Raw genomic sequence first — 288358 nt, 5'->3', positions numbered from 1 at the left:
TGTGAGTAAGCCTTGCAAACTATTTTTGCTTTTAAGGATGATTTGCTGCAATAGTTTTGGAATTATTTTATCCACTTTAATATATACACATTTAAATACTTGAGGAAAACTTTTTAATTCATGTAGAAATGAAAAAAAAATCTAAATGGCTTTTTTTCCATTTTCCTTTTCCTTGAACTGTGGTACCCCTTGGTTGAACATGTTTGGTGAGGCAGTCCATAGACTGCCACCCTCGTGTAAAGGTGACTCAGTTGAACGCTGGTTTTCTTCCAAACGTTGTTATCGCTGGGATGTTGAAGAGCCCGTGATCTGTTTCTCTTGTTTTTTTCCGCCTGTCTTCCAAGGAGTCTGGTGCTTTTTGAGTTTGATACCAGGTTATGAGCTGTCATCAGGTTTTCAACGACATAGGCTGTGTCTGCCAAGATGTAGGTTATTCGGTTTTGAGTGTATTTTGAGACACATAGCATTCTTTTCATTTACGCTGACTTGTCTCCTTATGGGTCGCTTGAGATTTGAATATGTCAGGTACCTCCATATAAGTTGTAGGCAGTATGATGCAATCGGCGCAACCTTTATGTTGAATAGTCTCAGGGCTACAATCAGTTTTTTGCTCAATACTAGCCTTCGTCATTCTTACTGCTCTAGTGTTCAATATGCTTGGAAAAGGTATTGCCTGTCCTGCTGCAGTGTGGTTTCAAAGTACTTGTAGCTTTTGACGATTTCCCGTTCTTGTTCCATGTAGGTGAATTTGTTGTTGTCGCTATTCCTCCTCTCTTGAATTACATTGCCATTCTCTTACCCTTATTTTTTACCAGGTCGTTCTCCTGGAACTATTCTTTCAAATTGTTAACGGCTTCTTGCAGCTACTCTCTTCTTTTTGACAGTGGAATCATATCATTGGTATACAGCCACATTCTCACTTCATCTGATTGTGTCCTTTGGATTTCCGCTAGATTACATCTTTCGAAATAAGCTATACTCAGTCTTTTCGATGCTGTAGATAAGACAATTGATAATATGAATGACTGACAAGCGAGTCTACATCTGTGTCTTGAACCACAAGATGCTCAAATGGCTCTAAGCACTATGGGACTTAACATCTGAGGTCATCAGTCCCATAGACTAAATAACCTAGGGACATCACACACATCCATGCCCGAGGCAGGATTCGAACCTGCGACCGTAGCTGCAGCGCGGTCCCGGACTGAAGCGCCTGGAACCGCTCCGTCACAGCGGCCAGCAGCACGCGGTGCACTCACATTAATGTGTCCATTAGCTATGTTAGACGTCAACATGCAACAACCACTTACAGACGAGAGGTGGCAGCACTAGCAGTGGAGGGCACATGAAGCGTGTCAGGGGGAGGGGAGGGGAGGGGGAGGCAGACGCGCAACACAGTGCAGCCGTTGTCATAATGCGGAAATGGTGCGATTAATTTTGTGTTCAAAAGGTCGATTAGTGGCTTTCAGGCCAAGAGAGAGAGCATTTCCGAAACGGCTAAGTTTGTAAACTGTTTCCCTGCTGGTGTGGATGAAGTATACCGTGCACGGCAAAATGGAACTATTCGAAACCGGCGCTGAGACAATTGTGGTGCACCAAGGACCTTAGAGGACGATGGTGAACGACGGCTGTGCATAAGTGTTAAATCAGAATAGCTAGTAGTAACTCAACCAGTAAAATGACTTACAGAAACGCTAATATTAACAAAGTGGTCTCACTTAACTAACCGACATAATGAGTCAGAATGATTCCCAAATTGCACTTAACTTTAGAGAACGGCGTTAAGGCCCATAGCAGTGTTTGGAAGCAATAACACTACGGCCGGCAGGCAATACGAGCGTTCACTCCCCACGGCTTGTGCACAGGGTCATATAGCAGGCGGTATATATTTATATATAATCCGACCGGCCCCACAATAAGCGGTCCTGACAAGAATCTATAACCGCACCGACGTCAGGAAACGAGCAGTCTAAACAAATGGCCTACAGCAATGAAGACAAGGTCAAAACATAGCCACACTGGAATATATAATAAGCACGCCCCCAAATTATTATGGAGCAATACTCTAACGTTACCCGTCTCCCAGTAAATTAGCAGTTGCCTTAAGGCACTTTCAACATTAAATAAAGATACTAAATGCGGCCGTGACAAATGATTAAACCATTAAAGTTGCCAGGCACGTGCACAACCGCAGCTAGTCCCAAAGCGGACAATATGTCCTAAAAAAGTTAAAATTTGCATGAAAACCACTTAAAACACACACTCCACAGATGATGAGAAACGAAATGAGGAACATCAGCCTCCTTAAAATAGGCACTGTGGAACCAAATTCAGAACCATCTCCTGCAGCTACCCATGCACAATAAGTTTCAACAATCTTCTTAGTTAAGCACAGAATAAAAGTCATACGTAACTTGGAGCTTGCAAATTACGAGCTGGGAAGCTGTTCAGCGTGAGACGACGAACCCACCGCAATTCAACACTAGTTGGCTCGTTGTTTTCAACACTAGTTGGCTCGTTGAACGCCGACCGGAGACTCACTCGTCACACGTTCAGCCGGAAAAACCGCCGGGGGAGCAGTGAAAGATAGCAGGACAGTCAAATATCGATATCAGCGATGCAAGTGGAACACCTTAGCGCCAGCCGCCACGGCTCAGGAGTGTTATTGTTGGGAATTCAGGAGGACGGCTTAGGCTATCTGCAATCGGCAAGATCCCCGATTACTAGTAATAAAATGATATTTATTAAATATGAAGACATACTCAACTTGAATGAAGCTTCTTCAGCCGGCCGAAGTGGCCGTGCGGTTAAAGGCGCTGCAGTCTGGAACCGCAAGACCGCTACGGTCGCAGGTTCGAATCCTGCCTCGGGCATGGATGTTTGTGTTGTCCTTAGGTTAGTTAGGTTTAACTAGTTCTAAGTTCTAGGGGACTAATGACCTCAGCAGTTGAGTCCCATAGTGCTCAGAGCCATTTTTTTGAAGCTTCTTCTTGTGAAATCTCCAGCACAATTAGACGCTTGAAATTATTACAAGTCATCTAAAATATTAATGTCTCGTCAGTGTGCCTCTGACACTGAGTGAGGCATACGTAGAATCCAGTGCTGGTCTAAGATACCTACAGAGTCTAAGTCTCGGAGACGAGGGACAAACACTGCAGCTTGTTGACTCAGCGGTAACTAGAGACTGTACACGTCTTGGGTCACTGAAGAGAACTAGCCACCATAGCTCAGTGCTCCGGTATTTAACGAGGCGTCGACTAATCGCTGTCCACACACGTGATGCCCATGGGTTGGCAGCTGCGGCCCCTGGCATGCCTCTGTATAGTTCGTACGGCCAGCTCATGCAGCTGCTGCTCTACGAGTGTTTCGAGAGCAGCTTATCGATTGTGGTGCAGTACTCTCTGGAGTCGTGAGTACCGTCACCACAGTTATGGTCTTGGGAACATTTTCGTGACATTCTCTAGGTTATCTATTCATACTGTACGGCACAATAGACCATCACAAATATGCATCCATCTTCATCGACCATGTCCCCCCCTATGTGCAATTCGTTTTTCCTCAACACGATGGCATCTACCAGCAGAACAATGCAATGTGTCACACAACTCGCAGTGTACGTACGTGGTTCGAAGAGCACCAGGATGCCGTGCAGTTAAAGGCGCTGCAGTCTGGAATCGCAAGACCGCTACGGTCGCAGGTTCGAATCCTGCCTCGGGCATGGATGTTTGTGATGTCCTTAGGTTAGTTAGGTTTAACTAGTTCTAAGTTCTAGGGGACTAATGACCTCAGCAGTTGAGTCCCATAGTGCTCAGAGCCATTTGAACCAGCACCAGGATGAGTTTCCTGTACTCTCCTGGCCACCAACCTCCCCACATTTAAACTCAATCCAAAAATCTGCGGGATCACCTCGACTGGGCTGTTCATGCCATGGATCCTCACCCTAGAAACATAACGAAGCTGGCCGCAGCACTGGAGTCAGTACCTTCCAAAACTTCATCTACTCTCTGCTGCACATATTGCAGCAGTCCGCACTGCAGAAGGCGGCTATTCAGTCTTGTGACAGGTGCTCTCATTAATGTGACTGGAAAGTGTACATCCCAAGTACCAAGTACAGAGTGGCGTACGTAAAACCAGCCCCTGCGCTGAAAGGAATATGAATGAAGAAAATCAACGTACATCATCGCTTCCATATATTTTTATTGTTCAGTTTCATTATTAACTATGCAATTAACAGTTTAAGTAACAGATTTACTTTTATTTGTTTAATAAGCATATTTTAGAAAGGAATTTAAAGTCTGTGTTCAAAATGTTCTCCGCCAACACCCAAGCAAAGTTGTGCAGGTCGAAGCATGTTAAGGAAAACACTTTTCAGTACTCTTCGAAGGATGTTCGAGATTTCTTCACATATGTTGTTTTTTAATGTGTCACGTGTTATGAGATTGTTGCAGTAGACTCTAGCCTTTAGAAATCCCCAGAGGTAAAAGTCATATGGTGACAAGTCGGGAGAGTGGGGTAGCCACAAGTCCTTACTAATGGTCCTCTCTTCTCTAAAATCAGTATGTGTACGAGCTAAGGACAAATCCGATGTTTGAGAAGTTGCCCCATCTTGCTGGAAATATGCACAACATTTATCCTTCGGAGTTAACATAGCCGAAAATTAATTGTAGAGTTGCAAGTAAACTTGTGTGTTGATATTTTCGTTGAAGAACATGGCCCGATAATTCTGTTACCGGATACAGCACACCGAACATCAATTTTTAAATCGTGTAACAGCTTTTGCAGTATGCCATGGGGATTCTCTGTAGCCCAGTGTCTTGTGTTTTGTGAATTAACGTAACCTGACAGATGAAACCAAGCTTCATTTGTCGAAAAAAGGAGGAACGGATTAAGATGTCCCCCAGCGACATTTTCCAGCAACCAATTACAGTAATGTGTACGCTTACCCTTGTCCGCTTCTTTTATTTGCTGAACAACACTCACACGGTAAGGTTTCATTTTTAAGCCATGAAGGATGCGTTGACATGACCTGCGAGATATTCTACATTGCTATGATAATCGTCGTGTTGACTTGTAGGGACTTGTTTCAACGTGTGCCGTCACGTTTGCCATAACTTCAGGTGTACGTACAGTCTGTACCTTATTTCTCTTTGAATTAACAACACTGCCTGTCGAACGCCACTTTCTCACTAGATCCTGAATCGTTGATTTTGCAGGAATATTACTTTCATGAAAGTTTTCATGAAAAGTGTCATGAACAACTTTAATGGATTCAGGCCGCACATATTCTTCAACAATGAACACACGTTCTTCAATGGAGTAAGACATGACAATAACGACTACTTTCTGTATGAAGTACTCGCACTCTACTGCTATTGGAAGGTGGCAAAGAAACTGACAAGCTAGTAATGCTACTCACGCGCGCTCACATTCCGGTTCGGGCCGGTTTTATGTGCGCCACTCTGTATAAAACAATGGAAAATCCAGGATGGAATAATGACAATATTATGAACATAGATTGCTATTCACAATATAGTGGAGATGTTGACCCACAGTCAGGCACAACAAAAACACTGCTGGACGAATAAGCTTTCGGCTCAAAGCCTTTCTTCTGAATTAGACAATGTACACACATACGTTCAAGCAAACACAGCTCGCACACACATGACCACTGTCTCTAGCTGCCTAGACCAGGCTGCAGTCTGTATACATGTGTGTATGTTTTCTGATTCAGAAGAAGGCCTTATGGCCGAAAACTTCCTTGTTCAGCTATCTTTTGTTGTGCCTATCCGCAGCTCAACATCTCCATTATACAGTGAGTAGCAATTTATCATTTTGAATAATACTGTCAATACGCAGTATTAACATTGATACACGCTTTTGATTACTGGTCTTTCGAAATTTTATGCCACTACTTCGTAACACCCCCTCCCCCCCCCCCCCCCCCCCCCCCCCCATGAACCATGGACCTTGCCGTTGGTGGGGAGGCTTGCGTGCCTCAGCGATACAGATAGCCGTACCGTAGGTGCAACCACAACGGAGGGGTATCTGTTGAGAGGCCAGACAAACGTGTGGTTCCTGAAGAGGGGCAGCAGCCTTTTCAGTAGTTGCAAGGGCAACAGTCTGGATGATTGACTGATCTGGCCTTGTAACAATAACCAAAACGGCCTTGCTGTGCTGGTACTACGAACGGCTGAAAGCAAGGGGAAACTACAGCCGTAATTTCCCGAGGGCATGCAGCTTTACTGTATGATTACATGATGATGGCGTCCTCTTGGGTAAAATATTCCGGAGGTAAAATAGTCCCCCATTCGGATCTCCGGGCGGGGACTACTCAAGAGGATGTCGTTATCAGGAGAAAGAAAACTGGCGTTCTACGGATCGGAGCGTGGAATGTCAGATCCCTTAATCGGGCAGGTAGGTTAGAAAATTTAAAAAGGGAAATGGATAGGTTGAAGTTAGATTTAGTGGGAATTAGTGAAGTTCGGTGGCAGGAGGAACAAGACTTCTGGTCAGGTGACTACAGGGTTATAAACACAAAATCAAATAGGGGTAATGCAGGAGTAGGTTTAATAATGAATAGGAAAATAGGAATGCGGGTAAGCTACTACAAACAGCATAGTGAACGCATTATTGTGGCCAAGATAGATACGAAGCCCACGCCTACTACAGTAGTACAAGTTTATATGCCAACTAGCTCTGCAGATGACGAAGAAATTGAAGAAATGTATGATGAAATAAAAGAAATTATTCAGATTGTGAAGGGAGACGAAAATTTAATAGTCATGGGTGACTGGAATTCGAGTGTAGGAAAAGGGAGAGAAGGAAACATAGTAGGTGAATATGGATTGGGGGACAGAAATGAAAGAGGAAGCCGCCTGGTAGAATTTTGCACAGAGCACAACATAATCATAACTAACACTTGGTTTAAGAATCATGATAGAAGGTTGTATACATGGAAGAACCCTGGAGATACTAAAAGGTATCAGATAGATTATATAATGGTAAGACAGAGATTTAGGAACCAGGTTTTAAATTGTAAGACATTTCCAGGGGCAGATGTGGACTCTGACCACAATCTATTGGTTATGACCTGTAGATTAAAACTGAAGAAACTGCAAAAAGGCGGGAATTTAAGGAGATGGGACCTGGATAAACTAAAAGAACCACAGGTTGTACAGAGATTCAGGGAGAGCATAAGGGAGCAATTGACAGGAATGGGGGAAATAAATACAGTAGAAGAAGAATGGGTAGCTTTGAGGGATGAAGTAGTGAAGGCAGCAGAGGATCAAGTAGGTAAAAAGACGAGGGCTAGTAGAAATCCTTGGGTAACAGAATAAATATTGAATTTAATTGATGAAAGGAGAAAATATAAAAATGCAGTAAGTGAAACAGGCAAAAAGGAATACAAACGTCTCAAAAATGAGATCGACAGGAAGTGCAAAATGGCTAAGCAGGGATGGCTAGAGGACAAATGTAAGGATGTAGAGGCTTGTCTCACTAGGGGTAAGATAGATACTGCCTACAGGAAAATTAAAGAGACCTTTGGAGAGAAGAGAACCACTTGTATGAATATCAAGAGCTCAGATGGCAACACAGTTCTAAGCAAAGAAGGGAAGGCAGAAAGGTGGAAGGAGTATATAGAGGGTTTATACAAGGGCGATGTACTTGAGGACAATATTATGGAAATGGAACAGGATGTAGATGAAGATGAAATGGGAGATACGATACTGCGTGAAGAGTTTGACAGAGCACTGAAAGACCTGAGTCGAAACAAGGCCCCCGGAGTAGACAATATTCCATTGGAACTACTGACGGCCGTGGGAGAGCCAGTCCTGACGAAACTCTACCATCTGGTGAGCAAGATGTATGAAACAGGCGAAATACCCTCAGACTTCAAGAAGAATATAATAATTCCAATCCCAAAGAAAGCAGGTGTTGACAGATGTGAAAATTACCGAACTATCAGCTTAATAAGTCACAGCTGCAAAATACTAACGCGAATTCTTTACAGACGAATGGAAAAACTAGTAGAAGCCAACCTTGGGGAAGATCAGTTTGGATTCCGTAGAAACACTGGAACACGTGAGGCAATACTGACCTTACGACTTATCTTAGAAGAAAGATTAAGGAAAGGCAAACCTACGTTTCTAGCATTTGTAGACTTAGAGAAAGCTTTTGACAATGTTGACTGGAATACTCTCTTTCAAATTCTGAAGGTGGCAGGGGTAAAATACAGGGAGCGAAAGGCTATTTACAATTTGTACAGAAACCAGATGGCAGTTATAAGAGTCGAGGGGTATGAAAGGGAAGCAGTGGTTGAGAAGGGAGTAAGACAGGGTTGTAGCCTCTCCCCGATGTTGTTCAATCTGTATATTGAGCAAGCAGTAAAGGAAACAAAAGAAAAATACGGGGTAGGTATTAAAATTCATGGAGAAGAAATAAAAACTTTGAGGTTCGCCGATGACATTGTAATTCTGTCAGAGACAGCAAAGGACTTGGAAGAGCAGTTGAATGGAATGGACAGTGTCTTGAAAGGAGGATATAAGATGAACATCAACAAAAGCAAAACAAGGATAATGGAATGTAGTCTAATTAAGTCGGGTGATGCTGAGGGAATTAGATTAGGAAATGAGGCACTTAAAGTAGTAAAGGAGTTTTGCTATTTGGGGAGCAAAATAACTGATGATGGTCGAAGTAGAGAGGATATAAAATGTAGGCTGGCAATGGCAAGGAAAGCGTTTCTGAAGCAGAGAAATTTGTTAACATCCAGTATTGATTTAAGTGTCAGGAAGTCATTTCTGAAAGTATTCGTATGGAGTGTAGCCATGTATGGAAGTGAAACATGGACGATAAATAGTTTGGACAAGAAGAGAATAGAAGCTTTTGAAATGTGGTGCTACAGAAGAATGCTGAAGATTAGATGGGTACATCACATAACTAATGAGGAAGTATTGAATAGGATTGGGGAGAAGAGAAGTTTGTGGCACAACTTGACCAGAAGAAGGGATCGGTTGGTAGGACATGTTCTGAGGCATCAAGGGATCACCAATTTAGTATTGAAGGGCAGCGTGGAGGGTAAAAATCGTAGAGGGAGACCAAGAGATGAATACACTAAGCAGATTCAGAAGGATGTAGGTTGCAGTAGGTACTGGGAGATGAAAAAGCTTGCACAGGATAGAGTGGCATGGAGAGCTGCATCAAACCAGTCTCAGGACTGAAGACCACAACAACAACAACAACTTCGTAACAGAATGAAAAGAACAATATTTTGTACTTTTATTTAGTATATAAACTGAGGGCATACCCAACTGCGCTGAAAGAGCCTCAGATTTATCTCCTGCTCAACATTTTCGTGTCCCTGCGTTATCACTGCTGCAGTATTTTTGCAGCTCGCCTTTTTCTTTAGTAGACACATCGCAAAAAAGATGTATTCAAAAAAGGCTGCTCATTCGAGACTTTTAATTGGATACAATAAGACAACCTCTTTTTGTTCCCCCTCTGCTGTTATGAGTAGTTTCAAACGTTCACAGTAACAGTACCTTTATGGCAGAAAATATAATCCCACCCTCTCAGGTAGTGTTTTCCGGAAACAGCCAAACGGTGTTATAACGGCTTTGGATTGTTTACTGGAAGTATTAAAACTGCAGGGTCGTTAACGCTGTAAAAAACCAAGTCAACTTTCAACAGCCATCATTTCCATCGCTTTAACTGTTGGACGAATTTTTTTGTGAATCATACAGAGAGCAATATGCAATTTGTCGTCCAGCTTTGGTCAAAAACTGTGTGAAGGTATGGAATTAGCTATTAGTTCTGTAATTGATACTGAGATATTCTCTAAGAAACAGACTTCAGTTGACACACAAACTTCCTGCCTTGTAGACAGCAGTCAGTCAATCAGAATTGGTCTATGGCCTTGCCTGTGAGAGGTGTTTATGTATACGCCCGTGAATTATGTGGCAACAATTAATGGCACTCAGATGAAAGTCTTATGCCAGGAGATAGATAAATAGGTGGGCCAACATACCTTCCCCCCCAACCCCGCCCCTTGCCCCCCCCCCCCGCCCCTTGCCCCCCCCCCCCCCCCCGGCAAACAACGGTTAGATATGATTGTACCAGCTAAAGTTATGCATACCACGGTTACAGTTCCTTCAACACTTACATCAGACAAAACGATAACAGACAGTAATATGGATGCAGTATAAGTCACAGGTGTACACATCACACGAGAATGCAAAAAGAACCATTGTTGTTCAATGATAGTAAAGACAACTGTTATTTTTCCCCATATATTTCGCAATATAATTATTAATGACCACCAAATCATTAAAAATTTGGTCCGTACGTATACAGGGTGATCAGAAACAGCCTGCCGGAGTGGCCATGCGGTTCTAGGCGCTACAGTCTGGAACAGTGAGACTGCTACGGTCGCAGGTTCGAATCCTGCCTCGGGCATGGATGTGTGTGATGTCCTTAGGTTAGTTAGGTTGAAGTAGTTCTACGTTATAGGGGGCTGGTGACCTCAGAAGTTGAGTCCCATAGTGCTCAGAGCCATTTGAACCAGTTTTTGATCAGAAACAGGCTGAAAAGCTTGTAAGGTTGTTACAGGGTAGATTGTGCTGAGAAATAATTATCAGGAAAAAATATTCTATATATTGCGCCGTTTCCAAATTAATTAGCATTGAAGGCCGTTGCGTGCACATATACAAGCGGCTCGCCAGAGAAGGTGATGACGAATGTGTTAATCGTTTGGTTTCCTAAATCACAACAAGAGAGCGATGGAAAAACTGGACATGGGACGGTAGTAAGAATCGAACCCGAACCAGAGGCTGAGCAGTCTCGAGCGCTGTCATTCACGGCCTGAGAACAACAGATAGTACTTAACGGTGTATGGCTCGCCGATTTCATTTACACGCGCAACGCCCTGGTCGGCTGACTTCAAAGCTAGTTAACTTTGAAACGGCGCTTCGAATAGATTTTTTTTTTCTTGGAGGTTATTCGTCTGCACAACCTACCCTGCAACATCCTTACAAGTTTTTCACACTTTCTGACCACCTTGTATACAAGAAGTGTAAAACAGATACAGCGTGGACCAGAATCGGAATCTTTATTTGTGATTGACCATATATACAATGGAAAAGGTTTCCTTTCTTACATTTAATTACAGACATACATCATTAATGATATATTTAATTGCAGACATGCATTTTCAATTTTAACATAATTTCACATCGAAACCAGTATCAAGTCCAAACCCGAAGGCAGAGTCGTCAGTGAAGAACAACACTTAGCACTGACAGCACGTTTATTACTGATACCACCAACGTACAACCAGAGCAGATCTGAACACCTGGATGGAGAGTGCAGATATTTACACAAACATTGAATATTCCAGTATGGTGGTATCTTTACAAATATCGAATATTCCAGAATATACAACAATTACAAATACAAAATACTTCAAGAATCTTCCAGAAATGATAAATACTAAATAACAAATAATCGCTGGTGGTCAAGTTTGAACTGGCAACTAAGAACACTCCAGGAAGCTACGCTAAGCTCTACTCGTACACCATACGGCATGCACCGTAGCTCGCAGCAATATCATTTTAACACTATGTAGTAGTAGTAGTAGTAGTAGTAGCTTTATTCATCCATAGATGATATAGTCCGCCCCTGGTAGCTGAGTGGTCAGCGCGACAGACTGTCAATCCAAAGGGCCCGGGTTCGATTGCCGGCTGGGTCGAAGAGTTTCTCCGCTCAGGGACTCGGTGTTGTGTTGTCCTAATCCTCATCATTTCATCCCCATCGACGCGCAAGTCGCCGAAGTGGCGTCAAATCGAAAGACTTGCACCAGGCGAGCGGTCTACCCGACGGGAGGCCCTCGTCACACGACCTTCTTCACAAGGATATAGGACATGTCAAAGTATTTACAAGTTTAGATCAATTTAAAATAAGCTAATTCGTATACACATGCATTTACAGACTTCTAGTTAGGCATAACCATTAGATTTATTCCTCGTATACAATACTTTTTTTTACAAATAACTTATTAAAATAATGTAACGCCACACCGTTCACTCATATCTCACTATCAGTCACTGCACACACTACACACACATTGTTTCGTAACACTTCACTCTCTCTCACACACACACACACACACACACACACACACACACACACACACACACTGGTGATGTCTGGGCCATTTTCTGTACCCAACTTCCCATTTGCGATCCTGAAAAACTGAGTCAGCATCCCTCCATAATGAGTGAGATGTTGAGCTCAGAAAGAGGAAGAGGTGTTAGTATTGCGCTATGCATAGCTTGGGGGTAAGTATTTATAGAAAGGAAAAAAGAAGGAAAAAAACATAAAGTGAAGGTGGTACGTGGAATGTTGGATGTTTTATAATAATAATAATAATAATAATAATAATAATAATAATTATTATTATTATTATTTATTTATTTGTACTACATTTTTTATCAAGCCCCTACTCTGTTTTATGTAAGTAATCCTTCAATGTACAAAATATTTTGCATAACAGGTACTTTTTAGCTGCCTTTTTAAATAAGTGTATTTTTGCAATTTCTTTAATCTCTTTTGGTTATTTTTTTGTACAGTTTTATTCCTTAGTAGAAAATGCTGTTCTGAGTTTCATTTTTATTTTTTCTTGGTAAATGTAAGTTGAGTCTATATCTTTTGTTGCATGCTCACGGACAAAGCTGTTTATGAAGTAATTACCAATGTTATTTTTGATGTGTATAACTGACTGGTAAATGTATTCACATGGAGCAGTTAAAATCCCCAGTGTTTTGAACAGATCTTTACAATGAGCTCGACTAGTATTTTTGGTTATTATACTTATGGCTCTTTTCTGGAGTTTGAAAATCGTGTTCATGTTTTATGCCTTTGTTCCCCAAAAAAGAATGCCATAGAGAAGAATTGAGTGTACATATGAATAATATGTAACTAAAAGACACTGAATGTTACACACTGATGATAGGATTCTGAGGGCATAACATCCAAAAGTCCTGTTACATTGTAAAATGGATTCTCAGCTATCCAACTAAACAATTTATTTTGAAACAATTAATAGTGGACCAAGCTGAGTTCTTGTAATGATTTTTTGAGATATGACACTAGGTGAATGCACTGCTTTCACTTGTCTGTAGTTTGGAGAATCAATTGCCATTTTCTCATTAGTGTTGTACCATGATATGTCTCCTCTCACATGTTACTCTTTTTTATATTCAGTTTAAAGTATAGCAGTGACACATATGTGTACAGGCTGACAAATGTATCTTACATCTACTTACAAAGAGGAAAAGTATTTACTAATTGGTCACTTTTAGTTAGTTCCATTAATTAATCATTTAAAGATGTAAATACAACAAGCTAGCCAGTGAGGAATTCCACAGAAACGGGAATCAATTCGTTTTGCTCGATGATGTCTCTGTTGTCAGAAATTGCAGGGCTTTCTGTAAGCATTGCATAATATTTGCCATGAACGATATAAAATACGCTTTTCACAGAGAAACTACCATTTCAAAATACAGGGCGTTTCAAAATGAATGTACGGCTTCTAAGGCTCTGTAGCATTTATTACATTCAACTTACAGTTATAAATAATACATTAAATGAAAGAAGAGCTGAAACAGTTATTCTTACAAATTTTCACTTAGGTGAAATGTCAAGTCATCTCTGAAGACGACACGATCCAGAATATCTTCATCGTCATGGAGCAACGTTTCGTTTGCAAAATTGACACATAAACCGTACGCTGTAGGCTTTTTACGACTTGCAACAACTGCAGACGATACGGACGTAGTTTTAAGTGTCTCTTTAAAAGTCTCCACAGACATAACTGGAAATGCTAAATCACGACTAGCCATCCGAACTGATTTCTTGGCGCTACGCGTGAAAGACTCTCACTCGTTCAGCACGTTCTTCAGTCACTCTTGGTCGTTCCAGTCTCGTCCCTTTGCGAACAGGTACAGAAACAAAACTGTTTGAGTTGCTCTTTCATTTGATGTATTATTTATATTTGTAAGGTGAACGTAATAAAAGCTACAAAGCCTTAAAACCTGTACATTCATTTTGAAACACTCTGTAGTTTATGCATTACATAGAACTATAATAATTACGAGAAGTATAACGTCACACAGATTCTTTCACCAGTATATTAACTAACACTGACGAGTATTTTTTTTAGTCCTCAGTCTTCTGACTGATTTGATGAGACTTGCCACGAATCCTTATCCTGTGCAAAACCACTTCGTCTCTTCTCTGGCTCTCTTCTTCTCTAGTACTTGGAACCAGCGTCCAAAAATTATTTGCTGGATAAAACTCAATTTCTGTTTCCCGCTACAGCTTTTACCCTCTACAGCACACTCTCCCTTTACTACCATGGTAATTATTCCGTGATACCTTAACAGATGTTCTTCTTCTTGTAAGTATTTGCCCTGTATTCCTTTCCTGGACGATTTTGTGGAGGATCTCCTCGTCCCTTACTTCATCAGCCCACCTAATTTTCAACATTCTTCTGTAGCAACACATCTCAGATGCTTCTGTTCTCTTCTGTTCCGGTTTCCCCACAGTACATGTCCTACTGCCACACAACGCTGTGCTCCGGACGAACATTCTCAGAAATTTCATCCTCAAATTAAGACATGTTTGATACTAGTAGACTTTTCTTGGCAGGGATGTCCCTTTTGCAGTGGTAGTCTACTTTTTATGTCCTTTGCGTCCGTCATGGATTCTTTTGCTGCCTAGGGAACAGAATTCCTTAACTACATCTACTTCGTGATCACCAATTATGATGTTAAGTTTCTCGCTGTTCTCATTTCTGCTACTTCTCATTACTTTCATCTTTCTTCGATGTACCCTACTGGCCATTAAAATTGCTACACCATGAAGATGACGTGCTACAGACGTGAAATTTAAGCGACAGGAAGAAGATGCTGTGATACGCAAAAGATTAGCTTTTCAGAGCATTCACACTAGGTTGGCGCTGGTGACGACACCTACAACGTGCTGACATGAGGAAAGTTTCCAACCGATTTCTCATACACAAACAGCAGTTGACCTGCGTTGCCTGGTGAAACGTTGTTGTGATGTCTCGTGTAAGGAGAAGAAATGCAGACCATCACGTTTCCGACTTTGATAAAGGTCGGATTGTAGCCTATCGAAATTGCAGTTTATCATATCGCGACATTGCTGCTCGCGTTGGTCGAGATCCAATGACTGTTAGCAGAATATGGAATCGGTGGGTTCAGGAGGGTACTATGGAACGCCGTGCTGGATCCCAACGGCCTCGTATCACTAGCAGTCGAGATGACAGGCATCTTATCCGCATGGCTGTAACGGATCGTGCAGCCACGTCTCGATCCCTGAGTCAACCGATGGGGACGTTTGCAAGACAACAACCATCTGCACGAACAGTTCGACGACATTTGCAGCAGCATGGACATTCAGCTCGGAGACCATGGCTGCGGTTACCCTTGACGCTGCATCAGAGACAGGAGCGTCTGCAATGGTGTAGTCAACGACGAACTTGGGTGCACGAATAGCAAAACGTCATTTTTTCGGATGAATCCAGGTTCTGTTTACAGCATCATGATGATCGCATCCGTGTTTGGCGACATAGCGGTGAACGCACATTGGAAGCGTGTATTAGTTATCGCCATACTGGCGTATCATCCTGCGTGATGGTCTGGGGTGCCATTGGTTATACGTCTCGGTCACCTGTTGTTCGCACTGACGACACTTTGAACAGTGGACGCTACATTTCAGATGTGTTACGACCCGTGGCTCTACCCTACATTCGATCCCTGCGTACCCTACATTTCAGCAGGATAATGCACAACCACATGTAGGTCCTGTACGGGCCTATCTGGATACAGAAAATGTTCGACTGCTGCCCTGGCCAGCACATTCTCCAGATCTCTCACCTACTGAAAACGTTGGGTCAATGGTCGCCGAGCAACTGGCTCGTCACAATACGCCAGTCACTATTCTTGATGAACTGTAGTATCGTATTGAAGCAGCATGGGCAGCTGTACCTGTACACGCCATCCAAGCTCTGTTTGACTCAATGCCCAGGCGTATCAAGGCCGTTATTACGGCCAGAGGTGGTTGTTCTGGGTACTGATTTCTCAGGATCTATGCACCCAAATTGCGTGAAAATGTAATCACATGTCTGTTCTAGTATAATATATTTGTCCAATGAAGACCCGTTTCTCATCTGCATTTCTTCTTGGTGTAGCAATTTTAATGGCCAGTAGTGTACTTTCAATTCCTATTCTGTACTCATTAGACTGTTCATTCCATTCAACAGGTCCTGTAATCTTCTTCGCTTTCACTGAGGGTAACAACATCATCAGCTAATCTTATTTTTACTTGGGAGCTCCAATGTTAGGCGCGTTGTGGGGCCCCTTGGGGGCATGTCTGCCAAGGACGTGAAGAAAGCCAATGTGCACTCTGTGTGCATAGCAAATGGAGTCATTCCAAACCTGGAACGGGTCCTTCCGGATGCCGTGAAGAGCAAAGTCTGCAACCAACTGCAAGTGGCGGCTCACGACAGTACCAGTTATCTGTGTCACTTTGGATCGGAAGAGATTCTATCTGGTTTCGAGCGGCTAACAGAAGTGGTAAAGGCTTGCTCGCGAGATGACAGCAGCGCCTCACCATTTTCAGCTTAGTCGACAGGACCGATTGCGGACCTCTGGTACAGAGCCGAGTCGAAGGTCTGAATCAGAGACTCAGATGGGTCTGCGACCGTGTAGGCAGCAGATTCCTCGACATGCGCCATAGGGTGGCTGGGCTTAGAGCTCAGCCGAATAGGTCAGGAGTCCACTACACGCGGGAGGCGGCTACATGGGTTGTGTGGCGTGGACTGGGCGGTTTTTTAAGTTAGTTGGTCTCAGGGAAACACAAAAAGGGCTTCAGTCTCAAAGGGTGCAGGTCGAACACAGGAAGAACTTAGATACAGGAAACATCCGTATAACAGTTATAAATTGTCGTAGCTGTGTTGGGAAAGTCCCAGAGCTCCAAGCGCTAATAGAAAGCACTGATGCTCAATTCGTTACAGCCACTGAAAGCTGGCTAAAGCTGGAGATAAGTTCAGCCGAAATTTTTGCGAAAAATCTGAAGGTGTTCCAAAAGGACATTTGGCTGTTAGAAGTAGTTCATCTTGTAGTGAAATTGAAGTAGATAGTTCCTGCTCGTATGGGTCGATATCGTTCTTGGCAACCGGAATAAAATAGTATTTTGATCCTTTTACCGACCTCCCAATTCACATGATATAATTGCCGAAAGGCTCAAAGAAAATTTGAGTTTAATTTCAAACACGTACCGACTCATACAATTGTAATTGGTAGCGACTTCAACTTATCCTCGATATGTTGGCAAAAACACTTGTTTAAATCCGGAGGTACGTATAAAACATCATCCGAAATTATGCTGAACGCATTCTCTGAAAATTATTTCGAGCAGTTAGTTCATGAGCCAACGCGAATCGTAAACAGTTGTGAAAACACACTTGACCTCTTAGCAACAAATAATCCTGAGCTAGCAACGAGCTTCTAAGCAGATGCAGGGATTAGTGAACACAGGGGTGTCGTAGAGAGATTGAATGTTGTAACCCTCAATTCCTCCAAAAATAAACGAAAATTATACCTACTCAAAAAAGCAGATAAAAATTCTCTTGACGCCTTCCTGAGACATCTTCCAAATTAATAATATGAGAGTAGACCAGATGTGGCTTGTATTCAAAGAAATAGTATCGACAGCAATTCAGAGATTTATTTATTTATATATTTTTGAGTCATCAGTCTCCTGACTGGTTTGATGCTGCCCGCCTCGAATTTCTCTCCTGTGCAAACATCTCCATCACAGTGTAAACTTGAAACCTAAGTCGTTAATTATTTGCTGGATGCATTTAAATCTCTGTCTTTCTCTGTAGTTTTTGTCCTCTACAGCTCCCTTTAGTACCACGGAAGTCAATCCATGATGTCTTGACAGATGTCTTATCATCCTGCCCCTCCTCCTTGCCAGTGTTTTAGACATATTACTTTCCTCTCCGATTCTGCACAGAACCTCCTCAATCCTTACCGTGTCAGTCCACCTAATGTTCGACATTCGCCTGTAGCACCACATCTCAAATATTTCGATTCTCTTCTGTTCCGATTTTCCCATAGTTCATGTTTCACTGCCATACAATGTTGTGCTCCAAACGTACATTCTTAGGAATTTCTTCCTCAAATTAAGGACTATGTTTGATACCAGTAGACTTCTCTTGACCAGGAACTCCATTTTTGCCATTACTAGTCCGCTTTTGATGTCCTTCATGCTCCGTCCGTCACTGGTTATTTTGCTGCCTAGGTAGCAGAATTCCTTAACTTCATCTACTTCGTGACTGTCAATTCTGATGTTACGTTTCTCGCTGTGCTCATTTCTGTTACTGATCATTACTTTCGTCTTTCTGCGATTTACTCTTAATCCATATTCTGCGCCCAGTAGGCTGTTCATTCCATTCAGGAGATCATGTAATTCTACTTCACTTTCACTCGGGAGAGCAATGTCATCAGCGAATCGTATCATTCATATCCTTTAACTTTGAATTTTCATTCCATTCCAGAACCTTTATTTTATTTCCATCATTGCTTCTTCGATGTAAAGATTGAATAGTGAGGGGGAGAGATTACATCCCTGTCTTACACCATTTTTAATCCGAGCAATTCGTTCTTGGTCGTCCACTCTTGTTATTCACTCTTGGCTATTGTAAATATTGTATATTACCCATCTCTCCCTACAGCTTAATCTTTTTTTCTCAGAATTTTGAACAGCTTGCACCATTTTTCATTGTCGATCACGTTTTCCAGGTCAACGAATCCTAAGAACGTGTCTCGATTTTTCTTTAGCCTTGCTTCCATTATTAACCGCATCGTCAGAATTGCCTCTCTGGTGCCTTCGCCTTTCCTAAATCCAAACTGATCACCATCTAACACACCCTCGATTTTCTTTTCCATTCTTCTATATATTATTCTTGTAAGTAACTTTGATGCATGAGCCGTTAAACTGATTGTGCGATAATTCTCGCACTTGTCATCTCTTGCAGTCTCCGGAATTGTGTGGATGATATTTTTCCGGAAGTCGGATGGTATGTCGCCAAACTCATACATTCTACACACCAACGTGAACAGTCGTTTTGTTGCCACTTTCCCCAACGATTTTATAAATTCTGATGGAATGTTACCTATCCCTTCTACCTTATTTGATCTTCAGTCCTCTAAAGGTTTCTTGAATTCTGATTCTAATACCGGATCCCCTATCTCTTCTAAATCGACACCTGTTTCGTCTTCTATCACATCAGACAAATATTCCCCGTCACAGAGGCCTTCAGTGTATTCTTTCCACCTATCCGTTTCTCCTCTGCATTTAAGAGTGGAATTACTGTTGCACTCTTAATGTTACCACCATTGCTTTTACTTTCGCCGAAGGTTATTTTGACTTTCCTATTTACTGAGTCAGTCGTCCGACAATCATTTGCTTTTCGATTTCTTCACATTTTTCATGCAGCTTACCTCAGCTTACCTACACTTGCTATTTACTTCATTTCTCAGCGACTTGTATTTCTGTATTCCTGAATTTCCTTGAACATATCTCCACTTTCTTCTTTTATCGATCAGCTGAAGTATTTCTTCTGTTACCCATGGTTTCTTCGTAGTTACCTTGTTTGTACCTACGTTTACCTCCCTAACTTCTGTAATGGTCCTCTTTAGAGATGTCCACTCCTCTTTAACTGTACTGCCTACTGAGCTATTCCTTATTACTGCCGACCGCAGTGGCCGAGCGGTTCTAGGCGCTTAAGTCTGGAACCGCGCGACCGCTACGGTCGCAGGTTCGAATCCTGCCTCGGGCATGGATGTGTGTGATGTCCTTAGGTTAGTTAGGTTTAAGTAGTTCTAAGTTCTAGGGGACTGATGACCTCAGATGTTGAGTCCCATAGTGCTCAGAGCCGTTTGAACCATATTACTATATCTATAGCCTTTGAGAGGTTCAAACGTACCTCGTCATTCCATAGTACTTCCGTATCCCACTTCTTTGCATATTGACTCCTCCTGACTAATCTCCTAAACTTCAGACTACTCTTCATCACTACTAGGTTGATCTGAGTCTGTATCTGCTCCTGGACACGCCTTACAATCCAGTATCTGATTTAGAAATCTCTGTCTGACCATTATGTAATCTAACTGAAATCCTATCGTATCACCCCCTTTTCCAAGCAGACCTCCTCCTTCTGTGATTCTTGAACAGAGTATTCGGTATTACTAACTGAAACTTATTACAGAAATCAATTACTCTTTCTCCTCTCTCATTTCTCGTACGAATCCCATATTCTCCCGTAACCTTTTCTTCTGCACCTTCACCTACAACCTCATTCCAGTGCCCCATAGCTTTTAGATTTTCATCTTCCTTTACGTACTGAATTATCCTTTCAATGTACTCATATACTTACTCTATCTGTTCATCTTCAGCTTGCGAAGTCGGCAAGTACCTGAACTATCGTTGTAGGCGTAGGTTTGCTGTCGATTCTGATAAGAACAGCCATATCACTGAACTGTTCACAGTAACACACGCTCTGCCCTACCTTCCTATTCATAACGAATGCCCCTCCCGTTATACCATTTTCTGCTGATGTTGGTATTGCCCTATACTCTTCTGACCAGAAATCCTTGTCTTCTTTCTATTTCACTTCATGGACCGCTACTATATCTATATGAGCCTTTGCATTTCCCTTTTTAACATTTTCTAGCTTCTCTTCCACGTTAAGGCTTCTGACATTCCACGCCATGCTCGTAGAACGTTATATTTTCGTTGATTATTCAATCTTTTTCTCGCGGTCATCTCCTTGGCATTCCCCTCCCGGAGATCCGAATGGGGGGCTATTCCGGAATCTTTTGCCAATGGATAGATCATCATAACTTTTTTTTCAATTACAGGCCACATGTCCTGTGGATACACGTTATGTGTCTTTAATGCAGTCGTTTCCATTGCCTTCAGCATCTTCATACCGTTGATCATTGTTGATTCTTCCGCGTTTAGGGTGTAAGTAGGCTGTTTAGGTTTTCTTATTGGTAACGCCACGTAGCGCTCTGTATAAAAATCACTGGCTGTGCTGTGTGCAGTCTGTGGCTAGTTTGCATTGTTGTCTGCCATTGTAGTGTTGGGCAGCTGGATGTTAACAGCGCATAGCGTTGCGCAGTAGGAGGTGAGCTGCCAGCAGTGGTGGATGTGGTGAGTGAGATGGCGGAGTTTTGAGAGCGGATGATCTGGACAGAGACAGTAAATTTGTAAGACTGGATATCACGAACTGATATATATATATATTATGACTTTTGAACACTATTAAGGTAAATACATTGTTTGTTCTCTATCAAAATCTTTCATTTGCTAACTATGCCTATCAGTAGTTAGTGCCTTCAGTAGTTTGAGTCTTTTATTTAGCTGGCAGTAGTGGCGCTCGCTGTTTTGCAGTAGCTTGAGTAACGAAGATTTTTGTGAGGTAAGTGATTTGTGAAAAGTGTAGGTTAATGTTAGTCAGGACCATTCTTTTGTAGGGATAATTGAAAGTCAGGTTGCATTGCGCTAAAAAATATTGTGTGTCAGTTTAAGCACAGTCATTTATAATTTTTCTAAGGGAACGTTTCATATGGCGACCCTGCCAGGATTCGAACCTGGAATCTTCTGATTTTTTCTTGTAGTTTGTGTAATTAGTGTAGCTTTGGTTTATTGCTAGTATGTAATTGTAGAGAGAATCTCCTTTGTAGTTGCAGTCTTTCATTGTTGTACAGTAAAACAGTTGTGGTATGCATGTAGATTTGCACCCAGTATTTTGCAGCTGCACTTGCAATTAACTAGATATTATTTTCAGTGCTATGTTAATGTGTTCTCTTATTTTTGCTCTTCAAATTGTGCTTTTCTGTGTTGTCGTGTGAAATATTGTGACAATAATGGCGTGTGAAAAACGTAATACTAGGCTTCAAAGTAAACTGAGACATGACAGTGAAGACGAAAGCAGTGTGTTAGCGCCGCCGAGTAATGAATTAACTAATGTTCAAAGTAGTAATTTGGTAATTGTGCATAGGGAAATGGAGCGGTCTGCAAATAATGGTGCAGGCAGTGAAACAATTAGTGAACAGGGAAGCATTATCGATCGATCGGTCGGCAACAGCTCGCCTCAGGAATCCGAAATGACAGAACACAATATTGCAAATACTGTAGACTCAGGTTTTGGGTCCTCACCGTTTTCTCAAATGAGTCAAGACGCATATTCTGCTTGTCAAAATGTGAATGTTGCCGGTGAAAATGCACTGCCAAAAAGCATGGAGAAACAGATTCCAGACACTAATACATTATTATTGCAATTAATGCAACAAATGGAACAAAATCAGAGACAAACACAGCAAAAGCTTTAAAAGTTAGACACAATGGAACAAAATGAGAGAAAAACACAGCAACAGTTAGACACAATGGAACAAAATCAGAGACAAACACAGCAAAAGCTTCAAAAGTTAGACATAATGGAACAAAATCTTCAAAAGTTAGACACCACACTTGAACAAACACGTGAAGATTTAACTACTGAGTTACATAACATTGAATTGAAATGTCAAAAAGTCTGTAATGACGTAAAAACACAAATTTGTGAGCATTTTCAACCTATTTTTTCGTGGCATGAAAATGCATTACAGAATCACGAAGCAGCCATAAAAGAACTGCAAACTATTGTTCATGATAATCATGAGACCTTGCAAGCTAAAATTGACTCAGTTGCATCTACCGATTCGGTTACGCAACTTGCAAAACCTCAGGAAAACTTAAAGGACACAGTAGATACTCTGAAAATTGGTTCAGAAAGACACATGGAGGAAATTAGTTCATTATCAGAGAAAGTAGTTGAACTTTCGGATGAGCTAAATAATTTATCTATGAAGGTAGATGATAATCTGAATGACACAAAACCGGTAGTCTTTATGACACAGAAGACTGCGAACAAATTAGGAAATTCAAACAAAATCAGAGTCAAATTAATACACAACACCAAAGAGAAATCTGGGAAGTACAAGATCAGCTGACACAGGTAAGGTAGGATTTTCTTGGAAATAAATTATGAGGTAAGATAATGGAAAATAAATAATGAGGTAAGAAACATGTGAACATATAAATACAGAAAGCATGCTTGGATAGGATTTTTTTGGTGGAAACAAATGTTGAAATAAGAGGAAAGATCTATGGAATGAAGTTTTGGGGTGGACTGCAGTACCAAATGTTACACTGAAAACAAACCCTGTCCTTTCCTCCTGTGTTATTCTGCTATGTGTTTGTGTTCTCTTGTGTATTTGGGTTTTTCCTGTCTTTATGTGTTTAGCTGATGAGAGTTATGTTGTAGAATTTTTCTAAGGACAATTCCAAAAACTTTGTGAGTGGTTTGTGAGTGGTTTATGGACTTGCTGTATCCTCCACAAGACTCTTTGATGGTGATCGTGCACCTGCACAGTCGCAACAGATGGCTGCTGGCCGTCTCTACAAGGACTACAGTGGGTCTGCATCTTTGATGGCCCACCAATACCATTATTTCTACAAGGACTGCAGTGGGTCTGCACCTATGGTGGCCCACCAATACCATAATCTCTACCAGGACTACAGTGGGTCTACTCTGTGATGACCTACCTACCAATATTCTTCAAAACTTCGACTGACTCTTTTGTGGGTTTGCTCTGTTGTGGACCATTACCTGTCTGCATGTCAAGAGTCAGCACTGTCTTTCCATTGGAAGGACAACACTACTTCTTCAAGACTGCATGGAAATCCACTACTTCCGTGTGCATTTTCTTTTACTGCTCAGACTTTGAGAAAAAAAAATCTGCGGTTTTACTGTGATGAATGATCAGGACTGTCTTTATGGGCTGTGAGAAAATTTTAGCTTTTGACTAACATTGCATCAATAAGTGTGTTCATTTGATTTCTTTGTTATTGTAATTATGAAATTTTTTTTCTAATCTGCATTGGCCACTACCCAAAACAATTTGTAAAATTTTTTTGTGGTGAACATGGGGGCAATGTAAGTAGGCTGTTTAGGTTTTCTTATTGGTAACGCCACGTAGCGCTCTGTATGAAAATCACTGGCTGTGCAGTCTGTGGCTAGTTTACATTGTTGTCTGCCATTGTAGTGTTGGGCAGCGTTGCGCAGTTGGAGGTGAGCTGCCAGCAGTGGTGGATGTGGTGAGTGAGATGGCGGAGTTTTGAGAGCGGATGATCAGGACAGAGACAATAAATTTGTAAGACTGGATATCATGAACTGATATATATATATATATATATATATATATATATATATATATATATATATATATATATAATGACTTTTGAACACTATTAAGGTAAATACATTGTTTGTTCTCTATCAAAATCTTTCATTTGCTAACTATGCCCATCAGTAGTTAGTGCCTTCAGTAGTTTGAGTCTTTTATTTAGCTGGCAGTGGTAGCGCTCGCTGTATTGCAGTAGCTTGAGTAACGAAGATTTTTGTGAGGTAAGTGATTTGTGAAAGGTATAGGTTAATGTTAGTCAGGGCCATTCTTTTGTAGGGATAATTGAAAGTGAGATTGCGTTGCGCTAAAAAATATTGTGTGCCAGTTTAAGCACAGTCATTTATAATTTTTCTAAGAGGACGTTACAAGGGGCGGTTTCTCACCCCATCGACAAGACAGTGCCCTGAACCTCTGTTAGCTCCTCCGCCTTCTCTGACAAGGCCGTTGGCAAAATATTGGTGACTTCTTATGCCGGAAGTCTTCGGTCGCCAACGCTGATTATTAATGAAATTTTAAGCGATGGCGGGTTTCGAATCCGGGACGGGAGCACGTTTTGATTACTAATCGAAGACGCTACCCCCCTTTTTTTAAAAAAAAAATCTCATTTTTGTTCGCTGCATTTGTTGGGGGCGGACGTCCCATGACTCCCGTTCAAGTTCATAATTGATCCATTCACTCAGGTTTTTTTTTTCTTTTTTTCAGAGGGCAGCTGACACACTGACCGAACACGCTGAGCTACCGTGCCCAGCAACCTCCTAGATCACAAGTGCTTTTGTCAGAGTTCCGTAGCAAATAAATTAACAAACGACGGAGCTGATCCGCTATGGTACACAAAACGGGTCAGAATACTCTTGCAGAAACAACGAAAAAAGCATGCCAGATTTAAACAAAACGCAAAATCTCCAAGGTTGACGATATTTTATAGAAGCTCAAAATTTAGAGCGGACTTCAACGCGAGATGCTTATAATAGTTTCCCCAACGAAACTCTGTCTCGAAACCTAGCAGAAAATCCAAAGAAATTTTGGTCGTATTTAAAGTATGCTACCGGCAAGACATAATCAATGCCTTCTCTGCGCGACAGCAGTATACTATCGACGCAATGCTGCCATAGCAGAACTATTAAACACACCTTCAGAAATTTGTTCACCTACGAAGACGAAGTAAACATTCCAGAATTCGAGAAAAGAACAGCTGCCAGTATGAGTCACTAAGAAGTAAACATTCTCGGAGTAGTGAAGCAACTTAAATCACTTAATAAAAGCAAGTCTTCCGGTCCAGACTGTATACCAATTAGGTTCCATTTCAGAGTAAGCTGATGCAATAGCTCCATATTTAACAAGCATATGCAACCGACCGCTCGACGAAAGATCCGCACCCAAAGGCTGGAAAGTTGTACAGGTCACACCAATATCCAAGAAAGGTAGTAGGAGTAATCCATTAAATTACAGGCCCATATCATTAACGTCGACATGCAACAGGCTTTTGGAGCATATATTGTGTTCGAAAGTCATGAATTACATCGAAGAGAACGGTCTATTGACACACAATCAACACGGATTTCGAAAACATCGTTCTTGTGAAATTCAACTAGCTCTTTACACACGTGAAGCGTTGAGTGCTATTGACAAGGGATTTCAAATTGATTCCACATTTCTAGATTTCCAGAAGGCTTTCGACACTGTACCACACGAGCGGCTTGTAGTGAAATTGCATGCTTATGGAATATCGTCTCAGTTATGCGACTGTACTCGTGATTTCCTGACAGAGAGGTCTCAGTTCGCAGTAACTGACGGAAAATAATTGAGTAAAACAGAAGTGATTTCTGGCGTTCCCCAAGGTAGTGTTATAGGCCCTCTGCTGTTCCTTATCTTTATAAATGATTTAGAAGACAATCTGAACAGCTATCTTAGGTTATTCGCAGATGATGCTGTCGTTTATCGTCTGGTAAAGTCATCAGAAGATCGAAACAAATTGCAAAACGATTTAGAAAAGATATCTGTATGGTGTGATAATTGGCAATTGACCCTAAATAATGAAAAGCGTGAGGTCATCCACATCGGTTACACGAGAGATCAGGCAAATCCAAACACAATAAATTCAACTAAATGCCTGGGAATTACAATTACGAACAGCTTAAATTGGAAAGGACACATAGAAAACGTTGTGGGAAGCCAAACCAAAGACTGCGTTTTATTGGCATAAAACTTAGAAAATGTAACACATCTAAAGAAACTGCTTTCACTGCTCTTGTCCGTCCTCGTATGGTGTACTGCTGCGCGGTCTGGGATCCTTAACAGATAGGATTAACGGAGTAAAAAATGGTTCAAATGGCTCTGAGCACTATGTGACTTAACATCTGAGGTCATCAGTCCCCTAGAACTTAGAACTACTTAAACCTAACTAACCTAAGGACATCACACACATCCATGCCCGAGGCAGGATTCGAACCTGCGACCGTAGCGGTCGCGCGGTTCCAGATTGAAGCGCCTAGAACCGCTCTGCCACACCGGCCGGCGATTAACGGGGTACATCGAAAAAGTCCAAAGAAGAGCAGTACGTTTTGTATTATCGTGAAATAGGGGAGGGAGTGTCACTGACATGATACGGGATTTGGAATGGAGATCAGTAAAATAAAGGCGTTTTTCGTTGTGGTGGAATCTTGTCACCAAATTTCAATCACCAGCTTTCTCCTCCGACTGCCAAAATATTTTGTTGACGCCATCATAATAAAATAAGGGAAATCAGAGCTCGCACGGAAAGATGTAGGTATTCCTTTTTATCGAGATTGGAATAATGGAGTATTATAGTGAAGGTGATATGATGAACCCTCTGCTAGGCACTTAAGTGTGATTTGGGGAGTATCCATGTAGATGTAGAGGAACGATATCTTATCCTGTATTTTAATCTCACTCTTGAGCCTTTCTTTCATTTCCGTCATTGCTTTTTCGACGTGTAGACTGAACAGCAGGGCGAAAGAATACATTCCTGTCCTACGCCCTTTTTAATCCGTACACTTCTGTCATGGTCTTCCACTCTTATTGTTCCCTCTTTGTTCTTGTACATGCTGTATATTACCCAATTTTTCCTATAGCTCACCCATATTTTTCTCAGGATTTCGAACACCTTGCACCATTTTACATCGGCGGACGCTTCTTTTAGGTCGACAAATCCTAAGAACATAAGTTTTCTTCAGTCTTGCTTCATTATCAACCACGACGTCAGAAGTGCCACTCTGGCGCCTATACCTTTCCTAAAGCCAAGTTTAGTGTTTAGCTGGTCATATTTCTGCTTCAGCTATTCTCAGGGTCTGCATGACTTTTCCCCATGTTTTGTTCTGAACGTAAGAAATATACGAAATATCTCTTACATGCCAATCAGCATGTATCTGATTCTTAATTTATCTATGGTAACTTCAATACAGTCAGTGCAAGAAAATTTACAATACGAGAAAGCAGATCAAGCAAACATATTGTAATTTCAAGTTACTCGATGAAACTCTACCAGTATTGGGGGTACTGAAGTACCTAGGGACAACTGCAGATGCAAAACTATCAAGAACTCCTTATACAGGGTGTTACAAAAAGGTACGGCCAAACTTTCAGGAAACATTCCTCACACACAAATAAAGAAAGGATGTTATGTGGATATGTGTCCGGAAACGCTTAATTTCCATGTTAGAGCTCATTTTAGTTTCGTCAATATGTACTGTACTTCCTCGATTCACCGCCAGTTGGCCCAATTGAAGGAAGGTAATGTTGACTTCGGTGCTTGTGTTGACATGCGACTCATTGCTCTACAGTACTAGCATCAAGCACATCAGTACGTAGCATCAACAGGTTAGTGTTCATCACGAATGTGGTTTTGCAGTCAGTGCAATGTTTACAAATGCGAAGTTGGCAGATGCCCATTTGATGTATGCTAGAACATGTGCCTTTACAAGTACGACACAACATGTGGTTCATGCACGATGGAGCTCCTGCACATTTCAGTCGAAGTGTTCGTACGCTTCTCAACAACAGATTCGGTGACCGATGGATTGGTAGAGGTGGACCAATTCCGTGGCCTCCACGCTCTCCTGACCTCAACCCTATTTACTTTCATTTATGGGGGCATTTGAAAGCTCTTGTCTATGCAACCCCGGTACCAAATGTAGAGACTCTTCGTGCTCGTATTGTGGACGGCTGTGATACAATACGCCATTCTCTATGGCTGCATCAGCGCATCAGGGATTCCATGCGACGGTGGGTGGATACATGTACCCACGCTAACAGAGGATATTTTGAACATTTCCTGTAACAAAGTGTTTGAAGTCACGCTGGTACGTTCTGTTGATGTGTGTTTCCATTCCATGATTAATGTGATTTGAAGTAATAAAATGAGCTCTAACATGGAAAGTAAGCGTTTCCGGACACATGTCCACATAACGTATTTTCTTTCTTTGTGTGTGAGGAATGTTTCCTGAAAGTTTGGCCGTACCTTTTTGTAACACCCTGTATAATGAATATATTTTTCAATGTAAAAAGTACTCTTATGAATGCTAGAAGGGCATGTGTTAAAGGATGGGATCTATACCTCAGAAGAATGTAGTGAATATACACCATTGTAATAAGACCTATAATAATTTATGGGGTGGAATAAAATAGAACTAAAATTTGTCGCTAAGGAGCACTGTCAGGGTGCAGAGATTGGCCTGCTTAGCCATAACAGGCGGAATTAGTAGCACACACACTTCTAGGATGGACACCATGTTGGACATGCCCCCAATTACACCTTTTGTTTACAATGGACGCAGCTGTAGGGGCATACCGCTTAACAACTAGAAATAACCGGATTGCTTTGTGATACCCAGAATCTCACACCTATATGGGGAGTGTGGTAAATGTGGGAATAGCCGAGGAAAAGCCAGTTTACCGTAGAATAACTTCCAGCTGCTTTAATAAACCTTTCAGTGTAATAATTGGAAGAAGAAGCAGTAGAAGAATGACCCACGATACCGTTAAGGAGACATAGTCTGGTTTACTGACGGGTCGAAAACAAATGAAGGCTCTGGGACCGGATTAGAATGGGTACGGCCTAGACTAGAGAGGGCAGTCTCTCTAGGGAAGCCTGGCCACAGTATTCCAGGTGGAAATATCCATTATCAGAGTGAGCGAGGAGGAGAATTTGTGTAAGTGCTACAAGGATCGTAGCACCTACATTTATTCAGACAGCTAGGCAGCTCTGAAATCTCTATCAGCCGTTGAAATGAGATCAAGATCGTTGCAGAATTCAATGAAGCCCAGCGACGGGATAAATCTGCTGTGGATCACTGGTCACTCCGGAATTATTGGCAATGAAGGTAGTAGATTGGCCAGCACAGGCGCGAAGACTCTATTTACTGGACCGAAACCTGTCCTAACCGTCAGTAAGGCGATGGTAAAATCAAAACTACGTAGCCGGATCTGGAGGCAGCACATAGACTATTGGACTATGGTCCAAAAGACGATTGCTGCGCAAGCAAGATCTCCACATACGCGTACACCACCATTACTCTACCACGCAAACATAGGGGTTACACTCGTCTGGTGTGAGACGTTCGCTGAGGGGGGAGGTCCATCGGGTGCCGAACCGCACAATAACCCTGAAAGAGCACTTCAGTGTGGGGCGGCGGAGGGGTGAAGTGGACTGCGGTAGCCGTCGTGGGGTTGTGGACCACTGCGGCTGCGGCGGGGACGGAGCCTCTCCATCGTTTCTAGGTCCCTGGTTAACATACAATACAATACAATACAATACAATACGATGGTCCAAAAACGGAAACATGGCAAGCTAATGATGCCGAAGCCATATTTCAAGAGAAGTTCTTGTAATCCTGAACTTGAATGGGAAACAGATTAAACTCATGATAGGACTCATGACTGGCCACGGGAACTTTAAGAAATATCTACACATGTTGAGTATAGAGGAAGAAGCCCCTAGATGTAGACCACGCGAAGTTCTGGGGAGCCATAGACACAGAATATTCCGGTCGATATAATGTGAAGAAATCGAGTCTATTAAGCAACTAGTAAAAGATCTCCTAGTACTTCTTAAGGGTTTATTAGAATCACAGATAGCAAGACCGCACAATAAACTCAGTTTCGTTGAGGGCAACATAGGCCTAAGATCACTGTTGCTTCTGTCCCACTGCATTAATCAAATCAAATCAAAGCAACTTCAATATAGAGTCTTGTGTTACTTGACTACATTGCTCTCACGCTTTCTAATTAATCTTTTCGACTGATGTAACGATAGCATCTCTTATTTTTCTAGAATCTCTTGAAGGCCGCCACAGCATTCACCAGTGTCAGTCTGCAACATTTAGAGACCATTTCTCACTCAGGTTTACATTTGAGGTTTCCTCACACAATGGTGAAACTAGTTGAATATCGTAGCTTTTGAGTGCAAAAATATTCCACGAGCTCGATTTGCACCGTCAGTCTAACTGAATGGAGACTCACCGATGGGGACGCTATTCCAGGAATAACTAACTGGAGAATAAAATGGCGCTATAGTGTGTAGCCAATTCCAGAAATAACTGTTCCTTGATTCTATCCTGCAATCGTACAACTGAACCTAAATCATTGTTTCAAGACTGGACGAGAAGTGTAAGCTTTCTCCACCAATCATGATTACTGTTGCAAAATTGTCTTCTCCATCTTTCTTGGCGATCCTTTTCATTTCTCCCTGCTGCAACCCATCTGCAGGAAACTTTCCATGGTTCCTAGGTGCACTTATTTTCATAAAGTCGTTGTTGGCATCCCCTCCATGGCCTACTGACTATCCACATAAGTAATGTCTACGTAAGTAATATCCACATAAGTAGTGTCATCGAGTCACAAAGACCTTCAGGCTCGCTCCCGCAAGTAACACCCAGAGGCCCAGTTACAATTATTTGAAGTAAGGCTCCTTCTATTCTCTTCCCCTTCCCTCCCTCATCTCCAACTCATCAAAATATCTCCACAACATGTCCTTCTAATGCACTGTTAATAATTCAACAAACTGAAATAAAATCTAAAGAATTTTTTGCGGTCTCATTAGAACAAATATAACAGTGAAATACACATTCCTTTTTAGGTGCTGGAAAATAAAGAAACTAACTCTACCACGGAATTTCAAATGGGTACATAAGGAAAAAATTCTGCCTTTGAAAACAGCTCCTGCTGAACATTTTGTCTTAAAGTTTTCTTTTGCAGTGATCCTTATTGCTTTCTTCTGCAATAAAAGCACATTCCTGCAACCTCCAAAGTGGTCCCACAGTAACAGCCCAAAGCTGTATGGCTGTAGAACATTGCATAGTATACTGTTACCAGATACTATTGTGATAGAACACTTTTTTAGTGTCCTCAAGAGGTACAGAACCCGTCAGAGATTTGAATGTACACGTAAAAGTTAATGTGGAATCAATAAAAAGCCCAGAAACATAGCAGCTGCTGTGTCATCCAGTGCTCCAGTATCATTTGGGCTGCATATCATCCTCTATGTTTGGTCTTTATTAGTTTTCATATTGTTCATGATGAAACAGGCCTTGGCCTCGCTGAATAGGACTTCTGCTCGTTGAACAGCATGAAATACATTCTCCACTGTTAAGAACAAAGTTGCATCATCTGCAAACTGCAAGGTGTACCCGTTGCAGCCTATGTAATTAACGAAAATTAGAAATGGCAGGGGCCCCATTACAGATCTCTGTGGCACAGCACATTTAACTTCATTTGACCTGAGTCTGCTCCTTACACTGATACAATCTGTCGTCTGTTATTTTGGTAGGATTCGACAGTATGTAGAATAGGTCCCTCTGTACCACATGATTTTAGCTTGCTGAGTAGGGCCTTACGTGGGATACAATCAAATGTCTTACTAAGGTCACAGAGTGCTGTAGATAGCTTTGTTTTCAAAACCCTGACTTATATTTGTAACTAAGTCAAGTACTGCTGTTTTAGCTCTTCCAAATGTTGTGCTGTCTATCGTAAAAGAGGTTATTTCTTTCAAAATAACATAATAGATGATCTTGCATTATGGACTCCATCAAGTTAACTAGCCCTGATATTATAGATACAGGCCTGTAGCTTGACACTTCATGTGGTTTACCTTTTTTGTAAAATGGTCAGATATGTGCTATTAGCTAGCACTGGTATTATAGGTATAGACCAGAAGCTTCACACTTTGTGTACACTACCTTTTTTTGCAAACTGGTGCTGTACATACTACTTTCAGGAAGTTGGAAATTCCATGGCATGGAAGGAAATCCTGATGTGATGGTGATAAGGAAGCATTTATTTTTTACTACTAACAGTGGTTGAGCAATTTCACAGATTATAGTTTTTAATATAGTACAGGGCATGCTGTAAATATCAGGGCACCATGGGTGTTTGTGGTCTTTTACTATTTTTATTATGCCTTTTTGATACACTCCCTTCCACATTACCATGCTACATTTATTTCCAAATTTCACAGCATCTGCGGGATCTGTTCCAAAGTCAGGAATTTCAGCTATTTGGACTATGTTTGTAAAATATTCATTAAATTCATCTGGACTGCAAAATTCAGAGCAAGAGGTGGGCGTTTGCCTATGTACGAGTACATTAACCAAATTTCATGCTGTGGGCATCTTCAATAAATCTGGATCCGCTTTCCTTCTTTGCTTTCTCTGCTTTTTTCTAAACGTCCTTTTGGCCTGTAAATAATTGCAGTGTAGTCTGTCCTTGATGCCACATCATCAGTGGCTTTGGCTGTGTCATTTAAAGTAGTTGTACAATGCATTTCATTTTAGCTAATCTAGAGGTATACCTGATATTTATTTTGGCAGTTTTCTGAGTGTATTTTGATTTGATATCTGGATGTCTTTTGGTTTTCAGCGGAAAATTTCCATCAAATTTGACTTTAAGAGTTTGGAACATGGAACTGAATGTGTCATTTGGTGCCTCTTCTTCATACATTTGATGCCATTATGTAGAAGACACTGTAGCTTCGAAATCATCTAAATTTTTCTTTGTAATAACCCTCCTTCTAACTACATAATTTGAAGGCCGTTTGGGTATTCGTTACGTACTTACTGAGTTTGTCCATAGCTTCATGATTATTGCACTTTGATCTGCAAGCATGGGTCAACCACACTTACTTTGTAGTCCCAGCTATATGAGTTGGTGACAACTGTAGCAAGATAGACATCTCCTCTTGTTGATAGATAACTTGTCACAAATACACTCCTGGAAATTGAAATAAGAACACCATGAATTCATTGTCCCAGGAAGGGGAAACTTTATTGACACATTCCTGGGGTCAGATACATCACATGATCACACTGACAGAACCACAGGCACATAGACACAGGCAACAGAGCATGCACAATGTCGGCACTAGTACAGTGTATATCCACCTTTCGCAGCAATGCAGGCTGCTATTCTCCCATGGAGACGATCGTAGAGATGCTGGATGTGGTCCTGTGGAACGGCTTGCCATGCCATTTCCACCTGGCGCCTCAGTTGGACCAGCGTTCGTGCTGGACGTGCAGACCGCGTGAGACGACGCTTCATCCAATCCCAAACATGCTCAATGGGGGACAGATCCGGAGATCTTGCTGGCCAGGGTAGTTGTCTTACACCTTCTAGAGCACGTTGGGTGGCACGGGATACATGCGGACGTGCATTGTCCTGTTGGAACAGCAAGTTCCCTTGCCGGTCTAGGAATGGTAGAACGATGGGTTCGATGACGGTTTGGATGTACCGTGCACTATTCAGTGTCCTCTCGACGATCACCAGTGGTGTACGGCCAGTGTAGGAGATCGCTCCCCACACCATGATGCCGGGTGTTGGCCCTGTGTGCCTCGGTCGTATGCAGTCCTGATTGTGGCGCTCACCTGCACGGCGCCAAACACGCATACGACCATCATTGGCACCAAGGCAGAAGCGACTCTCATCGCTGAAGACGACACGTCTCCATTCGTCCCTCCATTCACGCCTGTCGCGACACCACTGGAGGCGGGCTGCACGATGTTGGGGCGTGAGCGGAAGACGGCCTAACGGTGTGCGGGACCGTAGCCCAGCTTCATGGAGACGGTTGCGAATGGTCCTCGCCGATACCCCAGGAGCAACAGTGTCCCTAATTTGCTGGGAAGTGGCGGTGCGGTCCCCTACGGCACTGCGTAGGATCCTACGGTCTTGGCGTGCATCCGTGCGTCGCTGCGGTCCGGTCCCAGGTCGACGGCACGTGCACCTTCCGCCGACCACTGGCGACAACATCGATGTACTGCGGAGACCTCACGCCCCACGTGTTGAGCAATTCGGCGGTACGTCCACCCGGCCCCCCGCATGCCCACTATACGCCCTCGCTCAAAGTCCGTCAACTGCACATACGGTTCACGTCCACGCTGTCGCGGCATGCTACCAGTGTTAAAGACTGCGATGGAGCTCCGTATGCCACGGCAAACTGGCTGACACTGACGGCGGCGGTGCACAAATGCTGCGCAGCTAGCGCCATTCGACGGCCAACACCGCGGTTCCTGGTGTGTCCGCTGTGCCGTGCGTGTGATCATTGCTTGTACAGCCCTCTCGCAGTGTCCGGAGCAAGTATGGTGGGTCTGACACACCGGTGTCAATGTGTTCTTTTTTCCATTTCCAGGAGTGTATTTCATATCTGCTTACTAAAAAGTCTCTCTCTGTTACTATCTTACCCAATAAGGATGCTGGAGTCTCCACTGAAGACAATTTTTTCTTCTAGGCGCACTAGATGACACAGACAGCTTTTCAATTTGGTGATAAAGTTTTCAGAACTGCCGTTGAGGAACAGTACACAGAAACAACAATTAAGTTAGCATCTGACAGCCCCAAAGTGGCAAGTTCTAGATCCAAGTCCACACAGAAGTTATTTGCATCAGTTTTCTTGGCACTGAGGCATTAAAAGCTTCAATACAGTTGAGGAACACACACATAAACGGGTACATGTACAGCCAGATTTTAAAAATGGTTCAAATGGCTCTGAGCACTATGGGACTTAACTTCTGAGGTCATCAGTCCCCTATAACTTAAAACTACTTAAACCTAACTAACCTAAGGACATCGCACACATCCATGCCCGAGGCAGGATTCGAACCCGCGACCGTAGCCGTCGCGTGGTTCCAGACTGTAGCGCCTAGAACCGCTCGGCCACCCCGGCCGGCCCTGATTTTAACTGTTGGCTATTAAATATCATAGTACATTACTGACACAGATATTTACGGCAAATTTATAACATTAAAAAAAAAAAACATTATACAGGGTGACACACGGGAGACGGACGGTTATGAACTGCGTAGTACTGAGGGCGCGGTGGTGGGAGGTGGTCGTAGTGGGGATAGTTCTGATCCACACAAGACGCCATTTTATTTATTCAGTCACTATGGAGCAGTGGGACTTGCAACGTTGAGTGTCTGTCTATGACAGTTCCGTGAAAAGTGGTGAGTCTGTTATTGCTACGCAGCGATTGTTTCATGCGCTGTTTAATGTCGGTCGACATGGAGCTGTTCCGAGCCGTAACACAATCCTCAGATGGTTGGAAAACTTCAGAGCAACTGGAAACATACTGGATAAGAAGCATCCTGGCCCGAGACGCAGAGTAACGACACCAGAAGATGTTGAAAGGGTGAGGCAAGCGGCAGTCAGGAGCCCAGGACGGCCAGCTAGACGTCATGCTAGTGAGTTACGAATCAATCGTGAATCGGTTAGACGAATTTTGCATAAAGAATTAAAATTCCATCCCTACAAAATGCTCACTGTCCAACAACTTAAGGAAACTGATTTTTCTTTACGAGAAGACTTCTTTTGCAGAATGCAAATGATTTTGGGAGCGAATGAAAATGAAATTTTTTTGATGAGCGATGAAGCTCATTTTCATGTAAACGGGTCCGTGAGTAAGCAAAACCTACGTTACTAGGCTCCAGAGCATCCACACCTTATCCACCAGCGTCCTCTACACTCAGAAAAAGTAACAGTCTGGTGTGCTCTTGGCTCTGTTGGCACTATTGGACCTTTTTTTTTTTTTTTTTTTTTTTTAAGAGAACGGGCCACAGTTACTGTTAATTCGGTTCGTTACATTTGTATGCTTGAAACATTCTTGAAACCAGAACTAAGAAGACGATGCATCCCTTTAAAACGCGTTTGGTTCCAGCAGGATGGGGCAACATCGCACGCTGCAAACACTTCAATTACAGTTCTTAGACGCATGTTTCCCGGCCGGATCATCTCACGTTATGGCAATGTTCCTTGGCCTCCCAGGTCTCCGGACTTGTCAAATGGTTCAAACGGCTCTGAGTACTATGAGACTTAACTTCTGAGGTCATCAGTCCCCTAGAACTTAGAACTACTTAAAACTAACTAACCTAAGGACATTACACACATCCATGCTCACGGCAGGATTCGAGCCTGCGACCGTAGCGGTCACACGGTTCCAGACTGTAGCGCCTAGAACCGCTCGGCCACTCCAGCGGGCCGGACTTGTCAGTATGTGACTTTTTTCTGTGGGGGTACCTTAAGAACTGTGTCTATAACCACAAACCACTAAATTTGGACGAGTTGAAGAATGCAATCATTTAAGAAATTGCTGCCATCCCTGCAGAGATTTTAGTCGGTGAGATGGAGAATTTTGAGAAGAGATTTGAGTCCTGCATTCGAAATGATGGACATCACCTTGACGACATTATTTTTCACAAATAACTTTGTTAACTAAAATGGCAAATAATGAGCTCTGATTTTGTGTAAATAAACATGCATTAATTTTAAAGTTGGCTCAGTATTATTTCATTAAAAACCGTCTGTCTTCTGTGCGTCACCCTGTATAACTGTTCACTGATGTATGACATCCTAATTCCACAAGTGCAGTAATTATACATTACAATCACATCATTTTCCCCCAATTAAGAATTCATCAGTTTCATTAGCACTTTGTCCTTTTTTCCACTTCTAATCACCCATCTTTGGGGTACGTCAGATTAATCTCTTCTTAGATTCTTATGCCCTCTTTTTCTCCCAATAGTTCTTCATTCTATCTGATCTCTTCTTTCTTTCCTCTTCTGATATCTGAATCGGTTTGCTGGAGTTGATGTTAACTTGGAACCTCTTAATTTTGTCTTTGGTCACGGTCTTGGCTGTACCATTCTTTAACATGATTTCGGTAATCTGGAGTTCTCTCAAATCCTTTTCCACTTCCTTAAACCAATTGGGTTTAGTCTTTTCTTTGTAAAAGAAGTCAAAGAATTGTTCAGTTAATCTGTCGGGATTCATTCGGAGTATTTGTCCATAGAAATCAATCCTCCTTTTCCTCATGGTTTCCGAGAGTCTCTTCGACTTTGCATAAAGGGCTTCGTTTCTATAGAAAACTTGTTTGTTATTTTGGGATTTGGGACCCATGATCTTCTTGTCTGATAGAAATTCTTCTACTTTTCTTTTGATCTGTTGATCTGATTGCACCTTGATAAACGAACAGTTTAAGTGATTTGTTTACAAAACATTTCGTTGCTAATTTGGTGCTTTAGGACTAATTCACACTGGCCATCACGGCACCTACAAGTTATGCCACCGTCACGTCAAGGTGTAGTTTTTTTTTGCTTTAAAAGGGTCTCCAGAGATTGTTCTCTATTTAGCCACCGAGAACACATGTTTACATAGAATACATAATTGTACAAATACAAAAATGCATATTTACAGAATTGAAAGCTCAAGCTGTCAAATGCTTAATAAATAGAATAATAAGTAAACCAAACATATTTATGTAATCAATTCAGACTACTTCTTAAATTTAATAGTAACTGATAAAGATAAATGAAAATATGAGTCCTAGTGATTCTTCCCTATACTCTTAAGAAAAATGACAATCACTTTACACAGCGAATGTCTTTAGAAACCAAAAGAGAAGCCGCTAATGGAGGGAAAGGTTAACCCATACTCATCTAAGTCCTCAGAAATTTCAATTGTTCATTGTTAAATGTGGAATATGAAAACAATATACGGTTTACATCAGCTTCTGACTGGGAATCACACTCACATGCAGGGGAATCATAAATGTTGATTCTATGCATAGGAAAATAGACATGGTTAAAGAGGCGTGAATGACGATGGAAATCGTAGATCGGTCCAAATGCGTTCTCGTAAACCACTGCCTTGCAGTACTTTTGAAGTTGTAATGCTGTATAATATCCATCTATTACCACTGCTGTTTTCTGTGACTCTTGGCTTCACATAAATTGTCTATGTACGGTAATGTCACATCGAGAACAGTTCCTGTAGATGCATCTTGCTTTGCTAAAAGTCTACTTCCTCGTTATAGCGGATGCCAGCGTGAAACTGCACCCAGAGCTGAATGATTGTCTGCCCTCTCTGTTTACAGCGAATATATTCCAGTAACACATCTAACATATAACAGTTGGTAGTTTTATTCCATCATCGGAGTCGAAACTTTCAAAAACATTCTAGGAGTAGGACATTATTGATGTCTTGTGAAGTTGAAGATACATACTTAATTGCTTCCAAACTAGTAAGCCTTCACCGTAAAAACTGAAGCAATTTTAGGCAGCCGGCCGTAGTGGCCGAGCGGTTCTAGGCCCTACAGTTTGGAACCGCGCGACCGCTACGGTCGCAGGTTCGAATCCTGCCTCGGGCATGGATGTGTGTGATGTCCTTAGGTTAGTTAGGTTTAAGTAGTTCTAAGTTCTAGGGGACTGCTGACCTCGGAAGTTAAGTCCCATAGTGCTCAGAGCCACTTTTAGGCAGTTTGTAGGCATTGTTGTTTTGAATCTGAGGGCATAGAAAAGCACATCCAGTGTACTCCTCTTGGATCCATCAGTATATATACAGATATAACGAGGCCCCTGAGATTCAGTGAGACAATAAATCTGCATTTAACGTTCACACTTAGCGAGCTTGTCATATTTTAATAAAAGACTGGAATATGACAGTTGAGTGTATCATGATCATATTAAAATAAAGGCAAATGTGAAGAACATCACATAGAGTATATGACAGGATACCAAGAGTCGAAGCTTGTGCAGATGCCCGAAATTTTAGTTCTTCTGTTGGAGGTATTTTGTAATTGGTAAATGCAGTCTTTACTCTTATAGACATGACTTTCCATAAAGGCCTTTCGTTGAACGAAAAATTTATCTAATAGCATTTGATGTCTAATGGTTAAGGGCATCTCTCCTGCCTCCACCAAAAGAGCATCTGTAGGCGTCGAACGCATGGTACCAAGGCAAGTAAGAATGGCTCTCAACTGAAGACTGTCTAACCTGGAGAGGTAAATCTTAGGCGCAGTGATACAGCATACAACCATAGTCCAGACTAGATTGAAAAATCGCTCGGTATATCATGAGTGAGTACTTTGTTGCACCTCTCTCCATGTACGAGTGAGAGTGCGAATTATATTTGATCCTTTCTCGCATTTATCAACAACAGGTTTTATGTGAGGCGCCCAGCTGAGTCGAGAGTCAAATACCATACCAAGAAATCGAGCATGAGATGTTATCTGGAACGTATACTTTCCGCATGTGGCGTGATCAACAATGAGTGCAGCGCCCGATTTATAAAAAGGTATGATCACCGATTTCTCAGCCGAGACCGCCAACCCATTGTTAGACAGCCGTTCACCGATGTATTCTATAGCGACGAGTAATTCCGTTTTATTAGTCTGAATATATGAGTCTGTAATTGAATAAACACAAACATCGTCTGAATATTGTATAATTTTTGTCGGAAGATTGATTACACGCTCAACATCATTAGTATAAGAGTGTACAGGGGCTTAAAATTACAACCTGGGGCAGGTCTTGAGAGACAAGAGACGGACCGAGCATGTTTCCTTTAAATCTGATATAGATCGTTCTTTGAGCTACCAGATAGCTGATGCCATACATGATCCTAGATTTTTTTCTATATGAAAGGCTGAGATTTTGTCCATAGCAAGCGAATACTGGTTGTCAACAGTCCCTTTGCCTTTTCTAAATCCGTATTGACTACGCGGAATTACATTTCACTTTTCAAGCCACCATTCCAGTCTAATTTTGACCATTCGTTCCAGCGATTTTGCTGCACAAGAGGACAACGTGATCGGTCGATAGTTAGAGGAGATATTGGGCTCTTTCCCATTTTTCAGAACTAGAATCATATCCCGCATCTTCTAAGTTACCAAAGGTCCTGTTGCATCGAATACTGATTAGAAATGAACAACAGCAAATCTTTTGCTTCCATGGGCAGATTCTCAAGCACAGAATAATGTATGGAATCAATACCAGGACGATTGTCACAGAATGTTTTAATAGCATCGTTTAGCTCTTATTTTGAGAATCGACGACCTAAGATATGGTTCAAATGGTTCAAATGGCTCTGAGCACTATGGGACTTAACATCTGAGGTCATCAGTCCCCTAGAACTTAGGACTACTTAAACCTAACTAACCTAAGGACATCACACACATCCATGCCCTAGGCAGGATTCGAACATGCGACCGTAGCGGTCGCACGGTTCCAGACTGAAGTGCCTAGAACCGCTCGGCCACACCGGCTGGCTAAGATATGGTGAAGTCAGCCTTTGTCTTATACCAAATGTTCAACTTTACTGATGCTTTATTGAGTGAAGAACAAAATTTAATTCAGTTATCCAAGTTAGGATTCTGGCGATAGGTTTTCATAATATGACGGCGTTTTGCAACTTCTGTAGAGCATTCGGGATTACGTCAAGGAGGGGAACTGTATTATTACTTTTTCTTTCATCCTATTTTGTATGTCCCGCCCATGAACCATGGACCTTGCCGTTGGTGGGGAGGCTTGCGTGCCTCAGCGATACAGATAGCCGTACCGTAGGTACAACCACAACGGAGGGGTATCTGTCGAGAGGTCAGACAAACGTGTGGTTCCTGAAGAGGAGCAGCAGCCTTTTCAATAGTTACAAGGGCAACAGTCTGGATGATTGACTGATCTGGCCTTGTAACAATAACCAAAACGGCCTTGCTGTGCTGGTACTGCGAACGGCTGAAAGCAAGGGGAAACTACGGCCGTAATTTTTCCCGAGGGCATGCAGCTTTACTGTATGATTAAACGATGATGGCGTCCTCATGGGTAAAATATTCCGGAGGTAAAATAGTCCCCCATTCGGATCTCCGAGCTGGGACTACACAAGAGGATGTCGTTATCAGGAGAAAGAAAACTGGCGTTCTACGGATCGGAGTGTGGAATGTCAGATCCCTTAATCGGGCAGGTAGGTTAGAAAATTTAAAAAGGGAAATGGATAGGTTAAAGTTAGATATAGTGGGAATTAGTGAAGTTCGGTGGCAGGAGGAACAAGACTTCTGGTCAGGTGACTACAGGGTTATAAACACAAAGTCAAATAGGGGTATGCAGGAGTAGGTTTAATAATGAATAGGAAAACAGGAATGCGGGTAAGCTGCTACAAACAGCATAGTGAACGCATTATTGTGGCCAAGATAGATACGAAGCCCACACCTACTACAGTATTACAAGTTTATATGCCAAATAGCTCTGCAGATGACGAAGAAATTGAAGAAATGTATGATGAAATAAAAGAAATTATTCAGATAGTGAAGGGAGACGAAAATTTAATAGTCATGGATGACTGGAATTCGAGTGTAGGAAAAGGGAGAGAAGGAAACGTAGTAGGTGAATATGGATTGGGGCTAAGAAATGAAAGAGGAAGCCGCCTGGTAGAATTTTGCACAGAGCACAACTTAATCATAGCTAACACTTGGTTTAAGAACCATGATAGAAGGTTGTATACATAGAAGAACCCTGGAGATACTAAAAGGTATCAGATAGATTATATAATGGTAAGACAGAGATTTAGGAACCAGGTTTTAAATTGTAAGACATTTCCAGGGGCAGATGTGGACTCTGACCACAATCTATTGGTTATGACCTGTAGATTAAAACTGAAGAAACTGCAAAAAGGTGGGAATTTAAGGAGATGGGACCTGGATAAACTGAAAGAACCAGAGTTTCAGGGAGAGCATAAAGGAACAATTGACAGGAATGGGGGAAAGGAATACAGTAGAAGAAGAATGGATAGCTTTGAGGGATGAAGTAGCGAAGGCATCAGAGGATCAAATAGGTAAAAAGACGAGGGCTAGTAGAAATCCTTGGGTAACAGAAGAAATACTGAATTTAATTGATGAAAGGAGAAAATATAAAAATGCAGTAAATGAAGCAGGCAAAAAGGAATACAATCGTCTCAAAAATGAGATCGACAGGAAGTGCAAAATGGCTAAGCAGGGATGGCTAGAGGACAAATGTAAGGATGTAGAGGCTTATCTCAGTAGGGGTAAGATAGATACTGCCTACAGGAAAATTAAAGAGACCTTTGGAGATAAGAGAACCACATGTATGAACATCAAGAGCTCAGATGGCAACCCAGTTCTAAGCAAAGAAGGGAAAGCAGAAAGGTGGAGGGAGTATATAGAGGGTCTATACAAGAGTGATGTACTTGAGGATAATATTATGGAAATGGAACAGGATGTAGATGAAGATGAAATGGGAGATACGATACTGCGTGAAGAGTTTGACAGAGCACTGAAAGACCTGAATCGAAACAAGGCCCCGGGAGTAGACAACATTCCATTGGAACTACTGACGGCCTTGGGAGAGCCAGTCCTGACAAAACTCTACCATCTGGTGATCAAGATGTATGAAACAGGCGAAATACCCTCAGACTTCAAGAAGAATATAATAATTCCAATCCCAAAGAAAGCAGGTGTTGACAGATGTGAAAATTACCGAAGAATCAGTTTAATAAGCCACAGCTGCAAAATACTAACACGAATTCTTTACAGACGAATGGAAAAACTAGTAGAAGCCGACCTCGGGAAAGATCAGTTTGGATTCCGTAGAAATACTGGAACACGTGAGGCAATACTGACCTTACGACTTATCTTAGAAGAAAGATTAAGGAAAGGCAAACCTACGTTTCTAGCATTTCTACACTTAGAGAAAGCTTTTGACAATGTTGACTGGAATACTCTCTTTCAAATTCTAAAGGTGGCAGGGGTAAAATACAGGGAGCGAAAGGCTATTTACAATTTGTACAGAAACCAGATGGCAGTTATAAGAGTCGAGGGACACGAAAGGGAAGCAGTGGTTGGGAAGGGAGTAAGACAGGGTTGTAGCCTCTCCCCGATGTTATTCAATCTGTATATTGAGCAAGCAGTAAAGGAAACAAAATAAAAGTTCGGAGTAGGTATTAAAATCCATGGAGAAGAAATAAAAACTTTGAGGTTTGCCGATGACATTGTAATTCTGTCAGAGACAGAAAGGACTTGCAAGAGCAGTTGAACGGAATGGATGATGTCTTGAAGAGAGGATATAAGATGAACATCAACAAAAGCAAAGCGAGGATAATGGAATGTAGTAGAATTAAGTCGGGTGATGTTGAGTGTATTAGATTAGGAAATGAGACACTTAAAGTAGTAAAGGAGTTTTGCTATTTGGGGAGCAAAATAACTGATGATGGTCGAAGTAGAGAGGATATAAAATGTAGACTGGCAATGGCAAGGAAAGCGTTTCTGAAGAAGAGAAATTTGTTAACATCGAGTATAGATTTAAGTGTCAGGAAGTCATTTCTGAAAGTATTTGTATGGAGTGTAGCCATGTATGGATGTGAAACATGGACGGTAAATAGTTTGGACAAGAAGAGAATAGAAGCTTTCGAAATGTGGTGCTACAGAAGAATGCTGAAGATTAGATGGGTAGATCACATAACTAATGAGGAAGTATTGAATAGGATTGGGGAGAAGAGAAGTTTGTGGCATAACTTGACCAAAAGAAAGGATCGGTTGGTAGGACATGTTCTGAGGCATCAAGGGATCACCAATTTAGTATTGGAGGGCAGTGTGGAGGGTAAAAATCGTAGGGGGAGACCAAGAGATGAATACACTAAGCAGATTCAGAAGGATGTAGGTTGCTGTAGGTACTGGGAGATGAAGAAGCTTGCACAGGATAGAGTAGCATGGAGAGCTGCATCAAACCAGTCTCAGGACTGAAGACCACAACAACAACAACATTTTGTATGTGTGAACTGTTTGCGAAATAACTATGTAAACTGTGCACCTGTGCTCTTACTTTAAATTTACCCATCTACGTGAGTGTATGGACTCCTAAAATCTCGTATCTAATCGCTGGAGTAATTTCTTCCGTCTGATATATTTGTAACCCGGAAGTTTTGATACCTCTTGTGAGTTCTGTCTGTGCTCATTGGAAAGGTTATTATGTAAATGACAATTGAATTTTCTTAATACAATATGAAGTTAAAGTTATTCTGGCTTTTATTTCTAACAAAAACCATGTCATTTTTATATGATTTTTTAATTTTTAAGGTGCGTTTTCAGAGGATCGCGGCTAGAACAGAGGCGTCGACGGCGCATTGTTAGAGGACGTTAGTGACCGAACACTTTTCGTGTTCAGTCATTATGTTTCACTTCCCCTTACGCTCTGCGTCCCTGAGATACTTGGACAGATACTTGGACCGGTCATTTTATTTGTATCTTGCAGATTTTGAAACAAGCTGTGCAAAGAATGATTCGGTCATTAGTTTACTAACAGCTGTGGGGCCTGTCGGACACAGGCCCCACGAACATTTAAAAGTTTTTGATGGTGGTTAATTTCCCAGACATGTTGGATACGAAGTATTGGCGTATCACCGTACTGAGTCGTACATATTGCGGATGACAATACGTGCAACCGCCCTCTGGTGACACCTAACTTTTTTAAAATTATCATTGAAATTACTGTTTTTGAATCTATTTAATAGTAGTAACGTGTCATTCTAGCACCCAACGTGGAACTCGACAAAATTCCCATTGTACTAATCTGTACTGTGTTCTACGTTTCAAATACCATATTTCGAGAGACGAAATGGTGAGCAGTTGCTGTAACTGGAAAAAACCGAACTACTGAATGAAAGCTGCTTGGCCAGCAAGGAAGGAAGAACAAGTATTGTAAAATTCTGGGCTCTCACAATTACGAAGCTGTACAACACATCTGTGAAAAAGGTAAGAGACATCAACGCACGTATCTTGTTCTACACGTTTGATAGCTTTACGCAGTTTCTCAGTAGCTCAAGTTTTGACTTTTTTTTCAAGCAATTGTGTAGTAAGTGCTAATTTTCCTTATTAATTCAATTTTCATTGTTGCCAAAAGTTGTCATACTTGTCTATCTTTGCGCTGCGCCACGACAGGGTGGCATACTTCTTTTGTAATGTTTTGCTCTGCATTTCAGGCATCGTTCTTCTTGTCTTTGCAGTTTAATATTATTGCAGCTGCGCGTAATATTAAGAATGAGCTTTTTCATTACGCAGTTCAATTTCATTATCATTTTTAACATCAGCTTTAAAGTCATTTCTGTTGTACATGCCGAAATACAGAAAATTTGCGAACATGAATACCGGTGATGAAATAGAAAGACAAACGCGTGTCGATGGCGGCAATGCTGCCGATTCAGTAATGGCGCGCATGGATTTCGAAACAGACGTTTCGGAAACCGGAGTCGCAAATGTTTTCAACCTACGAGTATTTGAATCAGAGAAAATGCACTCGGGAACGAGTGAAGCAACTGCTCAAATTAAGCAGCCGATTGCATCACTCAACGACTTATACCAAAAGCTATCAAATATGTTGACTAATGTTACTACAAAACAATGCACCGACTTGGCAACAAAGATGTTAAAGGAACGGAAGCAATGAATTAAATTCAAAATTTGAACACTTAACCAGAAACGTTAAAGAAAAATTTAATGTACCAAAGGACTGAGTCAAATTCAAAATTGGAACACTTAATGAAAAATATTCAAGAGAAATTTGATAACGAGTCAAAAGACTTAAGAAAAGAATTAAATTTAAAATTTAGTGAGCAAAGCACTAGATTAAACACGATATTTGAAGACTTGTCCAAAAATACGTACGAGAAATTTGGTAGTGTGGTGACAGACGTGGCGGTCAATTAAATGCGAATCTCACGCAGATCAGAACCAAGATTACGAGTCTCACGGAGGAATACCACGAGATTTTTGATCAAGTTAAAAGGTTGTCTGATGATTTAAAAGAGTTGGAAGATACTCAGACGTCTCAGCAAACAAAAATGCCAAATTGACAAAGCATTTTAACGATATTTCCCTTGAACAAGAACGCAAGATGCAGCAAAATCTCTCTGCTCAAGCTGAAAAAATTAAGTAAAGTTTTCTATGAGTTGATTTCTGAACGCAATACGGACATACTTCAAAAAGCATTACAGGCTGTCGGTGCGGAAGTATTGTCCAAACCAGGAACATCAGGTGAATCTCTTCGCAATGAACTCGGTCAGACACAAAATATTTTAACAAATGAGTTGCCTGGCTGGCGCCAAAAAGTAGACGATTTTAAGGGGGGAATCCAACAGATACAAGAGTTGCTGGACGTGATAATATCTCCATCGCCGTTTTTCGCAGGATAATTCGGGGAGGGCGAGAGAAAATAACGTAACACTGCCGCAAGATACTGGACCTTACAGTCTACATGGAAATTCCCCACTAGAACCCTTGGGATCGGCAACAACTTTAACCGCGGTGTTGTTGGAAGAAGGGTTACTGAAACACCACCAATTTCAGGTTTTTATTCCTGAAATGAAATTCCCACAATCTCTTGTGTTTATAAGTAGTTTTAGAGGAGTGTTGCCTACATATTGGACGGGTCACCAGAAAATCCAATTCGCGGCAGCTCATATGCAAGACGATTTTGCGCTTTCGGCCACAGCAACCGACGAACAATGTTCTACATACGATCAGTTCGAGCTAGCGTTCTTGGCCAAGTATTGATCACTGTACATACAAGAAGGCCTACAACGGGAAGTTTTCAGTCCTGAAATGTGCCACCTAAGCAAGGTAGCCTTCGAAAATATTTCGACCGGTACATTAATAAGACGCGATATTGGGATAATCCCATCGCACCCAATGATGTGATCGGGATATTAGAAGACAAGTTGAAAGGGTACAGTACCGCCCGACATTGAAAATAGGTACAACATTCTTCGTTATTCTTGTCAGAACAACATATTTTTTCCAATAATAACTCAATTTCAATTAATACAGCGAAGCCAGATACCAGTGTGGGAAAGAATGACAATTTATTTATTTAATTGATCACATGTGCACTCCCACAAGATAAATCCCTACATCCAGTTTGGTGAGATCTGTGAAACGAATGAATGTATGGTCGTCTGCTCACCGCAGATAGTGAATGTGAATAGATGATCATCTTTGAGACGGTACTTGGGTCACCTTTGGTGGGACCAACGAGATGAAATTTACCTGAGCTTTGAGCACCTGAAATGTGGCTGACCAATACGGTAGCAAGGTGCTCCCCCACTTCAGCAGAGGTGCGAGAGGACTTGAAGAACGGCCATGTTTCAGCACTCTGCCGCTGGATCTAGTGTTGGTAAGACCTGTCTTAGGCATGCTCCGTAAGGACAAAAGAGTGGAGACATGGTATGCAAGTGAAATACATAAGAGTAGTTTTGAATAATAATATCTCTATTTCAATAACTTTTGTGGGGAGAATTAAATGTCAGGCAGGTAATATTAAGGGGATCGTAGTAATCTTCGGAAGTGACCAACGGTCACAATGAAACCACATGTAGCAATAAGTTGAAATACTTCTGAGTGCTTAAGTTAAGCTGAATTACTAGCGTGTGTACTATAAGTTGGAAATATTTCAGAAATGGCGTGTGCAGGACTTGAAATTAGAGACGAGTACTTCCACGTGGTGAGTACTGTGTGAGTCTCAATCTGTGTATGAGACAAAGGATAAAGAGAAGTACTCGTCCATGGTATCAGTTGAGGACTCGCGTGTGTGATGAATATGTTCTTAATATTACTTTGTGTGTTATGTTTCCGTGTGACGCTTGATTCAAACTATAATACTCTGAGAGAGAAGCAAGGTGAGTCAGCCGTCTATCCAGCAACGCCACTTGGCTTGCATTGTACAGGAAGACGTGCATATATCGTCCAGAGTTCGTGGTAGGAAAGAAAAGTTACGAAGTGGGGCAGTGTCGTGTGAAACTGGGATGAATACTAATTGCAGTGGGAAAGCTGAAAGTGATGTGATTATAATGTTGTGACTATTCCTTACGTTGTATTCCATGTTGCAGTGTGGTGTATGTCATGTAATTTAAGTATGTGTGGTTTGCATGGGAGAGTAGCAAGGTAGTTTCAGAGGTAGTGGGTTATGCATGTTCCTTTTGTACCGCTCGGTCTGGAGGAAAGTTTCGTGATGATGGTTGTGAGAGTCGAAGTGTGAGATATAGCAAAAGATCCACCATCCTATCCAGAAAGTGCACTGTAGCATTAAATAATTACGAGACCATAAGATAGAGAATCACCAATGTAAAGCCATGCCCACTGGGCGGAATTTCTCATGTGTTATTGTTGTAGGCTACAGAATTTGTGTGTTTAGGTTATAGAATTTATCGGAATAAATAAGATAGTGAAAAGAAAAAGAGTGGTGGCCTTTTCCTTCGAATTGTATGTTGTCATGATATCCAGAATTTATAATGTGTGCGCCATTCATATTCAGTGCGATGGCCACGTGTTGATCAAAGCCGGTAAATAAGAAAGAAAATGTGGTATTGCCAGTGCGTAGTGAACAGTCAGAGTTCTGGAAATTACTGATAGTCAGATGTGCTTTTCCGTTGCGTAATATTCATACAGGAGGATAATTTGTAACTTAATTGTGAGTACGAGAGTTCATGTTACTCGATAAATAAGAATGAATCCACTCGCTTGGCAGACCACTCATCTTGCAGGCCTGACTGCTTGATGCCACAGTATGAGCAGGGCATGCGGGTGCCTCTCAAAGTTACCGGTGGACATAACTGACAAGTTAACTCACGCGCTGGAAAATAACACTGAGAGTTTTCTGTCCGTCGTCGAGGCGTCAGATTTAATCCATGCCGCCTACAAGCGACGCACGGACGGAAATTGTGGCGTGCGAACAGTTCATTCCTGCAGCCGCAACAACAATAATCATCTTGTAGTGTTGCCATTCTTATGTCCGTGCTTGCTATGAAAGTAGGACGAGGAATTCCACCTTATGCAAGACACCTTTTCAGTTTCGTCTTACCCAGACATGTTTCAGCACTTTTTTTGCTATCTTCAGTGAGTTATTTTATTTTCTTACTGTAAAATTGTTGTTACATATTAACATTTACAGAAACTTTTGGTACAAAATATTTACAATTGTGAATGAATAATTGTTGTAAAATATTATACATCATTTGTTTACAGTTCACAGTTGAGATATGTATTAACGATCTGATGCCCTGTATGTTGTCTGTTACATTAGGGGCCTATGTCTAAAGTTCTAGTTATAGCTTAAATGGCAAAAGAGTGTATGCGTACATTAGTGTACATACCTTACATGAAGCTATTGGGTATTTATGTTGGTGGCTAGTCTGCTACACAATCTGCAACATATAATCTGCATTTACTAACGGAAATGAGTATATATCACGTTTTCTGTGTGTAACTTACGGCTTTGATGTTGTAGTGTTTTCTCGTATGTTTTGGCGACTTGAATACGCTGATTTCTGTGTCTTATGGCCGTTTGACAATGCACTTTCTACGAATTTTCAAACGAGGACAGAGTTTTCACCACCATTACGTGTTGTAGCTGTACTATTCATTTGTTTCGTGGCGTGTTTGCATGGGTGAGGCGCGCAAGTTTGAAGTGTATTTGGCCTTTGTGGTGTTTGGTTTTTGTGTTTGTGTGTGTGTTTTCAGGAATGGGGCAGAGAGAGAGAATGGACGGTTTTTTTTCCTGAGTAGTTTTTGGTGTGGGTGTTATTTGTATAGGTTTTCAATTGTGACAAAGTGGGTTTTATTGCACAGTGATGTATATTCATTTCATACTTTCTTTCAATGGGCTGTCGATTTTTGGATGTGATAGTTTTCTTCTATAGTTAATTTTTGGTATAAGCTGCTAGTAATTTTAGTTAGTTTCAATGTTTGTTGGGTGGTAACTATATGCTATCAGGTGATCTGCCAATGCTGAGTGTGTGCATAGGGTCGTTAATACATATCTCAACTATGAACCATAAACAAATGATGTGCAATATATTTTACAACAATTATTCATTCACAATTTTAAATATTTTGTACCAAAAGTTTCTCTAAATGTTAATATGTAACAACGATTTTACAATAAGAAAATAAAACAATTCACTGAAGATAGAACAAAAAGTGCTGAAACAAGGGTAAAACGAAACTGAAAAGGTGTCTTGCATAAGGCAGAATTCCTCGTCCACAACAACAATGACCGGAACGGCGCTACTCTCAAGGGTGCGACCCCTCCTACGCAAGACATGCAAAAAAACGTAAAAGGAAATCAGCAGGCGCATTAACAGCTCCGGATTTCAGCGTAGAAACCGGAATAATAGGTTCCACTCTGGTTACCAGAAAGGTAGGAGTGGTTCACATGTAGGGCTGTGGTTATCGGGGCAGAACCATGGTAACCAATGGAGACAAAACTGTCCACAAAATAATTGTCCGCTGAACGGCTGTAATCAACTTGTTTCCGAGCTGTGACCACCAACAGGATGGTCACAAACCTCGCGAAATGAGACGGTACACATTGTATAGTGCGTGGATGAGCGGCCTCCACAAACGAACAATCCGTCAAACTAAATGCGGTCTCATCGCGCTGCCTGACAGCGGCCGCGGGAATGAATGGGGGCAGCAGTTCTTGTAATCCGACCAAAATGCTTCGTTATAATAATAATGCGTCATGCACTAAGTAGTGATCCGATATTATGTACGGAAGCTTGGGCAGAGCAGTTACAAGTGGCGTGAATAGCGTAGTCGGAGGTATTCCGGTCACCCTAGTGTTTCACACCGGAGCTAGTATGAGTGTGATGGCCATTTATTCCTCAAAAAGAATTTTGGAAAGAACTAAGGTTCCGACGACGCCGGTACTGAATTGTGTCGGGAGCTACCGGCGCCCGCACACCAACTTTAACTGCAGCCAAAGCCGGACAACTCAGAAATGTATTATTATTATTACTGTTTTTATTATTATTATTATTCACAACACATTACACAGTACATACAGTATAGCTGCTACAAAAGGAAGCATGCAGTTATTTAACACGATACTCGCTGTTAATACTGCGAATCCAGCCATTTCTGTGAGCCTCTAGGTTCTCTGCTAGTTGTATTTTGATGTTATACTTCTTCAGCATTAACAAGTTCTTTTGCGTTGTCGAATTTGACAAATTTAGCAAATTCATCACATTTCATATGGTGGCTAAAATTCACAAACAGTTCAGCCTTCGGTATTTCCACTTTCAGTCGGTTTCTTTCATTGCTCCAGACATTTCGCATCACACTGTAAATCCGCTCTACGAACGCATTAGACGATGGCACTGCTAGGGTATGTTCATCAACTTTCAGCAAATTATGTGCTTTGCATCTCTTAAAAAATTTCACCCATTTATTAGAAACATTTGAGTCTGGTAAGTCTTTAATGAATGGTAAGACGTCGTTCAGTACACATATTTCGGAAAATAATTCGTCACCATCTATATTTATATTGAAATAATCTGTAAGTTTCATTATGTTCTCTATTTTAAGGGGCTTTTCAAGATTTAACTGAGAATTTAGCTTGAAAACTGAATCTTAACTGAAGTAGTAGCAGTAGTAGTAGTAATAGTAGTAGCTTCATTCATTCATAGATCTCTTTTTACAAGGATATAGGACTTGTCAAAGTATTTACAAGTTTAGATCAATTTAAAATAAGCTAACTCCTATACACATTCATTTACAGACTTTAGTTACAGACAACCATTAGATTTACACCTGGTATACAATACTTTCTTTTACAAATAACATATTCAATAATGTAATGCCACAATGTTCACTCACATCTCACTATCAGTTACTGCACACACTACACACATTTTGTTTCATAACACTTCACTAACTACACAGAAACACACATACACTGGTGATCTCAGTGCCATTTTCTGTACCACAACTTCCCATTTGCTATCCTGAGAAACTGAATCAGCATCCTTCTATAATGAGTGAGATATTGAGCTCAGAAAGAGAAAAAGGTGTTAATATTGTGCAATGCCTAGATTGGGGGTAAGTTTTCTAGAAAAGGAAAAAAGAAGCAAAAAACATAATGTAAAGGTGTTATGTAAAATGTTGGATGTTTTATAATAATTATTATTATTTATTTGTATAATTTTTTTACCAAACCCCTACTCTGTTTTATCTAAGTAATCCTTCAATGTATAAAATGTATTGCATAACAGATACTTTTAGCTGCCTTTTTAAATAAGTAAATTTTTGCAATTTCTTTTATCTCTTTTGGTAATTTATTGTACAGCGTTTTCCTTTGTAGAAAATAATGTTTTGAGTTATATGTTTGTTTTTTCTTGGCAAATGTAAGTTGACTCTGGCTTTTGTTCCAAGGTCATAGACAGAACTATTTGCACAGTAATTACCAATATAATTTTTGAAGTGTATAACTGACTGGTAAATTCATATGAAGCAGTTAAAATACCCAGTTTTTTGAACAGATCTTGACAATGAGCTCGACTGCCATTTTTGGTTATGATTTTTATGGCTGTTTTCTGGAGTTTTAAGATTGTGTTCATATTTTGTGCATTTTTGCCCCCCAAAAATGGCATAGCTAAGAAATGAGTGTACATACAAATAGTATGTAGCTAAAAGACACTGCATGTTACACACTGATGATAGGATGGTGATGACATTCTGTTTGCAAGTACCTTTGTGTGTTCACACTATTGCAACTGAGAATCAATATTCATTCCTAGAAATTTTACATTTGTTACACAGTCTATAGAGGTCCCATCTACATTTAGTTTAACATTATAATTTTCCCTCTTCAAACTGAAATTCATGGCATTACTTTTCTTTATGTTCAATGTCATTTTTTGCTTATTGACCAATCATAAATTTTCTTGAGAGGTTAATTTGCTTTCTCGGCAAGGAGTTCTCTTGTTTTCTCAGTGACTATGATATTGCTGTCATCAGCAAAGAGAATTCTTTCACCCTGAGTAACTGGACTGGGAAAGTTATTGATGTATATTAGGAATAGTATTGGTCCTAATATGCTACTTTGTGGAACCCCTATATTTATGTATTTTGGTTCTGATAAGCATTTTGCTAAATGTTTCGAGCTATTTGAAGTATGTGTTATCCCTACTCTTTGCACCCTACCTGCTAGGTATGATTCTAATTTATTTAATAGAATCTTGTGGTCATCTGTATCAATGGCCTCAGAAAGACCCAAAAATATGCCTGTAACACACTCATCTTCATCAAGAGCATCGAGTACAACCTTTGAGAATTCTACTATGGCTGACTGTATTTTTGCCACTTCAGAAACCAAACTGTGATTGCATTTATTCAGGTAATTCATTAATCTGTCTTTCATAATTGCTTCTATTATTTTTGAGAATGGTGACAGCAGAGAAATGGGCAGGTAATTTTCTATGTCTTCTGCATTACCTTTCTTAAGCAAAGGTACAACTCTTGCCTGTTTTAACTGCTCTGGAAATGTCCATGATGTGAAGGATTCATTTATTATATTTGTTAAGGGGCCTCGTATAATCTCTATTCATTGTTTCAGTACACACATTGGATCTTCATCTAAACCTACTGATTTTTTATTTTTTAGTTTTGGAAGAATTTTATTGACTTCATTCTCTGTGATTGGAAGTAACATCATTGTATTTAGTGTAACATTATTTACAGGTGTTATATTTATTTTGGGAAATTTTTGCTGTAACTTCTCTGCAATACTCGAAAAATGCTCATTTACATAGTTTGCTAAGTGTCGTGGATCATTTATTACCTTATCCCTCGCCCTTACCAGTATGTTATTCTGCGTTTCTTTGCCTCTTCCCATTTCCTTTTTTATAACATCCCAGACTGCTTTGCTTTTATTTTCTGCATTATATAATATTTTGTCATTAAATGACGTTTTGGCAGCAATCAGCGCCTTCCTATAGATCTTTTTGTATCTATGATAGAAATTTAAGAATTCTGGATCATTTTGACTCTTTTTTATGGAACTGAGATATTTAAGTGTTTGGGAGGACTTCTTAATACCTGCTGTTATGCATCTGTTTTTGTGAGATGTTGCTACAGACATGCATAGTTTTGGAAATGCCTTTTCAAAGTTCAGTTTTTAATAATGTGGAGAATTTAAAGAATTTCATATTCACATTGGTTTCCTTATACACTTCATCCCAGCTTTGTTTCACTAGTTCTGTTGAAAAATCTTTTATTTTGATTTCTGATAGATATCGTTTATAGGCATGTAGTTTATGGAATGATTCGATGCCTGGTTTTACTGTTGTTATTTGACAGAGATGGTCTGATAATCCAAGATCCTTTACAGCAACATCACATTTTCCCTGTTCATATTCGTGGCTACATGGTCAATTAATGATTCAATCATTGTATTAACCGTTGCTGCACTATTGACCAATAGGGACATGCCACAACTTTGAAGGATATTTATGAGGGTTCTGCTGGATTCATTTATTATATTAGTGTTGATGTTAATGTCCCCACACAGAATTATGTTGACCCTTGTACTCGAGACTTTATCCAGAACTTCTGTTAATTTACCAAAAAAAGTGTCCACACTACCACTGGGGCCGGTCAATGTGGCCGAGCGGTTCTAGGTGCATCAGTCTGGAAACGCGCGACCGCTACGGTCGCAGGTTCGAATGCTGCCTCGGGCATGAATGTGAGTGATGTCCTTAGGTTAGTTAGGTTTAAGTAGTTCTAAGTTCTAGGGGACTGATGACTTCAGTAGTTGAGTCCCATAGTGCTCAGAGCCATTTGAACCATTTGAACTACCACTGGGAGATCTATACACACATAAAATGATTAATTTCTTGGTGATATCAAGCTCTGTTAAATCAATAAATGATATTTGAAAGTGTTTGTCTTCGCTTGCTCTACTGAGGTCATGTCTTGATTTGAACCTTGTTTCTTTCCTGATATAAATGCATGATCCTCCACCCCTTGGAACAGTTCTGCAGTAAGAGTTTGCCCATTCATACGATGATAACACTTCATGTTGGATTTCTGTCTCTCTACACCAGTGCTCAGTAACACAAACTACTTCTAATAGTTGTATATTTTTTTATTGATTGCATGTTTTAATGGAGAATTGTTAAGTCTTTGAAATGCCCATGTTACTCTTTCCAATTGTTTGTTTTTCTTTGTGACATCTGGTATGTGTGATGTTTGGAGTGTTAAAATGTCTTGTGAGTGATTCTTTCCATATTTTTTAAAGTGCTGGAGATATTCTTTAGGCAGGGGAACCTGTTGTCTGGATTAATCCGAACAGATATTTGACCATGTGTGGCCCCTATACATTCATGAATCAGCTGTACCAAGCTTCCCTTCCCTTCCCAGCGTTGTTTAGGTGTAGGCCGTGCCTAGTGGAACCCCATCTGTTGATAGTCCCGACAGGCACCAGAGAAACATGAACAAAGTGGGCTGCTCTGAGAGCCATTCCTAACCCCACATTGACTTCCCTCACAGCTTCATCAAAGTGTGGCCGATAATAACGTCGGAACAGCTAACAAAGTGTATGTTGGTGCCATGAGTCAGGGAAGCTATTTTGTCCAGGGCTCCACCTATGTCATATGCCCCATCCCTGTCCAAACTGTTTCCCACCTCACCCACCATCGCTACATTGTCCCCTTTTGTAAGGTCCTTACATAAAGACCCTAAGACCCCTTAGCCCTGCATTTGGCTTGAAGATCCTGGTGGCCTGGTAGACTGCCCCTACACTTTCCTGTAACTGAGGGCCTACACTTCACCCGTGGCTACTACCTAGCAGCAGCACTTTCTTCTTCCTAACACTATGTACACTCTTAGTCTTCATGGCCTTAGTTGACATGTGCTGAACATTTTCTGCTCCTCGTTCCACCTGAGGCTCTTCTCCACTTAACTCTGGCAGTGGTACACACATGTTTTTGGCATTGATGATAAAACTGTCATATCACATTCACTTTCTACCTATCCTCCTACCAGCTGCCAGTTCCCAACCATCCTCCTCCCCCCTATCTCCCTTGATCCTTATTAGTTGCTTTCTTGCTTCCTCCAACTGTGTTTGAAGGGCATAGATTTTCCTTTCCTGTACTCCAATCAAAATATTCCTACTGCATACTCTGCAGTTCCAGGAAATAGCTCCCAGATTTCTCAGTCATGGTCAGTTTCGAAAGAATAATTAAGTTAAAAGAACGTTTTAAATTTATCAAGGACGTGAGTTTGGCTGTATGTAAACAAAAAACGACACAAAGGTCTAATGTGCGGTTGTTGTTGTTTTTGTGCTGATTTAGAGATACAAAGAGAGAAGAATGAATTAGTAATTACTTTACTTTTAGAGAATTTACGTTTCAAGCGTGTTTGGTCAGGTTTTTAAACGTTTATAACTTGTAAAATTTAGGCCTAGATCGCGTCTATGCAACTAGTAAACAATACGAAATAATATGGTTTCGAAACGTTTAATTACACTTTTTTTGCGACAATAGACACTGATGAAACTAGTAGCTATCTTTTTTTAAAGAATTTTGCACTATCGAGAAAACTTGAATAGATTTTTTTTGTTCATGTCACGCAAAAATTCTGGTTGTGTTGCGATTATCGGGACTTAAGATAACACGAAGTTTTTTCAAGATCAAACTCTGCTGGGACGCTAATATTCAGTTGTGCGACAAGAACAGACACTACAGTAGGTATACAAAACAAAGAAAATTTAAATTTGACACTATTTCCTCTTAAATAAGTTCTTTTATTGGATGAAGAAAATACCTGTGATCTCACTCGGCGGCCATCTTGATGTGAAGTCAAACCAGTTTTCTAGGAATTCCAGAATCCTAGTACATACATACATACATACAGATTTGATGAGTTTCTCTGACAAATTTTGATGTTCGTATTGTGGACATTTTGCCAGCTCCTGTAATACCTTGAATCCGAAGAAATTATTTCTTTGTCTACTAATAATTTCTGTACACAACATCAGGAATACAGAATATATCTCAGTTATCCATATATAATCATTTCCCATGTGTTTTATGATTGTATTAAATAAACATTCTGGACAAAATAAATGTAAATCTCTGAGAGTCTTATTTCATCATCCACTTCACTGTCATTTTCATGGGCTAAAACATCCAAATAAGTTTGACCATATTGTCTTCACCCTGGCTTAGAACACAGGATTTCAACAATGGCCATTTGTGGGGCAATCTATCTACAGCAGAAAAATAAGAGCCCAAAAGCATGTAGGAACATTCCAGAGTAGTGTGGAGTAATCTGACTGCAGGAACTCGGAAAAGTTCTACAGCTCACTCACCTCCTCCGTGCTTTAAGAAAACTCATTAAATACCTTAACGACTAACGATTCAGCATCGTATGACCGTAGCTGTAATTCATATTTCGCAGTATTGTGCAGTATATGCATGTGACAATGTCCTGCAATAAGATGTGGTGCTTCAAACATTTTTTTTAACTCCACGAAAACAGATTGAGTTTTCCCGTAATTGACGGAACATTTGTCTGTACCATAAGCAAGCAGATGCGATCCTGGAAGGCCAGTCTTAATGATGCTCTCTTTAAGCTCCTTGGCTGTAGAAGTTGATGTTTCGTCAGTGTCTTCGTAAAAATCAGTAACAGCTGAAGTCGTTCCCATTTCCTGGTCGTGGTAGCGAATAGCAACTGGATATATTTTCATATTTATTTTATTTGAAGCATAACATGCAATAGAGAATGGAGTTGTACAAACTTTTTTCAGAATTTGTTGCAAAGAATATGGAGCCAATACAGTCTCTAGTACAGCTTCAGCTTTAGTCTGGCCATGGTGAATTTTGGATGATAATTTTGAATCTTGAAACAAGTGAGATAGGAGAGCATTTTCACAGCCTTGTGAAAGGTAACTGTGACGTTGTTTCACTCCATGACATGTAATATTAGTTCTGTAGCTGACACTTCCTATTGCTGACTAGTTCCCACTGGCATGAAGTACCTTTGAACAGTGGAGTTTCTTAATACATACTGTATCTTATCAATCATCATGCTTTACCACTTTCATTGCTGTTTTTTAGACTAGTGCATTTGAGAAACTCACTATAATACAATGTTACATATGTACACGTATGGGTATCCTTGGTGTGTTCATTTGTTCGACAGCAGTATTCCTTTTAAAATTGGTAGGTCTTTATTGCAATCACTGACAATAAAACGAAAATGCGACATTGTCAGGGCTTGCTTTTTTTGTTGTTTTTTTTGCCCCCATGTAATATAATTGTGCAGAAGAACAAGTAGACATAAACTGATATTGTAACTCTGCTTTATTGTCCACATGGAAGTGACACGCAGCTGTCACAAGAAAGTACAAGCTATTATTGACCTGTCTTTTCTAGTTCGTTCATATTGGAGCAGTCTTCAAATGACATGACGGCAATGGACACCACAATGTAATAAAACTACAAAGCTTCTTTGAACACTTTGACACGGCTTGTCAAACAAATGAATGCGCTGACTTATATTAAAATGCACTGGAATTCGTTGCGACAGATCCACAATGCTCCCAACTTGTGATACAATCAGATACAACATACTGAAACTAAAGAATAATCAAACTGAAAAATTTAACTGACTCCATTTTCATTATGCTACTTCTGTAAAAAAAAATTTAAAAGTGAAATTAGTAAATACGAGTTTAGCCTAATTTAAGGGTTCCCAAAAACCGAACTTTTGACGTCCGTCTGGATGTTCGATCTCACACTGCAGTTTTTATTCAAAAACCGCCCTGTCCGGTCTAAAACCGGACGTTGGCAACCCTGGTAGAGATGCAGGTGTTGGTTTTAGTAGACTTTGAGAGTGGAGCCATTGAGTGCACATTCTTAGTGGTTAAGGGTCTAACCATACCTTGCTTGGTGGGGATGGAGTTCCTAAGACGGAGGAATGTGTGTGTCAATCTCCAAAACGGAACATGCACCCTACTTGTTAATGAGAAATGGTGAAATTTAAATTAATCCGTACCAAGGAAGGTCAGGGCAGATTATGCTAGGTCCTGTCAATCACATTTGTAGGTGTAAATGTACTAGCGGCAGACAGTCATTTTACCAATACTGAAGCAGAACCACCCTGGTATTGTGAAGGAATACGTCTATCACGTGAATATTGCTCCCCATGACACTGTAATCAAACCTACGCCACCCTGTGGGTCAAGATGGAGGTGGTGAAACAAGAATTACGCAAAATTCTTGCATGGGACATTATTAAGACCTCCTTCTCTCCCTACTGCAGTCCGTTGTTAGCCATAGCGAAGCCAGGGGTTTGCATGCACTTAGTTTTCGACGCACGTAACTGAACAATATCATTGTGCCATACGAACCCGACCCGAAACTCTCGAAGAATTACTGCAAAAGTTTTCGGGAATGAGCTTCCTAACGACACTCGATCGCCGATCGTTGTACTGGCAGATCCCATTGTCAGAGGATTCTAAGAAATGTATTGCTTTTGTCTTTGCTGGACGCTCGCCCAGTTTAAGGCGCTACCGTTTGGTTTGAATGTCAGCTCTGGCATATTTATTACGTTTTGTTAGACAGTTACCGCCTATGTAGATGATTTGTTAATAGACACAGCTTCCTGGGAGAATACATAAAGTTGTTAGGGAAAGTTTTTCAACGGTTTTCAGGGATTGTAATGACTGCAAACTTGGAGAAATCGTAATTCAGTAATCAATAGATCAAGTTTTTAGGACATATCATATCTCCAGAATGTGCAGAACCTGATCTGGACAAGATACAGGCTATAACCAAATCCAAACTACCAACGTCACGAAAACAGTTGAAAGCGTTTCTCAATATGACATCATTCTTTAGACAGTTTATTTCAAATCAGCTCTTAAACAACCAAGAACTACTGGCTTTTTTAAAGAAAAATGCTCTCTGGTCCTGGCCTCCCCAGCGCCAGGAAGCTTCTGACAACATTAAAGACATGGTAGTCCACAGTGAGATCTTGCACCATCTCAATATGGAAAAGGATTTTGGTATCACCTCAGATGTGTCGTACTCAGGGCTTGGATCTTGTTTATTTCAGACTGCCAAGGTTGATTGCCAAATGGAAATTCGTTTCATCAACTTCACTGACAGAGTGTCGGCATTGTGTGAAAAGTAATAGTCGGCCACAGAAGTAGAGGCCCTCTCCTTGTCCTGGTCTTTTAAGAAGCTTAATTACTTTATCTGCAGTCAGCATGCTTAAGGATTCTGTGATCACAAAGCTTTCAGTTTTCTTTTAACTGTAGGCTACTCCACCAGTGGTTAATGTGGTGGGTGTTGTTCTTGCAAGAATATGATTCTGAAATTCTTTGTATCAATGGCGGTGAAAATATTATTGCTGATGCCTTAACCAGATTACCGCATGACTTGCCCACGTTTAATGAACTTGTGGAACAGGTGACGGATTACAAAGTGTCGCTTGTGAAGGACCCTGTTCGCCGACAATATTATTTAGAGATGTGGAAAAACATGAAAGCACTGCAGGATGCAGATCCTAAGTGGGCAAAAGTTAAACATGTTTTGATACTTCAGCCAAATTACAGACTGTGTCAGTAATATGCCTTGGCTAATGATGTGTTTTTCCATAGGAGCAATACGGACAATGATTTGTGTGTGTGTGTGTATGTTTGTATACTCCATGCATATCAGAATCACCTGATCTGGTATAACTACATGCCTTGAGGACATGGTTGGGTTGAGAAGTGTAAACCGAAAATTGCCACATACTGTTACTTGGTGAATCTGCACAGTTGCATGCATCGTTTGTTGCGAGCATGTGTTGTCTGTCAGAAGACTGAACCCATGAACCTGCCAAGCGAAATTCCCTTGTATCCGATTCTGAAAACTAAACTAGGAGAAATCGCCTCCATTGATATTGGTGTACCATACCCTCAAGGAAGGGGCGGTGTAAAATATCTGGTCATAATACATGATTTTTTTCCAAAACGTATCTGTCTATATATCACAAAGTCTACTCATGACACACCAGTTGTCAGGAGGTTGAGAAATAACTACTTCCCTGACTTCGGAAAACCGGCAATGCATATTATCCGGCAATGCATCATGTTTTACTGGACGAGTTTCGCGCTTATTTCTGCGTTAGCATAACATCAAACGAATTCTGATTTCACGTTTCCATCCTGAACGTAACTGTACAGAACGAATTTTCAAAGAATTCAGCTGTTTTATTCAGAACCTATACACCATATAAACAGACCAAGTGGGTTCATTTTGTCACTCTCTTTGAGAAGATAATGAAAGATCTTCCACATATTTGCACAGGGCACACACAAAATGAAGTTATGCTAAATGCAGTCGGGGAAAATAAGTGGGTGGCTCCTCTTCCCATCGCCCCAAGATGTGACATCTCACTGGAAGAGAAAACACGCCAAGCACTTGTGTACTTGAATGCCAATACTGTGACAAGCAAGAGAGCGTATGATAAAAAGCTAGGTCTAAATCAGTCGTTTGACCAATATGAGATGGTGCTGCTTATGTTTCCTCCTAAGCCAACCCTTCTAAAGAAAAGAAGCAAGATGTGGCAGTTATCATATACTAGCCTGTACTGAATACTGAAAATTCCACATGATGGATGCTGGGTCTTAGCGTATCCAAACTCATGTAAAGCCAAAGATATTTATCACTATCGGGACTTTAAAAAATTTATAAAATAGAATTTTGTTTTTACTTTTGTATACAGCTGTATCTGCATCTGTTTTATTTGTGATGTATTTTATTTGTACTTTATATAAATGAGTATGTCAAACTAAAATATGTAAAAATACTTTACATTTTGTCAAATAATACATGAATGTTAGAGGTTGTTGCCCAAAATACTCAATGCAAATGAGACATATGCAAACAGCAAAATATTCACTTCAGATTTTGTGATAACCTATGTTGTATTGTAATGTTGATTCATGTTTTGAGGGTTGTGTCCTATAAAAACCAGTTAGTGCCTTCTTCACTACAAATTTTAGTAAAGTAAGTGAACTCACACTAATAGTTTTTGTCTTGTCATTTGTCCAATGTGTTTCTTTCTGTATTGTAAATAAAAATATAAAATTTAATCATTGAGGATGTGGATCTTCTCATTAAATGTGTCACTAGCGAAACGCCACTGTAATTATCGTTATGCAGATGGCTATTGTGCCTAGAGCACTCTAGTAAGAACATTTATAACCAATCATTACATAGACTACTAATCATAGCAAACATGGACTTTCTATGAGACACAGTTCTCTAGAATCAAACTGTATATAGTAGTTTTCTGAAGTATAGTAGTTCACTAAAAGTAATTCATAAGTGTATAATTAGTAAAACAATTTTAAATTCTATGATTTCTGCGTTTACTATAATGCATTACATGATATGTTTTTCTCAAGTTACGAGGGTCATTCAATAATTAGAGAGACAAACTGATCTGGAGTAAGAAGCATTTATTTTTATAAAACAATACTTTTTCTACTTTTCAACATAATCTCCTTGAACATTTATGCATTTGTTGCAAAAGGCTAAAAGCTTTTTTATTCCAGCTGCAAAGAACTCTTTACCTTAATGTTCGAACCAATTCCCACTAACCGTTTCACATTCTCATTGTCCTGGAACCTCTTCCCATGTAATGCCTCCTTCAGTGCACCAAACAAATGGAAATCACTAGCTTCTAAATCAGGACTTCAATGGGTATGAGGCAGTACTTCCCAGCCCATTTTGTCGATGTTTCATGGCTTAGTTGAGCAATATGAGGACATGCATTGTCTTGCTGGAAAAACACACATCTCTCTGAGATCCACGACGTCTCTCTCTCATCGCTGGCTTCACCTTGTTTAAAAGAAAGTCCGAGTAGTACTCACTGTTCATTGTACACTGCTCTTCGAGATACTCAAATGGACCTTCAACATCCCAAAACACCATCAACATGACTTTTCCTGCTGACGATTGGATTTTGAATTTTTTCTTGATAGGTGAGTTGTGTGCTATGTAATGGGACACCCTTTTCTAACATAACCTTTTTTTATAGAAATAACAGATCCATTTATACTATCGATTCTTGTATAGGTGAACGTTCTTGGCAATTTAACTGAATGAATTTCATTTGATTTTGTATACGATGTATTAAGTTTCAGGCAGAAATGAACAAAAAGAAATGAATTTGTTACAATTTGTATGTATGGTTAAAATTACTCTTCTTTTAAAAATATTTGAAATTACGAAATATCTGGCATATTTGAAATTCATATTATTAATCGCACAATATAGCACTAATTATTAAATTTATTTCTGGATTCATTTATAAAATAATGATGTGGTTTAGTAAAGATTCTTCTTTTGTCAAGAAATTATGTAAATTCTTTTGCTTTGTAAACTCTTTGGAATATTATGAGTACTGCAGAATGTAAGTAGTATTGGGCATGCTTCTGATGGAACCAGACATATTTTTAATTGTGATAGAAATGAAAATTGTAAAGACAATGTGGTATTGCAAAATGCCCAAAGAATAAAATTCAAGAAATATACAGGATATCTTCATTAGTTATTCAGCCATCAGGAACCCACAACGTTAAATCAAGATTTCAGCTGCAAGAATGTACCCCTAGACACAATATACTGCAGCCAACAACAAAGAGAGAAAATGAAGACAAATGCAAAGTTTTTCTTTTGTATATTTTACGCCTCTCGAAGCTTTCAAAACTTGTGCAGAGACAGAGAATTTTATTAGTAATGTGTGGGAGGCTAAGATCACAGCTTTCACTCCATGCTGTGTCTTTTTCATTCTGGCTCATAACACTGAACCCAAGTTTCATCACAAGTTAAAATTTAGTCGAGGAAGTGCTCACCTTCTCTTTCATAATGTTCCTTTAGCTCTGTGCACACTCTTAACCTTCTTTTCTTGTGTAGCCATGTCAACTCCTCTGGGACCCATTTTCCACATGTTTTGCAGTACTTCAGCATGTTAAAGATAATGTTATAAACTATACCAGTACTAACTTGAACCTTATCAACTATCAGTTCCACAGTCACATGGTACTTGGCACGAATAATGTCATCAATTCGACTTTCAAGTGAAGAAGTTCAAACTGCAATTAGTCGGCCAGAATGGTGTACGTCAGTCACTGAGTCACGACCATTTTTGAACTGCTCTACTCACTTGTAAAAATTTGCACAATTCATACAACCATCGCCATAAACTTTAGACATTCTACAGTATATATTCACTGGTTTACAAAGTATAAAGCCAATAACAGATTGTTGTTCAACTAATCTCGACATTTCAAGCACACCCGCCATCTTGAAACGTATTTTTGAGGTTATAAACAAAACAATGTTGATAAATCATCTGATCAGGGCTCATCCCAGTGATGCCAACTTAAAGCTATAAAAGTACCAAAGTTGCACTACTAACAGTTTTTTCCCCAGATCAATTTGTCTCGTTAATTATTGAATGACCCTCATATTTGTATTGATGCTTTGACTGTATGATGTATGTATATTTTGTCTATGTCCTGAACATGATGTAGAACATGAGTTGTTGGGTAGATGTTTAAAGTGCATCATGTGAGATTAGTTTCTGTTGTCCTGCCATTCATGAACCTTGTTCTTTTTCCAGCTTTGGTTGTTTTGCTTTGTGTTCTGTCATGTTTGGTCGTAGGAGGCTTGATATCCCAAACTTTTATCACTATTCTCTTATTTTTTAGACCTCAAGACGAATAAATTCCAAACTTCGAAAATACAGCCGACTTTTACATACACTTTATGTTTGAAAATCACTAATTACTTGTTAATTGATCATTTGTAATTAATTAGAAAGTACACTTATTTAAAAGAACGTTAAAAGGAGTGTTGTCACGATCCTGGGACAGTAGTGGAATTATTATGCACAGTTCTCCTGCACAAGTTATTCATGGACAATCATGTGATGAATAAGGAGTTGTGGACACTCTGTGAAGTGAAGAAACTCGCAAACGCTTTGGCGATGCAAAACTTTCTCACCTCTGTGTGAGGTCAATAAACATGAAACAGAAGAATGTGTATAGTCGTGATGTTTACTCATCCCTGCCAGGCCTCGACTGGGTATTGAACTGATGTATTGTGAATCTCTTGGACGCTGTAATACTGTGATCCTACAGGTAGTGCACTCTTCACAAACACTTATCATGGAATAAGCACGCTTGTGACGAATTGAATAGTGTGAGAACTGAAGAGTCATCTGGCTGTGTGTGGTAGCCGACACAAAAAGGCTCAGTTGTAAATCTGACTATTGTCATGGCATGTGTATTATTAAACTTTAAAACTTTCTGCTATGCAGCAACAGTTTAAGGGCATGCCACATATGGACTCTCCAGCAGTGCATGTGCCATCATTTTAATATAAATGTGAATTTGAGAGACATTTCTGTTTTCTTGGGCAGTGTTGTTTGATCAATAGTAAATTTTGAGCCAGCAGATAGGGTGTATTGTACCAACTTACAGACACTGTATATGGCAAGCCCCGGTGAAGTGCATCATAACCAAAGTTTTGCATGAAACAGAAAAGTGCATTAGTGCATCACTTCATACTGTAGTGTTGGCAGCAATGTGTGAATGAGTCTTTATTCAGCACTGGTGCTGTCAGCCGAGGTGGCCGAGCAGTTCTAGGCGCTACAGTCTAGAACCACGCGACCACTACGGTCGCAGGTTCGAATCCTGCCTCGGGCATGGATGTGTGTGATGTCCTTAGGTTAGTTAGGTTCAATTAGTTCTAAGTCCTACGGGACTGATGACCTCAGAAGTTAAGTCCCATGGTGCTCAGAGCCATTTGAACCATTCTGAAGCACTGGTGGTGGTATCTGACTTTGTTTCATGACCCCTAGGGAGTATTGGGCAAACAGTTGGCTACACTCCGGAGCCTACCAATACCCACTATACACTCTCAAGGCACATGGTTCCTGCTCATCATCATCACGCTGACAGTGTTGGTGGAGGAGGCTACCTACTGTTATCGACCCAAGGAGGCAGCCTGCTCTCGCCCCCTCTTCCACCAAGCGCTCTTCTGCTGATGCATGGAGTGAAAATATCAATAACGACTCTGAGCTGAGTTTATATAATTTAAACATTTCTATAAACCACTTCACCAGATAACCACAAGTCTACATTGTTTACTTTGTTATTGTGTACATCCATTTCCCAGAAACTTCTGACATTACTCAACGTAAGATGATGTCGAATCTACTTTCCTTTGTGTAAATTCGTTACTATTTCTACATGTTCTTCGACAAACATCTCCAGAAGACCTCAAGTCTACTTTGCCATGCACAAATTCATTACCTTCCAACTTTTCTGCATCAACCATCGTCAGAAGACTTCAAGTCTACTTTGTGTTTATATGCATTCATTTTTCGTAAAACGAAATTTCTGGCCCATGTACAAAGGATATCGAGTCTACACTGTGTTTGTGTAACTTCAACCATTCTTTGGACGATGTGTTACCATTGATCTATGAAGACGTCAAATCTACTTAGCACCGTATCAGCCAAATTCCTAGAAAATAGTAATGATCTGAAGTACAATCATTCCAAAATTCATCCGTTGCAAAATTATGATATGAAATCATTTGAATCTGCTATACTATGTGAAACCTTTAACTAACCTAGTTCATGTGAAATACCTGATTTGTAAAACATAGTACTTCTATGAAAAATATTAATCTTTTAAAGTTAACACCAATCTGAGGATCCATGTGACCCTTGTCAAGATACAAATACTTTAAGATTTAATTTGAATTATAATTTACTTAAATAACTGTAACATTTGCAAATAACTAAATCAAAATCACTATCTGATTCCACTGTATGCAATATGCTCTGAATTTCTTGTGGTATATGCACACTTAACTTGTGTACCAAGTTATCCAATGTATTGTAATACTTTTTGGAATGAAAATATAGCAACCCATTGTACTATTGCTTTTCCCTAACACTGATCGAACACTTGAAGGTATTTGGTGTTTCATATATCTTTAAGCGTTCGAGGGTGCCTGTGTTATTGCCCTATTTTTTATGTATGAAGTGTTTGTGAAACAACGATGCGCCTGTGCTCTTACTTGAAACTTACTCATTTACATAAGTGTATCGTCTCCTAAATCCTCATATCGAGTTGCTAGGCTAATTTCGTTTGTCAGATATTTTTCTACTTTGGATGTTTTGTTATCTCTTGTGGGTTTTATCTTTTGTTGTCTTGCTCTCATAAGGTATGGACGCCATTCTGCTCTGCTCATTGTAAAGATTATTATGTAAATGATAGTTAGGTTTTCTTCATGTAGTATGAAGTTAAACTTATTCTGCCTTTATTTCCAACAAAGGTCATGTCATTTTTATGTGATTTTTTATTTGTATGATGTGTTTCCAGAGGTCTGTGGCAGGAACAGAGGTGTCGATGGCACATGGTTAGTGGATGTTAATGACCATATTCTTTTCATGTTTAATCATTACTTTTCATTGTGTCTTATGCTCTACATCCCTCAGATACTTGGACTGGTCATTTTATTTCTGTCTTGCAGGATTTTCACGCAAGCTATGCAAAGAATGAGTCGATCATTCATCTACTAACAATGAAGTCACTTTGCGGCCTCCACCTGTTGGACACAGGGCCCATGAACATTTTAAAAGTTTTTGATGTTGGTTAATTTCCCTTATGTGTTGTATTCTCAGCTGCACACTGAACTCAGTGCCAAACATTGGCTGTATTACCACATTGAGCTGCATGTATTGCGGATGACAAACATGCAACCACCATCTGGCGACATCTACTCATTTTTTAAATTTATATTCAATCATTGAAATTTCTGGTTTTGAATCTATTTAAGTGTTGCAGTTTGTCAGAATGTTGCTTCATAATAGTAAACGCTTTTTTCTTAGGAATGCTGATATCTGCTATGGCTTCTATAGCATTTATTAAAATTTGGTATGCTTCTTTTTCCTGTAAGTTATTCTCTGTAGTTCCGAGATTTCTCCAAATTGTGCCCTATATTTGTCCTAGTTGGCTTCTGAAATTTTCCACTTGCCATTAGCATTAAATATTTGTTCAGTATCAAGTTTATGTTAATGAATAATTCTACTGCGAGACTCTGGTCCCGTTGAGTTAGTTTTAACATGCCAGTTAGAAAGTTCAATAAAATAGAGGATGCAAAGCGTCATTTCTATTGCACAACTTCTATGGAAGGGAGTAGACTCCATAAAGGGAGCTCCATCATTGACTAACACTAGCTATTGTCTTAGATATCATCCATCAAAACTCTGCTGTTCCTGTCACTCATGCTTCCTCTCCATGGAACATGATGGGAATTCAGATCAGCATCTGTTATAAATGGAGGCTGAAGCAGGCTTATTAGGAGTTTTGAGTCATCTACCAGGCTGACTGATGAATAGTTCTCTTTGTAAGCATTCTCTATTGGAATTAATTGATCTTGTAACATTTTAATAGGCTTCATAATTTGTTGAGAGAGAATCAAAGATATCTGTTATGAGAAGCATGATATCATTATCGTTCATAGCACTTTTTCGTCGCTTATTTTGAATGATAACGTCTGTAACATTTATTATCTTATCGATTTGTTAATTGTGAACTAGAAGCTGTCATTGATTTGCTACTTGCAAAGTTGTTACCCCATGAGCACCAGGCACATAGGGATTCTGACATCTTGTTGCGAGGGGTACAGCAAGTTTCGGTACTGCGACTATTCATGTACATTAGGGTGTTCGCTTACTTTCGCTTGTCGCCAATAAGTTCAGTGAGCAATTTTTGTCTGAAGAGCCTAACCCACACATTTAGCACCAACCCCATTCACACACTGATAACCATGTAAGCTTGTCGTGGGTGCGCTGTTGCTTGTTTGAACAGAAACTATCAGCCCAGGATAGTGAAGTTGTTGTCCCCTATGATGGAAGCGAAGGTTGGCATATGGATAATGTTGAGCACATCCCTGAAATCGATGCTATTAAACGTAGCTAGTTCCTGAGCTCTTCCCCATCTATGATATTCAGGACAGTATCGATATGTGGATTGGAGTTGACCACCACAGTGAGCACAAATAGCAACAGGTATGTTAAGAATTCCATAGGATGAGGCCCACTACATTTGTTGCAGCTCATCTGAGATCGATATTGTTTGCTGATATGCCCATATCGGAGGCAGTTAAAGCTCTCCCTGACAGCTGGCAAACAAGGGTCTACAGGACATCTAGTTCCATAAATAGACAGAGCACCTGGTAAAATCTGAGAATCGAATATCAACAAACAGCTCTGCAGTTTCACAGTTTGTTACCTAACATCCATTACAAATTTCTTAGTAAACCTACTAACGCATAGAATAGGTAATATAGATTATATGACTTCCAAAATATCTACTTCTTCAAGATTTGTATCAACCTTTCTTATTACTCCATGTTTGTGAGCAATGAAAGGAGTGTAAGCTTCAATATTTTTAGATTTTAGTACTAAACTGTTTACTAATAAACTGGCCTTTTCTGGAAATTTTAATTCAACCTACCATCTGGTTTTCTCGATAGAATGTATATTAATTATAGCATTCTTCAGTACAGATAACGAAAGGTGCAGAATTTTCCTTAGAGCCATAGGATGCAGGCAGCCTATGTTTCTATCCAAACTTTCCATATAAACTACATATGAACCATTATCTGTTCACATGTAGAAGTTCTAAGACCTCTGAGTCACTACAGACTCTACAGAAAAATGTATCTAATATTTTGTTGATGAGGATCAGAAGCAGAAACTGCTTTTACACTGTTACTGCAATGAAGATGTTTGGATTTCTTAATTCCAGATTAACCTCACTTTGCTACTTATTTCTCATGCTGGGAAAGCTAGAGGGCTCTTATTCTAATGTCTCCATCTTCTCCTCTTCGTGGCCATTAACGAGTGGCTGATACCATCCATCAGGGAGTCTGATGTATTCCTGGAGATACTTGAAAGGGAACAGAATCTTCATGTAACTGCTAGGCAACCGCTTGTTGTCGATGTTGACCAGTAGGGACGTCGAAATCGCCTCCTTCTTTGCCATATGCTGGGACGTGATGGATAGTGTGAATACACATCAATGTATATTCACACAGTCTGTCAGGTCACGGCATCTCAAGTCACATAATTTCAGCTTCTATGGCTGTCCTCAATTGTTATTTCGCGACAATTTCAATTGTTGCAAGATGATTCTCAATTGTTTTTACGCCTGAAATACATATCACAACGCAGTAGGTTATACATAAGTGGATGCTAGAGTCCAAATTTGTACAAAAATCCCGTTCATTGGTCTCAGTTGGTTTATGGCTTGTAGGGACAGCTTGTATATTAGAGAAGGAAGACAATACAGAAGAGGAATTTCACACACTATACAAAGAGCCTGAGTAAGAGGAATCTGTGGGTGCAATTTATTTTTATGTTGTTAGACATTTGTAGTGTTTCATAAAGAAATGGATTGAAACCTTCAGACACCACAACTTGTTTATTTAAATATTACGAGTTTGTGTCCGGCTTATTTATCGTGAAGTAGCTCTTTGGATTGCATGTGAAACAGTTCTGCAAGCACCAGTGACCAGTATTTGTGTGGTTTCACTAGCTAAGCCCAGTGCAAATAAGGCATTTGGGCTAATAAAAACCAGATAAAAGTTGTAAAGAAAACTAATAAATCTTGAGGAGAAAGCTATTGAGGGAACAATGACTACTGCACAAAAAATTGCACTGGGCTAGCAACTAAACTTAACCGCATATCAGTTTTTCAAGGGACATTTTATGTTTTAGAAAGTCGAACATCAGTTTTTTTTCATCTGTAATGTCAAATTGCACCCAGAAAGACTAACAGGTATGCAGTGCTACGAGCTGCCATCACATCCCTTGAAAAACTGATTTGCTTAAGTTTAAGTTTAGTTGCTAGCCCAGTGCAAATTTTTGTGCAGTAGTCATTACTCCCTCAATAGCTTTCTCTTCAAGATTGATAAGTTTTCTTTACATCTTTTATCACGGCTCCTTGTACTGGGCTTAGCTAGTGAAACCACACAAATACTGGTGACTGAAGCTTGCAGAACTGTTTCACATGCAATCCAAAGAGCTACTTCATGATAAATAAGCCGAGCACAAACTCACGATATTTAAATAAACAAGTTGTAGCGTCTGAAGGTTTCAATCCATTTCTTTATGAAACACTACAAATGTCTGATAACATACAACTAAATTGCACCTACTAATCGATCTGATTCTAACCACAGGACTTTTCCACTTCAAGTTCCAGTCACATTGCAATACACTTCATTGTAAAATATTAGATACCATACTAGCATGTATAAAAATTATAAACATAGTAGAGGACAAGTAATTTAGTGTGCTTGTGTTGTACAATTCAGAATGCTGGCTCACTGCTTCAATTAATCTTTTGTCATTTATTGTAAATTTTAACGAAAGAGGTAACTGAACCAAACAATTTATAGCAATTAACAAACAAAAAAACTGATATCAACGATGAAAACCACAGCAAAACGAAATATGGAGACCTGTGCATGACTGTGTATGGGGAGGAAATGAGCTTGGGAGTTACATGATCAGCAATGGATGGATGACATCAGCTGTCAAAACTTTTTTCCCAAGAAACCTTAGTAGTGGTGTGATTCAACGTTTTAGTTAGTTAGTTAGTTACATGGTCCTTGGAGCATTTTGCATGATAGGCTGTAATGATGTGGAATTAATCATTTTACATTCAGATCTAAGTGTTTTTATTTTTATTTATTTATTATTTTTCAAAAAGGAAAGAAAAGATATGCCAATGTGAGCTAATAATTCCTACACATCAACTTTTACACATTACAGTAACAGAAATTCTTCTAAAGAACTGAAGGAGTTGTAAAGGAGAAACTTCCTCAGTTTGTTATCAAATTTTACTTTGCTGTCTGTCAGGCATGTTATATCACTAGGTGACTAGCTGAACCTTGGGAACCCCATAATTATATCCCTGGAGGATATTGCTTGAATTACTAAGTACAACTTTTTGCATTCCTTTGGTTAGATGTGACATTCTCCATTGGTTGGCTATACTACCAGTCACATAAAACGTCAATTTATCTAGTAGAATACTGTGATTCACGCAGACAAATGGCCCAGACAGGTCGCAAAAAATTACAACCAGTGCTATTTTATTATTTAATGCTCATAAATCTAGTGAGTGAAAGTGTAAATGGCATTCTCAGTTAAGCAACCTTTCTGAAACCCAAGCTATAATTTGCTAGGGATACTATTGTTTCTAATGTGAGATATTACTCTAGAATACATCATCATCTAAAAAATGTTGATGAATGATATCAACAGTGAAACAGGTCGGTAGATATTGCAATCTCTTTTATCACCTTTCTTAGAGAGGGGTTTAACAAAGGCATATTTCAGTATCTCTGGAAAAATACCAAGAGTTAGTGATGCATTATATATTTCAGATAAGACTGGTTTTATTACATGCAAACAAAATATTAGTATGCTATGGGAAACATCAACCCCAATGAGCTTTTATTTTTGAGATAATGTATAATTTTCTTCATTTCAGATGGAGAAGTTGGTGATTGTTAGTAGGATTGAATTTTATGGAAGCCATATTTTCAACATACTGTTGTGATTTTGAACTGTTTCTCCATATGCATTCTACTATATCTAAGAAATGGTTATTAAACGCATTTGCTATTTGTGGCTAATCATTTACAGTACTTCCATTCATTCAATATCTGCCTCAACATCTACATCTATACTCTAACCACTGTGAGGTGCATGTCAGAGCATATGTCCCATTGTACCAATTATTAGGGTTTCTTCTTGCTCCATTCACATGTGGAGCACAGGAAGAATGATTGTTTCAATGCCTCTGTGTGTGCACCAACTATTCTAACCTTTCCAGAATGAGATTTTCACTCTGCAGCGGAGTGTGCGCTGATATGAAACTTCCTGGCAGATTAAAACTGTGTGCCCGACCGAGACTCGAACTCGGGACCTGTCTCGGTCGGGCACACAGTTTTAATCTGCCAGGAAGTATTCTAACCTTAACTTCACAACCCCTATGTGAGTTATATATAGGGAGTTGTGGTATATTCCTAGAACAATCGCTTAAAGCGAGTTCTTGAAACTTTGTTATTAGACTTCTTCAGGACAGTTTATGTCTATCTTCAAGTGTCTTCCAGTTCAGTCCCTTCAGTATCTCTGTAACACTCTCCCTCAGATTAAACAAACCATTGAGTATTCATGCTGCCCTTCTCTGTATACATTCAATATCCCCTGTTAATCCTATCTGGTATGGGACCTACACACTTCAGCAGTATTCTAGAACCGGGTGCATGAGTGATTTGTAAGATATCTCCTTTGTAGATTGACTGCATGTACCCAGTATTCTACCAATAAACTGAAGTTTACTACCTGCTTTACTCATGACTGGGCCTATGTGATCATTCCATTTCATATCCCTACAAAGTGTTATACCCAGGTATTTGTATAAGTTGACCAGTTCCAATAGTGACTCATTGATATTATAGTCATCAGATAGTACGCTTTTTTGTTTTGTGAAGTGCAAAATTTTACATTTCTGAACATTTATAGCAAGTTGCCCATTTGAAATCTTATCAAAATCTGACTGAATATTTATGCAGTTTCTTTCAGATAGTACTTCAATATAGGTAACTTCATCAACTGCAAGAAGCCTGATTTTATTTCATTTTCATTTCATTTATTATAATCCTTTACATCATTTACATGGTATAAGAATTGTCATAATACTGTCCTGAACAAGCACAGCAGAATATTGCAAGTTTCTATCAAACACATAAAATTAACATTATGTTGAAAACTAAAACATTGAATTAAAATACATAAAATAAATGTTATATAATATGTTGAAAATTAAAACATTTAATTAATGGGTTTTTCTTTTACATATCTCTTTTTACATGTAATGTACATAATGGATTTATATATATTTAGTACATTTTGGAAAACACTTATTACACATAATTTAGAGTTAAAAGAGTATAAACGAAATATAGAACTGACAATGAAAACAACACGATATTGACAATACAACTGTCAGTTAGTGAGTTAAGGATTCAAAATATACCTCTATGATACAAAAGCGTTTATCAGAAACTTTCTTAATTCTGACTTAAATTTTCCTTTATCTTCTGTTCCCCTGCTGCAGAGTGGCATAGCATTATAAAGCTTTATTCCATAGTGGCTCACATTTTCTGAATTTTTGTTTTTCTTGTTCTTTCTAAATGCAGGTTCTTACAGATACATGTATTATAGTCATGAAGATCGGAATTTACACGTAAACTACTCAAGTGTGTACTTGTATGCAGTATGCTTTTTAATATGTACAGAGATGGTACTGTAAGTATGGTTAGCTGCATGAACAAGGGCTTGCAGTGTGTTTGTGGAGAGCAGTGTGTAATAATACTAATGGCCCTTTTCTGTAATTTAAAAACTTCTCTCAAGAGACATTTAGTTGCACCCCAGAATGTTATTTCATAGGATATAATAGAATCGAAATAAACTACACTCCTGGAAATTGAAATAAGAACACCGTGAATTCATTGTCCCAGGAAGGGGAAATTTTATTGACACATTCCTGGGGTCAGATACATCACATGATCACACTGACAGAACCACAGGCACATAGACACAGGCAACAGAGCATGCACAATGTCGGCACTAGTACAGTGTATATCCACCTTTCGCAGCAATGCAGGCTGCTATTCTCCCATGGAGACGATCGTAGAGATGCTGGATGTAGTCCTGTGGAACGGCTTGCCATGCCATTTCCACCTGGCGCCTCAGTTGGACCAGTGTTCGTGCTGGACGTGCAGACCGCGTGAGACGACGCTTCATCCAGTCCCAAACATGCTCAATGGGGGACAGATCCGGAGATCTTGCTGGCCAGGGTAGTTGACTTACACCTTCTAGAGCACGTTGGGTGGCACGGGATACATGCGGACGTGCATTGTCCTGTTGGAACAGCAAGTTCCCTTGCCGGTCTAGGAATGGTAGAACGATGGGTTCGATGACGGTTTGGATGTACCGTGCACTATTCAGTGTCCCCTCGACGATCACCAGTGGTGTACGGCCAGTGTAGGAGATCGCTCCCCACACCATGATGCTGGGTGTTGGCCCTGTGTGCCTCGGTCGTATGCAGTCCTGATTGTGGCGCTCACCTGCACGGCGCCAAACACGCATACGACCATCATTGGCACCAAGGCAGAAGCGACTCTCATCGCTGAAGACGACACGTCTCCATTCGTCCCTCCATTCACGCCTGTCGCGACACCACTGGAGGCGGGCTGCACGATGTTGGGGCGTGAGCGGAAGACGGCCTAACGGTGTGCGGGACCGTAGCCCAGCTTCATGGAGACGGTTGCGAATGGTCCTCGCCGATACCCCAGGAGTAACAGTGTCCCTAATTTGCTGGGAAGTGGCGGTGCGGTCCCCTACGGCACTGCGTAGGATCCTACGGTCTTGGCGTGCATCCGTGCGTCGCTGCGGTCCGGTCCCTGGTCGACGGGCACGTGCACCTTCCGCCGACCACTGGCGACAACATCGATGTACTGTGGAGACCTCACGCCCCACGTGTTGAGCAATTCGGCAATATGTCCACCCGGCCTCCCGCATGCCCACTATACGCCCTCGCTCAAAGTCCGTCAACTGCACATACGGTTCACGTCCACGCTGTCGCGGCATGCTACCAGTGTTAAAGACTGCGATGGAGCTCCGTATGCCACGGCAAACTGGCTGACACTGACGGCGGCTGTGCACAAATGCTGCGCAGCTAGCGCCATTCGACGGCCAACACCGCGGTTCCTGGTGTGTCCGCTGTGCCGTGCGTGTGATCATTGCTTGTACAGCCCTCTCGCAGTGTCCGGAGCAAGTATGGTGGGTCTGACACACCGGTGTCAATGTGTTCTTTTTTCCATTTCCAGGAGTGTATATACACTAGTCTTGTACACTCAGCACACAAACTCTAGAAAGTATTCTCAGTGCAAAACATGCACTGAGTTGAGTTTTTTGGATATGTATGTGACATGGTCTTTCCAGCTCCAATGCTGATCAATGTACATGTCCAAAAATTTTATAGACCAGACATTTCTATTTCAGGGTCACTCAATGATAAATGTTGATCATCCTTCTCATTTACTTTACTGTATTGTATGTAATTTGTTTTATTTAAATTGAGTGTTAACTTATTAGTGTAAAACCACTGTTACACACTCTTCAGAACCTTTTCAGCTGTAGTGAATAACGATTTGCTACCATCACTTAGAACTATGCTTGTATCATCTGCAAATATAATTTTTGATTAACTGTTGGTCCTTTCAATGTCATTTATATAGATTAGGAATAATAGGGGGCCAAGAACACTGCCATGAGGGACACATATTGCCAGTTTCTTAGTATCGGATACCCACTTTATTTTTTGCTTATTCTGAGATGAGGTGAGTTCCACAACCTGTGTTCCATCTTGGTGATAGGATTCAAACCATTTCCTCCCAATTCCTCTGATGCCTGTTGCCTCCAGTTTGTCATGGAGAATTTGATGATCTACTGTATCGAAGGCCTTGTAAAGACCTAGGTTGATTCCTACCACACGTTTATTATTGTCTAAATTACTAATAATTTTTTCTGTATAGCCCTGTATAGCTGTTTCTGTGCTGTGACCTGTACGTAAACCATGTTGATTACAATTTAGAAGATTGAAGGTGTCAAAGTAGGTAATTTTCATCAATTTTTCTAAAAGTTTAGATAAAGATGGAAGGAAGGATATAGGTCTATAGTTTTCTACCTTATGTATATCCCCATTTTTGAATAATGGTTTAACCTTAGAAATTTGCAGCCTTTGGGGGAATAAACATTCATTTGAATGATAAACTGGCAATATGTACCAGTGGTGCCAAGATTTGTGAGGTGACTTTTTTTTATTATTGTCACTGGCACTTCGTCCAGTCCTGCACACATTTTGGGTTTCATAGTCTTATTTACTTTCAGTATTTCGTATTTATTAGTGGCACTTATTTTCATTCTACTGACTACTTTTGCTGCTGTTGTTCTCTCTTCATTGGCAAAGCTCTTGATTAATTTATCAGGTACACTTAGATAGTAGTGTAGCCATGTATGGAAGTGAAACATGGACGATAAACAGTTTGGACAAGAAGAGAATAGAAGCTTTCGAAATGTGGTGCTACAGAAGAATGCTGAAGATTAGATGGGTAGATCACATAACTAATGAAGAAGTATTGAATAGGATTGGGGAGAAGAGAAGTTTGTGGCACAACTTGACCAGAAGAAGGGATCGGTTGGTAGGACATGTTCTGAGGCATCAAGGGATCACCAATTTAGTATTGGAGGGCAGCGTGGAGGGTAAAAATCGTAGAGGGAGACCAAGAGATGAATACACTAAGCAGATTCAGAAGGATGTAGGTTGCAGTAGGTACTGGGAGATGAAAAAGCTTGCACAGGATAGAGTAGCATGGAGAGCTGCATCAAACCAGTCTCAGGACTGAAGACCACAACAACAACAACAACTTAGATAGTAGTTGTTAATGTAATTGGGCAAGACTTCCTTCTTTATTTCAGTCTTATCACTAAATTTGAGTACAATATCCTGGTCTTTAGAACTGTTTCCTATTTCTCTTTTAACGATTTCCCATGTGATCCTCGATTTATTGTCTGACTTCCTTATTAGTTTATCATTACTTAATACTTTTGCTAGACTAATTACCATTCTATATACCTTTTTGTAGCTACTAGCATGTTTTTGAAATTAGGGTCAGTATTAGTTTTAATTTCAGAGTTTAGTCTTTTCATAGTCTTGGAAGAGTTTTTAATGCCAGATGTGATCCAAGAATTTGTGTGTCTATGACTAGATGAGTTAATTTTAACTAATCTCTTTGGAAAGCACATTTCAAAATTTGTCATGAACAGGGAGGAGAAAACACTGTAAGCAGCATCTGAATCAGTTTGTGACAATACTTCTGCCTAAGGTTGGTTAATCAGTGTGATACCAAACTGGTTGCAGTTTTCAGAAGAGAAAGTTCTTTTATACATGTGATGTACTGTTTTTGTATGTATTGGAACTGTGAGCACTTCAGTAATAAATGCGTTATGATCAGATATTCCTAGGTCAATATTCAAACCTCCTGTATCTGGGCTCTCTATATTTCAAAATATATTATCTATAAGACTTTTTGAAGTGTTTCATACTCTTGTAGGACTTTCTATATTAGAATATAAGTTATCTATAAGACTTTTTGAAGTGTTTCATACTCTTGTAGGACTTTCTATATTAGAATATAGGTTGAAACTGTGTAGAATATTGAGGAATTTAATTTTAAATGAACTATCTACCAACATATTGACATTAAAGTCCCCACGTACAATTATTGGTGATCTCTCTTCATGGAAGATGCTCATCAGCTCTTCAATCTTATTTTTAAAAAATTCTGGGTCACCACATAGTGATCTATACACTGACGTAACTGTTGTTTTCCTATTTCCTATTAATATTGTCTGCAAGATCGTTAATATACAACATAAACATCAAAGGTCCCAACACAGTTCCCTGGAGTGCACTCAAAAATAGTTCTTCATATGACGATGGGTCTCCATCCAAGATAACATGTTGCGTCCTCACTACCAAAAAGTCCTCAAGCCAGTCACAAATTTCACATGATACCCCATATGATCGTACATTTGACAGTAAGGGTAGGTGTGCTACTGAGTCAAATGCTTTTTGGAAACCAAGAAATGCAGCATCTAGCTGATTGCCTTGATCCAAAGTGTTCAGTATGCCATGTGAGAAAAGTGCGAGCTGGCCTTCACATGATTGATGTTGGCATTGGGGGTAGGGGGGGTCTTCTGTTCAATATACCTCATTATGTTTGAGCTCAGAATATGATTTTGTCATGTTCTGTGGCTGGTATTGCTGTCTCTCATTTCACTACATTCTTAATAATTTTGAGTAGTTTTTGTAGTGTGTAACTACTGCAGCATCCCTACTTGTTCTTGCCAAAAGATAAATTTCCATTTTACTTTCACAAGATACTGTAATCTGTCTAGTGATCTGTATTTCTTTAAGTTGCCGTTTAGTGTTCTTTCTGATAAGCTGATGTGGAAAGCTATTGTTAAATAATGATATGAATTTATTGTGGAATAGATTAATCTGTATGTTAGCATTTGGTTCATTATAAATTACATCCATGTCATGTACTGTATACTATTCTTAAAAATATTTGTCCCGGAGTCATTAATTATTCTAACTGATTTCTGCTGAGGAGTATCCATACAGTAAGGTGCTTTGTTATTTATCCTAACTAACTAACTATGCATCATGATCAGAGAGAGCATTTGTTACTGGGTAAACAGTTATTTTCTTACTTTGACATTCACCAAAGAAAACATTATCAGTTAAGATTCTACTATCTTTATCCACCCATGTTGGAAAAATCTACATTGAAGTCACCACAGACAATTAACTGCTTGCTGCTATCTGATAGCACAGCAGGGAGACCAGATATCTCATAATTAATTCAAAATTTTCCAGTAGGATCTATATACAGTTACAATTAAAAGTGAACTATTTTTCAGCATTAATTCACAAGTACACACTTTTGTGTGCTGATCATACAAAACCTACTTGTCTCAGTGTTTTTGAACTTGTATTCTGTCTTAATGTATGTAACAACTCCTTTCCTGTGTCATTTCTGCACGAGTAAACTGCATAAGTGTAATCTAATCCTGCTGTTAAGTGGTGCTCAGACAGGCACAGAATGTCTGTGTTTTCAGACCTCTCTAAGTTTTCCAATAAGAGAAGAAGTCTTCTGCTTTATTAATCAGTCCTCTAATATTTTAATGAAATAAGCTGACTTTACCTTTCTGTGCAGTATTAAACATTTTGTGTTGCTCTTCTGTTATTTTCAATTCTTTCAAAACAGAATGCCTGATTCCAGATTCTAACCTAAAAAAGGTGCCACTTTGACACCATTAACAACAGGAATCTTGCTATGTGTGATAGTGGCCCCTTATATATTACATGAAAGAAGCTTAGCCAATCTATCATTCCCTCTCCCATTCAGGTGTAGGCCATGTCTAGTATATTCCAGTCGCCTAATTGTAGCAATTGACACTGCACTCACACGAGATTTCATTTCAACCAGCAGTAGCCTGCTTAAGACTGTCCACACGGCTCACAGCATTGTTTACCTGGAGCTGGTCATGGCACTGCGAGACTTCCACAAAACTCACATTTGTGTGTGTAGTTGCTACTGCACTTTCATCCAAGTCACCCCTCATGCTGTAATTACGGTTCTTAGCCAGGCTATTCAGTGCTACACCAACTGTAATAACCTGATCTTTCGCAAAATTTTTACTACTCTTACGTACATGGCACCTTCGCCTTAGTAGGCACATCAGCCAAAAATAGCAACCGAAGATCAATTGTCATTTTCGAAGTAGATCTTTTTCTACACATTTGTTAATTAATTTATTTGTTGTCATTCTGCAAACACAAAAAAGCAGTTGTTCCCGTACGACATCATATGGTATTAAAAAGACGGCTCTTATGCACTGCAGTAATACGAATCTGTAAGTCAGTGAACCCTGTAAAAGTAATTTGTTATAGTGCATTTTTACGATAGTTTATACTACCGTTTAAAACCAGATGAAACGTATCTAGCACTCACAACCTGCCGTTGCTTGACGATCTCATAGAAGCATAGATAACGTTATTTTGACCATAAAAGCATTGTCTCTGATGTCTACGATGATATTGATGTTTTCTCAATCTTACCTTGGTACAATCTTTGTTTCTGTCGTAGGTGTAAGTAGTAATTTTATATACAAAGTGTGCGGGTTAAAGTATTTCCGAAGGAAGAGGTATTTTTACGGCGTCAAAATTTGTCGAAAAAAAGGAGAGAAGGCAATGCCTGTGGTAAGTTCCCAACAAGCAGTAAACACGACATCGTGGTGGTACATTGTTTATGTTTTAGTGAGGGCTGCTCTTGACAGATATACGTTGCGTCCGTATAAACTCTTCTTACGCGCTGCTGTTAAATGTTTCCTCTTTCAGTCTTGTTGACTACTAACTGTGAAGAAAATAGTAGAACGTGATCTGAAAATTCCTGTAGTTTTTTTATATAAATAGGCCAGTTGTTTACAATATTATGCGGTTGACAGTCAGATGCTGAATGTGATTTAAGTCACGCATTCGCTTCGCATGAGTGTGTCTTCCATAGAGTGAACATCAGATCCACGCTTCAGAAAATCCAACAACTTATAGCATCGCCATGAATTACTTTGGTATAAACGTTCACACACAATGGATTGCCTATTCACACGGAGAACTTGGATACTATATCATAAACTGCCTGCCAACAGATAGTGTCATATTTACTTTACCTCATGCAAGCTATCGCAAACCCATATTATAATTATGCAGTACCTCCACATTTTTTCTCTATGATTTAATGTATTTTGTGTCTGTTATCATTACGTCTTGTTGTTGTCATTTATAAACTACCATATGCTGTTTATTTTTAAATAACTCAGTTTTATTGTCAGATGTACTCCCGACCATATATAATATTTTCTGTATGGTATTTATGTCAGTTACTTATTGGAACATTCCATGGTTCATAATTGCAGTTTCTTGTTATGATGTGGAATTCTCAACAAAAAATATGGCAACATGCTGACTATGTACAGGATTGTTTTAAACAGTTTTATTTTTATCTGTGTAGTGGAAGGTATTATCTCGAAGTTTTTTTTTTCAATCTCACCTCAAAAACAGCAGGAAAACTCACAAATAGTACAATTTCTTTCACTTGGCCTCAGTGTGCACAGAAAGGAGCGAGATATATAGCCATAAAAACTTAGAACTAAATATGAAGTGAAGTAGAAAATAAGATCAAATCAACTGCCATACCATTCACAGTGATTTGCAGAGTAAGTTGTAGATGCAGCATAACAAAAAAATTCTCTGTAGTGGGAGGAGCTGTTTTAAAGTTCTGCACACAAATGCAGCAAATAACTGTGAGGATCATTGTATTCCTTAAACCACTGAGTAGGTGGTCGAAAGTTATGTGCCATACTCATTATGCCACACTGAGGCCACGTGAGCGAAATTGTTATTTTTGAATGTTATTGTTTTTGAGGTGAGAGTAGTTGACAACGGAGTTAATGAGGGAGTAAGTAGTCTGAGGCTGTTGTAATTATCCAAAGTGTTAAAAAGGTGTCTGCATGAGATTCTATCATAGTACCACGCATTATCCTTATTAGCCCTGGACACTCCTGCACACCGGCCAGGGCGGCTGAGCGGTTCTAGGTGCTACAGTCTGGAACTGCGCGACCTCTGCGGTCGCAGGTTCGAGTCCTGCCTCGGGCATGGATGTGTGTGATGTCCTTAGGTTAGTTAGGTTTAAGTAGTTCTAAGTTCTAGGGGACTGATGACCTTAGCAGTTAAGTCCCATAGTGCTCAGAGCCACTCCTGCACAACAACCACTTTTTTCCTCAGTTAAGAATTAGACCAGAATATGATGCCATAAGACATTAGTGAGTGAAGATAGGACAAGTTTGTCAATTTTTTACATTTGCATCTCCAAAATCTACTGTTTTCCATAAGCCAAAGTTACAGAACTGAGGTGGTTAAGGTGGTCTGTAACATGTGACTTATATTTCAGATGCTTATCGATATCAGCACCTAAGCATTTAGAATATTCTGTTTCATTTATTGATTTACACCCCCCCCCCCCCCAACACACACACACACACACACACACACACACACACACACACACACACACACACACCACACACAGAGATATTTTTTTAATGGTGTAATCAGCTGTTCTGCAGTATACATAGAGCCCCAGGAGGAATGCTCAACTTTCAGGGATATGACAGGAATGATCATTCAAAGCATGAAAGTGAAGTAAAGATAGGCTCGAAAATGTGTATCTTAAGAGCTGTCGACACTTTTTCATCGTTATGAGTCTGCTCATGGGTCTGAAAGTATGCATTTGAGAGCCTATGTTCACTACACTTTTTTGCTTTGAATTATTGTTCCCCTGTCATATCTCTGAATATTGACAATTCCTGCTGGGACACTCTGTAGAATTACATTTATTTTTTTATGCAAGTTCAGTGAGGCCATTTCTAGAGAACTAGTTGTTAATTTCCTAGAAAATATATTTAGCTTTTCAAGCAACAAAGTTTCTCCATTAAGTGTGATTATAATGCTTGCATTGATGTAAAGGACAACTAGATCTGTTTGTTTTCTGGTAGGTGATGGACCCAGTTTTGATCCCTGTTGATTACCTGTAGTGTGATTAGCCACTATTCTAAAGATGGTGCTTTGTTGTGTATAACCCCTGTTTCTACATACAACACATTGTATCCTTTTAGTTTGGCAGTATGCACTCCAGTTACCAGTAAAATCTCTGATACCACAATATTTAAACTTCTGTGAGAGAACATTGTGAACTGCACAGTCAAATGCATTTTGGCAAGTTACAAGAAATACCATTTGACAATATTTTGCCATTTGGATTTCATATAATGCAATCCATGAAATGAAAAATTGCATGTTCTATGGCAAGAGCCTGTTGAAATCCAAACTTAGACTTATCTTACTTTGAGAGTGGTGTGTTATGGTTCCTGCAGACATAATCTTTTCCAATATCTTCAAGGAAGTGGGCAGTAATAAGTCTAGTTGTTAATTTCCATATTAGAGCTCATTTTAGTTCCGTCAGTATGTACTGTACTTACTTGATTCACCGCCAGTTGGCCCAATTGAAGGAAGGTGACGTTGACTTCGGTGTTTGTGTTGACATGCGACTCATTGCTCTACAGTACTAGCATCAAGCACATCAGTACGTAGCATCAACAGGTTAGTGTTCATCACGAACGTGGTTTTGCAGTCAGTGCAATGTTTACAAATGCGGAGGTGGCAGATGCCGATTTGATGTATGGATTAGCACAGGGCAATAGCCGTGGCGCGGTACGTTTGTATCGAGACAGATTTCCAGAACCAAGGTGTCCCTACAGGAAGACGTTCGAAGCAATTGATCGGTGTCTTAGGGAGCACGGAACATTTCAGCCTATGACTCGTGACTGGGGAAGACCTAGAACGAGGACACCGGCAATGGACGAGGCAATTCTTCGTGCAGCTGACGATAACCCTAATGTCAGCGTCAGAGAAGTTGCTTCTGTACAAGGTAACGTTGACCACGACACTGTATGGAGAGTGCTACGGGAGAACCAGTTGTTTCCGTACCATGTACAGTGTGTGCAGGCACTATCGGCAGCTGATTGGCCTCCACGGGTACGCTTCTGCGAATGGTTCATTCAACAATGTGTCAATCCTCATTTCAGTGTAAATGTTCTCTTTACAGATGAGGCTTCATTCCAACGTGATCAAATTGTAAATTTTCACAATCAACATGTGTGGGCTGACGAGAATCTGCACGCAATTGTGCAATCATGTCATCAACACAGATTTTCTGTGAACATTTGGGCAGGCATTGTTGGTGATGTCTTGATTGGGCCCCATGTTCTTCCACCTAAGCTCAATGGAGCACGTTATCATGATTTCATACGGGATACTCTTCCTGTGCTGCTAGAACATATGCCTTTACAAGTACGACACACCATGTGGTTCATGCACGATGGAGCTCCTGCACATTTCAGTCGAAGTGTTCGTACGCTTCTCAACAACAGATTCGGTGACCGATGGATTGTTAGAGGTGGACCAATTCCATGGCCTCCACGCTCTCCTGACCTCAACCCTCTTGACTTTCATTTATGGGGGCATTTGAAATCTCTTGTCTACGCAACCCCGGTACCAAATGTAGAGACTCTTTGTGCTTGTATTGTGGACAGCTGTGATACAATACACCATTCTACAGGGCTGCATCAGCGCATCAGGGATTCCATGCGACAGAGGGTGGATGCATGTATCCTCGCTAACGGAGGACATTTTGAACATTCCCTGTAACAAAGTGTTTGAAGTCACGCTGGTACATTCTGTTGCTGTGTGTTTCCATTCCATAATTAATGTGATTTGAAGAGAAGTAATAAAATGAGCTCTAACATGGCAAGTAAGCGTTTCCGGACACATGTCCACATAACATATTTTCTTTCTTTGTGTGTGAGGAATGTTTCCTGAAAGTTTGGCCGTACCTTTTTGTAACACCCTGTATATTTAGTGTCAGGTTCTCATAGCATAGGTGGTAGTGGTCAAGGCTGCTCAGCCTTTGGCTCGATTTCAATCCTTACTACTGGCCCATGTCCAGTTTTTCTATAGCTCTCTTGTTCAGTTTTAGGAAACCAAACAAAGGACATGTCTGGTGACTCTGTCTCTGGCAGGCTGCTTGAATTTGCATGCGCAATGGCCCGATTGGCTAACTTCAATGCTAATGAACTTAGAAACAGTGCAATGTATCAAACTTTTTTTCTTACAGCTTGTTTCTCAGTGCAAACTACACTCCAACAGCATTATAAGCTTTTCAGACTGTTTCTGATTGCTCTCTAAATTTAATTTTACTACCTGAATTATTATGTTCAGACATCAGGCTTTCCTAGCTGTTGAAGACCTGTAGAAATCCATCTATAAATGCATTAAATTGTGTGATGGAAAGTCCTGGTAGAATGTGAAAAAATGTGGAGCAAGGGTAACAACTCAGGGAACAGTAGAAATGTTATCAATTACAGGCACTAAAACGAGACTTGGAACTTTACTAGCTTTTGAATTTGGACTTCACGTACAGTCAGCTTCATGTAAGAGTTTTGTGGTACACTGTTTTCCATGACACCAAGTCATTGCTATCAGGCAGGTTATTAAGTGTGACTAGTTATTCTTTGTGGTCAGATAGATCATTCGCAACTGAATAAATACTTTTTTTATTTTTTTAAATTGGTTGTGTGTTGTTGTAGAGAGAGACCAAGAGAAAATGCACTAAGCAGATTCAGAAGGATGTAGGTTGCAGTAGATACTCGAAGATGAAGAAGTTTGCCAGGATAGAGTAGTACGGAGAACTGCACCAAACCAGTCTCTGTACTGAAGACCACAACAAAAACCTGTTCACGTAAAACAAAACAAAACAAAAAAGTGTCTGTCAGTATACTGACTTCCTGTGTAATTCTGGTGGGAAAATTAACGTAACTCAGATTATAAGTGTTAAGTGACATTTCCAAATTCTTTATCTGAGTATTTCCAAAAATTAATATTAAGAACTCCACAGACTACTACATGCTTTTACCTGCTAGTTGGTATAGTAATGATTCAACTTTTTGCAACAGGGAGAGGTCCCCAGCAGTGGGACAGACTTCCTGAAACAATCTTTATGGTGATGTATTTTAAGATCACAGGTATCACACACTGCAGCCATTCACCCTTGTGGGCCCTCATTTGTGAGTAATCAATGAAAAGAAATTTCAGAATTTTGCGTGACACTCAGTAGTGTTAAAGAAGCAATATCACATAAATGGAACGTGTGATGTAATGGATGGGTAAGGCCTTCACTTACAGGAGGTTGTGGATTTGAATCTCATTAGCTGCTTTACATTTTTTAAATCTTTAAAAAATTAATTTGATTGTTATGTTTTTTAACGTAATTGGTTTAAATTGTTGTTGTTGTGGTCTTCAGTCCTGAGACTGGTTTGATGCAGCTCTCCATGCTACTCTATCCTGTGCAAGCTTCTTCATCTCCCAGTACCTACTGCAACCTACATCCTTCTGAATCTGCTTAGTGTATTCATCTCTTGGTCTCCCTCTACGATTTTTACCCTCCACGCTGCCCTCCAATGCTAAATTTGTGATCCCTTATGCCTCAAAACGTGTCCTACCAACCGATCCCTTCTTCTAGTCATGTTGTGCCACAAACTTCTCTTCTCGCCAATCCTGTTCAATACCTCCTCGTTAGTTACGTGATCTACCCACCTTATCTTCAGCATTCTTCTGTAGCACCACATTTCGAAAGCTTCTATTCTCTTCTTGTCCATACTAGTTATCGTCCATGTTTCTCTTCCATACATGGCTACACTCCATACAAATACTTTCAGAAAAAACTTCCTGACATTTAAATCAATACTCGATGTTAACAAATTTCTCTTCTTCAGAAACGATTTCCTTGCCATTGTCAGTCTACATTTTATATCCTCTCTACTTCGACCATCATCAGTTATTTTACTCCCTAAATAGCAAAACTCCTTTACTACTTTAAGTATCTCATTTCCTAATTTAATTCCCTCAGCATCGCCCGATTTAATTTGACTACATTCCATTATCCTCGTTTTGCTTTTGTTGATGTTCATCTTATATCCTCCTTTCAGTACACTGTCCATTCCGTTCAACTGCTCTTCCAAGTCCTTTGCTGTCTCTGACAGAATTACAATGTCATCGGCGAACCTCAAAGTTTTTACTTCTTCTCCATGAATTTTAATACCTACTCCGAATTTTTCTTTTGTTTCCTTTACTGCTTGCTCAATATACAGATTGAATAACATTGGGGAGAGGCTACAACCCTGTCTCACTCCTTTCCCAACACTGCTTCCCTTTCATGCCCCTCGACTCTTATAATTGCCATCTGGTTTCTGTACAAATTGTAAATAGCCTTTCGCTCCCTGTATTTTACCCCTGCCACCTTTAGAATGTGAAAGAGAGTATTCCAGTCAACATTGTCAAAAGCTTTCTCTAAGTCTACAAATGCTAGAAACGTAGGTTTGCCTTTTCTTAATCTTTCTTCTAAGATAAGTCGTAAGGTTAGTATTGCCTCACGTGTTCCAACATTTCTACGGAATCCAAACTGATCTTCCCCGAGGTCCGCTTCTACCAGTTTTTCCATTCGTCTGTAAAGAATTCGCGTTAGTATTTTGCAGCTGTGACTTATTAAACTGATAGTTCGGTAATTTTCACATCTGTCAACACCTGCTTTCTTTGGGATTGGAATTATTATATTCTTCTTGAAATCTGAGGGAATTTCACCTGTCTCATACATCTTGCTCATCAGATGGTAGAGTTTCGTCAGGACTGGCTCTCCCAAGGCCGTCAGTAGTTCTAATGGAATGTTGTCTACTCCTGGGGCCTTGTTTCGACTCAGGTCTTTCAGTGCTCTGTCAAACTCTTCACGCAGTATCGTATCTCCCATTTCATCTTCATCTACATCCTCTTCCATTTCCATAATATTGTCCTCAAGTACATCGCCCTTGTATAAACCCTCTATATACTCCTTCCACCTTTCTGCCTTCCCTTCTTTGCTTAGAACTGGGTTGCCATCTGAGCTCTTGATATTCATACAAGTGGTTCTCTTCTCTCCAAAGGTCTCTTTAATTTTCCTGTAGGCAGTATCTATCTTACCCCTAGTGAGACAAGCCTCTACATCCTTACATTTGTCCTCTAGCCATCCCTGCTTAGCCATTTTGCACTTCCTGTCGATCTCATTTTTGAGACGTTTGTATTACTTTTTGCCTGCTTCATTTACTGCATTTTTATATTTTCTCCTTTCATCAATTAAATTCAATATTTCTTCTGTTACCCAAGGGTTTCTATTAGCCCTCGTCTTTTTACCTACTTGATCGTCTGCTGCTTTCACTACTTCATCCCTCAGAGCTACCCATTCTTCTTCTACTGCATTTCTTTCCCCCATTCCTGTTAATTGTTCCCTTATGCTCTCCCTGAAACTCTGTACAACCTCTGGTTCTTTCAGTTTATCCAGGTCCCATCTCCTTAAATTCCCACCTTTTTGCAGTTTCTTTAGTTTCAATCTGCAGCTCATAACCAAGATATTGTGGTCAGAATCCATATCTGCCTCTGGAAATGTCTTACAATTTAAAACCTGGTTCCTAAATCTCTGTCTTACCATTATATAATCTATCTGATACCTTTTAGTATGTCCAGGATTCTTCCAGGTATACAACCTTCTTTTATGATTCTTGAACCAAGTGTTAGCCATGATTAAGTTATGCTCTGTGCAAAATTCTACAAGGCGGCTTCCTCTTTCATTTCTTCCCCCCAATCCATATTCACCTACTATGTTTCCTTCTCTCCCTTTTCCTACACTCGAATTCCACTCACCCATGACTATTAAATTTTTGTCTCCCTTCACTACCTGAATAATATCTTTTATCTCGTCATACATTTCATCAATTTCTTCATCATCTGCAGAGCTAGTTGGCATATAAACTTGTACTACTGTAGTAGGCATGGGTTTTGTGTCTATCTTGGCCACAATAATGCGTTCACTATGCTGTTTGTAGTAGCTAACCTGCACTCCTATTTTTTATTCATTATTAAACCTACTCCTGCATTACCTCTATTTGATTTTGTATTTATAACCCTGTAATCACCTGACCAAAAGTCTTGTTCCTCCTGCCACCGAACTTCACTAATTCCCACTATATCTAACTTTAACCTATCCATTTCCATTTTTAAATTTTCTAACCTACCTGCCCGATTAAGGGATCTGACATTCCACGCTCCGATCCGTAGAACGCCAGTTTTCTTTCTCCTGATAAGGACGTCCTCTTGAGTAGTCCCCTCCCGGAGATCCGAATGGGGGGCTATTTTACCTCCGGAATATTTTACCCAAGAGGACACCATCATCATTTAATCGTACAGTAAAGCTGCATGTCCTCGGGAAAAATTAGGGCTGTAGTTTCCCCTTGCTTTCAGCCGTTCGCAGTACCAGCACAGCAAGGCCGTTTTGTTTAATGTTACAAGGCCAGATCAGTCAATCAACCAGACTGTTGCCCCTGCAACTACTGAAAAGGCTGCTGCCCCTCTTCAGGAACCACGCATTTGTGTGGCCTCTCAACAGATACCCCTCCGTTGTGGTTGCACCTACGGTACGGCCATCTGTATCGCTGAGGCACGCAAGCCTCCCCACCAACGGCAAGGTCCATGGTTCATGGGGGGGTTGGTTTAAATATAAAATTTTTATTCTATTCCTTTTTCAGATCATTTTAGTCACCATATGAACTTTCTCATTTTTTTTTTCATCTTTTGTCTAAATCAATCTTTTTCCACTTGGAATTTTTGTGAATGTGAGTTTAATTATATTTATCTATTGTAATATTGAAGTATTTGAAAATAGAGCCATTTGTTAAAAAACAAAAGACAAAATAATCTATTAATATTGACTGTAAAATTGTATCAAAAATTATTTTCATTACAGGATGTGCATAATTTTCTTGCGGTAATCATCATACAAACATTCACAACATAGCCTAAATTGCTATTTCACTATAGACAAAATAACGCCTCTGAAGATTTAAACAAAAGAGGTATTGCCAGTAAAACAACATTCAAGCAAAATGAAGAATAGGAATAACAAATGCAATAACAAGTACAACTAAAATAGGGTGATAAAATGAAAAAAAAAATCAAATTTAACAGATAACATTAATTAAAATCTCACAAACAAAAATCTCAAGTAGAAAAAGAATGATAGGAAGGAAAATGAGAGCAATTGAGGAAGTTGATGTGATGATTAAAATGATGTGATGAAGGAACAGAAATAAATAAGGCATTTAAACCAATTAATTGAATAAAAGTGATAGTGATAGTCATTTCCATAGATATTAAAAATATGAAGTTGCGAGATTCAAACCTACAATCTCCTGCATGTGAAGGCCTTACCCTATGCATTACACTACACAGCCAGTCCATACAACACCACTGTTTGAACGCTGTTGAGCATCACGCAAAATTTAAAAAAAAAAAAATTCTGGCTATCGCTCGCAAATGGGAGCCCACCGGGGTGAATGGCTGCAAGGTGTGTCACTTGGTATCTTAATCTAAATTACTGTATTCAGAAAAGTCGATCGCACTGCTGAGGAATTCTCCTTGTGCGAATATTTCAAAATTTTCCAGGGCTGATCTGTATACCGTAATAATTAAAGTGTCTCTTTTAATTTATACCAGCAGTTTAAAAGCCCAGGCTCCTTATTGTTGAACTAAGCAGAAACTTTATCAGTTAAATTTAACTTGGTGTTATTTTTAACATGCATGATAAATCTTCCCTTCACCATATTTTTTCAGTAGAAATAGGCTGCTAATTTATAGTGCACTATGTTTATCATGTGTGTTCCTGTATTTACATGGTACTCAGACAGAAATAACACACAAACTTCCTTTAGACATTTTAGAACATGTAACCAAACAAAAAGTTCATTAACTTAATATTTTAGTCCTTGTACATTCTGATGCGTTACAGTAAGCTTATTTAAACAGAGTTTCTTTAGTGAAAATAAATATAACAATTGGATAGAGAAAAAAATCTACTCACCAAGCAGCAGCAGAGCAACACACATATAAAGGTATTAAAATTTGCAAGATTTCAAATCAAGTGGCTCCACCTTCTGGTAGAAGAATTGGAGAGGAAGGAAAAGGTGTGAAAGAAAAGGACTGGTGTGGTTTAGGAAATGGAGAGAGCTTGTTGCCAAGAATCTTGGGTCAGGGGAGACTTCCCAGACAGGATGAGAAGGAAATACTGGTTGTTGGTGACTGCACTCGACGAGATTTGAAATCCTGAGAGCTTATCGGTGGAAAGATGCTGTAATACATAAGACAGAGTTACTGACAAAACATTGTGCATGAGTGAGTAATAGCGGAAAGCTAAGTGCATTGACTGTGATAGATGTGGGGGCGGGGAAGGATAGACACATCAGAAAACAAATGATATAGTAAACTAAAATGGAGTGAAGAAAGAGTAGTTAATGAGATATAGTGCTGAGACAGAAGAAATTAATGTAAATTAAGGCCAGGTGGGTGGCGAGAAGCGAGGACATAGTGTAACACCATTTCCCTCTTGTGGAATTCTGAAAAACTGCTGTCTGGGGGCAAGAATCCAGGTGGCACGTGTGGTGAAACAGACGCAAAGCTCATGACTGCCATGTTGTAGAGCATGCTCTGCAACAATATATTGTGTCTTGCCAGTATACAGCCAAGACTAGGGCCATTCATCCTAACTGATAGCTTGGTGGTGGTCATGCCAATGTAAAAGGCCAAACAGTTTTTACATAACAACTGGTACACCTGTGTCTCATTCCATGGTGGCTTTTCCTTTGATAGTATATGCTTTGCCAGTTACAGAACTGGTATAGGTGGTGATAGGAGGGTGCATGCATATCTTACAGCTGGTCTGTCACAGGAGTAGGAGCAGTGAGGTAGGGAAATGAGTGAAGAAGGAACATAGAGTCTAACAAGGATATTGTGGAGATTGGGAGAGCAATGAAAAGGTATTCAAGCTGTGGTGAACAAAATGTTGGTCAGAATGGAACTTATTTGAGGGCATGATTTTAGGAACAAGGCTTTGACTTCCTAAAACCATGCCCTGAAATTATGAGGTCGTTTATGTCTGATCTTTTGCCCGCCACACCTAGAATAGCTTTTCGTCGCCCTCACAATCTCGTCCCCCTCCCCAGGGGCTTATGGTTCTTTTGTGAGTTAATGCATGGCGCACACAGTGTCCCAAGCTATTACGGCCCATTCTTCCTTCCTGGGCTGCATTTCCTTCCTCGCTGTCTCCTCCTCCTCCTCCTCCTCCTCCTCCTCCTCCTCTCTTGGTGTTCTTACTTATGCTGACTCATGAGACAGGCTAGTCCTCCTGATAGTAAGAATACTTTGGACTGCAGTAGCAGGTCTCTTGGAATCATGAATAACAGTGTTTTTCTGGTGATAAAGAGGAAGGAGGGGACATTTGATAAAGTGCCATCCATTTATATCCATAAGGGTTTGGAAGGCCTTGCTGCAACATCAAAATCTTTAAAACGATTGCGTAATGGATCATTGTTGGTCGAAACTATTAGGTCAAACCAGGTAGACCTTCTTAAGAGATCGCAGAAACTGGATGACTATGATATCATTATTGAGATACCCACCTCTCTCAGCTCCAGTAAGGGCGTTGTCACATGCTGCTGAGATATCATGGACATGGACATAGCAGAACTGAAGCAAGATTGGGCATCCCAGGGAATAGTCAATGTGGAGCAGCGAATATGCAGGAATAATGGAGCAACTGAAAAGACTGCCACATTCATTGTCACATTCAATTCTCCAATACTGCCAAACATGTTGGAGGGGGGGTGGGGGTGTCTTTCAACTTAAATGTCCGGCCTCACATTCCAAATCCTATGCGGTGCTATAAATGCCAGCATTTTGCCCATACAACCATGAGTTGTGGTGGTGAAGCGTTCTGCAGAAACTGTGGAAAGCCGCTTATGGTGCTGGGACCGACTGCCCGTCTCCAGCGATCTGCATCAACTGCTCTGGGAACCATCCAGTCTGGAGCTGAGACTGCCCTGTTTTTGCTGAAGAACACAAAATATGGGAGATAAAAGTGACCAAGCGGATCCCCTATGCCGAAGCCAAAAAAGAATATAAGGCGATGAAACCCCCTGTCTTTGCCACCTCATACTCTTCCATGGTTCCCCTTCAGATCTGGGGGCTAGAATAGGCCCGAGGTATTCCTGCATGTTGTAAGAGGTCTCACACATTTCGGCCTTTATGTGATGTGGTCCCCTGTAGGGTTTGACCTACATTTTTCAAAATTTTCCTGAAGAGCAAGCCAATTGGGGAAGGACGCCTTACGTGGTGCATAGTGTCCATCATGCACTGAGACCTCTCACATCCTTCATCAACGTGGATGTGCACTTCCACTCATTCTGCAGCTGTTGGGCGCAGTCACCCTCCTGGCTGCATTTTCCTCCATCCTCTGTGCAGTATCGCTTTCTGCGCATTTGACGATAATTGACTTCTTAGCTCATTGCGCCTGATATCCAACATGATCTCCAGTCTGTTGTGGTGGGGCCGCCATGTACCCTGTTGGTTGTAGCCCCCTGACCACACTGGGATCACTCTGCTGATGCCTGCGCTGTTAACTCCCCTTGTATACCAAGTAGTAGTTACCCGTCACCCTTGGGCACCGGGACTCCCGGCAATGGCCATCCTGCCAGGTGGTCTGGGATCACTCTGCTGATGCCTGCGCCATTAACTCCCCTCGTATGCCAAGGAGTAGTTACCTGTCACCCTTGGGCACCGGGACTCCCGGCAGTGGCCATCTTGCCAGGTGGCCTTTGCTGCCACTGGGTTGTGCCCGTGGGGAGGGCCCCTGGTTGGAGTGGGTGGCATCTGGGTGGATGACACGCCATAAAGCGAAGTACGTCATCTCTTGCTGGTGGTCAAACACCAGCAGTCTCTAAGCGATCAAGGTCCAACTTCAATGTTAAGAAATATGACACCAAATATTTCCCCTCCCCCCCCCCCCCCTCCCCCCCTCCCCCCCACCGACCCCCCCACCCCCCGGCCACACCATGGGAGCAACACCAGGCTAAGGATGGCAGCGAACCTTATTCACCCTGGTACCTCATATGTACGAGAGTTGATGGGGAATCTTTCTTGTCAATGAAACCTCAGTTTTTTGCGGAGCATTTAGAGGTCAAGTTTGGTGAGGTGGAGGGCTTGTCTAAAATGCGGCCGGGGTCAGTCTTGATCAAAACAGCATCTTCTGCCCAGTTATGGGCACTACTTGCCTGTGACAAGTTGGGGGATGTTTCTGTTTCCATATGAACTTAAATATGGTCCAGGGTATCATATTTCACAGGGACCTTCTTTTGCAGTCTGATGAGAAGTTGCGTGCCAATATAGAGCGGCAAGGTATCCGTTTCATCCGGCGTGCCCATTGGGGTCCGAAGGATAATCAGGTTGTCACCGGTGCCTTCATCTTGGCCTTTGAGGGTGACAGATTACCAGAGAAAGTCAAGGTGAAGGTCTACCACTGTGACATAAAGCCATATATCCCTCCCCCTGATGCTGTGCTGGAAGTTCAGCCATATGTCTTCCCACTGTACGTCCAACTCACCTGTTGGGATTGTGGATGTCCTTCACATCCCAAACCTCCCTGTGCCCCGCCTCCCATCTTTGTCAACTGTGGGGAGCACCATTCGCCTTGCTCACCAGACTTGTAGGATTCTCCAGAAAGAAAGAAAAACAACGGAATACAGGACCCTGGACCGACTGACCTACACTTGGGCTAAGAGAAAACACGAGAGGCTACGTCCTTGGGGGGGGGGGGGGGGGGGGGAGGGGACACACTTCCCTCCCTGTTCTGTTGCTCCTGCACAACCTACTTCAGGAGCATCACCCCCCAACCATCAGGGACATCAGTCCACACTTCTCAGCTGGAGAAGCGTAAGTCTTCTTTGGCACCCCTCACCAGGAAGGGATCCCTTGGGTCACTCCCTTCCCATGTTCCTACCCGTGGCAAAGCTGATACCCGCCAGTAGCTGAAGCAACCACAGGTAGCTGGTCATAGGGCTTCACAGACCTCCTCAGTCCCTGAGACAAGCCTGAGGAGCAGCAAGAGAAACCTAAAAAGAAAAAGAACCCCAAGAACCAAGGCACTGCAGTGGCACCCACACAGCCACTACCTACAAGCTCTGTGTCTGAGGGTAAGGTGGAGATTCTGGTGTCTGTTGAGGACCTAGAGCTCGCTGGGCACTTAGACACAATGGATGCCGATCGCACAGGTACTCACCTGGTTGCAGCAGGTAACCCTGAGGCGTAGACTGGCTCATTTAGTGTTTCATGCCTTCCCAGTCTCACGATCACGTAATCCTCTAGTGGAATTGCGGTGGTTTTTTCCAGCACCTGACTGAGCTACAGCAACTGTTTCACTTTACACCTGCTTTCTGCATTGCCCTCCAGGAAACCTGGTTCCCAGCAATGCGGACCCCTGTCTTCCGTGGCTATAAGGGATATTACAGGAACCATAGTGACTATATTCGAGTGTCAGGTGGAGTTTGCGCCTATGTCCTCAACTCAGTACGTAGTGAACCTGTGCCGCTTCAAACCCCACTTGAAGCTGTGGCTGTCAGGATATGGATGATGCAGGAAATAACTGTCTGCAGTGTATATCTTTCTCCAGATGGTGCAGTACCCCTGAACGTATAGGCTGCACTGATTGATCAGCTCCCTAAACCTTTACTACTTTTGGGAGATTTTAACGTGCATAACCCCTTGTGGGGTGGCGCCATGCTTACCAGCTGAGGTATGGAGGTAGAAAATTTATTGTCACAACTCGACCTCTGTCTCTTGAATACAGGTGCCCCTCACACATTTCAATGTGGCACATGGCACGTATTTGGCCATTGATCTCTCAGTTTCCAGCCCTTGCCTTCTCCCATCTATCCACTGGAGGGCACATGATGACTTGTCTGGTAGTGACCACTTCCCCATCTTCCTGTCACTCCTCTGGCGTCAAGCCCATAGACGCCTACCCAGATGGGCTTTAAACAAGGCATACTGGGAAACCTTTCACCTCTGCTGTCACCTCTGGATCTACCCCACATGGTGCCATCAATGTTGTGAGTGAGCAGGTCAGTACAACGATAATTCCTGTGGTGGGAAATGCGATCCTTCATTCTATAGGGTGCCCTCCGGCGAAAGACAGTCCTTTGATAGTCGCCGGAAGTCGCTGAGGCAATTAGAGCATCAGCAAGCTCAACAGCGACATAAGTGGCATCCTTCTCTAGAGCACCTAATAGCCTTTAAGCGGACGGAATCTGCATTCACCTGCTTATAAAACGATGGAAACGGGAGTGTTGCGAGAGGTACGTCTCAACCATTGGGTGCCATACATCACCTTTCCAAGTCTGGATGGAGATCAGACATCTTTTTGGTTACCAGACCCCAACAAGTGTCTCTGGCATTAACATCAATGGCATTTTATTTACCGATGCAAACGCGATTGTCGAGCACTTTGCTGAGCACTATGCTGGAGCCTCTGCATCGGAAAACTACCCCCCAGCCTCTCGCACCCTCAAACGGTGGATGGAATGGAAAATCCTCTCGTTCACTACATGCCTCAGTGAACCCTATAACGCCCCATTTACAGAGTGAGAGCTCTTCAGCGCCCTTGCACATTGCTCCGACACAGCTCCTGGGGCCAGATCGGATCACAGTCAAATGATTAAACATCTCTCTCCTGACTACAAGCCCCATCTCCTCGTCATCTTCAACCGGATCTGGTGTGATTGTGTCATTCCATTGCAGTGGTGGGTTAGCACCATCATTCCGGAGCTCAGACCCGGTCAAAACACGTGTAATGTGGATAGCTACTGGCTCATCAGCCTCAGCAACTGTCTTTGTAAGCTACTGGAATGTATGGTGTTTCGGCGGTTGGATTGGGTCGGGTCCCAGAGTCATATGGCCTACTGGCTCCATGTCAGGGCAGCTTCTGCCTGGGTCACTCTGCCACTGATAATCTTGTGTCCCTCAAGTCTGCCATCGGAACAGCCTTTTCCAGATACTAACATGTGGTTGCCGTCTTTTGACTTACGTAAAGCATACGACACGACCTGGCGACATTATATCCTTGCCACATTGTATGAGTGGGGTCTCCGGGATCTGCTCTCGATTTTTATCCAAAACTTCCTGTTGCTCCGTACTTTCAGTGTCCAAGTCGGTGCCTCCCATAGTTCCCCCCACATTCAGGAGAATGGTGTGCCACAGGCTCCGTATTGAGTGTCTCTCTATTTCTAGTGGCTATTAACTGTCTAGCAGCAGCTGTAGGGCCGTCGGACTCACTTTCTCTGTATGCGGATGACTTCTGCATTTCGTATTGCTCCTCCAGTACTGGTGTTGCTGAGTGGCACCTACTGGGAGCCATTCACGAGGTGCAGTCATGGGCTGCAGCCTACGGCTTCCAGCTTTCAGCCACAAAGTCGTGTGTCATGCATTTCTGTCGGCATTTCACCATTCATCCAGAACCAGAACTTAACCTTAATGACGAACCACTCACTGTAGTGTAGACAAGTCGATTCTGAGGACTGGTTTTCGACACCTAGTTGACTTAGCTACCTCACCTTTGTCATCTTAAGTGGAATTGCTGGCGGCACCTCACCAACTGTGGTGCAGACCCCTCGACTCTGCTGCAACTCTACAAAGCCCTTGTTCAATCCTGCCTTGACTATGGGAGTTAGGTTTATGGCTCGGTGGTGCCTTCAGCATTGTGTGTACTTGACCCAGTGCACCACTGTGGCTTTCGTCTAGCAACGGGAGCTTTTAGAAACAGTCCGGTGACCAGTGTGCTGGTGGAGGCCGGTGTCCGTCCATTGTGGATCCGACGTGTGCAACTGCTCGCCAGTTACGTTGCACACATTCGTAGTACTCCTGCGCATAAAAATTACCATCTCCTTTCCCAACCATGGTGGTCATCTCCCTCATTGGCGGCCCAGGTCAGGGCTTAAATTTCCATTTCATGTCTGGTGCCTTCTGTCTGAACTGGAGTCCTTCCCGCTACCACCTCTCCTCAAGGTCCATTCACGTACACCTCCATGGTATACACCTAGGCTTTTAGGGTGGAGGTTTAATGAGTTGCAGAGTGGCTGGCTTCTTTTTATTCCCATGGTCAGCCAGCCATGGTAATCTGCTTTCTTATTTTAATGTTCTCTTTTGTTCTTTGTAGTGTCTGATGCCTTTCTGTCATTTTTGTCGTATTTCCTCTTATTGTGCTCTACGTCTCGTTTGTTTTCTTCTTTCCCCTATTTAATTGTTTTAACAGGAACAAGGGACCGATGACCAAGCAGTTTAGTCCCTTTCCCCTTCTTTTAAACCAACAAACCAATTTTCCATGGTCCAGAAATCTATTCCCAAGGCAGACGCTTCAACACAGGTGATGCCTAGTGTGCCTGTATCCACCACAAGCACCTGTACTTGCATGTGTAAATGTCAACGGAAAAGAGTGTGGATAAAGCAATCCAGGCAGCTGTACCAGAAAAGACCAACAACAGTTCTGCAGCAAGCATCCAGAAGGTACAAGAAAAGAAGTGCCTCTCAATGCCCCCTTTCCCCTTCGTCCACGAAGGGTCAGGGTGCAGGGAAAGGCTCGTGACGTTTGGGTCAAAAGCTGTCCTGAGTGCCGTCAGATATCATTCTTTCCCATCTGACTGATGAGGAGGATATCATAGAGTTAGATGCCTTGGATCCAGGCATCCCCTCCACACCCCCATGCTCTTAAAGTGATTCACCTCCCCGGGCAAAGATAGGGATAAATGAAAACTGCACCAATGACATGGCTTCCATACTACGGTGGAACATGAATGGGTTCAGGACTCCTGTGGAGGAACTGAAACTCCTAGTGCAGGCACATCCCTTGTGCTTTTGTTTACAAGAAATGCATTTTAAAGACACAGGTGTCCCTGTGCTACAGGGATATATGCTATACTGCAAGGATGACCTATTGGGGGAAAGTGCCAATGGAGGTGTTGCAGTGTTTGTCACTAATATGCACCACTCCTCTGTTCTCCCCTTGGCTACTGATCTGCAAGCAGTTGCAGTTCAAATTCGTGTGTGTTGAAGGATCACTGTTTGCTCACTATTTACCTTCGCAACACGGACTAGACCCTGAGGTTCTCACAGATTTTATCGCACAACTTCCATGACCATTCCTCCTCCGGGGAGACATCAGTGCCCCTCATGTTCTGTGTGGCTCCAACTACTTGCCCTCGGGGTTGGGTTTTGGAGGGCCTCATGCCATCTCACGAGCTGTGCATCCTCAACATGAGTACTCACACACATTTCTCTACTGCTTCTGGGCCATTCTCAGTCATCGACCACTCTTTCTGTTCTCAAACCCTCGCTGACTGTTCAGTGGGAGGTCATAGATGACCTTCATTCCAGTGACCAGTTCCCAATCCTCCTTCACCTACTAAATAGCTCACCACTTAAAGTTAAGCCCCCAAAATGGATGGTGAGCAGGGCTAACTGGACACGGTTCAGCCAGCTGGCTGTGTTTGAACATTGTGACAGTGTCCAAGGATGGGTGGACCACACCATATGAGTGATCCATAGTGCCGCTGACTTCTCTATCCCACAGATCTCAGGTCGTCTCAGGAGGTGACCAGTACCTTGGCGGGCACGATTGCCATTCCGCGATCTGGGAAAGGCATGTGGCTCTTAGACATTTTGAATGCCGACCGACAGCAGACAACCTTAGGGCCTTTCAAGTCTCGTGGGCCAAGGCTCAATGTGTCATTAGGGAGGGTAAGAAAAGGTCATGGCAAGCGTACCTGGACTGCATCAATCGTTCCACTTCTTCTATAAAAGTATGCAAAGCCATTCTGAGCATTTCCAGTAAATGCAGCCGTTTACCGATAGCTGCAGTGCTGAAGCAGGGGTGCCTTCAAAAAACACCCAGAGACATCGTTCAGACACTGGCCGAACATTTTGCACAACCTACTGCCAATGCAAGCCAGGATCCGGTGTTTTGTTGCTATCATGTAACTGCAGAGAGGGAAAAGTTGGACTTCAAGTCCAACAGTTCTGAGGTCTACAACTCCCCTTTCTCCATGTGGGAGCTCAAATCGGCACTGACTGAGGTTCGTAACACTGCACCCGGTCATGACCGAATCCAGTACTGCATGCTTTGACATTTATCAGTGGTATCAAAGGAAATCATCCTCGAATGTTTTAATCTAATATGACAGACAGGCAGCTTCCCCAACTCGTTGAGGGAGGAAATTCTGAGCCCTATCCCAGTAGTTATTGGAGTATCGCCTTAACAGGCTGTGTAGGAAAGACCCTGGAGCGAATGGAAAACCATCATCTGGTCTGTTTGTTAGAGACCAGGCAACTCCTTAGCCGCTCTCAGCGCACGACCATATAGCTGTTTCTACAGATCGATCTTAAGCGGGGGGATGCTGTTGGTTGCTCTATTGTTTTCTCGGATCATGCCCTCAAGGTCAGACTGCCTCCAGAATTTACCGTCTTCAACACAGAATTATATGCGATCTTGTGAGCAGTAGAGCAGATGAGACACTCTCCTGGTTTTAGATTTCTCATCTGCTCAGATTCTCTGAGTGCACTTTACTCTCTCCAACGTTTGTATCCAGCAGATACAGTAGCCCAGAATATCTAGCATGCCCTCCTACAACTGCAATGACTGGGGAAGGTGGTGTCTTTCTGCTGGGTACCTGGGCACATTGGAATTGCGGGGAATGGCAGGGCGGATCAAGCAGCCAAGGAGATGTGTCGTGATCCTATGTATTTCGGTGCGTTATCCCCCTGCATGCTATCACCTCGCTGAGGTACAAAGTCATGTGTTGATGGGAAGATGAGTGGCTGTCAGTGAGCGATAACAAGCTCTGTGTCATCAAGCCCACAACTCAGCTGTGGATTACTTCCTTCCAGCCACGTCGGCGGGACAAGGTCCATCTTACTCGTCTTCGCAAAGGTCACAGCCCTATGACACATGGATTCTTATTTCAGCAGGAGAACCCTCCAATGTGTGGTGCATGTGGCATTCAGATGGCGGCATCTACATTCAGTTGGACTGCATTTTATTTGCCAACCAGCGGATTGTGACAGATCTTCTGTATATTTTATGTAATGATCAAACTAACGTGAGTAGATTTTTAAAGTTTTGTGAATTGTCCAATGTTTCTAACAAGATTTTAGGGAGATGTTCTTAATGTGTCAAAGGGTGGATGGCTCACCTTATATTTTTGTAAGTGGTCAGCCAATCACATTTCCCTGTGCTTTTCTTTTTGTTCTTGTGTGTTTTGTTTTCTGTGTGTTTTAATTTCTTGATTAGCTCTTTTCCCTCCTAATTGGTTTTCGCGCATGTGAGAGTGCATGTGATACATGGTGACTGTGTGGTCATTTCGAGTGCATGCGTGTAAAACACTTTTATTTCATCTCCACATTCATTTGTTTTTACAAGTGTAAGGGTGCTGATGACCTCGCTGTTGGGCACCCATCAGATCCAAACACTTCACTTCTTACTTCGGGCTTGGAGTGAAACATTTTTTACACTACCTTGTATGCACTAGGATGGACAGACACACTCACCACCACTAAGGTGGTATTTTCTGTGGAAAATATCAAAGACAAGTTTGGCGAAGTGGAGTCTGTCAGTAAGACACGGTTGGGTTCCCTGTTGATCCAATCTGCTTCTGCCGCCCAATCTGCAACTCTTTGTGCTTATAATCGTCTTGATGAAATCCTGTTGTATATTACACCTCACCAGTCACTGAATATGGTCCACGGAGTCATTTTTCATTGGGATCTCATCCTTTGAACTGATGAGGAACTCCAGGCTAATCTGGAAGGAGAGGGGAGGAAGGTCATCAGGCCTACCGCACTTGTATACTGGCACCTTTATTCTGGCTTTTAAGGGAGTTACCTTCCCAGAGGAGGTCAAGATAATGTGTTATCAGTGCGACGTGAAGCCATACTTCCCACCACCCATGAGGTGCTTTTGGTGCTTGAGTTTTGAGCACATGTACGGTGGACCCTCTGTGTGGTGATTGTGGACACCCACTCCATGAGGGCAGCCCCTGTGTGCCACCACCCATTTGGGTAAATTGTCACAACTGTCACTCTTCCTGCCCACCAGATTGCCTGGCTTGCAAGAAAGAAAAGAAGATACAAGTATGAGTCCATGGATTGTCTACCTTGCACTGAGGCCCATCTAAATATAACCAACTCCACCCTTTGTCAACAACTTCTGTTTTAACCTCTGTTATGTCCTTTTCTCCTCCTCCCTCTTTCATACCCCAGTCCCATCCCCCTCTCCTTCCCCTTCCCCTGCAGTCCCCTCGCCCTCCCCTCTTGGTGCTGCTCTACCTCACCGGCTGAAGAAATGCCCCCCCCCCCCCCTTGGTGTCCGCCAGTGATAGAGCTCCCTCCCAGGCCCCTTCCCACTCTGTCTCGCAGGCCGGAGGCCTAGTACCACAACTCAGTCCCAGAACACCCGTGTGTGCTCCCCACGGGCATCTGTTCTCTTTTGGTTCTGGATCTTGCGGAAGCCTGCTCCCCCTCTGTGCCCTGCCCTCCTCAACCTAAGAAAGAGGCAGAGGTGGAGAAGAAGGAAAAAAGCAAGTCTCAGGACAAGCGGTGTACCCCCCCCCCCCCCCCCCCCCCCCCCCTCTCTCAGGGTTTTCAGTTCTCTTCCATTAATTTGAGGGTGGTGCTTCTCTGTCACTGTACTATGGTCCATCCAGAGCTGTACGTTGATGCCTAACACCTAACTGTGGTCCCACAGTTCTGTTTCTTGGGTCTTCTTTTTGTCAACAAGCTTACTTGGTTGCCCCATATTTGTCATCTGAAGGTTAGCTGTTTTCGTAAACTCAGTGTTCTTCATTTCCTTGCCAACACCTCTTGCGGCATGGATTGTTTGACCTTTCTCCACCTTTACTGGTCATTAGTCTTGTCTCATCTGGACTATGGTTATCAAGTTTACAGATTAGCTGCTCTTCCATGCTGTTCCTCTTGGGCTTGGTTCACCATCATGGTGTGCATTTAGCCACTGGTGCCTGTCGAACTAGCCCTGTCAGTAGCCTTCTGGTTGATACTGAGATCTCTCCCCTTCTGATTTGGCAGTCCCTGCTCCTGGTTTCCTATGCCATCACTATCCGCTCTTCCTCTGCTCACACTTGCTGATTTATTCTTTCCATTACATTAGGCAGTCACCCATCAGCTGCGTGTCCTCAAGTGGTTTAACCAATTGGGCTCTGCCTTGCTTCTTTCAACTGTGACTTCCCTCTCCCGTCCTTGTCCTCTTCCCCAAGTCCTCTCCTGACCACCCTGCCCCACTCCCCTTCCCCCCTTGATTTGGGTGAAAGTCATGGTTAAAGCAGGCTCAGACATGGTAATTGGATGTCTCTATAGGCCCCCTGGCTCATCAGCTGTTGTGGCTGAGCACCTGAAGGATAATTTGGAAAATATTTTGAGTAGATTTCCCCACCATTTTATAGTTCTGGGTGGAGATTTTAATTTGCCAGAATAGACTGGGAGACTCAAACGTTCATAACGGGTGGCAGGGACAAAGAATCCAGTGAAATTTTTTTAAGTGCTTTATCTGAAAACTACCTTGAGCAGTTAAACAGAGAACCGACTCGTGGCGATAACATATTAAACCTTCTGGTGACAAACAGACCCGAACTATTTGAAACAGTTAACGCAGAACAGGGAATCGGTGATCATAAAGCGGTTACTGCATCGATGATTTCAGCCGTAAATAGAAATATTAAAAAAGGTAGGAAGATTTTTCTGTTTAGCAAAAGTGACAAAAAGCATATTTCAGAGTACCTGATGGCTCAACACAAAAGTTTTGTCTCGAGTACAGATAGTGTTGAGGATCAGTGGACAAAGTTCAAAACCATCGTACAATATGCATTAGATGAGCATGTGCCAAGCAAGATCGTAAGAGATAGAAAAGAGCCACCGTGGTACAACAACCGAGCTAGGAAACTGCTGCGGAAGCAAAGGGAACTTCACAGCAAACATAAACATAGCCAAAGCCTTGCAGACAAACAAAAATTATGCGAAGCGAAATGTAGTATGAGGAGGACTATGCGAGAGGCATTCAATGAATTCGAAAGTAAAGTTCTATGTACTGACTTGGCAGAAAATCCTAAGAAATTTTGGTCTTATGTCAAAGCAGTAGGTGGATCAAAACAAAATGTCCAGACACTCTGTGACCAAAATGGTACTGAAGCAGAGGATGACAGACTAAAGGCCGAAATACTAAATGTCTTTTTCCAAAGCTGTTTCACAGAGGAAGACTGCACTGTAGTTCCTTCTCTAGATTGTCGCACTGATGACAAAATGGTAGATATCGAAAAAGACGACAGAGGTATAGAGAAACAATTAAAATCCCTCAAAAGAGGAAAGACTGCTGGACTTGAGGGGATACCAGTTCGATTTTACACATAGTACGTGAAGGAACTTGCCCCCCTTCTTGCAGCGGTGTACCGCAGGTCTCTAGAAGAGCGGAGCGTTCCAAAGGATTGGAAAAGGGCACAGGTCATCCCCGTTTTCAAGAAGGGACGTCGAACAGGTGTGCAGAACTATAGACCTATATCTCTAACGTCGATCAGTTGTAGAAGTTTGGAACACGTATTATGTTCGAGTATAATGACTTTTCTGGAGACTACAAATCTACTCTGTAGGAATCAGCATGGGTTTCGAAAAAGACGGTCATGTGAAACCCAGCTCGCACTATTCATCCACGAGACTCAGAGGGCCATAGACACGGGTTCACAGGTAGATGCCGTATTTCTTGACTTCAAGGTGTTCGATACAGTTCCCCACCGTCGTTTAATGAACAAAGTAAGAGCATATGGACTATCAGACCAATTGTGTGATTGGATTGAAGAGTTCCTAGATAACAGAATGCAGCATGTCATTCTCAATGGAGAGAAGTCTTCCGAAGTAAGAGTGATTTCAGGTGTGCCACAGGGGAGTGTCATAGGACCGTTGCTATTCACAATATACATAAATGACCTTGTGGATGACATCAGAAGTTCACTGAGACTTTTTGCGGATGATGCTGTGGTGTATCGAGAGGTTGTAACAATGGAAAATTGTACTGAAATGCAGGAGGATCTGCAGTGAATTGACGTGTGGTGCAGGGAATGACAATTGAATCTCAATGTAGACAAGCGTAATGTGTTGCGAATACATAGAAAGAAAGATCCCTTATCATTTAGCTGCAATATAGCAGGTCAGCAACTGGAAGCAGTTAATGCCATAAATTATCTGGGAGTACGCATTAGGAGTGATTTAAAATGGAATGATCGTATAAAGTTGATCGTCGGTAAAGCAGATGCCAGACTGAGATTCATTGGAAGAATCCTAAGGAAATGCAATCCGAAAACAAAGGAAGTAGGTTACAGTACGCTTGTTCACCCACTACTTGAATACTGCTCAGCAGTGTGGGGTCCATACCAGATAGGGTTGATAGAAGAGAGAGAGAAGATCCAACGGAGAGCAGCGCCCTTCGTTACAGGATCATTTAGTTATCGTGAAAGTGTTACGGAGATGATGGATAAACTCCAGTGGAAAACTCTGCAAGAGAGATGCTCAGTAGCTCGGTACGGGCTTTTGTTAAAGTTTCGAGAACATACCTTCACCGAACAGTCAGGCAGTATATTGCTCCCTCCTACATCTATCTCGCGAAGAGACCATGAGGATAAAATCAGAGAGATTAGAGCCCACACAGAAGCGTACTGACAATCCTTCTTTCCACAAACAATACGAGACTGGAATAGAAGGGAGAACCGATAGAGGTACTCAAGGTACCCTCCGCCACACACCGTCAGGTGGCTTGCGGAGTATGGATGTAGATGTAGATGATTAGTTCCTTAGCCACAGATTCAGATGGATCTCTTCCAAAGAACAAAAGCTTCAATCACTTCAATGGTGTTTGTTCTGAACATTCTCGTGGGAGTTTCAGGATGCCATTTTTTATTTATTTACTTTTTTTTACACTGACAGCTCTAAATCTGCTGATCGTGTGGGATATGCCTTCTTGTCTTCTGCTGGCATGGAACACCATCTCTTGTCTGCCAGATGTGAGGTGTTCACTGCGGAATTGATGGCCATGTATTGGGCCCTCTGTTTTATTAAATGGTCCTCCTCCTCCTCCGGAATTTTCTTGTGTACAGACTCTACGAATGGTCGTCAGGCTACCGCTCAGTGTTTTTTCCGCCACCTCTTGGTCTCTGGCACCCACAGTCTTCTTGCTGATCTTAGTGATACTGCTGGTTTGGTTGATTTGCTTTGGGTTCCTGGCCACGTAGGTATCCTGGGTAATGAATTTGCTGATCATCTGGCGGGAGTAGGGGCTGATCAACCCCCCCCCCCCCCCCTCCCCCCACCGTTACCCATCCTCCGGTGGCAGATTTGTAACGTTGCATCAAATCCCTTTTTGCTCAATTGTGGGCTGACTCTTGGGAAGCTAACCACCATTAATAAACTTCCTGCCAACAATGTGGCTTTCTTCCCCCTGCCTCTCCCACTAGGAATCCACCATTCTCCACCATCTTCGTATTGTCCATACTAGGCTGACCTATGGTTGTTTACTCTGCAGTGAGCCACCTCCCATCCCCCCTCCCCTTCCTTTGTAGTTGCAGGGCTCTGCTGATGATGATAGATATTTTGCTGGAATTCCTCCACCTTTTGGCCCTTCACATTAAATATGCACTCCTACCTTTCTTGTCTCGGGTGGTAGCAGGCGACCCTTGCATGGTTATGTCTGTCCTAAATTTTCATCATAAAAGTGGTTTGTACTCTTAGGTATAAATCCTTAAATTTTCCTCTGGCATGAGAGTCCCTCAGATAGCGTAGGCATTGATTATGAAGGCCTTGACCTTGCCTCCACACCTGCCAGGTTCTCCCCTTCTCACTGCGTTTTCCCTTCATTTTGTCTGATCTGTTGTGCTGTTTTATTCCCCCTTTTCTTGTGTCTTCTTCCCTGGTGTTATCCCCGTTGTATCATGATAATGGTATGGTGTGGATGTCTGGTCAGGTTGTTCATGGTGCTGGTGCCCCACCGCGCTGGTGTTTCTGTGGCACCTCTGCTCTCAAGGCACCCTCTTCTCCCCACTTTTTCTTTCCTCTTCCTGCTGCCCTGATCCCTTTCTCCTCTTTGTTTGCTCATTATCCCTTCCCCTCAACTGAAGTGTGCTGTTGTGTTGCACGTTAATTTATTTCTGCCGTCCTAGATCTTGGGACCAATGACCCCACTGTTTGGTCCTCCCCCCCCCCCCCTCTCCAAATCAACCAACCAATCCAGTCTCTGCATCTCTGCAATATCCTTGTCAGACTATCCAGCACCTATTTCCCACCCTGTTGCTCCAATCCCTGCCCGTCGCACCCTCCTCCGATCATCTGCATCACCCCTGTAACTTGAAAAACATATGCTATCAAATGGAGAGCCACCTGTGACACATGCCATGTACCAGCTGCTATGTAAAAGCTGTTTGGCCTTTTACATTGGCATGACTACTACCAAGTTGTCAGTTAGGATGAATGGGCACAGGCATAGGGTGTGGACTGGCAACAAACAATATCCTGTTGCAGAGCATGCTCTACAACATGACAGTCATGAACTTGATGCCTGTTTCACCACACATGCCATCTATGTTCTTTCCCCAGACACCAGTTTCTCAGAATTTGCAGGCGGGAAATGGTGTTGCAACATGTCCTTGGTTCTTGCCATCTACCTGGCCTTACTTTCCATTAATTTCTTTGTTCCTTTCTTGATTCACATTTAGTTTTCTATATTGTTTATTTTCTGACCTTTCAATTTTTCTCTGGCCTTCCATCTCTACCAGATTATGTGCATTTAGCTTCCTGCTGTTAGAAATTTGTGCATAATGTTTTATCACAACCTCTGTCTTGTGTATTACTCTGTCTCTCACTTTTAAGCTCTCAGGTTTTCAAATCTGGACTTATCCTGGTCAGTTGTTACAGTATATTCTGTATTCTTGCCCTGCTCTCCCAAGTATCAATGCCTTCTCCTCTTTACTGAGATCACTAGACAATGCCTGAAAATCATTTGTTACCTGGTTAAGGCTAGCAATAGCTTTTAGAGTACATGTCACTGGGTACCTTTATCGTAGTTTTTACCACCAGTCGTTGCCCTATACCCCTCCCAGGACTTCTGCCCAGTAGCAAGATTTTTTCTTTTTTACCCAGTTCGTTTTCTGACCTCTCACCTGAACTTTTGTTAAGTCTGTTGTGCCCTATTTTCCTCTACAGCTGAGTGAGGCTACGCCCTTCAAAAAGTAACGGGCTATACCTGTTCATGACCTCAACTGTAACAGAACTATTCTTTTAAAACAAAAATTATCCGTTTCTCATATTTGTCACTACGGGAATTTACCCATACGTACCATGTATATGGCATTCTTTCTTTTACTTAGAACCACACCAGTACCACTCCGTTGGAGGATATGTCCACGACGAGAGCTGTTAATGCAAATAATCAGTGTTTGAAGGTGTTTATACAGCGGGATTATAACGAAGGAACACTTGTAAAGTTCCAGACACGCTTTCCACAAGAACTTGAAGATCGGGTAAGTAGAAAGTTGTAAGTCTGGTTTTCTACTAACTTTAGTGTGGTTGCACCTTGCAAAGTAGATCTTTGTTTATCCTCGTGCTCACTTTGTGCATGTCCCTCATACCTTGGAGTCTGAGTGGCTGCCTTCCGTTTTTAACCTTCCCCAAACTGTCCCTGTCCCTTTCTTGAGGAAAGAACTGTTAGTCCTGAAAGCTTGGTAGGTATCACTTTTACTTCTATGTCTCTCTTGGCAGTGCTACTCATTTTGCAGCAGCGGAGTTGTGCAGTGATTAGCTCATTGGAGTCCCATTTGGGAGCTCTGTGGTTCAGATCCCTGTCTGCCATCGTGATTAAGGTTTTCTGTGGTTTCCCTAAATAGACTTCTTTCCCCCTTCCCCTCCCTGTCCGAGCTTGTGCTCATCATCATTGATGGGATTCTACCCCCTAATGTTCTTTCCATTTTCACATTTCACCTCCTGAAGATAAGAAGAATGCACACAAAATAAGTTGGTCTGTACCTGTGGAGATGATATGGCACAGTTGGGGAGGGGACACTGGTAGTGGGGGGTTTTGGCATGAACGACCACTGCACGATAGGGCAGGTGAAGTTGCACAGTTTAAGCCTGTGCATGGACCCGTATCTCCCATAATGTATAAGCTACAGCTAGCGAGTGTACAAGCAATCATATTATTGTGTTGGTGCATAAATTGATAGCGTTTTCCCACAAGTTTAATAAACACAACAGACACACATAGTAGAGACTTCAGTCATCAATAATATGTTCTCCTGCACTATTTACAACAGACAGCCAATGATGGAGTAACTTCTCAATTTGCCAACTGTACAAATCGCGTGGTTTTGGAGCAAAGAACTCATAGAGCCATGTTCAGAGCACATTTTCATCCGGAAAAGAACTTCCATGAAGGTTGTTGAATAGAGAACAGAAAAGGTGAAAATCTGAGGGCACAAGAGCAGGTGAAAGACGTGGGTGCCAAATAACTTCTAACCCGACTCCTGCATAGTGCCCTTTGTCACTCTAGGAGAATGTGGGTGCCATTATCATGTAGTAGCATCAGTTCATGCGGTCTTGCTCGTTGTTGTTCTTGGATTGCATCTGAAAAACTTCTCAGTTGTTGAGAATAAATGTCAGCAGTGATGCTTACACCTCGGGAAAGCAATTCTTGGTACGCCGTACCATCACTGTTCCACCAGATGCATAATGTTATCTTTCGTGGATGTGTGCAAGTCTTTGTATGATGAGATGCTGCTTTTTTTCATGCCTCATCACCAGCAATGATGTAGGATAGGAATGGTGATGTTCATGAGCCAGTTGATTACGAGCAACCAGAGGTGCACATATGGCCAAACGTTGATTTCTGTGATTTTTGCTTAGAGCTTGCAGTATCCCCCCCTCCATGCACAAGTGTCACGTGATGGTGGAATGATCACAGTTCATCATGTTTGCCAGTTGTCAAGTATATTGATGTGGATCATTGTGCATTAATGTGTTTAAAAAATCTTCATCAAACCCCGAAGGTCTTCCTGAAAGTGAAGAGTTGCTAACGTCAAAACCACCCTCCTTAAAGTGAAAAAGAACTTTTTTGCTGTGCTCAGTCCAGTGACAGTATCCCCAATCGTGGTGCAGTTGTTTCTGGCCTCCCCTGCAGCTGTCACACTTCTATTGAAGTCAAACAGAAGAATATGTCATAAATGTTCTGATTTCTCCACTTGGCACTCCATTTTTTAGTGTCCACAGCTCCACTCACTATCTCCATATGACAAAATAGCAATAAGTAAACTCAAATAGCAACAGCGAACTACAAATAACACATAACAATTGATAAATAAACCCATAGCAACCGGAATGCCAACATGCAAAACAAAAGCACTTTGAACATATGCCCCAGTCTAATAATATGTTAAGTTAGTGTGACCAGTTTCTTGCTTGAGTACCAAAAAAAGAAAGTCTCGTGGACAAAGAATCACCCAAAGCAAAACAAATCGGACCATGAGCTACTAGGTAATCTCATAAAACAAATAAATGGTTAAATATATAGTATAGGAGACAACGTTGATTACTGCGATACTGCCAGTGTAAAATGAAGATAAAGTATCATCTGAAGTTGTCATGCCCCTATGACCTATTCTGCAATATTACCAAAAAATAATTTTTTTTTTTTTTCTGTCAGTCTTCCATGGCCTTCACAAGTGGTGAAACCTTCAAAAGTATAAAATGTCTTTTGGTTTGTATAAACTAGAATTTTTAATTAGGCTTTTTGCTTCCTCGTTTGCCTCTCCCGATATAAATGTAATGGTGTTGCACATAATCTAAAGTGTGTGATTATGATGAACTCTGTAGTGTGTGAAGACTGTGGTGCCATGCTATGTAGTAAAATAACAGTGAAAATACTCAAAGTGCACAGGTGAGTAGGCGACAGGCAACTGAGATGGTTGCCCCTTCAGAACAATGGGTGGGCTTTCCCAGTGTTCAGGACAAAAATACCTCTCTGTGCAAAAGCCACCTTATTTTGAATGAGCTCTACTGGTGAGCAATTCCGTTTCATAACTTTAATCTTATAGGTTTATCATTCGCAATTTGAAACCGATTTAGGATCACCAGTACCTGTAACATTACTTGAGTACGAGGGCTGCCCAGAAAGCAATGCACCATTTTTTTTTCTTCAACAGTTCTTTATTGAACATAATGAGAATTACACATGCGAAAGAATGAGGTTTTATCTACATACCCTGTTTTCCCACATAATCTCCATCCTGTTCTACGGTCTTCCTCCAGTGCGAAACAAGAGCGTGTATACCCTGTTGATACCAATCCTTGTCCAGGTGGCAGAGCCATTGCTTTACTGTGTGAATCACCTCCAGATGCAGCACCAACTGCCAACTCGTAATGTGTCTGTCTTTGCGAATGACATCAGCTTGCTGCAAGATGTCAGGCGTGACAGACATGGACGGTCTTCCTGACCACTGCAAATCGTGGAGCTCTGCCGAACCGCCTTCTGAGACCTCATACTCTGTGCCCAGTGACTAACTGTACTTCCAATGGCAGCTGATGCTCCATAGATTTTGCACAAGCGTTTGTGAATATTCCCCACTGTTTCTTTCTCTGCAATGAGAAATTCAATGATGGCATGTTGTTTGTAATGTACATCACCTACAGATGCCATTTTGAAACTGTCCTGCAGCTAGGCTACCTGTCGAAAGTGATGGAAACCTGGCGCACTCACTCGGGAGACTTCAAATAATACATACGTAATGTTTTGCATTTATAGCGTTGTTTTTGGCTGAGAAAAAAATGTGGTACTTTACTTTCTGGGCAACCCTCTTATTTTATTAAGAATAGCATATTTTACTTATAATTCCTTTTCGTCCTTGTGAAGTATGTTTCATGTACTTTTCCTTCTGGAATACAGTCTTCAACAGATTGTACTAACTCGTATTCAACAAGTTATACTAACATGTGGCTTGTGTTACTTCTGGGATCATATCTGGTTTTCCACTGAAGAAACTTTGTTTAGTTTTTGTCTTATTTTCATATTAAAACTGCCTGTTATATTGTAGTGCAGTTTACTGTCATTTGTGCTCTGTTACTCTCTAGGCGTTTCACCTCCTGGTTGGAATGTGATTATGTTGGCGAAGAAACTTAACATTTTTCAAAGAACACCTTTTCTGAGTTTTGGATCAAGTCTAAATATCATCAGATTGCCACGATAATATTGTTTTTAACTTCCTTGTATGCAATAAAGTCTCCATCTGAATTTCCTACCTGCTCTTTTCTTCATAAGTAAAGCACTGATTTTAATTAGATTTGCTCCCTCCCTTCCTCCTTCCTTCCCCCCTCCCCCTCCCTGTTACACTTCTGAGAACCCTGCAGCTCAGGACTTGATGCTGTTTAACTGCTCCATGTCAGCTAACTCATCTCCAGAGATAGTCCCCAAGTTCAGAAAGTTCTATCCCTGTATATGTGTAGTGTTTAAACATTTGGCTACAAAAGTTTGGAGCATGTTAACATATTATCCTTACTGTACGTTTTTTTTCTAGTTATTACTTGTACCTAAGTGTAGAATTACACAAAATGTTTCTAAAATTGAAATCAGTGAATCTAAACATGCAAATCACATGGCATAATTGAGAGTTACATACATCAGCTGTGTGAATACCAATGAAACTGAGTAAGGAAATCAGTTTTTATTACATAAGGTGGACAACTACACAACTATGTAATACTCTGTAAAAATCAAACAATGGTAACACCAGGTAGGAACATCAACGATGTAGGAAAAGACGGATTGCCACTTATCACAAAGAAGACACATCAGGTTGCACACAGGCACAATTGAAAGACACTTACATAAAGCTTTCGGCCAAAGCCTTCATGAGTGTACACACACACACACACACACACACACACACACACACCATTCACCCACACATGCAAGCACACATCATGTGCACACAACCACCAACTCCAGCATCTCAGGCTGGAATGCAACATCACTTGGGATGCAAGCAGCAATCTGAAGGGAGTAAGGAAGGGGAAGGGATGGTAGTGTACGTGTGGGGAGAGAGGTGAGCCTCTGTCTGGTGGAATGTGCAGGGTCTAGACTGCCAACAGGTGCAGCATGAGGAGATTGTGGTGCAGGGAGGTGGGGAAAAAAGGAGCAAAAAGGAGAAGAGTGGGGAAAGACGGATGGATGTGTTGGCAGAGGGCTGCAAATAAACAGAGTGAGAGGCAAGAATGGGGAGAAGGTGATAGGGTAGAGGGCGTGAAAACTGTTGGGCTGAGGGTATGGGGACAGTATGTTATCTTCGGTTGAGGCCAAGATAATTACGGGAGCAGAGGATATGTTGTAAGGATAACTCCTATGTGCGCAGTTCAGAAAATAAGGAGGTGAAGGGATGGATCCAGATGGCTTGGGTAGTGAAGCAGCCATAATCAAGCTTGTTATGTTTAGCTGCATGTTGTGCCTCAGGGTGGTCCACTTTGCTCTTGGCCACAGTTTGGTGGTGACCGTTCCTTATGGTAGACAGCTGATTGGTAATCATACCAATATAAAAAGCTGTGCAGTGATTTCAGCAGAGCTGGTAAATGACATGCCTGCTTTCACAGGTGGCCCAGCCCCTGATGGAGTAGGATAAACCTGTGACAGAACTGGAATAGGAAGTGCTGGGTGGGTGGATTGGGCAGGTTTTGCACTTGAGTCTTCCACAGATATATGATCCTTGTAGCAAGTGGTTGGGAATGGGAGTGGCATTGGAATGGACTAGGATGTTGTGGAGGTTGGGTGGGTTACAAAACACCACTTTAGGATGGATGGGAAGTATCTCTGGTAGGATGTTCCTCATTTCAGAGCATGATGATAAGTAATCAAAGCCCTGGCAAAGGTTGTGGTTCAGTTGTTCCAGTCTGGGGTGGTACTGGATGATGAAGGGGACACTTCTTTGTGGCTGGTTCTTGAGGGTGGTGGGAGGATTGGGGGTGTGAGGGGAAAATGGCACGGGAGATCTGTTTGCATACTAGACCTGGGGATAGTGCTAGTCTATGAAGCATTCTGAGCAAGAGAATTTTTGTCTCTGCAGATAAGCTGTCCCCAGGTGGCCAGGCTATATGGGAGGAATTTTTTTGATGTGAAAGGGATGACAACTGTCAAAATGCATATACTGTTGGTGGTTGGTGGGTTTAGTGTGGACAGAGGTGCAGATGGGGCCATCAGAGAGGAGGAGGTCAACATCTAGGAAGGTGGCACACTGGGTTGAGGAGGACCACGTGAAGAATATGGGAGAGAGGGTGTTGAGGTTGTGAAGGAATGAAGATACCATCAATGAACTTGAACCAGACTAGGGATTTGGTGTTTTGGGAGGCTAGGAAGGTCTCCTCTTGATGGCCAGTGAAAAGGTTGGCATAGGAGGGTTCCATGCAGGTGCCCATGACTGTGCTGCATTTGTTTATATACCTTCCCTTCAAATGAGTGGTAGTAATGGATTAGGATAAAGTTAGTAAGGTGTATGAGAAACAAGGTAGTGGGTCTGGAGTCAGAAGGACATTGGGAAAGGTAGTGTTCAGTAGCAGTAAGATCACATGGGCATAAGGATTGTTGGTGTATATGGAGGAGGCATCAACAGTGGTGAGTAGGGATCCAGGAGGTAAAGGAGTGGGAATAGTGGACAGTCGGTGAAGGAAATGGTTGGTGTCTTTGATGTGGGAGGCTAGATGCTAGGCAATTGGTTGGAGGTGCTGGTCAGTGAGAGCTGAAATTCTTTCAGTGGGGCACAATAACTAGCTACAATAAGGTGTCCAGAATTGTTGGGTTTGTGTATTTTGGAGCATTTAGAAGATGAGAGATTTCCTGCACACTCCACCAGACAGTGTATGTCTCTCTCCCCACCCATACATTGCCATCCCTTCTCTTCCCTGTCCCCTTCACATTGCTACTTGCATCCCACATGATTTTGCATGCCAGCCCAAGATGCTGGAGTTGGCGGTAATGTGGGCGTATGATGTGCTTGCTTGTGTGGGTGATTGGTGTGTGTTTCACTGATGAAGGCTGTGGCCAAAAGCTTTATGTGTCTTTTAATTGTGGTTGTCTGCAACTGGATGTGCCTTCTTTATGGTAAGTACCAATATGTCTTTTCCCACATTGTTAATACTCTGCAAACCATTATAAAATGCTTGGTGAGAAGTGCTTCATACCAAATTAATAATTTTTTAAGCTCATTCTGTTGACAGGGTGAGGGAAAAAAAGTGTGATCTAACACTCCTGCTCTCAATATGTACACAAAATTTTGGCTAAAATTGCAGTTTTCTCAAGAAATCCAATTTCTGTCTCTTAAAACTTTAAGAACAGGAAAGCAATATTTTTATGTATTTAGCTTTGAATAATCAATGCTGATGGTAATCATTGTTCATAATTAATCATCATTTTTTTCACTGGAAGTCCTGATTTTTGTCAATTTTATATAAATCATGTGGGAAAGGTTTTAATATTTCTTAAAATAAATTTCAGCATCCAAACTTCATAATTTCTTCATTTATTATCAATCCTTACCTCCAAGATGATACATGACATGCAACTGTCTGATGATCATTTAACAGCTGCCTGTAACAACTCATTGTCCCAAAACTGGTCTTTATGTAGAAAAATGACAGTTGACACTTTGTCCAATATTGTTGTAACCTTAATTCATCATAATTTACAGTGAGGATGAGTTTAAGAGATTTTAAATGTGAGAACATATTTTGAGGAAATGAATAACATTTTCTTTTGTGCAAATTTTTATTTTAAGTTTCGTAATGTATTTAATTTTAACAAAAAGCTTTTTTAAAAAAATGGAAATTTTGATTGTATAAATTCAGTATTTTAGTTGCCTGTAATTTCAGTGTTATTTTGAGCAAAGAACAGTTATACAGAGGGCAGCAATGCGCTAAGTCTTTACATTGTAAACACTTGATTGTGTCATTTTATAGGACATGATCATAAATTAAATTAAAATATTTTACATAATGTATAAAGAATCTGGATTACGGGAATGGTTCTTTGTACTTACAGGCGTGAACTTCCTCATATGACTGAATGAGAACATACAGTGTCCAGTCACATTTCTGTCAAAAGCCTGAATAACTACCTTTTGCAGAGTGGGCTGCTGTGAGATATGCAGGAAGTGTATCAGTGAGGGTCTGGGAAGTACTGACAGGCATGTGGAACAATGCCAACTCTAGTACCTTGACCAACTGTGCTACGTTTCTCAGTTAACGATCCAGGGCATAAACAGCCCGATTGAGACGGTCCCACAGATTCTCACTTGGGTTTAAATCCGGAGAGTTTGATGGTCTGTAAAGTACAGTAAACTAATCCTGGTGCTCTGTGAACCACACACACAAACTGAAAGCTGTGCAGTGCATTGCATTGCTTGCTGGTACATGCCATTGTTTTGAGGAAAAGCAGATTGCTTGTAGGACTAGACATGGTCCTCAAGGATAGATGCATACTTATGTTGATCCGTTGACTTCCAGAATGACAAGAACACACAGATCACCTGGACACATCTCCATAGCAGTTGTTCATCCCTGTCATCTGTGGCCCATGTGCACCACAGCTGCACGTGAACAGTGTACAAACTTGGCAATTTCTGCATAATGATGATGACTTCACTGTTTTCCATGTCCCTTTGAAATGTGTTATATATCCGTCACTGCTAGTAATGCCACCTCTCATCTGTGAGTGGTTACTGCATCTAGACATTGAACATAGGTGGTGCTCACCTTAATGTGACTAGACATTGTGTATGTAGCTCTCCAACCAGGCATTGCTGACTTACTCCGCTTCCCGTACCCCCAAAAACTACTACTACACCCCCCCCCCCTCCTCCACAATGCAACACACCACTCCTGTACACTCATCCTGTAACATTTTTGTCAATCTTTCTGCCAAAACTCTGATCCCTGCAGAAGTCTCAGTACTTTCTAAATACCTCACCTTTAAGCCCAACCTAATTTCAAGCATGTAAAGGACCCTTGAGTGGAAACATTCCTTTGCCAAATAGCCTACTGACAACAGCCAACTAAAACCCCATATAGAACCTTGTTTAAAACAGTTCTGACCTCCCTCCAACTGTGACCCTCCTCTCCTTCCACTCAGTCATCCCCTGGTAATCTTTCAGAGATTCCTCTTAAGGATACAGGGTACTTTTCCGGCTCAATATTATGTAAAAATCAACACCTATTTCTTTCAGGCACTGTTTATAATGTATATGTTTTACAGATTTTTTGTTGATATCAGGTAATGCAGCACACTTTCTAAACAAATTGGAAGTATTTTGGATATTTTTGAACCTGCTTAGGGTTATTAAAAATTACAAAGAAATTGATGCAGTTTTTTCCCAAAATGCTTCCTCAAATTGAGGTACCATTTAATCCAATGTTATAAATTTGAAGGAGACCAAATTTTTATCAGATGTGCATGACATGATGGCTGAGGTACTAGACCTATTTAATTCCACCTATTATGTATATTACAAGGATAAAAAATATCACATCTTATATTTTAAATTTTATAATTTTTCCTAGTAAAAATGTTATTTTTTTCTATAATTTAGTTGATTCTGCAATAAAGCTTAGGTCTACTACATAAGTATGGACTATTGCAAGTTACAGAAAAAAAATTAGAGCAGTGCTTGATAAACAACTTTAGGAAATATTTATACCTGAATTCTGAAAAATATAACTTGCAGGAAATTGTGAATGAAGATGTGAGTCCAATGAAACTGTGCCTCAGAACATTGCTGAAGCATAGTCTTCATCCTGCAGCATTTCTTCAAATCTTAAAGTTTCCTCTTGGCATTCCTTTTAGCACTTCTTGCTTCTTTGGTAACTTGGAGAGTGAATCTTTCAGCTTCATGCACCCGTTGTCTGTCACATGCAAGCAGTTGACCTTCCATATTAGAGACACATTTTGTGCTTAAATTTCTGAGGATTTCCAAAGTTCCTATCACTCCATCATTGAAACATATCACTGCATCTAGTACACAAACTTTTAATGTATTTAGTCCTACAAAACATTCTTGGGTAATCTTTCCCATATACAATGGTTGAAACTTTCATTTGTATTCTGAGTGCCCCCATGAAGACATTTACTAAGCAAAACAGGGTCACAGATGCTCACATCAACAACAAATCCACTACAAACAGCATAATTGTTAACACAAAAAATTGAATCACCAGGAGGCATGCCATGTGGGAGTTTCTTCCCTGAAGAACTGATACGTAGGTTACTTTCAACAGTGAGTCTTGCTTTGTTTGTGAACTGGTTACCACGGAATTTCCTTTTATTGAATTTCTTGATGTGTGGCATAGTTCATATTTGTTGCACACTAAAGGATATATACTTCCACAAATATATGTAGCACTTGGGTAACAAACATTCAGTAACACGTGAACAAACTGCTTCAGCAAAACAAAAGTAAATACTAGCAAAGATAATCATTTACAGACACTAGAAACCTGCACTGTTACCAACATATACAATGTATCATGCATATAATCGCTGAAAAAAGAAAGTTCACAGTTCTTTTCGAAATAATACTGGTTTCTGTAACAGAAATAAAGGGGGCGTGGCAGCATACATGACTGTAAATTTAAAATTTCGTATATATAGGTCATTTTACATGTGAAACCCTATAATGTATATATCAATGTAATCATGAAAGACTATAGAATTTAATAAAGCCATAAAAAATCGATTTTTCCACCATTTATAAGTACCTTTTATCCTTAACCTGGCATCACCTTCCTTTCCTGAATCTGTCTCTGGTGAGTCCACCATCACTCCTATGGAACACACTGCTCTTCTTAATCTAATAAACAATCCAAACATTATCATCCTTCCTGCAGACAAAAAATTCCACCGCAGTCATATCACATTGTCTACGTGGCTAATGGTCTCCGCTAACTTTCTGACATCTCTGAATATAAACCTTATAACCATGATCCCATCCCAGAAGTTGAACATGACCTCAAGGAGCTTCTCAATGCTTGAAGTCCATTCCAAAACCTAACACCTGGCTCCATGGCGTGTTCAAAAAGGCCATAAGGACAATCAACATTGATACCGGCATGTTTATTCTGGTGGTTGAGGGTGTACCTTCCTACAGAAGGTGAAACTATGTGTTATCGGTGTGACCTGAAGCCATACATCCCGCCACCCATGATGTGTTTTTGGTGTTGTGTTTTGGACACGTTTTCCTGCTGTACATTAGACCCTCTAGGTGATGAATGTAGACACCCACTCCCTTCATGGAGCCCCTGTGTACTACCACCCATATATGTTATTGTCATGACCATCACTCACCACTTTCACTGGGTTGCCCTGTTTATAAGAAGGAAAGGAAGATACAGGAGTATAAGACCCTTGATTGTTTAGCCTACACTGAGGCTGGTCAGAAATGACTCTTCATCCTGTGTGTAGGATATCTAACTTTGCCTCTTTTACATCCTTTCTCCCTCCTCCCTTCTCCTTATCCCAGTCCTGCCCTCTCATTCCTTTCTCTCACCCCTGCAGCTCCAACACCCTCCCCACCCCGTTCAGGCTGCCCCCCCTCCCCCCCCCCCCCAACCCACACAGAGAAATATCCCTCTTTATCGACACCTGCCAGTGATGGGGGCCACCTCCTGGGACCACTCTCCCCAGTGTCCCCTAGACCGGAGGCCTGCTGCCATAAGTTGCCTGCACCACTGGGTGTCCCCCCCCCCTCCCCCCCCCCCCCCCCCCCCCGTTTGACAGACCACGTATGCTTGCTGCCCTAACTTCCCTCCTTCAGCAAATACCTCCTCCTTGAGAATTTTAATGCCCATCACCCCTTGGGAAGAGGAGGGGCTGTGCTTTTTCATGTAGTCAAGGTCTCATAGACCACCTTTTGCGGACCACGTCCAGTGTGTTCTTAATGATGTCCATTTCAGTGCCACTTATGGCTCCGCTGCTCTAGATCTTCTGTTCACTTTCCATCCCCAATCCCTACATTACACTGGTTGCTGCAAGATGACCTCTGCGATAGTGATCACTTGTGACCACTTGCCATTGAGTCTCTCATTCCCTTCTCTCCTTCCGATGGCTGGATTACCGTGCTGGACTTTCCTTCACACTGATTGGTCTGTATACCACAAAGATGGTGTTTACCCCTCTTTGTGAGACTATATTGACGAAGTCGTCTGTGACATGTCCTATACAGTTACTCTTGCTACTGCCCCCAGGGGGGGGGGGGGGCATAGCTCTTTTGTGGGTACGTGTATGGTGCGCACGGGTCCCTGAGCTATTGCAGCCTTTCTTTTTTTCTGGGCTGCCTTACCTTCCCCTTCTTTCTTCCTTTCCCTTTGCCCTCCCTTTCCCCCATGTTTACGTTGGACTGGCTATCCTCCTGACTTTGTTTCTTATTGTGGTATTGGTGTGTTTCCTTTGCCTCCTCCCTTTCGCTTTTCTTTTTGGTCTCCCTTAGAGGTTTGACCTCCACCTTTAAATTTGAAATCCGTAGTGTGCAGCAGATGGGGTAGAACTGCCTCCCTAGTGTCCTTGGCTTGGGTATCTCTCCTCTCATCTCCCCTCATCTCCCTCCTTTCCCCCACCATAGTAGGGTACAACTTGCAACTGTTGCCTTCCGGACTAGCCCTCATAGAGGTGGGGATTCCACCGCTGCAAGTTTTGCGCCAACAGCAGCTGAGATCTTACGCACTCCACATTCGCTGCACCCCAAAGCACCCTAATTATGGTCTCCTTTATCCAGACACGGATATCAACCTCCTGTGGCGGCGGGCACGATGTGGGTTTACCATGGCTGCCCACATTCAATCACTCTTTTCTGAGCTCCAGCACATCCTGTACCGCCACTCATGCACATACCCCTCTGTGGTGCGTCTCTCGGCCACAGCTCTGTCTCTCTATCAATTCAAAGGATTCTGTTCCTCCAGAGGCCCTTCACTAGCAATTCTACTGTCTCCTCAGTTCATTCCAGGGTTCAGAAGTAATTTATACTGATGGCTCCATGGTTGCTGGTCACACTGGTTGTGCTTACACCCCTGTGAGACCACACGGAACTTTGTTCCTTGCCAATTGACTGTAGTGTTTTTACTCCAGAATTGGTAGCCATCTTGCGCGAATTAGATTGTGTCCGCTTCTGCTCAGGACTGTTCTTCACTATCTGTAGTGACTCCTTGAGCAGTTTGCAGGCTATCGGCCAGTGCTTCCCTCGCCACCTGTTGGTCGTACCTATCCAGGACTCCCTTTCTCTCCTTGATCGACGTGGATGCTCTTTCATTTGGACCACAGGCTATGTTGGGATCCCTGGCAATGAACTTGTTGATCGACTGGCTAAATTGGCTGCTTACAGGTCATCTCTTGCTATTGGCTTTCCGGAAATAGAACTTCAATCAGCGTTACGTCGTCAGGTTGTGGCACTTTGGAATGCAGAATGGCACACACTTTCTTCGCCGAACAAGCTCAGGCCGATAAAGGATTCTACAACTGTGTGGCGGTCCTCCTTACAGGCCTCTCGTAAAGCCTCTGTCGTCCTTTGCTGGCTCCCCATCGGCCATACTTGGCTGACTCACGGTTATCTCCGCCATCGTAAGGACCCCCCTCTCTGTTGTTGTGGATCAATGTTGACTGTGGTTCACATCATACTGGACTGTCCGAACTTAGCCGCCCTGTGACGGACTTTTAGCTATCCTGACTCGCTACCCCTGGCGTTAGCTGACAGTGCCCCAGCAGCTGATCTATTTTTACGATTTCTTTGTGATGGGGTTTTTATCGCTTTATTTAAGTGTGGGGCTTTCAACCTTATCGGTGGGTGGAGCGGGTGGCAGGCCGTCTTGCTCACACCTTCGCCCCGATTGGACTGGCTTTGACTGAGCTTGGTGGTTCATCCCCATCCTCTGCCTTCCCACTCCTTTCTTTATGGGGTCTGTTTTATCTTGAGTGTCTATCTTGTTTACCTGTGCTGATTCCTTCATGCTCCTGTCATTAGTCACTTTCTTTCCCTCCTCTATTCTTCCAACTTCTTCCTTCCTTCTCTGTCAATAATTTGTAATTTTATGGTAATTGTAGTTCCCTCACATAGTGTGAGGTTTTATTGGTTTTAGTTATTCCAAGGTCGGAGGGACTGATGATGGCGTAGTTTGGTCCCTTCCCCCTCCCCCTTTCCTTCCCTCTCCCCCACTCCCCGTCCACTTTCCACTCTCCCACGTCACACACCCCTCTCCACTCTCCACACTCTCCCATCACACATCCCTCTCCACTCTCCACACTCTCCCATCACAGACCCCTCTCCACTCTCCACTATCTCTCGTCACACACCCCTCACCTACCATCTCCCATCCCTCTTGCGGGTCCAGGGGTTAGAACAGGCCTGAGGTATTCCTGCCTGTTGTAAAAGTAACCTAAAAGGAGTGTCACGCGTTTTGTGTAGTGTTGGCAGAAGAGCCAACACTGTGTTTCTAGAGGAGGCCGAAATGCACGCGTTTAATTACACGCTGACTGGCGTGAGGTCTGGAACAGGACAATATCTTGAGAATTGCAAATAAAGTAAGTAGTTGATATAATACTTAACTTTAATCCACAATTGTAGAACATCGCTCTTGATGATACATGCTTCACATAATAAATATCAATTGAATACGGCGCCTTGCTAGGTCGTAGCAAATGTAGTTGAAGGCTATGCTAACTATCGTCTCGGCAAATGAGAGCGTATTTGTCAGTGAACCATTGCTATGAACATCAGCTGTACAACTGGGGCGAGTGCAAGTACGTCTCTCTAGACCTGCCGTGTGGTGGCGCTCGGTCTGCTATCACTGACAGTGGCGACACGCGGGTCCTACGTATACTAATGGACCGCGGCCGATTTAAAGGCTACCACCTAGCAAGTGTGGTGTCTGGCGGTGACACCACATTTTGGCCTTCATGTGATGGTCGCCTGTAGAGTTTGACCTCCATTTTTCAAAATTTTCCTGAAGAGGGAGCCGATTGGGAAAGGGCGCCTTACATGATGCATTGTGTCCATCGTGCATTGAGCTCTTTAGCACACTTTCTTGTCGTCGCATTGCAGTCCCACCCATTCTCCATCTCTTGGGTGAGGGCACCTTCCTGGTTGCATTTTCCATCATTCGCTATGCAGTGTCACTTTCTGTGCCGACAATGACCACAGACTTCTTTGCACCTCATATCCAGCATGGTAGCTAGTCCATTGTGGTGGGGCTGCTGTGAACCCTGTTGGTTGTAGCCCCCTGACACCCAGCAGAGCAGGGATCGCTCTGCTGATGCCTGCGCCATTAAACTCCCCACGTATTCCAAGCAGTAGATGCCCGTCACCCTGGGGCATTGGGATTACCGGCAATGGCCATCCTGCCAGGTGTCCTTTGCTGCAGCTGTGTGGCACCCGTGAGGAGGCCCCCTAGTTGAAGCGGGTGGCATCAGGACAGAAGCCATGAAGCGTATTATGTCATCTCTTGCTGGTGGTCCGCCGCCAGCAGTCTCTAAGTGGGCAAAGTCTAACTACGATGCTAAGAAATATGATGCCAAGTCATACCCCTCCCTGGCCATACCATGGGAGGAACGCCAGGCTAAGGATGGCAGTGAAGCTTATTTGCCCGGGTACCTCATGTGTACGAGAGTTGATGAGGAATCTCTCATGTCCGTGAAGCCTCAGTTTTATGTGGAGCATTTGGAGGACAAGTTTGGGGAAGTGGAGGGCTTGTTCAAAGTGCACTCTGGGGTCTGTTTTGATAAAAAAAAAACTGCATCCTCTGCCTAGTCACGGGCATTACTCACTTGTGGCAAGTTGAAGGGGATGTTTCTGTTACCATCACGCCTCATAAGAGCTTAAATATGGTCCAGGGTATTATATTTCACAGGGACCTTCTTTTGCAGTCTTACGACGAGCTGTGCAACGTGTTCATTTTGTCATGCACATCCATCGGGGTACCAGGGATAACCAGGTTACTACCGGTGCCTTCATCTTGGACTTCGAGGGTGACACATTGCCTGTGAAGGTTAAGGTGATTGTCTACCGTTCTGACGTCAAGCCATGTATCCCTCCCCCGATTCGGTGTTGGAAGTTTAGCCATATGTTATCCCGCTGTACTTCCAGCCCCACCTGTCGATATTGTGGATGTCCATTGCATCCCAATACTCCATGTGCCCCGCTTCCCACCTGTGTCAGCTGTGGAAAGCGTCATTCATCTTGCTTGGCAGACTGCAGGATTTTACAGAAAGAGAGGAAAATCATAGAATATAAGACCCTGGACCAACTGACCTACACTGAGGCTAAGAGGAAATTCGAGCATCTACGTCCTGTGGCTATGACCTCCTCATATGTCGCCGCTACAAGAACAGTTATAGCCCCATCAGTTCCTCAAATTCCTGTCGCCTCTCAGAACTGGGAGATTGCACCTGCCCCCTTGATGGTTGGGGGCCACTTTCCTCCCCGTTGCTCCCGCACCACCTACTTCAGCCCTCCCTGTTGCTCCCTTACCACCTACTTCAGGAGCAACAGCCCCCCAACCATTGGGGATTTCAGTCCCCAGTTCTGAGCCAGAGAAGCATAAGGCTTCTTCGGCTCCTCTCGCTATGAAGGGTTTCCTTGGGTCACTCCCTTCCCAGGTTACTGCTAGTGGGAAACATGACACTCGTCAATGGCTGAAGAGCCCAAAAGCAGCTGGTCATATTGCTTCACACTCATCCTCAGTCCTGGAGACTGATTCAGTGAAGTCCTCCCAGCCAGGGAGACCCAAGAAACAACAACAGAAATCAAAAAAGAAGACCCCCAAGAACAAGGTACTTTCAGTGGCGCACACACACACACACACACACACACACACACACACCACCACCACCACCACCACCACCACCACCACTACCTAAAAGCTCTGGATCTGAGGAGGGGGATATAGACTACTCAGGCAAAAAGTCGGTGGCAGCTGGTGACCCTGAGGTGTGAACTGCCTCATTGAATGTTCCATGCCTTCCCAGTCTCATGATGATGTCATCCTACAGTGACATTGCTGTGGTTTTTTTCCACCGCCTGACTGAGCTATAGGAGTTGTTAAGCTTTACTCCTTTTTTCTGCATTGCCCTCCAGGAAAGCTGGTTCCCAGCAGTGCAGACTCCTGCCCTCCACAGCTATAAGGGATATTACAGGAACCGTAGCGACCATAATCGAGTGTCAGGTGGAGTTTGCATTTATGTCCTAAACTCGGTCTGTAGTGAAACTGTGCCACTTCAAACCCCTCTTGAAGCTGTGGCTGTCAGAATACAGATGACACAGGAAATAACTGTCTGCAATGTATATCTTCCTCCAGATCCAGGTGGTGCAGTAACCCTGATTGTATTAGCTGCACTGATTGATCAATTCTCTAAACATCCATAACCCTTTGTGGGGTGACACAATGCTTACTGGCTGGGGCAGGGATGTCGAAACTTTACTGTCTCAGTTCGACCTCTGACTCCTAAATACTGGGGCTGCTGCACATTTCAGTATGTCTCGAGGTAGTTACTCAGCCATTGATTTATCAGTTTGCAGCCCAGGGCTTCTCCCATCTATCCAGTGGAGATCACATGACGACCTTTGTGTTAGTGACCACTTCCCCATCTTTCTGTCATTGCCCTAGCATCATGCCCACAGACGCCTACCCAGATGGGCTTTAAACAAGGTGGACTGGGAAACTTTCACCTATAATGTCACTGTTGAATATCCCCCACATGGTAACACCGATGTGATGGTTGAGCATGTGACTACCACAATCGTTTCTGTTGCAGATGATGTGATCCCTTGCTCTTTTAGGGTGCCTCCAGCGAAAGACAGTCCCTTCGTGGTCGCCTGGAAGGTGCTGAGGCAGTTACAGAGCATCAGCGAGCTCTGCAGCGACATAAGTGGCACCCTTCCCTAGAGCGTCTGATAGCATTTAAGCTGCTCTGTGCCCGTGTGTGCCAACATATAAAATGACGGAAACAGGAGTGTTGGTAGAGGTATGTGTCAACCATTAGGTGCCATACATGACCTTCTCAAGTCTGGACGAAGATCAGATGTCTTTTTGGCTACCAGACCCCAGAAGGTGTCCCTTGCGTTGCCATCAATGGTGTGCTATGTATGGACACAGACGCAATTGCCGAGCACATTGCTGATCACTATGCTCGAGCCTCTGAGTCAGAGAACTACCCCTCAGCCTATCACACCCTCAAACTGCGGATGGAAAGGAAAGTCCTCACGTTCACTACGTGCCACATTGAACCCTATAACACCCCGTTTACTGAGTGGGAGCTCCTCAGCGCACTTGCACATTGCCCCGACATAGCTCCTGGGCTGGATCAGATCCACTGTCAGATGATTAAACATCTCTCGTCTGACTACAAGTAGCATCTTCTCATTATCTTCAACCAGATCTGGTGTGATGGCATCTTTCCATCGCAATGGCGGGAGAGCACCATTGTTCCGGTGCTCAAACCCGGTAAAAACCTGCTTGATGTGGATAGCTATCGGCCCATCAGCCTCACCAATGTTCTTTGTAAGCTGCTGGAATCTATGGTGTGTTGGCAGTTAGGTTGGGTCCTGGAGTCACGTGGCCTACTGGCTCCATGTCAGGGCAGCTTCCGCCAGGGTCACTCTACCACTGGTAATCTTGTGTCCCTCAGGTCTGCCTCCGAACAGCCTTCCCCAGGCACCAACACCTTGTTACCATCTTTTTTAACATATGTAAAGCATACGACACAACCTGGCAGCATCATATCCTTGCACATTTTATGAGTGTGGTCTCCGGGGCACGCTCCCGATTTTTATCTAGAATTTCCTGTTGCTCCATACTTTCCCTGTGCAAATTGGTGACTCCCGTAGTTCCCCCCTGTATTCAGGAGAATGGGGGCCCCCAGGGCTCTGTATTGAGTGTATCACTATTTTTAGTGGCCATTAATAGTCTAGCAGCAGCTATAGGGCCATCTGTTGCACCCTCTCTGTATGCAGACGACTTTTCATTTCATGCTGCTCCACCAGTACTGGTGTTGCAGATCAGTGCCTACAGGGAGCCATCCGCAAGGTGCAGTCATGGGCTCTCACCCACGGCATGGTACCATTCATCCAGAACCAGAACTTTACCTTCATGTCGGTCCACTAACTGTAGGGGAGACATATCGATTCTTAGGACTGGTTTTTGAAGCCCGATTATCTTGGCTTCCTCACCTTCATCAGCTTAAGCGGAAGTGCTGGCAGCACCTCATTGCCCTCAGCAACACCAACTGGGGTGCAGATCGCCCTACTCTGCTGCAGCTTTGCAAAGCCCTTATTTAATTCCACCTTGACTATAGGAGTCAGGTTTATGGTTCGGCGGTGCCCTCAGCATTGCTTGTACTCGATCCAGTGCACCACTGTTGCATTCGCCTAGCGACAGGAGCTTTTAGAATGAGTCCGGTGACCAGTGTGCTGGTGGAGGCCTGAGTCCCTCCATTGCAGATCCAAAGTGCACAACTGCTCGCCAGTTATGTTGCACACGTTCATAGTTCTCCTGAGCAGCCAAATTACCATGTCCTTTTACCACCCGCGGCAGTTCATTTCCCGCGTCGGCGGCCCAGGTCAGGACTAACGATTGCGGTTCGTGTGCGATCCCTTTTGTCATAACCGGAGTCTTCCCTTTACCACTTCTCATCCAGGTCTGTCTGCATACACCTCCATGCTGTACACCTAGGCCGCAAATTCGTCTGGACCTTTTGCATGACCCTAAGGACTCAGTTACTCCTGCCGCTCTCTGCTGTCACTTCCTCTTGATTCTTGACGTGTTCCGGGGCTCTTAAGTGAAGTGGTTTACATCGACGGCTCGATGGCTGACAATCATGTTGGCTTCGCCTACATCCACAGAGGCCATTTTGAACAGCATTCCTTGCCTGATGGCAGCAGCGTATTCACTGCAGAGCTGGTGGCCATCTATCGTGCACTTAAGTATATCTGTCCATGCTCCGGGGAATCGTTTCTTCTGTGTACTGACTCCTTGAGCAGCCCACAAGCTATCAACCAGTGCTACCCTCGCCATCCTTTGGTAGTGTCAATCCAGGAGTCCATCTATGCCGTGGACCACTCCGGTCGTTCAGTGGTGTTTGTGTGGACCCCAGGACAAGTTGGAATCCCAGGCAACGATCTTGCTGACAGGCTGGCCAAACAGGCTACGCGGAAGCTGCTTCTGGAGATAGGCATTTCTGAACCTGACATGCATTCTGACTTACACTGTAGGGTTTTTCAGCTTTTGGAGACGGAGTGGCATAATAGTACACACAGCAAACTGCATGTCATTAAGGAGACTATGAATGTGTGAAAGACTTCCATGTGGGCCTCTCGTAGGGAATCAGTTGTCCTCTGCTGGCTCCACATTGGCCATGCTTGGGCAACCCACGGTAACCTCCTGCTCCGTAAAGACCCGCCTGAGTGTCAACACAGTGCCCGGTTGACAGTGGCCCATATTCTGGTGCACTGTCCCACTTTGACTGCCCAGCGATGAAATCTTGAGTTACCAGACTCGTTGCCGCTAATTTTATCTGACAACGCCTCATCGGCTGATTTAGTTTTATGTTTTATTTTGATCTAAGTTTTAGTGCATGTCCTTTGCGTGTCTGTGTCCTCCACCCTAGTGCATCTAGGGTGGAGGTTATAATGTGGTGCAAAGTGGCTGGTTTCTCCTTTTTTATTCTCATGGTCAGCCAGCCATGGTAATCTGCTTTGTTGTTTTATTCTTTTCATCCCGTTTCTTGCAATTCTGTGGTTTTCTTGGCCCCTTCTTGTCCATTTACATGTTCGTTGCCCTTCATTGTTGATGTGATTTTTTCCTTTCATTCCTTTGTGAGTTGTCAGTCTTGTTCATTTTATTGTCACACTTGTGTGGTTTTATTCGGAACAAGGGGCTGATGACCTCTTAGTTTGGTCCATTACCCCCTCTTTTAATCCAACCAACCTCTCCCTTCTGCCCTCTCCCTTTGTGGAACACAGTGAGGACAGGTTTGATGAAGATGAGATCTGGCTCCCTCCTTATAAAGACAACTTCTGCCAGCCAGTCGACTTAGGAGACATCCCAGTGAATATCACTCCTCACAAGTCTTTCAGTGTCACCCAGGGTGTAATTTTCTGCACGGACCTTCTTCTCCAGTACGAAGATGAACTTGGGTATAATCTGGAATGATGTGGCATTCATTTTGTCCAGCATGTCTAAAGGGGCCCTAAGGATGGTCTTGTAGACACTGTCACTTTCATTCTGGCCTTTGAGAGATACCTTCTCCAAGGAGGCCAAGGTGATGGTATACAGATGCAGTGTCAACCATTCATCCCACATCACATGTTGCTTCTGTTGCCCCAAGTTCAGCCAAATGTTGTCACAAAGCAATGCCACTCCCTTCTGTGTTGACTGGACCATCTTCTTCATTTGCGGAACCCTTGCACCCCACTGCCTAACTGTGTAAACTGCTCTGGTCTACCTTCTCCCCACTCACCAGTGTGTCCAGTGGATACAAAGGAAAAATGAATCCAGGAAGTAAAGATCCTTCAGTCTCAGCTACTTTGAGGCCCAGAAGCCATATGAACCTCTTGTCTACCTTTGCCTCTTTTAAGCCTTGCCCTCCTCTCCAGTCCTCCTTACCCCCATCCTGCCCCTTTCCTTTCGTCCTCCCCATTCCCCGGTGGCTCCCATACCTTCCCCTCAAGGAACCACTCCTCCTCCTCCTCCTCCTCCTCCTCCTCCTCCTCCTCCTCCTCCTCCACGGCCAGAGAAGTAATTCTCTTCTCTGGCTCCTGCTGTGCGTGGGACTCGCTCTCAAAACACCTCTCCCTGGCATTCTCAAGATAGGAAGCCTGCAACCTCAGATCAGATGATGGACCCACACTCTCTGTTTGATCCAGACATCACTGGCACCTGTTCCCTTACTGATATTGCCTCCTCCCTACCTCTGAGGGAGGAGAAGCACCACAAGTCCAAGGATGAGGCTTTCCAGGCATCTCGGGGGGGCTTCGCCCCCTCTTTTTCACTTTGAATCAGTCCCAATTTTTATGGATATCATCCCAGCCTCTTTGGTGATGACCATTGGCCCAGTGACATGACCTCCCCTCGGCTTTTTTACATCTAACCTGGACTCTTGCCACATGATAATAGCGTGTAATTGCAATAGGTATAACCATCTCCTGTCAGAAATACAACGGTTTGTTTCCTCTTAATTTGCGTTCTGTCTTGCTCTTCAAGAAGCACACTTTTGCGATGACCACTCTCCAATGTTTCGTGGTTATTGGGTGTTCTGTCAGAACTGTGCTGGCCCTGAGATAACATTTGAAGGGGTCTGCATTTTGCTTCACACCGATCTCATTAGTGACTGGATCTGCCTTCCACCTGGAAGCAATAGCAGTATGAGTGTGAATGACCCCAGCAAGCACCATTTGCAGTGTCTGCCTACCTTAATACAGCAACTTCCAACTCCATATCTCCTCCTTGGGCGCTTTGATGCACACCACTGCCTGTGGGGGAGCACCACTTCAGTGAGTAGGGGTCTTCTAATTGACCAATTTTTTACAGGCTTTGATTTGTGTCTCTTCAACAACGATTCTCCTACCCATTTCAGTGCTGCTCATAGAACCTTTTCTGCTATCGATCTCACGATCTCCTCCCCTGCTCTCATGGCTTCACTACACCCCTTGATGATTATTGTGACAATGGCCACGTTCTGGTGATTGTATCGTTCCCCTGCTGCTGCTGCTGCTGCTAGGCAGACAGCTCCCCCTCCCTGTTGCGCAGTCTGCGGAGCTAGTTGGCCTTTATATACATCCTCTATGCCCTTAGACACCTCTCTCTTGGATTGCATTGATGCAAGACATCTCTACCACTTGTCTCCATGCCGCTGGCACTGCTATCCCTCTATCCACAGGTCCCCCTTGCTGTTGACCAGTACCATGGTGCCCCAAGGATGAAACAGTTGCTATCCAGGACTGGCGATGGGCACTGCAGGGATTTAAATGACATCTTTCACAGACCAACCTTATTGCTTTTGAGCGTCTCCATGTTATGGTTCACTATCTTATTAAGCAGAGCAAAAGGGAGTGCTGGGAGTGCTATGTTTCCTCCCTGAAGATGCATGCCTGTTCGTCTCAGGTTTGGTCCAAGCTTTGTAGCCTTCCAGGCTGCCATCAACAATGAACTATCCAGGGTCTTATCCTATAGGGTGCTCTGTGTACTGATCCATCGGTCCATGCAGAACACCTCGCGACACACTTTGCGACGACAGAAATGACGATTTGAGGAACCCCCCTCTGTTTCAATCCCCAGCTCACTGAAGCCTATAATGAACCCTTCACTGAATGGGAATTCTTGCGGGTTCTTAACTCTTCACATGACATGGCCCCAGGCCCAGGTTCCATCCATAATCAGGTGGTCCAACAGAAGGAGATTACGCAGAGGAAACATCTATTCAGGGTCTTCAACCACATTTGGCTCATGGGTGCCTTCCTTCACAGATAAGACAGCATAATTGTCTCCTTACTTAATCCCAGGAAGAACCCGACATCTCTCGACACCTACTGACTGATTAGCGTGACCAACATACTTTGTAAACCACTCGATAGGATGAGTAGCTTCAGATTATATTGGGCACTCAAATACCAGAGCCTTTTGTTCCCATGTCAGTGTGGCTTCTGGTAAGGACGATCTACAGCTGACCATTTACTCGAATTGGAAACAGCAATCCAACAGTCTTTTTCTTAATGCCGATACCGTGTTGTGGTCTTTTTTGACCTACATAAGGCATACAACACGGCTTGGTGCTGTCACATTTTAGTTACCCTCCATGACTGGAGCTTTTGCGACCCCCTTCCAAATTTTATCCATGAGTTTTCATCCCATGGACTCTTCCGGGTTAGAGTTGGCACTTCACTCAGGTCCCTTGGATCCAGGAGAATGGTATCCCACAGGGTCTGTGTTTTTTAAGTGTCACACTCTTCTTCATTGCTATCAATGAGTTTGTATCCTCTGCTGGGCCTCTGGTTACCCCAGTGTTGTATCAATGATGTTTGCATCACAACTCCCAGTCGGTAGCATCTGGTAAATACCAACTCCAAGGCATCATCCAACAGGCCTCTGCAGGAGCCCTTTCCAATGGCTTCCAGTCTTCTCTCTCAGAAATGCAAGTTATGCATTTTTGCCACCAACCCACAGTACAAACCTATTCAGAACTTTATTTAGGCAACCAGGACCTAGATATTGCAGCACAATCCAATTTCTTGGGCCTTCTTTTTGATGAAAAGCTGACATGGCTGCCCCATATTTGTCACCTGAAGAGTACCTGCATGTGAAAGCTTAATGCGCTCCTACTACTGGCCCACACATATTGGGGTGCAGACAGTGTTATTCTTCTCCATATTTACCATGCTGTGGTTTTGTCCACACTAGATTAAGATCATCAGTTTATGGCCCAGCGGCTCCTTCCACCCTCTGGAATGTACCCCATGTATTTCCTCCTGCACCCCCCCTTGGATGGTGCCTCAACTATGGATTAGGACTGACCTATTCCAGGGTCCTGAGGCCTCTGTTGCCCCTATGATATACCGGCATGTTGTACATTCCATCCTTGAACAGTTGCTGGGTGCTATCATCTTCTACACTAATGGTGGTAAAATGGTAGATAAGGCGGGACATGCTTTCACATCTCCTACTGGGCATGGAAAACCATTTACTGCTGGGATCATGAAGTGTGTTCACAGCAGAGCTGCCAGCCATTAACAGGACCCTTCAGTTTGGTACTCAAGCCTCTGTTCACAGTGTTTTAATATGTATTGGCTCAGTGAGCAGCCTGCAGGCTATAGACCAATGCTATGCTCGTCACCCTTTGGTCTCTGCTATCCATAGCCTTCTGTCTGTCCTTGGCCCTGCCACCTGCTCAGTTGTCTTTCTCTGGGTGCAAAGTAATGTGGGCATTCTAGGGAATGAATGAGCTGTCTGTTTGGCTAGAGAGGCAGACACTTGGTCCCCATTCCCTTTCATGACTCCAGGTGCAGATATGCGGATACACATCAAATCTCCCTCGCCCCCTCCTGCGGGTCTGAGGATTAGAATAGACCTGAAGTATTCCTGCCTGTCATAAGAGGCAACTAAAAGGAGTCTCTCACATTTCGTCCTTTATGTGATGGTCCCCTGTAGGGTTTGACCTCCATTTTTCAAAATTTTCCTGAAGAGCGAGCCAATTGGGGAAGTGCGCCTTACATGGTGCATTGTGTCCATCATGCATTCAGATCTTTACCTCACTTTTTCGTCGTCGCATTGCAGTCCCGCCCATTCTCCATCTCTTTGACGAGGACTCCTTCCTGGGTGCATTTTCCGCCATGCACTATGTCACTTTCTGTGCCGACAATGACCATGGACTTCTTTGCATCTCATATCCACTTTGGTAGCTAGTCCGTTGTGGTGGGGCCGCCATGTACCCTGTTGGTTGGAGCCCCCTGACAAACACAGGGATTGCTCCGCTGATGCGTGCACCATTAACTCCCCACGTATGCCAAGTAGTAGATGCCAGTCACCCTGGGGCATTGGGACTGCCGGCAATGGCCATCCTGCCAGGTGGCCTTTGGGTGCAGCTGGGTGGTGCCTGTGGGGAGGGACCCTGGTCGGAGTAGGTTACATCATGGCGGATGACACGCCATGAAGCGTAGTACGTCAAACACTTGTCGGTGTCGTACCATTCATCTGGACCCTGAACTTTATCTTAATGACGATCCACTCACTGTAGTTGAGACGTATCACTTCTTAGGACTGGTTTTCGACACCCGATTGACTTGGCTACCCCACCTTCGGCACAGGTCAGGGCTCACTATTGCGGTTCGCGTGCGATCCCTTCTCTCTGAACTGGAGTCCTGCCCTTTACACCTCCATGGTGTACACCTCGTCTGAAGGTTGGTCTGGACCTTTTGCATGGTTTATGTTAACCCCACCACTCTCTGCTGTCGCTTCCTCTTGATTCTTGATATGTTCTGGAGCTCTGAAGTTGTTTACATGAACGTCTCGATCGCTGATGGTAATGTTGCCTTCGCCTATGTCCACAGAGGCCATATTGAACAGCATTCCTTGCCTGCTAGCTGCAGTGTACTCACTGCAGAGCTTGTGGCCATGTCTCATACACTTCAGTACGTCCATTTTTGTTCTGGTGAGTCGTTTCTTCTCTGTTCTGACTCCCTGAGCAGCTTACAAGCTATCGACCAGTGCTACCCTCGCCATCCTCTGGTAGTGAACATCCAGGAGTCCATCTCTGCCCTGGAACAGTCCAGTCATTCGGTGGTGTTTGTGTGGAACACATGACACATTGGAATTCCAGGCAATGAACTTGCTGACAGGCTATGCGGAAACCGCTCCTTGAGATAGGCATCTCCGAAACTGACCTGCGTTCTGTCTTACGCTGCGAGGTTTTTCAGCTTTGGGAGACAGTGGGATAACAGTATGCACAACAAACTTGGTGTTATTGGCCATACGCGGCTCACACACAGTTACCTCCTCTGTCGCGAGGACTCAACTCAGTCTCACTGTGGCTCCAAAGTGACAGTCGTCCACCTACTGCTGGACTGCCCACTTTTAGCTGCTCTGCGGTGGACTTAACTTTCCGAGCACCCTACCTTCAGTGTTGGGAGACAATGCCTCAACAGCAGCTTTAGTTTTATGTTTTATTTGTGAGGGTTTAATCATTTGATCTGTGTTTTAGTGCATGTTCTGTGTCCCTTTGTGTCCTCCACCCTATGGCTTTTAGGGTGGAGGTTTTAATGTGTTGCAGAGTGACTGGCTTCATCTTTTTTTATTCTTATTGTTGGCCAGCCATGGTAATCTGCTTTCTTGTTTTTAATCTCTTCTCCCTGTTTCTTGCATCTCTCTGTTGTGGTTTTCTTGTCCTGTTTTGTCTATTATAGTGTTTGTTGTCCTGCTGCCATTATTCTGGTTCTTCCTTTCTCCTGTTATTGTGCCGTACATCTTCTTTGTTTTCTTCTTTGCCTTGGGTAGTTATTCTACTGGGAACAAGGGATGGATGACCTCGCAGTTTGTCTCCCCCCCCCCCCCCCCCCCCCCACACACACACACACACACACACACACACACACACACACACACACACACACACACACACACTTTTAAACCAACTGACTAACTGTACAGGTTCAGTGTGGGCATGGCAAGTAATGAGCTGTGAATTTTAAAATGTTCCCGGCGAATTGACTGTTCAAACAAATTTCGGGCTTGCAGCCGGTCATCGTTCAATACTTCGCACGATATTTCAACTGGGCACATGCCAGTCATCTTCAGGTGAGCCCTCGCAGACTGGCGAAAACGTCCTCCGTTCCGCAATATATAGCGTACTGTAAGTATTCTGAGCATGCGTCGAAAGCTTGATAGTTGAACCACACTGCCTGCCGGCAGTGCCCTCGCTGGTGGAATAGCGGAACTCAGTTGCCCTCTGCGTTGCTGTTTGCCACGGCCGTCTACGCACTCTGTCGTGAAAAGAGCCACAGCCGTCTACGCACTCTGTCGTGGCAAACAGCAACGCATAGGGCGACTGAGTTCCGCTATTCCACCAGCGAGGGCGCTGCCGGCGGGCAGTGTGGTTCAACTATCAAGTTTTCAACGCATGCTCAGAATACTTACAGTACGCTATATATTGCGGAACGGAGGACGTTTTCGCCAGTCTGCGACGGCTCACCTGAAGATGACTGGCAGGTGCCCAGTTGAAATATCATGTGAAGTATTGAACGACGACCGGCTGCAAGCCCGAAATTTGTTTGAAAAGTAATCAGCTGTCTACTCACATGAATGACCAATGCAAAACTGTGGCAAACTTGACCATCCATTTGCCGAACAAGCTGCACACAACAACAGAAATTACTTGAACAACTGCTTCATTATAGGAGCCATTTGACATCTCTCATCCATCCCAGGTTTCTCTAAACTATGCAAAAGGGAATTGTCTGTCCAACATACCCTAGACTCTTGTCCCCCTGGCCTAAACCTTCACTAACCTGTTACTGCTGCCTCACATTGCTTTTCTGCTACTCTCTTCGGTCCACACCACTCCTACTCTATACAGATCATGCACTGCCTTCTCCCACCCTTCCCTTTTTCCCCCGCAGTTTCCCCCGTCTCACTCTTGCTATGTATCTTTTTGCTGTACCTTCTATACTCTTTTCCTGGTGTTGTGCCACCTCTTTCCTGCTACCCTCTCCTTGCATCCTTACCTATCCCCTCCCCACCTACATCAGGTCAGGCAACTGCTTTTAGTAATAGCGTCTCAGTAGGCAGTCTTGCCATTGCTATGGGAGTGCTTATCCATATTCCAGTAGGAGCTGCTTTATAAATAAAACAAATGCTTCTCATGATGTGATAAATACTTTTTAACTGCAAGGAACTAAAGAAGGCGAGAAACCATTAAATGATTGTATCAGCTGCTGTGGAAGATGGCTATGCAAACACGCACATTAATCCATGAATGTTTTCTCTAAATTTTTTTCTTCAGGTCACCAGCAGGGCTGTCGATAAAAATCGATGTTTTCCAAAATATATGTAGACACACACATACATGATACTTTTTTCCGCGATATATCGATGTTGAAATCGCAATATCAAATGCTGATATTTTTTTCATACTTTTCAGTAAATATTTCAAATTGTTCTTTGAAATTGTAGTAGAGCATAATTCTACTTTCACTGTGTGAAGGAATCTTACAACTTTGAGTTTCTTCATGTCCAGTCTTTCTCTTTGACTGTGTGAAGCAAGTATAGGTGGTGCAGAGTAGTAGCCCAATTGAACTGGGGTGGGGGGGTGGGGAGAGAATAGAATAACAACAATTCCAGTCTGAAGAATTAGCACACCAGTTGCGTTAAAAAATGTCTTTTAATGTAACTAGTGTGCTATGACTTGAGTTACTTGACTTCTTTCCTGTTGGATCATAGGGCAGCAGTAAAGATCTTCTATCTGGTTCTGTTGGCAGCCAAACATTTTACTTCATTCCATGTTTTACCAGCTTTCAGAGCTTCTTCTTCCACCATTCTTTTCCTCTTTTCCATGTCTTTTTCGGGTGGTCACGTCTGTGTATTCCTTGTGGGTTCCAATCCAGTACCGCCTTATCAACAGCTCCTTGTTGTTTGGGTATTGTGTGACCAGTCCACCTCTATTTTATTTCCTTTATTTGTTCACGGATTGGTCGCTGGTTGGTCATCTCCCACAATTCGTCATTTGGTATAACATCTGGCCACCTCACATTTATAATTTGCCAAAGACACCGGTTTATGAATACTTGCAGCTGGTTTACAATCATGTTTGTTACCTTCCATGTTTCGCAACTGTACAGGATCACTGACTTTACGTTGCTATTGAACAAGTGCAACTTGGTTCATCTCGAGATGTTCTTATTACGCCAGACAGGGTACAGTTGTACAAAGGCTCCATTTGCCTTCCGTATCTGACTGTTTACACCCTCCTCGGCCCCTCCAGCTTTACAGATGGTACTTCCTAGATATACAAAGGAGTCTACTTGTTCCAATTCCTTTCCATACACTGTGAGCTTCACTTGTTTTTCAGATCGCCTTCTCATTTCCTTAGTTTTCTGAACATTTATTTGAAGTCCTGCAATTTCTGCTTCCACTTTCAGTTTTTCCAACTTTTCTTCCATGTCGTGCAATCTTTGCGAGAGCAGACAGATATCGTCAGCAAAGTCAAGGTCTGTCTTCAAACCTGTCGTGCATTCCCCACTGAATACCTCTTCTCCTACCATCAACAGCTCTTTTCATTATGCTGTCCAGTACCAACAAGAACAAGGTAGGTGACAGAATACATCCCTGCCTCACCCCAACATTTGTTTGGATAGATTCAGTAAGTTTCCCATTGTGTAGCACCCTACATTCATATCCATCATACATGGCTTTAATAATATTTATTATCTTTGATGTTATTCCACATTCTTCCAGGGTATGCCACATAACTCTCCTATTAAGAGTGTCAAATGCCTTTTCAAAATCAATACATGTAATGTAGTGTGTGTCCTGCCATTCTGCACTCTGCTCAAGTATTATACACAGTGTGTTGATGAGATCGACACAACTTTTGTGCTCTCTAAACTCAGCTTGCTCTTTTCTCAGTCATGCCTCGACTGGGTCCTTGATACAATTTAGCATCAATCTACAGAGTACTTTACTTGGTACAGATAAGAGGGTGATGCCTCACCAGTTATTACAATTGGTAGTATCCCCTTTCTTTGGCAACTTAATAATCAGCCATTCTTTCCAATCCTTTGGTGTTTTCTGTTCTGACCATATCTTCTCAAACAATGGATGCAGTAGATTTACGGTGGTGTCAATGTCTGCTTTTAGCACCTCAGGTGCAATATTATCCATTCCTGGAGCCACCCCATTCTTTATCTGTTTGAGAGCTATTTTAATTTCAGTCTTATTCGGTGTGTTTACATTGATTCTGTCACTGGCATCTGGAAAATTCCATTGCCTCTCCCTCTCTTCAGGTTGCTCTTTGTTTAAGACTTTAGAAAAATGTTCTTTCCAGCTTCTAAGTTGGTCTTCTTCTGTCGTCAACAGTCGACCCTCCTTGCTTTTACAGGTCTGTTCTTGTTGAAACCTGTTGTGGACAACATTCTAGTGATGCGGTACAGTTCACCCCTTGCTGCAGCTCTCTCTGCTCTCAGGGTTTGCTCATCCACCCACTTTCTCTTATCATTCCTCACACTGCTCTTTATTTGCACCTATAGTAGGAAGGCTACAGCACAAGATGATAATGGTGGAACACAGGACAACGCGAAGAGGATCCATAATTGGTGCAGGGACTGGCTGTTGACTGAATAGAAACAAATTTAATCAAAGATCACTGAAAAGTTGTCATAAGATTCCATGGCTTAACTTAAAGGAACAAATGGAAGTGCTGTATAATGACCACATAAAACTAAAAGTAGGAAAAGCAGATGCCAAACTGAGATTTGTTGGAAGAATCACAAGGAATTCATCCACAAAGGAAGCAGCATACAAGCAACTTGAAAAACAATTGTTGAATGTTGCTGACTAGCAGGGGAACCATACCAGATTGGATTAAAAGAAGAGAGATAGGAGATCCAATAAAAGGCAGCATGTTTTCTTATTGAGCCATTAAGTAAGCACGAGAGCATTACAGAGATGATCAGCAAACTCCAATGGCAGACACAAGAAGAGAAATTGACTGTTGCAATTCCGAGTGTGTCTGGTGCAAGAACAATTAGGTACGTCACATTATACCACATATCTCTCATGAAATGACCGCAGTGAGAAAATAGGATAAATGACTGCTCATATGGAGGTTTATCAACAGCCGTAATTTTCATGCACTGTTTGTGACTGACATGTGGAAGGTGGGCTAAATGATAGTTGTTCCTGAAGTACCCAGCTGCACACGCCATAAGTTAGTTTTGTGGTATAGATGTAGATACAAATGTTTAATCCATAACTGCATGCCTGTTTTTTTTTTTTTTTTTTTTTTTTTTTTTTTTTTTTTTTTTTTGTGTGTGTGAATGTCACAAGTTGTTTTTATTGAAAATGTCCTTCAGGCACCATTTGGATGGAAAAATGGGAATATTTTCCACAACATATATCATAAAACCAATTTTGTGTTGAATATTACCAAATTTAAGGATGTGAGGTAACACTTGTCATGTTTTAACAGTAATAATTGGTAGCATTTAACTGCTTTTTTGTCCTACATACCGCTCAACAACGCGTTTCCTCATCAGGTTGTGAAATTTAGATCATGAGGTTACGTATATCAGCACATTTGTGATGTTCATAAAATGAAATAGAAAAAATGCATTAGACTGTGGTTATTCGTCTTACATTAAAATCATTGACTCCTGTCGGTAGTTGTCCCATCTCTCACAGCACGAGGCCGCGTCCTGCTAATCTGCTGTGGGCTCAAAGTGTGTTGAGTTGATGTTTCTCCAGAGGTCTGTAAGTTGCTGTGAACTGACACATCCGTGGTATTACTGCGTAAATACAGCTATTAGATCAACCTTAATGATATTCCACTGGTCACCTAGTTTTCCTTGGCTACTTGGATGTTTATGATCCTCAGCCTCTATCTGCTACTTTGAAGAAGTATGGCAAATTTATAATTATGCATCTGCTTTAAGATAATAATAAAAAAGCCATTAAGATTCTGTTGTTGTTCACAGCACATTAAGAATATTAATGTGCTCCTTTTCATGAATGGTTATCTCCAATTCTTCCAGGAAGTCTAGTTTACATCCTTTCTTTTCTATGTGCAGGATTTCTAAGTCACTTTCCATCCCATTAAGGGGATGATTTGTAACAATTGATTTGTCATAGTTAGTCTGAATGTGTCTTTCTTCTCCCACTGTGGGTCTGGGGGTTGGAATAGGCATGAGGTATCCCTGCCTGTCGTAAGAGGTGACTAAAAGGACTCTCACACTTTTCAGCTCTATGAAAGTGGCAGGTCAAACCATAGAATAGGACCTGAACTCAAACTTCTACAGAAGTGCGGGCCGTATGGGGAAGGACACCTTACGTGGTGCACGAGTTATTCATAGTGCCCTTAGATTCGATCACCTGAATCTCGTCATGGCTTTGCATCTCCACCTGCAATTAAACTATTGGGCGAGGACACTTTCCGGGGTATGTCATCTTCTTCCATTGTCTCCTGTCCTCTTTCGCCCCCATGACAATATTGGACTTCTCTGCGCCCAGTATCCAGCATGGTAGCCAGTCCATTGTGGTGGGGCCATCATGTACCCATTTGGTGGTAGCCCCCTGACAACACAGATCACACTGCTGATGCCTGAGATGTAAACTCCCCACTTATGCCAAGGAGTAGATGCCTGTCTTCCTGGGGCATCATGACTCCCAGCAACAGCCATCATGCCAGTTGGCCTTTGCTGTGGCTGGGTGGCGCCCAAGGGGAGAGCCCCTGATCAGAGTGGGTGGCATCAGGGCGGATGACCCGCAATGAAGCAGACTAAGTTATCTCTTGCTGGTGACTGTACAGCACCAGCAGTCTCTAAGAAATGACAGATCGAATATAGTGCTGACAGGTATGACCCTAAATCGTTTCCCTGTCACGCTACACCATGGGAGGAACATAGGGCTACAGAACAGAGAGAGCCATATTCGTCTGCGTTTTCTGTTTGTAGCAGAATTGATGGGGACTCCTTTCTACCTACGAAGTCTCAGTTTTTTGTTGAACACCTTGAGGATAAGTCTGGAGAAGTGACAGCGCTGTCCAAGATGTGAAACAGTGTGGTCTTGATTCAGACAGCATCCCCAGCCCAATCCCGAGTGTTAGTCATCTGTGATATTCCTGTTTCTGTCACTCCCCATAAAAGCCTCAACATGGTCCAGGGGATCATTTTCCATCACGATCTCCTCTTGCAGTCTGTCGATAAGCTCCAGGCCAATTTAGAATGGTGGGGTGTTCATTTCATCCGGTGCATTTACAGGGGACCCAAAGACAACAGGCTTGCTACCGGTGCCTTCATCTTGGCCTTCAAGGGTGATTCATTGCCTGAAAAGGTTAAGATGATGGTTTACCGCTGTGATGTTTAACCATACGTCCCTCCCCCATGCAGTGCTTTAAGTACTGCAAGTTTAGCCTTGTCTTCCCGCTGTACTCCCAGTGTCACATGTCGAGATTGTGGACACCCATCACATCCCTATACTCCATGTGCTCTGCCTCCCATCTGTGTCAACTGCGGAGAACACCATTTTCCTTGCTCATCTGACTGCAGGATTCCACAGAAAGAAAGGAAAATCATGAAGTACAATACCCTGGACTGACTGACGTACACCGAGGGTAAGAGGGAATTTGAATGCCTACATCCTGTATGTATGACGTCAACTTACAACAGTTCTAGCCCCATCAGCTCTGCCAATCCCAGTCACCTCTCAGAGCTGGATGACTACACCTCCCACCTTGATGGTGAGCGGCAATTCCCTCCCTGTTGCTCCAGCACTACCTACTTCAGGAACAGCACGCCCCCAACCATCGGGGATATCAGTCCCCTGTGCCGGATAAGCATAAGTCTTGTTCGGCTCCTCTCGCTCGGAAGGGGTCCTTTGGGTCACTCCCTTCCCAGGTTTCTACTAGTGGGAAACATGACACCCGCCAATGGCTGAACAGCCCAAAAGAAGCTGGTCATAGGGCTTCACGCTTAGTCTCAGTCCTGGAGACTGAATCAGTGAAGCCCTCCCAGCCAGAGAAATCCAAGGATTAGCGAGAGAAATCCAGAAAGAAGACCCCCCAAGACCAAGGGAATTACAGTGGCACCCACACCACTGCTGCCTACAAGCTGTGCATCTGAGGCTGAGATGAAGATTCTGGCATCCGCTGAGGACCTAGGTCTCGTCAGACACTCAGACACAATGGATATAGCCTATTCGGGAAATAAGTCTGTGGCAGCAGATGACCCTGAGGTGTAGACTGCCTCATTGAGTGTTTCATGCCTTCCCAGTCTCAAGATCACGTCATCCTCCAGTGGAATTGTGGTGGTTTTTCCCATCACCTGGCTGAGCTACGGCAACTGTTAAGCTTTACACCTGCTTTCTGCATTGCCCTCCAGGTAACCTGGTTCCCGGCAACGTGAACCGCTACTTTTGTGGCTACAGGGGATATTACAAGAACTGTTGCGAATATAATAGTGTGTCAGGTGGAGGTGGCATTTATATCCTGAACTCGGTATGTAGTGAACCTGTGCCTGTCAGAATGCGGACTACACAGGAAATAACTGTTTGCAATGTATATCTTCCTCCAGATGGTGCAGTACCCTGAGTGCACTGATTGATAAACTCTCTAAATCTTTCCTACTTCTGGGGGATTTTAATGCCCATAACCCCTTGTGAGGTGGCACCATGCTCACTGGCCGAGGCAGATATGTCGAAACTTTACTGTCTCAGTTGGACCTCCACCTCTTAAATACTGTGGCCGCCACACATTTCAGTGTGGCTCATGATAGTTACTCAGCCATTGATTTATCAATTTCCAGCCCAGGACTTTTCCCACCTCTCCACTGGAGTGCACATGACGACCTATGTGGTAGTGACCATTTCCCCATCTTCCTGTCACTGCCTCGGCATCAGGCCCATGTATGCCTGCCCAGATGGACTGTAAACAAGGCGAACTGGGAAACTTTCACCTCCGTTGTCATGTTGTACATGTTCATAGTTCTCCTGCGCATCCAAATTACCGTCTCCCTTTCCCACCCATGGCGGTTCATCTCCCACTTCGGCGGCCCAGGTCAGGGCTTCCAATTGGATTTCGTGTCCGATCCCTTCTTTCTGCAGTCCTTGCCTTTACCACCTATACTTGACGTTCATTCACATACACCTCCATGGTGTACACCTAGGCCGCGGCTTCGCCTGGACCTTTCACATGGCCGTAAGGACTCAGTTAAACCCACAGCCCTCCGCTGCCACTTCCTCTCAGTGCTTGGCATGTACTGAGGCCATGAATTGGTTTACACCCGGAAGTGGTTTACACCTGAGGTTCAATGGCTGATGATCACGTCAGCTTTGCGTATGTCCATGGAGGACATATTGAACAGCATTCCTTGCCTGTTGGCTGCAGTGTTTTCACTGCTGAGCTGGTGGCTGTATCTCATGCTCTTGAGCACATCTGTTAATGCCCTGGGGAGTTGTTTCTTCTGTGTACTGACTCCTTGAGCAACCTAAAAGCTATCGACCAGTGCTACCCTCATCATCCTTTGGTAGCGACCATCCAGGAGTCCATCTGTGCCCTGGAATGGTCCAGTCGTTCAGTGGTGTATGTCAGGACCCCAGGTCACGTTGGAACCCCAGGCAATGAACTTGCTGACAGGGTGGCCAAACAGGCTATGCGGAAACCGCTTATGGAGATAAGCTTCTCTGCAACCAACCTACATTCAGTACTACAGCACATTGTTTTGCGGCTTTGGGAGACAGAATGGCGTAAACTCAGAACACACAACAAGCTTCGTGCTATGAAGGAGACTACGAATGTGTGGAAGACCTCCATGCGGGCCTCTCGCAGAGACAGTTTGGTTCATTGTCTGCTCTGCATTGGCCACGCTTGGGTGACACACGGCTACCTCCATTGCCATGATGACCCACCTCAGTGTCGGTGTGGCGCCCGGCTGACAGTGGCCCATATCTTGTTGAGCTGTCCCTCTTTGTCTGCCCTGCGACGGACTCATCAGTTACCGGACTCGTTGCCATTATTTTTAGCTGACAACACCTCATCAACTAATTTAGTCCCTTTGTGTTCTCCATTTTAATGCTTTTAGGCTGGATGTTTTAATGTGTCGCAGAGTGGCTGGCTTTTCCTTTTTATTCTTGTGGTTGGCCAGCCACGGTCATCTGCTTTCTTGTTTTTATCCCTTCTACCTGTTTCTTGCTCCTCTGGTGTTTTCTTTTCCTGTTTTACCCATAGTAGTGTTGGTTGTCCTGTCGCTCTTCTGGTTCTTCCATTCTCCTGTTACTGTGCTGTACGTCTCTTTCTTTTCTTCTTCCCCTACGGGTAATTATTTTACCGTGAACAAGGGACCGATGACCTCACAGTTTGGTCCTTTTCCCCCCCTCCTTTAAAACAACCAACCAACCAACCATCATTCTTTGTGTTCCTTTTGTTCCTGTCTTTCCAGCATACTTTTTGTTGCTAGATGTGCGTTTTATTTATAAATTCCCAATGTTTACTACTTATGTATCTTTTCACAAAATCATACTTCAGGTTATACCTCGCTAGATCATTCTTCTGGAATGCTGTTTGGACATTGTTAGGTTTAGAAATGTTCTCAATCTTTTGCAAGACTGTGTCGTAGTATGGCATAGGGACGATTGTCATTTTTTATTTTGTTTATTCTTCCTGTTCTTATTACTCTTGCACGGTTATTTATTAACAGTATATACTTTGGAACCATTGTTGACTGCTATCTTCTTAATGATTAGTTCTGTCTCTCTATCATTTCTTTTCATTGGCACAATGACTGTCCTGTCCACTAAACTACAAAAAGCAGCCTCTTCATAAGACTGGATGGCATGAATCATTGAGAATAACGGTGTCAGCTGTTGTCAGTTTTCTGTAAACATTAAATTTGTGATTATTGCCCTACCTTTTAATTTACAAATCGAGGCAGTGTAAATTGCTGTTGATTTCCTGCTGAGCTAATGAACTCAATTTTTCGGTGGGCATCATTAAACTTTCCATTATTTCTTCTGTATTGTCATCAGTATCATCAACAAACAATATTGTATTGTCTGCATAATGTTTATAATAAACACTTTACCCAAAATGGTTTTGTCAGACTTTAAAATTTTATCTTTTGGGTCACTGATAAAAATGTTTCCCTGAAATGCTAGACACTATTACCTAAATATAAAACATGATTGAAAGTGAAATATTTAAAATTCTTAACCAGCTGTAAAAGTACATGAATTCAGTGGTCTCTTGTCGTTGAAACCTTACTATATTTAAGGAAGTTCCTCTGATTATCTCAATTGTTTCTTTATCTAGGACATTGATACATGAATTCTTAATGTCTAGTGAAACCAAATAGGAAGAGAGAAAGATGGTTTTTCTGTAATTTCATTTATCGGAGTCATACTATTATGCACCGAATATTTGGTCTCATAGATGCAGATTTTTAAGAATTTGCTCTAGCAGTCTAGGTGTCTTATAGGCTGGGCTATTTCTATAGTTTGCTATTGGTCAAATTGGGTAGTTAGCCTTAAGTATTTTCAGCTATGACATTATCTCTGTGCATGACAGAAAACGATTGAATGCTACCAATTATTGTTGTTAAAATTCGTGTTTTTGCCTCTTCAGCAGTACAGACAAGTAATGTATTAATTTGTATGACTGTTTACTGTTGCAGATTGATCGGCAGGCATTTGAATACACAGTTAATCAGTTGAATGCCATATATGCTGAAGCTGAGAAAGCTGGATGCAGTACATATTGTAAAGGGTGCATGGCTTGTCTTACAGCGTACCTTATTTACATTTGCACAGAAACACATTATGAAAAGGTAAAAGAAAAATCTGCTTCTTTAGAATGTATTTACTGTCAGCTTCTTTGTTATGAGTACAATATAAAAGTGACCGACATGACATTTATTGTACATTGTAACTACATGCTTTTGGACTTTGTGACAGCTCCGTGAAATTAATATCTGATTCCTCATGTTAGATAAATTCTTTTCTGCAAATAAATACATACTCTGGAAACTACTGTGAGGTGTGTGATAGAGGGTACTTAACACAGTATCACGTTAGGCTATTTTCCCATTCCAATCGCATTCTGGAAGAATGACTGCATAAATGTGGCTGTTTGTGCTGTAATTAGTCTAACTTTGTCTCCCTGATCCTTACAGAAATGATATGTAGGAGGTTGAATAATATAGTTAGATTTTTCATTTGATACTGGTTCTTGAAATTTTGTAAGCAAGCTTTTACAGGATAATTTGTATTTCTTCAGCAGTCTGCAGTTTAGATTCTTCAACATTTTCATTATGCTGTCCTGTCACTCAAACCCATAACCATTCATGATGCCTTCTTTGTATACATTCAACATCCCCTGTTAATCCTATTAGTATGAGTTCCACACACTTGAGTAATATTCTAAGATGGAACACAGTTAATGGTCTTCTTTATAGATTGAGCATGTTTTTTCAGTATTCTGCCAATGAATCAAAGTCTGCACTCTGTCTTACCTATGTCTTATCTAATGTGATCATTCAATTTCGTATCTCTACATATTGTTACACACATGTATTTGTATGAGTTGACTGATTCTTTTTTTGAATCATTGATATTGCAGTCATAGGATACTACTATTGTTCATCTTGTGAGGTGCATAATTTCAAATTTCTGTACATTCAAAGAAAATAGCTGATCTTTACACCATTTTGGAATGTCATCAAGGTCTGACTTAATATTTAAGCACTTTTTTTGTGACAGTACTTCATTATAAATGACTGCATCATCAGCAAAAGTTCTGAAGTTACTGTTAGTATTGTCTGCAAGATGGTTAATATACAAAATGGAAATCAAGGATCCTAACACACTACCGTGGTGCATGCCTGATGTTATTTCTATACCTGTTGTGACTCTCCACCTGAGATAATTTGTTGCATCCTCATTACCAAGAAATCCTGAGTTCATTCATAAATTTACTTTATTGAATTTTTATAGTAAATGTAGTTTCGGTTCTGAATAAGATGCTCTTTTTGAAGTTGACAAATGCTATGTTAACCTACCTGCTATGATCTATGGCTTTTGGGGTGTCGATAGAAAAGTCTAAGTTTGGAATCCATGGTAGTTGGCTTGGAAGAAATCATTCTGTTTGATATATGCTTTAAGATTCTACAACAAATAGCTGTCCTGGATGTTGCTCAGTGTCGATGTATTGCATTGCGATATTTGCTGAAAAAATAAGGGGTGAAAATGCAATACTGACAACTGTAAATGATTTAGCCAACAAGTGCACAGTTGTGTTTCACAGTTCTGTACTTTCATTGTTCACAACACCCCTCCCCCCAATATTATACAGTTATATGGCCAGTAGGCTATTGTTTAACTTTCGATAAGCCTTATTAATAGGTTGCAGGCAAACATCCACATACAGCTACAATAGTTCACTGTTGAACATCTATGAGCAGTAAAAACCTAACCACACATTTCACACTCTTTCAGATAGATTGAACAGACACTGTTATTGCTTTAACACACAGCCTATTTGTGTAACGCTTATTCCACAGTTAAGTGGATGCATTGTTCTTGATCTAACCAATACAGGTTCCATGTCTGAAACTCGGCTGTCGATTGCCTGTCTCGTGACCAAAAACCGGGCCTTTATATATCAGCTCAATAAAGGAACTGAAACTAAACATTATTCGATGTTTAATTTACAGAAATTGCAGTTAAAACTTAACTCATTAAATTAACTGCATACATAAAAAAAATTGCGTCTTTTGAACAGTTTCTTGTACTACAAGAATTAGGCCGAATTATTTGTTTAAATTATGAAATTAACAGACATCATTATGCAAACATTACTTTTGACAAAACTGTTAATTACTTTGGAATTAATTAAGGGCTGGCTTTGCTAACATGTTTTCGAATAGTGCCAAATAGATCCTTTAAGAATACTATCAGTTGTTCCTCCAAATGTTCATAATTAGTACGTAATTTATATTTGTTTATACATCAACAATAGAATTGAAGTTACAGAACAATTACTGATTGTACCTTATAACAAAAGATACTAACTAGGAATAGTCGAAATAAATTAGAAAATCAATTGCATACCTAAAACTAAGCACAAAATTAGATCTTGTGTTATATCCTTTGAAACTGAGGGCTAACCTTTCTCTTTTATGAAAATGCAGGTTGTACTCACGTATGTCAATGGTAATTAGTTAAAAGTGAAAAAATTAATTTTAAGGAGGCAGATGGAAAAACAAGAGGGGAAAGTAAAGAATATCCCATCTTGCTTCGTAACATCACCCCCTCATTGGATTGAACAGACAGATATTGCACATAGCTTACTGGGCAATTCAATGACCACAAATGACCCCAGGTAGTGGGTTTGACAATCTACACACACAAAAATTATGTAAGAATTCTTACCCAAACTACTGTACGTATGTTTTTTCAATTTATACTTACATGTACTGGCCATATGAAAATCGCCATACAAAATATTTACATACAATATATTTACATACAATGTATTGTACACTGTCACAAAATATCCACAAGTTATACTTTTAACAAAAATAATTATTTATCTTCATCATAAGTGATGTCCTTTTTGGGTAAACAAGGATTACATTCAAAGATACATCTCATTTTATACAAATCCTATCTTGCTTAAAAAAAATTAATCCTCACGGGTAGCAAAAAGTTAAATTACACTGTGCGTTGCAGTTCATTTTTAGACAGAAAATTTCACTTGTTCAATGTTTAGTATTTTTCACACCTTTAATGAGCTTTAACACACTTTCTCACCAAGCTGTTCATGCCTTCAACAGGTCCAAGTGGCAGTTAGTAAGGAAATGCACTGCTATCAGTTCCCTAGGAGGTGGTTCTCCACTGCCACAGTACATGAAAAATTCAGACAAAATACCTACTTTAGTACATTTACTTTTAATTCTAACTAAGTTGAAGAAAAACTGTTTCATACTAAAAATGATAGTCATTACTTCATAAATAGATACCTTACATGGTTCTCATAACATTGCAATAATTAGCACTAAAATTGACCATAGTAAAAAAGGTAGGGACTAGTAAAAGTTGGAAAATCAAGTGCACATTACACTACAAAGCATTACTCTAAGTCATAACTGTCTGAAACTGGTTAAACTTGAAAGACTTTTGTTTCTTTCCCATTTGCAAAATACCACCTTATTGTTTAAAATATGTACATTACCTCTAGTAAAAACTTAAGATGTGCAGTAGCATAGATTTACTAATCATTATGTTATGAAAAAAGAATAGATGCCATCACGTAACTTAATTGCTATTCAACTCAAAATTAAGGGGATGGAAGTTGTACCAAATCATTGCCCTACTTCCCTACTCAGCTCTGAACACTACTCTCATTCAACAAGGAAATTAAATCCTCACTAAATCACAAAATGTTACCAAATACTTGACCTGTCAGAATATTCACATCAGTTTAGCACCACATTTATCAGTTAATCAGCAAAATTACATTCCTTTCTTCCATTATTACCACTCAGAATACATATAGAAGTTTCCAGATATCCTATGGATTCTATGATGCAACATTATATGACTTGTACCTTACCAAAATATTGCTCTTTCTGTTAAGCTCTCATTCCAAGCTGCTGTTTCATGAATTGCACAACATACACAGTACTCAATGTTACCTAGTTCAGAATTTAGGTCCTCAATATAGTTACACTACATTTATTTGTATACAGTCATCCTTTCATTAATCAATCATGTCTGTCATCTCCATTATTTTACTTACCTTTCCTACCTCGTTAGCTAGTGGAGTGCATTCTCAAAAAATATCCCTACTCCATAGACAGGCTCCCTAACCATTAAGACCCTAACATTATTCATTATTTTATTATTTCATTATTGTTTGTTATCTAATAAATAAATACCTGCTCTGCTTATTTAATGCAAAATTGATTCTACTGAAAAACACTCAACAGTAACAGATCCTTAGGCTAAGGCAAACTTAACTCTCACCACTGATCAGACAAAATTATCACTCGGAAAAACTGTTATTCCACTGTATTCCATCAAATTGCTTGATATCCTAGCCTGAAAGTGATGTGTGTACGAATCTTGCTTGCTCTTTCCACACACATTAATCCAGGCAACTATGTCTAAAGTTGTAATTTCTCAATGTTAGAAAAGGCGGTACCATGACACACTTCTATGGGTAGATAGTTATCTCCACATACTGACTGCACTGAACACAAACACTTCTATTATATCACAATTAATATTCAGATATCATATTTAAGATGGTTTTTTACTGCATATTGCCTCTGCTGCTACACCAAAGAGCTGATAACTTCAGATGTTAATTATCCTCCACATATGCTGACACCTTTCATTGTCTGTTTACCTTGCCTCTTTGTTTGACAGAAATCCTTTAACCATGGTACCAATTTATTTTCTTCCATCCTCTTATGATTCAGTTACTTATAACTAACACAACATCACACACACACACACACACACACACACACACACACACACACACACACACACACACGAGAAACGTTTTCTAAAATGTTCCTATACTAAAATATCCTGCTGTACAAAATCGCATGAAAGTCGAAGATAGAATAATTCTGATTCACTTATTAACTACAGATAGGATAGGAGAAGAGTTTGACTGCCTCATGAAACATGAAAAATGAGACAGACAGCTGGGGTAAGTGTTGTTGCCACATAATGAATCCAACACAGAATGTTGAACCCCCTACTTGTTATTTGCACAAGAAATGAGTTCCAAATATTATATCAATGCTGGAAGTTTGAATCGCCGAGAAATTGCACTCCAACAACTGTCCTGCCAATTCCACAGTTAGTAACACACACATGGATCACCACTGTATCCTCTGTGTTCTTAACAGATTCAAAAAATGCCTGTGAAATGCCACTCAAATCACTACCATTGTCCAGTAAACACTTAACATGTGTAGCTTGTAAACTTGTTGTTATTACAGGGTGCCACACGTCCTTTTTACCTACCACATTGCCGCCATTATCAATAATAAATTCAAATACCTCGTCCTCATCACTACTGGATTTGTCACTGCTATCATCATTACTGCTACTGTCAGAATGAGACCCACTGTCACTTTTATTGTCCTCAAATACTTGGCTAATTAGTTGATTCTTGTTTCCAGTATTAGACCACAAAGCAAAACACCTGAATTCCTTATGTTCTCTAAAAAATTTAACATCTGTTTTGAAACTTTGTACATCCTGAACAACAGCAACACACACTGTTTCATCACTTGATTTTATTATAGTAAGTTCCTCCTCACCTTTTATGGGATAAGCATTGCTACCAACACCATCATTCAGCATCTCACTAGAATGAGAAATTACACTCATTTTACTATTTTCATTTACATTACCCTTATCTGTGATTACTGCACATTATATACAATTGGCATCAATACCTGCTCGAGTGCAAGCCAAAACTGGAGCATTATCCAGTTTAAATGGTTTGATCCAGAATTAAAGTCATCTCCTCCATTTCTGTTACTTGAATTTCTCCTACCATTTCCATGCGCATTCTGGCTATCCTCCACCCAACATGCATTGAATTCCTACTGTAATTAATCCTGTTCATCCTATTTACTTGAAATTCTCTCCCTGATTTTGATTATTGTCATCAAAATTCCTCCTACAATCTTCCATTAAGGGCTTCCCCATCTTCACTTTATCAACATAATTCCCCTAGGGGCAGGTACAAGCAATTCTCTAACTTTCTGAGGCAATTTAGTTTCTAAACCCATAATTATTGATTCACCACGTAGCTATTTGTCCAAATATTTCAGCTTGTTTATCCAAAGCTGACAGAAACCTTCCACATTCTCCTCCCCAAAATTCACTCAAAATTGTCTGCTGCTTCTCTTTAAACCAATATTCATCTAAAAATGCTCTTTCAAAGCTTTGCCACGAAGTACAACTATCAGCTACCTGAGCTGCCCATGTATAAGTAGCCCCTTTCAAAAAACCTCTCACAAATGAATTTTTCTCTTTGTCATTTCATGTTTTAGGCAAATCATCAAATTCCATAATGAAATCCAGTGGATGCACTTCCCCATATGGTTGAAAATTATTCAGTTTCTTCCAACTAACAAATGAAGGACTGTTTGGGACACTACATACTCAATGCTTTTGATTTTGTACCTCTTCCATCTTACTTTTACCAGTTTTTCTTCTACCACTACTGCACACTTGGTTTCTACCTCCATTTCTAAATCATTTTTAATCTGATTGATTTTGGTTCTCAAGTTAAACCCTGTTTACAGCACAGAATTTCCTGGCAGCTTTGACTTCATCTTTACACTGTTTTTCAGAAATCTCCACCCTCCTACTATAGTCATTATAGTATAGTAGATTAGAGCTGACTACCTTAATATCCTCCTTAATTTCTTTCTTCAGTTCAACCTTAATGCTAACCATGTCAGTTCTAATGCTATCAGTTTTCTTTTCCACTCTACTAATGTTTTCTTTCATGCACATACTACTCAAACTTCTCATAATTTGTGTTAACATCGCTTCCACTTTTCCATTTGCCATAAACTTTTGCCCTTGCTGATTTTCGCTACTAAATTCTTCCTCCTTAACCTTAACAATCTCATCCACTTCAGTACTGTTTTCGTCCATTTCGCTCATATCACCGTACAATGTATATGATGCTCTTATCATTCCATCTACAATAGGACTTTTGTCTCTATCATTCAAAGTTACACCCCTACCTGCCCACTACATGCCCACTATCATCTACAGAACCAGTCCCCATTAAGTCTTTCTCTTCATTTAAAAACTTAACCTCTACAGCTTTGTTTTCAAGCACATCACTGCCCTGTTGTCCATTGTCCTCCATTGCTCTGTCTTGTTCTTTAAAGCCACTCATTATGTATCACTTAATACAAAACAGCTTTTGATATGAAATAACCTTATTTTTAATCACTCGTCTCCTGCTGCTGCTGTGTTTGTCATCTCAATTCATCATCTGCACGGCTGCTGCAAGTTTTAATTCTCTCTGCAAGGCATCTTGTTTATCCCAGTCAACTGTGCTGGTTGGCTGCTCCTGTACTCAATGGCTGCTTCCATAGAACCCGCTCACTGATTGGCTGCTGTCCTACTGTGGCCATGAAACCCCAGCACTGATTGGCTGTTGCATCTTCTCCATTTAAATCGCTGTGAACCGCTTGAGTTAACTGTCAAAGTTCATGAGTCCTAGTTGCCCACATAAAATAGTCTTCACCCGGGGCACCATATGTGACGTTCGCCTGCTTTATTTATTCGTTGATGGTCCTTGATGTTGACAAACTGCATTGTGATACTGGCTGAAAAAAAAAAATTGAGGGTGGAAGTGCAGTACTGACTACTGTAAATGATGTAGCTGACAGGTGCACAGTTGCATTTCACAGTTCTGTACTTTCACTGTTCACCCCCCCCCCCCCCCCCCCCACCAATATTACACAGTTATATGGCCAGTGCACTATTGTGATAAGCCTCATTAGTAGATTGCAGGCAAACATCCACATAATGCTACAATAGTTTACTGTTGAACATCTACGAACAGTAAGAACCTAACCACAAATTTCACTGTCTTTCAAATAGATTGAACAGACACTGTCATTGCTTTAACACATGACCTATTGATGTAACACTTACATCTTGTATTATGTTCTTTAAAACTGAGGGCTAACCTTTCTCTTTCATGAAAATGCAGATTATACTCATGTATGTTAATGGTAATTAGTTAAAAGTGAATTTTAAGGAGGCAGATTGTAAAACAAGAGGGGAAGTAAAGAATATCCCAGCTTGCTTAATCACAGTTGGGCACAGGTTTTTGTTCAAGTGATCTGTGTTTTGTTGAGGTTAAAGTGGGAGCAAACTCAACTGCAAATTTTATAAAAAATCTTGAGAGGGATCTCATCTGGCCCTATAGTCTTGTTTGGTTTCAGTGATCTTAGTTGCGTGTCAATACCACCCACACTAATATCTATATATCTTGTCTTCACATTGTGCAAGAAGTAAGCTGGGGCAGTACATAGGTTATCTTCTTCAGTGAAAGATGATTTGAAAACTGATTCCTTATTTCTGTGTGTGTTTTGCTACACCCAGTTTAAGTTAATGTGTCATCTGTGAATTTGTGGACACTTACTTCAAAGCCTATCGCACCCATTACATATCATTAGAATTAATTTCGTTTTTGTGAGAGAGCTTTCAATAAAACTCTCCTGCAGTAGTTACTGAAGGCTTCACACATTGCCCTTTTGATGGCAAAATGTGTTTGTTTCATCAACTCTCTATGGTTCTACACTTTGTTTTAAACTTATTATGCAGAAGTCGCTGTTTCATTATAAGTTTCTTAACAGTGCCTGTATACCAGAGAGTGTCCCTCCTGTCTTGAACTGTAGTATTAGCTAGTGTACACATCTGTCCAGTTCTGTGAACTATTCTTTTAAACTTGAGCCACAGTTCTTCTACATGCACCTGCCAAAAGGTAAAAGTTTTGGGTGTTCCTCATTGAGATGTAACATGATTGCCTCTGTAGCTAACTTACTAAATATGTAAATCTTCCTACTGCAAATTTTAGCTACCCTTTGTGCTTTAGTAATAATTGTTGATGCAGCTGCCACATGGTCACTGACATGAGTTTCAGTACACACATCATCAAAGGAGATTCCTTTGGGAATAAGATCTCCATTGGAAGTAAGAATAATAATAATAAGACAAAAATCATTCATGTTTCTATGGTTGATGGAGTAATTTGTATCTACTGAAAGGCAAGTAAACATATTATTTTTAGTCACTAATTTTCAAAGTTAGTTTAATCAGTGCTATAGATTATCAATGGAACAAAATGGTTTACCTACTTCATTTTGATGTGTTTTGGTCTTGATAGTACAGACAACCTTATTTTTAAGCAAAAAAATAAAGAGAGAGGCCAATTAGTCATGTTTAAATTGAAGTCAGTATAAGATTATTTGAGATAAGGGCCAAGTGCGATATGAATAGTTGATGAGGGACCAAAGGGTGACTGGAAAGGGGTAGGCAAAAGTAAACTAATCAACAACCCAAAGGGTTGTTTGAATGTAATTCTTCACTGACTGTTAACCTGTTGCAGTGGTGTGCCCTGCATATAGTCTGACTTGAGAATTGACCAGCGTCGTCAGTTATATGGGGAAACCTATATTTTAACATGCATTCAGATCCATACTGCAGTCCAGCACTTTATCATCTGTGAAGTACAGTGCTAGATATGAAAGTCACATTTACACAAAGTACTAAAAAAAGTTGTGAGACTAATTAAAATGATTTCAGTTAGTAATTTGAAAATAAGTGGCTTAACTACCAAGCCTCACAATAGGGGACTCTTTTGTGAACATTACTCGGCACAAAAAAGAATTCACCAAGGCCAGTTGATGGGCTGAAATAAGTTGGGGAGAAAGAAATTTGATTGGAGTAAGAGTATGACATCCATGTGGCAAAACACACACATCAGTGCTGAAATGTGAAAACAATTCACTGTGTAGATCCAAATAAAACTGCAGGCCTGCTCCTAATTTTGAGTTTTTCAGGGATGCCTGGGGGGGGGGGGGGGGGGAGGAAGAGAGAAGCTTGCTAGAAAAAAATTATCACATTACATAATTACAGAAACTGTTTACAATACGACAGTATGGTCACCGCCATTGCCAGTCCCAAGCCCGGGCCCCATCTCACAAGTCATGGGGAAGGAGGAGGGGGAGGAGTAACAACCTCATAAAAAAGCCTGGGTCCATCTGGCTCCGGATGGTAGCTTCCAGTTAGGGCCCCTACCTAGGCTTACAGGCGAAACCCGGCAAACGGTCTCGAAGGCGGAAGAGGAAAGTCACTTTCCAATGGCAGAGAGAGCGGAAGAGCTGCTGAAACATATCAGGTAGTGGCTGTACTCCATGTTAGGGGTGGCTATCAAAGGCACATCTTCTGGGGCTAACAACTTCAGTCATATAACTGGATGGACATGAGCCGTCCCATCACAAAAAAAAATTTTAGCTCATGGAATGGAGCGCACTATGGAATCGAGATTACCCCAGGGGGAAAATCCCCCATTGATGAAGGTCGATGCAACCAGGCATTCGGATTATAGGGGACCTGCCAAAAAGTGAATAAGGGAAGAGTCGGAGCTCCCAAGAACCTCAAAGAAGATTAAAACTAAAAAGACTTTCAGAATTGGAACCATAAATGTACAGACAATGATTAAGACTGGTAAACTTTTAAACAGGTAATAGATGAGATGAAAGAGAGAAGCATTGGAATATTAGCAATGCAAGAAACAAGATACACTGACGTAGATACAGTGGAGTCAGAAGGCTTCATAATACTGAAAGGGAAACTAGGAGTGGGAAAGGAAAGACATGCACCTAGATGCTTTGGTACGGGGTTCATAGTAGACAAACGATACAAGGATGGTATAACTGAAATGAAGAGCAGGTCAGAAAGGATACCAGCACTGACATTTCAACCAGGGAACAAAAAGTATACAATAATAAATGGACATGCACCTACAAATGACAAGAACAGGAAAGACAAGAAAGTTGCAGACAGTGGCTGGGAGGAGTTAGATGATAAACTGAAAAACATACCATATGGACATGTAAAGATACTCGTAGGAGATTATAATGCACAGATTGGAAGAGAGAAGCAACATAAAGGAGTAGTGGGCGAGTACCCCGCACACCAGCGGACAAACAAAAATGGAGAAAGACTAATTGAACTGTGTTGAGAACACAAAATGAGATTGATGATAACACACTACAGGGCCAAACTGTGTAAGAAAAAGACATGGGCAAACCCATGCACCTGCCTTGCGGAATTACAAATTGACCACGTAGCAATCAGCTGGACAAACGCTAAAGAGATCATGAACACAAAGGTCAGGAAGAACACAAAAATAGAATCGGATCACTATCTTACAGAAGTTAAGTGCCTTTGGATTCCAAACAAACGAATAGAAGATCAGGTCTTCAACCGGTGTTTTTTGTATTTTCTGTGAAATAATTTCAGAAGAACCTTTTGGGAACTGTTTTCAGCTTCCTTACTGTGTAATTAGACGTTTGATTCTCTTTCTGTATTAGTCTTTTGTTAGATTCACATTTGTTGTTTATTAATACTGTTAATAATAGTAAAAATTTTACCATGAGTGAGAAGTGTGGGCTTTGCCGTAGGTTCGTGAGTAGTGGATTGCGGTGTGAGACTTGTTCGAAGTAATTTCACTGGGGGGAATGCAGTGGGGAAGCCAGTGGGCATTCTGGTGAGATCCTCTCCTGGAACTGCAGGTTATATAGCAAGAGTAAGTTAATGGAGGAGCAGGAGCGTAAGATCTGTGCCCTTCAGGTGCAGATGAAAAACGCACAGGAAGAACTAGATAGGATGAGGAGGGAGAAGGGAGTTGGGGAATGGGAGCTGGCTGTTGGCAAGAGATCTGCTAGGAGAAGATGATTTTCAGATAGTTTTACTATTGGTGTTTACAATAGATATCACGAACTGTCAGAGTCTAGTGGAGAGGAATCTCTAGTAGCTGTAGATGTAGGAAGTATGCAGCAGACCTCAGTAGTTACGGTGGCTAGAACAGTTGCAAAGTCAAAGAGGAAGAAGAAGGTTCTGCTGTTAGGTAGTTCTCATGGCAGAGGTGTAGGCCAGCAGTTGCAGGAAGTGCTGGGGAGTGAGTACCAGGTCACCAGCATTGTGAAGCCTAATGCAGGATTGGCTCAGGTGACTGTTAACATAGGGGGGTTACGTAGGGATTTTACTAAAGAGGATCAGGTAGTGATAGTGGGTGGGGCTGGTAATAGTATTGATAGGGATGGGGAGTATGACATAGATGGTGACCTGGAAAAGATAGCCACTCAGACTGGCAACACGATTGTGCATTTCGTGGAACTGTTTCAGCGTCACGATCGGCCTCGTCTTAATACAGCCGTCAGGCGTAATAACTTGAGACTTGGGGGTGCGCTGATGACAGAAAGCATGGGTCACATTTCAGTGGTGTCGGTGGAGTCTATCAGCAGGGCGGGTTTCACTAGACATGGCCTGCACCTCAACAGGTATGGGAAGGGGAGGTTAGCAAAGCTTATAGGTGACAGCATAGGTGGGGTTGGTGGGATCACTCATGGGAAAATTTCTGCAGTAGTGGGTGTTAGAGCTGCACCTTTTTTAGATTGAAGTCAGCTGATAGGTATTCCTGCTTAAGGGGAGTCTCTCTAACAAAGGAACCACTTTTGACAAAGCTTAGGTATCCGAGTAATGAGGGAATTAGTATATTTCATCAAAATATACAGGGTATTAGAGATAAAGTTAGTGAATTGCTTATAGATGTTGACTCTGAAATTATTGGTATATCTGAACACTTCTTAAATAAGGAGATAATTCAGAGGCTTCCTTTACCAGGATACAGGTTGGCTGGCAGCTTTTCGAGGAGCTCTTTGCGGTGTAGGGGAGTAGCCATGTATGTGAAAAACGGCATCCCATTTGAGTCAATTGATGTTTCAAAGTACTGCACTGAAAAGGTGTTTGAATGTTGTGCAGGTTTGGTTGAATTTAATGGAGCTAAACTTCTAACTGTTGTTATTTATAGATTCCCAACTCCAATTTCACAACATTTTTGCTAAAGCTAGAGGAGGTTCTTGGTTCACTTTATAGGAAATACAAAAAGTTAGTTATATGTGGTGACTTCAGTATTAATTGTATAAGTGATTGTGCAAGGAAGAGGATGCTGGTAGACCTCCTTAATTCATATAATCTTATGCAAACCGTATTCTTTCCAACGAGAGTGCAAGGGAACAGTAGAACAACCATAGACAACATTTTTGTTCATTCCTCATTACTAGAAGGGCATTCTGTTAGCAAAAAGGTGAATGGCTTTTCAGATCATGATGCACAAATTTTAACTCTAAAAGAGTTTTGTGCTGCAACACGTGTTAAATATAGTCATCAGCTGTTTAAGAAAGCTGATCCAGTTGCTGTAGAGACCTTATCAAGGAACAAGAGTGGCAAGATGTTTATAGCGCTGATACAGTAGACGATAAATATAATGCTTTTCTCAAGACTTTTCTCGTGCTCTTTGAAAGTTGCTTTCCGTTAGAACGTTCAAAACAGGGTACTAGCACAAACAGGCAGCCTGGGTGGCTGACTAGAGGGATAAGAATATCTTGTAGAACAAAGTGGCAATTATATCAAAACGTTAGAAACAGTCAGAATCTAAATGCAGCAGCCCATTACAAACAGTATTGTAAGGTGCTTAAAAAAGTTATTAGGAAGGCAAAAAGTGTGTGGTGTGCAGATAGAATAGCTAAGTCTCAGGATAAAATTAAAACCATATGGTCAGTCGTAAAGGAAGTGGCTGGTCTGCAGAGACAGGTCGAGGATATAGAATCAGTGCGTAGTGGGAATGTCCATGTTACTGATAAGTCACATATATGTACAGTATTTAATAATCACTTTCTGAATATAGCAGGTGAACTAAATAGAAACCTAGTCCCAACAGGTAATCATAAAGCACTCTTAGAAAAAAGTGTTCCGAGACTGTTACCTGAAATGCTCCTCCATGATACTGATAAGAGGGAGATTGAGTTAATGATTAAATCACTAAAGACCAAGACTCTCATGGATATGACGGGGTATCTAGCAGAATACTGAAGTATTGTTCTGTGTATGTTAGCCCAGTACTTAGCCATATCTGTAACTTTTTCTTTAGGACTGGTCGGTTTCCTGACCGATTAAAGTACTCGGTAGTGAAGCCACTTTATAAAAAGGGAGACAGGGATAATATTGACAATTATAGACCTATTTCTAAGCCATCGGTGTTTGCTAAAGTTATCGAGAAGGTTGTACCTACAAGGTTACTGGAGCACTTAAATTCACATAATTTGCTGTCAAATGTTCAGTTTGGTTTTAGAAATGGTTTAACAACTGAAAATGCTATATTCTCTTTTCTCTGTGAGGTTTTGGACGGATTAAATAAAAGGTTGCGAACGCTAGGGGTTTTCTTTGATTTAACGAGGGCTTTTGACTGTGTTGACCACAAAATATTACTGCAGAAGTTGGACCATTATGGAGTAAGGGGAGTAGCTTACAATTGGTTCGCCTCTTACTTTAAGAACAGAAAGCAGAAGGTAATTCTCCACAATATTGAGAGTGGTAGTGATATTCAGTCCCAATGGGGCACTGTTAAGTGGGGCGTTCCCCAAGGGTTGGTGCTGGGGCCGCTGCTGTTTCTTATTTATATATAAATGATATGACTTCTAGTATTACAGTTGTTGTTGTGGTCTTCAGTCCTGAGACTGGTTTGATGCAGCTCTCCATGCTACTCTATCCTGTGCAAGCTTCTTCATCTCCCAGTACCTACTGCAACCTACATCCGTCTGAATCTGCTTAGTGTATTCATCTCTTGGTCTCCCTCTACGATTTTTACCCTCCACGCTGCCCTCCAGTGCTAAATTTGTGATCCCTTGATGCCTCAAAACATGTCCTACCAACCGATCCCTTCTTCTAGTCAAGTTGTGCCACAAACTTCTCTTCTCCCCAATCCTATTCAATACCTCCTCATTAGTTATGTGATCTACCCACCTTATCTTCAGCATTCTTCTGTAGCACCACATTTCGAAAGCTTCTATTCTCTTCTTGTCCAAACTGATTATCGTTCACGTTTCACTTCCATACATGGCTACACTCCATACAAATACTTTCAGAAACGACTTCCTGACACTTAAATCTAAACTCGATGTTAACAAATTTTTCTTCTTCAGAAACGATTTCCTTGCCATTGCCAGTCTGCATTTTATATCCTCTCTACTTCGACCATCATCAGTTATTTTACTCCCTAAATAGCAAAACTCCTTTACTATTTATGTGTCTCATTTCCTAATCTGATCCCCTCAGCATCACCCGATTTAATTTGACTACATTCCATTATCCTCGTTTTGCTTTTGTTGATGTTCATCTTATATCCTCCTTTCAAGACACTGTCCATTCCGTTCAACTGCTCTTCCAAGTCCTTTGCTGTCTCTGACAGAATTACAATGTCATCGGTGAACCTCAAAGTTTTTATTTCTTCTCCATGGATTTTAATACCTACTCCGAATTTTTCTTTTGTTTCCTTTACTGCTTGCTCAATATACAGATTGAATAACAACAGGGAGAGGCTGCAACCCTGTCTCACTCCTTTCCCAACCACTGCTTCCCTTTCATGCCCCTTGACTCTTATAACTGCCATCTGGTTTCTGTACAAATTGTAAATAGCCTTTCGCTCCCTGTATTTTACCCCTGCCACCTTCAGAATTTGAAAGAGAGTATTCCAGTTAACGTTGTCAAAAGCTTTCTCTAAGTCTACAAATGCTAGAAACGTAGGTTTGCCTTTTCTTAATCTTTCTTCTAAGATAAGTCGTAAGGTTAGTATTGCCTGACGTGTTCCAACATTTCTACGGAATCCAAACTGATCTTCCCCGAGGTCCGCTTCTACCAGTTTCTCCATTCGTCTGTAAAGAATTTGCGTTAGTATTTTGCAGCTGTGACTTATTAAACTGACAGTTCGGTAATTTTCACATCTGTCAACACCTGCTTTCTTTGGGATTGGAATTATTATATTCTTCTTGAAGTCTGTGGGTATTTCGCCTGTCTCATACATCTTGCTCACCAGATGGTAGACTTTTGTCAGGACTGGCTCTCCCAAGGCCATCAGTAGTTCTAATGGAATGTTGTCTACTCCCGGGGCCTTGTTTCGACTCAGGTCTTTCAGTGCTCTGTCAAAATCTTCACGCAGTATCTTATCTCCCATTTCATCTTCATCTACATCCTCTTCCATTTGCATAATATTGTCCTCAAGTACATCGCCCTTGTATAAACCCTCTATATACTCCTGCCACCTTTCTGCCTTCCCTTCTTTGCTTAGAACTGTGTTGCCATCTGAACTCTTGATATTCATACAAGTGGTTCTCTTCTCTCCAAAGGTCTCTTTAATTTTCCTGTAGGCAGTATCTATCTTACCCCTAGTGAGACAAGCCTCTACATCCTTACATTTGTCGTCTAGCCATCCCTGCTTAGCCATTTTGCACTTCCTGTCGATCTCATTTTTGAGACGTTTGTATTCCTTTTTGCCTGCTTCATTTACTGCATTCTTATATTTTCTCCTTTCATCAATTAAATTCAATATTTCTTCTGTTACCCAAGGATTTCTATTAGCCCTCGTCTTTTTACCTACTTGATCGTCTGCTGCCTTCACTACTTCATCCCTCAGAGCTACCCATTCTTCTTCTACTGTATTTCTTTCCCCCATTCCTGTCAATTGTTCCCTTATGGTCTCCCTGAAACTCTGTACAACCTCTCGTTCTTTCAGTTTATCCAGGTCCCATCTCCTTAAATTCCCGCCTTTTTGCAGTTTCTTCAGTTTCAATCTGCAGTTCATAACCAATAGATTGTGGTCAGAATCCACATCTGCCCCTGGAAATGTCTTACATTTTAAAACCTGGTTCCTAAATCTCTGTCTTACCATTATGTAATCTATCTGATACCTTTTAGTATCTCCAGGATTCTTCCAGGTATACAACCTTCTTTTATGATTCTTGAACCAAGTGTTAGCTATGATTAAGTTATGCTCTGTGCAAAATTCTACAAGGCGGCTTCCTCTTTCATTTCTTCCCCCCAATCCATATTCACCTACTATGTTTCCTTCTCTCCCTTTTCCTAGTGACGAATTCCAGTCACCCATGACTATTAAATTTTCGTCTCCCTTCACTACCTGAATAATTTCTTTTATCTTGTCATACATTTCATCAGTTTCTTCATCATCTGCAGAGCTAGTTGGCATATAAACTTGTACTACTGTAGTAGGCATGGGCTTTGTGTCTATCTTGGCCACAATAATGCGTTCACTATGCTGTTTGTAGTAGCTAACCTGCACTCCTATTTTTTTATTCATTATTAAACCTACTCCAGCATTACCTCTATTTGATTTTGTATTTTTAACCCTGTAATCACCTGACCAAAAGTCTTGTTCCTCCTGCCACCGAACTTCACTAATTCCCACTATATCTAACTTTAACCTATCCATTTCCCTTTTTAAATTTTCTAACCTACCTGCCCGATTAAGGGATCTGACATTCCACGCTCCGATCCGTAGAATGCCAGTTTTCTTTCTCCTGATAACGATGTCCTCTTGAGTAGTCCCCGCCCGGAGATCCGAATGGGGGACTATTTTACCTCCGGAATATTTTACCCAAGAGGACACCATCATCATTTAATCATACAGCAAAGCTGCGTGTCCTCGGGAAATTACAGGTGATTCAAAAATATTTCTGTTTGCTGATGACACCAGCTTGGTAGTGAAGGATCTTGTGTGTAATATTGAAATGGTATCAAATAATGTAGTTCGTGAAATAAGTTCGTGGCTTGTAGAAAATAATTTGATGCTAAATCACAGTAAGACTCAGTTTTTACAGTTTCTAACTCACAATTCAACAAGAACCGATATTTTGATCAGACAGAATGGGCATATTATAAGTGAGACGGAACAGTTCAAGTTCCTAGGCGTTCGGGTAGATAGTAAGCTGTTGTGGAAAGCCCATGTCCAGGATCTTGTTCAGAAACTAAATGCTGCTTTATTTACCATTAGAACAGTATCTGAAATAAGTGACACTTCAACACGAAAAGTAGTGTACTTCGCATATTTTCATACGCTTATGTCGTATGGTATTATTTTTTGGGGTAATTCTTCTGATTCAAAAAGGGTATTTTTGGCTCAAAAACGGGCTGTTCGAGCTATATGTGGTGTAAGTTCAAGAACCTCTTGTCGACGCCTATTCAATAGTCTGGTAATTCTGACATTGCCCTCACAGTATATATTTTCTTTAATGTCGTTTGTTGTTAGCAATATTAGCATATTCCCAAGAGTTAGCAGCTTTCACTCAGTTAATACTAGGCAGAAATCCAATCTGCATGTGGAATGCACTTCCTTGACTCTTGTACAGAATGGAGTGCAGTATTCTGCTGCATCCATTTTCAATAAGCTACCACAAGAACTCAAAAATCTTAGCAGTAGCCCAAACTCTTTTAAGTCTAAACTGAAGAGTTTCCTCATGGCTCACTCCTTCTATTCTGTCGAGGAGCTCCTGGAAGAGCTAAAAAATTAAGCAAATTCCAGTGTTACATTGTTGATTTTCTTTATTTAAACTTACGACTTGTCACCTGAATATGTTTTTTTATATTTCATTTTATCTGTTTCTAATATTGTGTTATAATTTCATGTATTGACTCGTTCCATGACCATGGAGACTTCTCCTTAATTTGGTTCCACGGAACAATAAATAAAAATAAATAAATAAAGGTAGACAGAGACAAATTAAGTCACAATCGATCCAGATATGAGGAAGGAATTGAATCATTCAATGAATGGGACAACATGAACCGAAATATGGCGAAACAGGCTGAACTATAGGGAAAGGAAGAAAAGAAACAGAAGCACTGGTGGTGGAACAAGGATTGTGAGGAAGCGGTAGAAACTCGCAGGATAGCCTGCAGAGACTGGAGCAGCAGGAGGACCTGGAAAAATGGGAAGCTTTCTTAGAAGCAAGAAAGGAAGCGGCCCGAACAATAAAATGGACCAGGAACTGGACGAGATTGAGACCAACTTCAGGAAAAACAACAGCAGACACTTTTATTGGAAATTCAAAAAGAGTCTGATTGGATATAAGGGTAGAGAACTATTTATAAGAGATAAGAAAGGGGAGATGGCTGTTAGTGCGAAGGAGAACTGTCGGATTTTTGCAGAGTACTTTCACGACCTGCTGAACTGTGAACCACCTGAAGATGAGCTGGAACTTGGGACTGACACAGAAGAGAGAGAGCCATGCCCTCCAACCAGGGATGAAGTCGCACATGCCATAAGCAATCTAAAGGATAATAAGGCAACTGGAGAAGATGATATAGCTGCCGAGATGATAAAGTGGGGAGGCAGCAAAGCAATAGACAACATGACCAACATAATCCACCAGATCTGGAGAACAAAGAAGTTGCCAGAAGGATGGAAGAATGCAATTGTAGTACCAATACATAAGAAGGGGGACAAGAGAGATGCAAACAATTACAGAGGAATATCGCTACTAGATGTTCGGACACAAGATGCTGTTAGAACTATTGCTCAAGAGAGTAAAACAACAAGTAGAAAGTACAGTTGGCGACTACCAAACGGGATTCAGGAAGGGAAGAGGTTGTATAGAACAGGAATTTATCCTGAAGCAACTGATAAAATATAGGGCCTTAAAAAACAAAAAGACACTAATAACTTTCGTGGACTTCACAAAGGCATATGACTCCATTGACAGACAGACTCTTGTTAGGATCCTGAAGAACAGAGGACTGGATGGAACTGCACAAGAACTCAAAAAAAAAAAAAAAAAAAATCTGACAGACACAAAAGCAAGTGTGAGATTCAGAGGAGCACTGTCAGAAGAATTTGAGATCAAGACTGGTGTTAAACCGGGAGATGGATTGTCACCATTGTTGTTCAATATAGCACTGGACGAAGTGATCAGGCAGTAGAGAGCAATAAACGAGGAAATGGGAATACCAAAGACCCATTTGGGGGACAAAAAGGACAACAGGGCTCAAGTGGACTGCCTAGCCTTTGCAGAGGACATAGCAATAGTAAGTGAGATGGAAGAAGACGCAAAAACACAACTCGACAACTTAAGTAAGGTAGTCAGAAAGGTGGGACTGAGGATCGCCTATAACAAGACAAAGACATTAAATACCACTGCAGACTGGGAAACACTGGAAGGCACTGTGCAAATTGTGGGCACATTTAAATACCTGGGAGAATTTATAACAGGAAGGAACAGGAGCAAGGAGGGAATAACAGAGAGGATAAAGATGATGAGGTCAGCCTTCTGCATGATGAGAGAGATATACAATAAAAAGAATATATCCACAGAGGCAGAGATAAGCCACTACAAGGCAACAGTGAGGAATGCAGTATTATATGCTACTGAGACAATGCCACTAAGAAGAAATGGGGCAAAACAACTAGAGAAAGAAGAGAGAAAAATACTAGGTCCCAAAAGAGGTGGAGAGAGGTGAATGCGAAGACCTAGGGAAGAGTTGTACTGGAACATGAGAACAATATCTGGGGAAATCAGACTCAAAAGGGTAAGGTTTGCTGGACATGTAGTTAGGATGAGTATGGACAGAATGCCGAAGAGAGTGTGGGAAACAACAGGGAGGACAAGGGGAAAGATAGGAACCAAGTGGGTTGTTGAACTTCGGAAGGACTGGTTGGAATTGGGGATCAAGGTCGAAGGAAAGGAAAATTGGAGGAACGAATATACACCGACCAATATGCCGGAGATCAATGACAGAGAAGAATACAGGAAAAGATTAGAGTGTCACCAGTGGAGCCGGCAGGAGAAAAGGACAGTGAAGGTCTCGGAAGAAGAGCGGTAGAGAAGAAGAGCAAGAATGAAGAGGTTCTGGGAGAAGAGGAGGAAAATGCGATCCACAAAGGGGCTACCTGTGGTCCTACAGAGCCCATAATGCAACAAGTAGTAGTATGGTCACTCTTAATCACATATTTTATATTGTACTGTATGTAAATTAACAAAAGTAAGGGTCTTCTAAAAAGAATCTTCACTGGTGTCATTATTAACTTCATAACTGGTGTTGTTTCCTCATTGCCATTGTTTCATATTCTCAGATTACATTATATGTACTACCATCCAGGGCATTCAATATGCAGCACTTCTTGTACCCCTTTGCCAATAGAATCTGGTGATATTGTGTGCCATGAAGAGAGAATCCACTCCTACATAATTCTAACCTTGCCAGATCCAATGAATGCATGATATTCTCATAGAGCCAGTTAGAATAGTGTTTTAGAAGATGGTTTTTAAATTACTTATGACCTGCAGTATTGAAGTCATAGCTCTAGGTATAAAAATTAGGTCTTTCTTCAGTGCAACAACTTTATTCTTTAGCCAGATGTGAGGTGACTTAGAAAGGCATAGCTCTCTTACTGAACAGCACACCAGGTCTGTGATTATAGACAATAGCTAGTCAGTCCAGTATTAATTCTGCTGCCATCCAACCAGTTTCTTGGCAACAAATTTTCCTTGTACAGAATTATACATTTCAGAATAACATAAATTTGACTGGCGGGGGGGGGTGTAACTTCTAACATCACAATAAGCCTTTGTTTTTCATTTCCTAAAAGTGCTGCTGGCACATTTGGGTTGTGTGCCTCTTCCAGCAATTACTCTGCCAGAGAAGACATCCATTGTATAGAGACCCCACTTCTTTGCATAAACCTCCCAGAGAACTCACCTGTCTGTGGTGTATGTTTAAGGTCTTCACAAATTCTGAGGCCTTTAACTGTATTATTTGTTGAGAGTGGCAATCTTGTCCTTAATTTTAGTTTGCACAGAGGAAAGAATACTAGCTAGCATCAGGTTCGGGATTTTCCCCAGCTTTTGCCCCTCTGTGGGACTTGGTTGATGAACGGAAATCTGAAGATCATTCTCAACTTCGATACAACACTGCACATTATGTTAAAACCATACTCATTGCCAGCTTGTCAGTTGGCTGTACTCTTTACATAAAAATAACTGAGAGTTTAGAGTTTGCATTGTAGCTGCGCCAAATTCTGAAGCTTATCGATGATTTCCTTTTGACATTGCCACTCTTTTGTGGAGATTAAATATAATTTGTTACTTTTGATATTGCCACTCTTTTGTGGAGATTAAATATAATTTGTTAGTTAAAGAAAAATTGTGCCCATCCTGCCATGTAAAGTAATGGAACTGTGAGCACAAAAATAGTCACCACATAAATGAAATATCAACAATCAATAACACATTGTTCCTCTTAAACTGCAGTTAGTTTCCAAATACTAGGATACTGTTGCTTCATCTCAAAGTAAGGAAGGAGCACTACAATTGAAGTGTCTATAATGTGAAAATATACCTGTATTTGTTGGGTTGCATGGTTAAGCTGTGCCCTAATCATTCTCGGTGTTCCTGTAAAGCATCTGTGTATGTTAGCTTATTTATTTGTGCTTTCAGTCATCCCCAGGCTGATTCCTAAATGAATCTTCTGAAACTCATAATTTTAAGACATTCAGTATTGCAGGTGGTGTCCAGTATCTGGGTAATACATTTCGTAAACTATGGCTGGCTGCTGTATCTGAAAATGGTACATTAATAATATCCAACATCCAGTTCCCCCCCTCCCCCCCCCCCCCCCCCCCCCCCACTCCCCCAACCTCCGATAGGCTATAAATAAAAGACAAGTTCATAGAAAACAAATATTTTATTACCAAAAGTTTTGTACACTGTAGTTACTTTTCAACATAATCACCGAAAAGATTGAGACAGTTATTGTACCTGTGGACAAGCTCTGCAGTACACTCTTCGAAAAATATTGCCACCAATGGTTGCAAATGAGCACTGATGGTCTGCAGCTCGTGGTCGTGCGGAAGCGTTCTAGCTTCCCACGCCCGGATTCCCGGGTTCGATTCCTGGCGGGGTCAGGAATTTTCTCTGCCTCATGATGACTGGGTGTTGTATGATGTCCTTAGGTTAGTTAGGTTTAAGTAGTTCTAAGTTCTAGGGGACTGATGACCATAGCTGTTAAGTCCCATAGTGCTCAGAGCCATTTGAACCATTTTTGAGCACTGATGTTGTTTTGAAGATCTTCATTGGTTTGAAAGTGCTGCCCTTGTAGCCACATCTTCAGTTCAGGGAAAAGGTGAAAGTCGCTGGGTGCCAGGTCAGGACTGTACAGCGGATGATGGAAAATGTCCCATTGAAATTGTTCAAGGAGCTGTTGGGTTGTGCCAGCAGTGTGTGGATGAGCGTTGTCAAGGATCAACACAATGCCTGAAGTCAATTGCAAATTTGGACATTCAAAACAAATAAAGAGGAATGCTGGTGAGTGAAGACGTTGGTAAGAGGGCAGCACTTTCAAACCAATAAAGATCTTCAAAACAATGTCAATGCTCATTTGCAATCATTGGTGGCAACATTTTTTTGAAGAGGGTATTGCAAAGCTTGTCTACAGGTACCATAAAAGTGTCAATCTTTTTGGTGATTATGTTGAAAAGTAACCATAAGTGTACAAAACTATTGGTATTAAAGTATCTGTTTTCTATGAATTTGTCTTTCATTTGTAGCCTGTCGTGTATATATATATATATATATATATATAATAGAAGGAAACATTCCACGTGGGAAAAATTATATATAAAAACAAAGATGAGGTGACTTACCGAACAAAAGCGCTGGCAGGTCGATAGACACACAAACAAACAAACAAACACAAACATACACACAAAATTCAAGCTTTCGCAACAAACTGTTGCCTCATCAGGAAAGAGGGAAGGAGAGGGGAAGACGAAAGGAAGTGGGTTTTAAGGGAGAGGGTAAGGAGTCATTCCAATCCCGGGAGCGGAAAGACTTACCTTAGGGGGGGAAAAAGGACAGGTATACACTCGCACACACGCACATATCCATCCACACATACAGACAGTATGTGTGACAGACTGTATGTGTGGATGGATATGTGCGTGTGTGCGAGTGTATACCTGTCCTTTTTTCCCCCCTAAGGTATGTGTGACAGACTGTATGTGTGGATGGATATGTGCGTGTGTGCGAGTGTATACCTGTCCTTTTTTCCCCCCTAAGGTAAGTCTTTCCGCTCCCGGGATTGGAATGACTCCTTACCCTCTCCCTTAAAACCCACTTCCTTTCGTCTTCCCCTCTCCTTCCCTCTTTCCTGATGAGGCAACAGTTTGTTGCGAAAGCTTGAATTTTGTGTGTATGTTTGTGTTTGTTTGTTTGTTTGTTTGTGTGTCTATCGACCTGCCAGCGCTTTTGTTCGGTAAGTCACCTCATCTTTGTTTTTATATATATATATATATATATATATATATATATATATATATATATTTTCCAATCCCGGGAGCAGAAAGACTTACCTTAGGGGGGGAAAAAGGAAAAAAAGACGGGTATACACTCGCGCACGCGCGCACACACACACATATCCATCCACACATATACAGACACAAGCAGACGTATTTAAAGACAAAGAGTTTGGGCAGAGATGTCAGTCGAGGCAGAAGTGCAGAGGCAAAGATGTTGTTGAATGACAGGTGAGGTACGAGTGGCGGCAACTTGAAATTAGCGGAGATTGAGGCCTGGTGGATAACGGGAAGAGAGGATATATTGAAGAGCAAGTTCCCATCTCCGGAGTTCGGATAGGTTGGTGTTAGTGGGAAGTATCCAGATAACCCGGACGGTGTAACACTGTGCCAAGATGTGCTGGCCGTGCACCAAGGCATGTTTAGCCACAGGGTGATCCTCATTACCAACAAACACTGTCTGCCTGTGTCCATTCATGCGAATGGACAGTTTGTTGCTGGTCATTCCCACATAGAATGCATCACAGTGTAGGCAGGTCAGTTGGTAGATCACGTGGGTGCTTTCACACAAACACTGCACAGCCTTTTATATAGGAATAAGATGGAGTTTGGGGGGGGGGGGGGGGGGGTTATAAAATTTAAAGTTCTTATTTGAATGGCATTTAGTTTATTTCGGAGTCAGAATGGCATCTAATATCTCTGTACAGATAGAGTTTAACTCTGATAATGCTTTTATTGGCTTACTGGTTCATTAGGAAGCTTTATTTCTACCTTGCATTACAGAATAAGTAGATAATATCGTTGAGAATTTTATGGTACTAATTCAGTTATCTGTACTAGAAACAGGTCTTTATTTCTACCTTGCATTACAGAATAAGTAGATAATATCGTTGAGAATTTTATGGTACTAATTCAGTTATCTGTACTAGAAACAGGTCTTTGTTGCAGTAAAGAAAAGTATTAGAGAAATGTAGATATCAGAGTTGAGTAGTTTCTTCACCTTCCTCAGTGCGAGTAAATTGACATTATATATCAGTGACAATAGTCCCGTGGACAAAACAATGCAGGGGTATGAATGGGCTTGAAATTACTGCACATTTCACATGCTGTGTGTTTTCATTTCTGTTACTCCATTTTTTTATCATTTCAGTGTCTCCGGAAAGTAGCAAAGTTTATTGCAGAACAAAATGAACGTGTTTATGCTCCACGTGGGCTTCTTATAACTGATCCTTCTGAAAGAGGATTGCGAGTTGTATCCTTTCAAAACAACAATTAAAAAGTTATTTAACTGTGTGATAAACTTGTCTTCTTGAAGTAAGTGCATTCCTTAAAACACCTCTGCTTGGTTAATTATAAAGTTACAGTGATTGCATTGGTTTGCAGGATTTTTATGAGTGAAGGACAGAAATTGCTGCCTCCTTTCTTTTGTGCTTACTAGGGGTTGCTGAACCAGTCAGCTTGTTGTTTGTGGTGTCTTGAAGCAAGAGAAGAGAGTATTTGGTGGTGGTGGTGGTGGCAGATGTCCAAAAACAACAGTAAGGGTTCTTGGGTGTGTGGCATTTCCAATTTCTAGTTGCTGAAGTTAATAGAGAGAGTTGCCTGGATCTTACACAATGCACATAAAGTAAAGAGATAATACTTTCCAACTGTTTAACGGAGTGTTTGCAGCAATGAACATTTGTGACAAGTTCCAACTGTGGAGTTCAGTTGACAAGCTAAACTTTGAATTGGCCCGTGCAGTATGCACAGCTGGTAACAGTAGGTAGCACGCTGTCTGTGAAATGCAGGATCAGTGTTAGAATCCTGCTTCAGCACACAGTTTGAGAGTGTAACAACTGTTCATTCAATAGCTTGTCGTATCTACTGTCTAATGTTACTTGTGAAAGGAAGAGGCAAGGTAACCACTACCTGTAAGCCTTCACTTAACTAAAATTTTCATTCCAGTGGTATATGTATCTACTTAGCATGGGAATATCAGAAACACATTGTATGTAAATATTTCCTTCTTACATGTGTAATACTGGGCACATTTAAGTTCCCCACAGTATTGTAAATATGTTGAGAAATTTTTTTCCTTCCTTTATGCACCACAAAGCCATTACAGACTGATGATACCTTGCTCATCCAGACCATACAAGGCATGCTCAGAAAATTCTGAAACTTTGTCCACAAAATTTTCGTACATTTACATTTTACTTATTGTGCATGGTCTCCTTTGAAATTCTCTCCTTCATATTGATACACCACTCCCAATGCCACTTCCACTTCTGAAAGCAGTTTTGGTACGCCTTGTGCCAGATCGCACAAAGCGCTTTCGGCAAATTTTCTTCTCTATCATCTACCATAGCAAATCTTTGTCTTTTCAACACTGTTTTCAACTGTGGAAATAAAGAAAATGGCCACAAGAGCCAGGTCTGGAGAGCACAGAGGATGAGGCAGCACAGTGATTTCATTTTTTGTGCAATAGACATGCATCAATAGGTATGACTGCGTGAGTCTGCTATCATGATGAAGGAGCCATGAATTGAATTGTCTCACCACATTTCAGGTCATTTCCATCTCACATTTTCTCGCAGGTGTCACACAACACATTCCAATAGTATCATCGATTAACAGTTGGTCCCTGTGGCATGAATTCATGAAGAAGTAATCCCTTCAGAGCCGAAGAAAATTATCAGCATGGCTTTCACATTTGACGTGACCTGACGAGCTTTGTTTGGTCTTGGAGAGCTTTTCCTGGCCCATTGTGAAGGTTGAGCCTTGGTATCTACAACGTAACTGTAGACCCATGTCTCATCACCAGTTATGATTCTCTTAAGGAACATCTTGTTCTCATTTGTGTGATCCAAAAGCTCTTCACAGATTGCAAGGCAAAGGTCTTTCTGGCCCTGACTCATGAGCCATGGAACAAACTTGGCGGCAACACGATGCATTCCAAGATGATGTCAGGATTTCATGACACAATCCAACTGAAATATTACATTGTTCTGCAATTTCTCAGAGAGTCGGTCTTAGATTGGCATGCACAATTTTGTTGGCGTTCCAGGCGTGAGCATCATCGGTAGACGTCAGAGGTCATCTTGGTTGAGGATCATCTTTAACTTCCATCTGGCCATTTTTGAACTGTATGAACTCTTTGTGATACTGAGTATGGCTTAACCACTCATCACCATAGGCTTCATGCATCATTTGGTGTGCCCCTGTAAAGGTTTTCTTGAGTTTCAAACTAAATTTAATGCAGACGTGTTGCTCCTCTAACATCTCGAAATTCACAAACTGTGTGACAAATGTTCTACTCAATGCAGTACTGAACAATAACTAACAGATATAAAACAAAAAAAATTATGAATGTTCTGAAATTTTTTGAACTGACCTTATAAATGAATATCCTACAACATTTCTTCCCAAATACCCAAGAAACCTATGACTACTCCCTACTAGCCTCCTGATGGTTCTCATCTTATCATATTATAATGTACAGGCTTTGAGACATTCAACACATTCCTTTGTCAAGATACTGACTCTCTCTCACCATGACCTGAGATGGAGGAAATCCAACCCAGGATTTTGAATACACCACTTTAAAGCACTATGCCATTGCCCACCAAATATAAACAGCATCACAGCTCATCCTTCCACTGCTCTTACTCTGGCTTATGTTTCCCTGAGTATATTCCCCTGTGGATGGCCTATATAAAAGACCTTCCCATACAATCACCCACAGCTTATTCATGGACTCCAACCAGAATAATTTTATTTTTGATCAGAGATGATGGGGTCACATATGAAAGCAGCCTTGTTACATACCATATTTACTCCAATTGTAGTAGTTGTTGTTGTTGTTCTATGTACAATGTATGAGAGTTGACCAGCTGTCTATCCACATGAATGCCCATGTCCCAGCTGTAGCTAACTGTTAACTTGTTGCAGAACTACTCTCTCAGTGTAATACTGTTTCTTTGGCTACTGTTAGCTATATATTCACAAATATTCCACCAAGTGCAACTTTGTTGTCTAATTTTGTATGTTCTTGACATGAAGCCACATCTGTATGTAAATATGGGAAAAAACTTCACTTCATGTAAAATTGAATTGTATTGCATTACCATCTCATCTTTGTATGTAAATAAGAGTGAGACTCCTTAACTAATAATCAGATAGAGATTTCCATACTGAATGAGCCAGCAGCGACCAGAACGTGACTTTCCCTTTCGGAGTCAACAGAAGAATTTTTTATGTGACTGTTCATTCTCTTTAATTGGTGAGCGCATTGGAAGCTAGTGCAGTGTTTGACTCCGAGGTGTGATATTCTGGCACTGGATAGCATGCCACAACATTGTTCCGTTGTGGGTGGTGGTTTTGTTCCTTGAAAGCTTGCTTTAGCTTGGTGCAGAAAGTGAAGCTCAGATGTGCATACTTTGCTAAGAAGCTGGTTATGAGATTTAAATTTGCATCACTGGCAATTACTCCTAAGTATATGCAAAACATTATTCTTATTTGTTAAACTATGTAAGCATACAGTTATCATTATTATTCCATTCATTTTATATTATTTGTTTATGTAAAGATATTTGTGCAATATCTCTGTAGATAAAAAATAATTTTTTTGTTCTTTTTAATATTTCCAGGTGCGACAATTTTCCTGTTAAATCATATGACCACAGTTTATGTGCTGCAAAATATTATATTATTATGACTGATCATGACAAGAATGTTGCTTATTTATATATAATAATTATTTGAAGACAGCCGTATGTTACACAGTGAAAATAGAATTTTATGCTGTCATTTTTTTTTCTATACTTAAAAAAAACTATAAAGGATTTAATGTTTCTTTATTCACAGTTAGTATGTCCTCATATTAAATAGCCAGTTACTCATATAAGTTAATGATAGGAGAGAAAAGCCATGAAGAATAAAATGTGAGTAAATGACAGACAACTCGGTTAGTTTTTAAGGTTGATAATAGGAATCAACAGGCCAGGCCATAAACACTCTTGGTGTCACAAACTGTATGTTCAGGGAAAACACAAAAAAAGTAGAGTGAGATTTGTGTTGTTGAGTTAATGAGATGGCAATATTTTGCTGCTTTATATAGTTTGGACCTTTCTATAGCCTTATTCTTAATGTAGAAGAGCTAGTTACAGATTATTTTAAGTCATGAAGTTCATCTAATAATTCACAATTGGACTGGCGCCTGGGAATAAAGTTAATATTTGCTTCAAAGGATAATTATATGTCTTCCTGTTTAGAAGCCATTGTATGTTCAGTTTATTTGTGGGAATGAGAACATAATTTATTCATATATTGAGTGAGTGGGTGACCATGTCTGAGGCAGAGAATTATGTGAAACGATATTTGGGAGGTACTGAGGGAGGCAAACAGATAAACCTTGGAGATTTACTTGTTAGTGGTTGGTGTCAGATGAAATAATAGTTTGTTTCATCATTTTTTTTTATGTGGCTGCCAGACAAGTTGCCACATTACGAGAAGGTTTACATGATGTTGTATAACATTTTGAATGTTTGAGGCTGTCGTTTTTATGTTTGGGTACTAGTGGTCAGTCAAGCTCCATTCTTTATGTGTGCGACTAAGCAAGGTGGTGTATTAGTTGGTGCAATTAGGAGTAGTGTGGTTCAAACTCCTATCCTGCCATCCTGATTTAGGTTTTCCGTGGTTTTATCAAAGCATTTAAGGTGGATGCTGACAGGAGCCTTTGAAATAGGCCATTTACTTTCCACATCCTAGCCCTACTCTATCATGAGCCATTTATCTAATGACTTTGTTGTTGATTGGGGTGAGCCCTAATTTTATTTCCTTTTTATTTCTGTGTATTTAATTAAAATAGTTTTTATAAAAAGCATTTCTTGTATGTCATGGGAACTGTACTATGACACTTTATTCAAGAATGAAAATGTAGAAACTCTCAAATTGTAATATTGAGCAAAATGAATATGTTCTGAAAAGAAGTAGCAGTTGGTTTGTATTTGTGAAAAGCCAAGCATTTATATTTCAGGTGACAACGTTCCCATGTGTATTTGTGTAGATAGTGGATTTAGTCAATTTCCGTGTGTACTTAAATTTTCACATTTTGGTTGCATCCTTTCACGTTCTTGTGTATTTCATTAGTTGTGCTAATGTGCAGAAAGATGAGTAAAAAGTTAAAATTATTATACTGCATTTAATGTTAAGTGTTTGAGGTACTTCAGATGACTAAACGAGGAAAGGTGTGTGTTCATTGATGTCCTGCTTTGTGTCACTTGTAAGCAGATCATCTACTTTTCTAACTTGTCTTTGTTTAAATATATGTAAAACTACTAAAAAAATAAAGTGAAAACTACTGCTTATAAATTTACTTCTTAAACATTTGCGATTTTTTAGTGTATGTCAGCATACCCCAGTTTCAGTACTAAACAGTTAGCACATTGGGCTTGTATTTGGGTAGACAGTGGTTCAAATCACCAACCAGTTTCAGATTTAGCACGATTTCCCTAAATTGCTTAAGATAATGATTTCTTTGAAAGGAGTATTACTGATTTCCATTTCCATCCTACCCTATTTCAGCTTGTGCTTCATCTCTAATCACGTCGTCAATGATGAGACATTAAACCATAATTATCCTTTCTTCCTACAATTTTCAGTAAGCAGAAATGATCAGATAAGTTTATCTACAAGAACTTCCTTTTTTATATTTGGGGGTGGGGAGGGAAACTAGTAACTGAGTTTGATTTTATGAGAGAGAAGCAACTGTGCATTATAGCAGTGAAATGCAGATTTTGTGTTCCTCAGCAAAGTTAGAGCATTGTTCTTAACTCACAAATTAACTGCATTATATGTTGTCTGAGGCTTACAACACTTTGCGTGGAGACATCCTATACAATTTGTAACAGCATCTACAAAATGAGATGAAAGAAACCATTGTGGAAGCGCTTAACGTAATCTTACTGACTGGAAATTTTCTTAACTTATGGAGGGATGTAATCTCGATCCATCTCCTCAAAACTGGAGAGCAATATACACTCTACAGTACATTTATGGATGCATGGTCTCTGAGTCAACAAGACTATTATGACAGATCATCATTAATGATGCACATCACCACCATATTAGATTGGCCACAGAGACCTTTGAAACCAGTCTTGTCACACAGCCACTCATGTGAAATGGCTCATGCCACGTGACAGCAAACTAGACATTGTGCATCAAGTATACAGTATTTCATTTTTCTTTTACACAGGGGTAGTTAATGCCATTGTTAACCATCAATGGAGTAAATTCTCATAAATCTTCTGCCAGTAATGGGGCTGTTTAGGAGTCATCTAAAGCAAGGTAAGGCTGGCTGTGCAGATAAGATTAGGAATTGAAGTTGGAACCCAGTTTCACATTAGGTGCTAAGTTACATCATTGTTGTGTGTTTATTGGGATAAAAATAAAGCAGTACACCACTCTGTGGTGTGATGGATGTAAGTAGAGGAATTCTTTGACTGTATATGGTATGTATAATGCAACATGCTTATCAAACAGATTCACAGTTTTTGAAGTAGTGCAGTGTTAACAACTGAGATGAGCTTTTGTAAAGAAGTTTGTCATCTGATCTGTTTCCCAGAGTGTCTTTCTAGTACAAGAGCTTTTTTAACCAACATAGACAGAAGTGCAGAGTATCTAGTTTCATTTTCTGGATGCCAGGGAATGTGAAACTGTGAGGTGAGCGTGCTAATGTTGCAGTTAAAATTATCTGTAGTGAATTCTATGTGCTGTGCCTTTGTATGAAAGGGCAGGGGTAATACTGGCTACATACATGGTATTCCCAAAGATACACGTATAATCTCAGTGGCATCAGATTACAAGTGCTGTTTGGTTGGTCCAGTATGGGTGCCAAGAAATTGGTGAGTACTGAGACAAAGATAAGAAATAATGAAAAGCACATTGAATTTGTACTTAACTCTGGTTTACCTAACTTTAGTTTCAGAAAGTCAGTTACAGACTAGCAGTTCCATGAGATAGGCAGGTTTGTTGCATAGAACAATAACAGAAGCTAACTAGTAAGGCTTTGAATGCACCGATGGAACACTTCGAACAGAGTGGGTGGTGTCAGCTCTGTGATGATGCTAACTGTGCATGCTGCGGAGGGTTTATCTCAGAGCTGGCTGCAGATTTTTGGGGCAGTCACATGAGTTATTACCGATCTCTTGCTCTGGATTGCCTGGTGTGGTACTGATAACGTATGACACCACATTCTTGCCTCCCTCCCCCTCAAAACTCCTCACTGTCGTCCTGTACTGGTGCAGCCAGAAACAACAGCAGATGGGGAAGATCGGGTGCAGCTGCCACTGAGGAAGCAGGAGCCAAAACTTCACCCAGTGACAAGCTCATGCCCACAACCCGACATTTGTCTTGCAAATCACCAAAAACATTGTCTGAAAAACCAGCCATGGGGTGCACATCCAAGCTCGAGGATGGAACATTATCTTCCATTGGTGGAGGCACAGTGGCAACTGAAGGGTCCATGGCAGATCATAGGTGGGGAAGGCAGCAGGGTGAAGGGAGCCCACCACTCGCATCTGGGCTGTTGGTGCTGCGGTAATGGCACTGCATCATTGTCCATCAGCTCCCTGTCCGGCACCAGCAGCATGGGACCCAAGGGAGGCGGAGGCGGCTGAGCCTGTTGCGTACTCTTGGACACCAAATCTGCAAACAAAAAGCCCCTGGCAGGATCACACAATTCACTCAAGTGAAGCTGATTCTCATGGCGCTTCTGCAGCCCAGTGGGACCCGGTAAAATATACAAAGAGTGGCCAAGACTTTTTGATAATGCCTCATTCTCAATGCCTGTGTCTGCCAAAATCTCTGAAAAAGACCAAATCGTGCACATGAAACTTGAAGCACTTTGGAGGGAGGACTGATCGCTATGGAGGATGCACCAACTGAAGCAGTGTTTCATGTTGGTGTCCATGCAAAAGCTCCATGGCTGGGAACGGTATGATGAGAGGAAGAGACTACCGCGTGTCCTGCATATGGGAAGTGCGTAAATTGTTGATCTGTTGCATGAATGTTCAGATGAAGCATTTTGCTTCATCGGTAGATTGAGGTTGGAATGGCACATGCTTTATGTCACTGTCATCACAAACTGCACAAATTTCACTGATGTAAGCTGGGGTCCATTGTCCAAAACCAACACTTAAGGTAGACCGTCAGTACAAAAAAATGACCTGAGAGTCTTGATAGTACTAACTTTTGTGGTGGATTGCATGGGCAATGCAAACAAAAACTTGCTAATCGTGTCTACCACAATAAGCCAATGAGAATGCCAGCAGGGACCCATAAAGTCAATACAAAGACAATGGGTGCACATGTTGGATGTTGTGAAGTCAATTGTTCTATTTGTGTGTCTGTACTGACCCGTTGCAATGGCAAGGAAATGAATCTGCACATAAGTGTAACTTGTCTGAAGGTTTCAAAATTATTACTAAAGGTGATGCCCACTGACTGGCTGCTACAGGTGAAAACACACCACTGTCATGCCAGGATAAGAGCTTCTGTGCCACATGATCTCTGATAGCATGAGAGACAGGTTCTGCAGAGCAAAACTGTGGTTGTGCGTTGTCTTCCGTGGTAATGTGAGCTTCAAAATTTGTAACTTTGCGTGAGCTATCTTGTAAAATGTCACTAAATTAATCACCTAGTTTAGCCATTCTGTCCATAGTTACAGAAGAATTCAGAGAGAACATTGCCTTGAATGTACAGACAGATAAAGAGTCTGTGCCAAAAATAATTTAATCATAACAAAAGCATGAATGAAACTCTTCTTGTAATATTACAAAAAGTGGCAGATAGGCTGCAGATACTTAGCGCAGGAATGTCAAGACCAATGTGATCAGAAAGGTTGCCTGTGACTCACATAGTTAGGCTTGCCTAACAGTTTAAGTGCTTCTGTTCAACAAAGTCACTGGTGCACTAGAGTCCAGTTGCATAGGTATTTTGCAACTGACATTCTTCAGAGTGACAAAAAATGTTTTTGGGCTAACACTGAAGGGAAGAAGTGTGTGACCACTGTTGCATTTGTCTTGTGCTGTGTAAACTAGAGTTACTGCTGGGCTTCGAAAAATTGCATTGACATTTATTGACTGGGACACTGGAGAACATGCAGGGTGCTTGTTGTACTTTCATTTTTTCAAACAGGCAGATTGAAGATGACCGTGCTTACCATGATAGGGGCAGCCCAGGTGCTTGTGCGCTGTGAAACAGCGGAGGCAAGATTTAACACTGCGTGTGTGCTGCCCAGTGCACTGGTTCTGTTTACGTTACTGCCCTGGCTGAGACTTTGCATGCTGCATCACATGATCCGTGGGCACAATCTGTATACTATCACTCTGTATTGCACAAATGGGAGTGGAAGCAAAGTGTACTGCTGTACTTTCATACAAATCCTGATTCTTCACTAATTCCAAAACCTGTTGCAAACAAGGGTCAGTATACTTCAGAATCTGTGTGTGTATGTACGAAGATCTGACATATTTTGAGTAATGGCATCCCTGATTGCGGTATCTCTATAATAATAGCATATTCATACTCACACTTAAATTTGGAATGGCATGTAAGCCTTTGTAAGTCTGCTCCCCACTGCTTATGAATCTAGTTAGTTGCCTTTGCAAATGAAAGAATTTGTAAGGTGCAGCTGCTACGTCAATCTTTTCATCAAACAATTTTTGTTGTGCAGAAATTAGTTCTTCATAATGAACATGAATCATGGACCTTGCCGTTGGTGGGGAGGCTTGCGTGCCTCAGCGATACAGATAGCCGTACCATAGGTACAACCACAACGGAGGGGTATCTGTTGAGAGGCCAGACAAACGTGTGGTTCCTGAAGAGGGGCAGCAGCCTTTTCAGTAGTTGCAAGGGCAACAGTCTGGATGATTGACTGATCTGGCCTTGTAACAATAACCAAAACGGCCTTGCTGTGCTGGTACTGCGAACGGCTGAAAGCAAGGGGAAACTACGGCCGTAATTTTTCCCGAGGGCATGCAGCTTTACTGTATGATTAAATGATGATGGCGTCCTCTTGGGTAAAATATTCCGGAGGTAAAATAGTCCCCCATTCGGATCTCCGGGCGGGGACTACTCAAGAGGATGTCGTTATCAGGAGAAAGAAAACTGGCGTTCTACGGATCGGAGCGTGGAATGTCAGATCCCTTAATCGGGCAGGTAGGATAGAAAATTTAAAAAGGGAAATGGATAGGTTGAAGTTAGATATAGTGGGAATTAGTGAAGTTCGGTGGCAGGAGGAACAAGACTTCTGGTCAGGTGACTACAGGGTTATAAACACAAAGTCAAATAGGGGTAATGCAGGAGTAGGTTTAATAATGAATAGGAAAATAGGAATGCGGGTAAGCTACTACAAACAGCATAGTGAACGCATTATTGTGGCCAAGATAGATACGAAGCCCACACCTACTACAGTAGTACAAGTTTATATGCCAACTAGCTCTGCAGATGACGAAGAAATTGAAGAAATGTATGATAAAATAAAAGAAATTATTCAGATAGTGAAGGGAGACGAAAATTTAATAGTCATGGGTGACTGGAATTCGAGTGTAGGAAAAGGGAGAGAAGGAAACGTAGTAGGTGAATATGGATTGGGGCTAAGAAATGAAAGAGGAAGCCGCCTGATAGAATTTTGCACAGAGCACAACTTAATCATAGCTAACACTTGGTTTAAGAATCATGATAGAAGGTTGTATACATGGAAGAACCCTGGAGATACTAAAAGGTATCAGATAGATTATATAATGGTAAGACAGAGATTTAGGAACCAGGTTTTAAATTGTAAGACATTTCCAGGGGCAGATGTGGACTCTGACCACAATCTAATGGTTATGATCTGTAGATTAAAACTGAAGAAACTGCAAAAAGGTGGGAATTTAAGGAGATGGGACCTGGATAAACTGAAAGAACCAGAGGTTGTATAGAGTTTCAGGGAGAGCATAAGGGAACAATTGAAAGGAATGGGAGAAAGAAATACAATAGAAGAAGAATGGGTAGCTCTGAGGGATGAAGTAGTGAAGGCAGCGGACGATCAAGTAGGTAAAAAGAAGAGGGTTAGTAGAAATCCTTGGGTAACAGAGGAAATATTGAATTTAATTGATGAAAGGAGAAAATATAAAAATGCAGTAAATGAAGCAGGCAAAAAGGAATATAAACGTCTCAAAAATGAGATCGACAGGAAGTGCAAAATGGCTAAGCAGGGATGGCTAGAGGACAAATGTAAGGATGTAGAGGCTTATCTCACTAGGGGTAAGATAGATACTGCCTACAGGAAAATTAAAGAGACCTTTGGAGAGAAGAGAACCACATTTATGAACATCAAGAGCTCAGATGGAAACCCAGTTCTAAGCAAAGAAGGGAAAGCAGAAAGGTGGAAGGAGTATATAGAGGGTCTATACAAGGGCGATGCACTTGAGGACAATATTATGGAAATGGGAGAGGATGTAGATGAAGATGAAATGGGAGATACGATACTGCGTGAAGAGTTTGACAGAGCACTGAAGGACCTGCGTCGAAACAAAGCCCCCGGAGTAGACAACATTCCATTGAAACTACTGACGGCCTTGGGAGAGCCAGTCCTGACAAAACTCTACCATCTGGTGAGCAAGATGTATGAAACAGGCGAAATACCCTCAGACTTCAAGAAGAATATAATAATTCCAATCCCAAAGAAAGCAGGTGTTGACAGATGTGAAAATTACCGAACAATCAGTTTAATAAGCCACAGCTGCAAAGTACTAACACGAATTCTTTACAGACGAATGGAAAAACTAGTAGAAGCCGACCTCGGGGAAGATCAGTTTGGATTCCGTAGAAATACTGGAACACGTGAGGCAATACTGACCTTACGACTTATCTTAGAAGAAAGATTAAGGAAAGGCAAACCTACGTTTCTAGCATTTGTAGACTTAGAGAAAGCTTTTGACAATGTTGACTGGAATACTCTCTTTCAAATTCTAAAGGTGGCAGGGGTAAAATACAGGGAGCGAAAGGCTATTTACAATTTGTACAGAAACCAGATGGCGGTTATAAGAGTTGAGGGACATGAAAGGGAAGCAGTGGTTGGGAAGGGAGTAAGACAGGGTTGTAGCCTCTCCCCGATGTTATTCAATCTCTATATTGAGCAAGCAGTAAAGGAAACAAAAGAAAAATTTGGAGTAGGTATTAAAATCCACGGAGAAGAAATAAAAACTTTGAGGTTTGCCGATGACATTGTAATTCTGTCAGAGACAGCAAAGGACTTGGAAGAGCAGTTGAATGGAATGGATGGTGTCTTGAAGGGAGGATATAAGATGAACATCAACAAAAGCAAAACGAGGATAATGGAATGTAGTCGAGTTAAGTCGGGTGATGCTGAGGGTATTAGATTAGGAAATGAGACACTTAAAGTAGTAAAGGAGTTTTGCTATTTGGGGAGCAAAATAACTGACGATGGACGAAGTAGAGAGGATATAAAATGTAGATTGGCAATGGCAAGGAAAGCGTTTCTGAAGAAGAGAAATTTGTTAACATCGAGTATAGATTTAAGTGTTAGGAAGTTATTTCTGAAAGTATTTGTATGGAGTGTAGCCATGTATGGAAGTGAAACATGGACGGTAAATAGTTTGGACAAGAAGAGAATAGAAGCTTTTGAAATGTGGTGCTACAGAAGAATGCTGAAGATTAGATGGGTAGATCACATAACTAATGAGGAAGTATTAAATAGGATTGGGGAGAAGAGAAGTTTGTGGCACAACTTGACCAGAAGAAGGGATCGGTTGGTAGGACATGTTCTGAGGCATCAAGGGATCACCAATTTAGTATTGGAGGGCAGCGTGGAGGGTAAAAATCATAGGGGGAGACCAAGAGATGAATACACTAAGCAGATTCAGAAGGATGTAGGTTGCAGTAGGTACTGGGAGATGAAGAAGCTTGCACAGGATAGAGTAGCATGGAGAGCTGCATCAAACCAGTCTCAGGACTGAAGACCACAACAACAACAACAACAACAACAACAACAACAGTGAACATTTTCAGCACAGGTGGTGGGGAAGGGTTTTTGGGCAAGCCTGTACACTGACACCCTGATCGTTACAAGAAAATAAGGTTACAGTCCTCTAGCTTCAATGTGACACTCCATGAAATTAAGTCAAGCTGTGTTCAGTACTGGAATTATTCCTCATGTGTTGAATCAAATGCGTGGAATGGTGGTATGGAAACAGGCGCTGCTTGCTGCGGGAGTTGAGGGCGGCAGCAGTGTGTTTCCTTGTGCAGCGAGTAGCCTTGTCATCACTTCCATAAGCTGCTGCATGTGCTGCACCCGAAAGTGAACAATGTGTGTTACTGACAGATCTTGTGAAGGTTTAGTCCTGATCAGTACAAACAAAAACTACAAGAAAATGTATGCCAGCCACTGACAAAAAAAACTAAGAATGATAGCCTCTACAAATCGCAAGTGCCAGGCAAATGTTCTGAAACACAAAATGCAATGCAAAGCAAACTTGGTGAAGAGTGATACTTCTGCAAAAAAAATAAAAAAAATATGCACGATTCTACATCTGATATCAAATAGCAAAAAAATACATAACTTTGTTGCTGTATTTGCAGCGTCCATTGCTAACAGTAGATCTGAATGTAGAATACAGTAACAACGGGTGCTAACTAGTAAGACTTTGAATGAGCCAATTGAACACCATGAACAGAATGGGTGGCATCAGTATGGCAGCAATGTAAGTCGGCTCTGTGGTTGCGCAAGCCGTGTTTGCTGCGGAGGGTGTGTCTCGGAGCCTGCCATGGATTGGTGGGGCAGTCACATGAGTAACTGCCAGCTTGTCAATATAGAGTGCCTGGTGTGTTATCGATAGCTTGTGACGCCACAAGCACCACAGGAAACTCGGCCTGCACCAACATTTTTTGCGTTAGGTAAATCAAGGGTTCACTTTCCAACTTTGGAGGTTGATGTGGCCATCTCTTAGTTATCAATAGGTGTATTTGTACCTCAAAAATTGCCGTTAGGTTGGTCACTGTCAAGTTATATGGTGCAGAAAATAAGGTTCATCGCTTAAGTATTTCTGGGGAATGCAAAAAAAAAAAAGCCTTTGGCGTCGCAGGGTAACCAACGTGTTGTTGATGTGAATGTGCATTATGGCAAAACAATTCCTTCTCTCGTATTTCTGCAGCATCTGATATACCCCACTTGTAGCAGGCTGGCTGAGACAGTCTTCTGCATATAACATAGGTGCAAAGCTTCTCTCGAGACCAAAAAGGTTCTGTCTTATCAAAAGTAGTTCAGGGGAGCGAATTACAAATACTAGGTCAACAAATAGCCTATGTTCCATTGAAATAATGCTTTGTGCTTTGTCATGTGTCAGTAAACGCATTTATTTGTACGAGGGCCATCCACAAAGTACATTACGTTTTGGAATTAAAAATAAATAAAGTATTGGAAAATTTTTTTATTATATACAGATGAAAGCCACACTTAAATACTACTTTTCTACATAGTTGCCATTTAAATTAAGGCACTTATCGTAGAGATGGACGAGCTTGGAAACTCCTTCATCGTCAAATTCGGCCACCTGCGCCGTCAACCACGTGGTTACCTCTTCTTGAAGCTGTGGGTCATCATCAAAACGCTGCATAGCCAACCACTTCTTCATTGCTGGGAATAAGTAGAAGTCGCTCGGTGCCAGGTCGGGACTGTACGGCGTATGAGGAAACAACTCCCACTTAAAAGATTCGAGAACTTCACGAGTGGCATTTGCCGTGTGGGCCCGGGCGTTGTCGTGAATCAGCAAGATCTTTGAGCCTAACTTTCCCCTGCACTTGTTTTGTATTCCTCTTCTGAGGTTGTGCAGAGTTTGGCAATACCTTTGAGAGTTTATTGTAGTGCCTCTTTCCAGGAAATCCACAAAAATCACACCTTTTCTGTCCCAAAAGAGGTAACCACATGGTTGAAGGCGCAGGTGGCCGAATTTTATGACGAAGGAATTTCCAAGCTCGTCCATCACTACGATAAGTGCCTCAATTTAAATGGCAACTATGTAGAAAAGTTGTATTTAAGTGTGGCTTTCATCTGTAGATAATAAAAAAATTTCCAATACTTTATTTATTTTTAATTCCAAAACGTAATGTACTTTGTGGATAGCCCTCGTAGCTTATCCAGGAAGTCAAAATTACGATTAAAAGGAAAATTTTGTGTGTGTTTAACTTTTATTTATCCAAAGGGATGTGAGACAGTTGTGTTCTTGAAATGTATAAACAGACTGCATACCGTAAAAAGGGCTAAATAGCAACAAGTTTTAACTTTGGTTGAAAAATTTACTTATTGTTTGTCATGTTTAAATAAAAAATACTACCTAAAACTCAGGTCTGTATTGCTCTTATCAGCTTATGATATTATTATCAAATTATTTTCTTTCAATAAATTGGAAAAAAAATTAAACATGGTGTTTATAATCACTCTGCAGATAGGGGTGAATAGAAATAGTGTTATAAAACTGTCACTGTTTCTTTTAAAAGCAAAGAGAAGTTGATAAAAGCTATGAGATATATTTTTTCTATTATAAAATAAACAGATAAACATTTATAACAAAAGATAATTGTTTATTAATTTTAAAAGTAAGTAAAATATACAAAAATGTTTGTATCACATGACTAATGTATTCAAACTTATGGTGAACAAACAGAACACTGGTACAGTGTTATTAATAAATTGTAAAATCAGACAGATCATCCTCAAAACATAGCATGTCTTTGAAATGAGCACTTGAACTGAGAACTGGCAACGACAATTTTAGGATGACATTGTTTCTTGAGTCAAAAGATTTTTCTCAAGTAATTGCGAACTTTTTGGTTTGAGGAACTCTTTTAAAAATGTTCCAACAAAACCATTGTCAATAAGGTAATTAAGTTTGGAAACATAACACCGAAAAGATGATGTTTTACCATATACTTTGATTAACTTGTTGTATGGAGATACCAGTATTTTCATCTTGATCTGAAGAGGACAAAATCAAGTCTTCATCACTGTCCTGCACTGAGTATGCATCTTCATCCTATGATGATGAATCAAGGTGTTTTCTATTTTTCTTGGTATTTTTTGTTGTTGTCTTGGCTTGTTTATTTACACAAGGGCTTGGATCACTGTAAAGTGAAGAAGGGGGGGCTACATCCTCCCCATCCATGTCCTCAAAGTCATCAACTCTTAACACTTCTGTCAGGTTGGACATTAACTTTTGTCCTTTTTCTCCTTTGTTTAGGAGTCTGGTCGTAGCTGAGACTCTGGAAGATTTCTTTAAAACTGTTGTCAACGGCATTAGTGGATTCTTCAAGATTGTTCTTATCCTGGTTTTCATTTACTGCTATACCAGTACCAGTACCTGGGAGCATTGACAACAGTTTATTACAGTCTAGAGGCACAATCCCACATTTATTAAAAACCTGCAATATCATTTTTTTTTTCCTTCAAGGAGTCATACAACTTGCCAAGTAGTTTTAAGAGGCCGAAAAAATGCCACATCCAGTGGATGTGTCAGGTGTGTTGACTTTGCTGGTAGGAATATAAATATTATGTCATTGTCCTGACACAGCTTAACTGATTCTATGGATAGATGTGAAGATAAATTGTCTCCAATGAGAAATTTCTTACGTTCCAGCATTTTCAGGTATGGGGGCAGCAACTGTAAGGACCCAATCATCGAAGCAGAACGTTGAACAAGCCAGATTTTGTCCTCTTGTATCTTGCATATTTTGGCCCACCTTCGGTCCAGCTTTGATACTAATGCAAAGCATTATACATGACATAAGGGGGTAGTATAGTGCCATCCGCAGCAGCTGCAAACATTACGGGGATAGATGCCTTTGAGGAGATCATGATCCTTTCGGGATATTTAGTTCCCCTCTGTGTGACTATCTTTCGTTTTCCTGGATCATCTGTAAGGTTTGTCTCATCATAATTTATTATATTAGATGGCGGCACATTCTCTAATTCCTTTGACGGGTCATCGAAGTAACTGTTGATAGTTTCTGGTGTAACACCAGCTCTGGAGCGTTTTATGTTTTGGCACATTCGCACTGCTAATTGATATTTGTGTCGCCTCATAAATGATTCCACAAAATCACGATGAGGAAGATTATTTGTTAACCTTTTCACTTCCTTCCCCCTTCTGTTCAGAGAATCCTCTACTAGAAGTCTTAAGGTTGTAAAGTCAATAGGATAGCCCTATTCACTGCATATTTTGAATCTGTCTACAAACAGCTTCTCTCCTTCGAAAGACAAGGCAATTTGTCCACCCTGAGGTTTAATGTTGGCCCCTCTTTTTAGGTGTCTGCATAGTACACTAAAATGAATCCCATGTTTTTCAGCTGCTTCCCGCAAGTAACCTTTGATTTGATGTCAGAGAGGGCATTGTTTATATGATTAGGTCTGTGTTTTTTTGTAACCACTTCCTATGATTGGTTTGTATTTCCATGGCATATTTGAACAGTAACTCTGAAACAAGGAAAATATTTTAGTTGTGCATGTAACATAACTATAGAATTATATAGTACGGTATTAATATGGCATTCTAATAGATTTTTTAGATTTTGTTATTGTGGGGTGAATAGAAACATCAGAATTCATATGTTTCTATTCACCCCATAAAGTTTATAAACATAAACAAAAAAATTTGAAAATTCACAGACCTGATTTCATTGAAAGTGAAACAAAAATAGCCCTTACTGTTTTATATAGATGTTATATCTAGTACTTACAATGCAATTAACTGTCACATGTAGAATACATGTTTACTTACCAGAGAAGTTCAAAGTAGGTAGAAAAACAACTTAAAAACTGTCGTATCGACACACACACACACACACACACACACACACACACACACACGTCAACCTACAATGCTGCCAACCCAACAAAACAATTTCCTTGTTGGTCTGAAGTGTTGTCAACCCAAAAACAACAATAGTTGAAATTAATGTTCACTTCAACCTTATAGTATTCAATGTAATTGTGTATATGAAGTTTAGTTTCTATTCACAGAATTTTATTGCTTGAATTGATAATTTGTAGCAGAACTTCAGTGCACCCTTTGCAGTAGTAGTAGACTTACGTCAGCATACAGCAGTACAGGAATGTTTATGTAAAACCGTCTTAAGTATAATGACTTTAATTTCAAATGTGCACAATGGCATTTTGATTTTTTAAAAAGAGAAATCTTTTCATCTACATATACATTTATACTCCGCAAGCCACCCAACAGTGTGTGGCGGAGGGAACTTTACGTGCCACTGTCATTACCTCCCTTTCCTATTCCAGTCGCGCATGGTTCGCGGGAAGAACGAGTGCTGGAAAGCCTCCGTGCATGCTCGATTCTCTCTAATTTTACATTCATGATCTCCTTGGGAGGTATAAGTAGGGGGAAGCAATATATTCGATACCTCATCCAGAAACACACCCTCTCGAAACCTGGACAGCAAGCTACACCACAATGCAGAGCGCCTCTCTTGCAGAGTCTGCCACTTGAGTTTACTAAACATCTCCGTAACGCTATCACGCTTACCAAATAACCCTGTTACGAAACACGCCGCTCTTCTTTGGATCTTCTCTCTCCCCTCTGTCATCCCAACCTGGTATGGATCCCACACTGATGAGCAATACTCAAGTATAGGTCGAATGAGTGTTTTTGTAAGCCACCACCTTTGTTGATGGACTACATTTTCTAAGGACTCTCCCAATGAATCTCAACCTGGCACCCGCCTTACCAACAATTAATTTTATATGATCATTCCACTTCAAATTGTTCCGCACGCATGCTCCCAGATATTTTTCACAAGTAACTGCTACCAGTGTTTGTTTCACTATCATATAATCATACAATAAAGGATCCTTCTTTCTATGTATTCACAATACATTACATTTGTCTATGTTAAGGGTCAGTTGCCACTCCCTGCACCAAGTGCCTATCCACTGCAGATCTTCCTGCATTTTGCTGCAATTTTCTAATGCTGCAACTTCTCTGTATATTACAGCATCATCCGCGAAAAGCCGCATGGAACTTCCGACACTATCTACTGGGTCATTTATATATGTGAAAAGGAATGGTCCCATAACACTCCCCTGTGGCACGCCAGAGGTTACTTTAACATCTGTAGACGTCTTTCCATTGAGAACAACATGCTATGTTCTGTTTGCTAAAAACTCTTCAATCCAGCCACACAGCTGGTCTGATATTCCGTAGGCTCTTATTTTGTTTATCAGGCGACAGTGCAGAACTGTATCGAACGCCTTCCGGAAGTCAATGAAAATGGCATCTACCTGGGAGCCTGTATCTAATATTTTCTGGGTCTCATGAATAAATAAAGCTGTTTCCGTAATCCATGTTGATTCCTACAGAGTAAATTCTGGGTTTCCAGAAATGACGTGATACGGGAGCAAAAAACTTGTTCTAAAATTCTACAACAGATGATGTCAGAGATATAGGTCTATAGTTTTGCGCATCTACTCGACGACCCTTCTTGAAGACTGGGACTACCTGTGCTCTTTTCCAACCATTTGGAACCTTCCGTTCCTCTAGAGACTTGTGGTACACGGCTGTTAGAAGGGGGGCAAGTTCTTTTGCATACTCAGTGTAGAATCGAATTGGTATCCTGTCACGTCCAGTGGACTTTCCTCTGTTGAGTGATTTCAGTTGCTTTTCTGTTCCTTGGACACTTATTTCAATGTCAGCCATTTTTTCGTTTGTGCGAGGATTTAGAGAAGGAACTGCAGTGCGGTCTTCCTCCGTGAAACAGCTTTGGAAAAAGGTGTTTAGTATTTCAGCTTTACGCGTGTCATCCTCTGTGTCAATGCCATCATCATCCCAGATTGTCTGGATATGCTATTTCGAGCCACTTACTGATTTAACGTAAGACCAGAACTTCCTAGGATTTTCTGTCAAGTCGGTTCATTGAATTTTACTTTCAAATTCACTGAACGCTTCACGCATTGCCCTCCTTACACTAACTTTGATATCGTTTAGCTTCTGTCTGTCTGAGAGGTTTTGGCTGTGTTTAAACTTGCAGTGAAGCTCTCTTTGCTTTCGCAGTAGTTTCCTAACTTTGTTGTTGAACCACGGTGGGTTTTTCTCATCCCTCGCAGTTTTACTCGGCACGTACCTGTCTAAAATGCATTTTACGATTGCCTTGAACTTTTCCATAAACACTCAACATAATCAGTGTTGGAACAGAAATTTTCATTTTGATCTGTTAGGTAGTCTGAAATCTGCCTCCTATTACTCTTGCTAAACAGATAAACCTTCCTCCCTTTTTTTATATTCCTATTTACTTCCATATTCAAGGATGCTGCAATGGCCTTATGATCACTGATTCCCTGTTCTGCGCTTACAGAGTCGAAAAGTTTGGGTCTGTTTATTATCAGTAGGTCCAAGATGTTATCTCCACAAGTCAGTTCTCTATTTAACTGCTCGAGGTAATTTTCGGATAGTGCACTCAGTATAATGTCACTCGATGCTCTGTCCGTACCACCCGTCCTAAACATCTGAGTGTCCCAGTTTATATCTGGTAAATTGAAATCTCCACCTAAGACTATAATATGCTGAGAAAATTTATGTGAAATGTATTCCAGATTTTCTCGCAGTTGTTCTGCCACTAATGCTGCTGAGTCAGGAGATCGGTAAAAGGAGCCAATTATTAACCTAGCTCGGTTGTTGAGTGTAACCTCCACCCATAATAATTCACAGGAACTATCCACCTAAGTGTGGTTACATGAGTAGAACTAAAAAAATGTGTTCATTAATGTTAACACTAATCATGCTTGCCTTGCAAAGCAATCTAATGCTTGACAATGCTGGTTCACACCCTGATGAAGAATAACAATGTGACATTATTTGCGTATTGTTCTTACCCCCTAAAATGATGAGTTTCATACAGCCTATGGACCAAGTCATTTTACAATACGTGGGGGAAAAAAAAAGAATCATTGTTTGCTTCAGACACTTCTACAGACAACAGAAGGTAGAGGAATTCTCAAAGATTGTCAAAAAAAAAGCTATGATAAAAAATGTAATTTACTGGATAGCTGATTCACGGTCTGAAATAAAGGTGAAGACACGTCAAAGGTCGTGGAACCAGATTTTACAGAATGAAATGAGGATACCTACAATACAGATGAAGAGAGCAATATTTTTACATCTGCATATTTTTGGGTATTGCAATAGAAAATGCCTACTGTTATTAACCTTCTTTTAAATTTTAAGATGCCTGCTACATGCTCCCAAATGGAGGGAACTGCAGAATCAGTCAGTGGAGATCCTCTTAAATCCTTGCAGCACCATATAACAGCCCTTACCCTTAAAAATCTAGTACTGCAGGAACAGCTGCAAGTGAAACAAGCCACCACCTGATCAAAATGTAGACTTAAGGGTTCAGGAAAACCTTTGGTGATTTCATTACGCATACTGAAATTCCTTCTCTTGTGTCACAGTCAAGTGTGATAAACAGTTTCCCCACTGTTAACTTCTTACCTCCTTTCTCAGGAAGACATGAGAAAATGTTGCCTCTTTTTTGCAAAATGTGTGATGCTGGCCAAATGTATCATTGACCTGACAGGGTTCAGCTGAATACTGCACATCTAAAGTTGACTGGAGACGCAATGTTCTATGTACACTCGGTGGAAGCCCTGTGTAATGGCAGCAACCTTGATGTGTTGACCAAAGGGTGGTGAGTTTTTACCGTGACAGGCTATCCACCCTCTGGCAGTGAGCAGGGGGAATATTTTGAGGCATTTGCTGAATGCATTTGATCAATTCTATGTCATACTTAGGTTCTGTGGCCAGACAAATGGACAAATGACATGCTCCTCAAAGAGGAGAGTTGTGGATATGTTTATCAAAGGGATAAACTGCAGATTGGCAAAGAAATAAAAGTAGTTTTGCCCTTATCTTCACTAGGGTCCGTGCACCCTATGGTGCTGAGAGAAAATGCTAATGATTTAGTCCCATCATCTTGCATGAATGATTCCTTTCATGTAAACTTTATTTTATTTTATTTGTTTGTTTATTTATTTGGGGGAGGGGAGGAGGGGTTCTGTTTTCAGACTGATTTGATGCAGCCTGACACAATGTCCTTTCCTGTGCCAACCTCTTCTCTCTCCATTATTTGTTGGACATATTCAAATCTCTTTCTTCTTTTGCAGTTTTTACTCTCTACAGCTGACTCTAGAACCATGGAAGTTATTCCCTGATGTATCATACGTGTCCTACCAACTTGTCCCTTCTTCTTGTCAGAGTTTACCATAAATTTATGTTCCTTTCATTGCCAGTTCTGCAGAGGATGTTCTTATTCCTTATCAGTCCACCTAATTTTCAACATCCTTCTCTAGCACCACATTCTAAACACTTCAGTTCCCTTCATTTCTGATTTTTCCATAAACCATGAATTACCACCGTACAAACTTGTGCTCCAAACATATTTCCTCATAACTTTCTCCCTCAGATTAACGCCAATATTTGGTGGTAGTAAACTTCTTTTGGCCTGGAATATCTCCTTTTCCTGTATTTTTGTTTTTGTTTTTTATGCCCTCCTTGCTTCATCCATCATGTTATTTCGATTCCAATATAGCAGAATTCCTTCACTTCTTATACTTTGTGGTCCCCAGTTATGTCAAGTTGGTTGATAATATCATTTCTGCTATGTCTCATTACTTTGACTTTCTTCAATTTACTCTCAATTCATATTCTCTACTCATTAGACTGTTCAGTCCTCCTTTGATTTCCATCACTGGTTCTTCAGTATAGAGAATGAACAGTGGCAGAGAAAGACTGGATCCCCGAGTTACACCACTTTTGGTATGAGTGATTTGTTCTTGTTCTTCTGTGCTTATTGCTCCTTCTTCATTTGTTTACATGTAGTATATTATCCATCTTTCCCTATAGCTTCCACCAATTTATCTAAGAATTTTGAACATCTTGCACCATTTTACATTGTCAAATGCTTTTTCTGGGTTGAAAAATCCTATGAACGTATGTATCTTGATTTTTCATAAGTCTTGCTTCCATTATAAAGTGTAAAATCAGAACTCCTCTCTGGTGCCTTTACCTTTCCTAAAGCTAAACTGATCATCATCTAACAGATCGCCAGTTTTCTTTTCCATTCTTCTGAATGTTATTGTTGTCAGCAACTTACCTACTCTTGCTGTATTCAGGATACTGTGGACTATATTGTTTTAGAAGTCTAATGGTATATCTCCAGACTTATCGATTCTAAAAACTAGCTTGAATAGGTGTTTGCTTGCCACTTTCTCCATTGTTTTAGAAATTTGAAGGAATATTATCTATGCCTCCTGCCTTATTTGATTGCAAGTCTTCTAAAGCTGTGTTGAATTTTGACCCTAGTATTTCATACCCTATTTCTTCCATTCTGACTCCCATTTATTTCATCACATCATCAGACAGTTCCTCCCTATCACAAAGGCCTTCGGTTTACTCTTTACAACTATCCACTCTCTTCTCTTATGTTTAACAGTGGTATCCCTCTTGCACTTTTAATGTTGACTCCGTTACTTTTAATTTCACCGAAGTTTATTTTGACTTTCATATGTGCTGAATCAGCCCTCCTGATGATCATTTCTTTTTTGATTTCTTTGCATTTTTCCTGCAGCCATTTCACCTCAACTTCTCTTCACTTTTCATTCCTGATTGACTTATGGTGTTGGTTCCCCCCCCCCCCCCCCCTGAGAATTTTGTACTTCCTTTTTTCCTTGACCATTTGAAGTATTTCTTTTGTTAGCAAAAGTTTCTTCACTGTTATCTTCTTTGTATCTATATTTGTCTGTCCGTCTATGATTGCCCTTTTTAGAGATGTCCAATATCTTCAGTTGAACTACCTATTGTTGTATTCATTATCTCATTATTTACAGCCCTAGAGAACTTCTAATGCACTTAATAATGCCCCATTCCTTAGTACTAAAGCATCTTGCTTCTTTCCATATTGGTTCTTCCAGACAGTTCTCTTAAACTTCTGTCTACTATTCATCAATACTAAATTGTGATCTGAGTCTATATCTACTTTCGGGTATGCCTTAAAATCTAATACCCGATTACAGAATTTCTGCCTGACCAAGATTTAATCCAGCTGGAATCTTCCCATCTCTCCAGCCTTTTTCTAAGTACATCCTCCCTCCGTGATCCCATATTTGTTATTACCAGCAGAAATTTATTGCAGAACTCAATTAGTCTTTCTCCTCTCTCATTCCTACTACCGAGCTCATACTCTCTTGTGTATTCACTATGGAGACAAAGTGTAGGCATTGCAACTGCCCAGAGCACGCAACTGATAGGTGTCAGGCCACCTGCTATTCTCACTGTAGAGAGACCATTCACTTAAATGCCAACTGTGACCAATTATGAAATAGATGAATATGAGGCCACAGAGGATTTCGAGGGTACAGAGGATCCAGAAATGGGATGGGGAGCAGTGTAGCTGTTGCTTTGAGCTCCCATAGAAATCTGTTATCTCATTAGCTTCCACGTATTAATAGAGGTGGCAGACATGATTGTACAGGGAAAAAGACTAAGAACTTTAATAGTGATGGGTGCTCAGGGAAGCATGTTACTTTAAGTCCTTGGTGATAAGCAGGTATTAAAGCTGCCACATTATTGCATCAGTGGACTGGGTTCAGAAACTATTAGTCCATTGCAAATCCACCCTGTCAAAATGGAGGTCTGTAGAGGAGAATATAAATTTGACGTAGAGATGCTCAGGAAAAGAGGGCAGAATTTCAATGCTGTTTATGGGAACAGTTTCCTGCATCACTTTTGGGGAGTTGTCGACTTTTAATTGCAATATGTTCAGATTGGCGAAGTCCTGCACTGGTTAGGTGGCAACAGTGCTACAAAGGCTTGAGTAATGTGGGCGAAAAGGCCTAAGCTGTGTGCTTAGTGTTGGAGGTACACACCCCTGAAATATTTTGTGGTGGAACAAGAAGAGTTCTCTGGATAATAACCTAAACTGAAGAGCCCACAGGCATTGTCTTTCTGGTTTATCTGCTGATCAGAAATAAGTTCTAGATAGTCTCCATGTAAATGCAAAAAGAGGCATTTGCCGAGCCAGAAGTATTAATGGAGAAATCTGTATCCCTGTATGCTTAGATAACTTTGGGACACAAGAAGTAATAATTCCATATGGAACAATGCTGCCCAGTGAACAAGAAATATAAGCAGTAGAGACTGAGCAGTTTCAAATGGAAAAAAACACAGGAAAATTTGTGGTCCTGTAAGCAACCTGTAAGAAATCGGAAAACATTCTCAAACAGAGAAGTATATGCAGTCACCACCACTCATCAATAATCAACTGAGAGGGAAATTTATGTATTTGTCAGAGCAGGACTGGAACCTGTTATGTCTGGTTGTGGAACTCACATGGTTGTTCAGGGAAAGACTGCACAAAATTCCGAGTGGAGATACAAAGCCAATAATTCAGAAACTTTACCAAATCTCCTATCATGTGTTATAATACCTAAAAAGAGTAGCAGTTGGAGGAAAGAACTTATAGCCTCTTGTGTTGATATGCTAGCAGTAAATCAAATTATGACAACTGACTCTTATCTACTCCATCACATCAATGAAACACCTGAACATTTGGGAAATTACAACTGTTTTACCACATTAGATATGTGGTCAGGTTACTGCCAGATACCCATAGCACCCCAGGATACATCTGAGATGACATTTTGCGGCAGCACCGTCCCTTCCGTCACTTTATGACGAACCTGCACCTACCTGTGAACATTGTCTCAGCAGATCATCAGTAGAGAAGCCGAGCAAAATCTATGGTACTTCAATGTGAAACAGGCTGCAATTAAAGACACTAATCTGCGTTTTGGGAGAAAGTTTTCACACGAAATGAAAGGTTGGAAATTTTGTCCTTAATTAATATATTCTGAAACTTAGGTAAACAAACGTCACTGACAAGCTCATGCTAGTCTTAAAACAGTCACTCACAATCCCTTTCCCTCACATTAGCAAGTTTATGGTGTTGCATTTCCCGAAAATGTAATAGCTACAAAAATACTGATTGTTTTTGATTGAGAATGCTCGCCAAATATTAAGTCTGTCGGTACCTAATGCAGTCACAGTTTTTAGCCACTGACCTGCTCAATACGCCACGCAGAATTTATGTCTTTTCTCGTCACAAAATTCACTTAAAAATTCCAAAATTTCTACACACCCATCGGAATAATTATGCCATCACTTTACAACACTTTTGATGAATGAAACACTGCTAGATCCGGCAACTTATCATTTCCATCGAAACTACTACTACACACGTCCGAACTGTTTCATGGCTAGGCTCCGACTCTTCTAGAGAATACTCTAAGTCTTCTCTACCAGCAGAGAAAGGCGCACGAAGAATATTGCGTTACCATTGGTCAGTTTACTCAACAGCCAATAGCAAAACAACATTCTCCCACGTCAATCCGCACTTTTCATCAATAACCAATTGCAAAATAGTAAACCTAATGACTGCACTTTAGACAGACGTAATTATCTAATATCCTGAAGTTTTGCTTATGCATAAAGTTATTTACTATTGTTATTTATACCTGAATTAATTTTCCCTTTACCATAAACTTACTTTACAAATGTATTCTACAAAAATCCCCTTTGTCCATATCCATACTTCTTCGAAATGTTCCCACATTAAATCCTACTACATAACTCGTTAAACAATTATCTTCATATTAACCTTAAACTACACAAACACATCATTCATACTGCAAAAACACATTTATAACATTTTACATACACAAAAAGACATAACACTTTATGGAAATACTAGAACAGTTTACGAAAAACATTCTATTACTTTAGTGCACTCTAGTGGGCACAATTGAAACTATATCACAGTCCCCTAACCAATACTGTCCTCTATCGGCTGATACATAAACTACATGCGCGTCCAGTCCCGCGTCACATCTGTCACTATCCAGCTCTGAGACACATCTCCCACTTAGCCGCCTCCAAGGCAGGATCGGTATACAGCACTACGCCTAAATTTGTTGTATCTTCCATGCTATATGAATTATTCATCATACCTTTCGGACTAAGAAATGTGCCAGCTACTTCTCAGCAGTTTGCAGACTTGCTATTATGTGGATTAAACCCACTGTGTGACTCGTATGCCTCGACAATATCATTGCTTTCTCTCGATCAATCAAGTGTCATGCAGAATGATAAAGGAATGTACTGTCTCATTTGTGTCATTGTGCTCTTCAATCCAAATACTGGTTTGATACAGTTTCCATGCTACTCTATCCTGTGCAAGTACTGCAACTTACATCCTTCTGAATCTTTGTACTGTATTCATCTCTTGGTCTCCCTCTACAATTTTTACCCGCCCCCCCCCCCCCCCCCCACACACACACACACAAAACACTTCCCTCCAACACAAAATTGGCGATCCCTTGATGTCTCAGAAAGTGTTGTATCAACTGATCCCTTCTTTTAGTCATGTTGTGCCAAAATTTCTTTTCTTGCCAATTCTATTCAGTACCTCCTCACTAGTTCCTTGATCTACCTAATCTTCAACATTCCTTTGCAGCACCACACTTCGAAAGCTTCTGTTCTCTCCTTACCTAAACTGTTTATCATCCATGTTTTCTTCCATTCATTGCTACACTTAAATCTAATCTGACATTAACAAATTTCTTTTCTTCAGAAACACTTTTCATGTCCTTGCCAGTCTATATTTTATACCCTCTCTACTTCGGCTGCCCAAATAATAAAACTTCAGTGTCTCATTTCCTAATCTAAGTTCCTTAAAATCACCTGATTTAATTTGACTACATTTCATTATCCTAGTTTTACTTTTGTTGATGTTCGTCTTATATCTTCCTTTCAAGACACTCTCCATTCCATTCAGCTTCTCTTCCAAGTCCTTTGCTACCTCAGACAGAATTACAATGTTATTGGCAAACATCAAAGTTTTTATTACTTCTCACTGAACTTTAATTCCCACTCCAAATTTTTCTTTTGTTTCCTTTACGGTTTGCTCAGTGTACAGATTGAATAAAATTGGCGATAGGCTACAATTATATCTCTCTCCCTTCTCAACCACTGCTTCCCTTTCATGCCACTCAACTCTTTATTTTACCCCTTATACCTTCAAAATTTGAAAGAGAGCATTCCAGTCAACATTGTCGAAAGCTTTCTCCAAGTCTAGAAATGCTATAAACTTGGGTCTGCCTTTCATTAACCTATCTTGTAAGGTAAATAGTAGGTCAGTATTGCCTTCCATGTTCCTACTTTTCTCTGGAATCCAAGCAGATCTTCCCCAAGGTCAGCTTCTACCAGTTTTTCCATTCTTCTATAAAGAATTTGTGTTAGTTTTGCAACCATGACTTATTAAACTGATAGTTCAGTAATATTCATATCTCTCAGCACCTGCTTTCTTTGGAAATGGATTTATTACATTCTTCTTGAAGTCTGAGGGTATTTCGCCTTTTTCATACATCTTGTGCACCAAATAGGAGAATTTGTCATATTTGGCACTCTCAAGGCTGTCAGTAGCTTTGACAGAATTTTGTTTATTCCCAGAGCCTTGTTTCAACTTAGGTCTTTCAGTGCTTTGTCAAATTCTTCTCACAGTATCATATCCCCATTTCAGCTTGATCTATGTCCTCTTCCATTTCTATAACATTGCCTTCAAGTTCATACCCCTTGTATAGACCTTTGATATACTTCTCCCACCTTTCAGCTTTCCCTTCTTTGTTAGGACTGGTTTTCCATCGAGCTCTTGATATTCATACATTTACTTCTCTTTTCTCAAAAGACCTCTTTAATTTTCCTGTGTGTGGTATCTTATCTTTCCTCTAGTGAAATATTCTTCTAAATCTTTACATTTTTCCTCTGTCTATTTCTGCATAGTCTTTATTACTTCCTGTCAGCCTCATTTTTTTTAGACATTTGTATCTCATTTCACCTGCTTGATTTGCTGCATTTTTTCACAAGTTAAATTCAATATCTCCCATATTATCCAAGGATTTCTATTAGGCCTTTTTTTTCTGTCTGCCAACTTATCAATTTCATCATCTCTCAAAGCTACTCATTCATCTTCTACTGTATTCCTTTCCCCTATTCTAGCCAATCATTGCCCAATATTCCCTCTGAAAATCTCAATGACTTCTGGTTCTTTCAGCCTGTCCAGGTCCCATCTCCTTAATTTCCTACTTTTGTCTCATTTACAAAGTGCAAATCTGAGTTTAAAATGGGGGAAATGTTCATTTGTGAAGTCACTAGCATAATATCTGGACCGTATTATGGGTTGTGCAGGTGTTAAGCCTGATCCATATGTCTCACAAGAGCTGTTGATGTCTTTCCCTACACTGAAAAACATTAAAGAACTATGATATTTTCTTGGTCTTGCAAACTACTATTGTAGATCCATACAAGATTGTGCCACAGTAACGAAGCCTTTCACTAAGTTGTTGAAAAAAGCAGTATCTTTTTCCTAGACTTCTGAATATGATGGAGTAATGCAGTAAATAAAAGGTGTGATGACAAAATACCCTTTATTAACTTAGCCAGACTTTGAAAAATCATTCATTCTGTCATTTGATGCCAGCATTTATGTTACTGATTGTGTTCTGAGTCAGGTACAAGAAGGTGTCGGGAAACAAATTGGATGTTGTTGTTGTTGTTGTTGTTGTTGTGGTCTTCAATCCTGAGACTGGTTTGATGCAGCTCTCCATGCTACTCTATCCTGTGCAAGCTTCTTCATTTCCCAGTACCTACTGCATCCTACATCCTTCTGAATCTACTTAGTGTATTCATCTCTTGGTCTCCCTCTACGATTTTTACCCTCCACGCTGCCCTCCAATGCTAAATTTGTGATCCCTTGATGCCTCAGAATATGCCCTACCAATCGGTCCCTTCTTCTTGTCAAGTTGTGCCACAAATTTCTCTTCTCTCCAATTCTATTCAATACATACTCATTAGTTAAGTGATCTACCCATCTAATCTTCAGCATTCTTCTGTAGCACCACATTTCGAAAGCTTCTATTCTCTTCTTGTCTAAACTATTTATCGTCCACGTTTCACTTCCATACATGGCTACACTCCATACCAATACTTTCAGAAACGACTTCCCGACATTTAAATCTATACTCAATGTTAACAATTTTTTCTTCTTCAGAAACGCTTTCCTCGCCATTGCCAGTCTACATTTTATATCCTCTCTACTTCGACCATCATCAGTTATTTTGCTCCCCAAATAGCAAAACTCCTTTACTACTTTAAGTGTCTCATTTCCTAATCTAATTCCCTCAGCATCACCCGACTTAATTCGACTACATTCCATTATCCTCATTTTGCTTTTGTTGATGTTCATCTTATACCCTCCTTTCAAGACACTGTCCATTCCGTTCAACTGCTCTTCCAAGTCCTTTGCTGTCTCTGACAGAATTACAATATCATCGGCGAACCTCAAAGTTTTTATTTCTTCTCCATGGATTTTAATACCTACTCCGAACTTTTCTTTTGTTTCCTTTATTGCTTGGTCAATATACAGATTGAATAACATCGGGGATAGGCTACAACCCTGTCTCACTCCCTTCCCAACCGCTGCTTCCGTTTCATGCCCGTCAACTCTTATAACTGCCATCTGGTTTCCGTACAAATTGTAAATAGCCTTTCGTTCCCTGTATTTTACCCCTGCCACCTTCAGAATTTGAAAGAGAGTATTCCAATCAACATTGTCAAAAGCTTTCTCTAAGTCTACAAATGCTAGAAACGTAGGTTTACCCTTCCTTAATCTTTCTTCTAAGATAAGTCATAAGGTCAGTATTGCCTCTCGTGTTCCAACATTTCTACGGAATCCAAACTGATCTTCCCTGAGGTCGGCTTCTACCAATTTTTCCATTCGTCTGTAAAGAATTCACGTTAGTATTTTGCAGCTGTGACTTATTAAACTGATAGTTCGGTAATTTTCACATCTGTCAACACCTGCTTTCTTTGGGATTGGGATTATTATATTCTTCTTGAAGTCTGAGGGTATTTTGCCTGTCTCATACATCTTGCTCACCAGATGGTAGAGTTTTGTCAGGACTGGCTCTCCCAAGGCTGTCAGTAGTTCTAATGGAATGTTGTCTACTCCGGGGGCCTTGTTTCGACTTAGGTCTTTTAGTGCTCTGTCAAACTCTTCACGCAAAATCATATCTCCCATTTCATCTTCAATTGGATATGCATCTCAATAGCTTAACAAAGCAGAAATTAACTGCAGTACTATTGAGAAGGAGCTGCTGGCTCTGGTATTTTGTGTAGATTTTTTCAAGTGATATCTTTATGGCATCATTTCACTATAGTCACTGCCCATCCAGCACTGCAATGGCTCCTAACTTCCTTTCAGACTCAAGTGGGTGATTGAAATAATGGACACTGAATATGATTACGATACATAAACTCTGCAGACTTTAATGAAATGCTGATGCACGAGGTAGGAGGGTCTGTATACTGCAGACTGATGAGGTGCTCATAGCTGAATTGGAAAGGGCAAAGGAAAGAGATGAGAAATGCCAGAAACTTGCCACCCTGCCAGAATTTGTGTCTGAAGACGGCGTTCTGTGCCATAAAGCTTCACAGGGAAATCTACTGGTTTTACTGAAACCAGTAATGAATAATCACACAGTGTTATGACAGTATTGAAGTTTGTCATCGCTGGAAAAGGGGAACAAACACCTATGTGGACAATTAATATTGCTGAAAAAAATCAGTGGCATGATATCAAGGATTATACCTGTTCTTGTATTCCTTGTGCACAACAGACACCATTCTACCTGAAGCTTCCAGACCATGTAGTTTTGGATATCTTAGGACCATTTGTTTAGACACAGCAAGAAGCCAAGTGTGATCATTGATCACTTCTCACATTTTCTTGTCTTGGTCCCAAATGCTGACATGACAACAGAGACAGTACTAAGGCATTTGTTACATATTTGATTCTGCCTTTTGGAAGTCCAGATGTGATACTCACAGATCAAGGGACATAGCTTCATAATTCACTCAAGTTTGCAAACTTTTGAGAATTGAGAAATGGTGAGGGGAAACGGCATGGGGTCTCGCCAAGGTCTTCACCGACAAGCACTATCCCCCAAGAACTACTCCACAAACAGATCTCGTGTGCCATTTCTCCTCACACCCCAATCCTCTCACCACCCCCAAGAACCAGCCACAAAGGAGTGTTCCCTTCATTACCCAGTACAACGGCAGACAAGAGCAACTGAACCACATCCTTTGCCAGGGCTCTTATTAACTATCATCCTGCCCTGAAAAGAGGGATATCCTACTCGAGAAACTTCCCATCCCTCCTAAAGTGGTGCTCCATCACCCACCCAACCTCCACAATGTTGTAGTCCATTCCTATGCCACACCCAATCTCAGCTGCTTGCCACACAGATCATATCTTCGTGGAAGCCCCAGGTGCAAATCCTGCCCAATCCACCCACCCAGCAATTCCTATTCTAGTCCTGTGACAGATTTATCCTACCCCATCAGGGGCCAGGCCAACTGTGAAAGTAGTTGTGTCATTTACCAGCTCTGCTGCAATCACTGCATAGCTTTTTATATTGGTACAACTACCAGTCAGCTACCCACCAGGATGAACAGCCACTGCCAAACAGTGCCCAAGAGCGAAGTAGAACACCCTGTGGCACAACATGCAGCTGAACATAACACACTTGGTTTCAATGGTTGCTTCACTACCCAAGTTGTCTGGATCCTTCCCTCCACCACCAGCTTTTCTGAAATGTGTAGATGGGAGTTATCCTTATAACATATTATCTGCTCCTGTAACTATCCCAACCTCAACCTATGGTAACACACTCTCCCCACACCTCCTATCCAACAGTTTCTACCCCCTCTGTTCTATCATAACTTCCCCATTCTCATATCCCACTCACTTTATTTGCCGCCCTATACCAATGCATCTTGCCCGTCTTTCCCCGCTCCTCCCCTTTTTTGCTCCTTTTTTCCTACCTCCCTACACCACAACCTCCTGATGCTGCGCCTGTTGGCAGTCTAGTCCCTGCACACTCCACCAGACAGCATTAGTCTCTCTCCCCATCCCTTCCCTTCCCTTCCCTTCCCTTCCCCACCTCTTCCAGATTGCTGCTTGATCCCACATGATAACTGAATTCCAGCCTGAGATGCTGGAGTTGGTGATCATGTGTGCATGAGGTGTGCTTGCTTGTGTGTGTGAATGGTGTGTATCTCTCTTTTACTGGTGAAGGCTGTGGCTGAAAGCTGTATGTAAGTGTCTTTTAATTGTGTCTATCTGCAACTTAACGTGTCTTCTTTACGATAAGCAGCAAGCTGTCTTTTCGTACATGGTTGAGAGGCCTACCTGGAATTTCCTTTGTTTGATTTTAACTTAAAGATGTTATTATTTCCCACTGAGCTGCCTTTGTAACATCTGCATTACTGTTGGCATCAGCAATTCCAATCTTACCTTATGTTTGTGTCCCCTACTTTGCTGTCTTTTCTCTTTCTAAATGGATTCACTTTCTTTTTCAAGTTGACATTGCTCTTCATCCTGCTGCCCTGTGTTTGGTCCTGACCATTTTTAAATCACTGTCATTAGGAATTCATGATGACACCCCTGCATGCCACTGTAGCAGGGTCGTATTGGACGGGGTGCACACGATTGATGTGCTGACTGCCTTGCTGGGCTCTCTCACTGTTGCCTTCTAACATGCAAAGAATGAGTTTCATGGAGGTCCTAGTGATGAAGATTGTCTGAACACTATGTCTTACTTGTAGTGGTTGACAGGCAGTATGCTTTGGTGTAACTGCTTCAGTTGGCTATTGAGTGAGAGGAAGCTTCAGTTTTTCTATGCACCTAAAGTGGGTTCAATACTAATGGGGAATAATTTGATTTGATTTGCAGGGATTTTTACATTACAGAATTTGAAGAGGTGCATAGTTGCTCATTCTGCCACCTGGTGTTTGCAAGATGGGGCAACTGCATCTGACTTGAACCATTTGTTTTTGCCCTCCCTCTATTCTTTACTGTCACACCATCGATGATATCCTATTTTTTCACCTGTTCTATCTTGAGCATTGCCATTATTACATACGAAGCATCACACTTCCCTTGATTCTGTGTTTACCCATTACCAGCCTGTGTGACTTTACTGCTGGGAATGATCCTGTTTCTTCCTCTTCCCACATCTGACCAGTTATGTCAGTGTCAAAGTATCATTCACCATTGACCAGTTGCCATAAAGCTTTGATTCAATATTGCACATCGTGGTCAATACATTTTGTTTTCAGTCCATTGCAGGGGAAATATTTGTCTTACTATTGGGTATTAGCTACATAGGGTCTCCTACACTGTTACTTAATTTATCATCATTTCACATTACAGTGTGTTAGTGACTCTGTCAACAGCTGAGAAATGTGATAGCTCAGCTATATGATGTGCTGTGGGATACTGTTCCAAGCTATATGCTTACATCCTGGCCCTTTAGAAAAGCATTGTTTCCTCTGCTCAAAAAAAAAAAAAAAAAAAAAAAAAAAAAAATGGCTCTGAGCGCTATTGGACTCAACTTCTGAGGTCCTTAGTCCCCTAGAACTTAGAACTAGTTAAACCTAACTACCCTAAGGATATCACACACATCCATACCCGAGGCAGGATTCGAACCTGCGACCGTAGCGGTCTCGCGGTTCCAGACTGCAGCGCTCAGAACGGCATGGCCACTGCGGCCAGCATTTCCTCTGTGACTACCCTCATGAATATCACAGAGTAAATGTGAAACTGCTCTTTGTTCCTCTTTTTCTGGTGCAGGCAACATTATGTATGATGTGATTCTTGAGTTTCTCCCGGCGTATTTGGTAATCAAAATATCCACGGGTGTACTGCCGGTCTACAGTGTCCAATGGGCACAATATTTTGGCGATCAATACATGTCGCCATCATCAGGTGAACTGACAGACTGAGCTCCTGTGAACGTGCCGGCACGGAGATCCGTACGCTATGGCTGCTCAGAGGGAACTGGGTTTGGTCGCGGCGGCAGCCGATTTAAATACCCTCCGCCCGCGGCGCGCTCCCTCCGGCGTCCGCACCTCACGCCAAGGTTGCGCAGTGGAACAGATTGCGTCGGCGTCTGAGATGACGTCGGAGTGATGGCTCTGTCCGCCGTGGTCGTCACAACTATACGTTTGCTCGATTTACTCTTGATTAACCCAACCGCTGGTTCCCAAGCCTTGCTAAGATTATAGCCACAGTCACGGTTTATGAGGTCATCATTGGTGCGAATTTCGATGGCCTCTCTAACAACGCTGTCCCAGTATCTCGACGTCTGTACCAGAATCGTCGTGCATTCATACTCCATAGTGTGATTTATTTCGAATAAAACTCGTGCATTGGTGGGGAACCCTAAAGATGACCTCGGTTTGAGGAAGGCCGGCATGTACCAGATTCGGTGTCAATGTGGCAAGTCGTATATTGGTCAGACGATGCGTACCGTTAAGGATTGATGCCGGGAACACCAGAGGCACACTTGACGGATGTATCCGAGCAAGTCGGCGGTCGCTGAACATTGTTTGTGGGAAAATCACGCTATGGAGTATGAACGCACGAGGATTCTGGTACAGACGTCGAGATACTGGGACAGCATTGTTAGAGAGGCCATCGAAATTCACACCAATGACGACCTCATAAACTGTGACTGTGGCTATAATCTTAGCAAGGCTTGGGAACCAGCAATTGCGTTAATCAAGAGTAAACCGAGCAAACGTATAGTTGTGACGACCACGGCGGACAGAGCCATCACTCCGACGTCATCTCAGACGCTGTCGCAATCTGTTCCACCAGGCGATCTTGGCGCGGACAGCGAAGGGAGTGCGCCGCGCGTGGAGGGTATTTAAATCAGCCGCCGCCGCGACCAAACCCAGTTTCCTCTGAGCAGCCATAGCGTACGGATCTCTGTGCCGGCACGTTCACAGGAGCTCAGTCCGTCAGTTCACCTGATGATGGCGACATGTATGATCGCCAAAATATTGTGCCCGTTGGACACTGTAGACCGGCAGTACACCCGTGGATATTTTGATTAACATTAGATATTTTTGTCTGTTGAATACTGCTGTGTCATCAGTGTAACCCTTACAGTTTGCCCCAATGACTGTGACTGAATTTCCCATTACATCCTTTCCACGGCAGGCACAGATTCCATTATGCCATGAAGGATGGCACCTGTGGCTTGCATGCCTATTCATCCACCAACCTAAGTGCTGTGACCCTTTGTCAATCATCGTTGCTGCCTGTTTGCTTCCCGCTCAGAATAAATAAGGTAAATAGGCTCAGATAAGAACAACTTTATTTTTGCTCCTGCAAAACTGAGAAAGCAATGTCTGTCGATTTTTCTGATATATATTTGGTCTGATGAGTTTTTTCTTGTTACCCCACCCCACATTGTCCCATTGGGTTTTTGTCAAACCTTGTACCTCATATCTGGGTGGCAGGTGGAGGGCAAGAGTAGCACACAATAATCTTGTCTGTCAAAACCTGCTGTACTCTGAACCTGTGATCTTGATTTGCTAACACCTTCTTGATGATGAGTCTTAAGCATTTTGATTACTACTTTTATTTCATTATTGCTCTCTCACACATCAAGCTCTGCATCAGTTTATGTCGTGCACATCCTGTACTGCATTACAAAAACATGGCTCTGAGCACTATGGGACTTAACATCTATGGTCATCAGTCCCCTAGAACTTAGAACTACTTAAACCTAGCTAACCTAAGGACATCACACAACACCCAGTCATCACGAGGTAGAGAAAATCCCTGACCCCGCCGGGAATCAAACCCGGGAACCCGGGCATGGGAAGCGAGAACGCTACCGCACGACCACGAGCTGCGGACTACTGCATTACAGAATTCCAAAGTAAGTACTAGTAAGTTTAGACATACATCTGCTCTTTATTTCAGTTTGAAGCATTTACACACTTTCCTGTAAATGTCTCTTTGCTGTTCAATGGATGATGAGGCCATCATCTTTGTTCCTTCCTCAGTAGTTCCTGCTTCTGATGCCAAGACTGATCTGTTACAGCATACCATTATGAGGTATATGTTTTTGGTGTCTTGCTTTTCCTGATATATGTCATTCTGAGAATACCGCTACTCCAAGTACAACTCCCTCTGTGAGAACTCTTTTTGAATGTCTGGCTAATCTCTTGGCTGCCCCACATACTGTAAAGATTGTGGCAGAGCTCAATCTGCCACTCTTTCAGGAAGAAGATCTTCAACTTGAACATTTTGCAAGGCAATTCAGTTGATGAATCACACCTACTCTTCAAAGTTCCAGTCAGACAGAAATTGGACTTTCTGTGCAGGATATAGCACAGGTAATCAATAACGTTAGGAAATAACTGTGCAGTGTTACTGATGCTGTCCCATATGGTACGGCAAAAAGAGCATGGTGTAATGTTGATGGTGGTGTATTAAAAAAAGTGGTCTGAAACATCAGATAACCACAATGCCAATGGTTGGAATATTGCCATCCACCGAGCTACATTGCTTGTTGGGCATTCTCAAAAGGCATTTTTCTGGTAGAAACAGCAATTAGAACACCTAGAAGATAATTTACAGTAAATCAGAGTCATATCTATTGAATTAGTGCAACATTATCAAAACCTGGAAATGATCCTTAAGGGGACTTGTGTGTGAATAACTGTAAAAAAAATCAATTTTTTTAATTTTTGTCTTAAAAATTCTCTGTAGTTTTCTGAATGAGAAAAAGTTTACTTCCAGGAAATTGGACCACAAAAATTACCAAAATCAGAGGAATTTAGAAGTTGCTGCATGCACCATGACATCCCCATAGCACACAGTCAGCTCTGGTAAAAATAAAGTTTTGATCTCATTTGTTTCATTTGTATGACTTTTTAGTCCCCTAAATTGGTTAACCTGCAAAAGCTTTACAGTTCCTTATCTTTTGTTTATATAGGAAATTTAGTCATTGTTTCCTGTTGTTTTAGTGTGAATATTTTGTTTACAGTGAAGTAATTGTGTGCATGAGTTTTTTATTCCACTTGAAAGCAATAGGAAAAATGAAGTTCAGTGTTAAACAACATAAATTTTATGGAAATCAGTTCACCAAATGGATTCACTCTGCTAATACTGAAATACAACAAGATATGACACTTGAATCAGCTTCACCTACACCAAGTGCTTCAAAGCTAAAACTGAAATGGGCTTGACAATATTAATGCAGATAATATAGAGAGTCATGGGTGACTGGGTGAGTGGAATTCGTCAGTAGGAAAAGGGAGAGAAGGAAACATAGTAGGTGAATATGGATTGGGGGGAAGAAATGAAAGAGGAAGCCGCCTTGTGTAGAATTTTGCACAGAGCATAACTTAATCGTAGCTAACACTTGGTTCAAGAATCATAAAAGAAGGTTGTATACCTGGAAGAATCCTGGAGATACTAAAAGGTATCAGGTAGATTATATAATGGTAAGACAGAGATTTAGGAACCAGGTTTTAAATTGTAAGACATTTCCAGGGGCAGATGTGGATTCTGACCACAATATATTGGTTATGAACTGCAGATTGAAACTGAAGAAACTGCAAAAAGGTGGGAATTTAAGGAGATGGGACCTGGATAAACTGAAAGAACCAGAGGTTGTAGAGAGTTTCAGAGAGAGCATAAGGGTACAATTGACAGGAATGGGGGGAGGAAATACAGTAGAAGAAGAATGGGTAGCTCTGAGGGATTAAGTAGTGAAGGCAGCAGTCGATCAAGTAGGTAAAAAGACGAGGGCTAATAGAAATCCTTGGGTAACAGAAGAAATATTGAATTTAATTGATGAAAGGAGAAAATATAAAAATGCAGTAAATGAAGCAGGCAAAAAGGAATACAAACGTCTCAAAAATGAGATCGACAGGAAGTGCAAAATGGCTAAGCAGGGATGGCTAGAGGACAAATGTAAGGATGTAGAGGCTTGTCTCACTAGGGGTAAGATAGATACTGCCTACAGGAAAATTAAAGAGACCTTTGGAGAGAAGAGAACCACTTGTATGAATATCAAGAGCTCAGATGGCAACACAGTTCTAAGCAAAGAAGGGAAGGCAGAAAGGTGGAAGGAGTATATAGAGGGTTTATACAAGGGCGATGTACTTGAGGACAATATTATGGAAATGGAAGAGGATGTAGATGAAGATGAAATGGGAGATAAGATTCTGCGTGAAGAGTTTGACAGAGCACTGAAAGACCTGAGTCGAAACAAGGCCCCGGGAGTAGACAACATTCCATTAGAGCTACTGATGGCCTTGGGAGAGCCAGTCATGACAAAACTCTACCATCTGGTGAGCAAGATGTATGAGACAGGCGAAATACCCTCAGACTTCAAGAAGAATATAATAATTCCAATCCCAAAGAAAGCAGGTGTTGACAGATGTGAAAATTACCGAACTATCAGCTTAATAAGTCACAGCTGCAAAATACTAACGCGAATTCTTTACAGACGAATGGAAAAACTGGTAGAAGCGGGCCTCGGGGAAGATCAGTTTGGATTCCGTAGAAATGTTGGAACACGTGAGGCAATACTGACCTTACGACTTATCTTAGAAGAAAGATTAAGAAAAGGCAAACCTACGTTTCTAGCATTTGTAGACTTAGAGAAAGCTTTTGACAATGTTGACTGGAATACTCTCTTTTAAATTCTGAAGGTGGCAGGGGTAAAATACAGGGAGCGAAAGGCTATTTACAATTTGTACAGAAACCAGATGGCAGTTATAAGAGTTGAGGGGCATGAAAGGGAAGCAGTGGTTGGGAAAGGAGTGAGACAGGGTTGTAGCCTCTCCCCGATGTTATTCAATCTGTATATTGAGCAAGCAGTAAAGGAAACAAAAGAAAAATTTGGAGTAGGTATTAAAATTCATGGAGAAGAAGTAAAAACTTTGAGGTTCGCCGATGACATTGTAATTCTGTCAGAGACAGCAAAGGACTTGGAAGAGCAGTCGAACGGAATGGACAGTGTCTTGAAAGGGGGATATAAGATGAACATCAACAAAAGCAAAACGAGGATAATGGAATGTAGTCAAATTAAATCGGGTGATGCTGAGGGGATTAGATTAGGAAATGAGACACTTAAAGTAGTAAAGGAGTTTTGCTATTTAGGGAGTAAAATAACTGATGATGGTCGATGTAGAGAGGATATAAAATGTAGACTGGCAATGGCAAGGAAATCGTTTCTGAAGAAGAGAAATTTGTTAACATCGAGTGTAGATTTAAGTGTCAGGCAGTCGTTTCTGAAAGTATTTGTATGGAGTGTAGCCATGTATGGAAGTGAAACATGGACAATAAACAGTTTGGACAAGAAGAGAATAGAAGCTTTCGAAATGTAGTGCTACAGAAGAATGCTGAAGATTAGATGGGTAGATCACATAACTAATGAGGAGGTATTGAATAGGATTGGGGAGAAGAGGAGTTTGTGGCAGAACTTGACTAGAAGAAGGGATCGGTTGGTAGGACATGTTCTGAGGCATCAAGGGATCACCAATTTAGTATTAGAGGGCAGTGTGGAGGGTAAAAATCGCAGAGGGAGACCAAGAGATGAATACACTAAGCAGATTCAGAAGGATGTAGGCTGCAGTATGTAATGGGAGATGAAGAAGCTTGCACAGGATAGAGTAGCATGGAGAGCTGCATCAAACCAGTCTCAGGACTGAAGACCACAACAACATGAAGGAATAAAAAGGCAGTATGGGCTACGTTCTTTCATAAGTCTTCCACAGATGACAAACCATGTCAAGCCTGGGCTTAAGAATCTTATTCTTTGATTTACACTATTTAGAAAACTGACAATTTTTTCAAGGTTTCCCCTGGTATCCACGGATCAGCCCCCTTAATCATGACCTGTCACTAGTGCATAGAACCTTTTGCTGCACCCCAAATTCAATAATGATAGGCCTGTTAAAGACCTTCTCTTCCTCTCCCGCACCCTACAGCACAAATACCTCTCCCCACAAACCCTACCAATCATGCTCAACCCAAGATCAATATTAAACCTGCCTTACTTAATTTAATCCTCCATCTAAGTGTGATACTCCACCACACCCCCAAATCATTCCCTGATTACTTTTCAGAATTTTCTAACCTCAAGCCTTGTGTCATCATCATTCTGCAAGTCCTTCAATTTGGAAACCAACCTCACATCTGCAGAAAGTATGGCAGTCCACCTTCTAAAAGCTAATACTGGCCTTATAAACCTACCTGCCAACAACCACTGCTGTTATGAACTGCAGAGATCACTAGGTAGGAAGGTTCTGCCAGCTGTCAGACACGTCCACTCGCAAAAGTGAGCCCATTACAAAAATTCAAGAGGATCTCGAGTTGCTCCTCAAATCCCTAGGTTCATCCCAGAACCTCTGCCCTTAATCACCATCACCACTCCCCACACTCCTCACGTATACATGGTTCCTAAATAACGTTCATAACCCCCTCCACACAGGATGCCCAGTTGTGGCTGGATACTGGCGAGAATTTCTTACCTTGTAGACCAACACCATCAGCCTATCACCCTTTGCTTACCCTCATATGTAAAAGATATCGATCATTTCCTCTACTGAAACTCCACAGTTCCTGTTTTTTTACTACCCGGCACCTTGCTCATCACTATACGATGCCATTTCCTGCTACACTAACGTCCTGAATGCCCATGCCCTTGCCGTTAATTGAACACTACCTTTCCTAATGTGCAACTGACCCAAAACCTACAACCACTTTCGTGTTCACTATGATCAGCTACATCCTCACCAACAATTACATCGCCTTTAGAGGCAACACCTGCGAACAAATCTGTGTACCTGCATGGCACCGTCCTGTGCCAACCTGTTCATGGGCCATAAAAATATAACTAACCAAGCACTGGATAGATATTAACTTAACCAAGCAGTTCATGAGAATCATCAGAAATAAAGTATCATCCAATATTTGTGACATCTGCCTACTGTAGAATCTCAGAACATATTCTCATATCAGAAATAATGAAGTACCTCAAACATAATGACCACCTCCATGCGAAGCAGCATGAATTCCAGAAACATCAATCATGTGAAAGTCAACTCAACACTTTTTTCATATGACAACCCTATAAGCCACGGCTCAAGGCAGTCAGGTTTATGAAGTATACAGACTTTATCTTTGATGGACAATGATGCCAAACGCTCATTTCCATTTCCGTGGAGAGACGTCAGAAGACGTAGAAGTAACTTTAGGTGTGCCCCAGGAAAGTGTATTGGGATCCTTGCTGTTTGTGTTGTATATTAATAACCTTGCAGATCATATTAACAATAACCTCAGACTTTTTACAGATGATGCAGTTATTTATAATGAAATACTGTCCAAAAAAGTCACACAAATCTTCAGGCACATGTTAGTAAGATTTCCAAGTGGTGCGGAGAGTGTTAGCTCCTCAAATGTTCAGAAATGTAAAATGTGCATTCCACAAACTGAAAAATGTAGTATCCTGTGTCTACAGCATAAGTTAGTTGCAAATGGAATCTGTCAACTCACACAAATACCTTGGTGTAACAATGTGTAGGAATGTGAAATGGAACAGTCACATAGACTCTGTTGCATGTAAAGCAGATGGCAGACTTTGAATCATTGGTAAGGTTCTGGGAAAATGCAGTCTACTGCCAAAGCATGTATTGCTTACAAGAGGCATGTACAACCTGTCTTTGAATATTTCTCAAGTATGTGTGATGCATAAAAATTAGGACTACCGGGGGTGTAGGAATGTATACAAAGATGGGCAGTGAGTATGGTCACTGTTTCATTTGACCTGTGGGACAGTGCAAAAGAGATACTGAAAAACATGAACTGTTGGGCCCTCAAATGTAGATGCCAACTATCCATATCCTGTGAAAACCTACTCACAAAGTTTCAAAAACCAGCATTTAATGGTGACTCTAGAAATATGCTGCAATCCCCCATGCATCAATCCTGTAGGAACCACAAACACAGTATTAGACCAAATAAGATCATACAAAGAGGACTTTACAGGCAGAAGGTACCTTGAAAATTATGAAAATTATTTTTGTTGTGATTATGATTGTTTGAAGTATGCTTTATGTGAATATAAAAATGTTTTAGAGCAAATCCTTATTTAAAGGTTAAAAGTCAGTATAAATGGCAGCTTTCAGAGTCGGATACACCACTTATTGCTCTTTGATTTCTCTTCTGTGAACTCATAAGCCTAGGGACAATTTTTTCCATTGATTTGTGCTTTCAGCTATTTGCTATACTATTTGTTGTCTTGCAATCAGTTGTTCCCTATAGTAATAACATAACACATGCATCTTTGTTTCTTAACAAAGAAACGCTGAGATCTACCTTCAAAAGTTAAGAAGAAAAGATCAGGAGGACCTGGAGAAAAGAAGACAGTGAATATAAAGAAAACGGTTTTAGATTCATGTATGGCATGTATGCTATTGGAAAGTGATTAACAGCAGATAAAACATTTTTCAAAATTACAATTTCAATACACTAGTCCTAAAAAATGTCAGCTTGTTAGCGAATAGTGTAAATGCATGTGAAAAAACTTCTGTTTTCTTCTGTTAATACTTTTTGAGAAAAGATACATTAGAAACAGCCTGTTTAACATGGCGGAGGGAGATAGGAATTACCTTTTCCATTAGGCAGTCATTCTCCATGTGCTATATTCACTAATAGTTTGGGAAGAAGTCATGATAAGTGGTATAATGAGATGTACACTCTCCCTTGAACGCCACAGTGGTTTGGATTGTAGAGGTGTAGATGCATAAGGTGGTGTGAGGTGAGCCTAGTTTTCTCACGCATCTTTAGTGTTGAAAGATGACTCTGTCATCAAAATGTTGACTGTGAGATTGGACAATAGGTCAGGAGAACCTGTTGTTATACTGCACACCACTCAAATTAGGGCACAAAAAACCCTTTACACACTCCCAAATTAACCCAGGGGGGCTACAGTTTGAGATCTGCATTGGTACCTTGCAGCCTTCACACTCTTGTGTGTTGTATCAGACAAATTCTCCCTTCATTGGTGAAAGGAACCTGACATTTTTCCAGGTGCTCCCTTGTACTGTAGTTCATAATGGATGCCTAGAGGCCAATGCAAAGAGGGTTGTGTACTAGGTGTGTGGACAGTCCTCTCTGTTATCTCCAAAAAGATAACATTTAGTTATATTGCATTCTCCTCAGTGTAATTGAATCATCATTTGTAGATAGTAGCCATTGGCTGTGGGCAGTCGTATGGGTCAGATCTTCAATGTTCTGTGTCTCACAATATGTTTGGATCGTATCACAGCAGATTCAGCAGGCAACTTCCCATGCTGACAACCCTTTTTGTCATAAAGTGCTAATGAACACTTGGTCCAAGCTTGAAATGTTCCTTCGAGGTATGTTGATAGACTGAACATAATAAACAACCTGCAGTAGCCATTTCATGTTTGCAGATACATTACACTATACTGAGATGGACTGAGAACGCAAGTTTATTTTTACTTCTGTTACACTGGCATTTGTACATAGTCATTTCCTATAGTTATAATAGTGCTGAGAATGAGATTTTTAATAAAAAAAAGAAACTCTTGCTATGCAAGTCATGAGCATGATGCAAAACGTTTTTTGAATGGTTAATGAGGGTGGAGATCAATACTAAAGACTTGAGCTACATATACAAATTCTTCAGAACTAATTCTGATCTGAAGCTAAGCTTCATCATGGCAGATGGTAGTAGTACACAAAGTGTAGAGTATAACAACATAAAACAGCACTTGTGGGCCTCACAATACAAGCTGCTGCCGAACTTGGTGAGAATGTGCAAATGTGCTACCTTGGCAGCTAGTGTGTGCATACACCAGCACTTTTAGGCATAGTTTTGGATCACATTGTGGCAAGCGAAAAGGTGTGTGTTACTCTAGTAAATGATGATGTTCAACACAACTCCGGTAGTGGCTATCCTAATAATTATATGAATTCATGGTGTTTACAGAAATTGAAGGAGATAACTGCTGTCAGCTGCAGTGGGACATTACATAGACTGGAATTCGAATCCAAGATCTCCTGCTTACTAAGCTTGCGATTGGCAGTGGGGCATGCCAAGATAGTTCGCGCAGTTGTGATAACACTGTGTCCCAGATGGCACAATTGATAATGCACCTCCCTAGCAAACAAGAGATTCGGGGCTCGAATCCTGGTCCAGTGCACATTTTCACTCATTGCCACTGATTCTGCATAATGTCCTGCAGCATATGACAGCAGTTATCCCCTTCCATTTACATACCCTAATAACAGCTGGGAGCAGCCCAACTGATATTGCTATAAGCGGCCTTGAGGCAACTTACTACATGAATGAAGCTAGATGACTAAATACATATAACCACTGAAAAAAGGGTTAGAGAGAAGGAAAGTACTGGAAGGAGCATAAGTGAACAAGTCATGCAAGCCTGTCATGGTGGGACCCACTTTTTAATGGGTTGTGTGGTCTATATCCACAACACCCTAAACCACATCTCAACAATTTGACAACCTATGCAGGTCAAAATGTGTCTTGTTGGCCACTCATTCTATAGATCGTCTGCATTCAAATATTGAGTACAGAACAATTGACAATGTTCCCTGGTATAAGACCTGTTTCTTGCAACATGCAGATAATTGTTATTCGTAATAAATATCAGTATAGACCCAATGCTGGGGCCACTCACATCCCTTTTTAGTGAATGAGCAAAGCTGTTTGGTTACGGTTTATTTCTTCTATAAAGTTTGAGATTTCTTGTATGAGTGTTTAAATTTTATGGGAAAAAGTAGTATTTTGGTAAAGTGTTAGAACCATAAAAATACTGTGGCATTTATTTGTTGTTCCAAGCACACTTCTTATAGCTTTTCTTTACTTTTATTGTTTCTTCTTCAATTTAATTTTGCAAGGAAACTTTCAGTATACACAGTGTTGGAAGAAAGGAGTGTTCAAGACACACTTCAAAGTGGATATATTTTGAAATTTCGTGGCAGACCGAGAAAGCAAAGGTCCCGAACTCGGGTCTCAGTCCAGCACACAGTTTTAATCTGCCAGGATGTTTCACATCAGCACAGACTCCGCTGCAGGGTGAAAATCTCATTCTGGATTTAAAATCTTTCATGGTGTAGTAACAAGTCGTAAGGTTATTGGGGATAACTACAATGGACAGTCAAATGAAAATGAGACGGATGGAAAAAAAGAAAGTATGCTGTTTGGTATTTCAAAAGTAATTTCCATAACTGTTAATACTTTTATCCCATTTCAAGACAAGACAGTCTGTGCCTTCATTGAAAAACATCTGCAGTTACTTAACATGACTGTATCCAAGGGTGCACCCCTTTGTCCACAGGAAACTGACAACCATGAGTGTCACTCTTCATGACTCCAAAAATATTACAGTCACATGGTGACAGATCCAGACTGTATGGAGGATGTATAAGGGCTATGCAGTGTACTTGAAACAACTTCAGCAATGTGTGGGTGGGCCCACTTGTTTCAACTACAGATCAAAAGTTTTGCAGGGGAGTTCTTTGTCCACAAAGCCCCTATCTCTCCCCATGTGATTTCAACATCACTAGAGCCCTCAAGAAAGACATGCATGGCAGTAGATTTGCTTCAGAGAGAGACAGACACAGAGAGAGAGAGAGAGAGAGAGAGAGAGAGAGAGAGAGAGAGAGAGAGACAGTTGCACTCCTGTGTAAAATCTTTGTTCTGCAGGCAACAGCCAACATTTTTTCCATGAAAGCACTGACCATCTTCTCTCACAGTGGAATGAATGGATTAATAGTTACAGTGATTACTTTCAAAATAATAAACAGTTTACTTACTTTTTTCCATCTGTCTTATTTTTATTTGACAGCTCCATATGTAAAAATTTTTAATCATTACTCCTGAGATTTCTGTAACCATCACTGGCATATAATTCATAGCACTCAAAATATTTTTGTTTAAAATACATTATTTTGTACAATTGGAATGGCAGTAAGGATTTTGACTTGTGATTATCATGTATTTATAAAACAGATGCTGTTTGAATACACAATGTATGAAGAAACAACCTGGTACCATAATAAAAAATGTTGCACTTCTCAGTGTTTTGTACATGCTAAGGAAATGTTTGAAAAAATAGCAAAACGTATTTTCACAGCTTTTTTCCAAAACACAAAATTTTCACTTTTTTATTTGCATATATTACACCAAGTAAGGCACAGTAATCTTAGTCCATTATTAAAATTAATTGGTGTACAAGTTCTGTTGACAGCAGTGTCTATCCTTATTTCACTGACAAATGAGTTGTAAACAAATTGGGCTCAATGCAAGTTACATCTTGTTCTTTTGAACACATTGTCCATGACTTCCAGGAACTAATAATATTTGTTATATCAATAAAAAAAATTGGACATCATACATTGTCTTCATCAAATACAAGAAAAGAAAACCTGTTTCTCATGTCACAGCTCAACTGTTCCTTACAAAGACACTAAAATTTTACATTTGTCGAAGTTTTATTTTGAAATTTAGTTTGTGCAGGATTGTATTTCACTGTTAAGGAACATTGATGAGTGATATAATTGTTATATAACATAACTGTCATTTAACTTAAACATGACTGTTAGTGCCAACAAACATGTTTTTACTGGACATCTAGAAGTAGAGCCCATGCCATGAACATTCAGTAAGATTATTTCAACAAAATTATCCTCTTGGACCATGTATAACAATAGTAACCATTAAATATGAATGCAGTGTGTAGAGAAGATATAAGAAAAAGAAATTTGGCACTTTTAAGAACAGTTATATGGACTATCTAAAAGAAGATATTTAATTGTACTGCAGCCTTATTTTCTGCAACTGTTGACGTACAAACTCAATCTTCCATGGCACATGCAAGTTTAAAATGTGATGTTGCTAAATTTTCATTTGACAAAAGGAATCCTGTTTTCCACTTGATGAAACTATAAGGAAATTAAATTATGTTACATTTCAAAGAAAATGCATGAACAGTAATACAGGAATGTTTCATAGTGCTGTATAAACTCACAAGTGGCTAATGAAAACATAAGGCATGAAATTACCTAGAGAGAAGACCAAACATCTGAGCTTATTTCTTTAATGATAAATGCAGGTAAGAAGAAAACAAAGATCATGTGGCATAAGGAAGTTAAATATTCTGACAAAGAAATGTTCCAGATGCAAGCCATTTTTTAATATTTTGCAGATAATGATTTTGTTTCACGTTTTGCAAAATGATTTTTTGTGTTACCAGATACTTAACACTGATAACACTCATAGTAAACAAATGTGAAAAGTCCAATTCCATATTCCATCTATCACAACTGCAAAACAGTTTAAGTGGATCATGGCAAATATGATGATGAGATACAAGTATGAATGGCTCTCATTGATTTAAATTAATACACAAATATGAATGGTAAGATAATTATTTTTCTGTATAAAAGAGCTCTAAGTCAAATATAATTAACAGTTGTAGAAAGGAAAATGTGTGATGTCTTGTGTACACAATGAGGTAGCAGTGTAGAGGCAACTTAAAATGGAATGTGTGGTCAGGAATGATGACCTATGGAATAATCTTATTGGTGACTCTTTTTTAGGTATGGCTTTCTGATCTGCAGCTGTGACATTTTTTTTTCTTTTTTTTTAAAAAAAAAGGAACTAGCACAACTACAAAGAGAATACTAGGAACTCAGAATACCAATACCTTTAAGTATAAGACAGGTAATTATAAGCAAATGAATGTGGCCAAAATACCATGATAATACTACACTGAAACACTGACTTGCAAATGGAGAACCAAATAAAACAGTTAATATTGCACACTTAAAATATGATGATAACACAATTTTTTAAAATACTTCTATCTTCACAGTATTTCAATGTTAAGAAAATATTAGGTCAGTTTTGCAAATCTTTTGCCTGCATTGTATTATTTGGTCTTTTTTTCCCTTTTTCTCATTTACCTGTAATATTTGGCAGTTGCTTTATACATGAACATTATTCATTAACAAAATAAAAATGTAAGTATTAGCAATAGCAACTGGTATACAAAATCCCTACAACCTCCTTATACTACTGGCACTGTACAGCTACGTCTGGAATGCATTAGCTTGCTCCCCAACTAAATATCACTTTCACAAAAGAAAAATCATTTTGTGCTAAAATTCTATGTTGTAAACAATTAAATAAAAGCAACAAAAATTTTCAACCATTTTCTGAAGTTTGTAACACTCCCTTAAAATGAATTCCAATAAAAAGAACTCCCAATTCTTGTATCCATCTATGTCATTCTTCACTTCTAAGCTATGTATAATGATGATATGCTTTAAAATGTTCATTTAAACCATCACACTCACCAAATAAATAAATTTTGCTTTCAGTTTGTATTTACATTACATTCGTCATCAGAATATATATATATATATGTACACACAATGGAAGTATTTTAGTATACCGGAATACTCAGTCTTTGAAATCTTAAGTACATAGTGTTCACTTTGTAATGTCAAATTTCAGGACAAAAGTTGATTCACGTGTATTCGTACATTATATTTCTTCAAACCACAGTTAAAGTAGTTCATGTTGCATCAAACATTGACTGATGATAGGCACACAGGGTTCCGTAGGAACCATAGCTATCGAATCACCAACTGTTGTAACATGCACGAGATTATATGATACATTCACACACATTGTGCTATTTCTAGTCATTTTCAGTATATTTCATTTCATTATCAACAAATGATTTTTTATGTCTCTTCTGGTAAAAGCTGAATGGTGCAATGGAGAACTTTTTGAAGTTGCGAAGTGTTTCCTGGTGATTTGCACCGTGAATATTCTACATGCAGTTAACAAACTGACTAGCAATTACTTCACCAGCAGTCACACCACACTCATTTCACAAGTCAAATGACCTAGCAGTGATGACACAGTGCTGGTAGATCTGATTTGGTTTCATCCAGTTGGCCTGCAAAACAAATATATAGTTCAAATATCATGGAAGAGAGAGGTATCAAAATCTTCATGTGAATTTTTCCTATTGTTATAAACTATTGCCTAGAACTCAAAGATGAAACTGTGGAGGAGTTCTAAACTAGTGTAAGTTGGAATATCTTTGCTATAATTAGTCAATTTATTTCTTACCAAGGTGTTTAAAGTTTGGACGGGTCATAATTTTCAAACTTCCAGTGCTGCCTTTCCATGTTTTCATCACATTCTAACATCTGCAACTTTTGTTTATTTTCACTTATTGCAAGGCACTTCTTGCTGCTCCCATGTTGTAAGAGCTTTGTCTAGGGAAAAAAAATTAAAATACATTGTCACTGATACTTATTTATGTAAAACATACATACTGTGTTGGTGGAATGAAAATGTTCTTGTGACTTGTGTCACATCATTGACAATCAGTAACAAATGTAATTGTATAATATTACTGGGAGATAAAAAGATCTACTCACCAAGTGGCAGCAGAAGGAAACATAAATAAAGGGTGCAAGCTTTCAGAGTCAGTGGCTCGCCCTTCTGGCAGAAGGGTCAAGGGAAAGGAAGAGGGGTGAAGGAAAAGAACTGGCAAGGTTTAGGAAATGGGGAGGGTTTGGAAAAGTCACCCAGGGCCCTAGGTCAGAGGAGACTTATCAGACAAGAGGAAGAGGAAAAACTCATTGTTGATTACTGCACCAGAAGAGACTTGAAATCCTGGGAGCATAAAGGTGGAAGATAGTGTAATAAGCAAGATGGACAAAACATCATGCAAGAGTTAATAAGAGCAGAAAGCTAAGGGCATTGTATGTGATAGCAGTGGATGGTGAGGAAAATTAGATCTCAGAAAATGAAAGATACCGAAAACTAAAACGGAGTGATAAAAGGAATAGTTACTGAGAAGAAATGCTGACACAAAAAATTAACAAATTAAGACCAGCAATGCCAGTTCCCACCTATGGAGTTCTGAGAAATTGGTGTCAGGGGAAGAATCCAGAAGGTACATGTGGTGAAACAGGCACTGAGGTCACCAATGTCATGTTATAGAACATGCTCTGCAACAGGATATTATGTGTTGCTATTATACACATTCTACCTAACCCCATTCATCTAAGTGATAAATTGGTGATAGTCATACAAATGTAAAAAGCATAACAATGTTTACATAATAGCTGGTACACAAAGTGTAATTTCACAGGTGGCTCTCTTTGATAGTATCAGTTTTGCCAGTTAGATGGGTGCACAGGGCAAGTGTTACAGTGGGGATGGAGCCATTGGGTTGGGCAATGGATTCAGAAGGAGCACAGGGTCTGACGAAGGTGTTGCGGAGACTTGAGTGGGGAGGGATTCTAGGTGTGATGAGCAAAATGCCAGACATAATAGATCTCATTTCAGGGCATGGTTTTATGAAGACAAGGCCTCGTCGAAGTAGCTGATTAATATGAGTACATTCAAGACAAGGATAATACTGGGTGATGAGAGGTATACACCTAAGTCATTTTTTGGAAGGATCAGCGCTACCAGGATTGGAAGTGATGGGCCAAGAAATTTGCTTTTAAACTAGGCTGGTGGGCCAATTATATCCAGTGAATGCTGAGGTGAGAATGGTGGTATTGTTGTAAAGAGACTGCCATCTGAACAAGTATGTTTGTCTTGGTGGTGGTGGTGGTGGTGGTGGTGGTGGTGGTTAGTGTTTAACGTCCCGTCGACAACGAGGTCATTAGAGATGGAGCGCAAGCTCGGGTTAGGGAAGGATTGGGAAGGAAATCGGCCGTGCCCTTTCAAAGGAACCATCTCGGCATTCGCCTGAAACGATTTAGGGAAATCACGGAAAACCTAAATCAGGATTGCCGGAGACGGGATTGAACCGTCGTCCTCCCGAATGCGAGTCCAGTGTGCTAACCACTGCGCCACCTCGCTCGGTTGTGTTTGTCTTGAATGCCAAGGCTGTAAGAGATGGAACTGTCAGAATCTAAGTATTGTGGTTTGTTAGTGGGCTCAATGTGAACAGAAATGTATGGCTGACCACCAGTGAGGATGAGGTCAACATCAAGGATTTCATCACAATTCACAACCCTTTCTCAGATTCCTACAACATGACCATAACCTGTCCTCTGCAGAACATCAATCTCTTCAATTGCCAGGAACTGATTACTCTATCATTACCCTCTCAGCAGACAAGGGATCTACCACTGTGGTACTTGACGATTGGGAGTATGTAAGCAAGGGTCTGTGCCAGATGTCTGATACCTCTACATATAGAAATCATCCATCAAAATCCCATCTCTGTGATACAAACTGACCTACAGTCTCTCCTTAAAACCTCAGGCCTCTCACAAGGACTGACACCGTAATCCAAAGAATTTTGCACTCCCACTTCAGATCCACAAATCCAGTCACCCAAGCTGTTGCATAGCTGTTGGCTTCAAAGCACCCACTGAATCATATCTGCCTTTGTTGATCAACACCTGCAACCTTAGTACAAAGACTTCCCTCCTATACTAAAGACACTGACCATTTCTTACATCAACTGAAATCGTGCCCGTCCCACTACCACCACACACCTTGCTTGTCACTGTTGATGCCACCTTCTTCTATACCGACATCCCCTGTCTGTTTTCTGCTGAACATTGCCTTGACCAGTGCCCACCTGATTCCAAACGTATGACATCCTTTCTCCTCACCTTAATCAACTTTATGTTTACTGGCAACTACTTTATCTTCGAGGGACAGATGTACAAACAGATCAAGGGCATGGCCATGGGAACTAGAATGGGTCCTTCCTATACCAACCTTTTCATGGTTCCCTTGGAGAGGGCTTTCCTGGAATCCATAAGCCTGCAGCCCCTGGTTTGATTTAGATACATTGATGACATCTTTGCCATATAGACTCATTGTGAAGCTGACCTGTTCACATTTTCGGAATCTCTAAATACACTCTCCCAATTAAATTTCACATGGCCCTACTCCAAATCCCATGCCACTTTCCTTGATGTTGACCTCATCCTGTCTGAGGGTCAGATAAACATTTAGTTCACATTAAACCTACTAACAAACAACAGTACTTTCATTCTGACAGATGCCGTCATTTCCATGTCAAATGTTCCCTGCCATACAGCCTTGGCATTCAAGGCAAACATACTTGTTCAGATGGCAGACTTTTTACAGCAATACACCACCAGTCTCACATCAGCCTTCACTGGACATAATTACCATAACTGCCTAGTTCAAAAGCAGATTTCCTGGGCCATCACATCCATTGTTAAACAGCCGATCTTTCCAGGAAACAGCTTAGAGTACACCTCTTGTCACTTAGTATTATCTTGGTCTTGAATGTACTCATATTAATCAGCTACTTCAACAAGGCTTTGACATCATAAAACCATGCCATGATATGAAGTCCATCATGTCTGACATTTTTCCCACAACACATGAAATAACTCTCCCGCCCCCCCCCCCCCAAAAAAAAAAAAATATCTCCAAATCTCTGTACACATCCTGGTCAGACACTATGCTCCTTTTGCACCCATTTCCCTACCCTATGGCTCCTACTCCTGTGACTGTCCCCACTGTAAGACTTGCCCTATATGCCCTCCTACCACTGCCTGTACCAGCCCTATGCCTTTTGTATTGATATGACACCACCAAGTTATCAGCTAAGACAAATGGCCATAGGTAGAGGGTGTATACTGACAACACACAATATCCTGTTGCAGAGCAAGTCCTGCAATGTGACATTTGTGACCTCAGTGCCTGTTTCACCACATGTGCCATCTGGATTCTTCCCCCAGACACCAGTTTCTCATAACTCTGTAGCTGGGAACAGGCATGTACTTCATTCCTACCACCCACCTGGGGTTAATTTATGTTAATTCCTTTGGTCTTCACATTTTTTCTCAGTAACTATTCCTTTCATCATTCCCTTTATTTTTTTTTATCTTTTAATTTCTGACCTGCCTATTTTTCCCCTCTTATCACACACAATGCCCTTAGCTTTCTGCCCTTATTCACTCTTGCATGATGTTCTGTCAGTAATCTCTGTCTTGTTTTATGCCCTATCTTTCACCTTTAAGCTCTTAGGTTTTCAAATCTCATCTGGTACAGTCAACAACAGCCAGTCTTTCCTTCTTATCTTGTTTGGTAAATCTTCCCTGACTTGGGGTCCTCAGCGACTTTTCCGAACTCTCCCATTTCCTAAACCTTGACAGTCCTTTACCTTCACTCCTCTTCCTTCCCCTCCAACACTTCTACCAGAAGCAGGAGCTACTAACTCTGAAAGCCTGCACATTTAGTTAATCTTTATATATATTTTCTCCTGCTGCTGCTGCTTGGTGAGTAGACTTTTTTTTATCTATCCAATTTCAATAAGTTTTTAAAAATTGATTATTTTCATTGACATATTAGCAATTGTAATTTTATGTAATATTTTGCATTTTCTATATGTTCTGTGCAATTTTATGATTCACAAGACAATAATTGATTATTTAGAGTGCTACAAGTCAGCCACAGGAATTGGCTGAAGAATTTTCATCGCACTTTGCTGCACACATCACAGTTCATAATTTTTTGGCACAACCTGCAAAATGTAGGAAGGCTGAGCTGAAACTTTTGGGCTGATACCAGAATATTATTGATTGGTTGCCATTAGTGATCACATGTGAATAATAAAAATGTATGAGTTTTCCCTATAGAATAATTCTAGTAGATTTAGAAGAAAAAGAACAGTGCTTCCAGGACTTGTTTAACGTCACATACAACTATGATACAGGTGGTACTGCACTTATAATTTGAAATACAAATGTCTAACCTTGCCAGCAATTCAGATTATAAATTCTTCAAACCAGTCTGGCAATCTTGTTTTCCTTACAGGCTGTATCATTACAGCAACAACTGTATACTTTCGTACAGACACCTGTGAAGATCTTTCCTTTTTTTAAACCAACCACTCACTCTGTCAGTTTTTACCAGTTATTAAGTGACAAAGCAATTCTAAAGATTATTCTAATACATTGTACCAATAAATGCTCATATATTACAGCTAAATGACCTGGTAGTTGTTCAAGCAGTTGTTTTGCTTTGGTCACCTGTCTAGGTACCAGCAATTAATACTTGTGTCATATTTTACAGCTGTGGTAACTCAATTTACAGAACTAAGTACAAGTTAGGAAATAGATGGAAATTATTAATAATAATAATAATAATATAATAATAATAATAATAATAATAATAATAATAAGTAGTAGTGAGTGAAAATAATAGAGAAAATATTTTTCACAAGTCACCAAATGTTTACTTACATCTGGATGATACTGCCAGAACTGATTGCCCTTTGATCCATGGCATGGATACAAAATTACATCTTGTCCTGCATAATCAAGACAAGCTTCATCCCGGCGGATTTCTCCTGCTTTGCTTAACATCCAGTACTGCAGATACAAATTATTCACATAAATGTAAAGAAGAATGAGGAGTTTGAGGTGATTGCATATAAATTTTTTCCACAAGTTGCCGTAACACTGTCAGTGGAAAGTTTACTCATACATAAGATGTGTACATTTGCTTATTCTCAGAATACGCACTGAAGGGAAATATAACAACAAACAATAAAAATAAACAACCTCAATTTATCAATGTTAATTGTGGTTGAACCATGTGGTTGTGGATGGAATTACTTTAAGTAATGAGCAACCAATTTTTATAATTATGCATATCAGTAATTTTGCTATTCATCTTTATTTGGTTATTATGAAGAAGTGTCTGTTACTGTACTTAATGTACTAAACCAATTTTATTCACCTCTCCAACTGAGTGAAGTGACACACTGGTTAAGGCAATGGACTTACATTCAGGAGGCTGGTGGTTAAAGCCCTTATTCAGCTGTACACGTACAGATTATCCATGGTTTCCACAAATCACCTAAGTGAAATTCCAATACGATTCATTTGAACAATACCATGTTGGCCCTCCTTCAGAACACAATTCTGCATAGTGTTGATTTTACAAGTCCTTGGTAGGTTTCTGAAGATAAGTGGCACCAGAAATCTATGCACAGGTCATGTAATAACCATAAATTATGGGCTGGTGGTTCGAGGGTATGGAGCTAATAGTATCCAGTAACATACCAGATGTATTCTATTGGTTTCAGCTTCAGGTAAATTTGATGGTCAAGATATCAACTTGTGTTCACTATTATGCTCACCAGCCCACAGTGCTATGATTGTGGTCTTGTGACGTAACAGTTATCCCGTTGGAAGATGCCATCACCACTGGGAAGGCTATCAAGCATGATCAGCAATAATGTTAACATACTCTACAGCTGGGATTGTGCCTTTGATTACTACTACAGATCCCATGGAAGCTCACAGCATAATACTGCCCCCACTGGCCTGTGTCTGTGGTGCAGTGCATGGTTTGTGCAGCTGTTCACCTGGATGATGGCACATCTCAACATGACAGTCAACCTGGTGTCTCAAGAAATGCAATTCATTCAACCAGGTGACAAGTTTCCAATGATCTTTGGATCAATCTTTGTTGACCCTATACCCACTGCTATTATAATTGACAAGGTCATGTGTCAACCAGCACTATACTCTGTTATCAGATCTGCCACAGACTGCTGCATATCCTGCTTTACAGGGCAGGCAAGCCTTAGACCTCCACATTCTGTAATGAAGTACTGACATCCAGCAAGTTGTCACCTATCTGACCAACCACCTTTGCTATTTCCAAACAGCTTATTCCCAGGTATCAAGCCATAATAATCTACACTGAATCAAAGTCTCTTGTGTCAGGGGATTTTGCAACTTGCAGCTCGTATCATTGCTTAATCGATACCCCCTTCACCTCTGTGCTGTTTATATAACTTCCTCACCATGTTGCATGCCCGCAATGCCATTAGATGGCGTTCTGCCTCATGGTGGATAGTGGTCATAATGTTTTGACTCATCAGTTTCTATGAAGGTTACATAAGGTTATTGAAGAGAACATTTCTACAATTAATAACAATTACTGGTACGGCTAAACTGTCAGGCTAACATATTACCCCATTTTCAAAATTATGTAGTTGCTAACAAACATTCTGAACTGCCTTAACATGACAGATATGTGTATTACCATGGAAATAATCACAACACATCCTCAAACAGCATAAGAAGAGGAATAAATTTCTTTTTAAGGTAACAACATGTCCTCTAGCATAATGTATCTTCATCAGTTTCTGAAAAGGTTCAAGCTCTCTTGTTCTGTTTCTATTGCTCATCAACAACAAATATCACTAAAAGAAAATCTTTATGTTCATAACACCAATATAATAATCCACTGTGGCTTACCATTACAGAATCTATTAATTATGTAGGCAAGAAATGAAATAAAAGGGAGAGACATAATGTGAGTCTTTATATTTCTTGCCAGTAATTTCAAATAAGTTAACTCATTGGCAGAGAGCATAAATTATCATTACACCATCATAAATGATATTTTAAACAATTTTTGCCGCTTTGATCTCAAGTATTATACCCTTCTTTTAAATTAGATTGTTAGGAACCCTCCCCCCTTTTTATTTTTTTAAAAAAAGCAAGAATGTGTTAATGGATTAGTTCATACAATATACATTTATAATGCCTTTAATAACATAGGACTCTTTGTCTCAGTATTATCACATAATATTAAGTTATAAGAATAGGGAATTTAAACACATGTTAGTGCACATATGCAATATAGAAAAAGACCAGAACAGACCAGAGCACACTTCAGTTTGATACATGCACATGCCACATGCTTAGATAAAAATAAACATTGTAAGCATTCAATTAATAATCTCGAGATATCTATACTGACACGGGAAGCAGCTGAGATTCAGTCATCTGTCAATTATTTCTTGGTCAGTTGAATATTGAGAGCTATTCCACTGTGTGTGTGTGTGTGTGTGTGTGTGTGTGTGTGTGTCAGTGAGTGAATAGTAAATGTCAGGCCTCATACAATTGCAATAATCCAGCACAGATGATTATTGAACTGATCTAGAATATACACCCCAGGGGGACAGACTTGTTACAGTGTTATTGCAGTACACTTTGAGAACTGGAATCAAGTGGTACAATTTTAGGATTAGCAATCAAATGAAACAGTTCATACACAGACAGATCCAGATAAAGGTTTCTTTTTAAGTAAGTAAGTTCAAAGGACTGTAACATAGTGAAACACCACAGCTTCCAAGCAAACCTTAGGCTTGAGGACATCTTTACTTAACTGGAAACAATATTAAATGTTTCCTATTTGATTATATATTATTTTTATTAATTAAAAAAGTTTATGATAAAAGGACAGTTAGCATATGTTTATCTATATACATAAATTTGCTAATAGAAAAAACTGCTTTCAGCACTTGTTCAAGGTTGGAAATGTTGTATGTTATGCCTCTATTGTGCAAACAATATGACTGATCAGACTATTACAATTTATTGCATAGGTTGGAAAGTTTTTAACGCCTTGAGAGTGATACCTGACCACATGAGTATAAACCTTTATTTGGCAATGTTTTTCTTCTGCAGCATCAAAATTATACACTGTTTTTGCAACATAATCCAGATTTTCACTCTTGGATGGGCTATGGTGCTCACAAGTAATATTTAAGCTCTCATATACAATGATATGTCTCTGGTGAAAAGCTTCTGTATAGGGTACATTTTTAGCAGACATAATAAAAAAGGCTAATGTGTGCCATTTAGGAAGAGGTGGTATCAGAAACTTCTAATTAAATCAAGATTTTCCATTTCTCAACTGCAAATAGCGAAATGTACATTGGCAGAAAATAAAATATAAAAAGCTATTACTTCCGGCAAGGCTTAAAAACTATTGCACACTCAGTCATCTGTCAATTATTTCTTGGTCAGTTGAATATTGAGAGCTATTCCACTGTGTGTATGTGTATGTGTGTGTGTGTGTGTGTGTGTGTGTGTGTGTGTGTGTGTGTCAGTGAGTGTCAGTGAGTGAATAGTAAATGTCAGGCCTCATACAATTGCAATAATCCAGCACAGATGATTATTGACCTGATCTAGAATATACACCCCAGGGGGACAGACTTGTTACAGTGTTATTGCAGTACACTTTGAGAACTGGAATCAAGTGGTACAATTTTAGGATTAGCAATCAAATGAAACAGTTCATACACATGACACTTGGCTAACTTGAGTAATGAGAGTCATGCAAATTCCTAATAATTTAATACTTTAGTTTATAATGTAACTATAAGTGTGCTTTATTCTTTCACCTATATCACACCTCCTCCATGTGATGAAATACCATTGTTACAAATCCTACACCTTTCTATTTGTAGAACTCAGTCAGAAGTCAGATTGACAGTGGTAATGGCACTAGTTCCCATAATGCTAAAGATTTTACACAGCTGTGACTTGTGTGTGTATTCAGAAAATTTTATTCACTACATCTGGCATAAGAAACTCATGTCCTTGTTGAAGGAGAAAGCATATAACATACTACGTATGATTTATATCAATAACATAAAACTTCTATCACATCTTGGCTAACTTTTTCATTTATTACTGCTGCTGTTTGTTCATTGACTATTCAATTTCATATTTTCCTTCTCTAATCTCTGCAAAAATAACAACATGTTGCAGTATGCACATTTCTGGTCTCCGTAAGCACTTGCTTCGAACGTCATTTAATATGTTCAACATACCAGCTTTTTGTATATCTGTGTTAACTATCCAAAGCTTGGCAAATTAATATAGCAATGGGAAAGACAAATTGGAATATAAATATAGGTGAGGGTAGATGACTAATGTTTTAGACTAGTTATTGGTTATTTCGATAAGGAATCCAATCAGATATTGATCAGTGCATTACCTGTTGGCATGGATTGGGTTCTTTACTACCATTTTCCACACTCAGCTTTCAGCATATAAAACTCACAATTTTAATAACAAATTTTAAAACACTAACTTTCTTACTTCTTGTTGTTGTGATCTTCAGTCCAAACACTGGTTTGATGCAGCTGTAAATGCTACTCTATTCTGTGCAAGCAGAATAACTACTGCAACATACATCCTTCTGAATCTGCTTAGTGTATTCATCTTTTGGTCTCCCTCTATAATTTTTAACCTCCATGCTTCCCTCCAGTTCTAAATTGACGGTCTCTTGATGCCTCAGAACTTGTCCTACCAACAGATCCCTTCTTCTAGTCAAGTTGTGCCACATTCCTCTCCTCCTCATTAGTTATGTGATCTACCTATCTAATCTTCTATAGCATCACATTTCAAAAGCTTATATTCTCTTCTTGTCTAAACTGTATATTGTCCGAGTTTTACATCCATACATGGCTCCACTCCAAACAAATACTTTCAGAAAAGACTTCCTGACACTTAAATCTATACTCGATGTTAACAAATCTCTCATCCAGAAATGCTTTCCTTGCCATCATCAGTCTAAATTTTATATCCTCTATACTTCAACCATCCTTAGTTATTTTGCTGCCCAAATAGCAAAACTCATCTACTACTTTAAGTGTCTCGTTTCCTAATCTAAATCCCTCAGCATTGCCCGATTTAATTCAACTATATTCCATTACACTCATTTTACTTTTGTTGATGTTCATCTTATAGCTGCCTTTCAGGACACTGTCCATTCCATTCAAGTGTTCTTCCAAGTCCTTTGCTGTCTCTGACAGAATTACAATGTCTTCAGGAAACCTCAAGGTTTTTATTTTTTCTCCCTGGATTTTAATTCCTACTCCAACTTTTTCTTTAGTTTCCTTAACTGCTTGCTCAATGTACAGATTGAATAACACCAGGGATACGCTACAACCCTGTCTCACTCCATTCTCAACCATTGCCTCTCTTTCGTGCCCTTTGACTCTTATAACTGCCTTCTGGTTTCTGTTCAAATTATAAGTAGCCTTTCGTTCCCTGTATTTTACCCCTAACACTTTCAGAATTTGAAAGAGAGTATTCCAGTCAATAGCGTCAAAAGCTTTCTCTAAGTCTACAAATGCTATAAATGTAGATTTGCCTTTCCTTGATCTATCTTCTAAGATAAGTTGTAGGGTCAGTATTGCCCCCAGTGTTCCTGCATTTCCACGGAATCCAAACTAATCTTCCCCGAGGTCGGCTTCTACCAGTTTTTCCAATCGTCTGTAAAGAATTCGTATTAGTATTTTGCAATTGTCACTTACTAAACTGATAGTTTGGTAATTTTCACACCTGTCACCACCTGCTTTCTTTGGAATTTGAATTATTATATTCTTCTTGAAGTCTGAGGGTATTTCGCCTGTCTCATACATCTTGCTCACCAGATGGCAGAGTTTTGTCAGGGCTGGCTCTCCCAAGGCTATCAGTAGTTCTAATGGACTGTTGTCTACTCCCCGGGCCTTTGTTTCAACTTAGGTCTTTCAGTGCTCTGTCAAACTCTTCACGCAGTAACATATCTCCCATTTCATCTTCATCTACGTCATCTTCCATTTCCATAATACTGTCCTTAAGAACATCGCCCTTGTATAGATCCTCTATATACTCCTTCCACCTATCAGCTTTCCATTATTTGCTTTGGACTGGTTTACCATCTGAGCTCTTGATGTTCATACAGGTGGTTCTCTTCTCTCCAAAGGTCTCGTTAATTTTTCTGAAGGCAGCATCTGTCTTAACCCTAGTGACATGTGCTTCTACATCCTTACATTTATCCTCTAACCATTCCTGCTTAGTCGCTTTTCACTTCCTGTTGTTTTCAATTTTTACACTCTGTATTCCTTTTCGCCTGCTTCATTGACTGAATTTTTTATATTTTCTCCTTCCATCAATTAAATTCAATATTAAATGTGTTACCCAGGCATTTCTACTAGTCTCATCTTTTACCTGCTTGACTCTGCTGCCTTCACTATTTCATCTCTCAAAGCTACACATTCTTCATCTAGCTACACATTCTTCATCTACTGTATTCCTTTCCCCTGTTCTTGTCAATTGTTCCCTTATGCTCCCTCTGGAACTCTCTATAACCTTTAGTTCCTCTAGTTCTTCCAGTTTATCCAGGTCCCATCTCATTAAATTTCTACCTTTTTACAGCTTTTTTAGTTTTAATCTACAGTTCACAACCAATAAATTGTGGTCAGAATCTACATCTACCCCTGGAAATGTCTTACAATTTAAAACCTGGTTCCTAAATCTCGGTCTTACCATTATATAATCAATCTGAAACCAACTAGTGCCTCCAGGTCTCTTCCATGTATATAACCTTCCTTCATGATTCTTAAACCAAGTCTTAGCGATGATTATGTTATGCTTTGTGCAAAATTCTACTAGGCGGCTTCCTCTTTCATTCCTTACCTCCAATCCATATTCACCTCCTACTTTCCTTCTCTTTTTTCCTACATCTAATTCTAGTCCCTCATGACTATTAAATTTTTGTCTCCCTTAACTACTTGAATAATTTCTTTTATCTCATCATACATTTCTTCAATCTCTGCATCATCTGCAGAGCTAGTTGGCATATAAACTTATACTATTGTGGTAGGTTTGGGCTTCATGCCTATCTTGACTACAATAATGTGTTGACTATGCTGTTCATAATAACTTATCTGTGTTCCTGTTGTTGTATTCATTATTAAACCTACTCGTGCATTACTCCTATTTGATTTTGTATTTATAACCCTGTATTCACCTGACCACAAGTCCTATTCCTCCTGCCACCAAACTTCAGTAATTCCCAGTATATCTAACTTTAACCTATATATTTTCCTTTTTAAATTTTCTAACCTACCTGCCCGATTAAAGGATCTGACGTTCCATGCTCCGATCTGTAGAATGCCAGTTCTGTTTCTCCTGATAACAACGTCCTCCTGAGTAGTACCCATCTGGAGATCCAAATAGGGGACTATTTTACCTCCGAAATTTTTTACCCAAGGGGACACCATCATCATTTAACCATACAGTAAAGCTGCATGCCCTCGGAAAAAATTACAGTTGTAGTTTCCCCTCGTTTTCAGCTGTTCACAGTACCAGCACAGCAAAGCTGTTTTTGTTGATGTTACAAGGCCAGTTCAGTCAATCATTCAGACTGTTGCCCTTGAAACTACTGAATAGGCTGCTGCCCCTCTTCAGGAACCACACGTTTGTCTAGCCTCTCAGCTGATACCTCCCCATTGTGGTTGCACATACAGTATGATTATCTGTATCACTGAGGCATGCAAGCCATACCCGTAAAATGCTATAATATTGCACTTATGTTCTTCCACTTTGGTAAGAAAAGTAAGTTTTAGCGAATCATGATTACAACCACATTTGCAATATGCAAATATTGAGAACTAATAGAGTGTGAAGCAGTTTAAGCATGAATAGTACTAAATTTAGTTTGATAATGACCATAACATTTGTAGAAGATAGAATGGCCATCTGAATTGTTACAGAATATTAGTGAAACACAATTTAGCAAAATACAGAACTTGAATATTTGCTTACTTATAAAAAGTATTACCTTTTGAGAATTTTTAGCTGACTACGAAGCTTAGAAGCTGGAGTATCAAAACAAAATGCACTTTGAATCTCATAAAACTTGCTGTACTGAGTCGTTAGTGAAATATGAAATATTTCAACTATATCATAAATCAGAATTTCAAAACACACTTGGATTTGAAAAATTGTTGATACTAGAATTCTATTTGTCAAGTGGTGGCAGGAGAAAACACACATAATGGTATTGAAATTTGCAAACTTTCAGAGCCAGTGGCTCCTCCTCCTTGCAGAAAGGTCGAAGGGGAAGGAAGACGGGTGAAGGAAAAGGGGAGAGTCCAGGAAAGTTGCCCAGAACCCTGGGGCAGAGGAGGTGTACCAGCTGGGATGAAAAGGAAAGGCTAAGACTCCTGCCAACACTTGGCGAATAAATTTTTTATTCATCCAATTACATTATATTGTGAAAAATTGATTATTTTCATCGATGTGGAATTCTATCTGGATTTTTACACTTCTCAAGTAATACAGAAAACTTTAGAAATGTAAAAATATGAATGTAATCTTGTCTAGAAATTTATAAAATGACTACTGTTTTCATGTTACCCATGCTATTAAACACAGTAACTGTAAATTAAATTTCTATAATTAATGCTCATTTCATAAAGGAAGAGCTACTATACGAAAACCACCAACTTTATCATTACTATTATCTTCTATATGTCACTTGCCTAAGGAGGTTAAAATGTAGTAATTTATCTGATTTTGGTCTAAGTCTGCCATGTTTAACACTCAGAAACTAAAGACCAGAAGTGGTTCAGGTGTGACAGAATACAGACATTCTATTATGTCATGTGTATTTTGTTTCATTTTATTGCACAATATTACGATTTATGGTGGAACAGTGTATTACACTGAGTTAGAGTTAATCTGTTGACTGAATAAACAAAAGTCTTCAACTGAATTAAAAGGCCCATGTTTTTATTTATGGCAAGATAGATCCAGTTTTTTTTTTCCCTTCAGAAGCTGCACAGTGGATATTTTGAACCTGGAGCAGGCAACTACACAGCTTCAATGCCATTCAACATCTAAGACTCAAGATAAGTAAATGTCAACACATGGATTTTTTCACACAGCATAAATTTAGTAGAGCTACATTCATGTCATGCACGGAAGGCACACACCAATTTCCAGTCAAGACTACTGACCTAATAAAGGAAGCACTGTGGTGTGGATAGGAAGAGGGGAAGAGGAGGAGGAGGAGGAGGAGGAGGAGGAAGAGGAGGAGTGACAGAGAGAGAGGATGAGAGAGAGGGATAGGGGGGGGGGGGGGAGAGAGAGAGAGAGAGAGAGAGAGAGAGAGAGAGAGAGAGAGAGAGAGAGAGAGAGAGAGAGAGAGAGCGCATGGAAACTAGCTGACCATTTATTAATGTCTGACATTTCATGTGATATGTGCATCTGTCTCTAATGAATTCACATGTAGCATGCTTAAAAAATTGCCAGACAAAAGCTATGTGGCAGTAAATCAGAACGTTTCACCAGGAAAACTAAGAGGCACAGTATCTTCAGTTATTATTTGTAACAGTTTACTTTTTGCTTAGTCATCCACACAAAGGATTGTTAATTCTTAAATATAGCTTGCCCACCATTTACCACTCCCCTTAACGATGTGTCAGTATCTTTAATATTATTGTCTTATTCAATTTTTCTCAGCAGCTGGTAATTTTAAGTTTTTTGTTCAATTTACTATACTTCTGTAATTATGAAATTTTTATGAACTTATTTGTCTTTGTTAGAAGGAATGAGACACTTACTTTTAGGGAGTTAATGTGACATTTCCATCAAAAAGCTATAATAATAACAGAAACTGTTGCTTTCTACAAGAGTTACTGTCTTTTCTTGATGTGTTATAGGTATGCTGGAATAGTGTGACCACTGCTTAAATAATATTAAAATAAGTTTGTCACATTCTTAGTGGTTAATTTTGTACTGGTTTCTGACTTTAGAAGCCAAAAACATCAGTCATAAGCATGAATTAATTTATAACTTTTTTAATTGTTTACTTTTATGCATAGCCCCATCCAAACCGTCACCCTGTGGAAACAAAGAGTACGCCAGTCCCTCGGTATAAATTATTCTTTAGGTGTTTTCAGGCTACCAATTTGTTTCCTTTGTTTAGTTTTTTACCCGGTAGTCTGAGATGGAAAAGTATTGAGGAGAGAGAAGCATGCTTACAGAGATAAGCATGTTGGCAGTGACATACCTGATTGCCACCCTGCTTGTGGCATGGCCACAGTCCAACTTCTTTGTGCATGTCCTCCGGTTTGCAAGCCGAGTCCACACACTGGTTTGACCAGACGTTTGCAATCTGGGCCAATCGAATATCACAACATAAGCAATATGCAAGAGGCAACTAATAAAGATTGTGCCACAGCTCGGGTGAACTGAACCTAGAAGCCTGACAGAAGAATTCTCTGGCTGTTCATACTACACAGTAATTAAAATCTTATCAGCAGTACACAATTTGGAAAAGTGAATTTAGGTAACCACAGTTATTTTGCAGTAAAACACGAGGTGAAAACAGACAACACTGTGTAAACCCAATAGTGTTTTAAATTTTTAAATGTAGCAGCTATAGTTTGCTACAAAGTTTCTGAAATATGATAATTTTGAAGGGTATTAAAGTATAACATCTCTTCAAGAATTAGTAGATAGCCAGAGAACATGAATTTTTTCTTCTGATTAGACTTCTAAGCATAGCAGCGTGCAAGTGGCATTGGGCATGTAAGGTGGTTGCTGAAGTATGCTCTGGTGCACCTGGATATGGCCAGTCCTGTGGAAACATAGAAATGGAAATGATGCACCCACCTGATTGCCACCTTGGCGATGGCACGGATATGTTCCAACTGGCTTGTGTAGATCAGCCTTACGTGCAGGCGAGTCCAGGCATGTCTTCCCACCAACTCCCATGTTGCGTACCTGATTACATGCTTCAGTTACAGTGAGTGCTTATGCTGAGTGTCACCAAAGGTTATGAATGTACAACTTCAGAATAAACAGATTTCTCTAAAGCATTCATTCATAATTAATGTACTATCCCTTAAAGTAAGGACAGTTTGAAGTGTAGCTTCACTCATAAGATTCCAGAACACTAAGTTCTTACTTGAACTGAAGCATTTTGGCTTGTAAAACAATGTAAAGACAAGAGAAACCAGACAATAGTAACAATGTAAAACAATTAGTTTGCTAATATTAAATACCTACAAATGGTTAACTTCAACTGCAGTATGTGGATACCATAGTAGATTACCTTCTTTACATGAAATTGGTGGAATTTGAGGAAGAAACAATTACAAAGATAAAAAATTTTTGACAGTGAAACGTAAGCAGTAATGATGTGAGTAGGAATAATATGTGGCTTGGTTATGTGACAAGAGCTTAAGTGAGAGTGAAAGCTGAAAAGAGAGAGAGAGAGAGAGAGAGAGAGAGAGAGAGAGAGAGAGAGAGAGAGAGAGAGAGGCCTGATGATATTCATTAACATAGTGTCATTGATTTTGGAGGAGGATACTTTTAGTTATTGAAAGCTTTTATGGATTCACAAATTTATTGCATTACTCAAGGGATCTGATTGAATTTTTGGAGAATGGGCTTATTCTTCTCACTTTTTCAATCTCTCTCTGTGAAGCAATTCATTTTTGTTTTTTTCACAATTAATAGTATCAGATTTAGCAGTATTACAGTCTCTCAGATGAATTAAGGTGTACGCCATTTCTTTACCATCTCTTAATTATTCACTCAGTAACAGTCAAATCCTGGGTCTTTCATGTTATCATGGATGTCTATACTGCAATGATTGACACAAATGCATTTGTTCCATTTCTTTTGTAATGTGATGCAGAAGAAATACTGTTAATCAGTTTTGTAACACTAAATACTTCAGAAGGCTTGGAAATTTTAGAATTGTGATAGCCCTTATAATGTCAAGATGGTGATGATGAAATGTATTCTTGTTAGTTACTGGACACTACCCGGACAAGTTAGCACTGTAGTCACACAAATGCAGAAAACATGTATCATATCTAGAATACTTTCATATCTATCAGAAGGAATATTCAATAAAAATTACACCTTTTTAAGTGAACGGAAGTCTGTAAGTTGCTGACACAAGATAACACTGAAAAGACAGAAAACTATCCATGAGATGGTTCTAAAATATGAAGAAAAATTTAGAAAACAGCTGATAGTAGTCAGTGAGTCTTTGCTTTGGCTGTAGTAAATGGATGGAGCACAACTGAGTTGATGCCAAGGTGACATTTTAGCTCAGGGAGTCATGAATGTAGAAATTTATTTAGGTGGATATCAGAAGTATGATAGTTTTTTCTGCATCCATATTTGACATTTTGAGTGCGCACTTCATTGTCGAGTACTGTGTCATCAGTCTGAACCTGAACCTATTGAACATTGACTTCATTTTCCAAAGTTCCTGCTATATATTTAGAACTTATTTAGTAAGTAAAAATATGTGCATCTTATGGAAGAAACTTTACTTTTCAGAAAGTGATATAAACACTGTATGAGAATAAACTTTACGACCTACCTCACCAGATGCCACAGCCTCGCCTGGTATGAACAGTTCTGGATAGATGTTGTCAAGATACCATTTAAAAGATTTGCAGCCTAACTTCTTGCGGAGCTCTTTCCTGCCACTCACATCACCATAATCACCCTGCACAGATACAAGATTTCAGTTATCCAAACATATGATGTGACAAGTTATCTTTATACAATGGCTGTTCAAAAACTATATAACTTTTATTTATAAAACAAATCTTTATCCAGATACAATTGTTTGACACTAGTCACCTTCAAAGTAGTCTTTTACAGCTTCTACACAGCTCTCCAAATGCTGCCAGAAGATATGTTGGAAAGCCTCTTTTGGTATGGTGCACAACTGCTCCATTGAATTCTGCATAACATCTTCCCTGTTCTGAAGCCTGGTCTCTTTAAGAGTCCTTATTGGTCTAGAGAAAAGCCAGAAATCAGTCAGTGCTAGGTCATGCTAATCTGCCTGCTGCCCCCAAGTCTGGCCATTTGCATCTCACTACATCAAAAAGGTGACGCAGAACCTCTTGGTAGTACTGCTTATTTTCATTAGCACCTCTGGGGTGTACTCATGATGGACTGTGCCATTGGAATCAAAAAAGGCTGTTAGCATGACTTTCACATTGCTGTGGACTTGCCTCACGTTTTTGGGTCTTGGGGATGATATATGCTTCCACTGCTATGATTAGAACTTTGTTTCTGACTCATACCCATAAACCCTGGACTCATCACCAATGATTACTATTTTATGAAAGCTGGGATCACTATTTACAGTATTCAGCATGCCCTGTGCAATCTCTGACTGAAGTTGCTTCTGTTCAGTTGTTAGCAACTTTGGCACAAATTGTGCCAAGATTCTCTTGAGATCCAAATGTCCTGTTAAAATGGATTAAATGGAACAAATACTAATTTTAACCTCATTTTCTAGTTCTCTGATCATCATTCATCTATCCTGCATCATCAGAGTCCTTATGTCATCAGTAACAACCTTATCTGCAGATGTTAAGTGCCTATGTGTACGTGCTTCACTCTTCACTGATGACTGGCCATCTTTGAAGCAGTTGTACCACTCCTTTATCTGTGTGGTACCCATTACTTCATCTCCAAACACTTTCTGAATCTTGCAGCTTATTTCAACTTCACAATAGCTAAGTTTAAAACAAAATTTGATGCAATAATGTTGTTCCACTTTTTCCAACATTCTGCCCAAGGCCACCGCTTACACATGTTAACTTGGCAATGGCAAGCCAGTGACTGGTTGTTTTCACAGTCATGGAAAAAAAGAAAAATCAGGCATGCACATTACATATGCCTACAAATATAGAGAGCACTCATGCTCCAATACCACTGTTGGTTTCAACAATAAAAAAATATGGTCATATATTTCTTGAACATCCCTCATATATATATATATATGAGAAATAAGCATCACATTAAACTGCTGTATTACTTAACATACAAAATCTTATTCCATCAAATCAATCTTTCCCTTTAGTGTTTTTCTATTCCTTTTACAATTTCATATAGCCATGTATGAACCTTGTTTTTCGTACTGCTTTTGTGTTTTATCAGATTATCATGCATCGGTATCAAAGAAATGATTATGTCTGAAATACTTTATACATATCACAAAATATACAGGAAGATTATACTTGAAGCTTCAGTTTAAAAACGCTGTAAAACAAGAGCCACTGCTCAGAATGATGTCAAATTTCAATGAAATATTATCAATGAAGAAGAGTGAAACATTATTTGGAGGCGGGGGGGGGGGGGGGGGGGGGGGGGGGAAGAAGAGGAAGTAGTGCAAGCAACAGAATATGCAAAATAATAAAAGATGTGGGGAACAAAGCTGTTCCTCACTGTGTGTCTGAGATGCTCAGGATGACTGTCTCAACATGGGATTGTATGCTACTGGTAAAGATCCTTCCCAAGAACAGTGACTGTGTATCGGTACCTCTTCAGAAGTTCTGGACACTTGAGGGTATGAAAAAAGACATTGGTCCAATGTCTGCAATGATTTGGAAATTTGGAAAAATGGTTCTCTTGAAGTGCAGTGTGGCAAAGGGAGGAAACCAATTGATCTAATTGCTGTAGAAGATGTGGTCACAGCACTGCAGGATGGGTCTAACTTTGGTTTTCAAACATGCAGTGCATGGGGAATTGCCTGAACTTTGGACACGCCTGTGAACACGATGCATAAAATTCTATGAAACATCCTGCATTGCTACCCACACAAAATTACCCATGTTCAGTGGTTGCTTCATGGTGACCTGCCAGTGAGACAAGCATTTACTCAAGAATTTCTTGCTCCCATGGAACTGGACAATGTATGGCCATGAACAGCCAGTGAAGCAGCTGCTGCAGAGGCATTATGGAAATGCTCGAATTATCTGCTGTCATTTCCCTACAGCCCAGCTGTCCAGATCACCTTAATCTGTGTGACTTCTGGCTGTGGGGTTATCAGAAAGATGCTGTGTTCAGTGTTGTGATTACAAATTTAACTGAATCAAAGGCAAGCCTTGTGCAACACACATACTGTATGTGACCCCTGAGACACACCAGTTGTTTTAGAACATGCTGTTTCCTGAATTTATCTTGGGGTAGAAAACATTGGATAGCCTACTGAACACGTCTTGCACTAGTCTCTTGATAATTAAAAATTGATTTTTACTTTTTATGTGATTTCTGGCCTCAGAACAATTAAAAACGCAGCTTTGCAATGTGATGTGGCACAACCTTATCACGGTGGATGGGCCTAACTAACAGTGTCTCAACTGTTGAATGCCAGACTTGTGCATCATGCACATTACACAGTATGGTTGATTTAATGTGTAACTCACACCATAGACATCATATTGTGATTCATCTGTTATATGTAGCCGAACCCATTTACATTATGGCACTTACAGCTCCATCTACTCGGAAAATTTTTGTTAAATATTTTTTGTTTCTAGGTTTCCACCTTCTCCGATAACATTCTGTTCAAATTTGGTGTCATTCTGAGTAGCAGCACTTTTTTTTACAGTGTTTTGAAACTGAAACTTTAATTATAATCACCCTGTGTTTATGGAATAAATCATGTCATCATTTAAATGAACTGAAGTGTTTTACTAGTTCAATTTGTTTTGAAAAAACTATGCCAATATCAATTTTCTATGTGTTGCTGCCATAAATTAAATAATTATGTTTATGATTTATGATTTTTTCCCCTTTCATAAACATCCAGTTATAAGCAAATTATGAAATTAAGATGTTACAATTCCAAATTTAAACCAAGGACATTTAATTCATTGTGCAATGTAATACCCAAGATATTATTACTTTACTACATTTTCTTCTGCATCATGAACTGTTTCTGCACTTTCTACACTTTCATTTATGTCATTTTTTGATGTAATATACAGTTCAAATTAAATTGTTGTTGTTGTTGTTGTTGTTGTGGTCTTCAGTCCTGAGACTGGTTTGATGCAGCTCTCCATGCTACTCTATCCTGCGCAAGCTTCATCATCTCCCAGTACCTACTGCAGCCTACATCCTTCTGAATCTGCTTAGCGTATTCATCTCTTGGTCTCCCTCTATGATTTTTACCCTCCACGCTGCCCTCCAATACCAAATTGGTGATCCCTTGATGCCTCAGAACATGTCCTACCAACCAATCCCTTCTTCTAGTCAAGTTGTGCCACAAGCTGCTCTTCTCTCCAGTTCTATTCAATACATACTCATTAGTTAAGTGATCTACCCATCTAATCTTCAGCATTCTTCTGTAGCTCCATATTTCTAAAGCTTCTATTCTCTTCTTGTCTAAACTATTTATCGTCCACGTTTCATTCCATACATGGCTACACTCCACACAAATACTTTCAGAAATGACTTCCTGACATTTAAATCTATACAACACTTTCCTTGCCATTGCCAGTCTACATTTTATATCCTCTCTACTTCGACCATCATCAGTTATTTTGCTCCCCAAATAGCAAAACTCCTTTACTACTTTGCCATTGCCAGTCTACATTTTATATCCTCTCTACTTCGACCATCATCAGTTATTTTGCTCCCCAAATATCAAAACTCCTTTACTACTTTAAGTGTCTCATTTCCTAATCTAATTCCCTTAGCATCACCTGACTTAATTCGACTACATTCCATTATCCTCGTTTTGCTTTTGTTGATGTTCATCTTATACCCTCCTTTCAAAACACTGTCCATTCTGTTCAACTGCTCTTCCAAGTCCTTTGCTGTCTCTGACAGAATTACAATGTCATCGGCGAACCTCAAAGTTTTTATTTCTTCTCCATGGATTTTAATACCTACTCCGAACTTTTCTTTTGTTTCCTTTATTGCTTCCTCAATATACAGATTGAATAACAACAGGGAGAGGCTACAACCCTGTCTCACTCCCTTCCCAACCACTGCTTCCTTTTTGTGCCCCTCGACTCTTATAACTGCCATCTGCTTTCTGTACAAATTGTAAATAGCCTTTCGCTCCCTGTATTTTATGCCTGCCATATTCAGGATTTGAAAGAGAGTATTCCAATCAACATTGTCAAAAGCTTTCTCTAAGTCTACAAATGCTAGAAATGTAGGTTTGCCCTTCCTTAATCTTTCTTCTAAGATAAGTCGTAGGGTCAGTATTGCCTCCCGTGTTCCAACATTTCTACAGAATCCAAACTGATCTTCCCCGACGTTGGCTTCTATCAGTTTTTCCATTCGTCTGTAAATAATTCTCGTTAGTATTTTGCAGCTGTGACTTATTAAACTGATAGTTCGGTAATTTTCACATCTGTCAACACCTGCTCTCTTTGGGATTGGAATTATTATATTCTTCTTGAAGTCTGAGGGTATTTCGCCTGTCTCGTACATCTTGCTCACCAGATGGTAGAGTTTTGTCAGGACTGGCTCTCCCAAGGCTGTCACTAGTTCTAATGGAATGTTGTCTACTCCGGGGGCCTTGTTTCGACTCAGGTCTTTCAGTGCTCTGTCAAACTCTTCACGCAGTAACATATCTCCCATTTCATCTTCATCTACATCCTCTTCTATTTCCATAATATTGTTCTCAAGTACATTGCCCTTGTATAGACCCTCTGTATACTCCTTCCACCTATCTGCTTTCCCTTCTTTGCTTAGAACTGGGTTTCCATCAAAGCTCTTGATATTCATGCAAGTGGTTCTCCTTTCTCCAAAGGTCTCCTTAATTTCCTGTAGGCACTATCTATCTTACCCCTAGTGAGATAAGCCTCTACATCCTTACATTTGTCCTCTAGCCATCCCTGCTTAGCCATTTTGACTTCCTATCGATATCATTTTTGAGACGTTTGTATACAAACGTCAAATTAAATTAAGTATCACAAAACTTTTTTGCAGATTACAAATTCATTCGATATCAGCTGTACTAGGTATAGATATACAGTTGTGTATCTATACCTAGTGCAGCTGACATCAAAAGAATTAGCGATCTGCAAAAAAGTTTTTTAATGTTTAAAACAGCTGTGGATCATCAGCAATACCCGCTCTGAAGAAACATACATTGTAAAATAAAGTAAATCAGATATATAAAATGTGCGTCAAAGTATTAAGTCAAGTGGGAGCAGATAACTAACTGATTCATGATATACTGTTTCTTAATAGGCTATTCTACTTCCTTTAGAATAAGCATTTCAGTCATGAATAGGCCTTAACACAGATGGGACTTCCACACTCTACACATGTGGGATGTTGACAGAAACTACTAAATGAATTCACGTAGTATAGATTTAGAATTCACCAGTTTGCTGAGTTTCTTTTTAATGATATGGTGGAGTTATGGGACAGATGGATATTCCTTTCCAAATATAATGCTTATATAATTTTGGCAGTGTTTGTGAACTGGAGAATCAAAATAGCGATTGTTGTTTTCTTTAGTTTATCATTTATAACATCATCTGCCTGGGGAGATGTGGTCTGCCACTTGAGATACTGGAGTCATAAGAAAATTAAAGACCCAAGGAGTACGAAAACAAACTTTTGCCTACAGGATACTTTTCAAAATTAACTTTGCAAACAAGTATTTCACAGAACTTTGAAGCTTATACTGCTGTGCCATACCATATGGGATAGAATTTGTTATTGTAATATCATGTAGCAAAGAACTGTTATATAGTTTTCATTAACAATATTGAAACACAAGCCTTTGAACATTCAAATTTATTTCTGAAGTCTTGAAACTTACCAAGTCATTACCAACCCTTTGGTAATAGTACTTAGCATATTCATCAAGCCATACTTCAGCTAATCTGATAGAATTTCTCTTCAGAACGTTGACTCCAGACCGCCACTTGTATGGAGACCGCTTACGAAATATATGACCCACATGTGAGCAAGGAACTATTTCCAAAGTACCGCCACACATCCATGTCTGTAACACACAGGTACTGTGAATAATTCTGATTTGGTTTTCATTAGAGTTACTGAAATCGTAGTTCCTGCTAAATAAACAAAATATACTGGAAATTTATGATTAGTAGTGCACGAGGAACAGAAAAAGAGTAAAACAAATATAAATTAAAAAAGCTTCACAACACACAGGTCTTAAATTAAATATACATTTTCAGATTTTCAATATTGTGGTATCACATCAACTGATATTAACACTTTGCCGTCCGCACGTCTCGTACAAATCTATTCGCTTGGCGCCAGCAGCGCTACTTCAGATTACTTGGCTTGTCGCCGGCTGTTCTTGACATTATCAGGAGATTATAAATTGTTAAGTTTTATTAATCTCATCATTAATTCTCATAAGTTCTCAACCCTGTTCCCCTACTTTCATGAAATTTCGAAGATATACATACGTAAATAAATATAATTTTTTTTGTTTAATATATTTGTTTATTTGCATTGTTGATATGCAGCAGTCTTCAAGATGTAATGCAACCCCACAAGACTTGCACATTAAGTTTGTTGTTGTTCTTTTTTTTATTTTGGATCATACATGGCAGTTTCTTCATTTTCGTTTATTCGTTTCGGAAATAAGTATTAGTTGGTGTCACTTTATACAACCTTAAAGTCCATCAACTGGATCATGGTGAGACGTACGTGATGTAGTGGCAACCTCCAAGTTTTGTTCAGGAGCAGGTATCCACAAATCAGGCACTTTCAATAAAAAGTCGTGAAATCGGAGACGCTTGTGTTCTGTACTGAAATATTGGCATGTACAGAATGCATTAAATAATGTGCAGATAAAGAGGTACATGCAAACCTTTTCTGACCATTTTACAGTTTTTCTGTATATGGGGCAATAACTCAAATATTGGTCGGCCCGATCCACTCCTTTCATGTATTTGTTGTAGTCTAATACACTTTCAAGTTTTTTTTTTAACCAATTGGTTTTCCTACATTTTCTTTGAATGCCAGTCAAAGTGGCATTATGTATTGTAGAGATCATTCATATCATTTTAGTTTCCGAAGCTCTCCATACCAGTGCAAGTACTTCACCTTTCCGTTGATGACAAACTTAAAACACATTGACTTTTGCACGCTTTAATTTTGCCGGAAATCCTCTATTTTTCTGTATTGTTTCACAAACTCGAATTTTCTTTTCAAGTAACTTCTCTGCTAGTTCTACATTGTTATAATAATTATCCATGTAAAGGTGATGCCACTTTCCATAAGAAGGTGCCAATAGTTCCATCACTGGGTTTATTAAAGGCTTCCAGTGCCAGTTTCTTGTGTGTCAATATGTACATATGTATATGTAATTTAATTTCATGATATGTCTGTATTAGCCATACGCTAAATAATAAAAAGTGCCAGAATAGATCTTGAATGAGGAAATGTATCCCATACTCGAATCACACAGCATCTGAATGCGTATGCCATATTTTGCAATTTTTGACTAATTGTAAACTTTAAAATTTAACCGTCCATGCCATGGTATCATTCCTTCATCAATTAAGATGTTTTGACTTAGATTAAAAATGTCTTTAAACTTTTTGGAAAAATAATTAAATACAAATTGCACTTTGAAAAACCAGTCCGTTTTTTTTATTGTTGTCGGAAAAATGTAAAAATGATAATATTTGTCCGAATTGGTTGTGGGCCATTGTATTGCAAAATATCAGCGTGTCTATCAACAGATTAGTTGACCAATAATCATCAATCCTTGCTTTTTCTACAGTTCTCATAAAGATAGTAAGCCCAAACTATTTTCTAAGTTCAGATCCTGTAACGTCGACAAATTTGACATTTTTTAAATCCAGTTTCCTTCTATTACAATTTTGACTGTAGTACTTGATGGTTTTATTGCATCGTTCCCAATATATAATTCTACGATATCCATACTCTCTGAGTATCTTTGGGAAATATGTTTGGACCCAGAGAGCCTTCAAATGTATTACTGGTCCTCGGTAAATCAAAGCCTGATCTCTGTGTACTGTCCTCTTCATCTGAACCGGTTGGAAACCGTAGCATTCACCAAATTCTTATTGGATTTATTTCACTATTTTCTAATGACTGTGCTTCACTTTCATTTTTTTTTATATCCAACGCCTTCTTCCCAATAGGCCAAGTCATCTGGAACATCAGACAAGACGTCCGCACATTCATCGTAAATAATCATATAGTCTCTTTCGTCTGCCATGATGAAAGGGCACAAGTATTTATAAAAAACAAAAAACTTGTTGATGTGTGTAACTTATTGTTACCTAAACAAAACACCAACAAAATGCAAAAGATACTAAAGTGCTGTCACCAGCCACTGTGCAATACTACGCACACGACACCACTGTGGTGCCGCCGGCCATTGACCACTATTTCATGCGTGACACCACTGTGGTGCTGCCGGACAGTAGTGTGTTAACATCAATGATTGTAGCAAATATTCATGCTATCCGAAAGAGACACGGCAAATAACTGCATATTATTTCTACATAAAATAATTATTGTTCTGTTGCTGGGGATTTCTGCAAGAATGAATAAGAAATAATATGAAATTGTTTCTGTAGAGTATTTCTTCTGGGAGCAGGTGCATCTCTAAACTTTAGCAGATGTTGAAATACAGGTTGTTTCATGTTCCTTTAGAAATTACCACAGGTACTTAACACTGAAGTGGATAAATAATACTGATATTTGTATCCTCCCTTTGATATATGTAGTTACCTTGAATGAAAGTTCCAGATTTTCTCCACCCCAGATATCAAACCCACTGTCATAAGTTCCAAGGCGCTCAAAGAAAGCCTTGTCAATGCTGAAAAGCCCACCAGCCATTGTTGGACTCCACACAGGCTCAGCCGCATTCTTATGCCTCTTCTTTTCATGCTCAGGTACTGCATGCCAGTTGAACTGCAGAAATGGTTGTTAGTTCAGTAGTGAAATATGGTTTTATAACAACACAGACCTGTATCTGAAAATACTGTAGAGCAAGAAGCGTACTGAAGTAACACTTTTAATTCATACAATACATATATAGGCTAACAGTTACAGTATGAAAGAATGATAGGCACTAATGCTCTAGTTGCTATCAAACTAACTTTCCTATCCACCACAGAGCTTCCATTGAATGCAAGACTTTTAGACATTCTAATGATTTGCAATTTAAACTGAGCTGCCTGCTTTATGTTAATACCACATGCCTTTAAGCCCTTAAAACCTGCCATTTGAGATTATCAAAACCACATTAGTTTCCATCTTTTTACTGAAAAACATCCTTAAGGCACTTAATTTGGAGTGAAAACTGTCATGCTGTTCCTTTTTACACAATTAGTAGCCATCTGACCTTGTGAGCAAAGTTATCACATTGTTATACAGTTAGTTTTCTCATTCTGTCACCAGCATGATTCATGCCCACAGCAGACCAATAGACAGTGAATTATTTTGAGAATTGATCTTGGGGATACATTTTAATAGTACTTATCAGTAAACAGCTTTAGCACTTGTGCATTCATGCATTCTGAAACCTTCCACTTACCCTTCTAGCTATTATGGCTTGAGGCTTTGCAATTAATTGCCATTGCTGTTCACGAAGAAATGAATGAGTTTTTAAGTTAATCACATTTTTTGGTCCTATTTAACATCTTGCTGGCAGCTCAGCTCATTAAAGATGGCACACTGGCTAAAATAAATATCAGCTGATCAGCTGAAGCTTGCTGAAGAAACAATCCTGACACTAATATAAAGCTCTCAGGTTTCCATCTGAGTTAGTTTGTCAAAATGATGGGAGTGGCACTTATGAAAAGGTCACACTGTTTCAATAAACTCACTCAGTTAGAAACCTGAGAACTTTCTATGAGTTCAACTCACCGAGGAAGACAACAAGACCACAAACCTGATATTTACATCAAATTGCTTAGGAAAATGACATAAAATGTAGATGAAGATGACTTGATTAAGATTTGAATCCAGTTCATCTGGGATTATTATTTGTTCAAACAGGATCACGATTCGCTTGTTATCCCAGTAACACTAAATGATTAGCTAATGCACAACCAAAACAAATAACTTCTGTTCATTTCAACCAAAGTGATTATGCAGTGAAGTATCACTTATATTACTGAGAAGTTTAAAGTTGCTCATTAGTGCCAAAGAATGGACCATGGGAGAATATAGCAAAGTTAGAAACTAAAGTCCTTCATTTGTATTTTTTCTTATTTCCTCTTGCAGTGATTTTCTGTTCTTACTGTGGTATATGACCCCAGTGTCTTTAATCTATGTTAGGACATTATGGATATATCCTCTTCTCCAAACATTATAACTATATGCACACATGATAAACAATTTTAGTGAAAATGGACTGCAGTAAGATATGCCATTTCTTAAAAGACTGGATGGTTTCAGCTGCTTGACAAACTGTAAATGATTTGTCATACAAGGTACTGAGGGTATTTACTGTGAGTAATTACTTTAAAACAGTAGCCATTCTATAAGTACGATGATAACTAACACATGTTAAACAATGTGACTTTTCAGGCTTTCCCAGTGGATCTGTTGCAAATGCGCTTCTCCGGTTTGCTGATAGATCGTATTGTTAAATCACACGATATTTCATCAATGCAACTGCTTGACATCTTCAGGTGGTGATAGTTGCTGCTGTCACTGCATCAAGGTGCAGCTTCTTGTGCCTTGCATCAGTGGCAGCAGCAACTAGCACCACCTGAAGATGTCAAGCAGTTGTGTCAACGAAATATTATGCGATTTACACAAAATGATCCAGCGGCAAACCTGAGAAGGGTATTTGCACATGTTAAACAAGTTTTGTATATTTACTGCCCTACATTAAATATACAAATATCAACAGTAAATTTTGAAGCCACTTGCCTGGAGGTTCCAATCAAAACCTCCGACATTAACACCTCCTGAATCCCTCCAGTGGTATTCCAATGTTGTGTCATCAATGACATCAATGACAGGGCAGACCACTGTAGTTGGGTCTCGAGCTATACGATCCAAAAGAGGCTCCAACCAGCCTGGAAACAAATAAAAATGTGCATTGTGAAAATTCCATATGTCTCTGGTATATTGTAGTGTAGCGTAATTACTACTCATCTCATACAGTGCAGTCCCCAATAATCAGTCTTTCCTTCTCATCCCATTTGGAAAGTTTCCCCTGAATTGCAGTTCTCGGTGACTTTTCCAAAATCTACCACTTTTCCTAAACCTCTCCAATCCTTTTCCTTTGCCCCTCTTCCTTCCCCTTCAACTCTTCTGCCAGAAGAAGGGTAAATTGACTCCAAAAGCTTCCTTAAGTATAACCTGTATAACCTTCTTTTATGTGTGTGTTCTCCTGTCGCTGCTTGGTCAGTAGTTCTTTTATCTGTCCAATTATATTATAATTACCACTTTTGTATTTCTGATAAACATGTGCACTGTTGATGCAGTTTGTACATGCAGAGTGGGATTGTGTCACATTTTGTTTGTGACCTTTTGTTAAACAATGACTCAACACGAAAATGGAAGGGGCATGTTGTAATTTGTTTGAGGCAAGTTTTGAAGGTGTTGAAGACATTGCACTATTCACTTTCAGACTAACAGCATCTGAGATTTTGCACAAGCTTATAAAACAGCATTATATTAAATATTTTATGACACTCAGTATGCACATACAGAAGGTAAATAACAGATATTTTATTTCTATTTACAACATAAGTTTAGAAATTGTAATACAATTTGAAATTTGTGGTTAATGAATTAAGCTACAAGAATTGAGATATGTTTACACATGGAGAATAGCACAATTACTGTAGAGAATGCACAAGCTGGAACATCAGACTATTTGGAAATTTAGCTTACACTAATTGAAAAGTGTGAAATAGAATGGAAGAGCAGAAATTATAGGAAGAATGAAGACAAGGGTTAAAAACTCAGATGTTGCTTAGGAGTGGTACTAAGCTGTGTTTGTTTATGAGTAAGTGAGAACTGTATGCACAATGGCCTCAAATATGTTTTCCTCTAATTTCTTATTTGATAACTGAAGAACATGAAACAGCATTTGGTAGTTTTCATCATCACTCAACACCTGGTTGTCAGTGTAATGTCAGACTTGTACAGTCTCCAGGTGTACTCATGTACGAATAATATCTGTGTTATAGCTCTGTCTCATTGATAATATGAAATTTACTACAGTCTAGGAAAGTAATATTACCCATTTAAATAATGCACAGTAACTGATTTTGGTCTTTGGTACTGCGAAGCTATAGAGTTTAGCTTTTGCAGTTTTTAAGGTACTGGGCAAATTCTATGATACTGACAGTGGAATCTGTCTCATTAAAATTGTGGTAGTGTGCAGTAAATTCTTGAGAAAATATTAGATTGGCGCAAGAAATTGACAGCTGACTCTCACTGTAAGGAAATGAAGGTCTCAAAAACATAATAATCTTTCTTGGTAAGGACAAAATACTATCTCAGTTAGATAAAGACGAAGACAGATGTGCCTGGCCTTCACCTAGATTGATTTGGGAACACTGTGAATGACTGGAACCAAGTCAACATGTAAATGCTATGGCACCTGAGAGTCTCAGATATTTTTGCAATAGGATGATATGGAATGAACTCTTAAGGCTACATGAGAATTGGTTTACTAAATCAAGTAACAAAACTGACCTGCAAGCTGCTGAAGTGTCATAAACCTGAAGGCTTACACCAGGCTGGGACACAAAAAATGACTTATTTATTTTTCTCGTAAGAAACATACTCATAACTGCAAGAGTGGCGTTTCAGAATTGAATCTGCAAATGTTTTAAAATCTTTACAGATCACTGCTGTAGGGATCATGGATATAAAAATCATACTAATTAATAGCTGATGCTAGGTGTACAAGAATTCTTCCCATGCTCTATTTGTGAATGTAATGGTAAGAAATCGTGATATATAATACAGAACAATGTAAACTCTGCAACAAACTTAACAGTGGTTTTATTGGTGCAATAGTTAAAAGCACAGAAGGAACAGATTAAAATTCTTGACTGGCCATCTTGACTGCAGTTTCCCACAGTTTTCCTAGCATGCCAACATGTCGAGGGCTAGAAGGTCAAACTTCATTCAGTTCCTTCTCCCACTAGTCTCAAATGGAAACAGTGTTTCCTTTTTGTCAACAGGATACCCTTCAAGCAGGTGGTGGAGGTATTCTCACACAGGGGTTGTTTACATGGGATGAAATGTGACCCCTGATATTTGCTGCAGAAGACAGGAAACTACTTTCCTATTGAGCAATGCTCCTACACACGAGGATGCTTATGTGGTCTTCCAGCTCACTGGGCCTGAATTCTACAGAGCACATGAAGGATGCCATCTTGGACCCAGTTTGGAACAATCTCTGTGAGCTGCAGGTGGAACTGAAGTGGTCATGGATTGGAATGCTACCTCAATGTTTCTGATGCCTTGAAGAGAGTCACATGCAGACTGGTTTGTCTAATTCTTTTGCTAATGATGTTAGTATTCTCTTGCAATTATAGATGATTGTTGATTTGGATGTCTAATATAATGCAGAATGTGGTGGGTACAGAACTGGCTTAGTTTGAAGGGAGTGCTGACAAGAAATCAGTGATGTGCATGTTATCATTTGCTTGAAATCATTCAGAGATATTACAGAGAACCTAAATATGTACAGCCGGATTGGGATTTGAAAATTGTTATTTTCAATATGGATCAAGTTTAGCAGTTGCTGTGCCACCCAACTCTGTGATTGCTAAATAAAACACAGCTATAACTTTCATCAGAGGCAATAAATTTAGAGGGTCTACCTCTATTTGAAAATCATGTTTAGACTCTGTGACTTCAAGAAACTCATACAGACAGTTATGATCATTGTCGTGATCATCATCAGCATCAATATCTACCACTACTCAGGCACGATTAAAAGTCACTCACTTGTAGCTTTCAGCCACAACCTTCATCAGTAAAGAGAGAGAGAGAGAGAGAGAGAGAGAGAGAGAGAGAGAGAGAGTGTGTGTGTGTGTGTGTGTGTGTGTGTGTGTGTGTGTGTGTGTGTGTGTGTGTTGTCATATCTTCTTTACGGTAAGTAGCAATCTAACTTTTCCGGCACAACACACAAATAAAAGACAGTTGTAACTGACAAGCTTTTGGAGCCAGTGACTCCTTCTTCAGGCAGAAAGGTTGAAGGGGAAGGAAGAGAGGGAAAGGAAAAGGACTGGAGAGGTCTAGAAAAAGGGGTAGATTTTGGGAAACTCACCCAGAACCACAGGTCAGGGGTGACTTACCATATAGCAAGAACCTGTTGATTCCATATTCACATGCAGTTGTGAGATCTCTACCAGTTTGAGCAGCTATACCACCTAACAATAAGCCACCATCACAGAAAGCATCGTACTGTATGTAAGTCTCTCCTGACCTGCGGTTCTGGGTGACTTTCCCGAACTCTACCGAAAGCTGTCTTATGTATGTGCTTTACTGTCACTTGGTGAGTAGATTTTTTATCTATCCAATTAAATAATTTTGTCAATAATTGATTGTTTTTGTTGTTATAAATCTATCTTTTCCTTCATTTTTGATGTCCCTGCCTGGAGTTTCCATTGTTTGACTGCAACTATTAGTCTTTTTAAGGCTGTTCCATAAACAAACATACCAAAATTTCTCTCTCCAACTTTTCTGTGGTCTTCCTCTACAATGTTTCCCTGTGTCTTTGTAATTATTCATTATTTTCGATACCTATCACTGACATTCTTTCAACATGGTTTAACCAATTTATTTTATGTATTTCAGCATCCTCCAGTGTACTCTTCACAACTATGTCATTGTTCTGGATGAAAAGTTGAACATAGAAACCTCATTTTTGGTACACATGTTCTTCAGTTTTGTTTTCCTTTCAGGATACACCACTGTATCATCGACTGAACACTGACTTTGCCAAGAAGGGTGTTTTAAAGGTGCCATGTCGACTACAGGATGATTTAATTTTGGAATCAATGTCATTAGAAATACCTAATCTTAAACTACACAGCTGGCCATTAAAATTGCAACACTATAAAGGCAGCATGCAACAAACATCTTAGTATTTCATACTGTATCTAAGAAAGAGCATGCAGAGGGTTTCTCATCCAGAAATCATGTTTGAATGTTATTTGTATGTGAGAAGTTTGTGTTAAGCCCCATAAGGAGGGGAAACATCTCCTAGTTCATGTGGGATGCAGCAGAGGAAGAATCATAGTTTACTGAGACTGTGGCTTATTGTTGGTCAGTATAGCTGCTCACACTGGTTGAGATCTCACAACTGTAAGTAAATATGGAATCAGCAGGTTCTCTGGAGGGGTGGGGGAGGGGGGATACTCAACACTATACAAGATCGCAATGGCCCCTGGTGAATAGCACCCAAGAGGACAGACATATTGTTCGCACAGCTCTGCAGAATCGTACAGCCACATCAAAGACTTATTTATTTAACGTAGGCTTTCACAGCCAGTACTGTCTTCACTTAAAACTTCTGGGATGATAGGCCGAGGTCTATGTATAAAACTCTTCCCTGACGTTTTGTCTCCGACTGTGGAAGACATCCTCTGAGGTAAAGCTGCTTTACCTCGGAGGATGTCTCCCGCAGTCGGAGATGAAATGTCAGGGAAGAGTTTTATACATAGACCTCGGCCTATCAGCCCAGAAGTTTTAAGTGAAGACTTATTTATTTACTTACACATCTAGTTCCGTAGGACCAAATTGAGGAGCAAATCTCCAAGATAATGGAACGTGTCAGTACATGAAATTACAATATAAAAGTAATAACAGGATAATATGATGACATCTGAAATGCCACGTATTGTCAGCATGGTGACTCTTGTTGGAACAGAAGGAGGAGCAATGCCAACAGTGGTGGACATAATGACAACACTTTTCAGACAAATCCTGGTTCTGCGAACCACATCATGACAGGCATTGCATGAGGAGGATTCGAGGAGAATGAATGTTGGCAGATTTGTCATTCTGATATGATGTTTATCTGCAGACTGAAGTGATGATTGAAAATGTGTACCAAATGTGGGGATTTGAACACAGGCCTCCTGCTCAGTAGGCAAATGCACTAACTGCTGTGTCACCCTGGCACATTGGCTTTTCACAGCTGCTTGGGCTACCCTAGCACACCTCCCCTCTCAGCCCCAATTCCCATTCACAACTCAGTCCCCTCGGTATTTGCTGTAAACTCTAATAGCACTGCATAGATTATCCAACTGTGCTGGGAGAGCACCTCAGCATTGAATGAAACTGGGGATCCTGCCTGAAATGCAGGCATAAGTGCTTTTAATCAAATGAAATTATATGCTTCAAGAGACCCTTCCAAGCACCAACCATCTGTGATGTATATATGCAGACCAAAGTGACGAATGAGAATTTGTACTGAGGCTGGAATTTGAACCCAGGTATCCTCCTCACTATGTGGAAGCAGTAACCATTACACCACCTTGGCATGATGCATATTGTGTGGGCTGATGTGTGAATGGGAATTTTGATTAAGGAGGGAGGCATACTAGGGTAGTCCATGCAGTTGTGCAAAGACACTGGCATGGTGGTTAGCTCATCTGCCTAGTGATCAGGAGACCTGGGTTCAAATCCCAGCCTTAGTACAAATTTTCATATGTTGCTTCAGTCTGCATGTATACGTAATAGATGTTTGGGAACTGAAAAGGTCTCTGGAAGCAAAAGGTTTCATTCATATACGGGCTCAGCATCTGGCATGAGGCCAACGATAGAGGGTGGTGGTGGGTGGATGACACAGTCATCTGACAGCAGCTGTTACATTTCTCACATGTCGTGGCTATGGCTGTGCCCTGTTATGAGGTCTCCATGCTGTTATCTTTCGATGAAGTAACATGGCATTAAGCGCCCTTTTTTGTGCTAAAGACAACCTTAATGTTATGTAGTGAATGCTGCACGTTGTCTGTGCTATCCTTACCTACCTCGATATACGAAAGTTGTTATATAAGTAATGCCCCAAATTTTTTTAAAAAGCCATTAATATACATAGACATACGACCTTATTGGTTTTTCACATTTGATGTTTTTTCTGTGCGCGGGTGAAGTTTTGAACCGTTCTGGCGGATGGGAGAGCTGTAGTACAGCGTCAGAATGGCGTCTACATATGACTCACGTTACAAGGAGCGTGCTGCTATTGAATTCTTGTGTGCAGAAAAAGAACCCGTGGTGAACATCCATAAACGTTTGTGTACAGTGTATGGTGATGCTGCAGTTGATAGGAGTACAATTGTGCGATGGGTAAAGAAAGTTACAAAAAAAATGGTTCAAATGGCTCTGAGCACTATGGGACTCAACTGCTGAGGTCATTAGTCCCCTAGAACTTAGAACTAGTTAAACCTAACTAACCTAAGGACATCACAAACATCCATGCCCGAGGCAGGATTCGAACCTGCGACCGTAGCGGTCTTGCGGTTCCAGACTGCAGCGCCTTTAACCACACGGCCACAAAAGAAAGTTACAGTTTCAGGAAATGCAGAGAGCTCCATGATCAGCCACGCACGGAATGTCCTGTCACAGCCACTGCTCCAGACATTCTGAATTGTGCGAATGCCATTATTCGTGCCGACTGGCGTATCACCACTCGAAAATTGGCTCTACAATTGTTGGTCAGCATTGGAAGTGCATCTGCAATGATTGAGACTCTCGGATATTCAAAGTGGTGCTCACGATGGGTCCCACGAATGCTCACAGCGGACCACAAGATTCAAAGAAAGGCCATTTCATCTAAATTGTTGCAGCGTTTTGAGACCGGCGGAGAGGCCTTTCTGTCACGGATTGTTACTGAGGACGAAAGCTGGTTGCATCACTTTGTGCCCGAAACAAAAAGGCAGTCCAGGTGTGGCATCATCCTCATTCACCACAAAAGAAGAAATTCAAGACAACCCCCTCTGCCGGAAAAGTCATGGTATCAGTCTCGTGGGATTGTGATAGAGTCATTCTCAGGGATGTGATGCCAAGAGGGTCAACCGTCAATTCAGAGGCATAGATAGAGAGTCTGAATAAACTCAAGAACCGTTTCCGACGTGTTCGACTGTACAAGAATCCAGCAGAAATCTTGCTCCATCTCGATAATGCACGCCCACACACAAGTCTGAGGAACAGGGAACACATCGTCGAATTGGGATGGACATCATTGCCTCATCCACCCTACAGTCCAGACCTGGCACCCTCGGACTTACATCTCTTTGGGCCACTTGCAGGTTCTTCTACGGGGAACACACTTTGAAGATGACGAAAGTATCGGTCATACGCATACGATGTAAACATGGCTATGCCTACGGGACAAGAGCTTTTACCAGCAGGGATTACATGCTCTTCCACAACGTTGGCGTACGACCATAGAACGTGGTGGAGGCTACGTAGAAAAACAAGACATGGCCAAGACATGTTAATGTATATTGTCACCAGATTCTGACTCTTAACAATATGTTCTGAGAAAAAGAAATGTGGGGCATTACTTATTGAACGGCTCTCGTAGATGATATTCGAATGTTTCCCTGGCTAACAATTTCTCCAGAATTCTCACCCATTGAAAATATTTGGCCAAGTGCTGCCGGAGAGACTAGTACACAACCACTATCCAGCCACCACGATTGATGAACTCGGCTACAGAGTTGAAGCAGCGTGGAATGTCATAGCCGTATCTGCCACTAAATTTCGCACTTTGTGTATACAAAAATCACCTAAAAACATAATCATGTGTGCTTCCTACTGAAGTACACGCGCGCGCGCACACACGCACACGCACACGCACACACACACACACATTTCCTGGTACAGCAGTTTTAACAGCCAGCTGTGCACAACCCGTCGCACTGGTCTGTTGTCTGCCCAGTACGGGAACGCGAGGGGAAGGCCGCGCAGCCTGCACGCTCACCCTCGGTGCACTCGCAGTGGGAGTCGAGGTAGGTGAGGACGGGCGCCGTGGCTTCGCGCGCGCCCATCAGCCGCGCACGGATCAGGCCCTCCCGCTTCTTGGCGCGCACGATGCGCACCTTCGGGTAGTGCACCATGTAGTCCTCCAGCTGCTGCTTCGTGTGCGCTGCAACACCAAACACACACGTAACTCATCATCCACGCCTGCCAACCTTCAAAAACAAAAAATCGAGAGATTCAGTTTTAAAAATCAGGAGGTATGAACGATCATAAATCGCGGCTCATTTTCAGTGCAATCCCGAGAAAACGCACTTGAGTCTTTCCTTATGAAGCCAGAAAGCTAGATAGCGGCTGAAAAAAAAAAAAAAGAAAAATGAAACCTCCAAAACATCCGAAACGTACACAGAAGCGCGAAAGAAACCGGTGTAGGCATGAATATTCAAATATAGAAATATGTAAGTAGGCAGAATATGGCACTGCACCCGGCAACCCCTCTGTAAGATAAGTGTGTGGCGTTGCTGTCAGATCGGTTACTGCTGCTACAAGGGCAGGTTATCAAGATTTAAGTGAGTTTGAACTTGGTATTATAACGGACACTCGGGCGACGGGACACAGCATCTAGGAGGCAGAGATGAAGTGGGGATTTTCCCGTACGACCATTTCAAGAGTGTACGGTGAATATCAGAAATCGGGGTTGGGGTTGGGTTGTTTTGGGAGAAGAGACAAAACAGCGAGGTCATCGGTCTCATCGGGTTAGGGAAGGACGGGGAAGGAAGTGGGCCGTGCCCTTTCGAAGGAACCATCCCGGCATTTGCCTGAAGCGATTTAGGGAAATCATGAAAAACCTAAATCAGGATGGCCGGACGCGGGATTGAACCGTCGTCCCCCCGAATGCGAGTCCAGTGTGCTAACCACTACGCCACCTCGCTCGGTTCAGAAATCCGGTAAAACATCAAATCTCCGACACCGTTGCGGCCGAAAGAAGATCCTGCAAGAATGGGACCAAAGACGACTGAAGAGAATCGTTCAACGTGACAGAAGTGCAACCCTTCCGCAAATTGCTGCAGACTACAGTGCTGGGCCATCAACAACTGTCAGCGTGCGAACCATTCAACGAAACATCATCGACATGGGCTTTCGGAGCCGAAGACCCAGTCGTGTATCCTTGATGACTGCACGACACAAAGCTTTACGCCTCGCCTAGGCCCATCAACACTGTTGACGACTGGAAACATGTTGCCTTGTCGGACGAGTCTCGTTTCAAATTGTATCGAGCGGATGGACGTATCCCGGTATGGAGACAATCTCATGAATCCATGGACTTTGCATGTCAGCAGGGGAGTGTTCAAGCTGGTGGAGGCTCTGTAATGGTATGGGACGTGTGCAGTTGGAGTGATATGGGACCCCCGATACGTCTAGATACGACTCTGACAGGTGACACGTACGTAAGCATCCGATCTCATCACCTGCATCATTCATGTCTATTGTCCATTACGACGGACTTGGGCAATTTCAGCATGACAATGCGACACCTCATACCCCAGAATTCCTATAGAGTGGCACCAGGAACACTCTTCTGAGTTTAAACATTTCCGCTTGCCACCAAACTCCCCAGACATAAATTACTTCAGACATTAGTCGAGTCCATGCCACATTGTGCTGCTGCACTTCTGCGCGTTCGTGGGGGTCCTACACGATATTAGGCAGGTGTACCAGTTTCTTTGGCTCTTCAGTGTAGATTCTATACCCCATAACTGTAGCGTAGCCCAGGTAAATTGTACTACGTTGGGATTTTAGTTATTCACGCTCTTGACATTTTCTCGCTGCTGTTTTGTTTCCACGTGTTTTGAAACATTGCTTTTTGGACCGTGTGTTATAAAAACGTCACATCAGCAAAGAGATTAGAATGGAATCAATGGATCTTTCCTAGATACGGTAGTGCACGGAAAACTGGTCCGAATATTGCTTCAAGAAAACGAAGTATGACGAATAAGATACACGTGAAATAACCTACAGCACAAAATAAATCTTTTACAAGATTCAGGTGACAAAATGATACTCATAAATGTCCATTCTAAAGCTTTGTACCAGTTATAAGAACACTGACTAATAAGAGATTTCGCTTAACCACAGTTCGAACAGAGCGCAACACTGAGCAGTACCATTATAGAATTCTACAAAACGGGCAGGAAAGAGGAAAAATAGCTCTCGAAATACAGGCCGCGTGAGAATTCCTGATTTCTGTAAACTTCGATACGTTATCTGTTAAAAACGACTAATGAGCGAAGGTTTTCAGACCACCGGAAGAAAAAGGAACTGAAATGGCTGGTTTTCGAAACAAATTTCTTAGGTTTGACATTAATTTGCAAGAAAGCTGAAGAAACAATGGAATAATCGAGAGAAGGGAGAAGAAGTGTAAAATCAGGAGTCTACTGCCTAAATCGGAAGAGTTGGCAGGTATATAATCATCTGTTCTTCACAATCCTCTCCTGCTGCCACTACGTGCCACCTGTACCCTGTGCAAAGATTGCCAGTTTTCTTTAAAGGTTCAGAAATTTAAAATAGTGCACTTCACTGAACGCATATAAGTAATGTCATATGACTAATGTATCAACGAGTCGCTGCCGGAATCACTGAGTCATACAGATACCTGGGTTCAACATTCGTGTGGATATAAAATGGAATAATTACGAAGCCTCAATAGCAGGTAAGGCAGCTTGCAGAGATCGGTTTCTTGAAGAAATACCAGGAAAAAGACAACCAGTCTACAAAGCAGACTGCTCACAAAATCTTGCGACATCGATATCAAAATAAGACTGTCAGGGGATATTTAATATAAACACAGGAGGGCGGTATGTATGGTCACAGGTTTGCTGACGTACGAGGTGTAGTCATGAATGTTTAATCATCACCTCGAAAAAACGAAATAAGGTAATTAATGTTTTGTTTGTTTGCAGGTGCATGTCTGCAATCGTGGTAACACACTGAAGTCCTCGCGTCTCAGTACCGTATCATACCACTAGATGGGCAAACGAAAAATGGCATAGCGTATTGGTGAGTGGAGTATCCTGTGGTCATTCATTTTCAGCAGCAACTAAAATGTTTCAGGCCCATTCAGAGTACTTCTTTAGCAGTCTGGATCAGCCAGGTACAGCTGCATTATTTTCTCTTGCAGCTGAAAACGAATTGCCGGACGATAAACCACTTCACCATAGGATATACCTCACACTGTTTTGCTTCATCTAGCGGCGAGACAACGTATTGTGGGCGTAGATTTCAAACTTTACTAGAACTGCGGACACATGTCTACAAACAAACATTTTTTCCTGTTGATGATTAAAACTTCAAGGCTGTCCCTCGCAAACTACGCCGCACAAGTCCTAGTACGAAGTTTGAAGAACCAGTTCCAAGTGAATACTCTAGAAATATACTACTGCCTGCCGCTCACATAGGGACTCTTTAAGACAAGATTAGACTAATTACAGTGCATCCAGGGGCATTGCGCAGCTGTTTTTCCGAGACTCCATAAGCGAATGGAACGGGAAGAAGCCCTAAGAAGTGGCACAGTCGGAAGAACCCTCTGCGGACACAGACTTTTCTTCTCGACTCCGGGTCACATGTGCTGTTCAGTGTATTTCGTTCACTGAACGAATGAAAGACCGAGTGACAGTGTAAAACAAAAATGTTTATTCTCTGTATGTCCATCATTATACAGACTGTTGGGGGACCTCGGCTGTTCAGTACAGAATGTCGAATCAAAACACCTTTCAACCGTCCAAATTTCCAATTGTAATTTTATTGAGCAACCAGTTACGGCGATATATTACACCATCTTCAGGCCCCCTGATCTTGGTTCCGACCAAAACAGGGAATCAGCATTCAGTGACTGGTATCCGTAGGATTATGACACAGCGATCCCTTCGATCATCACTTGCCGACTGTTAGATAAATTTTCCAATATTTGCCCAACATTCCAGTAACAGTCAGAAAATGATGATCGAAGGGATCGCTATGTCAAAAATATACGAATAGCAGGCATTGGAAGCTGGTCCATGTATTGACTGGATCGGAGGTGGAATTCGCCCTACCCGTGGATCAGGGAGCCTGAAGACGGCGTAATATATGGTCGACGTTCGAAATTAAGAGGGCTAAAAGACGGTTTACATTCAAGAAATGTCGAATCTCTTACTTGGACATGAATTATATAATTTTTTACATAATAATGTACAGATTTTCCGTCAAAACGACTGCGAGATAGGAAGTGCTGTGCTGTGAAAATGTACGGCTTAGTATTATTTGTCGCAATCAATTTTTAACTGCGATGGCAAGACATATTATTTAAACCATTAGGCAAATTGTTTCTCCCATATACAGCATTGTCAGAAACAGTCTGAAAATCTTGTAAGGGCGATGCAGGGTAGGTTGTCCTGAGAACCGTTTAGTTTAAAAAAAAAAAAAATTCAAGATGTTGCACCGTTTCCAAGTTAATTAGCACTTAAGTCGGCCAATCAGGCCGTTGCGCTCGCAAATTCAAGCGGCCCGCCAGATAATATTTCTCGTAGGATAGATGATAGCGCACGAAACTGCTCAGCCTTCGATTCGGGCTCGATCCCTACTATCGACACATGTCCAATTCTTGTATAGGAAACCAAACGAAGAACACGTTTGGCGACACCGCCTCTGCGTGCCACTTGAATTTTCCCACACAATGGCCTGATTGGCTAACTTCAATGCTAACCTAGAAACAGTACAATTATAGTATTTTTTTCTTAATAATTTTTTCTCAACACACCAACGCTGCAACAGTCTAAAAAGCTTTTCAAACGGTTTCTGTCGACGCTGCACCAGGATATTCTCTCTCCCTATACAGGGTGGTTCAGAAGCTCCTAGCACTAAGTTTTACGCAGCCTGCAATGCCTTCAAAAACTCTCAAGATTTTCAATTTTATCGCTCGCTAAGAACCGACTTTTAGTCCTATAGAAAAAAGGAAAAGAATATTTTTGTAGGAAATTTAATGTAGTTAAATTTTGTGCTGGAATGCGTTTTCGCTGGAGGCCACACTTTTCTAGTCATTCGGGAGAAATGCGATTGAAAGTCACTTTTCTACGTCTTTCTTGAATACTTCGAAATCTAGAGCCTCTAACGAATACATATTCGAATAAAAAATTCAAGTACATTAAGGACTAATAGATTATTGTATGTGGTATCTGAAGTCATTGTGGGATGCATAAAACCAATAGGTAGCTGCTGAATCACCAGTATATAATTTGAATAAAAATACTATACACAACAATACAGTTTTGTTTCCTTCCTGCCTGTTGGTTTTGAGATAAAATAGGAAAATTGTATTTTATGGTTTACCAGCTTATGACTGAAATACTCCAATGGAATCTAAATCGCTTGAAACTATGTAATCCTTCCTGTTCACGGATTAAAACTCTGCGAAATACATTAATTGAAGTTACTATTTTCACTGATCTATACCCCATGTGTCAATGAGCCCAACCGATTTACCAACTGATTTCAAGTGACATCAGTTCCCAATCAGGTTTCTGTTTACAACACCAAGAAAAAAAGACTCAAGAACAAATTGGTGGGAGACGCGGAGAGATGGACAGAGGAGTGGGAGGGGGGGGGGGGGGGCAGGAGGAAATGGACACGCAAAGCGGGGGAAGATGTGATGGGAAAGACAGCTGAGACAAGCCACCCCAGATATATCCAAAACAAGTAAATGTACGGAGATGCGGTTTACTCTGAGTTGTAACAGATAATATGGCGAATTTTCTAATTTTAACGTTACGTTTGCCAAATTATGTTACCGATTTTTTTAATGAACCAATATTCTTTTCTGCGGAAGGAAAGAGTTATCGAGGAAGGCTTCAACGATGTGTGGAGCTTGGTGAAACAGAAACGTCATAATCAGCAACTATTAACGCTACAAATTACTGCACCTCGATGTATTTACTGCCTCTGTATATATGTTGGGTGGTCTGTTTTAGCTGTCTCACCCCATGTAGTCGACGTTTCCTCTGAGTCGTTTTCAGGAAGAAATCGCCCTGTTTATGGAACTGAAAGAAACGGCACTGTCATTAATGAGTGATGACCAAAGAATAGCTGATTTAATTTTTTTATACTGACGTAACGGGACAATTAAATGATTAACACACACTCATATGAGGGATCAGTGTGTCACGCCCACCCTCCATGATGCTCTGTTGAGAGATTTGGTACTTAATTCAGGGCACTGGTGATAAATCTCTTGATCACAAACAACTTTGCCGATTCTCTTCCCTTTGCCAACCAAATACTAATGATTATATTTTGTCGCCGTCAAAATTGCAACCCGACTATCGCATTTTAGCGACCCCAACTACGGAGGCGGTTTTTAGTGTACTCACCCTATTTGACAGGCAGCTTCAAGCAGGAAATCTAACACTTATACAATGTCTTTCATTGCTGCAATTAACTCCAGGCACATCTTTCGCGGTTTACCAACAAACGAGTTTCGTGACAAAGTATCAAGATCTGCGTAGCAAAGAAAATTAAATGAAATTAATTACGACCCCCTTATCCGTTCTACCAGATATTGAATCTTAAGAAATGTAGCCGTCGTAAGAAGTTCTACTCTACTGAAGGATAGATACTGCGGTGATTGTTGAAAACTGTTCAGAGTATACTTTAACTTCAAAGCAGTAACTAATATCTCTACTGGCCGAATATCAAGTCTTATTACCGTGTTTCTCTTTCTGATTACGTCATTTATCCCGGTAACCAGTCCATCTAATGACTGATCGCTCATACGGGAGAAATTAAAACGTTTTACAACCGTTTCTGAGCCCCGTCAATATTGTCGTGAGACTACGTCGGGGAAGCACAACGTATTCTCCCAGAAACATTTCCCTCCTTTTTTCAATTGCTGTTTTTAAACTATGGAAGTTCAGCTCATGTACTCCCTTGTATATGCCTCCAATGCACTGGCTCGGCTGAACATTGATGACATGAAACCTTCTCATCAATCATGTGTGTTTCTGAACTGTTGCGCACACAGAGGCCGTAAACATGCTTCAAATGGGTCTGAGCACTATGGGACTTAACTTCTAAGGTCATCAGTCCCCTAGAACTTGGAACTACTTAAACCTAACTAACCTAAGGACATCACACACATCTATGCCCGAGGCAGGATTCGAACCTGCGACGTAGCGGTCGCGCGGTTCCAGACTGTAGCGCCTAGAACCGCTCGGCCACCCGGCCGGCGCACCCTGTCCTCACAGTGGCAGGCCACACACGAGGACAGAAACAACGGCAACATTCCGACGCCTTGGGTTCACTGTCATCGATCACCTTCCATACAGTCTCGACTGCACCCCATCCGATTTTCAGCTATTTCCAAAACTTACTGAACACTTTCGAGAACGTCACTTTCAAAGTCATGAATCGGAGTAGGCAGAGATGAGGTAGTTGCTCCGTCAACAGAGCGAAACATTCTACACTGACGATATCCACAAACTGGTCTCTCGTTGCGAGAGACAGTAAGCTAATAAAAACTGGGTGAGATGTGTATAAACCGCGAGGACGACCACCATCCGTGGCGCGATCTCCAGAAAATGTAGAGGCAGTGAGGGACATCTTCACGCGTAGTCCGTATTTGTTCAAGAACATTATTTTGAGCGTTGCGGCGGTGTTTCACGTTGGGGGGATTCGTCAATCGAGACAACTGCCATTACTGGGCAGAAACAAATCCAAAAATGACAATCGAAAAATCATAAAGTTGCCCAAAATTGATAGTCTGGTGCGGTATGATCGCAGATCATCTCATTAGTCAATTCATACTGCGAGACATCGTGAAAAGCGACTGGTATCACCAGACGCTGAATGATTGTGTGGCCACTGATATCACAATGGGAGAATGTTGCGATATCCTTCTAAGCAGGACGGAGCACCACCTCATTTTGCCTGCATCGTTCGTGACGGGCTGGACGAACACTTACCAGGACGTTGGCTGGGAAGGCGATACCCTCAGAACCGCCTCCGAGAAGTCGCGACCTCACTCGTTGTGACTTTTTCTCGTGGGATCGGGCCAAAGAAGGGCTGTACCGAGCAAACCCACGCACTCTTGACATATTGGGGGGTAGGATCACTGTTGTCATCGGAAATGTACCTGTGACATTCCTGCAGAAATCAGCTGATGACATAACTACACGTTTACGTCATTTGGCCGACAACGCAGGAGCAATGTGGAACTGGAGTGTGATACACATATTCTCAGGGTCCTTAAACCGACTACAACTTGTTCCGTGTGCTAATATTCGTTAATAAAAATTTCATGGAGATTTAAAACTAGGGAGCGACTTCTCACCCACCCTGTAGATTCCGACATGATGGCCTGATCAGGCTCGAAAGTGAACAAGCACGTCAACACTGTCAGCCGCGGCAGTTGATCTTCCACGCAGACTGCAGCCGTGCAGCGGCAGAGCCGGCGCCGCGCTCGCGCTGGGTGGTCGCTCACGGGGAACGCCCCGACGCCGGCGTCTGGATCGCCACGCGGCCGTCGCGTCGCCAAGTCGCGCCGAGTCGACCACGCTATCGATCGGCGGCGTGCCACGCGGCGTCAGTCGCTACATAGGCGCCAGGCGATACGGCTGCCGCAACTGCTGTTGTTGCCTTCCTCTTGTCTGTACTGCTCTTTCCCAAATTTTATGGTTTGCGGTTGTGAACTGCGCGAGTTTCTATTCTTGACTTCACTATTCGAATTTTGTGTGGCAAGAGCAGCTGTTTTGTTGACGATATCGACCGCGGCCAATATTAGCCACAATTTTCGGTAAGTTAGTTCTCCACATCGTGAACAATTTCATTTCAACGCATACGCTGAAAGGGAAATAATTACTTGCAACTGAGAAATGCCTCCAAACTCTTTCCATTGATATTCGGGACAACAGTTCCACAGTCTGCTCACAGTCAAAATCGCTCAAGTCAGTGGATTTCTCCATTCGCGGCATGTACCATCGCTGGAATGATTCCCCATTTGTCTCTGCTCCGCTTATAAAGAATGACCCAGAAATGTTCCCACAAACTTTGAGGAGAGGGTACATCGTAACAACTGAGAATTGCATAGCAACCCACGGCCCCAATCGTAGAGTAAGTGGTAGCAGAGGTCGTAGATCGGAAAGGAAACAAAGAGAGTGAGTCATTTGAAACATTTAACGGACATAACGCGTACACATAGTGTATGACATAAATACAGCTCTAGTATCACAACAGATGCTAGAAGCCTGCACCCTCGGACACCAAACATGCCTAACACCGACGGGGCACTGACTGCCGGACACGCTCGAACACACCGGGAGTTTCTTTGATTCTGGTTGGTTGGTTGGTGGAGGTTGAAGGGACCAGACTACAAAGGCCATCGGTCCTCTTTGATTTTAGCAGCTGCGCAGACTTTTTTTGCGACGAGGTCGATTTCATACTCCACAGGATCGCGATACATGAGAGATTTCATGGCTCCTCACAGAAAGAAACCAGGTCTCCATAAATCCGCTGAGCGTGGGGGCCAGGTAACCGGTCCACCAAGCCCAATCCATCGATGCGGAAATGACTTGTTTGAGTGCCTACGAACAGTCAGTCCAAAATGAGCAGTCGCCCCATCTTCTTGGAACCACAAGCTGCGCCCCACATTTGTTGGAACATCTTCAAGCGAGAGGCGTTCCCCTCCAGTACTCTCGTCTACAGCACCAATTAGCGGAGAAGAAGACGTTTACGGGATATTTTGGCTCATCAGTGTCATTTCGTCAGTCAATCAGACCCGCTGCACACATATTCGCGACCTTCTCCTTGTCACATTTCATAATTGTGTTCCCACTGGCATGGTCAAAACTGTAAACGAGACTTGGTCGATATTATGCCCCGTGCGAGGTTTGTTCAAAAAATTCCGGAACTATGACCACAGAATTTTTCTGCGCTAATCTTTTATTTATTGTGCATGTTACCCTTCGAAATACTCTCCTTTACAACTGATGCACCGCTCCCAACGCCGTTTCCACTTCCGGAACCAGTCTTGATACGCCTCTTGCTGCACTGCGCGAAGCGCCTTCTGTGAATTTTCTTTTATCTCATCTACGATGCAGATCTTCGTCCTTTCAACGGAGGTTTTGACTTTGGAAATAAAAAAAAGTCTCGTCACCAGTTACGATTCTCTTAAGGAACAACTCGTTCTCATTTGCGCGCTCCAAAAGCTCTTCGCAGGTTGTAAGGCGAAGGTGGGACGTGGATTTCATGACATGATTCAACACAAATGTTATATACCTCTGCAATCTCTAGCACAGTCATTCTTCAATTGCCACGCATTAATTTCGTTGACGTTCCTGACATGGGCGTTGTCAGTAGACGTCGAAGGGCGTCCTGAACGAGTGTCATCTTTAACTTCGGTCCGGCCATTTTTAAACCAAGTGAACCGTTCGTAACACCGAGTACGGCTTAAGCACTAGAGGAGCAACGCGTCTGCATCAGATTTTGAGTGAAACTCAAGAAAATCTTTACCGAGACACACCAAATGATGCAGGAAGCCTACGGTGATGAGTGCTTAAGCCGTACTCGGTGTTACGAACGGTTCACTTGGCTTAAAAATGGCCGGACCGAAGTTAAAGATGCCATCTCGAAATTCGCAAAACTGTGCGACACAACGATCTACTCAATACAGCACTGAACAATAACCTACAGACATACAACAATGAAACTTCTGACTGTTCCACATTAAACACAGGCGTGTGCAGGGATGCCAACAGAATTTCGCTCCAACACACCACTGCCGCGAAATTACCAGTATTCCGGAGTTTTTTGAACAGACCTCGTATAAGAGTCTGCCAGGTACGTACTTCAGTGGCACTTATGTTTCTTCTATAAGGGCAGCTACGACGAAGGAGCTCGTAGCCATAGAGAGAGAATTGCCTAATAGTCCACTTTGTCATAGACCGTCAGTGTGCAGTATAGTGTTCCGTCATTCACGAGTTACGCTCTGTTCACCCACGAGATCCCGAACGCCGCAGAGAACATTGCCCAGCACGTGAAGCGTTCCTTGACTTTCGGAAGGCATTCGATACGTTTCTGCCCTATCGTTCAAATACGTCAACTGTTCGTAGAAAAATTTCCGAATGCCAGTATCCCAGCGGAGAGTGGCACACAGTTTAGGTGAAAACGGTGTACGATTTCAAATGCAAATCGAAATAGGCAACCATCTGTTAAGAATCTACAGAACACTGTTGACAATGAACGGACAATTACTGCCAGCCGAAAAAAAAATATCAATACGCAAATTATCCCAACAGTCTTCTCGTAAAGGTCTTCATGAGCTAAATCTGGAACTATAACGCATTACAGCTGCGCAACTACTGAAGGAAACAGACAAACAGAAACGAACTAATTGTTGCAAGTGACTCCTCGGAAAATTTTTGGTAGACAGAACAGACACGAGCCGGCCGGTGTGGCCGTGCGGTTAAAGGCGCTTCAGTCTGGAACCGCGTGACCGCTACGGTCGCAGGTTCGAATCCTGCCTCGGGCATGGATGTGTGTGATGTCCTTAGGTTAGTTAGGTTTAATTAGTTCTAAGTTCTAGGCGACTGATGACCTCAGAAGTTAAGTCGCATAGTGCTCAGAGCCATTTGAACCATTTTTGAGAACAGACACGACGTTGTATTCCATGTTGCACCAGGCATGGTTTCCTTTACCCGTTCATGTTAATTCGTGGTACACCAGGTACTGGATCGAGAGGAATCCTCTTCTGACGAGATATTCAAGCTTCCACTTCACGATGAGAAAACTGTGTCTGCAGTGTCATTTCCGGCAATCGCACAGTGCGACCAATATTTTTTGACCGGACTGTCAATATACAAGTTTACTTCAATGTTTCCAATGAATTCTATAATTAATTAACTTATGACTAAGAATAATCCCGCTTCAACCAAGAAGACGGAGCAACATACCACACATCAAACGTTTTACTGAATCGGGTTCGTGCAGCTTTCAAAAGAACGAGTCGTCAATAGCAGATCGTAGCCTCCACGTTTCACAGTTATCCATCTACGGTTTTTTTTTTTCCTTTGGAGATGCATGAAGGATAAAATTTATATCGGAATAACTGAAGGTGAACATTCAACGAGAAATCAACGCAACTGACAACAGCGTTTTACGTCAGAAGACTCACAATATGGTCAGTCAACCACGAAAGTGCATCGATGTACAGGTTGATAATTTTGAACATCTTTTGTTACGATCTTCTTCTTCTTCTTCTTCTTCTTCTTTTCATTTGGGCCGCCTGAGGACCAAGTTAATTCGCGTAACCTTCGCTTCTTCTGGTCTTTCTCCTTGTCCAACATTCTTTCATGCTCATACTTTGTTATCTTCTTCGCTCATCTGTCCACCATGATTTTCTTCTGGGTCTAGCTCTGTCGTCGAAACCTGTGAGAGCCGGTTTTTTTTTTAATTTAAAAATCATCCTGTTGTATATCTCTGGTTAATGTACTCATATTTCTGTCACATTCCCTTGAACCTCTTGGATCTAGCGCACCTTGTTTGGTTCTCTTGCTCACCAGACACTGCATTTTCGCTGTGTTACCACCCCCCCTCCCCCTACCCCACCTCTGGTCCATTCTAAGGATGTGTCCGACGAACAAGCTCCTCTTTTTTCTAAGAATGTGTCCGAAGAACAAGCTCCTCTTTTTTCTAATGATATCCGACGTTCTCTCCATCTTGGTACACAGTTCTTCGTTCGCTCGTCTTCCAAGTTGCCCACTTTCTGTTCTTCGAGGTCACAGTACCATCCTGAGAATCTTCCGTTCTACCAGTTCTAATCTCTGAAGTACTCCTGCTCTTAGTAGGTTAAGAGTTTCTGCTGCGTATAAGACTTCAGGGCAGATCACTGTCTGGTAAAGTCTCAGTTTTGCATTGATCGAAATGTGTTTCTTACTGTAGATGTTCATAGTTTGTACGCTAAATTCATTTTGTTTTCTTGCTTCTTTTTCGGTCAGCGCAGTTCCCATCCATTCTCTCAAGTATTTAAAACTCTACATCTTCTGAATTCCCCTCCCCCTTCCCCCATCTACTGTCATCGATCTAGGGGCTGCCTTGATGTCTGTCAAATACCGCATTTTCTCGACAGACCTGTAAGCCTGCTTTAATCAAAATGTTCCTATGTGTGTGAAATCTTATGCGACTTGACTGCTAAGGTCATCAGTCCCTAAGCTTACACACTACTTAACCTAAACTATCCTAAGGACAAACACACACATCCATGCCCGAGGGAGGACTCGAACCTCCGTCGGGACCAGCCGCACAGTCCATGACTGCAGCGCCTGAGACCGCTCGGCTAGTGCCGCGCGGCCTGCTTTAGTCGCTTGTCTCTGTAATTGCGTGGTTTTGTAACAATAAATGCAGTATTTTCATTACGTAGCATTCATAAAACTTCATTCTATCACAGTCTACCGATTCTGCAGCGGTTGCGTTATGAGTTCGGATTTAAGTTGCTCGCCCTGTATTTGTGTATAGGAAAACTGCAACGCCGGAATGCTGTAGCGAAATCTAGAAATACCTGCGGAGGACCGACCATTGATGCAGGGACTGGAAACACACTGCGCTTTAGTAAACGAACTGATTAAACTTGCGATCTACCAAAACTACGATTCGGTAGTTTTGGTACACTAAAAAAATGTCGTGGTAAATGGTAGGATTGTAGGCAGCATTGGTAGGAAAGAAACTTAAATGAATAGGAGAGACACAGAGAGGTTACGACTTCTCTTTCGTTTGACTGTTCGTTTTACACATAATTAGAACAGCACATCATTCAGTGTTAGTCCTTACGGAATGCAAATTGTATTCTACAAGTAATAAAAATTAGCTGATCACATAACTTCTGCGCTTTTATATAGCCAAACCAATTACTTTTGGTACAGGTACAGTTTACGTGCCGGCCGCCGTGGCCGAGCGGTTCTAAGCGCTTCAGTCCGGTACCGCGCGACTGCTACGGTCGCAGGTTCGAATCCTTCCTCGGGCATGGATGTGTGTGATGTCCTTAGGTTAGTTAGATTTAATTAGTTCCAAGCTCTAGGGGACTGATGACTTCAGATGTTAAGTCCCACAGTGCTCAGAGCCATTTGAACCATTTGAACAGTTTACGTACAGAAATATCAGCTAAGTAGCACTTGGCTATCACACTGGACTCGCATTTGGGAGGACGATAGTTCAGTGCCGGGATGGTTCCTCTGAAAGGGCACGGCCGACTTCCTTCCCGTCCTTCCCTAATTTATCTTGATCCGCGCCCCCAAATCAACCAACCAACCAACCTACATACACAAATATAAAAAATATATGTAACTGTTGTTGTTATTTTGTACTCAATAGAACCTTCATCACAATCAAAGGCAAGAGTTTCCTGTTATTACTGATAAATGAGGACGTCGTCTGTGAATAACAGAAACATGTTTTATGTAAGATCGACGAAGTATTGAAGTGATGATTGATATAATTTTGTTTTGCGTTTTTTTTATTTCATCTTTTTTGAGGAAATTGCATTTTCTAGCACTATATGATAAATCTGTATTGCTTCCTTTATTTTTACTACAACTGTTCCACGTTACAAATCAACAACTTTTGAATAAATCGTGCATTAAACACTGAAAATCTCAAATTTGCTATAAATACTGTTTATTTTTAGTAAAAGACAAGAAGATAACTATGTAGAACGAAAATGTTCCCTAGATTTCCCGGCCCTTTATGTATCTTTAATGAGTTTGTAGACGGTTCATCGCTTCCAGTTTTTAGGAGAATCTGGTAAGAGATTGATCGCGTACGTAAAGAAAGCGAGGGATATGAGCTAACGCCCCGTAATTATGGAGCACACCTTACGCAGAGCTAATGCGGGTAAGTCTTTAATCTGACCAAAGCTACTGGGAAAACTAACTTAATCTACGTTTACTTATGACAGTCTACAGTAACCTACGGTAGTTTTACAACTCTAGAAGTGATCCATTACTTTCCAGTTGCATTATTGGCTACAAAAAAGGAAAAAAATGGCTCTGAGCACTATGCGACTTAACATCTAAGGTCATCAGTCCCATATAACTTAGGACTACTTAAACCTAACTAACCTAAGGACAGCACACACATCCATGCCCGAGGCAGGATTCGAGCCTGCGACCGTAGCGGTCGCGCGGTTCCAAACTGAAGTGCCCAGAACCGCTCGGATACACCGGCCGGCTATTGGGTACAGATCAGCGGAAAAAAATAGCAACCGTAAAATGTCTCGGAGTATCCATCTGCAGCGACCGTAAGCGAAATGACTACAAAACAAATTGTAGAAGAAGCAGTTTCCGGGCTGAGATTCACAGGGAGGCAGTCAGGGAAACGTTATTTATCCACAAAATAAATAGTTTAAAATGGCTTACAGAACACATGTTCGACCGATGGTTCTGTGTTGCTCATCTGTTAGTATCCTTACTTGGTTGTATTAATAGACGAGATGGTATAGTGGGCGCGAGAGCGTTTCGGAGATGCTAAACAGACTCCAGTGGGAAACCCTACAAGGAAAGCGTTGTGCATCACTGAGAGACTTGCTGCTGAAATTCCGAGAGCGTACGATACAAGCGTCGGGTAACATTTTATTATTTCGCCCCCACATAGGAGGTCTGTCAAAAAACTTTCGAAACTTTGTCCATACATGGATGTGTGTGATGTCCTTAGGTTGGTTAGGTTTAAGTAGTTCTAAGCCTACCCCTAGATGACCTCAGATGTTAAGTCCCATAGTGCTTAGAGCCATTTGAACCATTTGTCCAAAAAAACTTTTTTCTACGCTCACCTTTCACTTATTGTGCATGGTCCCCTTCGAAATACTCCTCCATGATTGATACACCGCTCCCAATGTGTTTCCACTTCCGGAAGCAATGTTGGTACGCCGCTTCGCCCTTTCAGAGGAGAAATAACGAAAAAGTCCAGAGGAGCTTCGTCTGGAGGATGAGACAACACAGTGATTTCGTTTCTTGAGCAATAGTCACGTACCAACAGCGATAAATGTGCGGGTGTGTTATCGTGATGCAATAGCCGTCAATTGTCTCTCCACATTTCAGGCAGTTTCCTTCTCACATTTCATGCCATAATCCAGTTCAAATGTTGTATTCTTCTGCAATCTCTGAGACAGCCAGTGTTCCATTGGCACACAATTGCGTTGTGCCCGTGACATGAGCGTCGTCGGTAGACGACGAACAGCGTCGTGAACGAGGCTCATCTTTAACCTCCGTCCGGCCACTTTTAAACCGTATGAACCATTCTTAACAGCGAGCACTCATCGCCGTAGGCTTCCTGCATCATGTGATGTGTCTCTGTAAAGGTTTTCTTGAGTTTCACGCAAAATTTAATGCAGACGCGTTGCTTCTCTAGCTCCGTCGTCTCTCGAAATTCGCAAATTGTGCGACACAACGTTGTACTCAATACAGCACTGAAGAACAACTAACAGACATACAGAAATGAAACTTGCGGCAGTTACGCATTAAACACAGGCGTGTGCAGGAATGCCAACCGTATTTTGCGCGAAATTACGAATGTTTCGGAATTTTTTGAACAGATCTCGTATGTCTCGCAAAATGTGAAAATCAGAGAAATTAGAGCTCACGTGGGGCCTAACCGACAGTCTGGCACCAGGAAGGGGAGAAACGTCTGTGGTATCAGAAGCGCGCTTCGTTAGGTTGCTTGCAGAATAGAGGGTTGGGTTGGGTTGTTTGGAGGAGGAGACCATACAGGGAAGTCATCGGTCTCTTCGGATTCCTTTCAAAGGAACCATCCCGGCATTTGCCTGGAGCGATTTAGGGAAATCACGGAAAACCTAAATTAGAATGGCCAGACGCGGGATTGAACCGCCGTCCTTCCGAATGCGAGTCCAGTGCACTAGCCACTGCGCCACCTCGCTCGGTATATAGACGCAGACGTACCAGCCCTAGATTTCGCGTCTGGGAGGTGGCCTTAATAACGCGACCCGACACGCCAGCCTCCACTGAGCTGCCGCTGCATCAGAGGACGTGCAGAACTGCTGCTAGCCGCGGCCTGCCTCGCTCAGAGCCGCAGGTGTTCCGCCGGCTTTGCAGAGCCTGGCGCTGCGTCCGTGTCGGATTTGGACGCGAAGCCACGACTAACGAGCGAGGGCGGCAGCTGTCACAGAACACACGCCCCCGCCGCCTCCTCCCCTCTCCCGACACGCCGTATCTTTGCGCGCTCATCTCGGCTCGCATCGCAAATTTAATAGAAGAAGAGAAAAAAAAGTAAAAGGGAAGAAAGACAAGGGAGACGGGGAAATCTGCCGCCGCGAAACTCGCGGTGTAGCTGCGGGCCCGCTCCCCATTCTTTTTCTCGTTTAAGAACTTTTGTTATTCCGCCTCCCCTCTCCGGGATGAGCAGGGAGTTAGGGCCCGTCCCATCCGAAACATGCAACCTGCACCAAGGAGTTGGCTTTTTTTCCCTCTCCCTTTTCCCTTTTTTGCTTCGCTACCTACGCAGAGTGGAATTTCGCGAGCACTGTCCCACACCACGACGTCAGTTTTAATTGGTTGTGCGCCGGCACAAGTTCCATTTGGAGAGTGTTCTTAATGTGTGATAATAGCTTTTTGGAGATGGCCACCTGAACAAATGACTCCCACTAAATTTCCGGTACACTTTTTCTGTAAGCTCCGTATGTTTCTGTTTTCTACTCTTTGCTTTCGTAATGGCTCTTGTGCAGAATTTCAGAGCGCCACTTTTCTGCTCCGAATGAAAGTTACGCCAGTTGTGAACTGGCAGCTTTATTCTATATCACACATTCCCTGAACACTATTTCTGAAACACTAGTCGGCGAAGATGATGTAGCTACTTTATCCATTATCCGGGAAGTACGCAGCTCAAGGTGTTAGAGTCAAACCCCTGACCTAGTAACATATACCCTCCTAAGTCGACTCTTGGACGAAAGATGCCTTCTATAAAGGATAGAATCTCCAGTGGCACCAGCGTACCTACAGACGAAGTTCTTTATGACACGGTTTCGGAAACCTTGGATTTCAGTATTTCCGGTAATACGTAACCTGCACGCATCGTCAGTCAGCGCCACGTCACTGTGATGTTCCACCTACCACGCTCGCTGCAATGCTTGACAGTGAACTACAACTCCTTAGAGACAACAGACGGCGTTTCCTGCCATTGTCTTTGTACGTTGCAGTCTACAGTTATTCGTGGAAGCGCACAGCAGATTTACACTGTGTGTATACGCTACCTTCACAAAGTTAATAGGTTAATATTCTGGGTGCCTCTGATGTTTGCAAGTATCACTATGAGATAATTCTCGTGTTTTGTTCTTAAATAGCTCTATGGTCGCAGCTTCGCCCATGGACTCATGTCACACACACACACACACACACACACACACACACACACACACACACACTCACTTAGTGTTATCTCTAACAGCATGGCAGAGGCGCTCCAACTTTACTGGAATAGCACCTCAGCATTAAACGTAATCCTGCCCGAAATCCAGGCACAGGTCCTTTAATCAAATGGATCTATATGGTTCCAGAGACTTTTTCAAGTCTCAAACATCTATTATCAACAAATAAATATTTGTTACAAGGCTGGGGTTCGAACCAGGGAACCCGGGTCTCCTGCTCACTAGCCAGATGCGCTAACCACAGTGCCGAGGCGTAAATGCGGTTTTTGACTGAGGAGGGATGTGTGATGGGGCAGGACTTGCATTTGAGCAAAGGCACTGTGCCAGGGTGGTATAATGGTTACTGCATCTATCTAGTGAGAAGGAGACATGGGTTCGAATCCCGGCGTTGGCACTTCATTCGTCGCTTCAGAATATATTATTAGAATCGTTTGTATGAGAGGATTTGCTCATCTGCAGTTTGTATCGTCGAAAGAATGATTCCCCATTCGGCTCTGCTCCGACTCTATACTTCCCTTACCGCGTTACGTGTCCGAAACGCCATCAGGCCGTAGTCAACTCCCGATGGGCAATGGTGATAATAATCTGGCTCACAGGTGTACTTCACTTTTTATCGATTCATCAACTCGCAACGGCCACATCACCGAGAATATTCTTAGAAAGCGTGTGTAGTACAGTCGAGTGGCATTCTGCCATCTGTTCCTACCGGCTGCTAGCAAGAGGTACCGATCGTCTCTGTCTGGTGAAGGACCTTACCTGATTATCAATGAAATACTTTGGACAACGATCACTTTTAATTTTTTGGTGTGCCAGTGAGCAGTTCTCATTGTGTCGTTTAGCTGGATATTAATCTTGCTGACATGACTGGTCCACACCGAAGCGCAGTATTTAGCAACAGAATACAAAATCTATCTTGTCTCGTTGTGCTCCCCAGCTTGTTCAAGTCAGTTTTCAGATAACTTTGTATATAGTTTTAATGCTTTGTCCAGTTATTTCAAGAAGTTTTCTAAATGTTAGAGGGCACTCCTGTATTGGGCCTACATATTTAATATACGGGCTGCAGTTTAACTGTGCTTTGCAGGAGTCGATGTTAAATTTTAGACCGGCGGGGTTCTTTCTTACGTGGAATACATACACCTCTGTTTTAATGGGTGCGGAAAGAGAGACTGTGTTTATATTTATTTAGCTTATTTAGATTTTCTGGCCGGTTTATTCTTTTCAACGAAAATTTTCTTTTTGTTCCATTAGTGATATCATCTGCATAGCAAAGCTTACATGATACTGGTGCCGGCATGTCGCTTGTGTGTTAATTAAAGAAAAGATGTGGCAACACCGATCGTTGGTACAGTTCATTTTTATTTTGTGACTCCAATCAACAAAATTCTTGAATGAGATTTTCACCCTGCAGCGGAGTGTGCGCTGATATGAAACTTCCTGGCAGATTAAAACTGTGTGCCGGACCGAGACTCGAACTCGGGACCTTCGCCTTTCGCGGGCAAGTGGAAGGTAGGAGACGAGGTACTGGCAGAAGTAAAGCTGTGAGCACGGGGCGTTGAGTCGTGCTTGGGTAGCTCAGTTGGTAGAGCACTTGCCCGCGAAAGGCAAAGGTCCCGAGTTCGAGTCTCGGTCCGACACACAGTTTTAATCTGCCAGGAAGTTTCAACAAAATTCTTTCTCACCTGACACATACAAGTTCTGAATCTAGAAGGCTTATGCGCGACCTCAACAGCCTACACAAACCTACTTCTAGAGGCTTATAAGAGCGTTGGAGATCTAATTCCACTCTTCATTGGAATAGGACAGGACATTCGGATTGACCCAACTGTGCCACCTAAAAGCATGCAACTATCAAGAATAACCCGCCCGGCTATCGCGCGCTGTAACACGCTGCTTCCTGAGCGGGAAGGCGTGCCGGTCCCTAGCACAAATCCGCCCGGTGGATTAGTGTCGACGTCCAGTGTGCCAGCCAGCCTGTGGATGGTTTCTAAGGTGGTTTTCCATCTACCTCGGCGAATGCGGGCTGGTTATCCTTATTCCGCATCAGTTACACTATGTCGGCGTTTTGCTGCGCAAACACATTCTCCACGCACGCTTACATCATAATTACTCTGCCACGCAAACATCTGGGATACACTTGTCTGGTATGAGACGTTCCTGGGGGATGGGAGGGGGGGGGGGGTCCACTGGGGGCCCAACCGCACAATAACCCTGGGTTCCGTATGGGGCGGCGGTGGGGTGGGTGGACTGCTGTGGCCTGTTGTGGGGTTGTGTACCACTGAGGGCTGCGGCGCGAACGAAGCCTCTCCGTCGTTTCTAAGTTCCCGGTTCAACATGCAACACACTATGCACACGATCAAGAATAATATGAACTCGCTCTATTCACATCAGAACAAGGTATGCAAGACGCAAAGCATCGCTTGATAAATAGGGCATTGTACGCAGCACCATATGTGACTGTGGCGCCACAGGAAAAACAGAGTATTACAGAATGTTCAGTAAGAAGATTTAAAAGGGACTGGAACAAATTCACAATGTCCTCTGCAAAGGATATTCTACAGAGAAGTTGGTTGGACATAGAGCTCAGATGGTTTGTGATATTAAAAACTTATCTAAATGTCTCCTTGCTGTAATTTTATACTTGCTGTTGTGGTTTTCAGAAAAAAGACTTTTTTTTGTAGTTCTTGGCGCTAGTATATTCCGTGCAAGCAATCTTCTCCTTCAGAAATACTTTTCTTCTTATTGTGAGTCTGCTTCAATCAGTTATTTTGATGCACAAGTAACAAAACAACTCTGCTGGCTGTAGTGTCGTCCGCAGCTCGTGGTCGCGCGGTAGCGTTCTCGCTACGCGCGCCCGGGTTCCCGGGTTCGATTCTCGGCGGGGTCAGGGATTTTCTCTGCCTCGTGATGACTGGGTGTCGTGTGTTGTCCTTAGGTTAATTAGGTTTAAGTAGTTCTAAGTTCTAGGGGACTGATGACCACAGCAGTTGAATCCCATAGTGCTCAGAGCCATTTGAACCATTTTTTTCTACAAATCTAAAAATGCTATGAACGTAGATTTCTCTTTCTTTGCCTGTACTTTAATATATGTTGTAGGGTCAGTTTTCCCACATCTCCATGGAACCTATCCTGATATTTCCTGAGGTCACACTTAACAGTCTTCTTAATCTTCTGTCAATAATTCGTTTCAGTATTTTGCATTCTTGACGAATGAAACTGATGGTCCTGTAACTTACACAACTTTGCTAATATTTTTGTATGTTTGTTTCCTATCTTACGTCTGTCACATTTGTCTACAGTCCTTCCATTCAGATGAAGAAATAAGTTTTCGTTCTGGGATAGACAGATCTTGAGAAAACGAATGCATCAGTTCTGCCACCTGCGAGGTTTACACTGCTGTGCAGAGGAGGCGCCGCGCCTGGATGCTACGCGATCCCCGCCCTTGGCGCACAGCAGCAGGCGCCCCAGCCCCGTGGCCTCTTGCCGTTCTCTGCTCGTGGCCTTTATCCCTCACGTCAGCCTCTACTACACCCCGGGGAGCCACAAGCCTGATGGAACAGCGACCACGTACGCTTCCTACCTGTGCGGCTTGCGGTCGGAGTCTCCATTACGAGGCAGCAGTATCCGGCAAAGCCGTGGTAGTTATACGTCGAGACAAAACGCAACGTCCAACGGTCCACACCCCGCATCTCGACGGCGCAAAGCATGAGACACCATTTCCCTGGAAATGAGTACCATGGTGGTCTGAAAAGCCTTCGTCCACACCCACACTCCAAGGCGACAAATGTCACGAGATACCAGGTGATCAAAAAGTCAGTATAAATTTGAAAACTGAATAAATCGCGGAATAATGTAGATAGAGACATATAAATTGACACACATGACTGGAACGACATGGGGTGTTATTAGAACCGAAAAAAACTACAAAAGTTCAAAAAATGTCCGACAGATGGCGCTTCATCTGATCAGAATAGCAATAATTAGCATAACAAAGTAAGACAAAGCAAAGATGATGTTCTTTACAGGAAATGCTCAATATGTCAACCATCATTTCTCAACAATAGCTGTAGTCGAGGAATAATATTGTGAACAGCACTGTAAAGCATGTCCGGAGTTATGGTGAGGCATTGGCGTCGGATGTTGTCTTTCAGCACCCCTAGAGATGTCGGTCGATCACGATACACTTGCGACTTCAGGTAACCCCAAAGCCAATAATCGCACGGACTGAGGTCTGGGAGGCCAAGCATGACGAAATTGGCGGCTGAGCATACGATCATCACCAAACGACGCGCGCAAGAGATCTTCCACGCGTCTAGCAATATGAGGTGGAGCGCCATCCTGCATAAACATCGTACGTTCCAGCAGGTGTTTATCAGTCAGGCTGGGGATGACGCGATTCTGTAACATATCGGCGTACCTCTCACCCGTCACGGTAGCAGTTACAAAACCAGAATCACGCATTTCCTCGAAGAGAAAAGGCCCGATAACGGTAGATGTGGTAAATCCAACCCATACCGTGACTTTCTCGTCGTGCAATGGAGCTTCCACGACAGTTCTAGGATTTTCGGTAGCCCAAATTCTGCAGTTGTGGGCGTTGACAGACCCTCGGAGCGTGAAATGAGCTTCATCGGTCCACAACACGTTACTCAACCAATCGTCATCTTCCGCCATCTTTTGAAACGCCCACACCGCAAATGCCCTCCGCTTCACTAAATCGCCAGGTAAAACAGTTCGTGATGCCGATGGATTTTGTACGGATAGCATCGGAGGGTACGCCTCAGTGCCAACCAAACAGTAGTGTATGGAACGCCGGTGCGACGTGCGACTGCACGAGCGCTGACTTCCCCGTGCATAGACGAACCCGCTACAGTCTCCATTTCTTCCTGAACTGTCTCAGCAGCATTACGCCTTGTGCTCGGTCGGCCACTACGGGGTCTATCCTCTAAACAACCCGTGGCTTCGAACTTCGAAATCATTCTCGCCACAGCTGCATTTGTCAACGCACCTTTACCCGTTCGAATCCACTTCCTATGGCGATAGGATCGTAACGCTGAACTAGCACATTCCCCATTCTGATAACACAGCTTCACTAAAAGCACCTTTTCAGGTAACGTCAACATGCTGCGACTGCTGGCGCATCTGAATCTCTCTCTCATTACGGCTCCTTTTATACACGATTGTCATGCGCAGTCGCTGACGTTTTGCTGTCCAGTGCCATCTGTCGGACATTTTGTTAACTTTGTTTTTTTTTTGTTGTAATAAAACCCCATGTCATTCCAAGCATGTCTGTCAATTTTTACCTCGCTATCTACATTATTCCGTGGTTTATTAAGTTTTCAAATTTATACTGACTTTTTGATCACCCGGTACATCTCAGTATCATGTCGGAACTCCTCCTGCCCGATGTAGGGCAGCAACTCGACATGGCATGGACTCAAAAATTCGTTGGAAGCACCGTGCAGAAATATTGAGCTCTGCTACCTCTATAAACTTCCATAATCGCGGAAGTTTTGACGATGTAGGATTTTGTGCACAAACTGATCTCTCGTTTATGTCCCATAAATGTTCGATGAGATTCATGTCGGGCGATCTCGGAGGCCGAATCATTCGCTCGAACTGTCCAGAATGTTATTCAAACTAAACACGAAGAATCGTGGCCCAGTCACACGGTGCATTATCATCCATAAAAATTCCATCGTTGTTTGACTTCCATGAATGGCTGAAAATGGTCTCCAAGAAGCCGAGCATAACTATTCCCAGTCAATGATCGGTTCAGTTGGACCAGAGGACCCACTCCATTCTAATTAGAAACAGCACACACCATTATGGAATCGCCACCGGCTTGCACAGAGCCTTGTTGACAATTCAGGTCCATGGCTTCGTGGGGTCTCCGCCACATTCGAATCCTACCGTCAATCGGGAGTGATTCGACCAGGCTACAATTTTCCAGTCGTCTGGGGTCCAATCGATATCTTCGCGAGCCCAGGAGAGGCGCTGCAGGCGATTTCGTACTGTTAGCGAAGACGTCCGCATCGGTCGTCTGCTGCCAGACCATTAACGCCACATTTCGCCGCACTGTCCTAACGGATACGTTCTTCGTCAGTCTCACATTGATTTCTGTGATTATTTCATGCAGTGCTGCTTGTCTGTTAACACGGACAACTCTACGCCAACGTTGCTGCTCTCGATCTTTAATTGGAGGCCGTCGGCCACTGCGTTGTTGGTGGTGAGAGGTAATGCCCGAAATTTGGTATTCTCGGCACACTCTTGACACTGTGGATCTCGGAATATTGAATTCCCGAACGATTTACGAATTGGAATGTTCCATGCGTCTGCTCCAGCTAACATTCCTAGTTCGATGCCTGTTAATTCCCGTCGTGCCGTATACCCAAGTCGGAAACCGTTACCCATGAATCACCTGACAAGGGAACCTCCCCATCGCACCCCCCTCAGAATTAGTTATAAGTTGGTACAGTGGATAGGCCTTGAAAAACTGAACGCAGATCAATCGAGAAAACAGGAAGAAGTTGTGTGGAACTATGAAAAAATAAGCAAAATATACAAACTGAGTAGTCCATGTGCAAGATAGGCAACAACTAGGTGGGTGTAAACCCGTGAGCGCCGTGGTCCCGTGGTTAGCGTGTGCAGCTGCGGAACGATAGGTCCGTGGTTCAAGTCTTCTCTCAGGAGAAAATTTTAATTTTTTATTTTCAGACAATTATCAAAGTTCAGGCACTCACATATAATCAATTTCGCTCTCCAAAACTCCAGGACATGTTCAGATTTGCTTGGAGATATGCAGGATTTGACGGTCTACACACGGAAAAATTTGAAAACGTTAAAAACATATGTTTTTACAGAGCACAGACGAAACTGTGCGACTGTGAAACTGTTGCATTCATTTGTTGCAATTTATGTGACAAACTCTTATGTTTTCACACTTTTTTGGGAGTGATTATCACATCCACAAGAAAACCTAAATCGGGCAAGGTAGAAGAATCTTTTTACCCATTCACCAAGTGTACAAGTTAGGTGGGTCGACAACATATTCCTGTCATGTGACGCACATGCCGTCACCAGTGTAGTTTAGAATATATCAGACGTGTGTTCCTGTGGAGGAATCGGTTGACCTATGACCTTGCAATCAAATGTTTTCGGTTTACACTGGACAGGCACGTCCTTTCGGCTACTAATCGCACGGTTTTGCGGTGCGGTCGCAAAACACAGACACTAAACTTATTACACTGAACAGAGACGTCAATGAACGAACGGACAGATCATAACTTTGCAAAAATAAAGAAAGTAAAGTTTTCACTCTAGGGAAGATTTGAACCAAGAACCTATCGTTCCGCAGTTGCTCACGCTAACCACGCGACCACGGCGCTCCTGAACTCGGTCTCCCCTACATGTTGCCTATCTTGCACATGGACTACTCAGTTTGTATATTTTGCTTAGTTTTTTCATAGTTCCACACAACTTCTTCCTGTTTTCTCGATTGATCTGTGTTCAGTTTTTCAAGGCCTATCCACTGTGCCAACTTATAACTAAATCTGAGGGGGGTGCGATGGGGAGGTTCCCTTGTGAGTACAAATGACGGCTCCGCCAGTGTACTGCCCTTTGATATCTTGTGTATGCGGTACTGCCGCCATATGTATATGTGCATATCGCTATACCATGACTTTCGTCATCTCTATGTAGAACGCAACACTAGCCGCGCCATTCCTGCATCCCCCTCCCTCCGAACTTGGTATAATTTTCAACAGGCTCCGTGTGGAATTTCAAGTCATTCCGTCCAGCAGTTGGCCACAGACAGTAGCCCGAATAAGGCGAAGTGCGTGAATTCTCGTAAATGGTGGAAATATAGTATCGAGCAGCGATGAAGTTTGTTTTGTAACAAAAGGTTCTGTGCTAACTGAAATTCTTTCTATGTTCATAAATGTGTACAGTAACTCTTCTTCTTCATTTTACTCCGAGAAGAAAGCGGCTGCTCAGTTGAAACGACGCTGTGAAAGTGTTCATGATTATCCACGCGAAAGACGTCTAAAAAGTGCACCCACACAAGAAATCATCGAAAAAGCGTAAGAGATGGATCGGAGTACGAAGATGCGAGAAAGAACGTGTCAGTTACATAATACTTGAAGATTTGCCCATGAGAAAATTTTCTCCAAGATTGGTGCCGCACGTGCACGCGACCGATCAGAAACGAATTCTCACGACAGTCGCCGAGGAGTATTCGGCGCGATTTCTCAAAGAAATCCCATTTTCTGCGTCGGTATGTGACAACGGATGAAACACGAACCCACGAATCCACACCAGTATCAAAACTACATTTCAAACAGTCGGCAGAAGCTTTTTCTTCAGCTCCAAACAAGGCGAAGACAATACCAGCGGGTAAGGTCATAGCACTGGTGTATTTCGAGATGTGAAATGAATTATGTTAATTCGCTATCTTCGAAAACTGAAAACTGTAACTGGGTAATAGTGTTCTAACACTCTAACATATCTGTATGGAAAAAATAAGTTTTGGTTTGCAGAAGAAAAAAGTCAGCTTTTATCAAGACAATGCATGTACGGTCAAAATGTCTCAGCAATGGGAAAAATTGGAGACCTGCGCCATGACGTGCTGAACCTACCCGGTCTGTTTTCCAGATCTGTCTCCCTCCGACTTCAGTCTCTTCACAAGAATCAAAAGCCCTCTTCGCTGGTCAGTGTTTCTCACACAACCAGGAAGCGATTGACGCCGTAGGCGAGTATTTTGCAGTGCTTCCCGAGGAACACTACAGAGGTGGAATAATGACACCAATACAACGCTAGGAGAAGTGTATTAATGTTAAAGGCGATTATGTCAAAAATAACAGGATTTTGAAAACAAATTCTCGTTTTACTATCAGGCTCTTAGTCACGTTTTATAGACGCTATGTTATTTTTCTATATTTTTACCTAAGTTTAATCACTTTCGATTGACAGCCAAATTAGTTACGGCACGGTTTTCTTAATGTGGATTGTTTCAAGAAGTGCAAATTATCCTAGCAGCATTAATAAGTAGTGCACATCATCCCGTGAGAAGTTTGGGCACGCTTCGTATAAATTCTGTAGCAATGAAGGGGCTAAGGCTAAAAGTTGGACGTACATTTCTGGTCTCTGGGTATCATAAACAGCAGGTGCAAGGGGACCTGCTGCGTGCTAGGGGAGAGAGGGGGGGGGGGGGCACCACCTCCAGCCTCCGCCCCTATCCGCCGCGCCACAGAATCTCATTTCCCGGCGTCTGCGCTCGTCCGCTCTTCTTGTTACGGCTAAGTGCTGCTATCAGCTCCCTGCTCTGAATATTATAATGTCTCCCTTCCGACAGCCGCCCGACGCCCGACTGAATTTAGGTGCATCCTCGGCAACGAGTCCTCTAGGAAGTAGGGCTTTACTCCCTGAATTCTGTCCCTTCCCTGCGAGTTTATACAGCCCGTTCACCGTGGGCCTAAATCCGGAAATTACGACTGTTTGCCGATAATATTTTTGTACTTTACGCGGCTAGCATTGTCTCGTATAAGGCGGGAGTTTCACCGATTTGTATGCATTCCTTTTGTATGCAGTATCCTGCGCAGCGGAAGTAAATACTGTGAGGTAGTTCTGTTACCAACTGGCCGTGGTTATTTGCCTTTTCGAGCGGAAATCTAAAACATAGCTTCAAGTACCTACATGCAAAGCAAAGACACAACAATATTTTTTAGTCTTCGTGGGGAACGAAAGCGCTGGCGATTTATGAAGTACTAGGGAAAAATTTCTTCGTTGTTTGCATCTGGAGCAGTTCTACATTCTTCCACAAAAAATTGCCACTGGGATGTAAATCTTGCGAAAAATAAAGATCAGTGCAACACATTTATTCCTTTTGGACATGCAGCGGTCAAGTCATAGAGAGACAGAGATACTCATTTTTCCGTGCATTAGTAACCGTTTCAAGGTAAAATTTCCTCTCGCTTTATTTTCAAAGTTTTGCTTCACATGACTATAGCTGCTAAATACGAGGGTTGAATGAAAAGTAAAGCCTCCACCTTCGTTAATTGGGTTTGGATGGGAATATTTTAATAAACCAAACGCAGAAATAATCCTTAAAATGTGAACTTTAATTACCAATATTCACTTTTCCACATAATCATCAGCCAGTTGGATACAATTCTGCCAACGATGAACATGTTTTCTGAAACCGCCACGGAAGAAGTTGGCCGCGCGGAATTAGCCGAGCGGTCTAGGGCGCTGCAGTCATGGACTGTGCGGTTGGTCCCGGCGGAGGTTCGAGTCCTCCCTCGGGGATAGAGGTGTGTGTGTGTGTGTGTGTGTGTGTGTGTGTGTGTGTGTGTGT

The 288358-nt window shown here is 41.3% G+C and overlaps 2 protein-coding genes across 4 annotated transcripts in view; one reads left to right on the top strand and one right to left on the bottom strand.

Moving 5' to 3' along the window:
- Positions 1-81338: 81338 nt before the first annotated feature.
- Positions 81339-177476, top strand: LOC124605361 (golgin subfamily A member 7). 3 transcript variants are annotated; one of them, XR_006978637.1, is made up of 6 exons: positions 81339-81487; positions 109264-109416; positions 146815-146967; positions 172276-172377; positions 175283-175634; positions 175754-177476. XR_006978637.1 is itself a non-coding variant. In XM_047136987.1 (5 exons), the coding sequence occupies exons 1-5, from the start codon at positions 81479-81481 to the stop codon at positions 175325-175327; spliced, it is 462 nt and encodes a 153-aa protein (XP_046992943.1). In that variant the 5' UTR covers positions 81339-81478; the 3' UTR covers positions 175328-177476. The 3 variants fall into 3 exon arrangements, 2 of the variants coding, with proteins under 2 accessions (XP_046992943.1, XP_046992945.1); XM_047136987.1 differs by having other exon boundaries at positions 175283-177476; XM_047136989.1 differs by lacking the exon at positions 175283-175634 and having other exon boundaries at positions 172276-172439.
- Positions 177477-219350: 41874 nt separating this feature from the next.
- Positions 219351-288358, bottom strand: part of LOC124606431 (putative polypeptide N-acetylgalactosaminyltransferase 9) — a 629702-nt gene continuing 560694 nt past the window's right edge. Inside the window, exons 7-15 of the mRNA XM_047138413.1 lie at positions 259567-259731; positions 251532-251680; positions 249378-249560; positions 246454-246639; positions 240244-240372; positions 238515-238625; positions 227493-227621; positions 222361-222509; positions 219351-222184 (exon numbers count right to left, since the gene is read on the bottom strand). Of these exons, the coding sequence (XP_046994369.1) occupies positions 222369-222509; positions 227493-227621; positions 238515-238625; positions 240244-240372; positions 246454-246639; positions 249378-249560; positions 251532-251680; positions 259567-259731 (1193 nt within the window). The 3' untranslated portion in view covers positions 219351-222184; positions 222361-222368. The remainder of the gene's footprint in view (positions 222185-222360; positions 222510-227492; positions 227622-238514; positions 238626-240243; positions 240373-246453; positions 246640-249377; positions 249561-251531; positions 251681-259566; positions 259732-288358) is intronic.

Source organism: Schistocerca americana, chromosome 3 (assembly GCF_021461395.2).
Source record: "Schistocerca americana isolate TAMUIC-IGC-003095 chromosome 3, iqSchAmer2.1, whole genome shotgun sequence".
In the NCBI taxonomy this organism is placed as follows: domain Eukaryota; kingdom Metazoa; phylum Arthropoda; class Insecta; order Orthoptera; family Acrididae; genus Schistocerca; species Schistocerca americana.
The sequence above is the reverse complement of the archived record's forward strand: the minus strand, read 5'-3'. Positions and strand labels throughout refer to the sequence as shown.

Bases quoted from the DNA above. Each gene is read 5' to 3' on its own strand.
- LOC124605361 (XM_047136987.1), top strand. The intron at 109,417-146,814 runs GTAAGTAGAAAG...TTACTGTTGCAG, and splicing joins CACAAGAACTTGAAGATCGG to ATTGATCGGCAGGCATTTGA. The intron at 146,968-172,275 runs GTAAAAGAAAAA...TTATCATTTCAG, and splicing joins CAGAAACACATTATGAAAAG to TGTCTCCGGAAAGTAGCAAA.